Here is a 288358-nt window from a genome sequence, read left to right on the forward strand (position 1 = left end):
GTAGCAAAAAAAAAGAAAGAAAGGCAAGGGCCACCATTTTGTTGTTGTTGTTGTTGTTGTTGTTGTTGTTTTTAATGAGAAAGGAACAACAAAGGTAATGACAAACAGGAGAGAAGGAACACATGAGGTAGTTTCTCGTGATACAGATCGTTTACTCATCCACTGCACACACAAAGGATTCAGGGCAGTGAAGAAGGGCACACCCAAAGGCAACAATAGGAGAGGTAACTTATTCCATTGGCCAACTTAGGTCACAGAGAGTTGTAACAGTGAATTTTCATTTCAGTCAATTCATTCTGAAGATTTGTACGATCCATTCTCAGTGAAAAAAGGCTGCATCTTCAATAAAGATGGCAACCAAATCAGTATCATTAAAGATATAGGGTTATTCAGCAAGGATCGTTCAATGCAGGAACCATGCAGGAGTGTGACTTGTAGTCACATGTGTGCTGACACCTGAGAATGACCCAGACACTGGAGGACACATGTGCATATCACCAGCTCTGCACCGGTACTTTGGCATGTGGGACAACCCAACAAGTCCTGAATGCAAAATAGTGGGACGTACAAATATGCGCGCACACACTCAGGTACACATATGTTCCAACGTCTCTGCTCATGTACCGTGACCAGCGACCTGCTGCTGTTGATTTCAAATGTCACAACAGTGTGCGGGTTGTAGGCTGACATGCCCAGGAGTAAGGTTGTGAAGGGAATACTCCCCACAGGGAATAAAATTATCCCCTCAATCACACACACACACACACACACAAACGAGCTGCAGCTCTACTGCCCTCTACTGGTCCCAGATGTGCACGACCCATCCCTTCCATAACACTACAGTATAGAGATCCTGAAGATGTGGAGACGCTCATTCCTGCTTTGCAATTATGACAGTTTTATCAGATCTCAGTCTAGTAACAACGACTCTCTCAGGTTTTCTTTAATTACACAGGGCCTCGCAAATGGTTCCTCTTGAAATCACAGCTGCAGTCATCTGACCCAGTTTGCTTCTTCTCGGTGGAACATCAGCCTTCAGAGTCTCTCAAGAGCTTAACATGTTCTCAAATAAGAGTGGATTTTTTTCTGTCCTATTGTTAAGTCTGAAATTGTGTCCCTGCACTGCACAGCAAAGACCCACATATTGTTGATAGCTTTGAGGGAATTCAGAAAAAGCATAGAGGCTGGGTTGTTTTTTGGTTTTTTTCATTCACCTAACACACACACACACACACACACACACACACACACACACACACACACACACACACACACACATGCATGTTCTCTTTAATCATAGGTTTTTGGTGTTGCAATAAACATAATTGCAGTATACAAAGCAAACTCTTAGTAATCGTGTAGAGGGGTTGGACTGTGGTGTTGGATAATTAGATTGCTGTGTGCGCCTAACTAATCAGGGACATTTAATGGCAGTGTGGGGTGAAGGATTTAAACAAATACATTTAGTTGTGCTGCATTTAATGCTCATGTATTCTAAAGGCACAGTCGCTGTTGTCTGTCCGGCTTGTTATCAGTTTGGGTTAGAGACATGAAGCATATGGAGAACAAGAATATCACCGTCACTCCATGATGTCAGCTCCATTTGAGGATATCTTTTGTTGTACAGATGTGTGTTGTGTTTTATAATCCACACAAGAGTTGTTACTGTACTGTAAAATGAACAGGAGTCACTTTCTTTCTTTAAACAAATGTCCATGTATCCAAATTTTTCTGTTTTAAACCCCAAGAATTTCCAAAAGTGACCTTTGACTTTCCTCTTTCCAATCCTATTACAAATATTTTGTTGATAAGTGATCTGACAAAAAGGAAATGCAGCCCCTTTGAAATGCACGACTGTTTGCCGATACCAATTTAGTCACGATGAGCCGTCGCCCGAGGGGCTGGCCATGGGTGGCCACCTTTCTCTGCTTTACCCTTGATGGTGACTCATGCTTTAAAGTAGGCTTTTCTTTCCAGATAATTTTAAATGTGCTTCTGGCAAAGTCATTCGTTCTTACCTTTACAACCTGGCCATATGTGCCAGCTACATGACCTTAACAGGCTTACTTGAAAGGAAAAAAGAAACACATATGACACATCATGTACAATGCATTGTAATGTATGAAGCCTGATCCCCCCCTCCCCCTCCAGCTTCACAAGCTAGACTAATATTTTATAATCTCAGTCAGTAAACTTGATTCCTGTCTTATTTTTGATTATTCAGTGGCTCTCACAGGCCAAGGAAACAGAGCTGTGTAAGCACAATGTAACCTCGAAAACTAACCTCTTCTTTTCATTATTAGGAAGGTGCTGAGGGAGTTGTGTCATCAGATATCAATTGCACTAAATATGTCTTGTAATAGCTGAAAGGAAAACAAAGATGAAACACTTTCTGGAGGTACAGAGGAGATGAAGGCTGGATGTGAGATCTCGTTCCTCTGAGCAGCTCCAGCCAGTCGAGGGAGTTTTGACTCGATGCTGCGTGTGACGGCACATTTATAACTAGTGTGCGCTTTAAAACAAAAACAAGTCAGTAACTTCTAAACTTCACGAAAAATGCAATGAATCAGTGGACCTACATGCGACATTAATATTAATATCACTGTGACAAACTTAATGGGAAAGCCTTAGAGTGCGCTCTTGAAGGTGACACATGTAAATTAGTGTTCGCTGTATTCTGTATAACCTTACATTTCATAGCCAGGATTGCAGACCTCTTATCTGGAGTTAAAAGCCTGTTACAGAATATCTTTAATCAATTTATGGCTATAATAATAAGACACTCATAACGGAAGACAGTCTTCAGGAACTACATAAAGATGAATCTCAGAACACATTCAGGAGACAAGATATAACTCATGTAATATTTGTGAATGAGAAAACATGATCACCACTAAAGAGTATCAAGGATTAACTGGAAATAATCATTCCTGCTTTTATTTCATGCAGCTTTAACTGCTATAACTGTGCTTTTAGCTGTCTGAATGAAGAGTTGGGCCTTGAAACGATACAGAACTCCACAACCGAGGTTTTAAACTTGTACAAACATACATCATACCTGTTTAAGAGTCCCTTCCTTGGTTACCAGTTATTTTTTATAATCGATTTTTTAGATTCTAATCCTTACATTTAGGGCTTTGAACAGACAAGATCCTTCTTACATATCTGTCCCGACACACACACACTGATACAAACTCCCACCTGCAAACTGAGGTCATCGGATCAGAACTCATTCCCTCCTTCAGACCAAACAGCATTGCTCCTTTCAAGCATTCATTCATTCATTCATTTTCATTTCCCGCCGCTGTATCCGCCGTAGCAGGTCACGGGGAGCTGGAGCCTATCCCAGCTGGCTCTGATTGATTTAAATTATTTCAGTGGGTTTTAATAGCATTTGTAGGCCATCTTTATATTTTTGTTATGTTATCAATTCTTTGCACGTCCTTTACTATTAGTGTTGTGAATTAACTACTGTCTGATCTGAATAATACAGATTTGACCGCTTGGCATCTCTTCCTTTTGCACCTCCTCTGAGGCACTTTCAGGTCAGCTGCAGGGTCATCATCATGTCCCACCATTCACTAATGTTTCGCCCCCAAGTCAGGACATATCCTGGTGGTGGTGGACTTGGGGGACGGGGGGTGGGCTTTGTGTAGACATCTCCCCACACCATGATAACCTGGAGAATGTTCATCTCACAGTCTTGATGGGAAAAGAGCTTCAAAGTAATACTAAAGTTCCTTTCATCCTTTTTTTGGCCATTGTCTTGGAGGGGGTGTGTGGAGGGAGACTGAGGCGGCGGGGGGGGGGGTGTATGGAGGGAGATGGATGGAGGGCAGGAATGAGACGACAGATTCGGTGGCAGATGTATTGCCAGAAACGTCTCCGTCCCCGCCGACACCAGATTCTGTCTCACCCACATGCATGTCAGGTGATTGAAGCCATTTTGGCCCCACACCAGCAGCAAGGGGTAATGACTGTCACCCCACCCCCATCAGCTCCCCGCATTGATCAATAGACACAAATACACACTGATACATCTACACGTACACAGGTGCTATTTCCTCTCCTACCTGCTCCTGTTTTCTGAAATGTCAGGCTGGCAGGGGTTGTGTGGGGTATCTTTGGAGGGCAATAAAAGCTGATTGGAGTTAAAACAGGCGGTCAAGCCTACCTGCTTCGGCATCTGTTGGATTACAGACATCCAGCCTGTCATGTCTGAAAATTAAGCTAGAATAGGGGGAGAGGGAAAAGGGCCACAGTAGGGGAAGGAAAGACGGAACGAGAGATGGAGAGGAGATGTGGCAGGAAAGGGCACGCAGATCGATTAAGAAAACATCATTGTGTAAATTAACTTGACAGGCTGTGAAAAGAAACGCTTATTTGTTTGCAATTACCAGAAGAAACACAAGCAGACACAGATAAGGGGATCAAGGTCGAGAAAAAGGTTGACGTTGGGTGGGAGGAGGTCACGTGCAGGAAAAGAGAGACACACCTGACCTTTGGTGAATCCTTTCATCACTCCATCCCCATGTATCTCTGCCTCTGAGCCCTGGGGTGAGGAGCAATCCCTTTGACCCCCACATTCCCCTTCGCTTTAACTCAATGCCTCATCCCTCTCTCCTGATTGCTCTGTCCGTCACCCACTGCTGAACTTGCCCACCGCCTCCACCTGCTATGTCCTCCCCTAAGAGAGTCGTTTTCACTCTAACAACTTCAATTAAATTTACCCCTTCATGCACACACATGGTGGGTGGGAGGCTAATCTAGTGCATCCCTGCACAGACTTTGGCAAGTTGGCTATATAAAGCAAATCTGGAACTGAAAGATTGGTAGCCGTCCCAGTTGCACACCAGTAAACAACTTCCAAGGTTTTCAGTGTGCTATTAAAAAAAGTAAAAAAAACAAAACCACATCTCCTGCGTGTGTGTGTGTCCCTGTGCATAAGCACAAACACACACGTCTGCATGTGCGCTTGTGTTTGTGTGTTCAAAAACCGGGGGGTGGGGGTAAATCCACACAGCTGTTCTTGAAATCAGACTTGGCTGATGTGTGAATGCCTGCGGGCAGAAACCTCATATCTACCCTTCCACTTGCTTTCATCGTCACTTAGCTGTAACAACGCCAGGCTGCTGTTGTTGCAGCAGTGAGGTCCCAAAAAAACAAGAAGCAACATTATAACTGATGTGTTTTGATGAGGCGTAATGATAGGAGAATGGATATCTTCAATATTAACCTTTCATTTATTCAGCTGCTTGGCTGCGTTCATTCTCATACCTTCAGTTATAACTTTGTGACAGATGAGATCCAGCCTTGCTTTAGTTAACAACTGATAAGAGCTGGGGCATCAAAACTGGTTTCACATCCGATTACAATGATTTCCCTTGGAGAAAGGCTGATCAAAAAACAAAGCATACCCAATTAAATATACTCGCCTAACAAACGCAAATGTATGCACAGGCACACAACCTTTAATTCTGCACTGAAACAGGTCCAGTCATTCTACAACTGCTACATCCTTTCATGCACCCTGCAGAACTCTCCCTGGGCTTATCAGTGCATAATTGCTGTTGATTGGTGTATTATTGCTCTGGTTAATCTGCCTGTGGGTGGCTAATAAAGGAGCTCCATCAGGGATGTTATCAATCGTAGACAGAAGGTGTACATGGAGTGAAAACTGGAAGTGTGGAAAAAGGAAGGAGAGTGAGGCCTGGGAGCAGAGAGGGAACGATACGAAGGAAAGGAATGTGTGAAGTGATGATGGGATGAAAGAGAAGGAGGAATAACAGTAGTTTGATTCATGTTAAAAAGACAGTGAAGGGCAAATTAGCAATGAAACAAGGAGAAATCAGCCCATAGCTCAGGATGTGTCCGTTTGCATTAAAGTGAAGTACTGTTGGTTGACTGGATCTAGTTCTGACAGAATTATAAGAGCAATCTCAGTCCTCGGAGAATCTTTTTATGATTGATGTAGACTTCTTCCTCGGCATAAGTTCTATTTCAAACAGAGGCTGTGGTGGGGGGGGACGTTGTTAATGATATAAGATGATTAGATTATTCTCTATTATGCAGCAGGCTGAGACATGTAGGATATCGCCCACAGCTGACACACCTCGGTCCCAATGCCCTGCACAATAACAGCATGTTGGCAACTGACAGGAAGGGAAGCTAACATGACAAACTTCGGTTTCTCTATTCCACTGGTGGGAGCTAGCTGTGATCAAATTGTTGCAAACTTCCACTCTTCTGCCACTGAAATAAGTGGCAGAAGATGGAGACAAACACGAGTAATTCACCAGCAAGGACAGGAAGTTGCTAAGAGTCGGGCAAAGTTGTAAGTTGTAAGAGCATCACTGCAGGCAAACTGAGGACATGAAACAATGGGAGAGGATGTTTGATTTCACACACAACTAATGGAGCTTCTTCTATCTCTATTAGGGCTCTGCACCGTCACATTCACACACCAAACTCAATGACTTCTTGACTTGTCATTATTTTACAAGTCAGATTCATGCGGTAAATGTTGGTTGCATGGAAGAGATGAAACAGCCGACTTTTCTTTTTTTTCTTTTTAGGAAGGGGGATATGGGGAGGCGTTTGGGCGAAGCATGTCGTAAAGTGGTGGCAGCTGAGAAATCCGCAATTCTGGCTGCTTTCAAATCCACCTGATTCTGCAGTTGATGCATTTGCCTTGTTCTGTTTGATGTAAAAAGACATCAATAAGCTGCTTCTGTGTCTTTTATTAATATCAAAGAAATAAAGAAAGAAATAAAGAAAGAATGGAAGATAGAAGAGTCAGGTCGGAGTGTTGCTTCCATTGGAGACTATAAATTTGCTTGCAGGCTTTCTCCCGACTTGACCGTCTTTTGTTGGGTAACAACACTTCCTCACCTGTAGGAATATTTATTCAGCATCAATTTCTTGAAGATGTCTTGGCAAAGCTACGTGGAGAACCTGATGGCCGATGGCAGCTGTCAGGATAGCGCCATTGTTGGGTATACAGATGCCAAATATGTTTGGGCAGCACATGCCGGTGGGATGTTAAACAACATCACGCCTCAAGAAATCGATGTCCTTATCGGTAAGGACAGGGTGAGCTTTCACACCTATGGTCTCACTCTGGGCTCAAACAAGTGTGCTGTCCTCAGAGACAGCCTCCAGGATGACCAGGACTGGACAATGGACATCAGGACAAAGAGCCAAGGAGGAGAGCCTACATACAACGTCTCTGTGGGGAGAGCTGGAAAAGCATTGGTTCTTGTAATGGGCAAAGAAGGGGTCCACGGAGGCGGATTGAATAAGAAGGCTTTCTCAATGGCGCAATACTTAAGGGATTGTGGGTTTTAATGTTTTCAAGCTCACTTAGATTAAATCGAGGAACAAAAAGAAGAGAAAAGAAATATTTCAAAATGACTCCTGCAACCATGTTTCTCTGAATCATGGATCAGCAGATGAAAGAATACATACTCCATCCATCCTCTTGTAAGAGAAGATGATCTCAAAAGTCTTGTTTTCAGATGCTTATCTGCCTTGCGGGTCATGGGTCTGCTGGAGCCTATCTCAGGCGAAGTACACCCTGCATGAAACACCAGCTCATCTCGAGGCCAAAGGAAATAAGACAAACAAACAAATGTGCACAATCACACTAACATTCACACCTATGAACAATTTAATGAGACCAATTCACCTAAGCTGCATCTTTCTGGAACTGGAAGCCGGAGAATCCGGAAAAAAGACACGGCGACACAGGGAGAAAAAAACTCCTCACAGAAACACAGAACCTACCCACTGCACCGCAATGCTGCAAAATATGCCCTACATTTATATAAATGTATACTTATTCATAAATACTGCATTTCACTAATAAGTATAACTAAACTATGAAAAAACCCATTTCAGCTATGCTATGGCTAGTTTAAATGAATGAGATTCCTTTTTGTATTTTTAGCATACAATCCACTCTACAGAATGACCATGACCTTCACTGTTTGGTAGCTTTTCACTGTAGTGCATAGATTAAAAAATAAATAAATAAAAAGGCCATATGACATGAGCACAGTAGACCCATCAAATGTACTAATGCCTTTAGGATGGCTCCCTCTGCTGTCAGATACTTGAATTTCACCAGTGGTCGCTAATTTGATATACGTATGTATGTTAGGAGATTAATACAAACAAAACTATGGAGAAGCTGGACTAGGTGAACCTTATAATAAAATAAGACATTTCTGCAAGAACTTACACATCTATTTTAAAAAATTGTTTCATATATACGTGTGTGTATATATATATATATATATATATATATATATATATATATATATATATATATATATTGTGTGTGTGTGTGTGTGTGTGTGTGTGTGTGTGTGTGTGTGTGTGTGTGTGTGTGTGTGTGTGTGTGTGTGTGTGTGTGTGTGTGTGTATATATATATTTATTTTTATTTTTATTTTTTTTTTGGAACACTACAAATATAGTTTTGGGCTCCCTGTTGAAACTGCTGCCCCTGCGACCCTACTCTGGATAAGAGGTGGAAGATGGATGGAGGATGGATGGATGGCGTCACATGCAAGTGCAGTGGCTCCTCCCTCACTACAGCGGTTTTTTTTGTGCTTTTCTTTACTGCCTGTGGGTCTGAGAGGATTTTAATTTCATCTGTGCTGTATGCACATTTATACATTTGACAAAGTTGACTATGACTATGACATGAGATCTGATTAACTGAAAGATGATTTTAGATCCTTGGTGTTATGCCACTACAGATTGCTGTAAAATCACAGGTTTGCATGAAAAAGACTCATAATGGCACAGCCCTTCACTAAGGAAAATAATTTTCTCTGTTACGTTATTGCACATAAAAGAGACTATGATAGTTTGATCCTCATGACATCACTCCCTGACCAAGAAAATCTGTAGCTAGAATTTGAAATCACACTGGCTTGATTCTTTGTATAATAAGTATTCATGAAAATTACATTCCACTATTTTCCTCAGGATCTAGCAGAGTAACTTTTGAGGATGCATCAAATTTGACACCGACTTGAATCAACACAGCAGTCTCAGCTACAATTTTCTCAATCAATCAGTTTTTTTCCCTTTTCTTCTTCTTCTGGTACACACTGGACAATCAATTAATCCTGGTCATGGAAAGACCAGAACCCTGTCAGGAATTATTGGACTACATAGAGGAGGAACAACTATCAGACCATCAGGCTAAAAACATCATGAGGCAGTTGGTTGCAGCATCCATTGACATAATATCCAAGGGAGTTTGCCACTATGACATGAATAGTAGAAACGTCCGTGTTGAACTATGTTCAGAGGTTCCTCGAGTGAGAGTCATCGACTGCGGCCTCAGCTACTTCTTGGGGGAGATATCTTTCACCAACGATAACCAGCAACAGAGGCTGGACTGGGCTGAGAAAATTCTAATCTGGCATTTAATTGAAATTCTTGAAGATATCGTGCAGCAAAGCTACATTTCCACATAAAGTCTCTTCTTCTTCTTCTTCTTCTTCTTGTAAACCTGACTCCTTCACCGTCTACAGAGAGGTCCGAGAGTCTTCCACCAACTATGGCTGATTTACAGGACAAATTTCTTAAAGCAGCAGAAGAGGTGAAGGTGCTGAAGATGAAGCCCACTGATCAAGACATGCTGGTGGTCTATGCTCTGTACAAGCAGGCCAATGTGGGTGACGTCAACACAAGTCGTCCAGGGATGCTTGATTTCACTGGAAAAGCTAAATGGGATTCCTGGGCAGGACAAAAAGGAAAAAGTAAAGAGGATGCCATGAACGACTATGTCACTTTTATTGAGCAGCTGAAAGAGAAGTACGGGATATGACGAAAGATGACCTTGTTCTATATGGCAACATAGCACTGGCCGAGATCAACCTGTCGCTGTCAAACACTTTGAGACCTGTAACGTGTCCATTCATGACATGTGCTTACCCTGTGGATGACAGTACCAGTAAAGTAACATTGACTGAAATTTCCACTGATATAAAATCAGACATTTCTGCAGTGAGTCCTATCATTTCTACATAAAATTACTTTTCTCCTCTTCTTCTTCCTTTGATCTTCTTCTGTGAGAAGTGCATGAAGTGAGTGGGAAAAACTGCTGAGTGGTTTTCAGCGCTTTTTTCTATCTTTATGTTTTTTCTTTATGTTTGCATTCTTTGTGTATTGTTAATTGGGTTTGTCTTGAGTGTTTAGTGTCGTTTATTGTCAGTTTTTTGTATGTTTTTTTGCCGACCAGGCGTGTGCCGGTTGGCGGCCACTCAGACGACAAGGAGCCACGGGATCGGGGTGGTGTCCCCCTGCAGCGTGGAGGAGGTCGCACTAGCGGTGGGTGATGGTATTGGGTACAGTGCACTGAAGTCTGCCGGCCGGATGAACAGAGCAATTGTCATGTTCGTGGAGAAGGTAGAACAGGTAAAGTTACTGGTGGAAAGAGGGATAAACGTTAACAGACTGTTTGTACCGTTTCATCAGTGATGACTTCCTGATTAGAGAACAATCTCCACACGGGAAAGTTGTGTCGCCAATTACCAAAGTCCCGTCGGGGTGTAAGTCCCCGCAGCTGACACATCTCTTGTGTCACCGCCGACAGGATTCCATGATCCTGAACAACAGGGTGGAGGAATTTACCTACTGCTTTGTTGGTAAAGTAGACAACTATGACTACGCCACCTCCTCTCGGCTGAAATGTTTTGGCTGTGGAGAGGAGGGACACATTGTCAGCGTCTGTCAGAGGCGCATCAGCGATGCTCCGCGGGACCCGCCCGGTGACACGGCGGTTCCCACCGCCGCCCCGAGGCGTCCCGTTCCGGCGCCGAAGCATCGGCGACGCGGAGCAGGGAGACGCTCCGAGGAGAGAGACTTGAGAGTCAGGTGCAGGTAGGAGCAGTGATAACCAGTAATATCGTCGAGGTGAGGGGGCGGAGTGAAGGTGGGACAAGTGAGGATGGTGGCAGGGTGGCTGAGAGAGCAGGTGGAGTGATGGGTGGGGTGGTGTCCAGTGAGTTGGGTGAGGTGACGGTTGTGGTGGGTGAGAATGGTGGGCTGACAGGTGAACAGGGTGAGATTATGGAGGTGGTAGGTGAACTGGGTGAGAAAGGTGCACTGGGTGAGAAAGGTGCACTGGGTGAGACTAAGGTGCTGACAGGTGCAGTGGGTGAGAATAGGAGGGAGAAGGGTGATAAAAGTGAGAATGTTGAGACAGGAAACCAGACAGGTACTGAAGCTGTCACAGACGACCATGCGTCTGAATGGATTCCTGCTCCTACTAGGCGGCGTGGTAAGCGGAAGAATGTTTTAACTGTTTCTAACTTATTAAAAACAGAGCCACATCAGAATCAGTTTTTAATTTTGATGAGGCTGACTGCTTTATTATATTTCCTATTTAGTTATTTTAAGGTTCTTTTAACTTTTCCTTCATCATTGATTCTTTTAGAGTGGGGACGTTAAACGTAAATGGAGCCAGAGAAGAAAGGAAAGGGGCACTGGTTTTTGACACAGCAAGGAGGAAAACTATTGATGTTTTGTTTTTACAAGAAACACACAGCGGTGAGAGCAATGAGGTGGACTGGATGAAAGGGTGGGAAGGCCAGGTGGTCCTGAGCCATAACACCACGCTGAGTGGTGGAGTGGGTTTCCTGTTCTCTAGAACTTGCAACCCAACATCTCTGGAGATCGAGCGGGTGCTATAACTGTGGAGGCAAAGACTGTCCGGAAGGGAGAGAAGCCTCCTCCTGGACTATAGTACAGGGACTGTGCCTGGCAATAAAGATCCTTTCCCTTTCCCTGAGGTCCACATCAGTCCCGTTTGGAGAGCTGGAGGGTCCTCTCCTCGGAGATGAACGAGAAATCAGCATGCACACAGCCAACAAAAAAATACTGTACTATACTGTATTAAATACTGTGTAAAAGTAAACAAGAAAGGACTGTGTGACAGAGCGCCCACTGCTTGGGCCAACAGGATGACGAGAAATGGACTGGACCCACAACGGAGACTTCTATACAAACCTCCCCTCAAGAAAAAATCAGCCGACCCCCAGTGGAGAATTTTACACGGTGCCATCGGTTCCAATGCTTTTATCTGTTTTTAACCCTGCTGTGTCCAGCCAGTGTCCCTTCTGTCCCCTTCGTGAGACAGTCTTTCATGCTTTTAGTGAGTGTACGAGACTTGCAGTACGCTTCACTCTTTTAACAAATGTTTCTAATTTGTTCAGTGAAAATTTTAAAATCAGGAAATTTATTTATGGTGCTGGGTACAAGAAATCGAATCAAAGAAAGTGGCTGCTTTTAAATTTTATCTCTGGAGAAGCAAAACTCGCAATTTACGTGACCAAAAAGAGGAGAATTGAAAACGATAATGTTCAAGAAGCAGCTACTGTTTTTTGCTGTAACATCAGATGTCTCTTAAAACTAGAATTTGGTTTTTACAAAATGACAAAGAGCTAAATAACTTTAGGAACATCTGGTGTCACAAAAATGTCCTATGCACTTTAGTTGATGATCAACTCACTCTTGCCAATTTCCTGATAAAATTCACTGATTTTTAAATTGTTTTTCTTTTTATTGGTTTTTAGTATTTTTGAAGCACTTTAGCACTTTCATCTAATGTAAACTTGTAAAATGTTTGAGTGCGATTAAAGTGTTTTTTGCAACAACAAAAAAAATCTTTGTTGTTGTTATTATTATTGTTGTTGTTGTTTGCTTTTTTATTTAACTAACAGTAGTGAAAATGTGTAACCTACTGAATGGACATAAGAACTAAGCAGATGGCAGTATGAGAGCTCATGTTTAATAAGACCACTTTACTACAGGACTGAAGACAACATGCTAGTTTAAGCACAAGTTGCAAAGGGTCACATATTAGTTTACTTGAACCCCACTGTAGAATTTGGTCATAAAACTTTTTATTAATCAATGTGTCATGACTCCTGTCATTACCGGAAATCTTTTGTTTGTTTTGCCCACATGTGTTTTCTGCCATTGACGTCTCCTGTCTTTTCCAGAGAATTCTTCTCACCCCTACATTAACTCAGCTCCTGCCTTTCATCTGTGTTGGTCAACCACCTGCTGCTCCTCCTCCAACCAACCACCACCCCACATGTACAGTATTCTGTTCATATATATGTACCAGTGACGTGCAGTCAAGGGAAGCAGGTGAGGGTTGGCCTCACCTACCATCATAAAAGAAAAAAATGGAAAATGGAAAAAATAAATGGTTATATTTATTCTATGATGTGTATTACATAGTTATTTTCCGCTTAACGTTAACAATTTTACATTATTTTTACTCAGAATCGCTGAATTTTCACATTTACTACTGAAATACTGAGCAGAGACCTGCGGTGAGGCACCAGTCAGCCGAGCCTCACCATGGATTGATCAATGGCTCCACTAGATGTGCTGGCATGCTATACAGTCAGACCGTAATGCTATCTCTCTATATGTCGCTATTAAAATATTCAAACACGTTTGCTCTATGAACTAAATTTCCATAATTTAGCTAATGTATATAATGTACAGTATTTTTTTGTCAACAACTGTATGTGTGTAACGTCTTTGTTGAGTTGAGCGGTCCTGAAACCACTGGGAAAGGGCACAAAGGGAGGGCACAAAGGTAGAGAGTAGAGTATAACTTTATTTATTCCTTACGGAGGTTCCATCAGGAAAATCAATTTCTCCGTCGCACACAGCACAGTGAGTACAAAAACACAGAAAAAGCACGCAGAAAGCACCAGCACATAGAAAGTAGCACAACACCAAATAGAAAGATGAATAAATAACCCATCAAGTAAATACAAGCAGAAAATCATGAATAGGTATAGAAATAAAAATAATAATAAACAGGCCTACTTAAGTATAGAGGATTTGGCGGAGGATTCTTCCTCGGCCGTAGAAGACATGACAGCAAACTACAATGTGTACTCAGCGAGTCAAGCTCAGCCTTTTCATTTGTTTACCGCTCGCCTTGTCTTACTATAAAAATGGAGGATTACATATCTCAAGTCAAAATTTATTAGATGCTTTTGTTGAAAAGAAACTGCGCATGGACTTCATTTATAAGTCCAGCAATGAACCTCACCGCACGTCACTGATATGTACCTGTACATATACCTGTCCCCCTCTCCAGCGGGCCTGTTCATTTGACTACCATGTTCTGATTAAATTTGGTTCTTGGATTCTGCCTGTTCACCTGCTCCCTGTCCAATCTGTCTGCTTGATTATTTAATTACCAGATTTCAGCCTGCTTATTATTAAAACGGTGGATTTGGACTCACTTCTCCTGTTTTGCTTTTGGGTTCTCCCTGCCTGCCCCATGATAGAATGATTTTTAAAAAAAGTGTCCTTGATTTTGTTCAAAATCTATTGAATCCAGAGATTGAATTTCTTTCTTTCTTTTTGTTTGACTATTGAATGGAAATCACATGTGATGCAAACTACATGAAACTGCAAAGTCTTGGAGCACAAATCACTTGTCTCCCTTTTTGTAAAAAAAAAAAAAGAAAGAAAACAAAGGGTATGTTGTAACTAATACGCAGTTGTTACGTCTTTTGTCCGTGGATCTGACAATCAGAATAAGTAAATTTCACCCATACGTAACGAAAAAAGGTCATAGAAAAGTTATGAACTGAGGTCATTGTATCGTAATGACATGGACCAGACAGCAGGAGGCGCTAATAATCTATCGACCCATACTTCCGGATGGTGTTTCCGCTTTAACGCATATAATTTGTATATAATTTTGTATTTACGTATTACAAAAGGTCCGTAGACGCTAACTCTTCCTATTTGTAATTGTAACAACGCATTAATGTGATTTTGAAATTATTTCGTCAAATAGCCTCCATTTGTTATAAACGTTTAGCAAAAAACGTAAACCTTCCACTCAGAATCAAGTTGCATCGATCACCACGGTCAATTTCCTAAATCCAAAATATATTGGGAAATATTTTCATCCTGAGTTATATTTGGTAACGCGTGTTCGTAATTTAAAATTTTAATGCGTAAAAAAAAAAAAAAAAACCCCGAATCGTTTTAAACGCGTTGATGTAGCTTCAGTGGAAGAATCGCAGATCACCATCGGAGAAATTATTTATGTGTACCTGTGTGGGTAACCAAACCCGGGTCGTGAACTTCAGATGTGTCAATCGTGGAATTTTATTTTTTTTAAAAATCACCTCTGTAACTTTTCTCGACTATTAACCGGAAGCGCACAGTTCCACTGTCGCATCCGGCTTCGGACGTGACCCGAAACACGCGCATACGGTCTTTCCACAATGCGGCTACGTCACGTCTGCCGGGGGTTCGCCTATAAAAACTGGTGGTCCCCTCTCAGCAGCACTACTGCGGAAGACCAGCACAGCTGACGACCAGACACATTCCCGCCATCCTCTACAGCCTGAAGGTAAGAATATCCATCTGAACATCGACGTGAGTCGAAAATGTGGTTTGGCGACAGATACCACTTATTCTGAAGCGTTTGCTGTTACATGGTGGGGGGGGGGGGGCACCAACCTGATGCTCTGTTCATGGGGAGAGGAGAGGGGTGTGTTACCATCAGTAGCGATAGTGTTCATTGTTTTGTTTTTTTGAATTTCCATCCTGGATTTCCTGCAATATACTGCAGTAATAGTTAAAAGAAGGAATTTTAAGTACTATCATAAATAAATAGATTTACCTTCTAGATATCAGAAATTGCATGTCACATGTGACAGACACCTACTGTACACGTGGTTTGAATCTATTTTATTGTCCACGGATTCCCAACCAGACAGAACCCTTAGCCTTAACTGAACCTGAGACAGGAGATTGTGACCCATGGGGATTCAAACCTCTTAGTGAGGGCAGTGTTCCAGGGGCAGAAATAGAATCACTGATAACCAGCGACGTGAATCTCTCCTTTATGATCACGCCTAATTCTCCAATGATTGATCCAGTCTAACACTTTCGGAGCATTTTATATTTTCCGATTATTTATAGGTGAGGTGTACAGTTTCATGTCTGAGTCAGTAGTAAACACAGAAATACACAGAAACAAAACAGTGTCATCCAGGTGCTGAAACTCATCTAGAAAGGAAAATTCCAGCATTTATTTCTGACCGTTTCATAAGAGTCTTCCTCGACATTCAGGAACTACTTGGCAAAATATAAAACCTGTTCTCAGTGGCCATCAGGACAGGTCAAACCAGATCTGACTCTCAGCTGTGACATCTGACACCGGGGGGGCTGAGCCAAGAACACCCCCACTGAAGCCCCCCACGCTGATCAAATCATGTAAATGTCATCAACTACTGTTTTAGTTTTCCACTTGTGCTCATGTGTATTTATATCCCGATCTGAAAATGAACAGAACTAAACTTGATTATGATTGATCAATAGACACTTTTATAATCCTCATGTAATGCTTCAACAGTACTTTCGCTTTTACGGAAATATTCATAGAGGTCTGGTATTCTGGTCTCTGTTAAACACCCACAGGCCCGCAAACAAACCGAGAGCCCTCTTCTTCTTAACCGCAAACCGAGCTCACCCCGAGTAGATGCACGTTTACCGCATCCTAATATTATGTGCAAACCCGCTCTGGAGAAGCCTTCTCTCCGGTGTGATGGACGGTGTTGCGGTGCATCATCGATGTGTGTGTGCACAACAAGCCGTCGGTCTTGCAGGAGTCGGTCTGCAGCCATAGCTGTCTCACCCGACAGCACGAGCACCGGCGTGTGACGTCACAGACGGTGGTCCGTGACTCGGCGCGCAGGGGGCTGGAGCGCTTTCCTCAAGCACTGGTTGTCATGGACACCGGGAGAGGCGCTGAGAGGCGTTGTTCTCTGTTAACCATTTATGGAAGCAAACACGGGTAGAGAGGGGGAGACATGTGGAACAGATGCTGCAAGTCAGGAGAAGTTTCAATGATAACACACATTATTTAGTTTAAATGAAATACACCAGATTGCCTTAGTCATCGTCGAGATTACAGACGTGTCCTTGCTGTTAACCGGAGTTTCATAAGGCTCTGGTGGAGGTGAACGCAGCCTTTGTTCACGTTTATAAAGTCCTTAACCTATGCCGAATTATTTGCAGGCACGGCTTTACTCTAAATTAAATGATATAGTTATTGCAAATCATGTAAATCGAGGATAAACGCAGTTTCCTGTTAAAATAAGTGTATTTTAAACGCGATTCGCTTCACTCTACACGTCCGTGGGACCGTGGGCGGAGTTTCGGTAAATTTAGTGGTTTTTATCTGTGAGACCCAGTGGGGGGTCTCTGGACGACTGCAGGGTGTCGCTCATGTAAAACAGGGGGGGGTCGAATTTATTATCTTCGAGGGTCACAACAGCATAATGGCTGTCCCTCACAAGGCTGGCTGTAACTTATAAATGTAACTCAATGTAATGTAAAATAAATCCAACTACTACCTAATGTTAAATAACTCTGAATTTATTACTTATTCAAGTTACAAACATTACAGTTACACAGAAACACTATGTTTGTTTCTGTTATAACATAACTCATTTTTAATTTGTCAGGTTATGAAACCCACAGAACTCCATCAATCAATGATCAAACTATCCAAGTGAATAAAAAAATAATAATTCAAACACAAGTCAGGGCGTTAACGTTGTTCACAACGTTGTTGAGTTAAATTGGACTTAATTGTGGGAAATGTAGTTTTTGGTCAAGACACACTTTTGACCCGTTTATTTTTAGACACTCTGACCTTTTATGCTCTCGGGCCACATAGAATGATGTGGTGGGCCAAATTTGGCCCCCAGGCCTTGAGTTGGACACATGTGATGTCAAAGATTTATCGATAATTGAAACGATAAGTTCTAACGGTGACGGTATATGACTCGAAACTACATCAGGGTGTTTGGGGCTTAAAAAGGGGGTTTCTGATCATATGAAATAGAAACAGAAATTAAGCAGTACTAAAATGAAAAAAAAGAAATCATGGAAATTATTGAGTAAGTCTAGGGCAATTGCGTCACAGTATTGCGAGAATAAAATTCAAATTCTAACAAAACATTGATTATTGTAATTATAAGAAGTTAGTCTTTGACCAGGGAGTCGTACAATTACAGTAATCTTAATTCTAACCATTGACATTTCTTTTGCAGTTGCGTAATTCTTGTAATATCTGGCTTTTCCTGATGTTATTGCATAATATCGATTTACTTTCGTAAGGTTCTCACTTTGTTTTCATGGTGCTGTGTGTTTTTCCCGGTCCATGTGGCTCCAGCATTCTGTGAATAAGGAAGTTACCTGGAAATGTTTTTGAAGCCCTGTTGCTCCAGCCCTGATGGAAACATCCACGCATTTTGAATCTCTTGAAGTGTTACAAAGTTGTTCAGAATTACATTTCGGACGTGTGGTGCAGAGAAAACGATATTTTAATAGCCAGTGGGTGGATGTGGGAGGGAAGCTGCTAGTTTTTCCAAGTGGATGAAACATTTGAAGGTTATGTCAGGACAACAGTGACTGCAGTGTTGAGACTAATGGATAAATTTGTCTGTAATCAATCAATCGATCGATCCTTTTAATAATTCCTGTAGGGAGTAGGAAAATGAATTTTTTTCCACTCCAAATATTTGGTCACATATATATTTCTATCAATCAAGTCCGTACACACACAGACACACACACATGGGGCCTGTAGGCAAGCCGATATCTATTTGATATCTGTTATGTCCTTATTTAATTTAATTAAAATGAAATACTAACCATTAAATTATTCGGTTGGGTTCTGTTGGGTTTCACCGTGACAAACCTATTTGGGATTAACAAATGCACGTCACCATCCTTTTCAAACTGTCAGGAAGGTGTTCTTAGGTGATCTGGCTGTGAAGTACTGTACTTTCAAAGCCAGATCACCTACAAAGGTGAAGAAGAGTCAACCTTTGTAGCAGAAGGAACGACTCTTCATCAGCTGCCCCACGCTGCATACTACAATACCATTCACTCCCAGTGTTCGGAGCTGCATTGGTAGGGGCATTTATTTTTCAGTATGAACAATTAAGTGTAAAAAAAAAAAGACAAAGTAAATAAATATGACAAATATAGTATATCATATCCTGTATCTAAAAGTCCTGCATAAAGGAATAGAGCACCCATTTTTCCATTTAGCTTGCTATCTAACGAGTTATGTGAGACTGTTGCTATGCTGTCATTTTGTCATGCTGTTTGTTGCTGGTGATGGGATGTAAAAAACCCCACTAATTATTATCTTCCTGTGGATTAAAATATCCAGCTACAGACAGTCAAGCAGGATTGACCTCTCAATCTCAATCGAGGTCTATTTACAAAATGTAGCTACGCTTTCATATATACTCATTTCAGCAACTACCTTCCTTTATTAGATTTTAAAATATTCTTTATTTGTACATTATATAATCTAAACTCAAACTTCATCTTTAGATGTGATGCCATGTTGATGTGTGAGGCAGGTCCTCAACCTTTACAGGTGAACAACAATTTATTTTTGTGTGCAGAATATCCTGCTTCAGAAAAATCTGCAAAATTCATTTATTGCTTGAAAGTGTTACCCTTTGGACCATCCAGACAGTATGAAGTAAGAATGAGGAAGTACTAACCACTAATGACCGTCATCAACAAAGGCTGGTCTGATAATCAGGAAGAAGGTGTTCTTTTTGCTCACCTAGCTTTAAATATGAAGGACTTTTTGCTGAAAAAGGACAGTCTTCATCATCTCCTTCACTGCTACACACCAAGAAATGGTGAAGGAAAAGAGAGATGGGGCAAGTTATATATGCTAGACTGTGAAGATATCTACTATCAGATCCTGAGGCCAGACAGATCCGACCTAGTGAAGGAAAAATGTAACTGATTAAGGAAGAGGAGTAAGGCAGCTTTAAGGGGTACAAATGGAGGCCATGGATTTTGATTTCCATTCACAGCTCCATGCTAAATTCACCCCCCCCCCCTTTTTCCTGTTATATATCTACTGCTGTCTTATCCAAGAACAGCAGTGCCCCAAACTAGTGTTTAGAATACATGTAGTTCATTTAGACACAGCTTTCACTGCTGGATATCAAAGAGAATTTACAGCTTTCTTATTTTCTTATGATAGACTCCTTTTTCATTTTCTTATGACAGACGATTTTCTGTCCAAGTAAAATGTATTTGTTTAAGCCTGATCATGTTCCATCATGTAGATCTAGTATACTTTAACACAAAACTGTGGTAGGAGTAGGAGGAAGCTGGGGTTAGGGGGTTGTGAGAGGAGGATATACTTGTAATGTTTCCATAATGATGACAGAATTTGGCCTGTGCTCCCCCCCCCCCTTCTTCTGTGTTCATTACGATTTCCTGCCTGTTTTTCCAGAGTTAACCTTCCCCTCCCTATTTGTATTCTCTGCCTTTATCTTTCCAGAGGAATTTTTAAATTATGAATCTGATTCTGTATTTCTGACACAGATATTTGGTGTGTTTACTCTATCTGATTGAATATACTGTATATTCCACTCTGGGTAGACACAACAGACTGACAAAAATGGCTCCGTGTTAGGAGATTTATGGTGTTAGCTGTGATGACGTATGTTGCACAACAATGTAAATAAACTAAATAAACTAAAAATATAGGAAGGTTATATTGAAAATGTAAGAACCTGGGCCTTATACACACAAGTTCAAGAAGACAGTTACAATGTATTAATGACACCATTGTCAATAGACAGATTACTCAACTTTAATCCTCCTTGAAGTGTTTCAAGCTGCAACACTTCCTATTCCCGAGAACTCCTTGCCTGGGCTCAATGAATTTTGTTAACACCGCATCTCTTTCCTGTTCACAGATGTCCACCAAGGAGAAGCTGATCAGCCACGTGATGAAAGAGGAACCTGTTGGCAGCAGGACCAAGGTGACGGTGGTGGGTGTCGGCATGGTCGGCATGGCCTCCGCCATGAGCTTACTGCTCAAGGTGAGTCACAGAAATATGAGAGGTGTGTGAAGAGTAGAGAAAGTGCCAAGTGGTGTGTGTGTGTGTGCGTGGGTGTGCGTGTGCGTGTGTGTAAGGAGTGTTCAAATGATCAAAGAGAAAGTGGCATGGAATAGAGTAGAATGGCAGCTTAAAAAGTAAATTGGTCCTTGTTCAAGTATCCGTGTTGGAACTAAAACTACACGCTGCCTTTATATTTTCCTGTTCTATTCACACTCGGCTACATCTGTCCCAGCTGAGGGACACCAGGTGCTAAAGGAAACTAGATCACATGAACTAATAATGCTGCTGGGCATTATTAAGATGAACAGTGTTCATTCTTAGAATTAATTGTGTGTGTATTGGATGTGTTTGTGTGTGTGTATACAATCAGGATTTGTGTGATGAGCTGGCTCTGGTTGATGTGATGGAGGACAAGCTGAAGGGTGAAGCCATGGACCTGCAGCACGGGTCCCTCTTCCTGAAGACACACAAGATTGTGGGTGACAAAGGTAAGAATGCACGTTCATGAAAACCACATAATGTTCTTTTCATCCTGGTATTCACTTTCCTGTCACAGAAACGGCATAATGTAAAGTCAGGTTTCCCTTCATAAATTTAGACTACAGTGTGACCGCCAACTCCAAAGTAGTGGTGGTGACTGCTGGCGCCCGTCAGCAGGAGGGTGAGAGCCGTCTTAACCTGGTCCAACGCAATGTCAACATCTTCAAGTTCATCATCCCAAACATTGTCAAGTACAGCCCCAACTGCATCCTGATGGTGGTTTCTAACCCAGGTTAGACAGCGCTGAGGGTTACTGGGGAACATTTCTAAACCACAACGAGTGGCATCATTTTTAAGAGTCGTCGTCTCCCGTCTTAGTGGACATCCTGACCTATGTGGCGTGGAAGCTGAGCGGTTTCCCTCGTCACCGCGTCATTGGTTCTGGCACCAACCTGGATTCCGCCCGTTTCCGCCACCTGATGGGAGAGAGGCTCAACATTCACCCCTCTAGCTGCCATGGCTGGATTATCGGAGAGCACGGAGACTCCAGCGGTATGTAGCTACGACTAAAAATAAATTCTCCACCAACATCCTCCACACTCATTTGATGGTTTGGGGCCAGTCTTTTGAATCGACTCTTGCGGTTTTTTTTACCATGACTGGATGTTTATATCATTGTATTTTGAGGTAATTCACTGCTGTAATATGACGGTTCCTCATAGTGCCTGTATGGAGCGGTGTGAATGTTGCTGGAGTTCCTCTGCAGAGCCTCAACCCACAGATGGGGACTGAAAGCGATCCTGAGAGCTGGAAGGAGGTCCATAAAATGGTGGTTGATGGGTGAGCATGAGTTTAAATAATCCCAAAATTATCCTGCAAATTGGCTATTAACATGAAAGTTGATTGAAGCAGATCGGTTGGGTTTAAGGCCAACAATCACCTGCTGACATAAAGTTTAAAATCCAAACAAGTTCAAGTGAATCAAGATCTGACTAGCCTCAGTGTGGAATGTGAACAAGGCATCCGGCCAAAAGGCACCACTGTGTCAAGGGTTGTTGCCTGGCAGCCGGCGCAAGCGCAATAGCAGCGCTATTGTACAGGGAGGGCCCAGTACAATAAACTGTAGAGTAGTGCAGCATTGCTGCATTTTCACTCGCATTGTTCGATGTTTTTTTTATATTTATATCACAATTCCTTTGTAAGTTTTGATGTAACAGTTTGTCATGTAAACTTTTATACTGTATCAATTGTTTTGTTGTCAACCGGTATCTCATACTGGCTGGGTTATAGGGAGGTCAGCCATGTGGAAGACAATAGCTGATGTATCGGAGACGTTTGCAAAGGTTTCAGGATTGAAAAAAAATGTTAAAAGAGGGACAAAGACACAATAGAATCCTGCTCCATCTCCACAACCAGCAGAGGAAAGGCCTTGGTTTTGAAGATATTTATAGAGAAAGAGTGTGATCTTTTATTGATTTTGTACACTAAAGGCATACTTACAAACATGGAGAACATAAGATTATAAATGAGCCTGGACGGTGACAATAAGAACCCCACAGCCTCACCAGATATCATTAGATACTAAACTAGCTTCCAGATGTCTGTGAATTTGGGCTTCTATGAGTGAATTCTTATTATTAAAACATCTAGAAAGAAGACCTAGTTGTTGATCACTTCATTTTGTTTTCATTCCACAAGACACACTTTTTATTTTTTTATTTTTTTTTAAAAACATTTTTTAGGGCTTATGAGGTCATTAAGCTGAAGGGCTACACTTCTTGGGCCATTGGCATGTCTGTCGCTGACCTGGTGGAAAGCATCTTGAAGAATATGCACAAAGTGCATCCGGTGTCTACACTGGTCCAGGTAAGGAGTTAAGTTTATCACACAAACAAACTATACCTCCTTCAGATATCCTAGGATGACCTGTTGACCCTGACCTCACCATGCCCTCTTCTTACAGGGCATGCATGGCGTGAAGGATGAGGTCTTCCTGAGCATCCCTTGCATCTTGGGCAACAGCGGCCTGACAGATGTGATTCACATGATACTGAAGCCTGAAGAGGAGAAGCAGCTGATGAAGAGTGCAGAGACCCTGTGGGGTGTGCAGAAGGAGCTCACTCTGTGAAGAACACTCCTCTGAATTCACTAGTCCACCTTACAACTACATGTGGTTGACCTCCTGCTACCAGGACTCCTACGTCCAAATATCTGAATATCTATAAAGGCCATGTGTTTTCAGCTAAATTAGTGGAGCCTATATTTTATCGTCCATCTTTTTTTTTGCTGCCTCTCACCTGTTCATTTAATTGGGAATGCAAATAGCTTTGGTCTTTGAGCTCAGCTGGTGCTGGAGAGGGGGTGCTGTTTGTTGTACTGTATACACAAGAAAACTAAGGCCTTTAGAAATTGAGCATACACACACCGTGTAGTTCATGTTACTGTGCACTGTTGTGTCTTTGTACACTCCTTGTCTGTAGATTGTATTTATTCCTTGTATTCTGTGATTGTTGCCAGTTCTTCCCGCATGGTCATCTTTGTTGTTTGGAATATAATGGAGACATTCCATTTCCCATGAGGGCTTCCTGTCTACCTACAGTAATAACACCTCATAAAGAATCACTGGGCCAGAATCCTGTAACACCAATGTACCATGTCATTTAAATTAAACACCTACTAGGTGGCGCTGAAGCCTATGTAGACAAACATAGCCATCATTGCACGGACAGAAAGTATTTTAATAGCATTTAAAGAAATGGCAAGAAGATTTCTAGTGAGAGAATTTATATTGTAGCCAACATGGTGACATGTTTGCTTAGCACAGCGATAACAGAGAACCAATGGGAACGAGTGAGCTACAATCATGACCTATGGTCAGGTTATGAATCATAACGAAAGGTAACAATCCTGAAGGTGTTGTTGGCACACCCTTAATACCCTTAAAGGGTTTTTTATTTACTGACCGATGGAAAAGTATATTATTTATAAATTTTAATGCTATTAAAATCTATTTATGTATCAATGTTACATTAGGTATTGTCCATCACTTGCCTCACTAAGAACTACAGCTTCCATGGCAGCTGAATAGTTTATTTGCTGTAACATCAAATAAATCTGCCAGGATACTGATAAAAGTCTGTCCTTTGTCCTTTTCTATATTCGTCAACCAGTTAAGCGAAAGGCTGCTGGCATTTTATCTGATTGCAGGGAAGTAAAGTCAGCAAATCTCACAGAAATGGATCAGGATAAAGATAATAAGTGGGTTTATGAAAATCTAAGTGTCATTCATGTGGTCCATGAAACAAGTATTTATTGAACCTGATGAAATACAGTCTTAAAAACAGCCAAAAAGTCTTAGAAATAAGAATTTTTGATCAATACATCATGGTTTGGGGTTGTGTAACCGGTGTGTAAACAGAGAAAACTCTGTAGTTAAATATTTGATGAATGAAATGACACAGAAATGAACCGTTAAATCGGAATTCTTTATTTTGTGGTGATTTACATAAATCTAAAGATATAAAACAACAGGTGGTCTATGGTTGGATTGGAAACAAAGAAAAATAACAGTAAATATTCGAGCATACAATTGAAAGTGCATTTAGTAAAAGGCTAATTTAAAAGAAACCTGTTTGCAAACTTAATATAATTTAACTTTTATTACTACAATAGTTATTTATTTTTGCACCCTTGTACTCTGTCTTTATTGACACCTTCCTGGAGTAAACTAAAACCTATTAAACATGTTATAGCTTACAACAAATTATGCCAACACTCACCTATGTTTTAACAGAGACACTGTGCAGAGTATACCAACCAAATGTACACAACTGTTTAATGTAGTCAGACTGGATAGACCTGAGCAGCTGACATACAAATAAACAACCTCACTCACACCAGAAACACACACAAAATGGGGAAACAAGACAGAAATGACCCAAATGGACCATGTCCGTTGTGTCTCAGAGATCACTTTGGTTCCACGAGACTGAACACGATCCAGGTCTAGTACAGAATTCAATCCTGAGGCTGACCCATCAGTCCTGAAAGGTTGCCTTCGGTATTAATATCAAAGCCTAACCTTTAAATCGTGAAACCCAGAGACATTCGGGCACCCCTCCGCCACCCCCTCGCAATTTGTGCTTACTAGTCAAATGGCTGTCTAGCAAAGGGACTCAGAGGAACCTCTGGGCTACTCCTGCAGCTCAACAGAAGGAGAACAGACTTGTTTTTGAAAAGCAGTACTTGATTGACTTTTTATTTTAACTGGTAAGCAAAAAAGTTGTGTTGTAAAGTCTTGTACACAGATCATGGCTGGTAAAGCAAAAATGTTCGCAAGGAACTACATGGTCAGATCAAAATATAAACTTTGTTCTACTTTTGCAATTTGTCTGCTCTGCATAAGGCCATTCCACTTGATCTGTTTGTCAATTTTTGTGACTCCCTGTTGTTTGCATTTGATTCTCAGAGCAGCAGATGTTAGAGAGTAAAATGAGGACAACCATTTTGGACCTACAAGAAGACACACAAATAGAAAAAGTGGACAAAGAAAACTGAGTAAGGGAAAAGAAGATACGAATGTTTGCAAGTAGTTGAGTCGGGTCAGTAGAGATCACTAAGGCCAGCAGTCTTGCGTGCTTTCTGCATGAGGGCACGAAGCTGGAATTGCTTCCTGGATAGAAGGCGTACATGCTGTAATTAAAGAGAGGATTAATAAATAACAATTAAAACATTGAAGACTGAAAAGTGCAGATCTGTCACTCTTAAGCTTGCCGACATAGAGGGCTTTTCATCTCGTTTCAATTTGTATGGCTGATTCAACAGCTACACTCTAGTTTAAATCCACACGGGACTTTCAATGGCTAAAGTAACCTAAAGCCAGTGCTCCAAGTACATTTACTTTCTTTTTTATGTATGAAATTGTATATATTAAAAGCAGGTTGTGTTGATGTGGTCACCTTAAGAAAAACTTCCAGGTCTATGACACCCCGACGCAGAGCCTCTCCCAGGTAGAAGATTGTGTCCTCAATTGCATTTTCTTCAGCGTAGAGGTTAAGGATCTGTTTGTACAGGGGAGCTGTAGGCACGATGACATCATCAATGTCATTATTCTCTGACTGATTCTCCATCTTCTCCAGAGCCTCACTTAGCTCCTCATCCTTTCTTTTCAGCAACTCGATATTCCTGTCAACTTCAGCCTATTGGAAGGTTAAACATAATAACAATATGAACTTTAATTATCAGGGAATAACAGAAAAACATAAGACTTAGAACTGAAAGAAAAGAACTTCTCACCACTTCTTGGTCCAGTCTTGAGACCATGTCCTCCAGTTTCTGATGTCCTTTCTTCAAGTCCTCCTCTGTTCGCTTCAGGGCGTCTAGCTCTGCCTGAGCTCTGTCCATCTCCTCCTTCATCCTCCAGCGCAGTTTGTCACTCACAGCTGAAATCAGGGATGCACGGATGGTGTCCTCACCAATGGTTCCATCTTTGCTTGGGCCTTGAGAGGAGGTGGTGAGACAGAAACATCAGCTCAAACGAGCTCTTAACTCTGAGGTACTGGGTTTCTGTGTTGGACTAGACTGTCAGTCACTGCTGTGTATTTATTTGTATTTTTTGTGAGCGGATGGTACACTGAATTTCCTTCAGGATTCATAAAGTATATATCTAACTAGACTTCATTTACTTTTGTATAAACAAGATAGGTTAACTGACAATTCCAGGATAGAAATGAACATTCTGAACATTCATACTTTTTAATTAAGACACCTATACTGTTATTCTGTTATGTCCATGACAATACACACACACGCACACACACAATGTTCAAAAATCCAAACATGTTAAAAATAAATGTTAAATAATAAATAAGATGTATGCAAATGAACTACTCTATCCGATTCACCACTCTAATATTTGATGGCTTGGAGCGCCTTCCCTAGCGTGTAGTTCTGTGAACTCACAGAAATAACAACACAACCTTAACAGATGAAAACAACTCTACTACGGAAATACATCCATCAGCCTCTAAAGCAAATTCAAGGCTTCCTGGAAAGCCTTGAATATCCATCAGCCTCTAAAGCAAATTCAAGGCTTCCTGGAAAGCCTTGAATCCAGGAAGCCTTGTATATTGCAGAACTCTCTGGCGGTACACAAGCAGAATGACCTTCATTTCTCCAGTTTCAAGTCACTCGTTTGACTGACCGACACTCAGTTTTTTTTTAATGTTTCACAGTTTATCAGACATACTTCATTGAAGCAGAGCTAAAGAGTGAATTCTAGTCCTGTTAAAAAAAGTGGTGGTCCACATAATAATTGAGCTTTTATGATTTCATGTTTTGAGGTGTTTGGTCATGCAAATGAAGTGTTTTAACAGAATTGTAATTTTTTTTTCTGAGGCTAACAATGGGTTGAATTCCACAGAACAAAGGAAAAATTAAAAGGGAAAAAAACTCACTCCAATTAAATGGTATGAAACGTTATCCTGGAATATTGTTACTATTTATAGTAACAATATAGGTTGTCCTCAACCTAAAGACACAATTGGTTTTGAGAGGTTGTTTGTAAAATGATTTGTTCGTAGGTCAATAATTACTAAATTTCAATCTATAATTGCCATTTGAGGTCATTTAAATGCCAGTACTACTCTAAATACAAAAGTGTTATTCCATAATACTTACCTGAAACGATTACAAGACATAAAAAGAACATATAGTAAAATAAAATTCAGGTACAGGTTGTTTCGAGTTAAGTCGTTCATGATTACACATTGGTTTTCAAAAAAAAAAAAAAAAACACAGAAAAATAAAATTCCAGTTTACGCCATTTTACTCCACTCTGCGTCCATCCGCCAAAAATAATGTACTTAAAAGCACTAAAAACAGTTTAAAGAACAGAATATTGTCATATCCTTGATACTGGTATTAACTGCAGTGGAGAGGGAAATCTAAGAGACAGGCTTTGTCAGGCTTTATTTTTCTCATTATACAGGAACTCTGAAAAGTTCAAATGTATGGAAACATTTGAAGAAAACAAAAAAAGGAAATGCGCAATGCAATATCTGCAAGACAGAACTTGCCTTCCATGGCAGCACAAGTGCAATGCACGAGCACCTGAAAAGGTAGCGCATTGTGTTTTGTGACAATGACCACGAGGGAATGATGTCTCCGTAAGCTAACTGGCTATTTAGATGCTAATATTAGTGTTAAGTTTAAAGTTGGTTATTTCCCACACCAGATAGTTAGGAAATACTGAGATCAATCAGTCAGTCAAACTTTATTAATAGAATTGTTGAAAGTTCCGTATGTTTTGCCACGTAATCCCTGGTACTCCTACAGTCTGCTCTACCGTCTGAGTGAGAGCAGCTCAGTCAGAGCCGGGACTATTATTAATCCATATATAAGACGCACCGGATTATAAGGCGCACTACGAGTTTATGAGGAAATTTTAGGCTTTTAGGTGCGCCTTATAGTGCTGAAAATACGGGAATCATGTTAATATACGTACCTATAGATCCATTATCTACCGTTAAGTGTGACTCGTGATTCATGCAGTTAGATTTGAAATTACTTTACCATGGAAAACTTCTGCTCCTAATAATTTAATCCTTGAGGAGATGCTCAGAGACAAGACAAGAACAAGATGGGGGATGACTGATAGACATGCACAAATACAGCGGTGAAGTTTTTAAGTGAGCTTATTCAAATATATAGGGGGGAGGTGTGTTAGAAGATCATAGGTCTGTCATTGTGAGGAGATACTGTCCCATTCTATATATAGTGCCAAACATCTCTGAGGTACAAGATACGAAGGCACACCCTTTGGCCTTTGATGCTGCATATTCAAATTACACTCATGACCTTTCACTGACACTACTATGGAGGGTGAGTGAATTTGAGTCAAAAGGTCAAGTCTCATAACTCAGTACTAAATAATGGAAAGATGGAAATGTATTGTTTTTCAGGGGTTGATAAACATTGGCCGAGAGTAGAATCGTTGTGTTGAAACATTAATATCAAAAAGAGACACGCATGGAGAAGTGCAAACAATTCAAAAAAGTCTGAATGAACATGTTAATCTTGCCACTTGCTCTACTTTGCTCTGGGAGCAAAACGCCTTTCAACCCTGCGCTAATTTTAACCACTAAAATGTTCCCATGATAGACAAATAAAGTATCTCGGATGAAAGATTACATACCCACTGCGGAAACTGAAGTCTGGGTTGGGTAGTGTGCAGGTCCAGCAGTCGCTGGGTAAGAGTTTCCACCTGGGTACTGGTATCCTGGGTAGCCTCTGGAAACGATTAAAGGATAACAAAAAAGATCATGCTTTACATACCATTTTAATTTTTTTTAAAATCTAGATAAATTTCTATCATTTAGCAAATCATGTCAGTGAACAGGTTTCACTATGTTTCAATAATAGACATTATTCACTCATATGCTGAAGAAACCAATAAAGCAAATAGACTGACTTGCAAGCATCTTACCCTGGATTGGGATTTGGGCCATAGGATGAAACTGCAGGCATGCCAGGCATGTAGGAAGCTGACGTACAGAGAGATGGTGAAAAAGTAAGATCTGAGGATACAAAATTCTTTGCTTCTTTGATTCTCAAAGATGCATTTACGTCTATCCATTATGATGCATTATAGTAGTATCAGAGCTCTGTTGGTCATGGAAATTATTGTATCACTTACAATTATTATGTAATAGTAAGGTGTGTGGACTAAAAGCCAGAAACCAAACAGTCAACTTATTACATAAACACAGTAAACAGTCACATCAATATCTGACAGCAGAACTTTTTTATATAATCAATATTTTAGGAGGTATCCACTCAACTATTAGAACCATGTAATTTCAAAACAGACTTTTATCGAACTTGGATGACATAGTTTATAACTACAGGTATGCCACTCACGATTAGGGGGTCCAGCTGCTTGAAAGGCTTGGTATGGGGCTTGTGTGGTGGGGCGAGAAAATACAGGAGGCTCCTCTCCAAACACCACTATCATCACCTGAATCAGACCATAGAGATCTGACATTGGCTGTAAGACACATACCAAAGGCAATTTTTATTTACCAAAGCCACAAACTCAAAATTCTAATTCACACCGATCAGAAAAGCCTTTCGTGGATCAAATACCTGTAACCAGTCACATTGACAATCCTACAGACTGGATGACCCCCTAGCAGTCACCACCCTATTTATTTATTTACTCCCATTTCTCTCTAAACATTTTGAGAAACAGTTGCTACTCATTTATGTGACTTTAACAAGAGCATATTTTAGAATTTCCAGTCACATTTTTGACTGCAGTGTTCAAATTTACAAATGACCTTCTCTTGGTCTAAGATGAGGGACATTTCTCTATACTTGTCTTGATAGATCTCAGTGATGCATTTGATAATACTGACTGTCAGACTATTAAAAAAAAGTGATTACTGGACTGTATATAGTTTGCATTTAAAGAATCACATTAAAATGGTTTAAGTCATATTTATCAGTTCAATTTCAGTTTGGACATGTTAATGATGCACAACAAAGTTACAGGTAATCACACATTAAGGTTCTGAGCTTGGACCAATATACAGTAGTTCCCTTCGCATTTGGTCCTTCTTGGTAATATTATTAGGAAACACTCCTTTTTATGAAGATAAACACACTGTACAGTATTTATCAATTAAATTAAGTGTAGTGAATTAATCAAACTTCAGGCATGTCTGAAGGATATTTAAAAAATGGAATATCAGGAAGTTTCTGCTATTGAATCTACACAAATTGAATGCACTGTGCTGTGTCACAAACATTTTAGAAACACAGTAATACAGAAAAACTAGGGAGGAAATTACCTTAGCCTCTAGCGCCACCATGAGGAATCTATGAGTTCTGATCTGTCTGACTAGTATATGATGAGCAGGTACTCAAGAAATCAAGATTAATTATAGCAGACGACTCCCACCTCCTAAATTTGTAATATAAAACTTGCCTTCTAGCCAGAGGTTACGTGCCTTTGGAGCTAAGAACAAGAAGTATAAATTTTAATTTGCACCTAATTCTATTTGTATGATCAATAATATTATCAGATTTATTTACTTATTAATAATAATTTTTTTTTAACTGCTTTATTCTGGACGTTGTGATTATGTTTTTGTCTTTGTTCATGTTAATGTGCATGTCTTGTATTAACTGCTGTGTTAAGAATTGCCCAGTTTGGGACATGCAAATGAATGAACTTGACCTTAACTTGAACCTTAAAAAACTGGTCAATGAGGATACATCCTTCACTTTCATCATAAACTACTTCTAGGACTTTCTGCTTTCACTCATTCAAAAAATCAAAAATATTCAAACTCAAAACAATACATTCAAAATTCCAAGAATTTCTTATTTCAAAACTTGATTATTGAAATTCCCTAGTCTCAAGTCAAACTGATAAACCTCTAGACTCTCCACCTGACCTAGAATGCAGATTCACATAAACCAAACAGAACTAATGTTAAAGGGGCCCTTTCATGAAAATCACACTTTTTGAGGTCTCTATATATACATAGTGGTCCTCCCTATCCCGACCAACTCCTAGAATCTGGTAAACAAACGTTTCCTGCATCACTAGATATTTGTAGTTTTAGGAATTCATGGACCGGACCGAATCAAAACGATCGGATTGCTAAAAACCCCGTTTGTGACGTATTTCCCTTTCGTGACGTAATTTACGTCATAGACTGCGCTATGTGATTGACGATATTGATTGGTTGACATGCCAAAGGGCGTGGCAATCCCCGAAGGGGGAATTCGTTCAGGCTACGGTAGCATTGTGTGGTAATGTCCTAGCTCAGAGTTACACACTGACAAGCTGTTGGACTCAGTTAGATTTTGGCTAACTAGTTAGAGGTCCACTTCAGACATATGTTTGAGCGTGTGCACGCGCGTGAGCGTGTGTGTGTGGTTAGCAATTACCGTAGCAGTGTGTGGTAACGATCTGGGTCAGGGCTACACACTGAAAATTCCTCACAAGCTGTGAATTCAGCTAGCATTTGGCTAACTAGTTAGCAGTCGGTGTGTGCGTGTGTGTGTGTGTATTTGTGTCCGACGGAGGCTCTCCCCAGCATCACAGCGAACACATAACCAGTTACACATTACATAATAATTCAGAATAATTATGTTTTTTGGTGAATGAAAGCAGCTTTAGCTCTTCTAAATGATCAGAGAGCTGCATGTATTGACACACACAGACAGACACACACACGCGCAACAAAATACAAGAGAAAAACTTAGTCTTACCGGTAAAATCCCATGTTCCATTATTTTGTGTTAGCTTAGTTCCCTTGTTATCCACAAGCTCTCGTTGTCCATAACAATTTTCAGAAAATACTGTGATTATCTCACCGTCCGGTCTGATTATGTTTACACAATGAGCCATGAGTCTTTGCCCAGCAAAGACTGAGGAAGCAGGTCCACGCTAAGCGCCGAAAAATCTACCGTTATATCATGAGAAACAAGAGTGCAAAACACGAAAATTAGAGCGAAATATGAAGCGGAGAAGTTATTGAAAGTTAAAAAAGTTGTAGACAATGGCGATCGATCCGTAATGCTGGCGCATTCGGGTGGTAAACAAACGAACGTGAGCACACGGGGGAGTGCACTGTTGCCACGAATCACTTTGAGGCAAGACATTTCAAATACACTGTAGTTGGACATCTAGCAGCTGAATGACATGAATTTAAAAAAAGCATAATATGGGACCTTTAAGAGATACTGTTTTCTCTGCACTAGGTCCCTGTAAAATTTCTTAAGACAGCTAGAAAACATCTCCCTCTTCTCTATGTACTTGTCTCATTAATGGTTAGTAACTTGATTTATTCCCTGGCCTATCTGTTCTTTATTTTACCACAGATTATCCAGGACTATACAACAGGCTGTTTCTGGGATCCTGGTGTACATCCAATGACCTTGCTAACATTATTCTTGTTAATAATATCGTATTCGTTGCTGTTGTGTAACTGCTTCTCATTGCACTCTCTCACCACTTATCTGTCTCCCTGCTTCATCTCAATTCTTTGTATTTCACATACTGCATCCACTGTGTGTGTGTGTGTGTGTGTATATATATATATATATATATATATATATATATAATCAAAAACAATGAAATCCTCATACTTACATGCTTCCACTCGTGTAGATAAGGAAGGTAGATCTTGCCATTGGCATCAATGTGCTTGCCAGTTTTGATCATCATGGCACTTGTAGGTTTGACAAAACATATGGGAGGGTTGTATGGATATGTGTCCAGCAACCACAGACACACTGGGATGTTGTAGATATTGCCTGGAGGAAACACAAACACCAAACAAGTCACTGATTTATTAACTAACTCACTGGGTGCCAATGACGTCTATAGACGTTAATTACGTTTTTCAACAGGAAGGGCTGGAGGACAGGCGGAGCTTGTCAGAGAAAATCAGGCTACTAATCATGTAATCTAGCGACATGATGACTGATCCAGTTACAGAACAGAGGATGATGAATCACGATGAAGAAATTGCGGTAGCTTTCGATGCAACAAAGTTTACGTATGTCAGAGCTCACCCGCGAGCAAACACAATGTTGCTTTGAGCAAAGCATCTTCCCAACAGTCAACACCAGAAAGAAATATAAAATACTGATAAATGTCCAGAGCGTCAGAGAAAGTCTGCTGAAGGAGATCAATTGCCAGAAGGCAAGTTAAGAACACAGGGGACTTACACATAAAATACGGTATATCAATTATGGTACTCGGTTCATCAAGGAAGTACATTTCAGTGGATAAAGATAAAGGAAGTACATTTCAGTGGATAAAGATCTATCCACCATTGTCCTGATCTTACGAAAGGACAGTGAATTTGTTACTTTTTACTCCTCTTTCATTTCTTGTGCCAAGCTGACAGTTTCATACATTACTGTTTATTTGTGTGTATGTCTGTTATAAAGCACTTGGTAAATTTTATTTTATGGCGGCGCAGTGGGTAGCGCCTCACAACAAGACTGTTCCAGGTTCAAGTCTGTGCGGACTTTGTTCTCCCTGTGTCTGCGTGGGTTGTCTCCACCCTCCTCCCACCTCATAAACATGCAGCTTCGGAGAATTACAGTAATCCTTTCAAATTGTTTGTAGGTGTGTGTGTGCGCGAGTGGTTGCTTGTCTTTCATGTGGCTCTGCAGCGCACTGGCAGCATGCTCAGAGTGTCCCCCACCTCTCACCCGCAAGTCAGCTGGGACAGGCTCCAGCAACCCCCATGACCCGCAATAAACGGTGCAAGCGGTAGAAAATGAATGATTTTTAAAAATGTTATTAATATAATTTATAGTAATATATGGTATGATATTCATTTCAAAATATATATTACACATATTTTTATTATGGTATGATAGTTATTATAATTAGTAGTAGTAACAGTACTACAGTACAACAACTACTACGACTATGATTAAGAGCACAGAATATTCTGTTTGAAGACATGCGTCATTTCTTTAATGTAAGTTGAAGCACAACATCAAAACACAAGGTCAACTGGCAAATGAAGGCCATGGACTAACAAAACTCAAGATACACTTTATTTTCAGGCACGGACAGATTACAGATAACCAGTCTTTACCTCTGTAGCTCACTGGAACGGTTCCTGTCAAGCTCATCAGGTCTCTTGTGGAGCCATCATTAAAGACTGAAACACAAGAAGTTGTCATGTCATAATGCAAGTTTGAATTGTACCATTTTAAAGCAAATAATTTGAAACTAGAGATCCCTTAATACAGTATTGCTTATTTTACCATAAATATCCATAACTGGCTTCAAGTCCTTGTACTGGGAGATGACAGTCGTTATCTCACGAACAGTGAGATCTCTGTATTTATATTGCTGGTCAATGACAACAAAGGAAGACAGGAGAAAAGATATATTAGAATACAGAAATATTAATTGTACTTGCTCACACACAGGTAGTGTTTAGAAAGGTGACAGAACAAAGGGTTGCGAAATGTATCATTGGAATGTTAATGTGCAATCATCACATTATAGGGCATGTACTGTAATGCCAAGTTAAAACCACGTATGTCCACTGATCTTCAACCACGTAGATTAACTGTAGATGTAATAAAGTCAGACATGGTTGGCTGGGTGCAAATAACACAACTGCAATGCAAATATCAATTAGTAAGTCTCTCCGTCATGCCAGTGCGAGGATTAAGTGTAGTAGGAGCAGAAAAAAAGATCATAATTTATGATTACTGTATGAGATAATTAATGATTACTGTATATATAATGATTGAGAGCAGGTGTCTAAAGGCGCTGAGTTGACATCCAGTCATTTCCAAGAGTGGGAAAGGCGGATTGTAAACATGTTCGCGCTTGATATCGATAAGTCATGAAGACAAATAACTAGATTTTAGCTCTTAGTTGGCCGATAAATGTGTCCTACAAGTGGGACGTTTTGGGCGGCCAAACGTGTTTCATACCATCGGTGTCAGTTCTGTGTCTAATGCTGTCTGCTCCGGTGTGCGTAAGGTTAGCCAACTTGCCGCAGCAAGCGAGCGAGTACGAATAACAGTAGGTCAGTAGGCTCACCTTCAGCATTTTCTTCAGGGCACCATCGTTAACAACTGCCATGTTTTGGGGCGTTTGTTCCACCCGTTCTTATTAACGAATCGAAAGCGTGAAGAGCTGCCTTGAACGCAGCTCACACAAAAGCTAAGCTAGCTAGCAGGTTCAGCTAACGTAGGCTAAAGTTACCCCAGCGCCGGGGCCGACGCAAAGTGAGACACTAAATCGATATCTATATGTAATTCTCCGATCAACGTTATTTTTGACACGTCAGGACTGGGTTGCTCAAGTATAGTTACATGAGAAAAAACGGCTCCTCAAAAGTTCTACAAGGGGCCGTAAACAGATAAATTAGCAACAGCTATAGCAGGAAGCTCCGTCACTCCACCTGACTACTTCCGCTCGGCGTGTGACGTCATCACCCGACGTGCCTAAGGTGTGGCTGGAGAAGCACACTGTACCGAGAAATTAGACCTATGACCCGTTCGAAATGGCAATCTTTTTATTTCTTTACATCATTATGAATTAAGATAATTAAGCTTTAACCATAAGACAATTTGTCATTTATTTTGATGGACAAACGACAACTTATTGCTTTCTCATTTTAAATACCAGAAGTCTCCTATTCTTTGATACTCTCTTATTCTTTGATACTTTGTTATTCTGGCCAGGGGGTGCAGTGGGCAGCGCTGGGGCCTCACAACAAGTCGGTTCGAGTCCTGCTCCATGAGGAGTTTTTATGTTTGTATGAAAACGGACATTTGCTGATAGTACAGTACACGCACATAATATGGTATCACAAAACCAAATGTTTAATTAAGTACGTGTACAGAACACAGAATGTTTCTTACAATAACATACAAAGACCATAGTTTGTTTGTTTGTTTTTTGTCTTGTCTGAATGTATTCTCACAGTTTAACCCCGTAAAAAAGGAGTCAACCTTTTTTGAGATCAATGCTTATTTTAGTCTTGCAGCAAAATCTTTTATGTATTTTATTGCGTATATGTGACCGTCACCAGTCCTCTCTGGGAACTAAGTTGTCAGTCTTTATTAAAATTTCCTATTGTGAGCCAGAGAGGTAAACGCTGCACCCCTGTGAGTTAAGGGGGAAAGCAAAGGAGACAGGGAGAGAAAACACAAACAATGTAGTGGATAGACAGGCAGTGCTGTTGGAGTGAAAAAGGTTTAGGCTGTTTTATCATATCTTAGAACTGATACCTTAATACCAGTGTTATAAAACACCAGATTAGTGGAGGTCCTGACAGTATAGAACAGACCACCAGAGGAAACCAGCGTAGGAGGAAGATAGAGGGCATAAGATTGTGATGTCTGAAGAGAGACTCATCACATTCTGACGAGACCCAGTGGTTCTCAATAATTGGACTCGACAGTAGCTGGTAAGCCCTGAGCCAACATGCATGTGTGATGGAAACCAACGCCCAGATAGGCTACTAGAACCCAACAGGGCCATTGTAGCTGAGTACCCCCAACTCCGTCAGCCAGGAGCACCCAGATGCCATCACCCAAAGAGCCACTGGGACACCAAGAACCATGTAGATCCAGAGATCCGGAGGAGGCAGTGGACGCCACCGCCAGGGCGCACAGGGCAGGCCCAAGGGGCACAGGGCAAGGAGGCCCCCCCACCCCCATCCGCTACGTCCACACCCTGCCCATCCCCCCAGCCCCAGGAGACAGGAACGCCCCCCACAGTGACCGAGCGACATGTGACCCATCCCCCTCCATAGCCCCCCCAGTCCGAGTATAGGGTCTTGCGACCCCATATGCCCGTCAGGTCTCCCGAAAGCCCGGCAGACCGGAGATACAGTAGGGGCTACACCAACCCACCAGATACAGCAGAGATCCCCAGTGGGCCACACACCCCCCCCCCCCCGCTCCGCCGCCCACAGAGAAAACCCGACCAGAGGTCGCCAGCCCCGGCCGTCCCAGGTAGCCCATGTTAGACCCTATAAAGATCATAATTAAACTGTCATTTGATTAACAATATCAAAAAAGGCAGTCAGACATCTTTCTATCTTATCCAGTTCCTGAGATATCTCCAAAAATATCTCTGGACAGAAAATATCTCAAACCATAGATCAAAACTAATGCTTTTAATCTAATGCTTTTGATTACTGGGCGGACCTGGTTTTGTGTGTTTTCTCTACAATGTTCATTTTATCTTTACTGGTTGTGGGTTCTCTCTGGGTTCTCCAGCTTCCTCCCGCCTCCAAAACCATGCACTTCAGGTTAATTGGCCGTTCCAAATTGCCTGTAGGAGTGAGTGTGTGCGTTTGTATGTCTTCTGTGTACCTCTGCGGTGCTCTGGCGTCGAGCACCAGAGTTTCCCCCACCTCACGCCCTATGCCAGCTGGAATAGGCTCCAGCTTCCCGTGACCCAGATGAAGCGGGTAGGAAAATGAATGAATAAATGGTTTAAGTCCAAATGATTTCTAGATAAAAACACAACCTGCTTTCTCAAACACAGGTCAGGACTCTCCATAAAGCAATTAAGGGCTATACAAAGACATTCAGGTCAAAACATTGTTTACATGAAAAAGAACATTTAAACAAGAATGCAAAACATTTACACCGAAGAGTCAGTATCTCTTCATTTAGTGCTGCTTGATATTTCTACTTTAAATTAGCATAGCCACAATTACTCAACTAATCACAATTATGGGGAATATTGACAACTGACTTAAAAGCCAGTTGTTTTTAATCCTTATTTTTCTCTCAAAACTGCTGCTGCACCTTCTACTGCTGCTTCTGCCTTTCTGTCCATGAAAGGCACACAAGCGCAGTAGTGGTGATCTGATATTAATTTGCACTGACAAGAGGCAGGATTGCTTCTTATAACATAAATTTCAGCTGGTGTCTTGCCTTTTCATGCCCCTTTGCACCTATCTTTCATCAAGCACTCAATACTTTTTTTGTGTGTTCAGTTATTTTCACACGTTACTTAACTCCGGGTTCTCCAGCTTCCTCTCACCTCCAAAAACATGGGCTTCAGGTTGATTGCCCGTAGGAATGAGTGAAATACATAAATGGTGATGTGTACACTGTACATACAACACATTTTTCTGTCACTATTAATCTTGTAGCCGCTATGAAACAAATGAAATAAAACAAAATAATGAATGGATGCCAGCTATCTCTGCTTAAATTAATTTACATACATACATAGGATACATCTCACCAGTATTAGCATTAATTATCTTTCAGGTTTGTAAAAAAACGAACATACAAATCAAAAGCTAACAGTTGGTCTCATTTTCAAACTGGAATGGTTGACCATCTTCCCTGGCTAAAGGCAGACAGAAATGTTCATCTCTGTTCGACGGGACGTCTTTTCTTCTGTTGATCTGCAGCCAAACTGAGTTAAAAAGTACATATTACTCTTTAGAGAAGAGTGCTAAGCAGACAAATCAAACATTTTGGCATAGGAACCCTGCATGAATGACTTACAAGAGGCTTGTTCAGACTTGGAGTGAGACTGCATACATATAGGGGGGAAGTCTTCAAACATGGCCACCATCACCTGCAGCAGGCTAACTAGGTCACATTCACCCTGACGGGGGAAAAGGAGGTCACACTAATATAACACGCCTGTCAGGCTCTAAAGTTCAGCAGTTGTTAATCCTGAAGATAAATTGGTCTCTTTTTACATTCAAAGAAAACAAGATAATATTTCGATTCTCACACTCTTCCACTCCGCCAGGTAAGGCAGCATGACTTCACCATTACTAGAGAGAAACTTTCCTGTGAGGACCTCCGTCTCTTTAGTGTGTCTCACATAGCAGATGGGAGCAGTGTGTGGGTAGCTTTCCTCAATCCACAGGCACAGAGGGACGTCGTAGGTCTCGTCTTGGAAAAAGAATACATTGACAAAGTGCTTTGGATTTTATGAGCAATTACAGGGTTCAACTTTATTTTGGATTTAAAACTGATCAGAATCAAACATCAGATTCTAGTTACAATTTAGCTGTCTGATCAGGTCACAAAGTATAAAATGCAAAGTACTTTTTACCGTCACACACGACAGGAATTGTTCCAGTTAGACTCATCAAGTAATTTGTGGTTCCATCATTATAAACTGTACAAATGAAAGAACCATATTTTTTAGGGAAATTCAGCTTAGCAACAGAGCAAAAGTGAAATTCTGTCTCTTACCATATTTATCCATCACAGGTTCAAGATTTTTGAAGTAAGTCAGAGCAATGTATATGTCACTGGCCACATGTTTGCGAAGATATGTCTCAAAACAAAATGATACAACATTTAACTCAAAGAAATCCAGGCATACAATTTGTTGTTTATGCTTGATTTAGGAATAGTACTACAAATACTAATGATTCTTCTTACCTTAGGAAGCATTTCCTTAATCTTTTTGCAAGAGTATGACATGACGACAGCTTATTCAAAAAGGAAAATATTACTTCCTCGTGTATTTACTGATCAACAACATCTAACAATCCTCACTGTTCCGTCTCTTAGGTGTATGTTTGACCGTCTTTTATGACACCTGACAGCCAATGACAGGTGTTTGTTCAAGATTACAAGGCTTGAACAAACAAGCCAGGATTATAACAGTGACTCAGTACATCAACAAGTGTATATTAATAAGGTGGATTTCTGTGTTGATTCATGTCAACTAGACATGTGGAAAAGCTGGAAGACATTTTGCCTCTTTGTTAGTTTTTTAGTATTTTTCCACAAATTAAACAAAATCTGGATCAGTATCTGTCACGATATGAGTATTATATTGATCTTTACCTGTGTAAACTCATTATGGCAGTAACACAGGGTTAACCTACATAGTTAACAAAATAACATGTTTGTCTTCCAAATGCTGTCTTTAAATTTACTTTATTTGAAAAATGGAGATTGCCTGTACTGCTATGCCTCATAATTAGCTCAGTGGTGAAATTTGAAATTGACACATATTTGTGTTTTAGAAAATAAGTAATTTTTTAAACTAATGACATCACATGAAAAGAAACAGGGAGAAACAGACAGAAAACAGACTGATTTTACCTGATAGCCATAAAACTTTCTCCACATTGTGTCATCTACACGGTATCACACAGTAAGATACTGCCAAACAATCAGGAAAAAAATATTACTCTGTTTAGTTCTAGATGTAAAACACTGTATTTTTGTTTCATGTAAACGTCCTTCTAGGCTTATGAACGCAGTACACACAGTAGCCTGTAGGCGGCAGCAGATCTTAAATATGACATGAAAAGACAGATTGTTTATTGACATCTTTATTCCTGTCCTGCAATACATGTGCCACATTTTCAGAGAGTAAATGCATCTTCAAAAGCTAAACAGTTGACATTTGTACAGATTTCTTCCACACCTCCATGCCAGAGTTTGAAATGGAGAAACAAGCTTGTGAACCAAAATCAATCCTCATAAAAAAAAATTGTCATGCTTGCCAGGTTCAATAATGCATACTTGTGTTTTGCTGAAGTATCCCCACAACACTTTGAAGCTTATTTTCAAATACAACTACAATCTGAATACATAACTTTGTGGGAATCTGTTGTATGATTGTGATTATTACCAAGGATGTACTGTTTTGAGAGGACAAACGGTTCAGGGCTGTCTTATTCTTCAAATGCCACACTTCTTTATCCCCACGGAAAGATTTTTGAGTGAAATGTTTCAAAAATAAATTGGGACCTAACTCCTACATTTTTAGAAATATTTTAAATTTCAAAACATAAGGCCTCTTTCCAAATTTCTAAAGCCTCAAACACATTCACTTTCCTCCACACAGATAAATGAATATTTAACTTGACCACAGAGAAAATAGACTGATCTTGTTTCTTTGAATGAGTGAAAAATAATCACTTTTTCCAGCTGTACAACATGAATTTGGTCAGAAAATAAAATTTCAGTTTTCTTTGAAAAGGGACAAAAGTAAAGATTTCTTTCAAGATATCTTCAGGTTTACCGATCTTCTGAACTGTTAAAATTTTGATCTGGACTAAAGTTTCAGCGCCAGAAGTTCCAGCAGAATTGTAATATAAATCCATATGAACATTTGGGAGTGAGACACTTCATACAAGACTGTCAAGAGAATTCTTTTCAACTTTTTGTCTTATAATGCAGACTGACATTCTGACACATCCGCCATCACAGAAAGAAAAATGCGTCAGATTTCTGTGTCGTGTTTTTCTGGACTTGTCTTCCTATCGCTACACAATTCAGCACACATATTTTTTTAGTTGCACAAATAATCAAATATACAAAACAATGCAGCCAAGACAACATGTACACCTATTAGGTAGCGCTTGCCGCACATATGAGGTTCAAACCAGCTGCAAGATAAGGCAAAGTAAACATAGAGCAGTCTTTATCATTTAAGGAGAACATTAATGCAGTCCTGGAGCGCACAAACAAACAAACAAGCGATTCACTCCTATAACTCAGCAGACATAAACTATTACACACAAAATTCTCACATATACAGTAAATCTGGTTGTGAAATAAGTAGCACCTGATGTCTTACGTCCCGTCGTAGAGTTGAGGTGGCAGAGAAAGAGGAGTATGAGGATAGTACTGGTGTGTGGACTGAGGCAGGACTTGTGCAATACACTCTGTAAAGTGATCTGGTGATATCCTTCTGGTTTCCAGGACAATAAGGTGAGAGCATCCTAGAACACAATTCCTGAGTCTTATTACACACAAGGAGTGACTCTCAAGATCCAAAAATAGCCGTTATCACTGTCATACACTACACAGCTACTGAAACGAAATGCTAGAAACGTGAAGCGTCCATAATGTCTTAAACCATAACCTTACCTTGTTTCACTATACGGGCGTAGGGTTTCCCTCCTATGCTACAACCTCCTCCAGCGTTTAGTAAAACGAAAACTGAATTTCCATGCACGGAATTTCTCCTCCCCAAACCAAAGCAAAACAGGAAAATTAGTAGCCATAAGGGGTGGTTTAATCCCAATAGTATGTTTACAGTAACAAATCCTATTTCACAAAGAATCTATTTGCACTTGCCATTGCTATTATTATTCCAAAGACAATTCTTACCAAAAAAAACACATGTAAGGAGCATAGGTAGCTGCATTTCAACAATTCTATCCCCAACAAGGACTCCAAATACAGCAGACAGTTCTTGGATAAAAAAGTAAAACCAGGCGCCATCTGCAATAAACACGTTCCATCACATATTGCTGAGTGATTTTCAAATCACAAAACAAATTCCACATTAAGATCAAAATAAGACTTTCTTTTTAGAGCTAGGCGGACTGTTAAACACAACAATTTACAGTCAATCCTCCATCAGCCTCCACCCCCTGTGTGCAGTATAATGTAGGGACGACACAGCCATTCAAAAGAAAACAAAGACAGCTCAGGTGGGATGAGGGAGAATTTATGCGTGAGATGAGATGTTTGGGTATCCAAATGTACGTTCCAGTCATTTCCATTGAACTCAGTCAGTACTTCTGGGGAGGGGATTACACTTTTGAGGTTTGAGGTCAGAGACACCCCATTTAAAACCAGTGTTGAGACCGAAGACAATAAGTTAGCAGGGAAACCTGTGGGCGCACCCAGCGAGACCACACTGGAGCTGAGTTGATAGAGGTGCAGCTCACAGTCCGACGTGCCGATCAAAAGAGAGGCTGGACCGGTTTAGTTCAGGTCGCCGTTTGGGCAGCAGTCCGAGCCCTTCTTTCCATAAAGATTCTGTGTTCAGTCAGCTCTGGTGGTTTCTCAGAGAGCTTCTCTTTCAATCATCCTCTTTTTGAAAAAAAGTCTACATTTCATCATTGACTTGTTTAATCTTTCTATCTTGAAGTCTTTTTTACTGCGTACTGTAGCGTATCTCCTCCATGTGCGACAGGCTGCTGTGGAATGAGATGACACAAGTATGATCAGTGTCATCATTTTGCTCTTAAAAAATAAACCTATAGATAGTAAAATGTCAGAGGGACATATGGTTTAATAACTCATTACAATGACAGTTACATTCAAAGTTGTACACTTTCTAGAACCACAGATCAAATTGGTGACTTTCTTTTCTACTATGTTGATGCTTATGGGTGCTCTGGACGGTTCAGTTGGGTTTCTCTGTCTGTTAAAGCACTTTGAAATGTCTGTTGCCATGATTAAGTGCTATATAAATAAAACTTGATTGATTGATTAATGCTGATGAAAACTTTTTGGGGGAACTTTCTCACCTGCATCAAGATACCACGCAGCGACAGCTCATACAGTCCTGGCCGCTTTCGTCGGGTGGATTCAGCTTCCTCAGTTTATGCTGTCTGATCTCCCGAACCAGTGTGTAGAAAGCATCCTCTACTCCCTAAAAACACAGATGCATCATGGTTATGGAACAGCCAATCAATGAAGAGTTCACTGTCACGCCATGCTGCTCAGGTTTAATCTGAACTGAAACGTTAGACATGTGTTGGAAGTGATCACCCAAAACGTGATCACTTCCAACACATTAATGAAGGAATCATGATGACAAGGAAGAAATCACAGCTTCATTCTTTGTATATTATTCTGTTCTTCCCGAGGGTTCAGTGACTAACATGAGAATCTGTGTGTGGCTTCATAACGTGCAACAGTGAATCAGAGACTATGGAGACTGTGCTGTGACTGTCTCTATAAAAATTGAAAGACTATTCATTCAATCCTGTCTGGTAGTTTTTCAGATGTTGCTAAACCACACCCTAAATGCGTATGGAATTTAAAGTCAGTTCAAAATAAGAAATTGCATGTTAGTATGTTCATGTGTGTGCTTTTTATTCTCCATCTACCTGCCGTGTCTTGGCAGAGGTCTCGATGTATGGGATCCCGTAAGACCGGGCGAGGTCCTGAGCTTGCCTTGTGTCCACTGTGCGTGCCGGGAGGTCACATTTGTTTCCCACGAGCACCATGGGAACATCGTCTGAGTCCTTTACACGTTTGATCTGTTCTCTGTTAATTGAAAAACATCAGACTTGTAATGAATGGCATTCGATTTTTGAACCATCTAGTTTCCTTCCTTTCAACCCAGCAAAGTATTTAGCTACTGTGACAATAGCTTGTGTAGGATCCCCCTTGCCTCCTAAACAACAGGAGCGCCACCAGCCAAAAGGCAACCGCTCAGGGAACTCTAGGACCCTGAGGAACAACCAGAACGTTAGTGCTAGGCTGCGCTGCACTGCTGAAGGACTACAATGGAGAGAGAAGCAGGGAGTGGGGAGAGATGGACAACCGGCAGGCAGTGGGCAGCATGACATCATAACTACAGCAGCCTTCAGCACACGCCAGACAGCCAGGGGGAATGGAGCGAGAGCAGGCGGTCAGATCAATTTATCAGCTTCCCCCACCCCCACACGGATCTCAGTACAGTAGGATGCATCTACACTGCGCCCCATCCATCTGAAGCCAACAATGCTAATGAACTGATTCAATGAAGAGGTTCATGATCATCATAGCAGACGGATTCAGTGTCACCCACAACCACAACAATAACTAAGAGCTAGAATGGCTCGCTGTAGACTGCATACCTCAGCCAAAGCCTAAACAATCCTACGTCTGTTTAAATGGTCCCATCCACGCCCCACCCCTCTACAATGATTTGTGGTATTTGACTCTGTACTTTTGTGCAATTAGGGGAAAAAAAAATATAAAAAATTAACTGGCCAGTGTTAAAGAAGGCAAAAAAAAATTAAATCTCTTGTGACAAGTGAAAACCAGTTTCTAATGCGAGTGAAAACATAACCTCCTTGTTTCAGTGAATAATGATTGTTATTGTTTCAAAACTTTTATGAAAATATCCGTGGCAAATATAATTGGGATCATGTTCAAAATGATCAAAATCTAACCATGACACGTACTCAAAACCCATGTTAATGTTTAAAATGAGGCTTTCTCAGAGTTAATTGTACCTCAAGAAAGAAGTGCAACCCTGGGATGCACTTCAACAAAGATCTGTGCATCCCAGCATGACGTTTATGCATCCCAAAAGTAATAACAGAATATACGGTAGAAGCAAACACAAGCACATGTGTAATAAACCCTATCTGTCCATGTGTAACATCTTTTGCTTCCCAACAGTAAGACAGGCAACGGTATGTTTGAAGTAATGAGAAAGACAAAATATGGGAAAATGAGAGAACATCATCATCATGATCTAAACAGTTGGCCTTGCTTTCTTCCCTGACCTTGGAAGTGCTGCCTCTCTGGGTTCCTCTAATTGAGTCAGGATCGTTTTCATTGGCGACTTACTGTAATCCTCAAGTTGAGGTCTAAGCTTTCTTTAGCCCTGTTAAACACTACAGCATGACATCACCAAAATACTGCAGAGAGCTGAAGAGAATACATGGACACAGCCTTTCCATCCAGAACCCACGGGAGGCCTCGTAACACACATTACACTTGCAAACAGACTCATACAGAAAACAAAAGGGCAGGAGGGACTTTATGTCAGCGCTCCAACCTGATTGATGTGGCCAATGAATATACATGTTCACCTATGAAACACAAGATCCCCTGATGTTAATAATAGAAACAAGATTCATGGCACCGCTGCATCTTTTAACCCCCCCCCAAACCCACAATCGCACACCTGTACTGGTGAATGTCCTCAAATGACTTTGTGTTGTTGATGGCGAAGACACACAGGAAACCCTCCCCTGTCCTCATATACTGATCCCTCATTGCGCTGTACTCCTCTTGACCTGCAGTATCCAGGATATCCAGCAGGCAGGTCTCCCCATCGATCACAACCTGCTTCCTGTACGAGTCCTACAGACAAAAAGACAAACTCCAACGTTTAGAGGAGACATCATTAAAACGTGAAAGGGAGCAACACGTCACACAAATCACGCTAACACTGAGAGAAGATGACAAATTCCTCGATCCTTCTGTGACCTGGTCAGGTCACAGAAGTCTAAGCACAACACATAACGTCAAAAGTTAAAAACAAAGGCAACGTATCAAGGTACATGTCAAAAGTCCTCAAAATGTAATCGGACAATTATTTCAAACAAATGGTAGAAATGATCAGAGCAGCGTCAGCAAACTGTTCATCACCCAGGCCCACAGAATGCTGTAAACATGGAGCACAATTTGCAACTGCTTTACAATTGTGAGATAATATATAAAATAAACTTTTTTTTAAACATTCCCTCTCAAGATAATTGTTTCGTTTTATTTCTAAATATGGGTTGCTACATGTTGAATCCTTTTTCACTTGCAGGTCAAATGGCCACTAGGAGCAGGGTAATGGAGTCAATGTTTGGCCTTCCAATATGCAGCAGCAAAAACATGGAGTGCCGTCCCTTTGTTTGTTAGAGCATAGGGTCCAGGAATGCAAAAACACAAAAAGGACATTGTCCAGCCAGGGACAGGCGTGGTGAGAAACAGAGGGAGACATAGAGAGAGAGAAATAAAGAAAAGGAGTGGAGAAAACATTCTCTTTGGTTTCTCTCTCCCCTTCGCATTTTACACGTCATTCAGTGTCTGGTTTTCATGAAACCATACGTGTGACAGCAGGCCAGAGAACAAATATCTTTCTTCAAAAGGCTGACTCTTGGGATATTTGCCTCAAAGTTTGAATTACTCCAGAAACATAAGTCAGAGAAGAGATTCGTACCTCTATGGTGGGGTCATATTCATCCACAAAGTGGTTCTGGATGAGCTGGATGGTGAGTGCGCTCTTGCCCACGCCTCCAGCACCCACCACCACCAGTTTATACTCCGTCATGGTTGCAGCTGCAGCTCACCCACTGCTGGACAGAAGATGGGCAGCAGGTTAGCACTCTTTCCAGACATACACAGAGCTTTGATTTGTGTAACACTGGACTGACCACAACCAGTGGCACAAAGCATGCTGTTAGGAAAAACATAAACAGTTTGCGTGTGTGTATTGATGTGCACAATGGTGATTGAGGTTGAGACCCTCAAAGGGGAATGTGAAAAATGCGCTGAAGGTACTCAGTTCCAATCCCCTCCTGCTCAGTGTGTGTAAAAGGGAGAGCTAAGGAGGCCATGTCACACTGACCCTCATCAGGCAGGTCTCACTTGACCGAGTCCTACCTTTGAACTCCACCATTTCACCACTGACACCATTTCAAAATCATCCCATGAAGTAGATCCAAAAGAGAGCTAAACATATTGAACAAAAAGATTTTTAAAAGTTACATATATACCAATTGGATCTGCACCATATTTCTGAGTAAGTTAGCTAAATTACTACTGTTAACAAAGCTACGCCATTGCCATGAATTGTTCTTGTTAGTTCACCTTATTTCTTCCACAGGGATCAATCCATAGCAACATAATGAGAGGTCTAAAAAGGGCTTTTATGACTTCAGGTGTGCCTGCAGTTGCCCCCTGTGGACCCACTGAACCCTCTTAATAGATTATTCAATGCAACAAGTCTTCCCTGGGTATAAATCATCCCTTTTCTTCTGTTGGTGAAAAGTTACACAACGCAGATAGAGATAACATGTAAGATAAAGTGATTCATCCCACAGTGGGAAATTCCTGTGTTTCAGCAGTTTAAAATAAAACAAAAACAGAACGCAGCAACAATACCAGTATGGGCAGGTAAGAGTGTACACTGAATAGTCTAAGACTTAGACTATTCAAAATATTTATTACAACACTGGGTCACTTATACTCTCAGTGACCCAGTGTTGTAATAAATAGTTTACAGAAATATATGGCTTTGGAAGTAATGGGGAAAATATCATCGGAAAAGTACTGGAGGTCTAGCACTGCAACATTCTGCTCAACTATCAAAACAAAAACACATTTTCAATTTAATTTAATTTCAAATTAAATGAAATGTTCTGCATTTAACATTTAACAAAAAAAACCACATTCTTAAAAAGCTTTTTTCTTTATTGAATAAAGTCAACTGGAAAATGTTTGGCTTGCCATTCATGAGGCTTATTCAGAACTGAGGTAACAGTTGATGGGAGGAGCAGTCTGAGGTGGGAACTAAGAACAAAAGTGGACACCAGCAGAAACTAAAAGTGCTCAAAAATGTGGAACGTTTTAAAAATATGCCAATTATGTTCACAGACAGTACAAACAATTAACCCATCTAGAAACACAAATGCGCAACTCAGAAACAGCGTGAGCACAGCACAGTACACAGAAACACAGAGATCCACTGATGTCCCACAACACCACACTGGCCAGTGACATTCCAAGTCCACCAAGTCGATGAGTCATCACATTTGGTGTTTCTGCAGTGACAAAGTATTACTCAGCTAATTTAAAAATGACCACAAATCTATGACCTAATACGAACAGTAGACATGGACGATGCAAGATGAGTCAGCACAACAAAGAATAGAAACTTTTAGAGACCAAATCAAACACAAGCAATGGCTCCGGCTAACCGTAAGATAAATCTGTTGGCATTTGATAAGAATCTACCACCAAAGGTTGTGACTGCAGATTGACATCATACATTATTGAGTAGTCAGGTGATGCCATTATAATGATGTCATCTCTGAAGTCAGAGCCCAGAGAAAAAGAACTGACTTTTTGTGCCTCCCAGGATGCAATAGCCCTTGAACAGCCTTTAACCCAACCCAGCAAATGAGGAAGACATGCATTATCAAGATACAGATAACACTGTTTTACTTTGTCACCGAGTGTGATTCTGATGTAAATTAAGACCAGAATCAGATAAAATGAAAACACAGTTCGACATGTGTGCACCATCATCACCAACAGCTAAGGAAATTTTGACTCTCTTCCTCAAATGGTTTGGGTAATGTCCTGCAGGGTGGGTGTAGGATCAGTTAAATAAAATCACCCTTTGGTGATGTACCGTAACAAGTTCATCTAGTGTTTGATTTTGCTGATTGTTTCTGTTTAAGTGAATAAGAAACTCATAAACTCACCTCACCTGCTAGAGCAAGTGATCAATCAGTCATGATTTCATGAGCTCCACTACAGTTCTCTTACTCTGCTGGTGTTGATTCTCATGCATGAGGTCATGGAAATCCTGGAAGGGTGAATCAGAAGCAACTGGACTTTTTTCCCCCCATATTTGAAGATGTTTCACCTCAAATCTATGAGACTTCCTCTATTCTCAGTAGCTGCTTCAGATTCAGCCTTCAAGGACTTACTTCCACTGTATTTACACAATTGCAAACATTTGCAAAAAAATTGCAAATATTTGGCAAACCTATAGATCCTGGCAGAAGTGAATGTGAGTACAGTGCTTTAGATTGCATGAGCAATCTATATTTGTGCTTTATCAACCAAAAAGAGAACACACAAACACGTTACAGTCTCTAAACAGCAGACCTCTACAGACAAGCCCCCCCCCCCCAAAAAAATTACTGAAATACTGTATGTTTCTGGATTAAGTGCTGCATTAATAGAACCTCCATTTGCCTGTGTGGGTGGTGTCTGAATTGTGTGCAACTGAAATGATGTGTTTACAGACTGAAACCAGCCAAGACCAAGAGTAGTTCACTGATGTTAATAATTAACAAAAAAGTATACAAGCTAACTGACGATGCAGACATGTAGAGTATCCATTGCTCATTTGGGTAGCCCTGAACACCATCACCAATGTCAACTATTGTTTCTTCCTAGTGAAAATAAAATCCCTCACTGTTGTAATTCCCAGAAAAAAAAACCCAGACCTTTCATTGATGTGGACACACATTTGTTGACTGTATTTAAATCAACCTGGTACCCAGTGACGAAGTAGCAGAGACACTAAACAGCCTCCTGTAACTATACAAACAGCAGCTGGTAAAAAAAAAAAGATTTGTACAAGGCAGAGAGCCTCTGGATGGCCTTTAATCATTGTGGTAAATAAGCTCAGGACAAGTCAAAGATTGATGGAACACAAACATCAGGGTTCCTTGAAAAACATGTAGTTCACCAATGAACGCGGCATGGATGAAACTAAAGTAGACGAGTCATTAGTATTAAGGGAGGACCATTTTTACCATTATAATTTAGAGATAATGCTGCTCTGTGTTTTTGAAATGTTGTGATTAATTCAGTGAAGGCCTTAATGACAGCATGGATTACAGAAGTTCTGAAAGACAAGTCTCTACCAAATAATTCTCACTCCTCTCCCTTAGATATAAATGGGACGGGAAGATGACAAAAAGCAGGACAAGGTAAACGAGTCATCAAATTCACTGGAGGGATATTTGTATCATTCCTTCAAACATATTGCTATGACTGCTGCCTTCTTTGCTGACTCATCCTACGAATAACCTACTTCACATAGAGCCTAAACCAGTTCAGACTCTTAAAACGGATTTCCCCACAGATTCAACCTTGCTTACAAATAGCTTGAGTATTATAATTCTAATATTTAGGACTAATCCTTCCACATACAGTAACAGGTGGTCATGAGTAGCGCATACAGAGTCAAAAGACATGATGCAGGTCATATGTTAGAACAAGGTATTTTTCTATGATCGTTGTTTATGATCATTGTGTTTATCAGTCTTCACTACATCGATTTACTAACTAATTAATTAAGGTTGTATTGAATGAATGGGACAAAGTAACTTTGCTGGATGGGATGTGTTGAACTTGGTTTCAGTCTTTACAGACAGCTGCAGTCAACAGTTGAGTTTACTACAGGGTCATTTCCAAATTACATTAGATTGTTGGGATCGGGAATTCCCTTATGAATATTGTGTGAACTGCTCACAGAATTGAAAACATGCACCAAGCAATCTGATTGCACTGTGCCATACTGCAAGACATTTTATGACTACATTGTCAAATTACTAAGCTTTTATTTATAAAAAGGCAGAGCCAAAAGAACAGAACAATTAAAGATGTGTGGTGGGAAAAGCAATGGCAACAAATATACAGAGATAACAGACGTAGACACTACTACCCATTCAAATTCAAGTGGCTGCAAGTGATGAAATCAACCTAAAACATGTCTGCCTAATGCATCCTCAGGTACTCTTTAGAGAACCAAACCAAAACCATTATGAGCACCCCTGCGCATAATGACATTTATGAACATTAACGCATACACAAAAAGCCTAACTGAAACAAATCAAACTGCATCAGAGCCTAACCCTCAGAAGAAGCTAAAAAAAACAGCAAAGATAGAAAATGTAGGGCACACACAGAAACAAAAGCAAGAAAGACAAACACGTGCATCCTTTCACCCAACCACAGCTCTGCCAACTTTGAGATGGTTGCTTGGCCCATTTGTCCCGCATAACCAGATCTCAAGTGTAAGTCTGACAAACAGTTCAGATTTACAGCCTAAAATGCAAATTAAACACAACCCTTTCTCAAACTAGGCCATGACAGTGACTGATTAATAATCCTCTCATACATATGGGATGAATAGCTAAATCAATCATTGATTGAGATGCTGTCTCTTCCTCTGATCCACTTGTTGTCAGTGGGGTTCATACGGAGATTGGTTTTGTGTCGACAGAGAGGAGGAATGAGGACATGGCCGCTGCGCATCACAATCTTCAGTGCATCTCTTTTCACATATTTCCTATAAACACATTTCTGTTATGCAGACATAGTTATCCTTACCACATAGCAGTGTCCTGCCCTTCTCTGCAGTTCGTTTAATATTGCACATCAAGTGCTGGTGGTTTTTTCATCTGTCCTCATATGCATCTGAAGAACAGTTGGCATCATTTATATTAGGTCTGAAATAGTCATAAGCACATCTCCTACTAACTGGTTTTCATAAAACTAAGAATCTCACATGCTTGTCCTGTAGCCCTCAACTATCTCCCAAACATCCAGAGAGAAGAGAGACGGTATCACTGATATCCAGCAAAATCAATAGCATGGAGCTACTTTGGATATCTGAAAAACAACGAGCATTTGTTCCTTTCACACCTGCAAAACCAGGTGCTAAAGTAGTGACCACGCCCAGCTTGTTCACCCATTTTCAAAGGACATCCTCCAATGTAGATCCAAGAATGTGTCCCATTCGTGACTTTTATTCCAAAAAGTGACCATTCGACAAAATATGCTAACGAGTTAGAAAAAGAACAAACTGGTCGGATCATTTTCTTACAAAACTACAGAGAAACAGTATGTTATTACTGATGCAAACAGACACAGCTGTTTCTGTGTAGTATCCTGAAAACCTCACACCATTCTCACCCTAATTTCTACAAGGACAATCACACCTGCAGGCCTGCAAAAATAATGCATTCAACAATGATGAGGTCATGCATTTTGTCTGTCATACAAATGAATTTTACTACTCTATTAACTCACTTCACAAAGGCAAACTGTGTGAGCTTCCAGTGTTCACATATATATGACTCTGACACTCTAGAGTTGCAGCATCTATAAGCTGGGCGGTATTATTCTACAAACCCCAAAATCTTTTTGTAGCTGTGCACCTTCTGATCAAAAAGTGCTATACAGTAGGTCTGTGCTCAGGACTCAGGAGTATTTATGGCGAGTCACCTCAGCCTGGGAAGTTAAGAGTTCGTTTTGAAACCCTAGAACCCTGCCTGGACCGAGAGGATAATTTTACATGACAGTTTACAGAGGGTGCAAATAACGGGGGTGATAGGAGGAGTATGGTTGGGGGATGGTGGGGGTGGGGGTTACTTTTACTTTGACCTAAGAGATGGGAATATGAAAATATGGAGAGAAAATAAAAGGAGAAAAAATAAAATAAAATGGAATGCACAATTCCACCCTCACCCACTAATTACACATATAAATCTTTGAAATCAACAGTCAATAACCATCATATTTAATATTACTCCTCCTAACGCAAGAAATAATTCCATCTCTTCAAAATGTGATGGAAGGGGGAGGACAAATGAACAACCATCTTCCTCGACACACATTTTGCTCTCCATTTAAGTGCTTAATTGGTTAAAGAATCCATACTGGCAGAGCCACAACCCCAGAGATAATAGATTTTTAATGGAGAGTTGATGGTAAGACTACCCTCTCGAGGGAGGTATCACAGTCCAGTACCGAGACTCTGGGACCAGCCATCGCACCCTCCTACTCTCAAAATGACATCATTGCCCTGAACAGCATCCAAACATAGGTCCTGACAGGTAGCTGAGGAATCACTTTTCTACTCTCGGTAGTCAGTGAAGCTCAAGTAAGGACTTAAAGCAATCTTTATAAAGAATACTCATTCAGAGATAACCTAGCTGTTGGATGACAATCCTTTAAAAAAGGGATACTCATTTAGTCCTCATCTAGTGCTAGAATTTAGACCTTACAAAGGCAAGAACTAAACCATTATTTATCTAATTTAATTATCTTTGATAAAATATTACTTCTTGAAAAATTTTCTCTCTTGCATGCATTGGTGTGCAGCTCTTAAAAGCACCATGGGTACTGATGACCTTTTACCCATGAGGTCATCCTTTCAGCTCGTTGGGCAGGGTGAGATGGTGACGACAGCATCAGAGATGAAAAGTCATGATGACCTCCACACAAAGGCCTGCCAGCAGGAGGAGTCATGATGCTTATCGTCAGATACCAAACACCCCAAAACTCATCAGAGGAATGAGTGAGTCCAGTTGATGGTCTGTGGATCAAAAAAGCCTTCAGAGGCTAGTATACATATTGATATGTATCAATATGTATACGTGTATCAATATGGTTGTGTGTGTGTGTGTGTGTGTGCGTGTGTGTGTGTGTGTGTGTGTGTGTGTGTGCGTGTGTGTGTGTGTGTTTGCTATGACACTGAGGATACACAAACATGGACTAAAGCAGAGCTAACTAGTCAGCCAAATACAAGCTGACTTTACTCATGATAATAAGCAACTGTAATAAGATAAAAACGTGCCGAGTGTGTGTCTCTATGACACCGAGGATACACTGTACACACAGGCAGGCTACAAATACATACACCATAGCAGAGCTAACTAGTTAGCCAAATACTTGCTGACTTCAACATCTTGTGTGGAACTTTCAGTCAGTAGCTGAGCCAGGACGTTGCTACACACTGCTACCATAGTCTGAACACAAACTCCACCTCAGGGATTCTTGTTTACAGTGTGTTTGCATTACAGTATATGTCAATGGACATTTAACAGAAAATAGAGTGTTTTTTGTGGTGACAGCTGTTTATTTAATTCCATGCTCTCTTGTTCACGTGATTCCTCCTTGCAGATGCGTCGTGATAGGTTGGGCGCTTGAGTGGGTGGAGTTAAAGCGTGACACCGTGAGGTTTTCAAGTGAGCTTATTCAAATATATAGGTGGGGAGATAACAATGTATAAGAACTAGCATATTTCCATTTCTAACCTCATTAAACTTCAATTTTGGCACGACTATTCTTATTCATTTATTCCTTTATCTACTTGAAGAGGAGACAATCACAACGGTCTTATCCCACACAGACACAAGAAGAACATGCAAACTCCTGACAGAAATGTCCCAGATGGAATCAAACCAAGGACCTTCTTGCTGTGAGGCAACAACACTACCCATTGCACCGCTCCACAACATTAATTTGAGAATGTCAATAATAAAACAAATGCTGGATATTGGAAATGATAGCCATCCAGGCCATGGTTTAAGCCTCCCACCAGAACAGGTAAGACCAAAATATGACAGCAGGATGCAGCAATATGTGTCTTGTAAAATTAAGGCATTAAGAGGAGTCACATGTATTTTGGCAAGCAGATGTGAACCACACAAACTACGGCTGCTCAGAGAAAAGGACAAGAGATTAACAATCCACCTCTATAAATTGCTGGAATATATCCAGCTGTTCCACCTGTCTCACCTTTACACTGAATGCTATGGTTAATGATGTCAACCAAGCCTAGACCTTGTTAATGGAAAAACATAAAGTAATGTACTTGTAACTATATATGATCTTGGAAAATTTAGTGTGGTTGTACACTGGTTTTTCTTTGCAGGGTGGATTCTAACACTGGGTGACAGGCAGGGTACACCCCAACATACAAACAACCAATCACCTCTATGAAATAACGACTGCATTTCCAGTCACAAATCCACATATGCTGCTTTTTCTACGTATTGCAGGAGGGTATGGAAAGAAACTCACACACACACACACACACACACACACACACACACACACACACACACACACACACACACACACACACACACACACACAAGGAGAATATAATCACCATGTAGCCTATCATACTCCAAAACAACCCCAACAATACACACAAAACTGAAACAATTTTCTTCCTACAAGAGGATTTAAATGTCTCATGTCATTTTTCGCTGCTATTTTGATGAATGTGTTAATTCTGACAGGGATGTTGTCATTTGGGATGAATAGATTATTTCCATGACCATCACATGCTTCACTAAGGATCAAGTCTTTTGTCTTTTTTTTTTTTTTTTAAATTTTTTTTTTATTAAGGAATTACGAAGAAATTCAAACAGACAGTTTTGAGAGAAGAAATAATCCCAAATCAGCTTTCTAAATGTCTTGTAATGGAATCTAACTTCCGCAGTGACACATCCAGGCTGTACTCTCTGTGGCGGGGCGTCACCCTGCTCGTCTGGGTGGACACTGAGGCAGCAGCAGCCCCATACCCAACAAAACAGCACAATGAACACCAGCTACACAAAACTTGATCACCGCTAGCTTTATTTAAACACTTTCCTTTTTTTTTTTTTTTTTTTGCTTTCACGGCCAGGAGAGGCGGCAATCCAACGCGATCTAATATTATTCCTCCACAAGTTACACCCAAACTCATGGGAGACTGTTAATAAAATGGGTAATTATTGTGAATTTAAAGCCGCAACATTTTAAATAGCACGTACATTCACATTAGCATTAGACTCTGAATTACTATGAAAACATAAGGGCCAGTCGGCTACATTAAAATGTTGACGGTAGCTAGCGAACATGTTTTTAACTGTGGTCCGCAATCTCCAGCAAAGCACTGAAAGCATTTCAAACCATCATTAGACAAAACAGTCACTGGTGAAATATTTGCGAAGTGCATACCGGTACTTACAAGCAGAGGTCTAATAAGCGACAAGAACGACGTTTCTTCTAACGAAGATGAAGAAGAAGAAAAAAATCAACTCTGTTGCCTCCGTGTAGAAACCACCGGGAAACAAAATGGTCTGGCCTGATTCCCGCCGTCTTCAGATGTCTACCTCTTCTTCCTTAGGAGAAAGTGTTTAATTTTCAGTGGCTAAAAAAAAAATAAAAAAATTAAAAAAATGCACCCATGCATTCATTGACCGGGTAAAACGAGCCCGCGTTGAACAATGTGCTTCCACACGGAGAAGAGGGGACGAGTGAGGAGCCCACGCCCAGCTCGGAGCCACATAGCACCGCCCCGGTTACCATGCATGTTACTGCTGCGTTCAGGTGCTGTGGGAAATTTAGGGATTCCTGAGTGAAGGCCAGTAGTCACACCAAGCATTCCCTTCAGGGAGAGTGTGGTAGAAAGAGGCAGATACAGTCAAGGACATAACGTTTTTTATGGTGTTGTCTGTGAGCAAGACTCAATAGATTTCCATATGTTGATATTCTTATAGATTTACAATTTCCACGGTTTTCATATATTTATTATCTAATTTCACATACATATATTGTTTATATTGTATGTGCCTTCAATTGCCCTTGGGGACAAATTAATTAAAAAAATTGAATTGAATTGAATTGAATTGACTTGAATTGAATATAGACAGGGAAGAACACATTAATTTTTTCAGTGGATCCAAATGAAGCGGCAGACTCCAGAATCCATCTCAAAAGGGCAGTAATGCACTGAGACAGGATCTTTCTATGGTTCCACGGTTTCTTGGTCACTTTGTTTGTTGTTGCAGCAACCTTCTGACCTGCTACCAGAGGACACCTCAACCTGGAAAACGCTGCTAACCTTCTAACCCTGCCACCATGGCATGTTTTGTGAAGGCTTTGGCTAAACATGGTTAAAGCACACCAGGTTGGACAAACATTAAATGCTTTGGCTGAATTTTTTTTCTAACGTGGTTAAGCAGCACATACTATTTATAATTAAGTCAAATTAATGTTTAATTATGTATTTACATGTATATATGTTACATATAATTATGTTACAAATAATAGACAAACTCATTCCACAGGCTGGAATTTTTTGTTTTAATTAATTAATCAACCTGCTGTTGTGTGTATACTACAGTGATGTTATAAGGGCCACCAGCATGCTGGGTGCTACTGTAGCGTACAGTGTAAACTAATCCACAGGAGGATGCTTGCAGAACATTTTTATGTTCCAAATTAAGTGTGCTGCTAGTTTTAGCTTTTGAACCAGTAAGGTGTCAGATCTGACATGTTTTTAGTTTTCTTTTGACAATTCTGAATGTGTACATTCATGTGTAATGAGCTTTTTGGAATCTTTAATTTTGTACATAAGAGCATTTACGAAACCTGCTGGCTTATTTTTTGGACGCATTTGTTTTAATAGAGCTTGATTTTGTCACAATTTCCTTTGATCGCATTTAACAATCATATTTTCATTAAACATAGAGTTGGTGTTCCAGGGTTCAGCAATTTTTCTGGTTTTTGCAATTGTAAGATTATTTCTTAACTACAACATACAAACTACTTGATGGATGGCATTGCAATTCAGTAGAATAGTGTGAAACATGTCTTGGAAATGCAGTAATTATCAAATTCAGGAGTGAATGCAAATTTGTAAAGATGCCACATGATTCCAAATGTTAGAGGTGGGTTTTCATAGTAAAAGTCATAATATGTTGGGCAGCCTTACATGAGTATATTGCTTTCAGTTGCAGTGATGACACAATGGAGATTGCTGTCTCGGGATATAAAAATACAAGTCAGGATTAACCAAAATTACATAAGTCCAATTCCTCTTGCACAACATCACTGACTGATTATGTTTTAAAGTTGAAATTAAACCATGTACTGTAATTATTGCCTGATTGGTTTATAAATGCCCCCTCTTCCAGTGTGTCTTAAGTGGTTCAAGACGTTAAGTTAATTAAAAATAAAGCACAAATAAGATAAGAAGAGAAAATGATACAGTCAGTTGTGTATTTTTCTTCATTACATGACTGCATTAAAAGAAAACAGTGATTATGACTACATGGCTTCTCTTCATTATCAGAAGAAAAGCAGGGTAAATACTCACTGGATTTTGAAATATAGTGTAATGGGTTTAACTCTGCGTTTCCGCATTTCAAAATGAAAGTACAAACTTCCCTCACAGAAAACTTCAAAATATAGGCTGTCCCTTTTTCATTGTACTGTTATATTGTCTGTCTTGGTGCTGTTTCATATACACTACATATCCCATGAAGCCACGGGCTTCTCCTTTGTCGTTTCCAGGAAGTCATCTGTGGTTGTCAAGCAAACTTTTGGTTCGAAGCAAGGCTTCCAGCCTGAGAAATGTAGAGATCTTTTTCACCTGCAGTTTCCTGCAACAGGTAAATACAGTCTGTACCAAAACCTCCTGCATAACATTCAGTTATAAAGGACAGACGTTTGTATTGGATCAGAGCGGAATATTAATTAGTTTTCATCAGACATTATGTCATCTAATTATACCTAAGAAGTAAACGCTACCTTTTTTATTTTATTTTATTTTAGCTGAGCTAATTTAACGGTAGTTAGAATTTTTTTTTACATTTTAAAAAAAATATTTCTCCTTAGGATTTTCTAGCTGTTGGAGAGCCACTCAGCCTTTATGACTGGTCCTTTCAGGTTGGGCAGCAATGAGCTCCCGTTACGCGGCTGGTCCTCCTGAGGTCCGTCCGGGGACAGCGAGGGTCTCCGTGACCGAGCTGAGCGCATCCGGACACATCAACCCAACTCCCACCTCCAATCCATCTGACGACCCCCCAACAGCAGTGGACCTTTCCTACCTCTCTCCAGACAGGCTGGTAGGTCGGTAGGGGGGTCCAAACACACAGCCAGCCTGATGCTCTCTCTTTTCCATTGTTTGATTCATGTGGTTAGCCTACAATATGTGCCTTAAAGCATCATTTGAGATATCTGTTTATTCCCTTAGGTATTTTGTTAGATTGATTGTAATTCTCACACCTTAATTTTAATAATTAAGAACCTTAAATGATTCTGGTATTTCGTTCCCTATATGTTCAATAAAGAGCTCTGTGAACAACAATTAGATTAGAAAACAGGCTGACAGACGGTATTAAAGTTTGTTATTTTCCCATAACTGATTATGTCAAATTCATATTTTTTGTGGGTCTGGTAAATGTTGAAAAAGCCATTCTAAGGCAAGTCCAACTCATCATTATAGTATAAGGTCAGTTGATGTTCTATTAAATTTCCGTCCTGCTCAGAAATTGCTGTGTGGAACCAGGGAGCTCTCTCATGTGACGTCACTGGACATCCAAGTAGACACAGAAGAAAACACATTGGGTAACTTTGGTGAGAAACAGACATTTATATCATTTTTAAAAATGCATTTTGAAAAGGTACAGTTAAAACCATAAAGACTCACAAAGCTTTTCACATGTAAAATGATTACTTTAAATATCATCATCAGCTTTGATAAGGATACAGGAAACATCCTCTTCAATGCTTGTCTTTGCTTTCTTAAATTCCTATATATGGCAATACCAGGAAGCATTACAGAGAATTGTGTGTGACTCTTAGTAAAGACTGCCTCTGTAGCTGTTCTTCACTTTAAGCTAATTGAGGTTGATGATGAATTAGGAGTTGTTCAAGTGTGCTAGCCTGAACCCAATAACTAACCTCCCTGCTCTTACGTGACATAACTTTGCCTACCTGATCATCATGCAGGTAACTACTTGCCTCGGCTGGTGCAGCTAAGAATGAACAACAGCGTGATTGTATCAGTAAGGTAAGTGTGAAATTACATATATAAAAATAAATACCATTTCTTGTTTTCCACTTGGTTTGCAGTATCTTCAGAGGAAACCAAACTCAACCCTTTTTTTGTTGATATGATCTCATAGTTTGCTGGAGGCTGTCAAAGGATTACAGTACTGTCATGCTTCACAGTGTTTGCATGGGTGCGGTTAGACACTTTGGGGAACATCTCTGGTAGATCTAAAACAAAATGCAATGCTTTGAGGCAAAATGAAAAGTCAGAGGTCACAGGAATGTGTATCCAATAAGCAAAAAAAGTTGTGTGGTTGTAGCAAAGGTGCAGGCTCTGCCAAAGCTTTCCAACACAGAGCAGGGATGTACTGTATAATCAATTGTTGTGTTGAACGATGCATGTCACTGCTTGTAACCTAGACATAAACAGATGGGTCGTTTGGTATCGTTTTAGGGATCAATAACTTGGAGAACAGGTTCACCCACCTGTGTCATAATAGAATACCGAGGGGTTTGTGACTTATCGACTTTCAGATATGTCACACTGGATAGATGTAGGGGAAAAAAGGATATGAATTATGTGCAGTTTTGTATTGAATTCTCCTACCAGTTCATTTTGGTCACAACTATTTAATCAACATTGGATAAAATCAAGGATTCTGAATTGTCCCCATATGGGGAAAGGTGGAGTGTTGTCCCGTTTGAGGGACAAGAGGACAAACAAAAGGACAGGGAGCTGTGTGCTCCACCCTGAGAGCAGCAGAGACTGCCGGAAGTACCCTACACTGCCACTGATAGAATTTCTTGTTCCGGGCTATGGGAACTGTTGGAGCAGTAAGAGCATGTAGACACTCAGACTCTGCTGGATTGGTCACACTTGGGGTTTACTGAAGAAGCAAGTGGGCAGCATATTGGTGAAGAGAGGTTCAGTGCGCAAGAAACTGAAAAGACATTTCCACATATCACGGTGTGTGAAACTGCCTCTAACTGAAGTTGGTTCTATTTTGGCTCCTTAGAGATCTGGGGACTACCCTCTCCCACCTGCAGGTCCTGTGGATGCCCCGCTGCGCCCTGCAAGATTTAGATGGCATCGCTACTTTCTGTTCCCTAAAGGTAGATTTGTAAACATACAGGTTGTTCTCAGTGCTGACTACCTAGAAAGTCACTTGGGGGGTTAAAACAGTTACACATACGCCTTCCTGAATTTACTTAAATTTTAAAAACATATACAGTATGTAGATCAAAAGAAAAAGGTCTTTCTTGCACACATATTTTGAAAGTTTTAACCGGAGGAATTAATCCTGCCTTAAACATTACCACACATAAGGCTATATGATAAACACTCAACCTTTCAGGTTGACAGTGTAATATTTGTCCACCCTCCTTGTGTTTCAGGAGTTGTATGTGGCCTATAACAGCGTGTCAGACCTGAGCCAGGTTGGCATGCTGGAGAACCTGCAGCTGCTAGATCTGGAAGGAAACAATGTGGATGACCTGGTCCAGGTTCAGTATCTGGGTTTATGTGGCAAACTTCAGACACTGACCTTGGAGGGAAACCCTGTGTGTGCGTGTCCAAATCCAACAGTCACCCAGGTAAGGCTCCGCTAATATTTCTGCAGTTAAATTAGCTAAAAGTTATAAAGTTATCAATTCATAGAAACAGAGATGACGCTTAAATGAGTTTACTTAAATCAGGCTGAAGTAAACGTGCTAACATTTGTTTACCAGATCCACAAACTTCTTGAGTGTGAAAAAATTTGAGGACATCATGGAAAGCCAGCATTTAACCACAAATGTGACGTGTCAAATGTAAGAAGATGAGATGGAGGTGTCTGTGTTTACATGCTGATGCAGATCAGTGTACTTTAAATCCCTGGATCATTGTGAGTTACTGTGGCTAAGGCACCAAGTAGTACACATTTATAATTCTCAAAAAAAAAATTTTTAAATGTTAAATGTTTGAGAGAGGAGCCAGGTGGTTCTATTCAGTTAGTAAATGTGGCTTGTGGTTCTGATGCAGGTACCATACAGTTTGTTGCCTCTCCTGTCCTTGTGGGCTTGTGGTCCTTGTTGGAAAATGATGGAAAATGTAATTAGCATGTGCTGAGACATGAAAGTATCTGTGTGATCTCACCGCTCTACATCTGGGTCTCCAGCACATCAGATATGGAGGCAGGGAGAGCAGGAGGCATCAAAATAATCCAAACTAACATCCAGATAACTGACACGCCCTTCAGTAGAAACGTGACACAGACATAATGATTTTTTATTATATTACAGTGACATTTGATCCTGACATATAAAAACTGAGCAATTCTTCTTCTTTTTTTTAAGAGTAACCAACCATGACTTAAGGTAGCCTATCATGAATATATTCACAAGGGAGTGGAGCTGAAAATACAGAAGAGGAGCAGCATTTCCACCCTTTTCTGATTCTAGACACAGCGTGCTGGGAGTTTTTGGGCAGCAGTGAATGTGTTTATTTACTCTCACCAGCAGAGCATTAATTAGGAAACTAGGGCAATGAGGAGAGATGCTGAGCTGAATATGCATTAGGCTTGCACTTTTAAGTAACTGAGGGGTTGTTGGGTTTGTTCTATTGCCAAACTATCACTCTTCATGCTCCTGCTTTTCCCACCACACACACACGCACGCACGCACGCACGCACGCACACACACACACACACACACACACACACACACACACACACACACACACACACACACACACACACACACACACATCCGCTCACTTCCTCTCAACCAGCCCTTATTCTCCACCTCTTTTCTCTTTCATTTCCTCCCCTGCCAGCCTTTCAGTGTCTTTCATTCATTGCATCTGTGTGGTTTGGTGAATGCCAGGAGCACTGAAATCTAATTTGATTGCTCAGTAGCTCGGTCCTCACTGTCCGATTGTCTTTCTGTTTGGTTCTCTGTGTGCTAATGAAAGACCAGACATCAGTATAAGTCCCAGTTTTAGACTTTCTATCCCCCTCTCTATGTACAGTATGTAATGGATCAGCTCATTTAATGTGCTTGTTACATTAATTTAAGGGATGTACAATAGAACAAAACCGCATCTCTCTTTTTAAACAAATCAGGGACAGCATTCTATTCAATATTTTACCACACATTGTTCATGACATACACAGTCACAATATATGAGGCGGAACATTTCACCTGTCCATGTTGAGTATGAGGGCGAAAGTATAATATTCACTACTACTTTTTCACTAATATCATGCCCCATCCATACATGCATGTCCTTCCTTCTTTCTACGCAGGTTGCAGACTATAATTATCGAGCAGCAGTGAGGGAGTTGGTACCTCAACTGTGTTTCTTAGACAACTTAAGGGTGGACGAGGATGGATTTAGCTTCAGCAGTGCCATGAGGGAAGACTTGGACATTCTCTGCAACTCCATCAGGGACTGCAGTTCTGGTCAGGCAGCTCCCGAATACGGTGTCTGCATGTATATGTGGTTTTTATCATTTAGTGCAGACCAGCTAATTACAGATCTGTATTTGGGCCACTTCTTTTGTCTTTTTAGTGGAAACAGCAGACGGTGCATGTCTTTTTGGCAGACCCGCTTCAGCTGGGCACCCTGCTTTCAGCCGCTCCTGCATCCGGCCCCAGTCATTAGCAGGCTCCAGACCCAAAATTGATTCCAGACCCATGTCAGCCACTGTGCTTGGAGGTCTCTCCCGTCCAGGATCCAGGCCTAGTTCCGCAGAGTCAGATCTAGCAATGGTGGAAACAGAAACCAGCATCCTTACACATGGTTAGATACTTCAGTGATTGTTTTTCATACTGACGTTGCAGCCATGTTATCTTAACCTCCCTTGTATTATAAACTTCTCTATATTGCTGCCATAGTATCGTAATGAACCATATCTTTGTGTGTAAAACAAACTGCAGACACATTAGATCCATCAATATATTTAATTTGGTTTTAATGCAATTTTCCACTGAATTTGTTCAGATTAACTCTGTGACCGGCAATCCTTACTCTCCAGTGCCATCAAATGGGCTTGTTTGTTCCATAAAACTTTATCTGTCTCACCTGTTTATTTATGAAGGGGCTGGCAAGATCCTGTTCTGTGGAAACCCAGTCAAGGGTGTTCGGGCAAGGCGAGAAAAGTTGAGGGTAGGTAATGGTTTGTGTGTGTGTGTGTGTGTGTGGGGGGGCAATATCTGATTGCTGTTAATGCCATATCAAATGGATCGCACCATTCTGTTATTTTTTGCATGCTGCAAAACATTTAATGGTGACTGAAGGGAGAAACAAGCTTAATGGGCTTTGAGAGGTTGTTATGGCTGTCTGACATCACTGCTTCATCTCATCATGTTAGGATACTGTAAACACAAGGAGCTAATTAGTCACAGGAGTCGGTATAACAGCGTCACGGGGACTTGATAGATGGGGCGCTTACTGCAGGTGTCATGGGGTCTGTCATACTGGCATATACACACACCACTGATGTCACTTCGCCATCCTCTTATCTTTTTCTCTTCCGTCTACCTGCTCTGACTGTCATCCTGCTGTCCATTCATAACTAATATACTCAGTTCTTAGGCCTTTATTCCGTTGTGTTTCCTTGTTTCCCATCCTGCCGCCCACAACGTTTTCCTTCTTGTCTCGTAGACAGCACCACCCAGGTCAACATTCATCCCCCGTGATTTTCCCATCCATGTGCCAGAACACACATACGACCTTGAGGAGCCTGTCGGTAGAGAACGTGCCGATGTGTTCGCTGAGCTTAAAGCTTGGAGGGAGCAGCACAGCAAGTACAAACTTTCTGCAGTGGCACCACAATTATTTGAAGTTTATTTTTTAAATACAATGTGTTCAGTGAGTGTAAGTTTTTGATTTACTCCTCACGTCAGTCGTGTCATTTTTAGTCAGGTAAAACGAAATCTGTCTGTTGTCGTTTTCTCAGCCGTCTCCAGGCAATAGAAACAGAGAGATCATCGCAGATCCTTGCTATTAAGTACAGTGATGAAGAAGAAGAAGATGGAGATGATAATGATGATGATGATGAGGAAGAAGAAGGCATCGTTTGTGCTGAGACTGACAGTAGTGCTGAAGAATCTGGAGAGGAGAAGCACGTCGACTGCCTGGATACATTATCTCCAGATTCTTCTTTCCAGTCCATTTCCCCAGGTGAGCTGGACCACCGAATAAAAATAGTTGCAGTTGATTTGAAAAAAACATAACCATAAAGAAAATTCAAAATGTTCTTCCATCAACAATAACAATAAACAACAAACACAGCTAATTATATGCTATATTATTCCAGGCTGTAATGCCACTTCCTAAACCCTTATTTTTGTTTTGTGCTCAGACCTGCAACATGGTGACATCTCAACCCCTGATGTTACTCGACTCACTCTGTCTCCAGGCACCATGCTGTCCCCTTCTCCACCTCCCAGCGTCACAGCAGCTCCAGAGAATCGAAAGTCACTAGGGATGTTACGAGCGCGAAGGTTTCGGCTCAGCCAGACCTTTTCAGAGTGTTTACCAGACATAAAGAAGGAAGCACGCTCATCTGTAAGAGACACCAACCTGAAACCCCAGGAGGCCCAGTTCTTAACCAGAACTGATGCCCCTCGGTTACCCCTTACTCCACACATGCCCTACCCATCTACAACAAATACCCTGGGCAAAGGATTGGTGGAATCATGGTATTACTTAGGGTTATTTTAATATCCTGATTTGTATCCATGCATGCAGTTTATATATGACACATTCAGCTAAAGTTTATATCAAAATGAATGTAAAAATCTGCTGAATCATTTAAAACATGGTTATGGGGTTTTCTAAATGAATGATGCAGTCAGTTTATTATTAAAAACAATTGATTGTGACAAGCTGCTAAAAGGCACTGTATATCAGTCTGTGTTAATGTAATTTCATGTATATCAGTACTAAGATATGTTGTTTTTTTTCAGTGTAAAAATGGGTTTGTCTGGTGTTCATCATGGCGATAAGGATCTTCAAACTCCTCAGATGTCGAGAGTCCTGGCAAGACCGGCGATTACTCGCCCTCACACAGCCAGGGCCGCTTTGCAGAGGCATCACTCACATCAACTACCCCCACCCTGCGGCGGGAGATCACACCCACTCTAACACCAGTGTGGGCAGATGTTTACCTGCCCGGCCAGTTCACCAGATTAATGTGACTGTTCTATTTTAACTTGGGTCACATGGAGACACTGACTGGGATCATGATTGACAGATTTTTTTGATGTGTGATGGGATTTACTGCTTTCAACGGTGATTGAAATCATTTCCACGGCAACATCTATGAACTTCAGTTGAGTTATTGGTAAAAAAAACCTGATGGCTGCTTTATCTGACACAAGTTTGTGAAGCATACCTTACATTTACACTCCTCAGGTTGAAATTTTGTCATTACAATTCAAACAATGCTATAGATTTTTTTTAAACCACTTTCAAAGCTGTGATCTAGAAATAAAAAAACCCATAATGGCAGAAATTGCACACCTGTTTACTACACTATAAAACCGCTGCTCGTCTTTTTTCTAACTCTCTTTAACTCTCCTTATCATCAAAGGTCTCCTCGCGTTTTCATAAATACTGTAGGTTGGTATTCATAGTGTAATAATACAATATTGCCACTTGATGGCGCTGTCTGTAAACGTTAAACTGGATCATCGCTTCAGTCACCTTGACAAGTAATCACTCATATCTACCACCAACACAAAAGTTATTCCATTTTTGACAGCATTTTGACTCATAAAGCCATGTTTATATCCAAGTAAGAGTGATTCAAAATATACACAAACAAGCTACAGACTAGAACTTATGTCTGTTTAGAGTTTATATTTTATCTGTTTCTCTTTTGGAAATTACTTTACCTTGCTGGGAAAAACAATATCAGATATGTCGTCCTGAGGTCAGAGCAGTCATATCTGATATCTTAGTGGTCCTAAAAGGCACCAATGTTTACTGTAGTGGTGTTTTGTGGGATGCCAGTACAGTATTAATATGAAATTCAATATTAAGGAAACCACTGCAGCTGGTATGCTGACATTTCTAAACTAGCTGTTATACCGAGAGCTGGCATGAGCATTCTTATAAACACAGTTCTGTCATCCACACTTCAGTTTTGTCCACAGAAACAGGATGTAAATAATGTCTCCTGGTAACAAAGCAGGCAGTCATTAAACCTTGAAAACACTGCCAACACTCCTCACTACAGTGTTGAATTAAGAGATTTCCACATGTCAGAGACAGGAATGTATGATGTGTGTGTACATGTATGGGCTCATATCCACTAATCCATAAGATAACTTCTATGTAACACACATTTCTTACTTTTGAGCAACTCTTTCCACCATAGTTTCACCTTCGATAAGCTCTTGCTCCCTGTCAAGTGCTTTCAGCCACATTCTCATCATTCTGCTGCTCGTATGCCTCAAGACACAGAGAAGGAGAAAAAAAATAGAATGAAAGGCCGTTTTGGGTGGGAAAGTGCGATAATGTCCACCTGCTCCCTGACAGCCATCATTTTCACAGATTTTCGGACTGGGGACCTGTTCTGGCTGCTGGGCAGTGTTTTCCCACTCCCCAGTTAGTACCAAAAACTATCACTATCACAAGAAGCCTCTGCCCTACATCACTGGCTGCAAATTGTAATGAAAGCATGGAAACATTATTGAGAAAACTAATTTACTCTGATGGTTTGTCTGACATGTAGTGAAGCAAAAAAACATTAATGAATAATCTTTGAGTCAACATTTTTGTGGGAAAAAGCTTATTTATGGTACCAATCATATTTGTCTTTTCAGAAAAAGCAGGTTACATGGAGGTTAAAGTACAGCACTTCAGTGTGACATAGCTTTGCATTGCTCCCCAGAGGTGAATATAAAAAAAGCAGAGGTGGGATACAGTTATTTAGGCAAATATAAAAGCTAGTAGAATAACCAAATGTGAAAGAGGCTCCTCTCTATTGTAAACACACACACAAAATGATAGACAAAATCATACATTTACACTGAAGTGGACAAAACTGTCAACGTGTTGTTAATGATACAAAAACCAGATGAGGTGGAGCTGATTGACTAAAATATACAGTATGTTCCATAAAAATCCATATCCATACATCCATTTCACAGTCCCCAAAATACTCCACCAGAATGAGACAGGTTTCCACTAATGATCTGTCTGCAACAGACAATGACCATACATTCATGTTGGAACCAGAACCAACAAAAGGGGTGATGGACAATTACAGGTAAACGCTTTGTTCAAACAGAACACACAATGTAACTTTGTGCCTAAAAGGTGACACACATTTCATTTATTCCGTGCCGGGAACTTCCTTCTTTTTTTGACATGACAGGTCATGTTTCATTATCAGGTGCTTTGACTGTAAATACCAGCAGTATGAGTTCAGGCAGGCCCGTGAGTAACTGTTTGCACAGTGCATGTGAGGCTACAAAGGATCCTGCACAGACAAACATTCCTGGAACTGAATTGATATTGGGCTGCATAATTCATTTTTTGTTGACATTGTTACAACCAAAAGCAGACAAAGAGTCTTTAATGATATAAAAAGACAGAGTCAGTCATTGGTAAGTCTGTATACCAATATGTTCAGGTAAAGCTGACATCATTGAGTTAATACAGAATAACTGTGTTCAAATGTCAATATTGGTTAATTTTTAACAAGTTGAGCCCCAAAGCATTTCTCATTATATAATATTTTATTCCATCATGTTTATTCAAGCAATATAACTAAATGGACTTCTGATGTTTGGCTCTGTTTTAAAACAAAACTATAGAAAGAGAATGAAGAGGTTATATCTGCAATAAAATTGCAAGGCAGTCATCTGAGAATTAATAACCGCAGCTAATTCTGCATTTTCCAGTCGTGCTGTTTCAAGGTCATGTTTTCAGTAACTGAGCAGTGAGAGGCACTGGAGATGACCTGTTAATCAAAAGGAAGAGAAGATATTCTGTGTGTACGTGTTTGAATTCTGTACTTGAAAATATTGCATACTTATGTTTTCAACACAGTATGTTGTCATGCTTTTAGAGAGAAAGAGCTCATAATGTGTTCTTTCCACTTTCTTTCAGTCTGGCATGTTGAAAAAAAAATAAATATCAAGCAACAAACACAATTCAGTGGTTTTAGGGATTCTTGGCTCACACAGATTTGATGGAATGATTACATTATTGCATTTGCCTCTAAATCTCTTAACACCCTCTTTTAAGAGAGTTTTGTTTGGTACTCTTGGATTTGCTGTCACAAAATCTGTCAGTTTAAGGCTTCTAAATGCATTCTAGTACATATAAAACCAACCTCAAATTACATGTTTAGTCTTAAAAATTTTTAAGGTACACTTCGAAGAGTAATTTCTTGAAGTTATTGCGATTTGGAATTCGATTAAGTATACAGTTGAGCTCCCAATACACCACCTTTGTAAATTATGTTTACGAAGGTAAACACAAACATTCACCAAAAAAATAAAATTTTTAAAAAAAAATCACTAATTCCATTATGTTACCAATACTGTACAGAATAATGTACAGAAATTTCAAGGCCAAATTTCACTCTTCCTTTTATTGCATCATATTTGTTTTAATGCTTTTAATGTGAAACTCGATCAGTTGTACTTCCGGTATTGCACGAGCGCAGCTTTCCCATCACGACGAGGAGACCTCGGGAGGATGATTTGCTCTCTGTACTCTGTAATATACAACTCCATCACTAAACTCTTGTAAGTTTTTTCCACTTGGTGTTATATTTTCTTCGTGAACACCACAATATTTAAATATTTTTTTAAACATTGCTAAATGATTAAATAAATGGTGGGACGTTAGCGATGCACTTGCTGTATTATGAACGACTTGGCGACCAACTGGGATACAAAAGTTTTGTTGTTTTTCTCGCTCACTCTCTATATTGAATTAAAACTAGGTTTCAGGTAGTTGATCAGATGGTGGGTAGAGAGTTTAACTGTGTTGCCGTCCATCATGTGTTTGTTGTTACGCGGATGAGTACCGCTTACCAATTTTCGAGAGAATATAACCTGATTTTTTTGCATCGTTTATTATTAAACTCTTACTTGATTTTCTTGTTGACAGCTTAAAGAAGTAGTAGTACCGAATATGTTGGTCTCCCATTGTTTTTCGGAGGCTTTTTTTCTTCTTCTTAGTAATCTTACTAGTTTTAATGAACAGAAAGACATTTAACTTTCTCTGACAGTAAAGTACATGCTGTGGACCCTAAATTAATTGGTTGTTAGTATAATTTTTGCTTGAAAATTTACTGAAATTTCTAATGTGGATTCATTTTTAATCAAATACATAAGGATTAGATTGTTATAGTGATACCTTTTAGTGTTTAATTCCCTGAAGAAATTCTTAACAACTTAAAGATCATCACTGTGCTGTTATTCTAAAAAAAAAAAAAAAAAAAAAATCCCTAAGGGCTTTTTCCTTGAAGTGTAGTGTGTTTATTACACATCTTCTGGGCTATGTAAATGTAGAATATACATACTTTACAAGTGAAATGCTTTGACACAGTTTATGGGACGAAGTGACTCTATGCTTCTTTACATCTTCCTGTTCTTGATTGTTCTCACGGGTTTGTTGTCATTTGTGTGTTGACTGGACATCAACCACTTCTCTGTTGTCTGCATTCGTCTCCTTGTTATATCATACCATCAGATTGAATGAGCATACAGTTTTGTGAGTAAGACAGTGCAGCCTCCATACTCTAAGTTATAGTTCTTAAACCTGTGAATCTGACTGCTTTTGGTGTTATTTTTCCTAATCTCAAGGTGGGATGTTCCATCTGCAAGAATATCTGATAAGTCTGGATGCGGCAATGCGCCTCTTATCTCTTGACAAGCTAATTTGTGATTGTTAATCCTCTCATTTACTTTTAAAAGAAATCAATGTTTGAGGCTTAGACATGTCACTGCTCTCTATGTGTTGCATACTGTCGGCTTTGCCACCTTCTCTTGCAGTGTCTCATCAGTGGCCTGTCACACTCATGCTGCTGAGAGGTAATTGGGCCTCTTCCCACTTGGTAAATGCTGTTCTGAGCATAAAACCTGCCTGCCACAGCTGAAGTAGGCTAATGTGCTGGTGCTGAGGCGCAATGATACTACGCAGATGATTGTGTCGAAATGTGCAACACATTGTTGAGAAGGTAATAGTTGTGTAATGTCAGTATGAGTACTGGACCCACTGCCTAAACGATTAGAATTTTTTGCCTATCTGTCCTCTTTGAAAAGAATGCTGGAAAGCTTCATAATTCAGTTTCCAAACACAGACAAATACCAGTGAGCATTGTGGAAAAAAACTAAAAAATATTCATTTAGATGAAAAATAAAATATCAGGGTATTCCAATGGAATATATTTTTGATGCGCAATGGTCAGAAAAGAAAAGATATTATAATAACACAAAGTATGGATTAAAATATAATTCTCAGTTCAGAATCAGATGCCACGTTGCAAATACGTTTTTCAGCTGTTTGCCATTTTTCATTTATTTCATGAACCGCCGCTGTATCCGCCGTAGCGGGTCACGGGGAGCTGGAGCCTGTCCAGCTGGCATAGGGCGTTAGGCGGGGGACATTCCGGGCACGATGCCAGTGCACTGTGGAGCCACATACAAAGACACACACACACACTCACTCCTACGGGCAATTTGGGACCGGCCAATCAACCTGAAGTGCATGCTTTTGGAGGTGGGAGGAAGCCGGAGAACCCGGAGAGAACCAATGCAGACACGGGGAGAGCATGCAAACTCCGCACAGAGTGGGACTTGAACCCGGACCCGCCGTGTTGTGAGGCGACAGCGCTAACCACTGCGCCACTGTGCCGCCCCTGTTTGCCATTATTGTATCAAATTAATCAGCCAGTCAACCTGAAAAGGGACTTTTTAAAAAAATAATTTTTTATAAAGTGCATTGTTCATCAAAACAACATTTTTTTTTCAACACATCCTCCTCACTTGTAGATAGTTGAATTTTCTTGTACATGGAGACAATAGATCAGTGATAATTATGAAATTATAAATAGATTTTTTTTTTTATTGAAACAACCTCTGAGAAAGGAAAGATTGCTTCATCAGATCTTTGTGAGACCAGCATAAAATCAGTTAAAGTTAACTTTAATCTAGCCTGGAGAAATGAACTTTACCCTCCCTATTTGGGAATTAGTAAAATCCTGGAAGCTGTGGGTGTGTGATGTAGAGCTGTGAAGACTGGCAATACTTGAATACTGATCTCCCACCTCAGCAGTGAAAATTGTGGAACCCTAAGGGCCCTAGTTAGAATATATGGACATTTTTACATCTTCCACCTGATAAAAATTTAAAATAAAATAAAAAAAACAGTTACCCCTGTCCATCTGTTGCTCAAATCTAGTATAGCAACAGATTTATGCCATAACATTATACTGTATGTGCAAGTGCAAACTGTAACCCACAAAAGCAGAAGAAGTTGCTCTGAAAATGAATGAATGAATGAATAAATGAGGTACCATGTGATGGTGATGATCTCAAATAATACAGTACTTTTATAAATCTGTTCAATGAATATCTGCAGTTCTTCAAAATAAAGTCCTTTTGTAGCATTTTCTCCCCAGTTAGTGTCCCCAAATGTGTTAAATGTGAAAGTTTAATTTCTTGCATAACTTAACCATCACATTGTCAAATGCTGTTTCATTGTAGACTTTAGTGATGAATACAGACAGTGCCAAGTACACCATAGTCAAACAAACAGTTTCTGAAGTTCATTTTTGACTTAATGATTTTCTTGATCCAAAAAGAAAAACAGTAGAGTGCTTCAAACCTGCTTTACAATCCTTACAATCTCCTTTTGATCAAATGATATTGTCACCTTTGCCTGTTAACATTGACCTTGAAATTTCTCAGTTGACATAAGCCAGCATTTCCAGAGCTAATCACTAATGTCCTGTCACGGGCCAGTTTTTCACAGGCATATTTGAACTGTCATTACATTATTTTCACCCAAAAGATGTGGAAAAATTAATTGAATATTAACTCAGCTAATTACAAAACAAATTATACAACAGCCAGCATGGGATACATAATCTGTTGATTACCTACACTGACAATACCTAGATGTGAAATAGTTAGTCCATATTGATTTTTTCAAATAGGTTATTTATTGTATTTATATAAAAATGATTTTAAATTTTAAACAATTTTAAAGATTGACATATATTTTTTGATGGTTAAAAACTATATGGGTCAGTTTAAGAAGAAAGGAATATACAATACTGTAAATAGCTGAAAAAAAGAATCAGGCTACGTGTGGCAGCTGGAGATAAAGTATACCTTTAGTGTCACACGATTACTCAGCATTGAAACTGAAATAGGCTTCAGCCAACCTGTATGTCCCGTCTGAATCATCCTCCACCCACCAACTTTTTTTTCTTTTCTTCCTGTCACTTGGTGCACAGGGAATTGTGGTTTGGCAGTCATGTGACTTTTTGTCTCAACACAATCGCTGGTGTTTTTCATTGGCCTGTCTTTCTTTGGAAGAGCGTTGGTTTCCTGGGTGATGGAGAATGGCGGCACCACTTCACTTGAGTCTGCAGCTGCCCCCCTCCCCTCTGCATTGCTCTTAGACAGCCTCTCGCTGTCTCTCCCACAGGCAGTGGTAGATCAGGTAGCCTGTAAGCACGACACACAGTCACAAGGCTTTGCACTTCCTCGCTCTCCTGTCCCTCATCTCCTGTTTCATCATTAAACAGTGTCAGAGACCAGCAGACTGCAGAAGGTGAGTAAAATAAATGTTCTTGTTTGAGATGTGTTTGCATCTGCAGGCACTACCATCTCAATTTGTTGCTGTGCTCCATTTGTTAGTTGGGACACAATGTGGAACTTTCTTTCAGTGCCTGAACTACCAGTATGTCACAAAATAAACAGAAAGTCCAGGTCAGGGTTAGTTATTATTGAAACAGTTGAGTAGTCTTTGTTTTATTAGTTATATTAGGTAATACACTTGTGACATGCAGACCATTGTGACAATATATCGGTTGAAGCCATAGTAACTAATCCGGTGTTACTCAGAAATCTTTCATGACAAAATGTAGTCCTGGTCTATTACATCTGTTGGGTGCTTTTGATATTGATCTTTTTTACTTCCTGTTATTGGGCTGAGCTCATTTATCAACGTGTGGAACCAGTTCTCAGTTTAGGCTTGAGGGAACTTATTTGATGGTGTTGACAATATTTGCGCTTTACAACATTCAACTTTGTTACAAATATTCTATTTAACAACGTGACCATGCACTTGTCAATTAGCAGTCACACCGTTTTTGGGGGTTTTTTGTATTGCATTTGAGCTTATCTTTAGAATTGTTCTTGGAAATTGGTAAACTATTCCTAAGCATTTTTTCTTGCAAAATATTATAAAGTTGTGTTGCCAATAATGGCACATGAGGGTCTCATGTAATGTTGTGTAAACCACCACCAAAGATTTTGATTTGCGATGCATGACATATATTTTTTTCAATATGGATAACAAGTTATTTCTGTTTATCACTTCTCTATTTTTCAATTGCTCATAGTCTATATTTTATGCACAATATTTCAATATCTTAACATTTGCTTAGCAACCTGGCAAACAGAAAAATGTTTTTTATAATTTACTTTTTACTTTATAGTCAGACATTACTGAAATGTCCAACAGGATAGACTATAACTAGCCTTGCGTAGGTTACATTGGTATCATGGTATCTGCTGTTGTTCTCTTTCATGCTCCGCGAAACACCTGTGAAGCAGGGAATCAGGCCACTCTAGGAAGGTTTTCTGACATGGGCCCTTTCTACATGTTGGATTCCATCAACTATGTTGTTGTGTCTGTATATGGTCACCATGGTAATGCTGAATACAAGCTCCCTGCCCCTCACTCAGGTGCTCTTTATCTGATGACCTGAAGGATCTTTTGCAGTCAGTCACACTCCCATAGACAAACACACAAGAGCATCTGTTTGTTGACACTTGATTCCTCTAATAGACAAGAGACACATGACGAAACAGTTTTCTAGCAGCAGAAGTGACTAATTTGAAGAATGTAGTGATACATGTTGATTTAATTAGGTTTTCTCATTCTGTTGTATATATAACTGTAGAATATTCTATTAAGTCCCCTGCTTAAATTCACCCCAGGGTAACATCCTGAAAAAGAGAATGAAAAAGAAAAATATCCCCCAAAAAACTAATTCTTTACTTTGCTGCCAAGTTCTTGCCTTGTCTGGAAACAATTTATTTCTGAATTAATGGATTGTTCTGCTAATTATTAAGTACTAACTATGTGCAATGCTAATTTTAGGATAAAAACCACCAAGAATAATTACTATGAATAAAGCATAGAACTATTAATGGATAAAGAAAAGGGCTGAAGATTCTGTTGTAATTGAATGGCAGACAACCATATAACACAAAATGAAGAGAATAAATACCGAATGGCAAGGTGAAATATATTGAGGTATCCTTTTAGATGAGCACCACAGACTTCAGTGGTTGCTGTGAGTGCAGTTAGCTTCCCCTGAGGCTATACTCTTGTCTCTTTGTAAACTGGAAAGTAATTTATGTCTGGCTTTTGACCTGAGACCACGGTGAAGAGTCTGAAGTCTTATTGAAATTGGTGGTTTGTTTAATGTTATTCATTGGGGTAGCTTGTAACAATTGAACATGTTTGACTCCACAAAGGATGTCAAACATTTTTGTCACAATTATGGTGTTCTAGTCTAATTACAGTGGTACCTCTACTTATGAAATTAATTGGTTCCAGAAAATTAGTAGAAAATTTCATAAGTAGACACGCGTTTTCCATGCAAATGCCCTAATCTGTTCCAAACCCCCCAAAATTCCGACATAAATGTTTTATCAAACATAAAAATGCATCAAAACATGTAACAAATACATATTATGATTAGATTATTACACAGTAAAAGAGAGTTGTGCATAACATAAAAAACAAGGAATAAAGAATAATAATGACGGTCATTTACCTTTTAACTGCTGTCCTCATTGTTTTTTGCCCTCTTTGGTTCATGCGCTCTTTCCTCACCATGCCGAACAACAGAGTGAATTCCAGTTCTCCTTTTGAACTTCTCCAACCACCCACACGATGCCTTAGTCTCCTTAAACTTCCTTTTGTTTTAATACTGTGGCGATTGTAGATGCATTACGACCATATTCTTTGGCGAGATCAACCAAAAGCATCCCTTTTTCACGCTTTTCTATTATCTCTTGCATTGTTTGTATGGACAAAAAAACTCTTTTCTCCATCTTTTCTTTTCCTCTTTTCTCCGTCACTGTCTCGGGGTCCATAGTGAATACTCAAAAAGTTAATACAGTATATTTGCGCAAAACTATCAGAACAACTCACTGGTCGAGAGCCGAATGACGAGGACCCTGGATAAACACTGATCGAGCTCCACACAGAGGTCCCTCTTAGCTAATGGGATGCCAGGAAGATACTCGGTAATAGCCAATGTCAGAGCAGCTATGAGAATGTTGCGTTCAAGAACCTGTGGGAGCTGCGAGTATCAGCCGATACTGTATTTTTACCTTACATAAGTCAAAATTTCTTTCGTAACTAGGGGTAATATTTTCCTGCTGAGAAATTTCGTAAGTACAAAATTTCGTAAGTAGAGACATTCTCAAGTAGAGGTACCACTGTAGTTGCTTTTCTCATGTGAATGACTCATTTAGCAGGCAGGATAAGAGTGATTGCCATTGATCAACTGCCTGGCATCATGTCGCTGATGCAACCAGGAAGAAACTGGTGCTGAGGCCTTGTTGCCGCATCTGACATTCGGCCATGATGTCACTGCTGACCCCGCAATCCTAGCATTCCTGCTGATTGGGTTTTACGCCAACATTGACCTCTACCAACAAGTGTGTGGTAGAGGTGCAGAGACTTGCACACATATAGTCTTTGTCAAAGAGCTGATTAGTAATCTGGCACATACACGGACACACATGCACATACATCATTAATTCGGTCTCATGCACCTGCCCACTTCAGCCCACACTCAGACACTCTACCTCTCAGATCACAATGTTGATGAAAATTTCACTGGTCTTGTTAAAATTCAACACATCTTAAAGTGTCTGCACTTAAAGATCTGAGAAAACTATTTTGCTTTATAATACAATGTTATTATATTTTTATGATGAGTGAAATCTAAATCCATTACAAACTGGTGTCATCATATCTTTAGGTGTGTGTATCATGCATGATTAGCAACAAACGAGTTTCTTACTCTTAACACATACTGTATATAGTCTTCCTTTGATGCTGTAAAACCACCGATAGAGCTGGCAATCCCAGTGCGGTGAAAGCTTTTAAGTACTATTTGTACTGTTTGAGCTGCAGCCATTTGGCCTTTCCCAAGATGTTAAGTACACCAGCATTGTCAACAATGTTTAGAGTAAATGGAGAGATAAGTGCTGTTGATGTCTTTGTATTGAAAGTAAGTTGAAAAACATTTAAGTTTGAATGAAAGAAAATACTGTGAAACACAAAGTGTGAAGCGGCAAGCAAAGCCAGACAGACTTGCCATCGCCAGGTGTTTCTGGGGCCTCTTTCTGGCACTTTGTGAGGCATATGAAGCTTTTGTTCACCTCTGACCCCTGACCTGATCTCACCTGTAGCACCCCTGTCGCTAACTGACATTTCCTGTGTGGTCAATGCCCTCTTGCACCTTCTTTTGTTGTTGCTTGAAAAATCTTTGAATAGCAGGGTACCCCACATAAAGGCTGGTATTTCATCTCACTATGTGTGTCATTCATTCCTTGCTCTCTCTGTGTACATGATTTATGATTACAAGCAGTACTCAACAGTCCTTGTGGTGAACAGACGTGAGGTGGAGTGAAAATGACTTAAATTTGATTACTATTTTTCTGTGTAGTTTTCTTTGAAAACCGACTTATAATCAAGAAAGACTTAACTTCCTACGACCTGTATCTGTACTTCATTTCATTATGTGTTGTTTCTATGTCATGTTATTGTTTCTGGTAAGTCTTAAGGAATACTGCTTTTTGTATTTAGAGTGGTAATGGCATTTAAATGACCTCAAATGGTGATTACAGATTGAAATTTCATTAATAATGACCCATGAACAATTCAACTTACAAACAACATCTCCCAGTATGGTGGATATTTATCTCAAGAGATAGAGAATGAGTATCTACAAATGGGATGATAATAAAACCGACCTATCTGGAAGGAAAAGAAGGAGAGAGACTTTTGTAGAACCACTTAGTCTGACAAAACCACTCAAAAACATTTAAGGACAATACTCTGTATGAAACTTTTCAAATTCATTTTACCTAAAAGAAAAGTTTTCTTTTGCTTCGCTTCACAAAGCCACAATACAAGAGGATATGTCGTATAGCACTGTGTTTTGAGTTGTGAATTTGGTCCTGAGCTAGTCTGGACTGGTTCTGAATAACTAGGAACAAAAGTAAATGATAGGGGAAGGGTGCCAGAGTGTAGCCAAAGGTCAGACAATTTAGAGCTTCTAAAAGCCAACCATGTACATTGCAAGACATCCCAAATGTTCAGAATGGAATAAAAACATAGTTTATTGTCCCTTCTTTTTCAACATTTGTTTTTGGAGCACAATAAATGTTGCTTACAGTCATCTTAACCTGTATGTCGATATAATGAACCCTCTGCTCTTGTCATTTTTAAATGTTACTCTTTATCTTTGGGTTCACCTTTCACCTTTGCAGTTAAATTACTTTACAACTGTTGTCAAGAGATTGTTTGTGACATGTATTGCTTCCTAAGAATGAGTCATCTACTGAACCTGGTTTCTTGGAAGAAAACAAAAGTCTTTGTTGTTGGTGTGCTATGTGCTATATTTATGTCTCAACAGTGCAATTACCTTCACTGGGTAAAGTCATCTTTCTCGTCTTGATGATACTCTAGACAGTGCTCCTTAAGCAACAACATTTGTTTGACCATAATGAGACAGTAATGCTATACTTAGGTGTGCTTCTCATAAACAGAAAATTATACAGTTTTGTGTTGCTTGCCGTGAGTAGGAAAACCAAACACCTGATCAAAAGATCAAGATTAAGTTACTTCTTGAGCCTTCTCCAACGCTAATGTAGAAGACTCATTTTTGAAGTTAAATCTTGACTGCTTTCCACCCTCTGAACTGTGTTTCAAGTGAAAGGCTGAACAAATATAGAAGAAGGGGGTTTCGTCAGGGGAGACAGGACAGGCGTGAGCCATACCAGCAACTTAATGCTATTCATGGTTGATGAATAATGGCCAACAAAGACACTATCAGCATGTATTCCCCTCACTCTTCTCCCCTCCACAGAATCCATTGAAGTACTGCCAGGCCTTACCAGCCGCTTCTCAGACTGAGAGCAATCTTCCTGTCTCTTTTGTTGAGTTATGGCTATCATCATAGTTTATTTTTTAGAGTGCACTGACAAATTTATTTTTTACTTGTGAAATATACCCAAAATTTATCTTGATCATTCTTTTCTTTATGTAGATAGCTTTTCACTGTTGGACAGATTTATACCACTATCATTCACTGAGGTATGAACTGTATGGAGTGATTTAAAGCTATCAAATAGTTTGGAAATGAGTGTGATGTTGGACTTGGCACAATGAGGGTGAATATTTAAGTACATAAAGGTGATAGATTTGTTCTCAAAATGTGAGTTTTAAAAATTTGTAGATCTCCTTAGCATCTTTGCTGAGTGCAGATGGAGGTTGGGAGGAGGAGGAGCAGGAAAGGGGGTTGCGAGAATTCTTTAGTCTCACAGAAAAAGAGGGATGATATGTGAGGTTTGACAGGGGAGGGTAGGGTTAGGGAGGCACAGCAGTGGGAGGTGCTCTGAGGAATTCCTGGAGGACTGATAATCCTCAACATCAAATTACAATACCCTCACTCACCACTCTGATTTCAGACTTCGGTTTTTTTCTGATTCTCAAAACTGCAAGAAAGCCTTCAACACCTGTTAAACTTTGTTGAGCTATGGTTTTCATATAAGAATCACTGAAAGGAGCTTAGTGTAAGTCTAAAGAATGGTCAAGCAAAGGAATCATAGATGGGGTAAAAACTGGGCTTAACTTCCCTGCTTATTTAAAAAAAAATCTGTCCTTTGTGGAACCTCAGCCTCTTCTCACTGTGGCCTTTAGTAGCTACACACGGCCTCCGGAGGCAGTCCTACGCTCCTTTTTTTTAGTGGTTTAAACGATTTGTCAGACATCACAGCACTTACATGTGCCAAAAGCTTTTTGTTATAGACAGAGATCAGGGAATTGGCTCACATTAACTGATTGTCAAACGACACTCTCCTAGATTCTTTGATTCAGCCTGGTTAAAAGCTAAAACATTCTTGATAGTGGTGTTTTTTTTACTTGATCTTATCCATTAATTGAATGCAATTCGTTTAAGGCATCTATGTTTTAAATATCTGAACTTAATGAATAGCTGAGCTGTGTGCTGCCGTTTGTCTGTTCAAACAAGTCATGTACAGTGAAGTTGGTATTGTTGATGGCCTGTTGCTCTTGAAACATACTGGCTCAGTTTCATAAGTACATAGTTTGTTCAGATGTAAAGTGTTGTATTTTACTGTTTTGTCATACTACAAATAAAAAGTAGTATTTTAAAATGGTATGTTTGTAAACACAAATTTTTATGAGTTTTACAATAAAACATTTCAAGGGAAAAGGTCTGGCGTAGAGATAACTAATAGCTAATATTACTTCACATTGATGGATACACATTAACATTTAGGTGGTCTGTCTACATTTAGAGTCTTTAATATAAATATTAAAGGGGGAGGGGATTATTCGAAAAAAGAAAAATGTTCTGATTAGTCAAGATTTAATTTTCAGATTTTGAAATATTTGAGAGAGAAAGTATGTTTGAGTGGAGGAATGATCTGGTCATGATTATGGTCTACCACACATTCTGACTTGACTCTGTCTTGCATTTCTTGATATTATTTATATATGTGAACATATATAAAGCCAGTATCGGTGTTTGTGATTTTGGCATTGTTCAATAAATGTGTTGTGTTGTGTCAATAGTCCATTTGGCTTTTAGTTTGCATGTGTTGCTCTCTGAGTGGTCAGAGTTAGGTTGACTCATTCGCTTACGTTTCTACTGGGCGTTGTCCAACTCAAACATGTGCATGCACACACACACTCACACACACACACACACACACACACACACACACACACACACACACACACACACACACACACACACAAATACAAGCACACGGACACACACACACACGGTCTCAATGATTACACCTGGTTTGTCGGACTATGACCTCATTCCCGGAAATGAAAGAAGAAGAAAAATCACCTGACAGATTCATTTGTGTAATCAGCTGTTGACTGGAGGCTAGAAGGAGGACGTCTCATCACCAGAGGTTATAGCAAACAGTAGATATACATGTAAAAAGACTTGTATAAAGTGTGCTCTGATATCTGAATGGTCTTACAGGCAGTATTCAGAGTCACTGAAGAAAACTAAACACAAAAATAAAAAAATAAAAGTGAATGACTGACCTGAAAAAGGGAAGGGACCTGATCTGTCAGTACAGCGGGAAGGAGGAGTGACCGGGAGGGTGTGTTTCTGTGTGGGTGAGAGACACAGAGCGAAGGAGGAGGGGTGTAGCTAGGGAGAGAGAGAGAGAAACAGAGAACCCAAGCAGTCAGACTGTGGCTTGAGAGAGGACATCCCGGAGAATTGTATTCCTGATGCGGCACGCAAAGAGAAAGAAGCAAGACAGTCACTGGATCTTTGTGAACCTCTCCTTTCCAAAGTCTGACTGTCTCTGACCTCTGCTCGACCGGCACAGGCCTCATAAAAACATACCTACACACACACTCGCCACACACACCAGCGGCTCAACCGGCTCAGCTGCTCTCTCAGAAGGAAAGGATTTCACTGAGTTGTTGAAGGAGACGGGGAGACTAAAAACAAAGGGAGGAAATTAAGACCCTCCAGTGAAGATTAAGATCCTCCTAGTAGGTGAGTATGAGCGCTTCTTTTAGATTGACATGGTAGGAAAGTGTCTGACTGTTGAATGTCAGAGTCATGAAGTTTCTCTGGAGTCAGCTGTTCCGTATGTGCTGTGTGATGAGACAGGTGTGATTGTCAATAAATATAAACTTGTGTGTATTCTGTGTGAGCAGCACAAAATGTGTTATAACTTTTGGTGTGTGAACTGTGTCTCTGTGTATACCTGTTGACCCTAAACCTACCACCTAGGTGTCTGAACAAAGCACAAACCTGTTTTGAGTGAAACTTCACTCCTCTTTTTTTTCTGCGTGTGTGTGTGTGCGTGTGTGTGTGTGTGTGTGTGTGTGTGTGTGTGTGTGTGTGTGTGTGAAGACACAGGCTGCTGCTCCTTTTCCCACTGTAGGATTAAAGATTAATTTTGCAGTCCATGGCCACAGTTCATCTCACTCACTTCAACCATATTTAACTGTTAATGTTCTACACCGCTCAAATGCCATTGATGTTCAAGTCTGAGGCACTGAACAACTCCATGCCTGTTCAAACAATGACTCATCATTGTTCAGGGCTTACATTTGAATGTTTGAAAGTGTATTATGTGTCTAAAATGAAGTTTGGAGCTCACTCCCCTCTGCCAAACCTTATGAGAGTAAAGTATTTTTTTACTTAGTGACTGTAGTTACAGAGTTATAATCCATCTTTGTTGGTGTGCTTCATAGAGTGAATTTTTGAAGTGATAGTTTCATCATAATTGGTGCATGATATGAGAAAGGAATCATATTGGAAACTCTGACCTAACTTCATGTCATTTTGATAACTTTATCATTTTAGTTTTAATTCTTGTCTTCATTAAGTGCATTGCAAAGTAGCACCTGATAACCATTGCTTCTGTTTACTTTTGTGAATTTGATTGTGCCAGTTACACTGACACATCCAGGCTTCTGGAAAATCCTATTTAGTGTAGTATATGTTTTTTTTTAAATAAAAAAGTAACATGTAACAATCACCAAGTTTATACCAGATCATATGTGTTGGACAGATCAGAGAACTGATGTTATAACAGATGACTAAAATACCAATCCAATAGAAGGAAAATGATTTGGTTACCCAGCAGTCTAAATGTATAATGAAGCTTTCCACATTCTTCCAAGCTTGGTTTAGTTAATGCTATCTTCTCTATCTTCTTCATCCATCTCCCTCCCTGCCTAGGTATTTCTTATTTCCTATCGCAGGAATGAGTCTGTTAAGTACGAAGGGGGCAGAGTGTCCTCTGAGAGTCACTGTGCTTTTTTTTTTCTTTCTCTGCAGTGTTATTTTTGTTGCTTTTTCACTGCTAGAATTCAGTGATGGACTCCTGTCTTCTCCTGGAATAGTCTGTATGTTGTCTGTCTGTATTTCTTGCCAAAGGGTCTCAGTTGCATGTCAGGGAAAACCCATGCTGACAGAAATATCTTATCTCTCAGGATTCTTTATGGAAAGTTTTAGAGGCCTTCATGTTGTGAGGTGACTTAATTTCCCCCCTCCTTATCAGTAGTGTGTTTCAACTCCTGTAGATGCTCTCAGTACCAGCAGCAATTAGAAATTCAAAGCTATGACAAAGTGTCAGTGAGATGATATGTTTGCATGTTGCAGATTGTGATTATTTTGCAGTGAGGGTTTTAAAACTGGTCTCTCCTGCTCCCTTCTATCCTTTTCTTTCCATGTGTCCTTTTTCTGCCCGTGCAATGTGACGGAAGGTAGTGAGTGCTGTGCTCTGCTCATGTCTGATCCATTAGGGATGAGAGCACGCTGCAGTGATAAAAGATTGATCCAGTCCTCCTTGCAACACTTTTGCATGCCTCACACCCTACTCCCTCATCCCCCCTCACATCCCTACTTCCAATTTGAAGTAAATCTAGCTAGTTTTTAATTATCGTATCCATAGGCCTCTGAAACATTATCCAAACCCAAGTTTACTACTACAGTGTTACCTCTACTTACGGAAGAAATTACGTAAGTAGAAAATTTCGTAAGTAGACACGTGTTTTCCATGCAAATGCCCTAATCCGTTCCAAGCCCCCCAAAATTCCGACATAAAAATGCATCAAAACATTTAACAAATACAAGTTACCATTAGATCATTACACAATTAATGAGAGTTGTGCATAACGTAAAAAACAAAGAATAAAGAATGAAAATGATGGTCATTTCACTTTTAACTGCTGTCCTCATTGTTTTTTGCCCTCTTTGGTTCATGCGCTCTTTCCTCACCATGCCGAACAACAGAGTGAATTCCAGTTCTCCTTTTGAACTTCTCCAACCACCCACACGATGCCTTAGACTTCTTAAACTTCCTTTTGTTTTAATACTGTGGCGATTGTAGATGCATTACGGCCATATTCTTTGGCGAGATCAACCAAACGCATCCCTTTTTCACGCTTTTCTATTATCTCTTGCTTTGTTTGTATGGACAAAAAACTCTTTTCTCCGTCTTTTCTTTTCCTTTTTTCTCCGTCACTTTCTTTGGGTCCATAGTGAATACTCAAAAAGTTAATACAGTATACTTGCGCAAAACTATCAGAACACCTCGAGGGTCGAGGGCAGAATGAGGAGGACCCTGCATAAACACCAATCAAGCTCCACACAGAGGTCCCTCTTAGCCAATGGGATGCCAGGAAGATACTCGGTAATAGCCAATGGCAGAGCAGCTATGAGAATGTTGCGTTCAAGAACCTGTGGGAGCTTCGAGTATCAGCCCATACTGTATTTTTGCCTATCGTAAGTCGAAATTTCTTTCGTAACTAGAGGTAATATTTTCCTGCTGAGAAATTTCATAAGTAAAAAATTTCTTAAATAGAGACATTCGTAAGTAGAGGTACCACTGTACCACTTTCCCCACAGGATTTCATCAATGGGAACATTCTGTTTTGTTCATGGAAGATGCTGTACCCTTCCTGTTGCACACAATAACAAGTTATCAAGGGGTACAAAGGAAATTTTTCTCTCATATGAAATGTTATAGTCAGTAGATTTAAAAACCAAGTAACACTGTTCTTCCTGTACTCCAAGTGTTTTTGTTCTATGAGGAAGGGTCACTATGTTCTTGGCTTGCAGAACTGGCCTCCAGCCCAGCACACACAAGCTGTACTTCACCTGTTGTATGAAAGGAGGCAAACACAAACATAACATACCTGTTTGTCAGCTGGAAGGCTATAATTGCGGAGAGGATTTGGAGAAAATTTTCACTGCGGTTCTGGTTTTATAATTTAAGACATGAGTCAGTCTAGAGCACCTGAAAACACAAGTTTGGATTGTAAAACTGTTTAACTGATCAGAAGCAAGTGTGCGAGTTGTTTCATCCCGGCTGGTGGTTTGAAGCTCTTTCCCCTCAGAGAATGGTTTGTCAGCCAACTGCAACCCATTTTACTTTGTGTTGCTTCAGTCAGTCTGTTTTAAGAATTGTTTTTCTGTTTCGGACATTGTTTTTCCATTTTTTGGACATTGAGCGATAGAAGTATATTTAATGTAATCTCTCTCCATTCAACCAACCAATGTGCAAATCAGAGGCTAGCTTTATTCCCAGATAGTTGTTCAGTTCAACCAAGTAGTGTGTCATATTCTGTAATATTAACACTTTGTTAGTCTTCATGGGTTTTTGCACTGTCAAACCACTGACGGGTTATAGGTGACAGGGTCATGGAGGTCTGTGACTGTTTGTCTTCCCATCCATAGAATTCTACTGGATGTGGTGATTGTAGCTTGATAAACATCATCCAATCCCCTGGGACGATCGTGTGTGTGTGTGTGTGTGTGTGTGTGTGTGTGTGTGTGTGTGTGTGTGTGTGTGTGTGTGTGTGTGTGTGTGTGTGTGTGTGTGTGTGTGTGTGTGTGTGTGTGTGTGTGTGTGTGTGTGTGTGTGTGTGTGTGTGTGTGAGTGTGTGGAAGTGGAAATGTGTGAGCTCTTTTGCTCAATCAAAAATATTGTGTTAACGCTTTACACTCCAAGCTATCTCTCTGGGCAGGCAATACCATGTAACCTCAGCCAAGAGCTCTGCCCTGGGGGGAGGGGTTACGATGCCAACAAGCAAATGTCCGCTTCAGGCTCTGGAGATACTGAATGAAAATATGGGAGATACTAAATCAAAATATACAAGAGGCAGGTAGGTCTGACAGAGTCATCCCTCCTGCTGACAGGCTTTACTTGAGTTCTGTCATTGTATGGAAATGTGTGCGATCAAGCACACAACAAGTAAATATTGCTCATGGGGACTTAGATGATAACTGCAGGTGCACCAACATACATCAAAGAGCAGGAGCACACATACAGTATGCAGTAATGTTGGGGGATATCAAATATACCATAATTTGATGAAAATACTATTATACTAAAAATACTATTATAATGGAAATACTAAATTGACTACCTATTGAGAAATAAATAAAACCTGTTTGGGGTTTTTTAGGTGCTGTGTTTGACTGCAGGCGGCAGAGTTTTTTAAAAACTGTCGGTTAAAATCCCTGGTTATCCCCACAAATGTGAGACTTGGACTGCTGTTTTTGTCTGCCTGCTGTTAAACACTCCATCTTTGACATGAACTTGTCTTTTCCTGTCTTGTTCAGCCTTGCTTTTGTCATTTCTGTCCCTCTTCCCTGTTTGTTGCTCCTGAGGGACTCCTGACTTATCTCTTTCTCATGTGTAGACTTGTCAGTGTTTACCTATGTGTACATGCATGTGTATCTATGTAAAACATCACCATGGTGAGCTTTAGTAAAAAGGGTGATTGAATAGCTGCTTTATGGACGTGATGTAACGATACAGATAGATATGTTGTTTTAGTCCAAAAGGTCTTCCAAGGATACTGGGAAGTGGCCATCAATCTTCTCCCTGTCTACTTACCTCCTCATTACTCAACCCTTACTTTACACAGATCCTCACCCACTACCCCTATAGTTGTTCCTCCTCAGGGTAACAACATGGATGGAGAGGCATGTCTGACAACTCCTCATCAAACTACTGTGTACATTTTTTAGTCATTGAGAGGCTCGAGCTTAGCTCTGTAGTTCACACATAAGTCCCATTTATATGGTATTGTCAAGGTGGGAGTGGTGTGCCTTTGTTCCACCCAGATGCTTGAAGTCTGTAAAATGTAGTAAGATTGTGAAAATTGGACTATTGTGTAAACATGAAGTAGAAAAGTAAGGTACGGTTGTGACATTTTGATCTTTTTGTGACATTTTTGATGCATTGAGCATGTGACTCAAAGCAGAAGACTGAAAAAGCAACTTGCATCAATTAACACCTAATCAAAGAAGAAGGAAATCAAAGTAACATATCTTCAAATCTGTGTTACATCCTGAGTTTTGGGAGCTCTTTACCCCCGATTAGAGGACAAGATTGACCTTTGCCTAATATTTTTTATTTTAATTTTAATTTTATATACAGTGGTACCTCTACTTACGAAATTAATTGGTTCTGGAAGAAATTACGTAAGTAGAGACGCGTTTTCCATGCAAATGCCCTAATCTGTTCCAAGTCCACAAAAATTCAGACATAAATGTTTTATAAAGCATAGAAATACATCAAAACATGTAACAAATACGTGTTACGATTAGATTGTTACGCAATAAATGAGAGTTGTAAGGTAACAAACAAACAATAGAGTAAAGAATAGTAATGACTGCCATTTACCTTTTAACAGCTGTCCTCATTGTTTTGTGCCCTCGTTGGTTCATGCGCTCTTGTCTCAACATGCCAAAAAACAGAGTGAATTCCAGTCCTCCTTTTGAACTTCTCCAACCACCCACGCGATGCCTTAAACTCCTTAAATTTCCTTTTGTTTTAATAACGGGGCGATTGTAGATGCATTACGGCCATATTCTTTGGCAAGATCAACCAAACGCATCCCTTTGTCACGCTTTTCTATTATCTCTTGCTTTGTTTGTTCTTTTCGTCTTTTCTTTTACTCTTTTCTCCGTCACTTACTTGGGGTCCATAGCGAATACGTACTCAGAAAGTTATTATATTTGCGCAAAACTATCAGAACACCTCACCGGTAGAGTGCCAACTGCTGAAGACACTGCATAAGCACCAGTCTATCTCCACACAGAGGTGGAGTGGCATCCCTCTTAGCCAATGGGATGCCAGGAAGATACTCGGTAATAGCCAATGGCAGAGCAGCGATGAGAATGTTACGTTCAGGAACCTGTGGGAGATTCAAGTATCGGCTGATACTGTGTTTTTACCTTACGTAAGTCGAAATTTCTTTCGTAAGTAGGGGCAATATTTTCCTGCTGAGAAATTTTGTAAGTAGAGACATTCATAAGTAGAGGTATCACTATACAGTACTTATTATGATCCCCGAAGGGAATTAAGACAGGGAAGGAAAGTTGTTGTTTTTTTTGCTGGGTTGATTCATCCTAGTCGACGGTATGTTACACTTCATGGTAGATACCAACATTGATGGCACAGGTGATCACATCTGTTTTACTTGTCTCACTGTTGAAAATCAAACACCAAAACGTAGCTGTTCTACCATGTCTTCTGTGGATAGCCAAACAGAAGCTGTCATAGAGAAGTGATAATGTTGTGTTGCTGTGGGGTGGTCTCTGTAAAAAGGCTATATTTACACCATAATCAGATTCCACCCATTTTTAATGGGTAACATTTTGGCTGAGTAGAAACCACGAGTACCTTCATGGTACTAATAAAATACTGCTTATTAAAAATTGTCAAGCTATTAAAGCTTAAAATGGGGACCTAAGTAGAAAAACACAATGTATTTCATAGTAAAAAGGTGTGATAATTTTGTTATGTCTTGTTACACATTAGTTCCTCCCATTATATTATTCTTACCAGTCTTTCTAACATATTAAACACACCACATTACCTCAAAACTCAGTTGTTGTCCTTCACACTCATCCTGTATTTACTTTCTTTTGGTGAATCTGGAACTTTAAACTTACATTAAACAAAATAGTGAAAAAATGTCACCTTCACATCTGTGGATGCCGTCCGCCTTACCACCTCATTTGTCCCTTTGTTCATATTTTACCACTACACTTTTTTGGTCTTTGTCTTCCTTCCATCTGATATTTACTTCTATTATTGTATTACAACCAAACAACCTCAGCTCCAATGAACTGTTGCATTTTTAAGAATTTAAAATATACTGTGTATCATTGTTCACAATGCAAATGCTCAGTTATTCACCGAAGTCAGAGAATTATTTATAGTTTGATGATGTATTGTGCAGTGCTTAATTCTTTTGTTTTTTATTTGCTGACCCTTTTGCTTCTTTGAAGTGTTTGCCTCTACCCCTCTCTCCAAGGGCCAAATATGTTGGAACTCCCTGGGTAAACACTGGGAGTGTCTTGGAAGAAATGTTCTGCATAGCAAATGTTAGCTACAAAGTTATTATTTTAATTGATGCAGCCTGTGGTTTTTGACGAGTTGTTCAAAGAACGTCGCAGTCAGGAACTTTGGTTCTCAGTTTCAAAGGTGAATTTAATCAAAACCAGCAGAGTGGACTGCTTCAGACACAGGAGTGTCTGTGATCCATGATAATGTCTTGGGAGGAAACTGGCTGGATTTTTTAACTTTCATCTCTGAACATTTATTGAGTAGACAGGAATTTGTTTTCTTTACATTACAGTTGCATGCTATTGTAATGTTATTGTTCCAGCCCTGACAAACCCTCACCTGGCCTGTCCTGGACTCATAACTGCCTTATGTAAAACTCAGCGGAAGATCTGAATGTGATTGCATCACGTGATATGACAAATGGAGCTGGGAGTTTACTTGGGTCTTTGAGTCTGAACTCTCTCCTCTAGTTTTTTTTGTAGCAGCACATTAATGTTTGTTTCCATTTCTTTTTTTTGGACTGACAACTGTAAATTTTACCGTTGTATTCATAGAAATACACTATGTTGTGAGACCAAAACACAGCAGACATTGTTCAGTGTCTGCAGTTTACAGTTTAAATTACATGAATAAAGTAGTTGATTTGACTGAAAAAGTTGATTGAATAAATTATTTTAGCAGACATGCAAGCAATCTTTAAATTACTTATGAGTCTATATCCTATCCTGTGATACCAGAGGTCATGACATTGGTGACCCCTCAGTGATACTGTGCCTGTACCTTTAAATGCTAATGAGCATTTAAAGGTTGCATGCCCCTCTGACAGATAGGATGTGGTTAACGCAACGTAGCCGGCACGTTGTCATTGGTAAATGTTGTTACGTCACAACGGAAGCTGAGTCTTGAGGAGCACGTTTGAGTACCTTTAACAAGGGGGTGGGCTGCATTGTTGATGCTGGACCCCTTCGTTTTCCTCATTCTAGGAGTTGGTAGGCTCAGGGAGGACCACTGTACATTTGTAGAAACCGCAAAAAAATGTGTTTTTCTTAATATGAGCCCTTGAATTGTCAATTGTCTCTCTCTCTCTCACACACACACACACACACACACACACACACACACACACACACACACACACACACACACACACGCAACTGACAATTAGCTGTTGTTGGTAAATTTCAGGCTGCGTTTCATTCACGTCTTTTTGAACTGCATTCATTTCTTGAGTTTCAAATGAAGGTTGTTTATTTGAGTCATCCTGTCAGCCATTTATTTTTAGCATTATAATGGTCCCTCAGGCATGTCATAACGAAATCTGTACTGTTCTGTGTACATGTAATCAACTGTGTGTTGTGTCTTGCTTAATATTAATTGCTTCACTCTCTCTAGTTGTGTAAATCCTGTTTATTGAAAACCTTTACCTGTTTTGGAAAACTCATGAATAGGACATTTACTCAATCTGAATAGTGAGATGATGTTTGTGAGAACAGGTGAACTCACAAACTAACCAGTCCTTGGGGACTAATCCTTTTTTGTTTTTCAGATATCCAAAGTTGTACTTTATCTGACGTGAATGGAGATCAGTGATATATGTCTCATTTGGTGCTGCCATTTCTGTTACACTGTGACTGTTGGTGGTTCTCATTTCATTGTCTGACAGCCATTTGTCTTTTTTCTTACACAACTGGTAATAAACAAATGTTAATGTTATGATAAACATCGTATTTTATAGCATGGTATACTGTGAAACTGGTTGCCACTGCAACCCAAGATGTTTATGAGTTTGTCCTTCCCTGGCAAGTATTGCTGAGTCAGGTCGACAGTATATAATTACAGATAGAAACTCATCAACAGCCAGACAGCCTTCTTCCTTGGCTCAGCTAACAATACCAGCTCCTGTGCACACAGGGCTCAGCATGCAAGCTGCATAACCACTCATCTTAAGCTGAGCTCTGAGCTGAGGGCAGATCTGCCGGCCTTCCACATGCAATGTGCAATCCAGTATTATCATAATCACCGTTAAGGGCCAGCTCTGAGTGGATAGGAGTCAGAGAAAACAAATTCCTGCCATCTAATTTACTCGCCTTTGCTCAGTTTCTGAGGTTGAAGTGAACAAGTGAATGCCCACTGGTAAACCAGATATTTATTAACTTTCTCAGAGAGAGATGAATAATGTTGTAATGTTTTATTGTGGCCAGGGTTGTGTAAAATATTATCATTGTGTCCTTCAGGCATTGCAATTTATTACCCTTCAATGAAGTTTCTAAAGTGTCGTCATTCGTAACGAGGTAACAGCATGTACAGACACAGTTACCCTCTGACTCTAGTAAAGCTGTAAACCACATCTGTAAATGTCTTAGATACTGAGCATTTACTCATTCTACAGTCTCTTGATGTGCTATGCTGCACTGTTTCTGGTCTGAAACGTCATTTTGTTCTTCTCTATACTGTTTGATTGAAAAATTAAAGTTGAGTTGAGTTATATTTCTCAAGTCAAATAAAACAAAACAAAACCTAAATCTCAAAGGACATTCCAGAAAGACTTAATCCCTCATGACTTCTTTGTTTGCTTCCCTCTTGTTGTTCAGGCTGGGTTCACCATCTGTCTGTGTCACTGGGGATTCATGATGATTGGGATTTCACACTAAGTGATGTTTTACACAGTGTGACCACAGTGGTAGTGATGGCCACAGGTGACGGCCAGACTGAATGTCCATTACAAGGTCTTAGATCAACTTGAGTTATTGACATCCTCATTTAAACGCTCTTCAGTCATCAGTCGCAGACACTCTGTACTGTATATTCAGTGACTGTGCATGAGATGTAACAGCTCACAATTGCAGAACTGCATTTGTCCAGCTGATCATATACTTACCCTTAATTTTGAGGAAAAGGTGTCCTCTATATTAACGAACTACAGATCTTTTGTCTCTGGTATTTCATACTTCAGCTACACAGTCATTATAATGAAGATTGCTGAAGGTCACAGCGATGGATCTGTGTATGCGAGTATGACAACTAAAGCTTATTAGTGATGTGTTTTTTTTTCTTTGCACTGAATCATTAGCATGTCATTATAGAAGACACAGGCAGACGGAGGACATTTTAAAACATTTATTTGGTCATCAACGTTTGAATTTTGTTCTGAGAAATATTTGCTAAATTTATGTGCCGTGAAAAAATGCATTATTCATCAATCAGGTTTAATCATCAGGGAAGCTCCATTAGCAGGAAAGCAGGCAACCGTTCATTCTAATTAACAAGCCACGTGTCTGAAGAGCACTGGCCTTCAACTGTGAGGTAGTAGAAGCAACATAGTCATTATTGTTATAATAATGTAAACCATTCTAGCATCATTGACACTGATACTTATTCATATACTGCTCAATTATAAAAATAGTTGTCAACAATGCTGTGGATACTTCTCCATTTTTTGGTCCAAAAAAATAAAGACATGATAATCAAAGATGTGACATAATTTTAGCTGTAGTTTTATCAATGTTTTATTATTTGTAGAATCAACTGTTATTTCTAGGGTTTATTTCTATCTATTACACAATTGTTTGAAATGTCGCATTGTGGCGATATGCTTTAATGCTGTTTCAGTACAAATAGCAAAGCAAACGATGTTATAAAATACTGTACTAATAGTCTTTGAGCTTCTCAGAGGATCTGACATCTTTGTAATATTTGTCCCACCTAAAACCTTTATTTGTTTATGAAAATAAAAAATTCAAAAATAGCAATGAATTAGCATTACTTAGCACTGATCCCACTACTGTTTGTTCAGGAGTTTGTTGAAATTGTCGTAACTTAAAACTTGCAAGGACTTTATACAGTATATTACCAGTTCTCATAACGCATCTGAAGTGCCTTCGTCCAGTTTTTATCTTGATACTGTAATCTAAAACACACATGCACACAACACTTCTTTCTAAAGGCAGAATAACAGAAGTAGGGCACAGAACAACTGAATAAGCTGTTTCATGTTTTGTTTACACCCTAAAACAATCAACAGCCCAGCATTCACTCGACATTACTATTGCGTCACATACTCTAAAATCCATTTATCCATTTTAATTGTACTTATTGTAGTTAACATAATTCACCCTAGAAAAGGCCTCAGGTCTTGGATCTTGGTTCCTGATGAATCCACCGGATCACTCTCTGATCTTAGACAAACCTCGCTGATCATTGCCCCATTGAAAGAGTTAACAGTATTCTAGTACTCAGATCTGTCTGTCAGAGATTCAGATATAGGCAGATATATTCAGCTATGAAAATCATTCCACTGGTATTATTTAATCTAATGTAAAGTGCCTCGTTGCTGTGGCCCTGGAGATAGTGCAGTTGTTCACTTGTCAGAAGGTTGTGGTTCACTCCTCACCCCTTGCAGTTTTCTTGAGCAAGACACTGAACCGCACTTGGATCAATGTAAACAGATTCAATTTGCACCATTTCTTTGCAGTGCAGTAATATTAGTGTGTGGAAAGAGATTGTGGAAATCTAAAATTAAGGTGTAAAGTGACTATTCTGAAAAGTCTTGTTTATTAAATTGTTGTTAATTAGGACTTTAAATTAGTGTGTATTTATATGGGCGTCTGTTTGAATTACATATGCGTACCATGATGTTGACTTTTCGGCTTGTTTTTGGTGGCATCTGTCTTTAGACATTTAATTATTGCTTGGTGGATGAGCAGCAGTCCTTCTTTACTCATTCTTTTCTCTCATTTTTGAAAGAAGAGAAGGAGTAAAGAATCCAAGACATGGGAAGATATGTTCTCAATTTTATGAGTTTTATCAATAGTAACATGTAGACACAGGAGAATGGCACTGAAAACTAGCGAGGCAAAGCAGATAACCCGGTGATACCAGGGGCAACAAAAGAGGCGACACTGATTTCAGAACCAGAATAAAACAATATGTCTCTGGAGTACAGATCAGATCGGGTCACTCTGTGCCAGTGTGTTACTAGCTCTTTGAGTGTTTTTGTGTCTCTGCCAACCAGAACCAGAGTGGGATGGAGGGCACAGCTTCTCTCAGCACTGCTCTTTGTCCTTCAATAGTACTGTCGAACCTATTATGTTCTCTTTAACCAGCAACCAGCCTGGGACAGGCTCTTTTTTCCCCACTGTTGATACAGATAAGGTTTTCTGTTTGCCTACAGTTGTGTTTCTTGCATGTCTGCCTATGGTTTAAATGTGAAGTACTGATGTATGCTTATAGCCCTACACTCTAGCATTGTCCTTTGTTTTTCTGTAGCCTCAGAGATAGCATAATTATCAGTCTGAACAAGAGGGACTTCTCATAAAGATAGGCCTAAATGACATATCTGTTGCAAACATTTGTACCCAATCGTATTTTGAAGCACACAATGGAGTCTTTGACCATTTCATGAGTGTGCCACAGTGGTCTGTGCTTCCCCCACACAAGCACAAACATATTTATGCATTATGCACTCAGTAGAATTACTTTTCATGTAGTCTAAGGGCTCAGGAATCAAGAAGTAATGATAGATAAAGCATGCTTGGAATTTTTCTGGGAAGCTTTTCTTTTTCTTATTTCCCACTACTGCTTGTGACTGACACTTCGTTTAAAAATTTGCAAAGGAAATTGCAGGTTAAGGGTGTGTCTGTCTAGCTGAATAAATCGTGCATTTCTTGTATTAGCATTTTCATGTATTATTCATTCTGGATACATTTCATGCCTTTTTAGATTCTTATGTAAGACAGAACTCAAAGCACATTGGTGAATGGATATCTCCCAGAAGATTCTGATCAGAAACAGATGGCAGGTATTTACTTTTAGATTGTGAAAAAATGAAGTCCACAAAGTGTGTGACCAATAAGACAGTTCTTGATTTAAAGCCTGCAACACTCCTCTATACCAATCTTGTCCAATCGGGCCCATTGATTCACAGCCCAACACTGCTGCTCCTGCAGAGACGAGCTGAATCATGTCCTGTGGGCCGGCAGGGTTGTGATATGCTGGCTGCTTCTGCCCTTGGTTCATTTAGAGAGCTGTTATTTAAGTGTGACAGACAGGCACAGAAAGTTTTGAAAAACATCATGAAAGACATATACCAGGCTTGATCAGTGATCACTGAGGGCAGTGAGGTGGAGGTGGTAGGAAACTATAAGTACCTGGGACTGGAGCTAGACAGCAAACTGCACTGGTCACTCAACTCGGACTGTGTGTACAAGAAGGGTCATAGCAAGATGTACTTCCTGAGGAGGCTGGCCTCCTTCAACATCTGTCTTAAGCTCCTTCTCATGTTCTATCAGTCCATAGTTTCCAGTGTGCTGTCATACGCCATTGTGTGTTGGGGTGGCAGGGCCAGGAAAAGAGATATGGATCATCTTAACAGACTCATCCGCAGAGCGGGCTCAGTGGTCGGGCTGAGCCTGGAGATGCTTCTGGAGAGCAGGACCATGTCTAAAGTTAAGGCTATCATGAACAACACCAGCCACCCCCTGCACACTACCTTCTCCCAGCGGAGAAGCAGACTGCTGTCACACAGCGCCTTCACAGAGAGGCTGAGGTCCTCCTTCGTGCCCTGTGCCATCACGGGGTACAATGACTCTCTCAGGAGGAGCAGGGGGGAGATGGCGAGGTCAGCACGTGGTTGGATGGATTTTATTTAATTTTATACTGTTTATATTTTAATTTTATACGGTTTATATTTTAATTTTATACTGTTTATATTTTAGTTATGGTTTAGTATATGTCCTGCTACATGTGTCTTTTAGTGTAGTGTATGTCTTGTGGTGTGTCCTGTGATGTCAGTGTTTCTCTTTTCCTGGTGTTTATCCAGTATTTATTCATTATGTAACGCCTGAGCAGTGGATATGTGCAATTTCCTCCGGGATTAATAGAGTATCTATCTATCTATCTATCTATCTATCTATCTATCTATCTATCTATCTATCTATCTATCTATCTATCTATCTATCTATCTATCTATCTATCTATCTATCTATCTATCTATCTATCTATCTATCTATCTATCTATCTATCTATCTATCTATCTATCTATCTATCTATCTATCTATGGGTACAATCTCCTTTCGTCACTGTTTTCTTCTCTACCACTCTTTGTCTGCCTGTCTAACTGTTTATTTACCCTACTCCATCTTCCTCAGTGTCATAATTTCATTCTCGTCCATTATTCAGTCAAACTACGGTGTTCTTCATTCAAATTAAGACATGGTTTTATAGATGAAATGTCTGGGTCTATAGTTGAAAATCTTGAATTCTGGTGAATTACTTGACTGGCCAGAGTTCAGAGTTTCAAGTGAAACTGTTACTGCTCCCTGAGACGTGGGTGGATGGTTGGGTGTGGTTGGGGTGAAAGAAAGGTGGGAATTAGGATGAGTTTCTATATTGGGGGATGGGAGGGGTTAAATGGTGATGTTAAGTGCTGGGATTTGGGAGATTTGTTTGGTTGTCATACACATAGAGTGTGTGTGTGTGTGTGTGTGTGTGTGTGTGTGTGTGTGTGTGCGCGCGCGCGCGCGTGCGTGATAATAGGCTTCATTACTCAGAAGCTACATTACACAACAGCACAAACAATTCTCTCCAAGATCTATGTGTATGTCGAAAAGTAACACAAGGCTGTGGATCTGTGCTGTGAAAAGGACCAGGGTGAGGCGGACGTCTGTTTTTCAATGTTGTTGTGCCTGTGACAAAGGGAATAGATGGTAACCTGAGACTCGCAGGTCTTTTTGTTCACAGAGGTCTGTGCTACAAAACATAGATCGTCTGAGCAGCTTAGATGCACAGCTGAGGCGTTGTGTCGGGGATGAAATGTGCAAACTCAGCAGAAGACACACAGGTATACCTTTTACCTCTCTTAACATACTCTCTGACTCCCACCTGGCTTGAAACCCCCTGCTCTCAGTGTCCACCTTCCTTTTACCCAGTTTTGAGAACAGGAGTGGCTAAATCCGACCTCCGCTCTGACTGCTGATAAACATCCATCCTTCCATTGTCATGATCCCTTCATCTGCTGTCGCAGGTCACGGGAAGCTGGAGCCTATCCCAGCTGGCTTAGGGCGTGAGGCTGGGGAAACTGCGGGCCAGATCTCGCCCGCGGGCCTTGACTTTGACATATGTGTTTAGTACATATTATCAGATTCCACCAACCAAGCATCATGGGAGAGTGGCATGATTAGCTGAGTGATGTTTGCATTCACATTTAATGAGATTGTTATGGTAAATACAAATCCTGGGCAGATATTTAATCCTTTTGTTACATAAGTTTGTTTGCATGCAAATTGCATCGATTCCCAGTAGGAGTTATTTTCCCATGCAGACTTGAAAAAAACCCAAAAAAACAAAACAGTTAAACCTTGTGATTTTAAATACTTTTTCTTAGAGGTTACTCTATGATCTGCAATTGGTGGCGCAGTGGGTAGCGCTGTCGCCTCACAACACGGCGGGTCCGGGTTCGAGTCCCGCTCTGTGCAGAGTTTGCATGCTCTCCCTGTGTCTGCGTGGGTTCTCTCCGGGTTCTCCGGCTTTCTCCCACCTCCAAAAGCATGCGCTTCAGGTTGATTGGCCGGTCCCAAATTGCCCGTAGGAGTGAGTGTGTGTGCATGGTTGTTCGTCTTTGTGTGTGGCTCCGCGGTGCACTGGTGTCATGCCCGGAGTGTCCCCCGCCTCCCGCCCTATGCCAGCTGAGTTAGGCTCCAGGTCCCCGTGACCCGCTACGGCAGATGAAGCGGCAGAAGATGAATGAATGAATGATAAAGTGTGTCTACTGATGTTGTATTCTGCAATCAAAACTTGGATATTTTAAGTTGAACTAAATGTTTCTCTATACTCACCCTAAGCTTCGGCCAGTTAGGCTCATCTATGTATAGCATCAGTCAAAAACCTGGACACAAAGTGTGTCCAAGCCTTGGACTGTTACAGTATTGTAACACAGCACTCTGTGCCCTCACAAAGAAGAATGTAGACATTCCCTCTCCACTCTGAGATGATTTGTGGTGCTTAACAGTACTCCCTTTGATATCAAGTTTCTTTCTGGATGAAATAAACTCCCTTATATGGTTCAAAAGAATTTCTACTACATGTAGTCATCCATCTGTATCTTCAGCTTGTTTCCTCTGACGTCTTTCTGCAGGATTTGTTCTCTGAGCCGTGCCGTCATAGCCTCTGTCATAGGCATCATTTTGAGCTGTGGGGTGTAATGTTGCCATATCAAATAGGCTGTTTCTCCCTAGCAGAGCTTGTGTTTGGTGTTAAATACAGTAGAGAGGTAATGGTTTTTCTGAATAGCTAGGGCAGTAGCATAGAAGGAGAAAGAAGTTGGAAGGTGGAGTGAAAGCTTTGTTAAGAAAAGCAGGAATCCTTCCGGCTGGCCGATGAAGTCAGTGCATTCCTCCAAACCAGCTCTCTATGGGCAGCCAGTGGAGCAGAGCCAGGCTCTCACTGTGGGACAAAGTAATGGGAATGATCAGTATTGAACACCTCCCATAGATACCTGGGGAGACAGACCTACTTTTGCAGAAAGGTTTCATTCAGTGTCAGAGACGAGATGCTCGCAGTCGCGTCATCTCCAGCCTCTTCTCTGTCAAACTCATTTCATCAGCATAATGGTTGTCCTCAAAGGGTCAGAAGTATTTACTGTAACTAAATGTAACTGTGCTACAGTTACAGCTAATGTAGCACAGAAAAATGTTTGCTTGTTGCTCAAGTGAATAAAGAAAAATAACATGAACTTAGAACATTAACTTTGTTCAAAATGGTTTTGTCAAAGTTAAAATGAGTTTAATTACTGCTTTGTGTGAAATATAGTTTAGGTCAAAGCACACTTTTGATCTATTTAGTTTTAGAAACTATGATCATTTAATGTCTGCTGGAGCCTATTCCAGCTGATACAGATGAGTGCCGGGGTACATCCCAAGCAGGATGCCAGCTCATTGCAGGGCAATAATCCTTTCATTTATTTATTCATCTATTTATTTTAGAACAACAATATCTCATTCCCTTGTTTTGAAGGTGAAGAGTGAAAACTACCAGTCCGATATTAATTTGGGTTAAACCTGCTGCCCAGATGCATGTTGGGCTTCCTGCTGATCTGCTCTCTGAAGTCTGATGAGACCTAGTTTTCATCCTGCTGAGGGGATCAAACACAGACTGAAGCTCATGCTTGTTCTACCTCACCTGCTATGTGTCTGTGTGTTTCTGCCAGCACAAACAACCTCTCTGAAATGTAGACACACTCCATTTTCCCTGTCCATTCCCCTTGGCAGAATGCTATCATAGCAGCTTTGAAGGAGGGTGGCAGAGGGTTTATAATCGGGTTACAGATTGGCATTTATGTTCCCAGGTCAGCACAATAACGTCGGGCTCTTTACTAACCATAACCTACTCAAAGTCTTAGGTGCTTGGTCTTGATACTTTTACATTATACATTTCAATTGTCGATCCTGACAGAGAAGAAAGGTCTTTAATAAGAAAATAAACTGATTCTCTCCTAAAAAAATAAAAATAAAATTGTGTGCTCAGTCACCATAGCACATTTTTATGTCAGTACTATTGGATTTACAAGCCTTTTTTTATGAGAAGAACAAGCTGTATGGTATGATGAGACAAAGACTGCATCATAATCCATATTTTTTTGTTGCCTCACAGGACTTGTCATTATTCCTACATTCACCATTGTCTGTACATACAACAGGAAAATTGGATTTCTGAAGTGTATATGAAATCAACATACCTCTGACGTACCGCTCTGTTCTTGTCTTTCAGAATAAGAGCCATGCAGTGTTGAGCTGAGCCAGCCCAAGCTAAAGCGATCTGTTCTGAAAACGGTATCACCATTCTCCCTGTCCCGTCTGGTTCCAGATGGAGCTCAAAGTGTGGGTGGATGGAGTGGTGCGAGTTGTTTGTGGCCTGTCCGAGGAAACATCATGCCAGGACGTGGTCATTGCCCTGGCCCAAGCCATTGGTGAGTATTTTAATCTTTACTGTTGTGAAATTGTTGCCATTGATCTCAGTCATGCTCCCAGTTTGTGTTATTTGGCATGTTGTTATTCTCCTGAAAATGGTAAATGCTGAACCAGGTACCTAGCATTTACCGTTATAAATATCTAACTAAGTACTCTACTGGATAGTCAGGGGTGAGTTTGCATTTGAGCTGGATCTCTGTCCCTGTATTATCAGACTTCATTCAAGCCATTTGCCAGAACAGTGATGAACAACATGGCTCCAGATTTAGCACTCTCTTCATGAGTGAGCTGGTTGCCAAGTCATTGGGGACGGTTTGTCCTAATTTCAAGGTCCTTGTGGAAACTTGAGTTTATTTGAACATTTTTTACTTGTTGTGCAAGGCTTACAGCAGCCTTTTATTCTAATCCTCAGTAGCGGAGATTTGGAAGTATCAGTATCATCTCCATGCTATTGATGTCATTTGGTCTCTTTGCAATGCTTGCATATGGAAGTATTGCAAAGAGAACAGTGGGAAGGCAGTAGGAAGAGTTAAGCTAACTGCTTTACATTTCCTGAAGGAGAAGAAATGTCTGTCACAAGAAAATAAACATTCTCTACTAATTTATACAGAATGTGTTGCTATAAAAAACTTGACAAACTTGTCTTAAATTTGTTATGGTAGCAATTTACTTAAGGTAGATAGTGCAGTCTTCTATTCTGTGGATATATTACTCTCTTTCTCTGTTCCCAGGTCAAACGGGCCGTTATGTTCTGATCCAGCGTTTGAGGGACACAGAGAGGCAGCTGTTGGCCACAGAGAAGCCTCTGGAGTCCTTGGCTAAGTTAGGCCAACAGGGTGGTGAAGTTCAGTTCTTCCTTCGTCGAACTGGCCCAAGTAGCAGTGATGGACCCAACTCAAAACAAGACAGACCAGTTCCCTATCCACTACCCAAGCATCCTGAGCCAGTGCTTTCAAAACGTAGCCAACCTAAGAAAGCGCTCACCTTTAACCTTGGCCCGTCCACCTCTCCTAGAACTAAACAATTAAAGAGGTCTCCTCGTGATTCTCCAGAGCAAAGAGCCTCTCCATCCCCTTCTTCCAGCCCTGTTCCCCTACATGTGCCATCCCCCTCTCCTTCACCACCTATAGGCCCATCCAAAGAAGAGATCTTTAGGAAGGTTCTTCAACAACAAGAGAGACTGAGGGCTTTTCAGTCCCAGCTGGAAGTGCTAGACAGAGAAGCACAAACCTGGGAGCATCTCTATCCATCTCCATGTCCTTCACCGGTCTCAGATGGTCACTTGCAAGAAGAGATGGATGCTTTAGACCAAGCCGTGCGGAGTAACCAGGCTGAGCTTGCTCAAGAGCAATACTGGGAACAGATGTTTCAAGCTGAGGTAGAGAAGGAGCGTGGAATGAGAAGGAAGCTAGGGGAGCTCCACACCAGCCTAGATGACTGTGGTCGGCGGCTCCACGAGTTTTCTATTCGTTCTGCTCAACTGGAGCAAGAGATCCAGAGGGAAAGTCAGGCAAAGGGGAAATATAAAAGACCTGAGGAGTCCCTTGATGCTGTGAAAGCAGAACTCAAAAACCAGGAGAATCATGGGACAGACCTGGAAGAGCAACTATCTGAGTCTGACAAGGCTCTAGGGAAGGCAGAGTCCTTGCTGCAGGTAAGGAGAGAGGCATTGGTTCTTGAGAGAAGGCTTTAAATCCACATCAACACCTGGACATTGTAGCGGTGTAGTGTATATCCACTATCTAATCTGCAATATACTGTATATCCCTCTCCTACCTGCGTACTGCAGTAGACAAAGCGCCAGTGCAAAGACAGAATAAAAAGAGAGATGTACACTTATTACAAAGCAAAACTTGATTTGTGGGAGACTTCAGATATTGTATATAAATTCTTCATAAGAAATGAAATGACATAAATTCTGTGAAGTTATATCCTACTTTCTATGAAAATGTTCTGTCCTATTTATAGTCCAGATTAACTTGTTTGGCAGGTATGAACTTCTATGAAGTTTTTGAACATGTGGTTTCTGAAGTTATCTGTATCACATTGTTGGTATCTACATATTCCCATTTTTGTACTTTGTGCTTGGAAAAAATTCCCATTTTTGTACTTTGTGCTTGGAAAAAGAGATTAAAGATAAGTGGTTTGTAGTACAAAAGCCCCTTTATTGAATCTAGTGAACCTCAGTTTTTCAAGTGTGTGCTGTCACAGTTTAATTTTGGTGGTCGTTATAGATACAGCTATAAAAATAAAAAGCCTAACCCTTTTGAAACTTGTGAAACTCAGTTTTTTTTAAATATTTGACAGAAAAGTCTTGCTTGGTTGTTGGCTTTATAGTACAGTACTTATTTGGACATGCCCCAGGCAGTGAGATTAAGAAAATAATTTTATTTTTTAATTGAGAGTTCTAATTGGTATTTTTGAAAATTTTGTCTGGTGGATATAGAGCATACATAAAATATGTGTACTCTGCTATTTTCTTGATTTTGCAAAGATAATATAGACTGAATGACTGTCCTATTCCCAATCCACTGGGCTGCATGTCATAGATAACAACAAACAGGCTGCAAAATTGATTAGAACATCATGATAAGCTATTATATTATTTGCCCGTCTTAAAGAAGGCATCCTGTTGCAAAACAGAGATACTGAGTTGCTGTGTGTTTTCTACATAGTAATAAATAACTTTCGCCACCATGTCCCAATATGTATGGTAACAAGTTATAATCTCAAAATGACCACTGAGGCATTTCAGGAAACTACTTGGAATAATAGAATGTTAGAACTAAAACTGTTATAAATAACATGTTAACATCTTGTAACATGATGCACTATAAGCAATTTGAACCCAGAGGAAAGGTGTGTTTATTTGTTTGTCAGCTCGATACTGCCAGATACGTTTTTGGTGGTTTTGTTGAGCAAAGTGTTCCTGTTAATGGACCTGCAGGTGTGAACCACCCCAGCAGGCCTCCTTTGTTCTGCATTAATTACACACATACAGACATGTTCTGGGACTGGACCTTACAGCATGTTGCCGCCACTTCTTCTGCTGCTTGCACCTACATTGAGAGAGTGAAAATTAATTGTCGATTTAGACAAATTGATTGGCCTGTCTGTGCACATTACAAATTAATGTGTGGATGTGAAGGTGATGCCAGTGAGGAACTATAAATTCCCAAATTTTTAAGTTATTAAACAAGAAAACAAGTTTATGTCTGTCTAGTAAACCAGACTGCTTGATTTGGTGGACCCAGATAAAGGACTGGTTTGGCTCATTAATCGTAGAGAATGACGTGTATGAGTTGACGTTATTCTTCAGTGAGTTGAGGCGAGCTGTGTGGACTCCACTGCCCCCTTGTGGTCAAAATATGCTGGGTGCAAAGTAGTGGTGTGACGTGAAGGCGAGTTGTGCAGTCATGCTTCATACTGTAAAAACATTTTTTTTTTTAAAGTATTGCTGTTGGTGTATTATTGTGGTTGCATTTACAAACGTCAGGAGAGACCCTTTTTACTTTCTTATCCTTTTCTCACTTTCATTAACAAGCAGAAAGTGTCACTTTTCAGTGAGTCAAGTCTGAACTCTACATTGCCCTTTTAATTTTGGTCTCTGATCCATGTTTTTTTCCATCTCAGGCCAAACAGGAGGAGCTGGAAGAGCTGAATAAAGAACTGAGGCAGTGTAACCTGCAGCAGTTTATTCAGCAGACAGGTGTCCTGCCAGTGCAAACACAGTCACGTACAGATCTTCAGGATCAACTGGAGCAGTTAGAAATGGCACAATTCCTGCAAGATGGATACAGTAATGGCGGTATGGAGATGGACATGAGTATTGTATACTTCTTTGTTGAGGTCAAATAACTAAAATATGTCATTCTCTGTCAGGCCAAAATGTCACTCCAGTGGAGTCACCGCCTCGCCCCACTGCTAAGCAGTTCCTGGGACATCCACGCAACCTGCAAAACCCTCTAGTGTCCAGTCTCAATCCTGAGGGTGTGTATGTGTGAGACGCCACTGCTTCCCAAGTCCATCCTGCTCTGCTTCTCTACTGCCCTGCCCTTCCTCTGGTTGCAGAGCCTCTTGCCCTGAAACTTTCTACCCCAATTTGGTTGGGTTTAAGGCTACAGCAGCTCTTTTTGGTGTTGGGTATTGAAAGCATCTGTTTGGTGGGGGTCTGTACTATTTCTCAGAAGTTCTTGTCTACACTCTACATTTTAAAGTCCTGCACCTAATACTCAATCTGATGCTGAGCACCATTTTTTCTTTTCTTGTTTGTTTTTTGTTGTTGTTTTTGTTTTTTCTTTTGCATTTTGCCCATTTGGTCCGAAATCCATTGAGACAGAAACTGGATCCTTTGGTTTTTGGTTCAACAATAATGCAGCAACACCTGCAACCTTTCAGCTATGATTCCATAGGACGCTTCAACCCAGCAAACTCTGTTAACCTTCTAACACTGCCATCAGAAGACAGAAATGAGCAGCTATTTATACTTTATGAACCGGTAAGGCCTCAGATATAACACATTTTTCTTGCTTGACTTCACTCAATCTAGAAAGCCATGCTGTGTTAAACTTAACTGTGGAGGTTTTTGCCTTCCAGCCTGATATGGTTTCATCGTGTCTGAATTGAATGCTCATGCAGGAGAAAACCTGTATCAGGATAAAAAGTGTCTGTATTTCATTGTGATATACAGTAATCCCTTGTGCATTTGTGCTTCAAGATGCCCAGCTTCACCTTATCACTGATTTTTAGTAGGTAGTGAAGGAAGAGCCGGAAAACCTGGTCCAGGAGGACAGCTGACCTCGAGGCCCTTCGGCGTGTTCGTTTATCTTGAACTAGGACAATTTCTTTTCGAAGTTGAATAAACAGGACAAAACCAAGTAGAGTTGCAAAACAGAAAGTACTTTATTAGCAGGAATTCCTGGGCACAGAGACTAACAGGAAAGAGACTCCAAGCTGTGTGCAAAGAACCATAATACACATACAATATTTATATCCATTCTAGTAGGTGTCAACTAAACATGGGCTGATCTAACTCTCATCCTATCAGAAGGTGCCAACGCAAGGTGTTTTCCATATTCTCACTTTGTGGCGATTGTGTCATGTTCTGGGGAGGCTCACTACTATCTCGCAGCTGCAGGATTAACTCAAGGGCATACTGGCTGAATCACATACAGTAATTCTTCAGTCAGACGTCACATTTAGGGAGGTTGTAAGTTATTGTGTTATCTGCAAGGTAAAGATGGTTTAGCAGACACACTAATTAAAAAATGGTGATTTAAAATAGTGAGTTATAAGTGGTAATTTAAAGTGTTAAAATGGTACGTTATCATATATGAACATCATTTTTAGTCATGTGACACCGTATGCGCATTCTATTGGCTGACAGCATCAGGAAGTGTGCTGTTTGCAGCACACTTCCGTGTATTAAAGAAACACTTAAAAGCGCTTTAACAGTCTATAAAAGTGTGGGAAAAGGTAATACAGATAGAAGGTGCTTTAATATGAGTATGGGAGGGTTCAAAAAGGTTAAATTACCGTAAATAATAAAATAAGTAGTTTGTCACAATATCGCGGAATTTCATTATTTGCGGGTGGTCCTGGCACGCATTAACCGCGAGTAACGAGGGATCACTGTACCTCCAGACTTTTAAAAACACATGCCTAACAACAAATGTCCATCACACACGTCATGGAGTCAAATTCTTGGGTCCTCATTGTATACAAGTGAATGTCCTGTTCTTATCTGTGAACATATACGTATAACCTCTGTCAATGCCTAAGGATTGTTCCATTAGGTAAGGTCATCAAGTAAACCAGGTTGATTCTGGAAATTCTGATTTCTGTCCACAACATTTGGTCCCACAAACCACCAAAGTTTGAGGATTTTTCTTGATGAAAAGAGGATTGTAACTCAATAATGTGCTTTCAGATCATTAGACTTGATTAACCACAATCAGTGAAAAAAACAAAAACAGTGAGTCTGATACCAGTGGCTCTCAAGGGCCCTACCCTGTGGGCCAACATGAGAGTACTCCTTTGTGTCAACCATTGCCAGTATCCTTCATTTTAAAGTTCCAGACAAAATCTGTTTGTTTCTATAAGATGAAGTCCTGATCTCATAGATCCTTGGAGTCATTTTGGTATGACCTATAATTGTCTTACAAATACCGTAGAAAGGGATTCTGATGTGACCATCCGATGTGATTGCAGTTCATATGACGCATCCCATTCTGAACGTATGTGGGATGATAGATCCCGGTGTGCCTCATCCCAGTCTGAACAAGCCTGGTCTAGTTTACCACCAATGGTGGTCTGGTTGAAAACTGTGAGCAGGATTCCAGTGCAACCACATCTTGTTTGAGCGATCCTGGTCTGAACGTTTGTGGTGTGTCAGATCTTGGTGGGCCTTATCTTAGGCTGAATTTTCCTGGCATAACATTGCCTCGTGTGATCGAGTCTGGTGTGACTGCGTCTGGTATGACGGGTATGGTGGGGAAAACTCTTGTGTGATAGATTGTCCCGCGAGTCCCAATTGGACCAATGCTTGTTTGGCCAATTCTGGTGAACGAGGTTCTGGTGTAACCTTATCTTATATGACTCATCCCATTCTGAACGTTTGTGGTTTGACTCACTCCAGCTTGAAAGATCCTGCTGTGACTTGTACCTGCGTAAACGATGTTTATACGGCTGGAACCTGTGAACAATTTTCCTGTGTGATCTTTGAGCGATCCCCTTCTGAATGATCATGGTGTGATAGCTCTTGGGGTGACTCAAACAATTTTGAGTGATCTTGCAATGGTGGATGCAGCTGTGACTTCTGATCGTGTTCACTATGGCCGTCCCACGTATAGCCGTGTTGAGGATGACACATTTTCCTAGACTCTTGACTGTAAACAGTACATCCGGTGGAGTCAGGACTGTGTTCCACATCATTGACAAATTACCTTATTAATAAATCGAATTAAATAAGTAAAAATTGACCCTAACAAAATAATTTATAATTTGTGGAACACGTTCAAGGAGCAAACTGTACTAGTTAAACAAAATTAACCACATCAACTCAATCAAGTGCATATTTTACCTAATTTTGCTTTCTTTACAATCTTGTACACTGGTAGTAACAATAGTTACAACAGACAAAGCCCAAGTATCACTGTGTGAGTCCTTCTTTGGTTGTAATATATTTACAGTGTTTCTTGTAGGTTGTGTATTGACAATCAAATGTTTATGCATTTGTCATTCTATTTTTAAGAAAATAAAAAACTCACCTGAGCAGTGTCTTGTTCATGGTGACATTAACCAATGTGGTTTTTTGAGTATGTATTTCATACTCCCTTAGTAATTACGTAGAGAAAACTAGTGTTGAGTAATTTTTCTACTGGTATTTATACTTCGTCCATGACAGAAGCTCCTCATCAAGCTTTGATGTTTGCTTGATGTTGCAGGAGTATTCCTGGCAAGCTTGTTTGTCCTTCTTTTCCCAAACCCAGTCTTTAGGATGTCCTCCTTCCACTCCTGGTTTTTTTACCCCTGAATGTCCTCACTGTGTTCCCGACAGTGTCAGCAAAGTATGGATTAAGTGGCTGTTTTGGTTTTTTGTTAAATTTACGCTGTTCATGTGACTGACAGACGCTCTGGAAAAATTAGACTTAAGTCAGAGACGCAGTTCTCGATGAATCTAAGTTGCTTTATTAAGGCTATTAATATATTTTATTTTCAAGATAGATTCATTCGTTTCAAGTGAATCCTGTTTTGATTTCCTTTGATGATTTCCACAGTCTCATTAAAACATAATTGACAGTTATTCCTAATCCAAAATGTGTGTTCAATGATCTTTTTTAACGTGGTTCTAAAACTCAGATTTTCTCTGCAGGTATTATTTATTCATCAGTGACAATTTGTTTTTATTACAAGAGACACATGCGACTCAAGTAATGTGAGAATAAAGCAAATCTGAAATCAAAAGCACCCATAAATGTTCAACATATGTAACGCAAGCATTTTTTATTATTTAATATTTGCATAAATAAAATATACATAAACAGCAACATGAGTTCAACTTTTTTTCATGCAATTTGTGATACGTTTTCGACCTAACAGAAATTGAACTGGTGTCGCAGCCGGAGTTTCCCCCGCCTCACACCGTCAGTCAGCTCCCCATGACCCGCCACACCGGATGAAACGGTAGACAATGAAGTAATGAATGAATGACTGAAAGAAAATCCAGTCTATTTCGATTCCAAAAGTCATCTGGAATTCTGTCTTGTCTGTTGATGTCTTCAAGTCATCATTAATGCGTTTTAGTGTCCAACGGAATTAAAGTCCATTTGCTCATTGAACGATTGACACATCCAACAATGCCACTGAATGGCACAGTACTCTATAATTTATTATAGAGTATAAATAATATAATTTATTATAAATAATAAAAAATAATTTATTTATTTGTCTGTCATCAGTTTGCTGGTAACGTGGTTCATAATTCGATATGAGACACCTTTCACTCCTCCAGTATGGTATCACAAAGTAAAATAAAAATCAAGAAAGCTAAAGAAAGAAACCAATGATGAGAAAGGTACACATTACGGAACCAAATTTCATGACCTATTATGTACAGACAAACTGACATGGGAAACTATATTCGGGACATACACAATAAAGAGTACAAAATACCCTGATAACCCCTTGCATGATGTCGAGCTACTGCAATTCCCATAATGTAGCTGGACAGTGTGGTTAAAAGCCTTGCTCCCTCCCTCTTAATGTAAGGCAACAGCACATCTTAAGTGATCAGTAAAGTTTGTTGTTTCAAATATTGATAGTCTCTAAGCTGTAGCTATGGTGATGTTGGCGACGTCATGCCTGCCGTTTTCTTGAAGCCAGTGACAGTCACACGATTACACAAAAGACGAGTGAAGTTTTCATTTTTAGTAGAACTAATCATCTAAAACTTACTATATAATGAAATAAATGAAGAAGAAGAAGAAGATATACTTTATTGATCCCCTCAGGGAAATTACATTTGTCACTCAGGTGTACATTTTGTTACATTTTTGAGTTAGTTTTTCACAGTAAGTACAGGCCCCTGAAATGATACAGATATATTATAATTCTGCTTGTCCGATGTCCCGCATTACCGTTTGCATGACTCAGTGATACTGAGTAAACTTCACTGTGAAGGTCTTTGACCATCTAGCCAGGTATTGCTTTCATTGTGTCTGAGCTGAATCCGCATGCAGGAGAAAACATGAATCAGGATTACAAGTGTCTATTTTTCATATACTCACAGACTTTTACAAACACATGCCTAACAGCAAATATCTGTCACCGGGAGAAGATGGACAGATACAGTATATTCAAGGGTTCTTTGTCTTTGATCCAGATGATTAGCTGAAGGAACACTCACCTTCTCCTGCTCAGCTGTCACAGAGCAGTAAGGAGCCTTGTCAGACATCTGCATGGAAACACCGGTTTGGATTAGTTAGAGATACAGGGATGTTTAGGGACACAAATGGATTCGAGTATTAGATTGATAGATAGATTTGAAGGTGGAGGGCTTATAACCTCACACCAAAAACACAACTGAACCTGGGTTCATGCAGGTAGGTACTACACTAGAGTTGGATGTTGAGAAGCACAGAGCCTCTCATAAAAGAGTCGTTAGCCTCTTCAATGCAGTGTTTGTTAGTTCATGTGGTCTCCTGGGCCATACATTGCCCTGGAGTTATGCTACAGAGGAACAAGAGCAGAGTGTGTGTAGGGGGGGAGGGGTGTTGCACTGTATAGTACAATGGGTAACTCAACAGACTTGAATGCAGGAGGCCATAGGTCCGAATCTCGGTCAGGGCAAACACAATAACAGTCATACCGGCTCATACGTCGCCCATATCAACAAGGTTAGCATCAGTTGCTAGGGAACCAGGACAATCTGATGAGAAATATGATATTGCAACAATACACACATGGACATGGTTGGAGATTACAGATTTATTGAAATGCTACTATGCAAGCAATCTAAGAGAGAGGGGGGATATATGGGGCGGATTTGGGACCAATGAATGCTTTGAAACCCACATTCACGGCTGACAAAGAAACAGATTTTAGCCCAGTGTTCCAACATCTGTAACCACAAACAAATAGAGATCAATGAGATACTACAACAATGCAACACCAAGGGGGAGCCAGGATGACAAGTCAGTGGGGGGATTTCACAATTACCCTCACAATCCGAGATTGGGTACCAAGCCCCTATAGATATAAACACCCAAGAGCTGCTAGCCTGAGAAGGAAGATTGTGACCCAACGGGAAAAACAAGCAGATCCACAGTTTAGCAACACTAATCCTTGAAATAGTGGGATATAAGATTATGTAGCAAGCAATACCCTCCATGGAAGAGACTGTTTGGGCCCACGATAAAGGCAACACTGAGAGAAGTCAGCCAGCTCGCTGAGGTGCAGAAAGGGAACATGGGGAATAAAGGGGTACCCAGGAAATACAAGAAGCTCTCCATACCTGAAACACTCAAAACTGCCAGAGATTAACTGCTCTGACCACCAGGCTGAAGAGATACATTAAGGAGGGAGGCCAGGAGAATAAACGAGATGTTCTCCACTCAAACAGCCAAGGTGTACTCTCAGTGGTAGGGAATGAACAGCAGCCAGTCAGACTTACCAAGAACTAAGGTGGAGAATGTAACAAGGCAGTCACAGACTGCAACATCCCTTGTCACCCCTAAATTCAGAATTTTACCCTGACATACATGCATAGGTCAAAGATCAAAGCTAGTGCTAGGAGAACCATGGGGCTTCACATGATTAACGACCTCCTGAACAAAGGGCAGGGCCACAGGTTCAAATGTGTCAAACACTGTGGTGCAGGAGACTGAGATTGAAGGGTCGCTGGACAGAGATGAAACAAGTGCTCTGGCAGATGACACTATCAATGAAAAAGCTAAGAAATTGTTCACATATTGCAGGAGAGGCATCAAGTCCAACAGTTGGTGGTGGATTCAGAGCAGTTGACAACTTTAAACAACACATGAGGTGTATGTAAATTTAAAACAACAAGGTCAGATGAAGTCTGCAACCCACATAAGTGTATCAGGTCGTGTAGGCCATACAGGATGGCACATCAGTTTGAGGTGTGGCAAGAAGGTTTGCTGTGTCTGCCAGCGTACTGCCCAGAGAATGGAGGTGCTGTCAGGAAACAGACTGGTACACCAGGAGGTGTAGAGTAGGCCATAGGAGGGCATCTACCCAGCATTAGGACCGCTACTGCCGTCTTTGTGCAAGGAGGAACAGGAACTTATCGAATCTAGTTGAATCCTAGGACTCCGCAGTGGTACAGGTAGGCCAGGTATACTGCAGGTCATGGAGGATCTCTTCAATCCTTCTACCATGTCTCCAGGGGAAAGTCTATTCAAGGGTACTGGCAAGGTGGATTACACCCTTAGTTTAACCTTGGATTCAGGAGGAACAATGCGGTTTTCATCAAGTTCGCAGAACACTGGACCAGCTCTAAACTCTCCATGGAGTGCTCGAGGGTTCGTGGGAGTTTGCCCAAGCAGTCCATCTGTGCTTTGTCGAACTGGAGAGGGCATTCGACTGCTTCCCTCATGGTATCTTGTGGGGAGTGCTTCAGGAGTATGGGGTTCGGGCCCTTTGTAAGGGTCTGTCCAATCCCCCCATGACCGAAGCTGGAGCTTGGTTTGCATTGTTGACAGTAAATCAGGAGTATTCCTGGCGCATGTTGGACTTTGTCAGGCTGGCCTTTATCATGGTTTATATTCACAATATTTATGGGCAGAATTTCTAGGTGCAGCTGGGGGCCGGAGTGAGTCCGGTTTGGGGACCAAAAGATGCCATCTCTGTTTTGCAGATGATGTTGTCCTGTTAGCCTCATCAAACCTGGATGTTTAGGGTGCACTGGGGCGATCTGCGGCTGAGACCCAGCAAACATTGCTAACCTTCTAACACTGCCATCAGAAAACAGACACGTGCTGCTATTTATACGTTATGAACCAGTGAGGCCTCAGATATAACCCATTCTTCTGTTTTGAATTCACTCATTCTCAGAGAGCAGTACTGTGTAAACTTTTCTGTGTAATTTTTGGCCTTCCAGCCTGGTATTGCGTCCATCACATGCAGGAGAAAAACTGAATCAGGATAAAAAGTGTCTGTATGTCACTGTGATACACTTACACGTGCCTATCAACAGATATCTATCACACACTTCAGGCAAATTCTTCGGACTTCATTGTATTCAAGTGAATGTCCTGTTCTTATCTGTGAACATATATTAACTCTGTCAATGCCTAAGGCTTCCATTAAATAAGCTCTTCAAGTAAACTAGGTTGACTCTGGTAATTCTGATTTCTGTTCGCAATTATTCCCATGAAGCACCAAATTTAGTGGATTTTTTTAAGGTGAAAAAAGGATTTTACCTCAATAGTATGTTGTCAGATTATTAGACTTTATTAACCGTAATCAGTGAAAAAAACAAAACATTAATGAGTACTAATGGCTCTACAGCATTACAAGGACCCCACCCTGTGGGCCGACATGAGAATACTGCTCTGTGTCAGCCATTGCCAGTATCCTTCAGTTTAAAGATCCAGAGAAAAGCTGAAGTCATCTTGGTATGACCGATGCCTTCACAAATACTGTAGAAGGGGATTCTGATGTGACCATCCTTGTGTGATTCACCACTGTGTGCACGAAGATGGCATTGCTGTTGCTGCAGTTTGTGTGATTCACTGTGCTCTGACCGACTGTGGTGTGAAAGACTCCGGTGTGACATATTGTGGTGTAGGTATCGCTGCTTTACTTCAACTTGTCTGGCCAATACCGGTGATTGGGATTCTCATGTGACTGCAGCTCATATGATTAATCCCGTTTTTAAAGTTTGTGGTATGACGGATCCCGGTGTATCTCATCCAAGTCTGAACAAGCCTGGTCTGACTTCCCACTGTGTGAACGTTGGTATGATTGAAACCTGTGAACAGGATTCCGGTGCAACCCCATCCTGTTTGAGCGATCCCGGTCTGAACGGTTGTGTGTTGTCAGATTTTGGTGGGCCTTATCCTGGGCTGAATTTTCCTGGTGTGACACTGCCCTGGGTGACTGATGTAGGTATGGCCTGTCAACACGATTCTGGTGTGACTGTGTCTGGTATGACTTATACTGGTGTGACAGATTCTGCCGGTGTACTTCATCCTGGTTTGAACGAGCCTGGTATGACTTTCCACTGTGTGAACGGTGGTCTTGTTGAAAACTGTGAACAGGATTCTGGTGCATCTGCATCTTTTTTGGCCGATCACTGTCTGAACGTTTGTGGTGTTTCAGATCTTGGTGGGCCTCATCCTGGGCTGAATTTTCCTGGCGTGACCAATGTTGATATGGCCTGTAAACCCGATTCTGCTGTGACTGCGTCTGGTATGACTCATCCTGGTTTGACCGATTCTGGTGGGGAAAACTCTTGTGTGATAGATTGTCCCGCGAGTCATCCCGATTGGACCAATGCTTGTTTGGCCAATTCTGGTGAACAAGGTTCAGGTGTAACCTCATCTTATATGACTTATCCCATTCTGAACGTTTGTGGTTTGATTCAGTCCAGTTTGAAAGATCCTGCTGTGACTTGTGCCTGTGTGAATGTTTATACGGCTGGAACCTGTGAACAATTTTCCTGTGTGATCGCATCTTTTTTGAGCGATGCCATTCGGAATGATCCTGGTGTGATAGCTCTTGGAGTGACTCATCCAATTTTGAGCGATCTTGCAATGGTGGATGCACCTGTGACTGGTGATCGTGTTCATTCTGGCTGTCCCACGTATAGCCATGTTGAGGATGACACATTTTTCTAGACTCTTGACTGTAAGCAGTGCATCGGCTGCATTCCATATCACTGAAAAACAAATTACCTAATAAATAAATTTAATAAAATAACTAAAAACAGAGTATGGAATTAAATTATAATTTGTGGAACATGTGTGCAAACCATTCTAGTTAAACAAAATTAACCACATCAATTCAACCAAGTGCTCATCTTACCTAGTTTTGCTTTCTTCACAATCTTGTACACTGGTCACACCAGACAAAGGCACTGTATCACTGTGTGACTCCTGTGGGGCAAAATAGGACACAATTTTTATGTAGTCAATGTGCTATGTCTTATCAAAATGCATTCCAGGACACACCTTGGGTATCTGTACATATCCAAATACATTCAAAGTATATTTGTGTCTCAAGTACCTCAGTCATTTGTGGTGACAACGAAAGGTTTACTGCGTATGTGCAGTGATGAATAGTGGCATTGTCTTGTGGCATCACGTTTGGTTCTGTGGATGCCTGGTCAGAGATGACAGTATTCAGTCTCATCTGACCACCACCCTTTGTCGTCTCCTCTTCACTGGACCTGGTGACACCAAAGGATATCAATATCAGGGAGAGCAAATATCAGTTTCGGCAACATATGAGAACAGTGGCCTTTCTTCAAGTTGTCCATTTCAGTTATTCAAGATGTTTCTTTGAGGAATGATTGTGTCTATTTAGCTGATGTAGTTGAGATGTGATTTTTTAAATGTATTTTTTTTTAAAAACTGTACACAATTTACTCACTTGGCATAGAACAGAATATAGGCATGTTGCCTGAGGACAGTCTTGATGTCACTTTCTGTCACCAAGCAGTCATCCATGAAGTACCACCGCCCATCACTTGCCTGGGAGACAAAGCAGAACCATTGGAGGAATCATTACTGTTTCACATAGTCAATATAGAAGTCACTGTTCCTGGCTTCAAGTGTCTACATGCACAAACCCACAAATATCTTTTCTCTATATTTTTTAAGTGACAACTTCATTTTTCTTAAGAGGAGTTAGAGCCTTGAATGCATTGGTCTGACAATACTGATCTTGCTATCATTGAGTTCTTGCTATTGTTGGAGAGCCAAACACATGTGACACTAGTTACAATTCTGCTGGAGTTACACAGTGGCACTTGTACCAGTACCTTAGTATAGCAGTAGTAATGTCCAGCATACACATTATCCCCAGAGTGGATCAGCACTGCGTACAAAGAGTAGTGTTGGGGCCCGATGTTGTTGTCCGACATGTAAGGCTCCATATCCAGATACTCAGGATATTCCACATACTAAGGACCAAGAAACAGATGAGTAACATCAAACTTGAGGTGAACTATTCTTTAACAAAAGCCCTGAATTGCGTGTGCCATCCATAACAGTGTTGTGAGTATTATTTATCTTCACATATCGTGATACCTTTCCAATTTTTTGTCCAAGAATGGCTGAAAAGCGTTTTAGCATGATCGTAAGGATGTTGGAACTCCTGTAGATGTTACATTCCTTGGTTGCTGTTACCATCTGCTGACACCTGATGGAAGCAAATGTTTCGTATTAAGTGATCAGATACAGTAAATTGACAAATAAAACACTAGCGCTTTGTTGTCAACTTGCTTATTTGAAATTTCCCAGTTTGGGATCAATAAAGTACATCTTATCTTATTTGTGTAAAAACAACTTACTTGCTGCAACAGTAAGCACTTTCGCCATCAAGTTGTTCTGGGGCCACAAAGTCTACCAAAGCATTGCTGATATTGTCTGTTCTCTGTATTAAAAGAAATGCTATTAAGATATTTGAGTATAGTTCAAGTTATTGATTTGTTGTACATTTATAAAGTAAAACAGAATATGCAAAGAATAATAAACACTGAATGATTACTTCAACATCCACAGGAATGTCTGTAAAAGGCTCAAATGTGTCTGAAACTCTGTTGCAGTTCAAACATGTGACTGAAAACGAAAGAAATGGTTCAGTTATTAGTCCACAAAAATTTGAAGGCTGATAGTTACTTCGCCTCATGTAAAAGACAAAAAGCAAATGAAGACCGATACTCACCTCTGGACCTAAAGAGTCCTCCAAACACCTGATGGATGAAGGTTTTTGTTTCGGTGGCACTATCTAGTCTGTAAAAATAATAAATATGGGAATGTAATTACAAACCAGAAGAGCAATGATATATTTGATTGGTTGATTAACTAATCCAATCTATCTGAAACTTGAATTCCTCAACTGTCTTTGTAAAAGTCCTCTCAGAAACACAATGGTTATCATCCCAGTTATATCTGATGAACAGAAGTTTGTCTGCAACCTTCTTGGCAATAGCTTCACATTCTGTGTATTGTATAGTAGCCATTATGCATAGTTTCCATCGGATGATCTTTTCAGACAGTTTTGAACTTCAAATGGTCAACACAATCCACCATATATTTGACACTTGAACCATTCAGTGACTGATTGATACTTACTCCATTCCATTCAAACAGGAATCCTGCAAGGCATTTATTGTGGCCTGCAAAAACTCATGAGCATCTTCCTGGTGTAAAAACCCAAAATGACCACCAATATCTGTTAAAAAATGAGAAAAATCCACAAAATGGTAAGATTCTTAAAGAGTGTGAGCATTCTTCTAAAAGCAGACTAAAAACACCCATTATAGTTATCCTGAACAAGCATAAAATCCTCTTCCTGTATTTTGTTTCAAATCATTGTGTTAAAAAAGGAACATCATCAGAGTAAATATGTACTTACATGGTAGTTTCCAGAGCACATCTATGGGATAAATGGCCTTCCCAGAATTAGAAAATGCCTTAACAATGTGCTTTTCCAATGTGCACATCATACAGAATTTATCTTTAGGACCTGTGGTGATAGAACGGCAAAATATTAACAAGGCAGTCAGAGACTGCAACATACCGCGACTTACCCTGAACTACTTCCAGGGTAGGTCAGGGTACCCTGAAAGTAGTACTGTACCTGACAAGTGGACTAATGGGACGAATGAACGAACGAACGGAGGAATGAACGGATGAACACTGACAATTACAATACATCCCGCATTGAAGCGGGACGTCAGAAATAAGACATGAATCTGACAGGGAAACAGTTCATAGATGTTACCAAAGACAGCAAGGCTGACATCATCATTGTTGCATGACAGTAACATTGCACAGGAACTTTGTTGATGTGAAGTAAACAACATCAAATTTGAACTTACTGTTACATTCACTGGAGTGCTCCCTTGTCATCAAGAAGTTTGTTAATGGTGGGGTGTACGTGAGACACTGCAGGGTGGAGTTCATGTAACAAGTGTTGGCGATGTTTTGTAAACCTGCACCAACTGAATGAACATGGGTCCACTTCATTGAGAGCCTCTCTAATGGGAATAAGGCCATCAAAGGCAGGTCGATATCATCTTTGTTTGTCACTGCAAAGACAGCAAGGCTCATTACTACCAACTTTGCTTCTTCAATGCATTTGTCAGAACAGTAAATCAGTTATCTGAGCATATGATAATACATTGTCAATAGAATGACATACCTAGATCATTTGTGCTGTCCCAATGGTTCTGATTTGCCCACACATTTTCATTGGTCAAATGGGTGTAGTTTCTCAAACGTGTGGAGTTGGTCAAATGTGTTGAACTGGTTGAGAAGCAGAAAAATAAATGTTATATTTTTAAACTTTTTACATTAGTGTGTGTGTGTGTGTGTGTGTGTGTGTGTGTGTGTGTGTGTGTGCGTGTGTGCGCGTGTGCGTGCGTTGCATATAAGAGTTACAACATTTTTATTTAACTTTGATTAGTAAATAACTTGTGTATTCATTGGTTGTAATATTTTATCTTATTTTTAGTATGTTTTGTATTGACAAAGGAATGTTAATACATTTGTCATTCTATTTTTAAGAAAATGAAAAACTCACCTAATCAGCGTCTTGTTCATGTTGACGCCAACCACTGTGGTTTTATAGCACATACTCAATGTTAGCTTTCCAGTTACATAGCCAAAATCACTGTTGAGCAATTTTCCTACTGGTATTTATTTTAACTCCATGATGAAAGCCTCTTTTCTTTGCTTTGATTAGCTTTTAATGCTTTGATGTTAATGATACAGCTTTGAACTGATTTCATGACGATTACGTCACCCTGTACTGGAGTGTTTGACCTAAACCCAGTCTTTAAGTTGTCTTTTCTTCCCCTATAAAAAAGATCAAGGATTCTTCTATTACGACAGTCACGCGTCACGTGACTCAGCATTAAACGTAATATCGTCGTGTCAAATCAACAAACTACACTATAAGCAATTCTAATGATCGCATGTAACTACATTCAAAATGAATAAAACAAACTCACTTAAGAAAAAAGGATTTAACTCTGAGAAACAACGTAGTAATTACTTACATCACGTAATCTTCCAGCAGTCACCGGAGATTGACTCGCAAAAATTATTCTGCTCAGAGACTGAGAAACGTTAACCTTCATAAATAAATATACAACCTAACCCTAACCCTAACCCACCCACCCCCCCCCCCTTTGTAATAATTATTACAACATGATATAGTAATTGATTGGAGTGCCCGAAAAACATTTATTTCACAAATTATTTCCTGCAGTATTCATCTCACTAACTTGTATATCAAATTATACACTAAACTCAATCATCAGTTTTTCCACTGAAATTTATTCTTAGTCCAATCCTAAAAATGATCTGTTACTTCACTGTACATTTTTAAAACATTTTACAACACCAGATCTAAATCTGGGTTGGTATATAATTTAAACCAATTAGTTTAGCATCATTGTCACCTCATATGACATAATCCAGAGCTTGTTAAGTGGTTATTGAGAATTAAGGAAGAACTGAAGGCTCATGGGGACATCAGATTTATTTTGTCATAAATCCATTAAATACAACTATAGCAGCCAACGTTTCTTTGAGCACTTTGTGCGGCATTAAGCACAAACAAAGCAAATCACAACATCAGCTTCAAAGTTCATGGAACTTTGCTAAATTCAAATAATATGCAATGATTGACACAGTGTATTATTTAACAAAGCAAGCTGGAACTGAGATGCAATGATGGATAAACTGAATATTGTTTGACTTCACTCATTCTCAGAAATCTGGTTAACCTTCACTGTAGAGTTTTTGACCTTCCAGCCAGTTATTGCTTTCATCTTGTCTGAGCTGAAATAACATGCAGGAGAAAACCTGAATCAGGATGAAAAGTGTCTGTTACGTCCCACTTCAAAGCAGTGCTGTATTGTAATTGTCGGTGTTTGTGTGTTCGTTTGTCCGTTCGTCTGTTCGTCCGTTTGTTCGTTTCGTTTGTCCAACCAAATATCTTCGCAACCATTGCAGATAGAAAGATCAAACAAAAAGCACATTACTCCGGTGGCAAAGGGAATGAAAACGAAATGATGACATTGACCTTGAGAAAACTAGGTCAAGGTCAAATTTAAACTTTTGTTCACCCAGGAACCGGATAAGATAGAAAGACGAGGGAGAAGGCCAGTGTGAGTAAGACCATAGATCAAAGCTAGTGCTTTAATCTATGAAAGTAAGTCAGAGCACTATCTTTGATCTTTGACCTATGCAAGTAGGTCAGGGTAAAATTTGGAATTCAGGGGTTTGCGGGATGTTGCAGTCTGTGACTGCATTGGTTCTTGTTTTTTAATTGTGATGTACTTCCAGACTTTTACAAACACATGCCTAACAACAAATATCTATCACACACTTCTATGGAGATGTTTTTCAGTCAAATTTTTGGGTCTTCTATGTATTCACATGAATGTCCTGTTTTTATATGTGAACATATAAAATCTTTCAATACCTAATGCTTGTTCCTTAAAGTAAGCTCATCAAGTAAACCAGGCTGATTCTGGTGATTCCGATTTCTGTCCACATTTGTTCCTGCAAAACACCAAATTTTGGTTTTTGCCGAACCAGTTTCTGAAACAAATCTGAAGCAAAAGTCTCTTTATCATATCAATGGCCCCACCCTGTGGACCGACATGAAAATACAGCTCTGTGTCAACCGTTCATTCAGCTCTTCTCACGAGATACCACTGTATATAGAACATCAGGGGTTTTATGCAATTGTGGAAGGATACCACCCTTCTCAGGACATCAACCTGATTCTGTTTATTCCTTTGAAGGCTATCACTGTTTCCTGGCTAGTACAATTTGTAATCCAGTGTGTACATGCTGTACTTGTAGATCTTGATCATTCCCACATCATCCATCAATGGAGACTGCTTGCAGATGGGGCCTAATGGTCTGGAAGTCCACAATCATGGAGGAGTTCAGCAGAATATGACTTAAGGAAACTTGCGCAAATACTTCATTTTGTTTTCATTTAACTTCAAAATATTTTCCCCATACTGTTTTACTCTGAATGGCAGGGAAGTTAGAAGCTATCAGTATATCTATATATATACCTGTTTACATGTTAAAAATAAGAAGGTTGCCTCCTCCATTACACAATATACAATACTGCACAACTCAACCCGGGAATAAACTTCCTTTATCGTTTTATCATACTTTAATTAAGGCTTACTTAACCGGTGAGGGCTCCAGCTCCATTCAGCAAAACCACAATGACACGTCCAGTAGCAATGAAGTACCAACTTGTAAAGTTGACTTTCCCACATTTCGCAACAAAGAAATAGAAGTTAGATGAACTGTTGTCCCTTGTATTGAACCCAAACTTAAAAACAGAAGTATTACCAAGTCACCAAAATTTTGTCAACACCCGGCTTGCTTTGTTATGCTAACTAATATTATTCCGTCAAATGTCAATAATTGATCTTTTCAAACAAGCATGAATGACTGTTTCAGACATTCTGATTGTACCACAGATTTTTTTTTGCTGTGATAAGGAAAGCTAGAAGATCATGATCATTGCCTTTTATGTATGAATGCTATTCATTTGTGGGGTGTTAATGTCTGGTGCTTTGGCACCTGACTTTCAAGAGCAATTACATTTCACCGAGGACTTAGCAAAAGCCATGGCCCATGTTAGCCTGCACAGCATTGTTATCTTTCTGTTCACTTTCAACTCTACATGAAATCAGAGCAACTTATTTTTGGAACATCTAGTTGTTGCCTGACTATTTTTGTCAAGCTCCATGAGATGGAATATGTTTTGAAAGTGGTGCCACAGGCTATGTTTGAAGTTTTCAACTGTCTGGTTCTTTTGCTGTTTTCACACCCAGTGTTTGACATGCCATAACTTGTAAAGTACCCCGGTATACAGTAGATTTAAATTGAGCTTTTTAAGTCCAAGGAACAAACGTCTTCCTGTTCCAGTAATATGGCTATTTACATTACAGTACTGTTTTCTTAAGCTAAACAAACCCCATCAACAAGTACTTGGCCATTACAAGACTTTCTTCGTGTTGTGATATAATTTTGACAGTTGCTTTTTAGTGTACACACTTTTCTTCCTACAGTGTGGCTTTTCCTTTATGGGATTACACAAATGCTTATTGCTTTGAAAACTACAGAAATCTCAGTGCTTGTTATAGAACATATTTCTTTCAAAATGATTTCAGTTGTAATTCCCTACCTGTATGGGAAATACAACTGTATGTGTGAATACCTTGTTTGATAGGTGGTCTCCCTTCTTGTATCTTAGCTAAAAAATGTTGTCCAACAAAGATATTTTTGTGTCTTGCAGTCCTGGCATCCAGAGATTCATCATGGAGATAAAACTTGGACCACAGGGCCAATGGAAACTTATTCACTATTGTGTCACCATCACTTCTTATTTTAACCTTTTTCTTTGTTGCTAACGTCCTTATTTAATCAGCCATTTTATACATACTGTAAATATTTAAGGCACTTATATTTGCAGTTTTCCTACTGTAGACATTGCAAAGTATCTATATGAAATGTAATGTAGAGACGTTTGACTGGAAAAAATTATGACTGTATTTAAATATAATAAAAGTGTGCATTACCATTAAATAACATTTTCCAGTTCATTGTTTTTCTTGATGCCCTGTTTCATCCTCATAATTTCAGTAACTAGAAGTAGAGGTGCAGCACTTGTGGTATACGGTACTGTAAATAATTTACTTACAAATGTACACTTTCTAAAAGTTGCCATGCTGTAATGCTCCCTTGTGAAATGCATTATGAATATATTATAGGTGCTGTAATATGCATGCCCCCCATTGCTGCGTGGCAGTGAGCACTATGATCCACAGTAATTGTTTGACATTTTCGAAGCCTGCATTCAGAGGTAGCTGACTGAAAGTTTAAGAAGTGCATCATTGGTAGCAATAAAAATGTGCCAAATATCCTGGCATCACAGTGGCACTTGTTATGGATGATTTAACACAATATTTCCAAGACTTGACCATAAAGTCACAAGGACATAGGACTGTAAATTGTACACTGTTGAATGTTAAGTTCCTTTTGTGCTCACACTATCAGTAAAACTGAATTCTTACCACCAGAGTGTTTGATTGCATTGAGATGTGGACATAGGCTAGCAAGTCTTTCTGTGTAGTTTTATTTGTCATTTGTGATAAAAACCAGCCCTAACATGATGAGATAAACACAGTGTCACGTTTTTCGCTTTCTGAATGTTTGTCTTCCTCTACCATTCTAGCTACTTTACTGCTTAGAGGAAAAAAAATAGCCATCAGTGATATGAGTTTCCTTAGTCATTATTAAAACCCTTTGCATGTATAAAATTCCTCCCTTTTGTTGACCCTTGCTGTCTACCACCCCAAGTGTCTCCATATATTATTTCCGTACATCAATAAAGATAAATAGAGATAGATAGATAGATAGATAGATAGATAGATAGATAGATAGATAGATAGATAGATAGATAGATAGATAGATAGATAGACAGATAGATAGATAGATAGATAGATAGATAGATAGATAGATAGATAGATAGATAGATAGATAGATAGATAGATAGATAGATAGATAGATAGATAGATAGATAGATAGATAGATAGATAGATAGATAGATAGATAGATAGATAGATATGATTAGTTACACAGAACAGAATTTTATTGAGAGAATTTAGAGCTTTCAGGCATGGCAGGGGTTAGATAAGTCCAAAATCCTGGTTCCCACAATGTGGATACAAAGGATACTGCAGACACTAACACATTGAAATACCATAACACATTGAAATTGAAAATAAAAGAATACTGAATACCAGGTCATATGATGAGTCATGCTGATGTATAGAGGTTCATTGGTGTATATAGTACCGTACTTGAAATCCTTCTGAGCTAATGTTTTATTTCCAGATGACTTCAGACCGTCATACCACAGCTTTCATTTCTCTGTTATTCTACATACAAAGTGCAATCTCACCCACTTGATATCAAACCCCAAAGGACTCCAATCTCATAAACAGGATATCAACAGACTATGATGATACTTCAGGACAGCAAGGGAATTATTTTTTGGTCATACAATGGGCCCATTTAGACTACCTTCAAATTTACTTTGGATGGTTTAAGAATAAATTAAAAGATGAACATGTGACAATTATGTGGAAACTAATCGATAAATATGCATAACAGCTTGGGAAAGAGCCTCCTTGATGTTGATGACAATAAGAATCCGCATGTCTACATTATGATGAATGGGGCCACAATGAGTCTGACACTTAATAAGTCCTTTGTGTCACACTGAGCAATTATGAACCATTCAAAAGAAAACACTTTCACTCATATGAACACTTTTATTTCATGGCAAATAGTAAGCATAGTACATAATGCCACAATTAATTTGAGAAAAAAACTTCTCAACTGTTGATAGTTCTATAGACAAAAACGACACAATACATAATGTAAAGATTTGTCATTTCTAATTTGGATCTCAGATTTGCTGCTTAAGTTCGTAATTAACTTTAAAACTCCAAATGACGTGCATTTTATTTTATTTAGCCTCTTTAAGTGATGTGTTAATTAAACTATAGCTAATTTTTGACTGAACCTTCCAATATGTTCTGGAGAACCCCTGGCCTCAAATTTAGAAGAAGTGAGCGAGATGATTATGATTTTAAAAGCACATTAATGAAGCAGAAACACAACATTCATCAGTGATCTTAACAATGGTTGGCATTCTACAAGTCTAGAAATCCAAAAGTGACTGCTCCTAAATCAGGGAACAGTATGTGGACATAGAAGGAAGTAGGTTACAGTACACATAGAGACCACTGGGAGAGCAGTCAGGCTGAACAGGCCTGGCCCAGGAGTGAACACGGGACATGATCAAGGAGGTAGGCTGGTATCTGTCTGTTGCTGGTCTTGAGCCCAAATAAGAGACGTGTTCCCAAAACCAGGTTAGCCGCTGTCACACGCACAGTGGAACAGGCAACTGGCACAATGTGCGTTAGTCAGTGGCTTACCTGCTTTTAGATCTCAGATATGAACAAGTCGGTGGGGTATCACAGACAAAGACTGTGTAATAAAACAGACATAAGCAACATGAAGTATGGAGAGCAAAAGGCCATATATTCTATTTATCTTATCTACTAAAAAAAAAAAAAAAAATCAATGAAACACATTAAATTCAACTGTTCCACAGAATAAAACATTATGGAAGGATTCCAGTCCACCATGTATGTACATTATGTACCAACCCACATACAGTATATTAAATGCTTTAAATTTAAATTGCGATGAAAAAGTTCTAAAATAATTAACAGATATGACAACTGCAAAGAAATGTATGTGGAAATACAAGTGATGATATACCGGATGCGTCTCGTTGGTACATAGCATAAAAACAGAATAAAATTATAGACAGATAATGAGAGCTACTTACCAAGTTTTCTTTTGGATGCATTTTAAAAGAAACAATGTGGCCATTTTCGCTGATAAAACCACGGCTACCGTCTATCCAAAGCATCAGTTATTTTAAAATTTACTTTAAAAACACATCGTGCTTGATTGAAGTTGGGTATATTTTAAGACTACAGTAGAGCGCACACCGACATAGAAGTTCAGTACACTTACACTTACCCCTACCCTGCCCACTTCTCTGTATCTGCAACCTGACCTGGTTATTCAAATTACAAAGAAACCGGCGTCCAGCATCGCCAATAGCATCCCGCGGTAGAATTGATAGGCCCGCCCATCCCGGATTATAAACCAATAAAGTTTTAAGGAGGTGGGTCTCTTTAGGCCAGCAGTTCAGCTGATATGGAGAGTTATAGTTGGGGTGCGGTGCGTTCAGTTCTGCACGTCGTACATTAGGAATAAACCATTAACGTGTTTAGACATTTCCGCCCTGATTGATTATGTATGTCAAAACTCAGCATGAATCACTTGTTTTTCGTCCTAAAACGGACGTTATAATATGGTGTAGCTGCTAGTGGAGCTGGAATACACGTACTTTAAATGAGCTGACATGTTACACCCCTACCCATACAGTGTGAAGTGGTCGGACTCTGCTCGCTTGTGTACAGTGTTGCCATGAGCTGAGTGTGGCTGTGCACGTACGAAGGATGCAGGCACGACAGTCTGATCTGATGATGACTTCCAGGAGGAGGACGATAAAGACTAGAGATATTTAATTATTCACGTTGTGAGAGTGAAAAATTGTCTGACATCACGCACAAATTAGTTTACGTAAATATAATTTGCATTTTATTATGTCATTTAAATTTCTTTTTTTTTAAAAAAAAAAAACGTTGCGTGAAAGAGAGTAGCGTCAAAGCACTCATCTGAAACTTTCACGCACTATAACATTCGGCCACAACATGCTTTGATTAATTAATTTGATTAATCTTAATTTCCCTTCGGGGACTGCTTAAATATACTAAAAATTAAATTAAATTAAATCTTATTGATCTTACTTTTGAATATGCCTGATTTTATTATTTTTGACCTGCCCACCTGATTGCCGACTGGAACATGATGCTCTATTTTTGTTTTAAATAAGAGGAACCATTTGTGCCATAGTAATGTATGTATAGTATCTATATGGGTAAACGTTTTTTTTGTGTTTTCCTTTAAACCACTTTTTGACTGCTGATTCCTTCTCGGATTATTGACAGCCAGTATACACATAATCCCTATAACATAAAGTCCTAATCAGATTGACATTCTATTACGTAACAATTGAAGTGACAAGCTGCAGTTACCATGGGGCACGATGCACTTGACATGTGATTGTCTTACAATCAAGAAAATATTACACAATTGGAATTTTTTTTGGTATTCTTTTGAGGTTATTATGTTGATGAAATGTATTAGATTTTTGTTGATTGATTGGTTTGTCACCAAAATAACAGAAAAAACTATGGAAAAGAGTTCAATCAAACATGGCCAAAAAAGACAAGTGAATTTTAGCGCAGACCTGGAAAAAAAAGCAGATCCAGGATTTGTTTTCCTGCTTTATTTAACACTACAAATTTTTCCACATTTTACACTGGAATTTCTATGGAAATAATACTTCACTATTAACAAATGTAAGGCTTTGATAGGACTGTGTTAATATTTGGTCGTGTCTAAACGAACATCTAGATCCACTAGTTATAAAAAATGTTCAAATGGGGTTTGTCTTGTAAATTATTAAAGAGTGATGCATGTGATGATTTTTGAGGTTGATTTTAATGGCACCGCCGTGCCGCAGGTTTGCGCCACTAAAATTATAATTCATTTTAAATCCCTTTTTGTTAGATCACGTTTATTAAGACTGGGTAAAGTCATATCCATACTGTCAGAACTACTGCACTGTAAACACGGTGAATTTCCTCCGATGACCCATTGCGTAAAGAGGGTACTGTTCCTTTAAGAGTCAGAGTCACCTGAACGCACGCGGCCATTACCGTCCTCCGCCAGCCGGTGGTGTCCATCAACAACCGTGGAGATTTCAAACCAGTCTGTCGAGACTGACACTACTTAAAAGAGTAGGTTCGTAATTTCTCTTTACTTTATCCAATATGGCATTATGGTAATACGAGTTACGCTGCGTAAATTCCTCTTCACACTGTTTTACAGCAGCCGGAAAGAGCTTTTGAGGTTGACGTATACTAAGTTGAACTGTTCTGCTATGAGCTAGCTAGGCTGAAGCTAATGTGAAGAGCTACCGTCATTATATCAGTAGCAGCAGCATAACAGGCTAGTTCCATATTCATGTCAGTGTGTGTATCGATTATGTTTGTATGTGCTTATGCACTTCATGTATTATTTTTATGAGGAATTTTGGACGGACTGTCTTTTGTGCCTATTTCATCCTTTGTTTACAGATGTAGCGTTAGCATATTCTGTGAGCTGCTGCTGGTTAGCTCATGTACTTTTGATATAAATGTATTTAAATAATTCCTCTTTACATTACATTTACATAAATGCACAACGTCTTTACACGATGCACGTTCTTTCTTTCTGTTCACATGATAAAACACGCTTTGAAGTTTTGATCCTTGAAACCTCTTATCTTAAAACGAGCCCATGTTTGACAGTCATTTCTCTTTCTTAAGGACGGAGTCCAGTTTGACCTTTCATAGACTTCGTAGAAGCATTGCACCTGTCCTCTGATAATTCCTGGAGAGCAATCCGATCTGAGAAATTATTCAACAACTCTTCTATTGATCAGTCATGGAGGACGATGACAGTCAAGATGAGATGATCAACCACAATGCATCTCACAGCACAGGGAGAAGAGCTGCGTTGTGGGCTATCTCAGGTAAACACTTGACCATCTTTGTTGTATATCATGAGGTGATGAATGAATAAATGATATAAACATAATGTACTTATCACTAAAGAGTTCAGACAAACATTCTAACGGATCTTTCAACTTGTGCGTATTGTTTATTTCTTTTATTAGACGACTCAGACGATGATGAGGAGTCAGAAGAGGAAGACTCTGACAATAGTGAAGAACAAGAGCAGGGTCAAGATGGAGAGGAGGATGAGGAGGACGAAGAAGGGAATGGTGAGTAGAAAGTGAGGGTAGGAGGGTTTTTAAACTCATTATTGTCAGCTAAGTTGGTCGCCGGTTTTTTTTTATTTGTTAACTAGATCATCAGAAATACTTTAGCATCTTGTTAGGGTTCATTAAACACCTAATCTCTAATTTTAGCTGGTGTTATCGAGTCTATGCAATGTTACAGTCCTAACTAAAACTCAGGCTTTTGTTTTACTGTGGAGCTTAAAGCATAGAAACAGGGTTCTATGATACACTACTCAGTTACAATTTGAGTTTGTAAATAACTTTACACTGATCAACCATAGCATTATAACCACATGCTGAATAATGTGTCAGTCCCCTTTGCCACAAAATACTGTATGTCTGAGCAATTGAGGCATGCACACCTTAAGAACTCTGAAGGGGTGCTGTTGCATCTTAAACCAAGACCTTAGCATGTGTGGTGGGGCCCCCATAGATTTGACTACCAATGACCCTGCTGCTGGTTTACTTGTCAGATCACTTGGTAGGTTCCAACCACTGCACACTGGGAATGCCCAAAGCATCTGCAGTTTTGCTTTCATCTGGCCATCACAATTTAGATACTTCCAAAGCATCAACTTAAAATTGCCATTTAATATCTCACACCCACTACTGGCAGGTACATTTTTAGTTTCATTAAATTTTTTAAATTAAATGAAGTTAAAAATGTACCTGAAACAATAATATCACTATATTCACTTCACCTGTCAGTGGTGACAGGGTTATGGTTAAAAGGTGCTTTCTCTCAGTAGTCTCTGTAAATATAGTTTGTATGTTAACTACACAACTAACTTCTACAATCTTTCTCAGATGAGGAAGAGGGAGAAGATAATAAGGCAGAGGATGGAACTTTTATGGAAATGTCTACTGACATTGCATGGTTGAGCTCAGATGAAGAGACAGAGAAGTGTCCAATCTGTCTAAACTCATTCAGAAGTCAACCTGTTGCAACACCTGAGAACTGTTTGCATAATTTCTGTCTTGACTGCATCCTTGAATGGACCAAGGTGGGTGTAACATTTTGTTGTATTACCCAAAGACAGAGATTTGTTAGTAAAACTTATAACAATATAAGGGGATATCAGCATGATCTGCTTTCAAAAAAGCGTTTTCAGGAGTGGAAGCTGAAAGGTTAATTTCTGTTCTGTGTTCTCCACCATTCAGAACGCCAACTCCTGTCCTGTAGACCGCATTTCTTTTGACAACATTCACCTAAGAAAATGTTTTGGAGGCAAAGTAAAAAAAGTGGTGAGTGAGCTTAGCTATACTAATGACATATTTGTGAGTTTATACACAGTTATTTTTGAATTGATTTCTGATGTGAAATTGTAATAACAATTACTTTATTTAGATAACAGTACAAAAGCCTGTAAAGGAAGGTCAAGAGGATGGAGGAGATCTGAACCTGGACCAGACAAACTGTGAGGTGTGTGGGGGCAGTGATCGTGAGGACCGTCTGTTGCTCTGTGATGGCTGTGATGCTGGGTGAGAAAGGTGTTTTTGTACCACTCATAAAGTTTTTACCTTTACCCAGTCTTGAAGCTTGGCTATCATTGCTGCTTGTTTTTGTTTCATAGGTATCATATGGAGTGTCTCAGGCCACCTCTTGATTCAGTTCCTGTAGAGGAATGGTTCTGCCCTGAATGTGATGCCAACAACCATCACTCCAGTGAGCCTTTTATTTGTTTCCTTTAAATGCTTTTGTGCTCAGATAGTATTTTGGAGTTGTTGGCTATCCACAGACAAGAAGAAAATGAAACCCATAAATAAAATCTTGAAAAAAATATTTTTTTGCTTTAAATATTCCAGGAACTAATCTATCTATTGGACAAAGACTTTATTTGAAATAAACTGTTTGTACTGTAGGGTTAATCACTTTAAACAAACAACTGCAACAATAAAGTCCAAACTCATCTGACTTTGTCAGTACATATACTTCAGCTTTATTATTAAATTTTTGGTGGAAACTCAGAAGCGTTGGCATTCATTTGCATGTTATCACAAGTTAAGTATGTACATTTTTTTGACTCAGGAACTTCAGATGAAAGACATAGTGATGTAGAGAACCGACCCTCCACTGCCCATCCTGCTGCCAGTCACTCCCAGGCCCATGTTTCTGGTCCCACCAGAGCTATCGCCCGGACTCAGCAGAGTGAGAGAGTTCGAGCTAATGTCAATCGACATCGCATCACTCAGGCACGCACATCACAGGTTTGGCATGAGGCTTTTGTCTTGGTTTATTTTTTAACCTACACAGCATTTAAAAATAATGGATCCACAAAGTTTGTTGTTGTGCAGATGAGTTTTACTATTTCCACTTATCACTTACTAAATTGTGCATTTTGGTAAAGTAGTTTCATGCTACTGACAACAGCAGTGATGGCTTGTGTTTCTTACCTTATCTGGCTTATATTAACATTTTTTTAAAGCACAAAAGTCCCAAATTTGCATTTTAGATTGTGCTTTAATCAAGCTACCCGTGATTAATGTATTATAGAATGGCTGTATTCCCTCCTAATTTAGCCTTAATGGTCATTAACTGTTTGTTTGTGTGGCTTAAAATGCAAACGAATGGTTTTGTGAGTGTAGGCAGAACTGTGTCTCCACCTGCAGTGTCTCCTTCCTGGAGGAGGTGCAAAGTCTGCTATGATGTCATAGTATAGAATATTTTCTGATAGGTGGAGGAAGTAAAAAAAAGAATTCATTTTGTTATGTTTGGAAATTCTGTTCAAACCACAGTTTTAAGTGAGCAGTTCAAACTTTGTGTTACCAGTTGGCTCCCACATATCTAATTCAGTCTACTTGGCTTGACGACACTATCAATGCTGTGGTAGCTGGGCTCAACACCTCTGTGTATATCCGGGACTTCACACCTCGTGTCCCGTCACGCCGCAGGCGCACGACCAGTAAGTAAGCTATTGCATACAAATAAGATTTGGGATAGACTTTGCATTGTCACTGGCGCAGAAAGGAAATCAAACAATTATTGTGAAGTAGTGATGTACATTTAATGAGAGATAACTTCTATGTTTGAACAGCAAAGCACAGAAAGACTGCTTCTAGTAGGAGTAAAAAAGGTAAAGTAGCAAGTTCAGGAGTCAAAAAGAGGAGACGAAAAGTAAGGAGGACAAAATCCAGAAAAAGGCTGGTGAGTGTGTTGTCAGCAACAGCTTTGAAATTCAGACTTAGTTTTAAACTTCTTAGTGTATGTATCCAGCACAGATTATAGACAAAGATGAATTTGATTTTTCTTGTAGTCAAAAGATTTTTTTTTGATAATACTTTAACTAAATTCTCCCATCAGGTTCTGAAAAAGACAGCCACTTCTCGAAACCGTATTGCTAATAATCTTGGAATTGTGAAGAATAAGAAGATTTCCTCAGTTCCTACGGTATACCGACCACCGGAGCGCTCACTAAGTGAAATGCGTGCTGCAATAGGCGCTGCACCCCTGTCTATCTTTGGAAATCCATTTTACCTGGACCCATTTGTGGATGAGTAAGAAAAAATCTTTACACTGTAGAGCTGACCCTGAAATATTTGATGTTTTTTATACGTGTGATAGACTCTGCATTATACAAGAAATGTAGCACCTATTTATGATTTATTGATTTTATCAGTGAAGAGGAGGAGCAACAGGCTCAAGTTTCCTCTCTGTTGGAGACCAAGAGACGAGGGATTGCTCACTCTGTGCTTCACTCCCACCAGTCGGTAGCACAACCTGTCACTGCAAGCCTTTCAAGGTAACACCTTTTTGGTAGTTTGGTGTGTGTGTGTGTGTCTGTGTGTGCGTACGTGCGTGCAACTAACCATTTGACACATTTTATACAGTCAACATGTGCATGGCAAGAAAGATATTTAATTTTATGGCAAATGGTTTTAAAGTTTAAATATGCTAATAAATGAATGTATTTCTTTGGCTGCTGTACAATATTTTTTCCTTGTTCAAATACAGTGTAAATATCTGAATTCAATAATCAGTGTGGCCCTCTATGCTGCACTCATTGAAATACTTTGAAATATACCAACCTTACGGTTTTATTGGAGTACATAGAAAACTGAATTTCTGTCGCAAAATTTTTCAAAAATGTTCATTGTCGCATAGACAATCAAATTACCAAAGATTGTCACTTGCCCTGTAAAGGGTTACAAATCCAAAATGATTCAACACTAATTCAACAGATTAAGGTATATCAGGTCATACATCCTGTTTACATGTATATTGAGTGCAGTCAGATGTATGCTAATCATGAAGATGGCATAAAATTTTAGAAATAAGTATGGATGAAATTATTAAAGGTTTGCTTTGCTATACCAGGAGGAGCTTGGATGCCCCCAGATCAGAAGGTGTTGTGGAGGCATCTCCTGTGCCTGACCTGCTTGGCAGGATCTTATCTGAACAGAGCATGCTCTTGATGGACAGTTCTAATGTCGTTATTAATCGGGATGGGTCCCTTAGAGCTTCAAAGCCAGGTGAGTTTGTCAGCAATTTCTTAAATATATACTGCACAGTGACAATTAATCATATTGGTATTGGGTTTCAGCCTCTTGTATTTTGAAAAATATAAGGCTGGGACATTGAGTCTCCAGCCATGTTCTCCATCTCCATTGTTGGAGCAGCTGCTTGAAGCTGTAGCAGCAAGGTCTCCGGTGCCTGTTGCACTGGCAACCCTAGAACCTGGTGGTGGATCCTGCACTCGCACTCATCAGCCTCCCAGGGAAAGTCTGTTTGGGGGTACCGGAAAAGAGGATTAGACTGATAGTCGAACCTTGGATTCAGGAGGAAAAGTGGTTTTCATCCTGGTTGTGAACCACTGGGTTCTCAAGGGTTTGTTGGACTTCACCCAAGCATTACACGTGTTTTTTGTAGATATGGAGAGCGTGTTCAACCGCGTCCCTCTTGGTATCTTATGAGAATTTCATCGGGAGTAGGGGTCTGGACCCTTTCCTAAGGGCTCTCTGGTCCCCGAATGACCCAAGTGGGAACTTGGTTTTCATTGCCAGTGGTATTTGAGACTTGCTGCAGGTGCATGTCGGACTTTGGCAGGGCTGCTGTTTTATCACCAGTTCTGTACAATTTCTACACACAGTAAGGGTTCAGAGATTGTCCGGTTTGGGGACAACCGGATTTTATCTCTTCTTTTTCCGGATGTTGTTTTTTTGGCCTCATCGATTTTCAGCATGCACTGGGGTGGTTGACAATGGAGTGCGAAGCGAGTGGGATGGTGATGATCATCAAGTTCATGTCCAGCTGGGAAGACACCTACAACATGCTGAACAAACTATGTCTGTCAGCTATTTACATCAAATCCATTTGAGGAATTTCAAACTACTATTATTATAATTTTCCATGTCTACGGTTTTTTCCTACACTGTCAAACTTAGAATAATTACTTTGAACATGAGTACTGTGCTATGTTTAATTTTTGCAAACTGACAAGCAAGGCAGAAAAAGTATTGTAAAATACACATTTTTTTTGTGTTTCAGTGATGGTATCTGAGTTAAAGCCAAGTTTGAGCAAAACTAGTCCTTCTGGAGATTCCAGCACTCAGATCAATCCAGTGACATCCCCGAATCAAGGAGATGATTACCTGTCTCCCCCTGATTATTTGGACATACCAGGGTGCATTCAAAGCTCCGTGAACAGAACTTTCTCCCAGAGCGCTCAAAGATTACCATCCGACATCCCCTCCTCAGCTAGTCACATTCAACCATTGTCTAATTCAGATCATCTGAGGTTACAGCCACCTCCTCCAATCAGATCTGTTCAGCCTCCTCCTCAAAGAGGTACTAATGGAGTCAGAGCCCCATGCCCCAATTTATCTGTCCGACCCATACACGACACCAGCTCTAAGAGAAAGGAAATGTCCATATCAAACAAAATATCTACAAAGCCAATGTGGGTAGATGTGTCAGTGCTTCCCAGGATACCAAAAATAAAAAGAGAGGATGGTGGTACCAAAATTGGATACAGTAATATTAGTAGAAATATAAGTGATTCTGTCACTGGCAGTAATACCTGTGGCATGTCAGAAATTGGCATGAACTGCCTTGCTGGGGACAAGGAGAGGAAACAAAGTCTAGACCAGCAAAAGGGCAGGCCTGATGGTCAGGCACAGAAGTCAAGGCCTGGAGCAGGAAGCTCATCTTCACCTTTCTCCAACTCATTCTCTTCCTCTTCCTCTGGCACGCCTGCAAGCCATCCACGTTATTCATCCTCTTCGTCAACTTCTTCAGGAGTAAGCTTCCGCATTAACTCCAGTGGGAACTCCTGGCATTCAAGGAGATTGAATGTTGCTTCAGCTTCTACTAGTGGAGAGAGCTTGCAGAAATCCTTGAAACAAAAAGAAGACGAAGCAAAAAAGAGACAGCTGCACAGAGACAAAAAGATGCTCCTGGCATCACGTATGTTTGTCAGTAAGGAAATGGACAATATTATTTATGATCCCTTTAATCCCACAATATCAGACTCAAGCAACTCAGAAGATGAATCTGAGTGCAAAAGCCATGATAGCAGCTCCCAAAACACAACACAGGATGAAGAGGCTCCTATTTTTGGAGACAAGTGGGGCTCGGTACAAAATAAGAAGGACCTGGTTTCTGTTAAAACTGAGACACAAGAGAGGGATATCTCAGAGGATCAACCAAAGACAGCTAATGCTCAGGAAGCTATATCTGAGGATGTCAGATGTTCAGAGGAAAAGGTAGTGGTTAAAAAAGAATCACAAGTAGTTGAGACTGTCGATGCTAAAATTAAAAAAGAGCCCAGGCTAGAAGATCCAGAGGAAAGTACAAAGATTGGTGACTGTCTTAAAATTTCGATGTCTGAGAGCCCTGACACCAAACCCATTGTTCACCATTGCCTTGTTAAGTTAGAGAAAGAGACTCCAAATGAGGAGACTGTCAGAACTCTCAGTAGCGCTTGCTCTAACTGGAAGGACAATTCCTCCACATCCAGTTCTGCTTCCAACAACGATAAACAGAAGGAAGAAACTAAATCAGACTTGAAATCATGTTCCAGATCCCAATCAAAAGATTTGGATCGTAAGAAGAAAGCTTCTCAAGCTTCAAAAGAGTGTCACTCCAGCAGTCCAGAGGCAGGCAGAGGTAAGAGGGGGGACTATCACACTTCAGGCCATGGAAACCAAAAGAAAGAAAAGGAGAACCAAGAAAGGAGGATTGGGCAGTCCAGGTCGAGAGAGAGGAGGAGGGCCCGTTCAACCTCAGAAAGCTCACAGTCCGGTTCCCCTGACAAAGCTCTCAGAAAGAAGAGGCTTTCCAGGTCAAGATCCAAAGAGAGGAGGCGATCAAGGTAAATTTAATATGAATGCACTGTTGGCACTGAAGTATGCTGGTTGATAAAAATAACTGCTCACCACTTCTCTGAATGTAAAATATACAGTATACTGATATATGATCCTAGCATGGGAGTGTTTTATACGCTACCAGTTCACACTAAGATGAATAACTACATTAACTAAGGCAGCAACAGGTCAAAATAATGACACACTAGTAATATTCAAGAGAGACTACACCAACGCTGCTCTAAATATTAACAGAATATTTTATCTTTTGTACTTGATTGGGTGTTTCTTTTTAACTATACTGGTACTGTTTTGCTATTTGTATAAAGTCTCCCATGGACAAGTGGGGAAAATTAGGACTCGTGCTAACACACTATAAACCGACGCATCTACAAGTTGTGCAACTGCAATGAGCAATGTGTTTGTTATGTCCATGTCAAATAAATAAACATAAACACAAGCCTCTAGTTAGCAAAATACCAGAATGTGTTCAGTCTGTCCTGTTGGTTGAGTGGGTTCTTTAGGTTGCACGTTCTGATGGGGTTAACACTCAGATAGCGGCTCATCGTCAGCTGGATATCATGGAAAGCAGTGCACCTGACTGGATCTCACTGTTGCAGTAGAAAAAAACCCACTTGGATTTTTTTTTAAAAAAAAAAGGCCATCTAACCTTCTGTGTGGAGGGCTTAATTGCACAGCAGTCCTCCCATTAAGCCAACGGGATGCTCAATTGAATGTGGGGAAACTCTTCCCCACATCCAGTGGGGAAGAGAGGTGAGGTAGAGATGTCTTTGGCAATGATGTGGTAGGTGAGACACCTTCATTTCATGCATTAGTCACAGCTGGGAAAGAACGATAACAGAATTATTCTGGTACAGCAACTGCTTGTGGACGCAAGGCTGTGGGACAGCTCTATTTTTGTTAATGCCATTGGTTTCAGGCCCCTTCTAATTAGATGAGACTCAATGGAAGCAGAGAGTTTGAGTCTGGAATCATTTACACCCAGGTGCAAATAAAGCATGGCAAACTGGGAGATCTAGTTTTAAATCCTTTTTAAAACTTTAGTGCTGTTTCTGGTCTTTTCCGTGTAGGTGTTGTCAGGCAGGGTTGGCTTGGCTTAACTTGACTTAGTGGTGGGGTGCCTTTGTTCAGGTCATTTGTCATTTTGGGATAGTATGTCCTATGGTAAGTGGAGGCCACTTCGAAACTGTCATGATGTAGTCTTCATAGTGAAACATGACTTGTCTGCCTATCATGAGCTTATCTATCAAACACAGAACATCTGAACCACCTCAATCTAGAGGTCAGAATTTAAAATTAGTTAAGTTCACTCAAGTAACTTGACTGAATATAGTGGCCACTGATTTGCTTGGCACTGACCAATCATTGGTCAGCAATGTTTCAGGTGACCTTTTTTGTACCGGCTCCATAACGGAGGTGCTATGAAAAAATAGTGTCATGATTTTTTCTTCGTGGAAAACAAGAACCAGTACTGCACAGTAGATATAGGGTTTGTGTGAGGCATACAGGCCTGCGATGTTTCAGGTTCTGACCCATTCACCCCCAACAGCGCTGTTATACCATATTTCTGAGATCAACTGTTTGGTAACCATTTGTTAGGCATTAAGGTTTTATTCAGGACCCAATTCTTACTTGAGTTTTTCCATTACTGATTTCAGGTCTGTTTCCAGCTCCAGCAGCAGAGAGTGTTCACGGAAGAAGAGACATAAACAGAGTAGTAATGACCAACGTGATGGAAAAGAGAGAAACTCTGACAGAAAATGGGTAACCAAGAGCAAGAGATATGGCAGGTCTCGATCAAAGTCACGCTCCCGGTCCAGATCCACATCTAGATCAAGAGACTGTAAACGTGGGCGGTCTGTTTCAAAGTCTAAGTCAAGATCCAGATCTAGATCGAGGGAAAGGAGAAAAGACCAAACACGACTGCAACAATCACCCGTCGCCTCTCGATACAGAGGGGAGTCGAGCTCAAAAGACAAGAGGAAAAACAGGTCTAGATCCATTTCAAGAGAGAAAAGAAAAGAAAGTTCATCATCCAAGATTTCACAGAAAACTTCAATCTCTTGCGTTTCATCCTCGAAAGACACAAATCAGTTACAGACCAAGAAAAAAGAGAAAGATAGCAATCGAAGGTCTGTCAAAGAGGAAGAGGCTGCTACTGTTAATAAACAAGAGGCTTCTTCTTGTGTTGTTTCTAAAAGTAAAAGCAAAGGCAAAGATGCCAGAACTGACAGTCAGGCCACAATAACGGCAACAGAAATGGCAAAAGAGACTTTTATTGAAAAGGAATGTAAGAAAGAAAAACAAGCATCTATTGATATGTTTGCTGATTCTCCTACGACTAAACCAATTAAAAAAGAAGAAACTGACACCCATTTTTTGAAAGTAGAAGAAGAGATTGAAGTAAAAAGTGAAGCCTTCATCAAGACTGAAACATGTGAAATTCCCATAGTCAAACCTGATCCCAGTTCCTCAGAATCATGCCCTATGGCCTCTGTTTCCTCACATTCTATTCATACCAGTTTCATTAAAGTGGAAAGTCTCCAAGATACAATCTCTCAAAGCCCACTATTTGCTGAACAACCAACCATTGCTGAGCTGACTGTTCCCATAAAGCAGGAAGTTCAACAGCCCTCTGACTCTGATGATGACCTCAATGTTGATGTGATGCTGGATAACTTGGACTGTGCAAAGTCTCGGACTGTTGAGAGTGCATCTGTCAAAAAGGAAGCAGTTGAGGAGCGGAAAAATGAAGGAGGGCAGGTTTTGAGTGTACTGGGAGCAAAATCCAAGACTCAAGTAAAAAGGGTCACGTGGAATATACAGGAGCCCGAAGGGCCTCAGTTGGAGAAATCTGCAAGCAGTAAGTTATGCTAGATAGCGCCATTTTTGTGGACTGCTTTTTTAAAGGGTCATCATAACTAATGTGGCTAAATTAAAATGTGATTTAATGTGATTTTATTAAAAGTAGTCTTAACAGTCTTTATCTAGATATTGAGACTTGCTGGCAAAATGTTTGTATCTAGAAGTTGGGTAAAGTTTTCTGAATTCTCTCCCACAGAACTGGCTCTGTATAAGTTGAGACTGAAGCAGGAAGGAGGCCTCCGCAGACTGTCTTCCACAGGCCAGTTATCCAATCAGGTAGGGCAGTCTTGTCAGTGCATAGTGGACTGAATATTTGTCACCCAGTAGGCATCACAGGTGTCATGTGATTCAATGTGACTGAATGACCAAAGGGTGGCAGTGTTGGTCTCATTTAGCAAATGCTGTATAAATGCCAGCTTAAATCATATGATGGAAACTGAAACTGATACTGAAGCCTTTCCTGGATAAACGAAAGTGAAACACTCAGCCTGGTGACTGCTTTGTACATTCAAAGCAGTCACACCACATCACTTTAATCAGACGTACTATACATCAGACACATAAATAATAGTTTTGCCTCTTCAGTATTGCAATTTTTCCTTCAATTTTTTCCCTGTCCCTTGACTTTTATCAGGACAGCACTGGAGTTGTCAGTGACTCTTCTAAGGACAGTGTTACTGTGTTCAGCGGCCGGCCTCAATCTGATGGAACACATCCTGAGGGATCTAGCAGGGGAAAGGCAGAGGTAGAGGAAGGGGATTTGTCAAGGAAAGACAAAGTGAGTCTAGCTTATTACAATTTTTTACATTTTGAACAGTGAATTTAAGTCTTTTTTGTTGTTGTGAATAAACATACATTTTTACTAATTTAAGAAGAACTCTGCCATAAGTTGTTTTGTTTCTATCAGCAGTACTTGAAAAAGCTACACATGCAGGAGAGAGCTATAGAAGAGGTGAAGCTAGCTATCAAGCCTTTCTACCAGAGGAGAGACATCAATAAAGACGAATACAAAGAAATTCTACGTAAAGCCGTCCAGAAGGTAGGTTGAAAAGCTAACCAAGATATGTTGAAAATGGAAGAGTTTAATTCTAATTATATTTTGATCCTGGTCACCAGGTGTGCCACAGCAAGAGTGGGGAAATCAACCCAGTGAAGGTCGGCAATCTGGTCAAGGCATACGTGGACAAATATAAGCATGCTAGGAAACACTCGAAAGGAGAGCACTCAGGGAAAGAGCGTGATGTTCAAACTGAGGCCATGACAACCTCTGACAGCCCATGAGGAGATATGAAGTACAGGCAAGGACAGCCTTTACCACCATGGACATTTATTCCTATGTTAGGTTACAAGTTATTTTATTCTCTGTCCAACACGTGGGTGTGATTTCTCACTCTATCATGACTGACTAAAATTTGCTCTCAGCTTCAAGGTGGGACATTTCTCATTTGGGAGTATCTAACTTAACTGAAATCTGAAGACAAACTTTTAATGGATGCCTTGTGTTTTTGCTGTCGCACAGCTCAAAAAAATTGTGATTTGCAGCTGTGCCGTGAAGAGGCAAATCTCAGAAACCCTTCCATCAGGTAGGTTTCTTATAGGCACACCTTTGGGAGGAGGCAATGTTGGCTTTGAATTCTAGGATTCATTTTTCTTTTTGGAAAAAGGAGTATTTATCATTGGAAAAACACTTTTTGTCAGCCAAGATATGATATAAACGATACTATATTTAGGGTGTTTGCCAAGAAAAAACACTTATGCAATTTTTGTAGATTTATCATTAAAGTAATTCAGCAATTTTAGATTTGGTTGTAAATAATATAGATTTGATACATTCACTTATATTCTTTCCCCTGTGCTGCCTGTTGTGAATGAAATAAATGTTGCTTGTTCATAGAGTTGTTAAAGATTTGTGTTCAAAAGTTGTGTCTTCTTCAGCTCTGATGTCCGTGTCATAATGTAATTCAGGGTGTAAAATATGGGGATTCTCAGTAGTTCCACATTAGTCACCCCTCTCAAATAAAGGCCGCTTATCTTTGGACATTCATGTTTATTTTTTTTGACATAAAATTTGAATCAATCATGTCTGTAATGTCAAAAACTATCATTTTGAGAGCCAGGGAATGTTTTGCTTTTTGCCAAATAGGTAAGAATTACTGTACTGTATAATGCTTTCACCATTTCACAGAGTAAATAGCATTCAAGTTATTATTTATGAGGCATTCACTTTTTAGATAATGGAGACATCGGTGCCACAATTTAGTAACAGATATTATTTTAAATGGAAAACACTGATTTCATGTCACTGGATGAGTTCCAGCTGTAGTTTTGTTGATTAATTGTTGACTGTGTTAACTTGGTATTGTGATGTTCACTTTTTTTTGCCACAAGCAAATATAATTTGTAATGTTTCATTGTTTGAGATGAATTTATTGTCCACATAGAATATTACTAGAACACTTTTAGTGTTAACTTTAAACTCAGTGGTAGAGTGCATACTTCACATGCATGCTGTTCCAGGTTGAATCCCCAGCATCTGCAGCCCTATGGGGCACAAGTCAGTGTCAACTGCAGGCCAGTCCCAAGCCTGTATAAATGCAGAGGGTTTGTGGCAGGAAGGGCATCCTGCATAAAAAAACAGCATTCGCAAGTCAAAAGGAGGTTTTTAGATATAACATTATTAAGACTACAGGGACATTGCACATTTCATATTAAGCCCAAACACTACCTTTGGTACTTCTCTGCACTGTTTTCGTTAACACAAATATAACTACATCGGCTTAGTTACTCGCATCGATCTCTAGTATAGACTGATGCTCCAGTCTATACTAGCAGTTCTCTACCATTTAAGACATAATTTGTATACCAACAATACCAACATAATTTGTTGATATTGCCTTATACTTCAGCTTAAATTAGGTTTAACGAGAAGATAAATCTGAAAACCAGGTGCTATTGTAACCTGGAAAAATATATATTTTTCTTTTAGTTGCTCAAAGCAACATTTTATATAATAACTGATTAAAGATGAGCTGAAAATAATCAGCAAATCAATGATGAAAAGGATCATCAAGCCCAGCCCTATTTACAGTATAGTTTAATGTAAGACAAGGTCATTGGCTTTTAAGTAACAGTCCAGTTCTTGAGGAATCCATTTCTATTGATAGTGAACAGCATAGCAGGAGGGTGGAGTTAGAGTTCATCAGTAATGAAGCAATACCAAATCACATCAAACATGACACTTTTTTCAGGAAAGCTTTGGGTAAAGCAGTCAAAGTGTTGCACTGTGAGGTCCAAAGGTCAGTTGAACTGTTCCTTATTGTGGGCGAGTGCAAAGTATGAATTTCAGATCTTTGGTAGGAAATGTGTGGGGGTCTGCGATTGCTCCAGATCAACTGTTGGCAAGCCAAGGACAGAGTTAATCAGATCATAGAGGCTGTTGTGTGAGATCTGTAGGCTGACATTGGCGCTGTGAAGAGAAGAGGCTCCCTCCATGTGGGCTATCTCATGAAAGTAGCGACAGATGAGAGGCACCACCTGCAGCCGCAGAAGGGAGGAAAACCATGTACATCATGCAAAACTGATAACAACAAAAATACTATGTGCGGTGAAACTTGAAAAAAGGGAAAGAGCATTACCTTGACTACAATAAGCTTCTTTTCCAAAGCTTTTCCATCAGGAAACTTCTCTCCGAAGCACATGTTGATTATATATTCAGGAGATCCTCCACTGTCCTCTTTAAACTGTTTCAGCTCTGAATTCAGATAAAGGGAACCATTTATTTCACTGTTCAAACCAGCTTCCAATACAGCAGTCATACTAGATATTCACAATGACGCTAGATATACAACAGCACCAGTAATATGGCAATTACACTAGTATATAACAGCAGCACTAGAAAAGTAATATTTTTAATACAAGCGGTAATACAACTAATTCTGTAGTAACACCACTACACAAATGTTGTTCACAGACAGACACAACAAGACACCTACCATTCACATACTTCTCAAAGCTGAGGAGCTCCACCATGGTGTTCTGGGGCAGTTTTCTTGGGTCTGGGTGAGCGACACTGGGGTCGCTGGTACTGGCAAACACGTGGCATCTGTCCAGCCTGCAGGCATAGATACCAGTGTCCCGTACCTCCAGGAGGAGACCTTTCTGGATGCTGTTAAGGATGCGGTTGGTGTAATCAATCTGGTACAAAGAAGGTTGTGATTAGTAGGATCTTGACTCAGTTATGTTGAGAACGTACTGGACTATACTGTATAAACTTACAGGAAATCTCAACAAGCTGGGAATGAATTTAATTTGCATTCTTTCAAATACAATCAGATCAACTTAACAGGCCAGTGGGAGATGTTTAGCCCTACTGATGGTTCTTCTAGAAGTCACAAATGTTCACCTGACAGTAAAAAGCACCTGTTTGTGGTCCAGCAGCCCGTCAGAGGAGGGGAAGCAGATCGGGTGAGCTTGGAGGTCAGAAGCCTCATGGTAGTGGAGCTGGAGACGAGGGCCACTCACCCTGGTCTTCAGCATTTCTCTCTTTCTGTAATGGATGCTGATTTCCAAATCATTTATACTTGGCGGCACAGAAGAACTGAGGACCGGTGGAGGGTGTGCTGAAAAATAGACAAAAGTAACACAGTAACATTTAAATTCACATCTTTACATATATTCAGTTGGAAATTTCTTATAGCATTTCATTCATGAAATTTCACGAGCATACTCTGGTGGTACGATGGCCGCTCTGGTTGCAGCTGTGGAACGATTTCTGCTGCTACAGCACAGCTTCTATGGACTCCTGGATTGTGCTGAATATAATGCTCTTCCCACTGTTGCTCCTCTGTTACAGATATAAAAGCAGATTAAATTACATTTAGCCCTAATGTTGGCCAGATAAAATCATAAACCTGAGTAAGGTACATTTCTACTAGTCATAGCCATGGTCATAGTCAACTTCATTGTCAAATGTATCATATATGCACGACATACAGCACAGATGAAATTACAGTCCTCTCAGACCCACAGGCAGTAAAAAAACAAGAAAGAACCGCTCTAGTGGGAGAGAGAGGATCCGCTGCATGTGCATGTACCGCATCTTATCCTATCCCAATGACTTGTGCTTATGTTTGCATATAAAACTCTTGTACCTGATGGATGGTTTCCAAGATCCAATGCCATGAAATTGTGCAGTAGATTGTGCTGTTCCAAAAAAAATTTTTTAAGTTAAGTTACGTTATATGTAAAATTGTGAAATTCTCTAATAATGGGTAATAATGGCCTCTGGGCCAATCTGCACCTCAGTTCCGGAGGGGAAGCACTCAATGGGTGAGCTGTAGGTGTCCGGAGTCATTTCAGAATCCTCCTGGCAGTCTCGTTGTTGTGTTGGCAGATTTTCATAGTTAACTGCGGGTAAAGAATGAAGTTCCACTTTGACTTAAATTCCAACTTTAAATCTTTTTCGCAGAGGGAGTTCCACTTACACTCTGTGTTGATTATCTCATAGATTTTATGAGGATCCTCTGAATTCTTGGAATTATCCTGCATCATCTTGAAGCGAAGGGAGAGGTTGTTCAGAGCACAGCGGAAGTTGGTTTTCCACCTGGCTTTGTTGTAGGGAAACTCATTGATTTTACCACTTGCCACTGCCCATGCCTGCCAACCAAACAAAGACAAGTTATATGCATTGACAGCTACTGTATTCGTCAGAGGCGGCTCGTGAATGTATGCCTTTATTTTACTGCATTTAATAACAGCTGAGGTCACCTTACATATCAGGATTTTACATGGTGAAGACATGAATTGTAATCGATGAAAAGCCCATTGTGATGTTGCAAAGTAAACGTAAAAATCACCTGCAGTTCCTAGTTTACTTTTTGTATTTTCACAATAAATTATTGTGTAGCTAAGTATTACTACCTGAGCAGGAATTATTTTCCTGCTTTTACTTTCATTGCTTTATTTGGGAAAAGTCTGATTTCAGGAATAATCTAAATGTACATCATAATATTGTGACCACCTGCAGGACCTACATTTAACATTGTGTAGGTCCTACTTCTGCAGCCACAACAGCCCTGACCTACTGAGTCATGGACTCCACTAGATCTCTTAGAGTTGTGAGGTAAGGCTTCCATGGATCAGATTTGTTCCTCCAGCACAGTCCAGAAATGTTTGACTGGACTGAGATTTGGGGAATATGGAGACCATATCCATCCATTTCACTCCTGAACCATTCCTGCTTTGTGGCAGAGAGTAAAATCCTGGTGAAAGAATCCATCGCTATCAGGATACACAACAATGCCTAGGCAGGTGGTACATGTCAAAGCAGTATCCACCTGGATGTTAGGACCCAAGGTTTCCAAGAAGAACATCCTCTTAGTCTAGTTCTGGTGTGACGCACCACGTTTTGTAAGCCTTTTCTACCAGAACCAGCATCCTTTTGTTCAGCAGTCTGAGTTCTAGCAGCTCGTCTGTTGGATTGGACCACACGGTTCAGCTTTTGCTCTTCACCTGCATCATTGAGTCCTAGCCAACCATGGTCCTGTTGCCAGTTTCTACATTTTCAGTTGTTGCCTAAAATACATAATATAATATATGACTCCACCATGATGAAGAGAGTCAGTGATCATAATGATATGGCTGATCAGAGTATAGTTTAGTCATTACTCCCCATTGAGAATGTCGTTAACTCAGTGAATGGAGAAAAGTGCCAACGCTTATATTGGCAACCTGTCAACACACTTAGCAGCAATCTGACAGAAAAGAAATGAGGAAATTCTGGAGGAACACTCACTGCCAAGTTGTGCAGAAGAGTTTGTTCCAGTTTAATCTCAATAATTTGTCAGATCAAATCCGTCAACCTTTCGCAAAAAGACCCATCGCAGAAAAATCGACAGAGCTGAACATACCCGGAATATTTTACTATCGTCGTCGTTGCAGTCCTTCCTGGAGTTGTGCTTCCACGGGACTCTGAACTTGTTCTGGTCCACGTAGCGCAGCCCCGCGTACTGGCCCGTCTCCACTTGCTCCAGGAGCCAGCTGGCGAACTGAGGTTTGGGAGGGCTAACAGGAAAACGGATCGGCGTTAAACGAGGCAATAGACCAGACCTGGACGAAAATACTGTAACATGTCGATTCCCGAAAGTCAACACAACACTAATGTTTCGGAGAGGGAGCGACAAAGACAGTGTTTCTCCCTACCTTTGCATTTCTTTAACAGATCTTCCGCTTTTACGCGAGACGCTCCACGGAACAGCTCGGTCGTATTTATGGGGAAATGAACCAGTGACTGAAAATGAGGCTGGTTTTACTTCTCCAACCCCCGGTGAGAGGAGCGTCTGGTCGGTTCTGACGAGGGGGTGAGTTCGATTCAGATGGAGGCGAGGAGACGTCCGCATTTTAACGCTTCTCTCTCTCCTCCTGCATCATCGCGTCATCCTGATCCACGTGTTTCCAGTGTTAAACCTCGATGACGGACGTTTGGCGCCTTCTCTGAATCTGACAGCAGGATTCATTTATTCTACCGAGTTTATAACATTTCATTTTTGTAACATGTCCCCTTTTTTTTTATTAATAAAAACAAGTTTCAAATGGCTTTTCTTTATTTGATGTAACGTTGGATTACGTAGACGAACACATGAACACTAAATTCTTGCATACAATATACAGTTCTGTGGAAAAAGTACAGTATTTGCCTCCTTCCTTATTTCTTCCATATTTTGTGCGTAAACTGTTGGATCTTCAAACTCATTTTAAGAGCCCTCTCTTCTTTAAATTTTTTGATTTACAGATTTATAGCGGTTATAAGGAGTCCTTTTGGCCCAGAAAGCACCAAAGCATCCTGAGAAGTGTTCCAGGTGGATAGCTTGTAACGTCCACACTGATTTTTCACCATGTTGGTAGATCTATTTTGGAAGATAATGTTTAGAAAGGTAGATAATGTTTCTCGCTGTCACAAATAATTCTGTAAGCATTCACATTTTGCTTTACTTTAGCCACGTACTGCATCACATGTAGAATTTTTTTTTTTTACACTGAGTGTACTGCTGATGAGACATATTATCCAACTTCATGTGTCTGAAAACGGTCTGTTTAAGTATTTATTTGGTTGATAACAATCTGTCCTGGTGTGTTTTAGCCCAGCAGTGCGATTAATTCATGCATTGCTGCAGCTTTTCCAAAGCGTCACACAGGTCCTGTCTATATTGGTTAACATCCTTTGGTCAATATATATAATAACCATTTAAATTTTTCATTTTGTTTTTATTTAGGTTGACTTTTTTTATATATATATATATATATATATATATAATGCTATTCTTCAATGTATGTAACACGCAAAGACAAATCAGACTCTCCTTATTCCTTTTGCTTGGTAAATCAAACCAGGATATCTCCATTTAGGCAGTGTACACATCATGTGACCAATCACAAACACGGACAGGTCCAGCAGCAGCAGTAGAGTGGCCTATTTCCCCTATGAGGGTGGTAAGAAGAACTGAAAGATAGAATTCATACAAAAAAGAGGTCACAAGAACAATAAAAAAAATACATATAAAAACTTATTTAGGTGGTTTGTTGAAGACCGAACCTCAATGCTACCTCACTAAGCCCCAAGTCTTGCTTTGTGGATGAAACTACCCTCCAGATCCATCATCAGATGTTGTGGCACACAGACTGATAGCCATAAACAAATGGAATGTGTAACAATAATGTACATAAGTTATCCCATATTTCCTCTTTTGTATTCTTTTATTCTTTATACTTCATAGCATGACCATATGATTTTTTATGTGTGTGTGTGAGTATCTTGCTATGCATTGAGTTATTTTTCAGGGACTTGACATTAACGATGGGAATATCCAGAGTGATAGCAGAAGGTCACTTGAGCAGGACGTGACCTTTGAACTGCTGAGGGATGTAGGAACGTGTCAGGTTCTTGCTTTTACAGGAGAGAATATCTTAACAAGAAGAAATTGTTACTCTTTTATGACATCATGCCATATGTGTTGGCATGGGGGCATGGAGGGTTCCACCCAAAGTCCAGCAAACTGTGGACAGACACAATGAATGACAGCACAATGAATGTGCTGTCATAGGGGACTTTCAGAATACTGCAGGTGTGTGTTTGTGTCATGTGGCTGAGACAGAGTATTTATAATAAGTAGGGATCCTCTTATTTCCATGGCGTACATGTTTGTCGATATTTTAATCTTATTCAGTGTTTTCAACAGCTGGGAACACTCTCCATTGCCTTATTTTAAATGATGAATATCACAGAGCCTACCTCTGCTTTTCATGATTACAACTGCTGCCTACAGACTGACGGTGTCCTGACCACAGACTGCGTTACAGAAACATCAAAACACATGAGTATTTTGCTGTATGAAGAGGATTCAGATGTCATGAATGGAGAAGTAATATACTTTCTAAAGGAGCGTTTCCCCTTTCCTGCTCACTTGTCATAGATTACCCCTGCAGAAAACACACTCTTCAGTACAGCTCCTGGGGAAGGATGTGGCCTGAACACTGAAAGATCAGGCAGAAGGTTCACATCCTATTTTGTACTTTCATTCACAATTTCAACATTTAATATCGGTTGTGTCACCTTGTCTGTAAAGCTAGATGTTAAAATAGATGTTTTTGTCTCAGGGGAGGAAGCAGGTCATCCCCACATAGGGCCCAGAAAAGCTGTTCTGAATAAAATTTCTTATTTCCTAGTTTGGCCTGCAAATAAACAAAACTAATAATACATAGATGTAAATACATTAAATTTATCTGCTCACACACAATTACATATCTGCATATTTGTCTCAAAATGCAGTAATACATCTAAAACTTCTTTTTAAATGGGAATGGGAGTTTCCTTCCTCATTCATTCCTTCCTAAATCTCTTTGCCTACTACTTAATATCTGTCAGCGTAAATATTTATAATCATTATAATAATAACTAGCAGGAACCCGTGGAAATCCCACGATAAAACAATAATATCAGACTTCGTTTGTTTTCTTTCTTTGTTCTTCGCCTTCTCAAGAAAACAGACCGCTGTGTCCGACGAAGCCGTAACAGCTCCGTGTGTGTGAGACGGACGAATGCGCAGACGAAGGCCGCTTCGGCGTTACGGTCCGGCCGTAGACGCCGGCTTCTTGAGTTCGGTCCTGGTGAATAAAGCATCGGGGTTCCTCACACGAGAACGTGAGGTCCATCACAATTAAAGAATATAAACCGCTATGTTTGACGAAGCCAAAATGGCTCTGTAAGCGAGAGACATTGACAAATGTGAAGACCGGAGCTAACTCGGGTAAACACTGAAAGCGTGACAGTGTGAGGTTTTCAAGTGAGCTTATTCAAATATATATGTGGAGATAATAATAATATATAATATAGTGCTTTTCTTGACATTCAAAGTGGCTTTTACATTGGATCCATTATTCATCCAGTCCTCATTCATACTTGGTAGCCACAGCTCTCCCGAAGCAGACTGATGGAGGCATGGCTACCAATCTGTGCCGACTGCTCCTCCGACCGTCACTGCAACATAGTCATAAACTGTGCTGGAAACAAAGAGAAATGCACAAATCCTGAATGCTCTATTTAAAAAAAACCAAGGTTTGATTCCTCTCTGTTGTCAGATTTATTTAACAAAATATTTAACTGACAGTTAAAACTTTGTAATTTGTAAGAATGAACATGAATCCAAATCCAATGTCTTATCTATTCTACTGCCCTACCATGCTTAAATAACCTTCTACAAACACGCCCAAACAGGTTTCACCTTTCTTTGTTATTCTTGTGGGCTTGACTTGATTCCTTTGTGTGGGTGAGACTGAGAGAAACTCACAAAAACTGATCCTGTTCCAGGTGGTTTTGCTCAGTCACATACTTCACCTCTCACTGTGAATTTAGACTGCCCAACATTTATCATTAATTGCAAATATTACCTTGTGAACCATCACTGTTGGGTGGGCATTGTGGTCGTTTTTAAGTGAAACAGATGTTCTTTAATGCTGAAACAAAAATTATCACGTGACTATGGGTCAGATGTGGTCAACAAAAAACAAACAGATATGCACCATAAAACTCTCTAAGCACGCATGGTCCTGTACATTTCGTGTGTCAGATTCTGGTACGGGTACAACATCAAAGAAAGTGCTATTTGGGAGGATTTATAGTGGGGAATTTTTAAAAAAATTTCCCCACTGTGGGACGAACATCTTCTCTTAGAGGGTTTTCACTTCTCTTTACTTCTGCGCCCTCTACTGTTGACAGGGGAAGGCCAGGCAACAGTGGAGAGACGGGGAACCCCCGGTTCAGAGTAGGGGTCGCCACACAAATCACAACTGTTCAATAACAAATATCAGACAATTCTGTCATCAATTCTGTCAAATCAAACCGTGGATCAGGTCGACTTAGAAGGTTGATCTGTGCTATCTCAGGCAAGTGGGAAGTCCCCCCTTTTCTTCTGCTTTATATTATGAATTAATTTTGGTCAGTTTTACATTAAAAACATGAACAAAAAATATATATTTATTTTAAAAAAGGTAGTTAAAAAAGAAGTAGCGGCGGCTAATTGACGTAACGTCCATCCTGATCACTCCGGGTTCAAATTTTTTTGTGAGTAATTTTAAAATTATATAATTAAGAAATAATTATAAATGATTATAAAATATATTATATATATAAAATATATATATATTGTGGGCAATGACGATCTGACGACTTGAAATTGATACCTAATACATATTTTATTTTAGAGTACTGTACTGTATCTCGGTCGGACACCTCTGAGGTGTTTTACCATATTCGGCCGCCAGAGGGAAAAAGTGTCCGCGTTTTATTGCACCACGGTCTTCACGTCTCAGCTTAGTCTAATTGCCCAAAGTTAGTAAGGACAGCGTTCCAAAAATAAAAGCCCGCTTCGACAGCCGTGCGTCAACATTGAATGAACTGTCATGTGAATAACATAGAAAATTATGCAAAGTGGGGAAATGCGCAGTTTTAGTTTTATGATGCCGCATTTCTCCTAAACTGTCCAGTTAGACGTGGTGCTGAATCGCTGCATCAGCGCGTCTGCGTAACTTGTTTGCATGTAATTGTTCCTCCACCAAAACCGCGACGCACCCAAAAGAGAAGAACGAATACAATCAAACGTCTCCAACCGTCTCGGACGCCTGGATGTCATAAATATGACATTTACCTTTAAATTTAACGGCGCAAGTGTGGTGTGCTGTAATTGTTGTGGTCAGAGACACGCTTGCAATTAAATTTGACTCTGTAAAGCAGTAGCCTGGAAACAGGACAGCGCGTCTTTGGAATTTGTGATCGTAAAGATCCAGAGGAGAAAGATGGCCAAGGGGTGGAGAAAGATAATTTGAAGACTTGCCAGGGGTACATAGTCCAACTCAAAAGGCATTTCAAAGAACCAAAACATTCACTTTTTTTTTCATTCTCTCTTCTTTTTTTTCTTTTTTTCCCTTTCTTCTTCTTTCGCTGTCCTTTTCTCATGTCTTTTCGTGCGGAGCAGGCCGTTTGAATCCACCAATGGGCCTTCAAGTTGGAGACATTGGAATGTAAATGAGCCCAGCGCGTGCTCCCGGCGCGCTGAAAGCTCGGGATTGTTTATTGAGCTCCGGGAGCCACGCGCCTGGCCCGGGGGGGAGGGGGGGGGGAGGAGGCGACGCGCGGAAGAATCACACAGCGGGGGCGGGGCCTCACGACGAAGCGTGCGTCTCCCAAAAAAAAAAAAGGGGGGGGGTAGGTGGGCGCGTGTTGAAAAAGAAGAGTGCTGCCAAAGTTGGGTCCAGATCGGCTCGTGGGGTGAAGCAGTCCGGAGGACCAGTGTTGGCCACGCGGTCCCCACGCGAAGGACACGAGAGCTGTGCACCGACAAGCCTTCGCTTTGATCTTTGTCCACTCCGCTTGCATTCCATCTCTCCACGCGAGACCGTCAGCGGGATGGAGACCACGACCATCACCACCACGCAGACCGCCTTCACCTTTGGACTTACAGAAAGACGCGCCAGCCTCAGCCTGCACGCTCCGGCGCATGACTGCGCGCTTCCCGCCGCGCACCCCGATACCGCCATCGGGTTGCAAAGTAAAGCCAAGGTGCTGAAGAGACAGCGCTCCAGCTCCCCAGAACTCCTGCGTTGCAAGCGGCGCCTGAGCTTCAACGGCCTCGGCTACTCCATCCCTCAGCAGCAGCCGGTGGCCGTGGCCCGGCGGAACGAAAGAGAGAGGAACCGGGTCAAACAAGTCAACATGGGTTTCCAGACGCTGCGTCAGCATGTGCCCAACGGCGCTGCCAACAAGAAGATGAGCAAAGTAGAGACGCTGAGGTCTGCGGTGGAGTACATCAGGGCGTTACAGCAACTTCTGGACGAACACGACGCCGTGTCAGCAGCGTTCCAGTGCGGGTTACCATCCCCAACCATTTCCAACAGCTACTCCGCCGACCCCGAGTCTCCTCATTCTACCTACTCGTCAGACGAAGGCAGTTATGAGCCTCTGAGCTCAGAGGAACAGGAGCTGTTGGACTTTACAACCTGGTTCGACAGGTACTGAGGCGGAGCTTGAACACCGCACACCAGAGTCTGTGCGTAAATGGTAACAAAGACAAGACAGAGGCATCAGATCGATGTTGGAAGAGATCTACCTTACTTCTTTAACCCGGGCAGCTTCTGCAGCAAAAAAAAAAGCAATCGTAAGAGAGAGAGAGAGAGAGAAGGGAGCCTCATGATGCGTAGGGTGTCCTGAGGTCCCCACCAGGAGGAGGGAGCTGGACTCCGTGTCACGTTTACGCGTGGAAGTCAGGAACTGTTGATGCGATGTTTGAATAAGTGCAATTAATTCGTGACACAGCAGGCTCTTCAAAGACAAGTCCAGCAGTTCGAGACTTTGACGAGTTGTTTCCTCAGAACAGGGTTACCATCCTCAGCTGCACCGCAACAGATGATGCGCTGACGGACGTTTTTGGTGACCTACACACCCCTCCTTTCGTAAACTCATCATAGAACAAAATCTTGTAACGTGAAGACATATTTTTATACGAGTAAAAAAAAAAAAAAAAAAAAAAAAAAAAAAAGCAGTGTTCTTGAACAACGGTCTGCCGCTCCTGATGGGGATGCAGCTGTCAGTGGAGCAGTGAGGTGACATGTAGGAGTTGTGCGGCAGGACGCACCAGCACCACTCGCTACCTGTGACAGATTGTAGTTGTTTTGGTTTCTGAATAGGCTAGGTGGTCAGCAGACCTTTATTGATGTATGCACTTGTTAGCCTGAAGTGTAAATATTCAATTTTAACAGATATATTTTGTGTAAAACAAGTTTTATAAATAAAAAAATGAATCTATTTATATTATATATGTTTTACTGGTTTGGTTCTTCAGACTTATGTTCAACATGTTTATGCTTTGATGTTTGTGTGTGTGTGTGTGTGTGTGTGTGTGTGTGTGTGTGTGTGTGTGTGTGTGTGTGTGTGTGTGTGTGTGTGTGTGTGTGTGTGTGTGTGTGTGTCGGGGGTGGGTATTGGTGGAGATAATTGAGCAAACTAGGGAGCTTCTATTCAAAGCCCCTGTGTGACCTTTTCCCGACTTGGTTGGGCACACGGGGAAAATTGCGCAGCTGGGTGAACACTCAATAACCATTATGGACGATCACCCTCTACAGCGCTTTGTGTGCATTCGGGAAGGGGGGGTGGGGAGATTAATATTACGTTTCATGCATTGCATTGTTTCTTTTGCATACTCTGCTTTTACCCTATAGCCCAGAGGTCCCGTGGCAGAGGGCGAGAGGAGGAGGGCTGCAATTCACTCTTCTCAAAGGGTAGAGACGTTGAATTATGGGTTGAAGAAAGTCAGCAAGACAATGAGACGGGTCAAAATTGTTATTGCCCGATTGAGATCAATCTAAATAAAACCCGGGGTTGTCGACCAGTTGTATCTCCAACTGTGTTTTTCATGGCGCACACAGCCCAATCATAAAGCCGCTCTCCTGCGAAACGGGGAGCGCAAAAGCACAATGTGGGCACTATTGTGTGCGCCTTTGCGCCTCATTATGCCAATTATGGAAAATCTTCTATTGTAATTAAACACTGATGCCAAATTCAATGAGTCAGAATTAGAAATAAAGAGTTTAATTTCAACTGGTGCTCTGTGTAGGAGTGGAAAATTGGGAACAAGAGTGTCTTGATTAAATGAAATTACAAAAGACGTAAACAAATAAATAGAAGACATCGAACTGACGTCAGTCAAATAAAAATAAAACAGTTCTTGACTTGTTCTCTGACAACATGAACTATCTTACCGCAAAGTAACGGACTACGGTGTAAGAATCTTCTCCTCTTACAAATACACGTCACACCTCTCTCAACACACACACACACACACACACACACACACACACACACACACACACACACACACACACACACACACACACACACACACACACACACACACACACACACACACACACACACAGCCTACAGGTGTGAGCCACGTGTCTGTGCTCGGTGACAAACGCTCCGACGCTCCCATTGGTTAGTGACTCGCGAATGTCAGGGAGCGACAATATCAGACAAGTGATAAATGACATAATTTACGATCTACTTTTATCACCAACCACGTCAATGCAGCTCAAAAAAGACAAATCAGTGTTAAACGAAAAATACCCCGCTGCTCCATTATTACAGGGTTGAAATGGCGCTTGTGTCCCTCTGCGTTCCGCAAAGGCCAGGGCGCAGAGTGAAAACAAGTCCCTGCTTCTTGTCCTCTAAGATGGATATGCATTTCCCCCCTTGGCACATAGAGAGAAAATAGATGCATTCATGTCATTTTGTCCCAGTGTCTTTTTTCCACTTAGATAACACATAAAGGCGACGCATATTGGATCTAATCCGACGGTGAATGAAGAACTGTGCGCAAAATCATGTTCAATGCATAAACGATTGAAATGTCAAATGTTGCACTAATCTAGATTACAATCTTGTGGTAAATTTCCCCAGAATGTGGTGGTAAAGTGTCATCTGTTGTTTTCAGTGCGGTCTGACTTTAAACCCACTGGCTTGAACGGCAGGTCATCAATTTTTCAGCCCATGCATAAAGTGTTCATCACTGATTGATGGGTTTGATTTGTGAATAACTTCCATTTCTTTATGTTTTGTGCTCATCAAACTAGAAGAAAACAAAAAAAAAAACAGCCATTAGTGTACGTATAATGTATTCTGTATATTGTATATGTAATGTATACTCTAACATTTTTAAAGTAAACAGACTAATCTGGTTTACGTGAATGAAAACACACTTAGCTTTCCTCCATAGGTTTATGTATAAAAGTTGACAATGCATCTCGAATGAAGCATTAAATGAAATTGTGTTGACACATTTCAAACCTTGAAATTTAAAGTCTGAATTAAAAAAAAAAAACTCTAAAAGTTTTGTAGAATCCAAATTTGAAGCTAAGAAGTTGTTGTTGGTTGTGCATGATGTGATTGTGACTGTTACTTCACAGTAAAGAGGTTCTGACAGTGTAAACGGCATAAAAGCTTGTTGTACTGTATATTTCAGCTATTTCAGACCATAATCTCACCTGTTTGTCATCTGATCTGTTTAACAAATCACAACCCTCAAATGAAACAAACATTTAATCTTATTGAATTATTTCCTTAGAGTTACAGCGATGAAGATGCAAACAGGATGTCAGACAGCAGAGCGGTGCCCTGAGACAGATGAATGTGTAACCTTGAACAATGCTTAACAGGTGTGTTAATGGTTAAGCAGACAATCTTTTGACCTGTACAGCATTGATTGAATCCAGAGCAGAAGAAACAATATGGATGTACCAACTCTGATAAGACTGGTTCTAGTTCAGGATAATAAAGACCTTCAAAATTCAAAACTCACTCCTCTCCTTAATATCTTTGGGTGGTGCTGTGGATGCTGCTGAAGCCCCCCCCCCCTTTTTTTGTTAGAGAATAATTTTCACAGTTGACATTAAGTTTTTCTTTTAAGTTGAAAGGAGCCAAATCTCACACCTGTATAGATACAATTACTTACTGTAATGAGGTTGGCCTTTAAACAGCATTCGCAATTGGGTGATTTCTAGGATTCAAATCCAGACTTCATCATTGACATCTTTTATTTCCTGGAAAAGGGAATATATATTTAGTGAGTGATTCATTGTACCTAAATTCTGATAAAAGAGAATAATCATGTAGTTTTGGTTTTGCAGTCTCAACGTTGTAAATTAACTGGTCATCACTGTGCTGAAGGAAAAGATGTGGATTATTTGTCTCTTTGCTAAACCCTGTCCTTCACATTTCATTTTATCATTTGTCCAAGGGCAAGAAAATATAGAAGGGCCACTCCAGTGTGTTTGGAAATCTTCTCCCCCCAATTGAAAAGTCTTGCTGAATAGGGGTTCTGCTCACAGCTGCCTATTCACTATCACTTTCTGACAAAAAAGTCAGTCATTCGACTCATGTTTTTCGTCTTTCTCCAAAAAGAAATCGTTCTCTTTTGAATGCAGCAGTGCAGCACTTTTAACTGACACCTCTGTATGAGTCTGAATAGGCCCTAAACTTCAGACAACCCAGTAGAGGAGGAACCCAGCTCAGGCCTGAGTAGTGGATGGATGGAAGAGGTGGGGATGTGTGTTAGGGTGGAGGTGGCAGGGGCTGTGATTTGCATGGGCCATTGTGCTGCACAAGTTTGGGTGCTTTTTTTTTGGCTGAGGCCTTTTTGGCCATTTACTTCCACTCTGGCTGGCTGTGGCAGGCTGTGAATAGTCTCTGCTCGGAGGAGACACAAAGGCGCTTTTGTGCTATGGCCGCACCATATTCATCATGTAATGCCTGTAAGACAAATCTGATTGGACGTCTCTGTCACTTTGATGTGGGTCCAGAGCGCGAGTGGCCCTGAGATTGCTAACTTCACTCTCTGTTGCCTATTCTGCAGTATTGATATGGGGGTGGAGGCAAAGGGGAGAGAGGAGAGGTGGCTCTGGGGGAGAGGGAGGAGGGACAAGGGAGAGCAGACAGGGGGCAGTCCTCATTATTTGCAGGAGCAAATTCATAATAAATTTCCCCATTCTACAAAACCGGGTCGAGATGATTGACACTACTTTACGCCAGGCTGAACAAAAGCCTTGATTTGAGCAGAATACCAAATGAATGGGCCGAGACTCAATTCAAACTATTTTAATCTCTCGCTGTCCTCCCTTATTTCTCCTCTCCCCCTATCTCCCCCCTTTCCCTCACACGTATCCCTTTTTCCCCCAACCAACTCTCCTGCATCTTTTGTCTGAAGCATTCTTGTTTTACAGGGTAATTCTACAGCAACGGATGTGCTAATTGTGCTGGGTTAAACTGGATGCTGGTGGACTCCTGTGATACAGAGCTCATTCTAGCCTAATGACTGTAATGATGGTTCAGAGAGTCTGCAGCCTGGAGTGGACTGCTTGTCCAGTTCAAAAAGGATTAAAAAAAAAACCCTGTGTGGCCAAGCTGCAAACAGAGAAGTGGGGAGCTGAAGGAGGGACTCTGTTTTTTGAGAAATACAGGAAAGCGATGAGACGATGAAAAAGTGTCTCACTATGTGACGGAAGATTGTTTAAGTCAGCAAACATGAGGCAGAAGAAATATGAATGAACCACCAAGACTAAAGAGAACTTTGTCTTTTTAAAAAATTTTTTTTTATTTTTTGAGAAAGGCGCATCGAAGATAAAAATGGATAAAATTGTATCAAATAAACTCCCACATAATTTTCAAGTTAAACACTGTGCAGGAACTATTTTTGTATTTAGGTTTAAGTCATTCAGAAGGTGATACTCATCTTTTTTCAATTCACATTCACATATGTACCCGATTAGACCCGAACATGAAAAATTATGAGCTACACAGACACACATGAAAATATTGTTATGCATGACGTAACAATATGTTGTTATGAATAAAATAATAATGAATACACAATAATAAATGAAATAAATAAATAATACCAGTAAATATTTTATAGTTCAGCTGGAATCATTCATTCATTTTCCTACCTGCTTCATCTGCTTGCGTGGGTCACAGGAAGCTGGAGCCTTTCCCAGGTTGTCTTAGGGCGTGAGGCGGGCAAAACACCGGGGGCGACGCCAGTGCATCGTGGAGCTACACAGAGACATACAAACACACACACACACACACACACACACACACACACACACACACACACACACACACACACACACACACACACACACACACACACACACACACACACACACACACACACACACACACACACACACACACACACACACTCACTTCTACGGGCAATTTAGAATGGCCAACTAACCTGAAGTGCATATTTTTGGAGGTGGGAGTCATTTTTACATATTTCAGCCAGCCACTTGTTGCCATAACAACATCTGCATGACAGGTTTATTTCGATGTCCAGCTGTTTGTTGGTTCAAAAACACATCTGCCCCTCCTGTAAGCTCGCCGTTGATGTGACTTTGCTCTTTCTTTCTCATTTGCCTCCACAGACCTGCTGTCATTGTGAACTCGTCCTCATTGTCCCATCCTGCCTTCACTTTTTTGTGTGTCTGTGATGACACAAGATGTCAAGTCAAGACAGAAACAGAAAGGTAAACCCCTTTAACTGTCTTTCTTTAACATGTTGTGTGTGGGCTTGCCGTGTGTTTGTGTGTGTTTGTCTTTTTGTTTGTGTGGTTAAATAGCATTCATCCACAGCTCTGCTGCGATCAGGTGCATGCCTTCACTCAACAATCCGTTGTGTGCACGTCTCACAATTTGTGCACGCATGGGTTGGTGTGCATTTCTAATGATTATCTGCATGTCAGAGGTCACACCTGAAGGGCGCGCACACACACACACACACAACACACACACACACACACACACACACACACACACACACACACACACACACACACACACACACACACACACACACACACACACACACACACACACACACACACACAGCAGGTTGGAGCCTGCCCCTGGAGAACCTGTTCACAGTGACACACCCACAACATGGCCTCATCAGCTCCTGACACGCATCGCCCTCAGGTTAACATCACATGCTTAATTCCTCCATTGTTCAAGTTAGACAGACAATAATTATATATGCGTGTAGTACTGAATTCGAGTGAACCTTTGTTAACGTTAAACCACAGATTTGTTTAAACTCTATGTTCTATAAATGCATCGAAAAGTCACGACCAACTTTGGAACAGTTATGACTCCTGCACAACCACCTTGAGGGTATATATTTCTGATCTACATTTATATAATAGAGGTTGGGGTTTGGGGAAAATTGTGTTGTACTTAAATTTCAGATGTTAATTAAAAAAAGAAAATCATTTTTACAAAGCCTTTTCAGCATCTTACTCTTGTCTTCATCCTGTGCTCTGACACATGATTACACGGAGTTCATTTGCATCAGTGCAACGGAAAAGATGTCACCTTCCTGCCAAAGGCTTTACGTCAAAACAAGTTTTCAAATGTGACACATGATTATTACTGTTGTTGTTCTCTGTCTTTCTCAACTAAAAAATGCCTACCCCCCCCAGACCCCCCCCTACACAGTCACACTTAAGAAAAGGAAAAGATATATATATACATACAAATCCACAGCTCCAGGTCCCCCCTGCACCCCACAACCTATTATGAGCAGAGGTGCCCACCCCCCCACCCCCCCGAAACAAGGTAAAGAGAGGATTAGTGAGGACCATTTAGGAGCTCCTTTCAGGCCCCCATTTCATTTCATTAGCTTGTGACCTCTCCAGTTAATTATTTTGATCTGGCCAAAGGCTTGGTCTGCTTTTAATGATCCTGACTGACTCACTGCCCCCACCAGAAAGCACAATACTTAACACACCCATTGGGGCAAGGAAAAGGAAGAGTGAAAAGGAAGGAGGAGAGAAAAGAGAAAGATTGAAAGTGGCATTTACCAGTCACCGGCAGAGGCTGCATTAAAGGAACCTGGTGATGGAAGGGTGGCGTAACGCCCTCAGACTTTTTTTCAGAATATACTATTGTCCCTCATTGATGGAGTGGCTCTCCCTCCTAAGGGTGAAATCGTTTTAATCTGATTTCAGTGGAGAAAAAAAATTCACTGCACCTCATTCTTAAAAATACCACTAATGGGAAAAAAGGTGGTTTCCACCAACCGTTCATCTGAGTGCTACAGATTTGAGACATTTTTTACACTTAATATCAGGTCATTCAGACACAGTTTAGTGGTGATGGTTGTAGTCACACCTTTTTAAAATAACTAATGTGGAGAGCACGCGCACGCACGCACACACACACACACGCACACACACACACACACACACACACACACACACACACACACACACACACACACACACACACACCTCCTCTCCTCTCCGTTCACGTGACCTCCTGTTTTGCTGTATTAATTCCCTGTATTTGTTCATCCTGTTGGTGTTTGCGATGGGATCGTTTTCATTTACCCGTCACCACACAGCTCCATATTGAATGTAAACACAATAAAATCTAAGCAGCTTTGCCCTTTACAGCCATATGAGCATGTTATCAACACATATTCTTCTTACCAAATGCGAAAAGTTTCATGTGAAAAGTTTCATCGGTGGGGCAAACCGGTCTGATGCTCATACAGTACAATTTACCCCTTTTTTTCGTTCTCTCAAAGTCTGTGTTTTTGTGCCTTGTATTTTGTGGCGGGGCTACCGGACAGTTTACTCTGTCTGGCTATGCATGTAAAGAGTGTCCCCTCTTTGTTCCAGCCTTGGGCCCACAGCCAAGCTCCCCCTTCAAAACTTAAGCCACACTCACACGCACGCACACACACACACACACACACACACACACACACACACACACACACACACACACACACACACACACACACACACACACACACACACACACACACACACACACACGCACCGAGTACCCGGCTCACCCCTCTTTACTCTCTCAAATAACTCCCCGTCTCCCCCCACGCTGCCCTCAAATTGCATCTAACAAAAAAGAAGGATAGGGCTACGGAGACAAGCATCACTTTAAAAAGCAGGTGTCCAGAACTTTTCTGTGTGCGTCGATTTCAAATGGAGACCCCTTAACCTCCATGCTTTTTTAGCGGGTGGCTGAGGTAGCCGGTCGCAGGCCTAATCAGTTTCATCGGACAATACAGGGAGGTTGAGGGCTGTCAGTCCTTCTTTCAGACACGAGCTCCAGTGAAGCCGTGGCAGGGGAACCCCTGATTGATTAGTGCCTCTTTATTGAAGTGTGTGTGTGTGTGTGTGTGTGTGTGTTCATGTGTGTGCATGTGTGTGTGTGTGGCATAAGAGTGTGTCTATAGGAGTCCAGCCAGGAAGCTTTATTTAAATCCAGCCAGATAAAGTACTATAATTATGACTTTTTCTTTCTGTTGGCTGGTTAAAGCTGACAGAGAGGGTTCTTAGGGCTCACTTCACCCTCTCAGCCTCCTAAAGAGAGATTATTACTGGCTCTAAGAGATTGGGCTAGCCAGGCTCATCAGCGTGGCTTTATAGACGTGAGGGAAGGGTCGGGTCCAGGGTAGGACTCAGAAAAGACAAAAAAAAAGGACAGGGAGGAAGACAAGTCACTGTGTAATCCAATTTAACCTTATTCAGTGATGCCAAGGGACTGAACAAACAATGCATGTGCCCAGTTAGACAAATAAATGGAATTAGGCAAACGTTTTACAGAGAGCAGTGTGATAGGTCACAGTTATCACTGGCACTTAAATGCATTATCCCCCAATAAACAAACAAACAAATACAAACCAACTGGGGTTCAGACAAATAAGTAAAAGGTGACTGTGTGGCCGTGTCGTGTCGTCGGAGGTCTTATTTCTCTCTCTCTCTCTCTGGCTTTATCAGGTCATTGGCTATCAGTGTGTCTGCATCCCCATGTAGCACTGCTATTGTTCAATGACAGCTCCTATCTGCTGGACAGTTTGATGTGTGCATATGTGCACACGCATGTGTGTGTGTGTGTGTGTGTGTGTGTGTGTGTGTGTGTGTGTGTGTGTGTTCACCTGCAACATAAATGAAGTTTGTAATTGTTACGAAAATTTAATTTGCTTTCATCTGTAGATTTGCAATAATTATTAAAAACTTCAGGTCAACAAATAAACATATTCTGAAAATGTTATTGAGGCACAGGAGACACATAAAATCATAAAAGTGCTGGAAAGACCACGAAGAAGAGTGGTTTGTTTTTAGAGTCATGAGTCATATGGTTGTTGACTGTGGTTGGAACCCTAGAGAACCTGAATGGAGTCCAGACACAAAGACAACAAGAAGCAAACTGGACTGTAATATAACTGGGTTCTAGGTGGGGCTCTGAACTGGGTCCTGCAGTGACGCTAACTCCACCAGGCTGCAAAACCTTTAATCAGAAACAGTAAAGAATCCTCTGCCCCCAGACTCAAAGTGATAACACGTGTCTCTGGAAAACAAACATAACTTTTCTAATTACTTGTAACTGAGAAAATGAGATTTTATCGAAGCCAATGACATACAGTTATAAAATGAATTTTAGAATAATAATAATAATAAGATCCAACATGACATTAACAGCTATTAATGTAAATTACATTAAAACATGACACTGACGACTGATCAGAATCGTTTGTTTTTTTTATTTCATCAGAGAACCAGTGAGGGACTCCTCCTGGCGTGAGTCTATTTCCTTGAATGCGTTGACAAGTTTGGCAAAGAAAGCAGGATGCTGACACAAGATGAAGATTCTAAAGTTTTCAACCTGGCAGCACAGAAGACAAACAACCACCACAGGTTCAAGGTGGTTTCCTAGATGAACATCGACCGAATTCAACATATGACCAAACATAAAATATGGGGGTGATCGTGCTGTCCTGCGTTCCTGAGTTATGCTGTCTAAGAAAGGCCAGGAGTTAGTGGAGAGCATTACGATCTCACAATGTAGTTTTTTTTTTACCTTTTGTGCATGAAATATCATAATTTCCTGCATTTTCCCAGAATAGATATTTATCTGGAATGTATAGAATTGTGTGCTAAAATGCTCCACATGAGATCACATTGAGCTGTAACCGCCAACATCTAGCTAGTTCATCCTTGAGTCCATATGGATGCTTGTGTTATATTTGAAGAAATTCCTTCAGGGCGCTCCTGAGACCAAGTGTCCACAAGAATGAACTGAACAGAGGGACATGTTTGGGTCGACGGGTTTCACCTGCTAGGAGTCATAAAAATAACCTCAATTCAAAAATACTCCCGCTGACGGATGTATTCAAAATCTTTTCAGGAAATGTTTCCTTCTGACATTGTTGAAAGAAAGAACGCTATATCAACATACTTAATGTGTTGATACTTAATACTTTTACTCCAGGCATTTCCTATTTCATTGATTTGAGCATTAAATGAGCATCATCAGTTTGTAAGTGAAGGCTTCATTCACAAGTAACTTCCCTCAAATAAATGTAACTGAGTACAGTCCAAATAAATAGAAAAACCTTTACTCGAGAACACAGAAGCCAAAAGTATTACTATTTTGCTTGTAAGTAAAAGAACTGATGTTCAGTAATGACCACACTCATCTACATGCATATATAAAATACACAATTAACATGTCTGTGTGTTCAGATCTTATTTCTGTTCCACATTGTCCTCAGAAGTAAATGAGAATGCTTCTGTTTCACCCAGACACCCAGAGGAGGTACAATTATGTAACAGACAGTGCTGCTCAAAAAGCCCATTCATGTGAAGGAGGACAAATAGATACAACAAAAAGTACTGCTAACAAGTCTCAACTAGTTGTGCTCTGTCAATAAGAAGTACGATGACATTTTCTAGGCTGTATTTCGTACGTGTGTCCAAAAAACAAAAGTGTTTGAGGGACTCAACCTGTCTTTGATAGTGTGTTCAGGTCAGCATCAGGTCGTAAGTCTGCAAATGTAAAAAGACACATTTTCAGTAGAACTTCTGTCTCATCACACCCAGAGGTGTATGATAAAATGATCAAAATGCAAAGTGAACACAATCACACACAAACACACACACACGCACACGCACACACGCACACACACACACACACACACACACACACACACACACACACACACACACACACACACACACACACACACACACACACACACACACACACACACACACACACACACACACACACACATATACACACATTGTGATACAAGATTGTGTATCACTGTCCCTCTTTTCACTTTAATTTGTTCAAATAAAAGAGATACTATAAAAAAAGAGTATTTTTTTGACCAGGTATGTGTGCAAATGTGTGTGTGTGTGTGTGTGTGTGTGTGTGTGTGTGTGTGTGTGTGTGTGTGTATGTGTGTGTGTGTGTGTATGTGTGTGTGTTTGTGTGTGATTGTGTTCACTTTGCATTTTGATCATTTTATCATACACCTCTGGGTGTGATGAGACGGAAGTTCTACTGACAATGTAGCTTTTTACATTTGCAGACTTATGACACTCCGACAACACACACACACACCTGCATGTATGCACGCACGCACGCACACACACACCACACACACACACACACGCACACACATTCTAAACCCTCTGGTTATCCTGGAGACCTTGAACCACGTTGTGTTGCGATGCCCCCACTGACATAACAAATCATGAACACTTCCCTCCTCAAACTTGACCAGTGTATGGTCTGTACCTGTGCTTGGAGGTGCAGCTCCTTCAGGGACTCTGGGTGATGTCTGTTTCTCCTAACATTCTCCTTTAGATGTTGATCGTTCACCAGTCAGTTAACATGAGCTTCAGCTTTAGCAGCATTCATAGATTCAGCAGTTTTTGGTTTGCGTGTTTGGGACCGTTTACATTGTTCTTACCTCAATAGCCATCAAGACTCAGAGGCTGACCTGAAAGTCAATATTTAGATCATGTTGGGAGTGCTTTGGTTTTTCCCCCTTGTGATTTTGTTGTCCTTATTTGGCCCATGCCATGCAAACATAACAGGTTATTGGACTCCAGGTATTAACTGAAGCAAACAGTGTAACCCTGACACTTTGAAGTGTGTTAGCTCTTAGTACCTCACAACACAAAGAACACTGTCATTGTTCTAAAGAAATCGCCAGCCTGCTTTCGGCTTTGAGGATTACTTTTTTTATTTTCTGCTTTTTAACCATTGAGAAGAATTTAAGAAGGGTGTATGAAAGAGACAGAAACCAGTGAGTAATCACAGCCATCCAGTGTAATTATCTAACCCATAATAAGCATGAACATCTTGGATTTTGAATACATGAGTGGTTTGGTTAATTTTGCTGGTGTGTGGCATCGGGCCAGCTCTATTTACCAACCCTACCCTCTCTTTATGTCCCGCAGGTTCATGGTCTCCTCACATACAGAGGAACTACAGACAAACACAGGTGTCAATGCACACGCTAGACCTGGTTAAGCATTAACCACGTCAACCGTAAGTGAATAAATGCACAAATGCTCACATGTCCTCTCTCTCTCTCTCTCTCTCTCTCTCTCTCTCTCTCTCTCTCTCTCTCTCTCTCTCTCTCTCTCTCTCTCTCTCTCTCTCTCTCTCTCTCACACACACACACACACACACACACACACACACACACACACACACACACACACACACACACACACACACACACACACACACACACACACCTGCATTTAGCATGTCTCTGAGTGGGAAACATTCCTTCATGAGCCCATTTGTCAGAGGGAGAAGGTGAGCGATTAGATATTGGTGATAAAGATTTTGAGTCAATACCACTGCAGGTGTCGAGCACTTTTTACTGCATCCAAGCGTCTCCACTCCTGTGTCTTTATGGGCAATAAAGTATAAAATGCTTCAATCGTTCATCCTTCCATCCACCCAGTCCAGGTAGGGAGCACAGCAACCTGTGGTTGTTACACTCAAACTCATCCAAATCAGCCTCTACAATGGCAGGGTAATTATCCTGCCCTTGCATGATTCTCTGTGATTCATTTGAACAATTTGGCTGTTTAGGGAAGTAGTTTGTGAATGCAATTCATTTTAAAAGCCACGACACAACAAATGCCAGGTGAAAGGGCTATTGTCACTGCACAGCGGGCTGAAGCAACTCAAAAGAAAATATCCACAATAAATAAAAGAAAAAGAATTTATTTTAGTATGTTACAGTGTTCTTGTAACTATTAATCTTGTGTAGAGTCAGAGATGGGCTGGAGCATATCCCAGGAATCATTGGGCAGGGGGTGGGGTACAACCTGGATAAGTTGCCAGTTTCTCACAGGAACACATAGGAAAACAGACAAATAAACAAACAAACAAACAATTGAGAGTCACAGGTAAATGGTTTGTGTGGTGGGAAGAAGCTAAAGAATCCAAGAAGAACCCGCACAAATATGAGGAGAACATGCAAACTTCACAAAGAAAAGACTCGAGTCCTCATGCGGATTTGAACCCATGACCCAGTGCTACCCAGAACCACCCACTGCCCTGTTTGGTTGCCCACTGATCCATATTTTCATATCTGATAACATCTTGACCCCTCTATGACCTGCCTGCTACATCTTCACCTAAACACACTGCAGCTGATGTGACCTATAGGGTCATTAATATGCAGCCTGCTGGGTAATTTCATGATTTATTTTCCATCCATTCTTAACACAGGTGAATTACTACTGCAATCTTTTTACATTCTGGGTTACTCTGTTTGACCTGGGGACGTCCGGTGTCACAGCAGTGATAAGTAATCTCCCTGAAGATGCAGGAATGTCTGATTTGCTTTCTCCTCTACTGGGAGGTCCACATTCACGTGCATAAGAGACCGCAGGGAAGACCTACAGCAGCAGCAGTAGCTTGTATGCATGAACTCCGGTCATTATGAGTCACCTACTGAAAACAGCTACTCAATCAGACAACAACAGACTGAAGTCACAGGCTGTGGAAATTAACTAAGTTAACCATTCAGATGCAGGTTTGGAAGCAGGGTGGATCTGGTTCATTTGTTCTCTGATCAATCAAAGTCAATTCCTTCGCCTTCTTTTTGGTTTGGGATCAGAGAAACAGGTTGGATTGTCTTCCTAGTCATCCATTCCTGTGATAGTTTGATGACAAAAGACAACAGAAGAATGCCAGTTGGTTTTCCTGCAGGGATTCGTTACTGTATTGGACAAATAAAGATGGATGGACAGCATGGACCAGGAGCTATTGTTTCATGTTAGGAAGGTTGTTCAGCATTTGCTGCCCACTGGGACCAGTCACTCATCTGATATCCTATAAAAAAAGTCCAACTATTTGACTCATGTCTATTTTTCTTTTTCGGTAATAAATTAAAGAGACAGTTTCTGTTCTCTTAATTCAGAAATTGATTGAAAAATTTACATTTAAATGAAGCCAAATCTCATATTTTCAACCATGAAATACATTTTGTGCGAACTGAGCTTTCATTTTTCACTTGCGACAACCTTCTCATCTTCATTTCTGCAGGACAAACTCAACATAATAAAAGAAAATTCTCTTCCTTATTGACTTTTATTTTCTCCTACCGTTCAAACCTCCTGACCTTATTCAAGTAAAAGTACCCAGACATGCTTGGACCCACACAGACGACCACACACACACTCTCTCTCGCTCTCTCTCTCTCTCCTCTCTCTCTCTCTCTCTCTCTCTCTCTCTCTCTCTCTCTCACACACACACACACACACACTGTCTTGGTTTGCTTGTAAATAAGAGAGATGCATCTTTAATAGCTCCCTTCAAGATAGCAGGACGAAAGAAGAGTAAATAGGAGGTTGATAAAGCAAAGAGGAACCAATTGCTGGTGGTCTGGTGTGCTGCCACAGTTTGCTTAATGTTAAACCAATAAGATAATACAAGGGACTGTGCAGTCTTGACTCGCTCCATTAGGAGATAGAGCTCAGCCTGGGCTCTGTGTGGCGTGTGGTTGTCTGTGTCTGTATCAGTGGCTCTGATTTTCAGTTAGATAGTGTGTGCGTGTGTGTGTGTGCAATGTTAAAGATAGTGTTTACAACAGCTGCTTATTGGCAGGTGTAAGTTTAAAGCAGAGTTTGTAGTCCTGTGAACTTTGCTCTTCAGATTGTTTGTCAAAAAGACTTTTTGGTGTTTCTTATTCAGGACAGGTGAGACCCAGTTTGGACCAAGAAAGGCAAGATAAGCAAAGATAAGATGCCTGCTAAACGAAGAAGATATTTAAAACCATACAATAATCCACCAACCATAAATCCAGAGATGATCTTCTGCCCACCACCTTGTCACTGAGCGCAGCCCCAAAGACGGTCTGTTTCCTCTACGCATTTGTTTTCTTCAGGGATTCCCCTGTGCAACTGACTGATTCAGAACTTGTTCATTTGTGACCCATGGGCTTGTGGCAGAGAAATGAGAGAATTTGGAGGGAAATCTGCTTGTGGTTGAGGGAGGCAGGAAGTTATTCAAGCAGTCAGGCTTCACAAATGTTCGTACACCCCTTGGCTCTGAACTCAGGGGGAAAAATAAAACAGCTATCATCCCAGAAAAAAATCTGAATTCTAAAGCTGCTTTTAAAGAGCAATACTCAGTGTGGCTCTACTTGTTCTTGTTTTTCTTGGCATAGCTCATATTTATTCAGTAAATGTGCATGATAAAAAAAAAGCTTCTTCAAACTGTGTGTTATATACTAAACAGCAGTTCAGGTACACAGTGAGAAGACTAGCACGAAATCAACTGTTTTTTTCCACACACACACACACACACACACACACACACACACACACACACACACACACACACACACACACACACACACACACACACACACACACACACACACACACACACACACACACACACACACACACACACACACACACACACACACACACACAGACCTTGGATGCAGTGCAGGCAAGTCAAGATTTAAAATTCCGAAGTACCAAACCAATTTCCCATTTGGGAAACAGAGCTCAGGTCTTTGTTTGTTTCCACCTCATTCAATTAGCCCCTCTCCAGTTTGTTTAACAATTCAGACTCATGATCTAATTTTTTTGTTTGGTTACTCTTCTGATCTGTAAACTAATGCCTCAGCTGAGTGCAGAAGCTGCATGTGGCTTAGAATCTATTAAACCTCCTTGTCCCCTGCTTGTGTGTGTGTGTGTGTGAGTGTGCGTGTGTGTGTGCGTGTGTGTACGTCACAAAATGACGGCATCCCCAGGAAACTGTGTGATTGTACGTACGTGTGTGTGTGTATGTGTGTGTGTGTGTGTGTGTGTGTGTGTGTGTGTGTGTGTGCCAGTGATGCTTTGGTGAAAGACACCATCTGTTCCATGTGACAGTAATGAAGTGAGGGGCATTGTGGTACAAAGCCTCAGACCCATAAATCACAGCTGTAGGCGGGCCGAGCATATTCCTCCTGTCTTATAGGGATACCGCGACACAGCGGCCTCACGTATAGCTGCATGCTTCATTGCTACCGCTGCCCAACTGGTTTCTGTGTGGAAACACTTCTACAAATGGATACGAGTGTTAATGCAGCAGTGACTATCAGCAAAAATCTAAGCTTGGTCTTCATTTGCATGTTATCTGTTTCATCTGACATGCCATTCTGCCTCATTTACCTGACTGGAGCAGGAACTGTACAACCTGTCAATGTGAGGTCGTTTTTTCTTTAGATTAGCAGTTACAACCTTGGAGAGAAAAGTAACTGTTGGAATATATTGGAAATTCCCCCTGATAAGCAAGAAGACCTGTTTTTGTAGGATTTTATCGCACTTTTTTTTTTTAACCTATGTTGTGTCAATGTCACTTTTACTTATGATTTCTTAAAAATTCTTTATTTACTGAAGTTATGTATTAGACTTAACAGAGTCAAGCCCTTGTGTCACAGTCTTTGATTGACACCTTGTGTCTGCTGAATTGGTAAAAAAAATTATAATCACTTATTATGGATGATTTATGCATGTCTGACTTCCCTAATCATAAAATGATCATTCTTTTTTGCTACAGTAAGACTGCCTATGTCGATCGGTTCCTGATCTAGTCCACAGTCATTCACACTCAAGCTATTCATCTTTGTTAACAAAGTTTTGTTCGCAAAATCTTTGAATAACACATGTACAGTATAGTGTCCCAATGAAAAATAAAAAGTAAATAGAAAGATATAGACAGACAGACAGACAGACAGACAGACAGACAGACAGACAGACAGACAGACAGACAGACAGACAGAGAGACAGACAGACAGACAGACAGACAGACAGACAGACAGACAGACAGACAGACAGACAGACAGACAGACAGACAGACAGACAGACAGATAGATAGATAGATAAAAAGAATCTGGACAGTAAAGAAGTGAGCAACCATCAACCATCTTTACCAGATCAGAAACCACTGATTTCCAAAGAATTTAAACATTTCAGTGGATCAGACAACAAAACATTTTTACATTTTGCCTCAGTCCATCTTCGATGAGCTCTTGCCCAGTGGAGGTGTCAGGTGTTCCTGATTTGGTTTGGAGATGGTCTCCTCTTTGCTTGGTAGAATTTAAACTGCCCTGTAGTATTTTTGCAGACACCATCATCTGGAAGTGTTCCTGACCTCAAACAGTGATGCCCACTAACCATCCGTCTGTCCGCCCGCACGTCCGTCCGTCCGTCTTATGTATTATGTTTTCTGCACCCCAGTATAAAATCCAAGACACAATGTGATTGAACAAGGCTGATTGTGTATCTAACTATATATAACTATAACTATAACTTTTATCAAACCAATGCAAAACAAGAAAAGATGTTTAGATTTATTTTCCTTAGATAGAAAATGTACAAGGCTGTTGGACATATAGTTGGCCCCTCTGTGTGAAGTATGCTGCCTTTGTGGCCCCTTAGTTACAAAGATGCCAGATCCGCCCCTGGTTTGGATTTGTTCAGTTGAGCAGTTACAGTAGGGATGACTGCTTTTAGATGGTTATTTGTTGCTGCTTCTCAGCTTTGTTGGGCCTCCACATGTGGGTTTTGTATTAATCTATTTCCTTGGTGACTCACAGTAAAGTTTTGGTTGAGATAAATTTGTGTGGGAGAACAATGTGTTATTGTTGCCATAAGGGATTTGAGACTGGAGAGTACCTTGATTTATAAATTGATTCAATTCTGATTTAATGAAGAGCTGTCAAATAATTTATTGCATTTGAAATTTTCCTTGATTCCAGTTGTTCTGTAACTTCTAAACTGAGTGACTATTTCTCAACAGATCTGCTTTCATTTCTTATTAGAGGTAAAAACATTTAAAACCAGTCTGCCCCACAAAATCATCAATGCTTCAGAGAGAGACTGAACATGTGCATCATAATGCCCATTTCTACAATTAATTATGTTGAGGATTTGTAATAGAGGACCAGGTAGTTCCAAAAGTGTTAACACATATTTATATAATGGAGTGACTGATTGATTATTTCCTCTTGCTGATATTTTCAAATATCATTCTTATTCTTATTCTTCTGAAGGTTATTTTGTGAATCCACTAAAATTTCACATCTTAATGTGCATTCCTTCTAATGAACAGCAATTTATACAAACAATTATTTATTTTCTACACTTCCCACACATACTGTCACATCCTGTCACCTTACTCTGCAGGTCCTTCTATCAGTTCCCACTGATCCATGAGATAAACGGAGGCAGACCTCATCTCTGTGCAAATGATGAGAATCATTGTTCAAACATTGACATCAGCTGGATACGCATTATTCTCAGCTACGTCTAACTAAAGAGGCTTTCCCAGCGCCACCAACACTAATATTGACTCTTACAGGCTAATCCTTCAACGTCTTGCCTTGTCTCATAACTGTGAATGCTGACATTAAACAGCCCATTTATCATATGTTCAGGACCTCATTGGAGGTGTCTCCTCTGTGAGACTCATCCCCCACCCTCTTTCTGCTGCCTATAGATTGTTCTGTTGCACAGTTCAATGCCAGTATGCACTTTTGGTTTTGTGGTTTGGTGCCCCCCCCCCCCATCCCACAACCAAAATCACCACCGTCACCCCTCCACACGCAGCATCTCTCTGTTGGACAAACAATAGGGTTAATTCTCCGCACTTGTTTCCTTCTCCCTGCATGAGTTGCTCATGTGTCCACCATCTTTAGGTCTACTATACACTTTTGGTGCAATTTAGATACATCATCAGTGATGTACCTTGGGTTCACTTGGTGTTTCAGGTCTTTCAACATCAGACACCTGCGCCCAGGCGACCCAGCTAAGGTGATCATGTCCCAGCTTGTGTCTAAGTAGCTTGTGTGGTCCACGAATCTCCCCGCTTGATCCACAACCATCTTGACGCTTTCTCCGCTGCGTCAATTATGTTTTTAATGGTTTTTTTGTTTTACAGTCCCTTCACTCTCAACATTTTGAGTGCCCTTATGAGTGACTGGCCAACAAATCTTCTGCATCCAACCTTGATTGGGTTGAATCGGGTCCTCCAATCCCTGCTTCGGCAGTCTTCTAACTGTTCCTCATACTTGGCCCTCTTCCTCTCGAATGCCTCCCCCAACTGGTCTTCCCAGGGGATAGTCAACTCCAGCAGGACCACTTGCCTTATTAGACTTTAAGAAAGTTCGTGAAGACGTTTCGTCTCTCATCCAAGAGACTTCTTCAGTTCTTCAGTTAACCATGACCTTGGATAACTGAGAACCTACACAGACCACTTGCCTTGTTATTTCTGAGACCAGGACCATGTCTGGCCTGAGTGTGGTCATTGCGTTGTTCTCCGGGAATTTGAGCTGTCTCCCTAGGTCGACCTTCAGCTGCCAGTCCTGAGCTGTTACCAGCAGCCCCCCTGGTTGACTCTGGTGCTGCTGTGGTTCTCCCCAGCCCTAACAAAGGTGACGGACTGCCTTGTTGGTTGGTGGTGTTTGCTGGGGGAGATCCCTGTGCTGATGACCTCTGCAATGATCGCAACACTTGGTCATGGCGCCAGAGGTAGCGCCCACCTCCCAGTGCCTTTGGGCAGCAGCTCAGGATGTGCTCAAGAGGTCTGGCTTTCTGGCAAAGAGGGCACAATGGAGTCTTGAACAAGCCCCAGTGTAAGAGGTTAGACAGGCTTGTGAGGACATCATACTCTGACCGAATGAGGAACTTGATCCGGTGTGGCTCAGATCTCCAAACTTCTCTCCATAATATCTTCTGGTCAGCTACCTCTTCTCATTGGGTCCATGTCCCTTGCTGCCGCATTCCTACTGACCAACTGCAACGGGCTTCGTCCACCTCTGCTCGAACCTCCTACTGGATCAGCTGACGCTTTTCCTTTCCCTGGGCCTTTTTGTAGTGCGGTCTTGGGTTGCTTCTGGTCATGGGTTGCATGTCCAGATGCTACTGTTCCCACCAGCTCACTGTGATGCAAGTGGGACTCAGACTGGTCAACTGCCTCGTGAGCCTTCCACTTTCTGCCGGTTCTCACCTCTATGCTGGCCAAGGAGACTTTGCTGTGCCTGGAGTCTCTGTATAGCAGCACCTCTCTTGCTCGGGTAACCATAAACTCTTTCGTCTGACTACTGAAGGCCAGTTTCAGCTTGTTGTTCTTTCCGTACAAGGCAATGCTGCTGAGACTTTGCGGTAGGCCCAAACACTTCTGCAGGAAACAGCTGACCTTATTTTCGAGGCACTCGACCGTGGTCATTGGCACATTGTAGACCAGCAGTGGCTAGAGGAGTTCTGGCAAGATGCCGTGCTAGTAGATCCAGGCTTTAATCTTTGCCTGGTAGCCCTGACTTATCCACTGCTATCAGCCAGGTTCCCAACTCTTCTGATGTTGCTTGGAGTGCGGCGGTGTCCTTCAAGGTGCAGTCAAAGGCTCTTAATTGGGTTCTCTCCCACAGTTGGAAACTGGATGCCTCCTAGTGAGAAGCGGAACTGGTCTGTCACCTTCCCCTTCTTCACCACCAGCGACCTGGACTTGGCTGGCTTGATGTTCATCCAGGTCCAATTAATGAGCCGCTCAAGACCTTGCAGGATCCATCTGTAGTCCAGTCCGAGACTGATTTTGTAGTCACTGTCAGATCATCCATAAATGTTCTGACAGGGGCTGCTGCCTACCTGAGTTTGTTAGAGGGCCTCTGCACTCCACCTCTGCTGACTTCACAAGCATATTCATAGCCAAGGCAAACAGTATCACACACATAGTGCATCCAGTGATAATGCCCTTGAAATGCAGATGTTTTTGTTCCGGAAGTGACTCTCAAACTGAAACAGCTGTAGTAGTCCAGTATGAGGTCCTTGATGTTTCCCGGAAAGTGGTATCGGTCAAGTGAGGTCTCCATCAGCTTGAGTGGAATTGACCTGTAGGCATTGGCAAGATCAAGCCAAAGGACTGCCAGGTCTTTTTTGCCTTCGCAGGCCTCACGGAGCAGCTGGGTGACGGCTCCTGTATGATCCATGCATCCTGGAACCTGTGGGATTCCGCCCTTCTGCATAGAGGTATTGATGTAAGTGTTCCTTAGGAGGAACTCCGTCATGTGCCAGGCAATGACGCTATAGACTATCTTGCCCTTGACACTGAAGAGTGAGATGACCCTGAACTGCTTAATGGTATTTGAGTTCTCCCACTTTGGAATCCAGATACCCTCTGCATGTCTCCATTGCTGTGCCACCTTCCCCCTTCTTCTGATGACTTTGAGGATCGTCCAAAGTCTTTTCAAGAGTCTGGGGCACCTCTCATAGACACGATGGTACTCTGCTGGGGCCTGGTGCTGAGCTTGATCTAGAAGCTTTGACAACCCCCTCAACTTCTTTCAAAGTTGGCTCATTGGTGTTAAATGCTGAGGTGGGTTCTGGCGGAGTTACCAAGGTCCTGCATGGCGAGGTGACCACTTCTTTTCTGCCTGAGGATCTTCTGAAGCCAAAGGGATTTGAAATGAAGGCTGCACGTTTCCTGGTTCTCTCCCTACGCTTCCTCCTACTCGGCTCAGCGGAGGGCGGTGAGTTTTTTCCTCACAATGTTACGAAGCTCTGCCAGCCCAGCTTTCTCCTCCTCCCTTGCCTGCTTAATTAATCTTTCGCCCCAGCAGTCTGAGCTACTTACAGAGCTGGCTGATCTTCACCTCTTGTCTGTTTGGCTCCCCAATGGCTCTGGCTGGCTGTTGTTCCTTTATGCCAAACCTTTCAGCACCAATGCTGATGATCATTGCAGACATCATCTGCAACTTCTGATCTGCATATCTCCTTGCAGTAGCTTCAAGAATTTGGTCCAGATCTTCATCAAACTGGACCCTCTCTCTTTCCTTGTTGGCTGCAGGCCACATGACCTGGCGCTCTTCGAAAGCCTGACATAGGGAGGGGCTTGTGGAGCATGAGGGTCTGGGCACTGTGGGATGACTCCCGGCCGGGCTCTTCCTACGTCTCACCAGGTGCTAGACCTGTGCGTTGCACAACCTACTTCCCTGTCAAACATTTCATTTTAGCCTGGTGGATCTTCAGGCCATGCTGGTTTTTGCAGACTTTGCCACATGTACGGACTGCACTCATCGTCAATTTTCCATTAGCATGGTTTGTTGCCTGTTTATCCATCCTGATAGGGGTGCTCACCCCCCCCCCCCCGGCGGTATACCTCAGTAAGGTTTTTCGTAGGTTGTTTGTGGATGCACACTCACGGGAGCTGCAGTTTGGGTTCCTGGCCCTTCCAGCCCTGTTACTTACTTTCCAGTTGTCAGCTGTCCCTCCACCAGTCGGCATACTATTCATGGTCGTCATCCGGCCTATCCCAGAGGTCACTGGCTTGGCCAGAGCAAACAGTTCTACAATACACTTTTGGTGCAACTTTGACACATAGTCAGTGATGTACCCCTGGTCCACTGGGCGTTTTGTTTACACTATATCAACATATACTTTGTACATAACTGCTCTCTGTGACCCCTGCCCTGATTGAAGATCCTCTCTTCATCTGCCTCCCCACACCCACGCACACACAACATTACTGTCCTTGCATTTTGCCTTTGGATGTACACTGGGTGCTTGTTTGTATCGGTCTTGTGATCGTGTTTCCTGTGCGTGCCCTTTCTCTTTGAACTTGGCATGAAGTACTGGTAAACTTGCTCTGGGCAGGTTATCTCCTTCCATTCTTTTAAACCTTCTTCTGTTGTCTGCTGACGAGTCGGTCCCTGCTTCCCATCAACACTTAATGAAAAAGAAGAGTTGGAAGTTGTTACAGTCATTCACCATCAAAAACTATGTTCTCATTATACTTTCTATTACACAAAGTTCTACAATTCTGTCCTGTAAATATAATTCACTTGTCTGCTCATCATTACTTCCTTGAGCATGAAGTGGTGCATCTGCAGCTTTCATAGAGGGACTGTTATAATACAAAAAGAAGATATAAACTCCTTTCTTCATGCTTGCAAAGCATCATTGTCGCTCGCAGTTTTACAAATTGCTCCTTCATCCTTTAATGGTTCTCCTCTTCTTGGTCTGTTGTCAGCAAGTTTAATTCTCCTCTCTCTTCATCACCCTCCTTCAGTCCTCAACCCGCCCTTGCTCCTCGTCGCCTCCTCCTTCTTCTTATTTACTGGGTCGCTGATGTGCCTCATGTTCTGTATAGGGCCCCACTTTGCATTTCCCTGCCTATCAGAGAGCTTGTGTGTGTGTATGTATGTGTGCTAGTGCGTGTGTGTGTGCGTGTGTTTGTGTGTGTGGGTGTTTATGTATAGGACCCCCCTTATCTTGCTAGCTGAAAGCATAGAGACAGCGTCCCTCTCCTTCAGCCTTGAGGCTAAGTCTACTATCATGCTAATGCCCATGTCCTGAGACTAATAGGTCCTTTTACACTGGAGGTTTTCATTCCTCTTGCCTCACTAAAGGGTTTAGTGCCAAGTCGCTTTCTCTCTTTGCAAAACTTTTAAACAGGATAAATATTTCTGTGATTCCTCGTCCTGGATGATGGGTTTGGAGGCTGTTATTTGTATAATTGGCTCCGCTGGCCTTGTTACACATTCTGTAAAAACACCAAGCACGATGCAGGAATACACAATCAAAGGTCTGATAAAAGGATACAGATAGACATTGTAATTTGACAATGTATGTTTTGTGTGTGTGTGTGTGTGTGTGTGTGTGTGTGTGTGTGTGTGTGTGTGTGTGTGTGTGTGTGTGTGTGTGTGTGTGTGTGTGTGCATCCACATGTGTTTTAAAATGATTGTAAATGAAAAGGCCAGTAATGGGTCACCAAAGTAATTTAAAATAGTTATTTTATCAAATACCATGAAATACCTTATTTTCATGATATTTACATCATTTTAGATTTGTACTTGATTAACATGGCAATGATTAAGTAAATAAATAAATAGTGGCCTTGTGATGAGCTGGAATCTTATTCAGGGTGTACCCCACCTCCCACCCAGAGCCAGCTATCAGAGGCTGCAGCAGACCTGTGACTTGCAAGGCTGTAGACAAGACAACTGTGAACGTCTCATCTACAAGAAAATGGATAGTCAGGTGGAATAGAATGTTAAATAAATTGTATTCTAAATATCAGAGAACACATTTACCCTGATCACACCCCTCCAGTCCTGGTTGTGCCACGAAGTGGCATTAAAAAATTAATGAAGTTTAGGAAATTTATTCAGGATAATTGCACCGATGATTTAAGTCTCACATAACTGTCTGCCAACCTTAATATTTGGTGAATCACTTAATACTTCAACAAAGGATGGTGAGGGTCAGCCATCAATGTTAAAACTTAGATAAATACACTCTGGCGATAATTTTTAAATTCAAGTTTAGAGTCGTTGCAAAAAGTCAGATCAAATATCACATAAATGTTCTTTTACTGTGAACCATACCCAGCTTCTATTTGATGCATTAGATCATCCAGTTGAAAGCTGTACTTCAGTGAGACTGAAGTGGCATCACTCTGACAAAATATATAGCGTACCCTCGTGCATTTGCACATCAACACTCGCGACTTCACCTGATCGTGGATTTTTTGTACGTGCATTCTATTGACTGAGGGCATCCAGAAGTGCGCTACGTTCCGTGAGTCTCGGACTTCCGTGAGACACAAAAGTGCTTTAAACAGTTGATGAGAGTGTTGGAAAATGTAAAACAGATAGAAGGTTTCATAAACATTTAAATTACCGAAAATAAATATAAATAGTCTGCCGCTATATCGCGGAATTTGTGATTTGCGTGTGGTTCCCGCATTAAGTACAAGTAGTGAGGGCACACTTTACATGAGAAAACTTCATTCATTCATCTTATTGAAGTGAGACGATTGGAATCATCTGCTCTTGAGCTGCTTATCCCAAACCAGATCACAGGTTACACTGGAACCGATCCCACTTGAATAGGGGCGAAAAGTGGGGTACATCCTGGGTAAGTCGCAAATTCATCTCAGGGCCACACTACCTGCAGACAATCTGTAGTGACTGATTCACAAGTTTCATTCTTTTTGGTGGTGTGAGGAAGCCAAACAACCCAAGCAGACACGTTGAGAATATGGAAAGTCCAATGAAACAACAGCATTTCTTAAAAAAAAATTAATGACACCCCACCCCCCATCCCAAAATAGATGTAACTGCCTTCAGAAAGGCTGAATGGTGTTCCAGTGAAAGGGTAAGTGTTGGAGCATGATGAGCTTTTACTGTGTTTTGGTTTTCGCTTATCACACTGTACAGTAAACAACCAGACAAGGCATTGGCAGCAGACAGTCAAAGTGTAGGCCAACCGCTCCATCCCTTTGTATGTTAAGCTTCCAAACACACAACACTGGAGCTGGGACGGCGGCCCTTGCCTGTGTTTATATTGACACTAAGCAATGAAGGAGTTAGATGCTGGTGTGTTGTTGTGACACGCCACAGAAAACGTTTTCAGCCTGGTGCCTAAACACGGTTTCAGCAACGAATTTAAGTTTCCAGTTTATTGTTCTGACACTTTCTAACTGAGGGCAGGGAAAACTCCAATTTTCTGTTTTCTTAACCCAACCCATTTTTTCACAGGACAGGTGATTCTTCTCAAAATCCTTCAATCAGCATTTAATCAAACATATTCAATCGAAGAGTGTTGAGATTAAATGATTGGACTTCAGAGAGTGTGTTATGATAGTTGTGAGGTGTGATTTATGAACTTGACCCTTGCCAATAGGTTCACTGACACTTATATAACGTACCCGCAAGAGCGAAAGCTGTAAAATGCTGTTGCTATTGCCTGACTTGGTGGTTGAGGATATTTTCTTGCAAGAGTTTGATTTGTGACGCGACAGGCAGGTTTGCTCATGTCTGAGCACATGACAGAGAGGTGAAGTAGCCTGGAGGTAGGCTGAATCCGACTCTCTGAGCTTGTATGTCAATGTCAGCATAAAGTTGATGGGAGAACACAAAGCATGAAGTAAATTTCAACGTCAATGTCAATTTTTGAAGGGGATGTTTTTTGTTCCCAATTGAATCCAGAACTTGTTCCAGCTTCAGTCTGATTGAATGTCTAAAAACTTTGTTCTGTTCCACAGGGACCTGACCGTGACTGACATGAGGGGCTGCTGACAGGGTCCTTAGACTGTGTCCTGATCAGCTGACTTGGACTGTCAGGTTCTGTATGTTTACAACTTTACTGTACCTTTCTTTGTGCAGAGCTATCTGTCTTTCTGGATGAAGACACCTTCCAGGTCTGATCCCTCTGTTTTTTGATGGAAGTATACATGCCCTGGGATCCTGAAATAGATGGGATGAACTGATGCATTCTGACAGCTCCATCAAGCACAAGAACTGGCTGCTGGCTGTATCTGATGCTGCTGGGTGTACCCCCCTCAGTTCACACACTTGAAAGAATGTAGATATACAGTACATGCATGTACTATTTTAATAAAAATGAATATATCTTCGCAAAAATAATAACCTATTTCCTCAGCTATCAATGTCAGTAGCTTTTAATTACCTGTTTTCCAGTAGTCAGTTGATCTTCCCTAACAACTCTTGAAAACAAGTCAGTGGGCGAAGACTGACTGATGGACAGTTTCACATTGAGCATCAAAAAAAATTTATTATGGATTTTATGTTTCAATTTGATTTAAAGCTCATGAGAAGATCCCTAACACACACACACACACACACACACACACACACACACACACACACACACACACACACACACACACACACACACACACACACACACACACACACACACACACACACACACACACACACACACACACACGGTTTTAAGTTCCACTGAGTTTATTTGACTGATTTGAAGTCGGCTCTCGGTGGGAACACAGAAGGAGAGAGGAACGATGAGAAGACAGTTAGAGAAGTTAAGTTGCCCTCCAGGCTGTTGCTCCTTTACCTTCTGTCAGGGAATTCTTCCTGCTAAATGAGAGTTGCTAATTCTCAGAAGAATTATAAGTTACGGACACGGTGTGATCAGTCATTCCTCTTTAATACATACCTGTATGGGAAGCAGAGCACTCAAGAGTGATGCTCCCACAGTTGTTAGAGCAAATTGTTCTTTTATACCTGTTTCAAGCCCATCCCAACAACAGATTTACATTTTACAACACACACATGTTCATTTTCTAGTTTCCCGGACCTCCTTGTTCTTGGTCCCCCCTGCAATCCAGGAAGGGTCATCACCTGTTAGGGTCAGTGACATGCCTTTCACTGTATGTACCCAGGCCAACCCCAAATTGCACAATGACTCTGAGAACTTTAATGCCAACATTTCTCATACTTTCCCACCAAACATATTTCAAGGTGAATTTTTGCATCAGTGCAGAAATTTGACAGGCAACAGTGACAACATCTTTATCTCTCGGACCTTTTCTGTAGCTTTGGGCCATGTATGAACTCTAACTGAAAATGCAAAACTGATGGTAGAAACAAACTCAGCATAACAGACCATAGCCAAAAGATTACTCATCTGCAACTGCAGATCATCTCCAAGGTGATGAAATCATAATAAAAAAACTGCAAGGAATAAAAAACCTGCCACATAAAATAGCTTCACTGAAAGGAATTCATTGAGATGCAGTCATCCCACTTCATCCTCATACGTGACGTGTAATTTTGTCATGTGTCATATTTGTGAAATTATGACGTAATAAGTACCGTTTCTTTTGGTTGGATGCTTTCTAAATCTAGTTGCACTCCATTGTTTTTTAAGTTGTATAAAAGATATGTATTGAAAAAGAATCTTTTAATGCAAACTAATTGTTTCTACAACTATTGATTATACTTAGTTACATCCTCAGTGATTGAGAATATTACTGCTGTGAGCACTAATCCCTCCTCTGGTTTGTGAGCAGTGACATGCAGTGATTGACAGTTAAGCTGCAGGGTAGAGGTCAAGGTATGAACGCAGCCCCTTTCGTCTCCACACGTGTGAACACCTGATAGCCTGTGACAGGCCACCGCACCGCCTGAACTCAGTTGTCTGAGTTTTTTTTGTGTGTGTGTGTGTTTGAAGAACAACAAGCACTGCAGCAGCAAAAAAAATGTTTTTTGGTCACCTCTGCTTTTATTTACACAATATCATGAACAGTTGGAGCAACTGAAAAACCAACTCCTTGTGGTTACGTTCATGATTTTTCATTATGGTTAGAAAAGGTGTGGTGCTGCTATTCCACACACCCGGATACATTACCTTTGTCATGCCAATATGCAACTACCTACACACAACCAGATCTTAATAATGTAGTTATGCCCACATAACAAAGAACAGAAACACGCTAATAGTGAAGCTGCTGTAAAGTACACACACACAAAAGCATGTAACAGTGACGTGAAGGGACGACAACGCAAACTTCTGTCAGACAACATCTGGCTTAGTAGTAGGAATATTGGAAAAGTTATCTGAAATGCTAATACAAACATTAAACATGAAGAGTTTAACACAAGAATACTTTCTCACTGAGGACAATAGAAATTCATTATGTTGTGTATTAATTTTAGTCCATATTCTTTAATAACCTTCTGGTACAGATCTGTAAGCAGCACCTATTCAGGATTCGTGGTTCTTCCATTGACCTCATCCTCAGGAAGACAGACGGCATTAAAAACAAACACGTCTGTTGTTAAGTCACAAATATGCATTGGCACACACTCACGTACGCGTGCGCGCTAACACACACACACACACACACACACACACACACACACAAACACACACAAACACACACACACACACACACAAACACACACAACACCATTTTACAGAAGCCACATCATCAAAGGTGATCTTTTCTCTTTGTCGTCCTGTGTCGATAGACTGTTTGCGTTAACGGATGGATGTCTCTAGGTGTGTTTATATTAAACACGTTTTCATGTACACACAGGAACCACATTACTGCTGCTGTTAACTGCTTCAAGAGTGCCGTTAGTGGTACTGGGTGAATGAGAGATAGACAAAGAGGAGCAAGATGAGAGAAGCCATCACCATCTAATGATGCCATATGTTAACTAGTTTGCTTTTATAATGCAAATATTTCATTCTTCACCTTCGCTCCATGTGCTGTTCTTTCCACTGCTTTAATCTCTGGATTTCATTGTGTGAGTTACGTATTGTTATCAGATCATAGCTGTCTGACCCGGAGGCTAAAACTATTTTACTACCGTATTATGAAGTCACACGCTACCAAAACCAACCTGTGTTCACGCTGATGATTTCTTTTGAGTGTTGTGGATCATAGTTCAAGAGACTTTGATGCCCAGCTAACTGCAGTGAGAAGGAACAGCCACGCCCTACAACCACAGTTTGTTTTGTAGGAAGTCGTGGGTTTGGTTCACCGTCACATTAGTTACTTTTGAAGCTTATAGATATTTGATCATTGAATCCGTTGAACTATTTGGATCTGGTCTCTAAGGAGGGAGAAGACGGTTGTTACTGATAATTATACATAATCTTGTTGAACCCAGACATGACTTGAGGAGATTAGAGTGACTGTTATACAGGGATTATCTTATCCAGAAATTCTGTCATATGTCAGCTGATCCCTTGTGAGCTCCTCTCATGCAGTGGTCGACTATTATTATGACATATCCTGGCACATTGTCAACACAAGGCATTTTAAGGCATCCATTTTCTTCCTCTCCATCACTCTCATTTTCTTTCACGCCCTGTGGTTGATGGAAGTGATGTGAAAGTAGACAGATGGGGCTGGCAGTCAGACAACAGGCTGTTGTCCTCTGCGTCTGTCACTGGGCGTTCTGTCCTCTCTCGTATGTATCCCATGTGTCTCCTCTCCCAAACATCCTCATATTTAAAGTCCTGTTATTTCTATACTTTCAGCCTTTCCTCATGAAAATCATTCTCCCTATCTAATTTACATCACTTTCAACACTAACTTTCATGATCAACACGTTTCTCTCATCATCCTACCATTGGCCTTTTTTCACCCCATTCCCCCCTCTCCTTTCTTTTATGCAGTGCCATTATGGCCCCACGCTAGCAGAGGCCTTCATTAAATGTCAATTATACACCAGAGACCACACAGTGGAAGGACAGGGCACAATGATTTCTGACCCCTAAAGGTCAACATGCTTATAGGCATTCTGTTTTTGTTGGACAACAGTCTGTCAGCTCTGAGGTCTTAGCAGATTTAAGTTGGAGTTTGTATTCACGTGGCCAAGAAGTGGAAAAAATACAATCTCAACAGTGTTTTGTTCCATGTGTATCTCACACAAACATAAATACTGGTACAAATAAAAACATCATGACAGCAGAAATGGAAAGGAATAGGTTTAGAAGTGCAAGATTCAACCAAACACACCAAACCAAACATGTCTCCATATGCGCGCTAGCATGGGAATATTTTGATCGCACATCTGTGCACTGTGTACTCCCTAGAGTGATGGTGTGTGTGGGTCTCATTCCGCAGAGAGGACCAGGCCAGATGGTGAGTGTTGGTAGGGGGGGTGCCACATGTTGTGAGTCTCTATTCAGACAAGCTGTGCAATGTGGACATGCCGCCAGCTCTAAATAAACCTGTAGCAGCACCCAGGCTTGAGACCGTAGCATGAGGAGCTCTAGGTCGGTTTGTTTCGGTCGCACACAGTGCGCTGTCACATATTTTGTCCTCATCTCCATGTTGGTCTTTATATAGTTTCTACATCATTGTACAGCTCTACGTTAATAAACTTCTTTACAACCGACTCCAACCTCTGTGTGAAAAAAGATCCCTTTGTAAATGATGTGTCCACAACAGAGTCATTTTGTAATTCTTAAGTTTCTGCTATACTGTATATATAAAAGCACTTCTATGACAAGAAAGATGTTCCATTGGGAGGCTCATAGAAAACCTTCCTGGGGCACATGCAAACCCACCGGAACAGTTTTATCTTCTCGCCGTCTTTCCAGGGAAGTATACTCCCAGATTACTAATGCATCTCGCTGTCAGCAGGGGCTGAAAATAGGACAGCATTGACCCATTTAATCAGGCTCGTACTGACCCCTAACTAAGGTGAGAGAAAATTTGGTCAGGAGCGAGAGGAACTACTCAGATCATGTGTGCCCTGCAGTCTTTCATCTGAAATTAAAGTGAAGTGCAAATTACAGGTAACATTTGAATGGGGCTGGTTGACTTTGGGATAATCTAATATTTCAACACAGAGGTCATGGCATCCCTGGAGCAGCACTTTCCCACCCTCCCTGTTCTATTAAAGGTAGGATTCCTGGCTCAAGATCACAGATTGTTTGTCCAGCTAACTGGTTTAGTGCTTTCTCAAAGGTGTAAGAAAGTGACAGAGGGTAGATTCTCGTGGGAGACTGACTGATGGTGAAGTTCAGCCAATTTGTTGACCCACGTCCACCCTCTCTATCTTTCTCACTGGCCTTCGAGATGCCCCCCCTGTGGCCCTTGGTCACCACCTCTGGCCCTCTGGCCACACATGTCCTCCCCCCAGTATGCTCCTGTCCACCCACTGCATCCCCTCAAAGAGCCATTGGGTCAAACCAGCAGCCCTGAAGTTGCATCTCTTCCCTGGCTCGTTTGTTCAAGGCTTCCATTATGCTGTGTGTGATCAAGCGACCAAGTTCAGCTCCAAAATACCCCCCACCCCCAACCAACCCACTCCCAGCACACCACCCTCTCCTCAATGTGCATCCCTAGGGAGATGCACCCTCCCAGAGTAGTGTCTTCTTTCTTTCATTGCACTCTATCTCTGGCAGAGGACCTGCTCCCTGTTTATTCTCTTTTCAATACCACATCTTTTCTTTTCTCCTTCTTTTTGCTCTAACCCCATCCCGCCTCTTTGCTCGTTCTCACAACCCTTACCCATTTTTGGGTCTTCATCCTCCACTTTCTCTCCCGTTTTTCTCTCTTTCTATTCTGGCAAGCCCTTTTCCTCCAATCTCATTTTATGTCCCCTCTCTTTTATCTTTAATCTCCAGTCTCTCTAGCTTCTCTCTCTCTCTGATCTTCCATCCTCTATCTATCTCTCTAGTGGCCCAGAGACCTTGTAGTCTGGAAATTGGCCCATCCCGTCCCTGCCCCTGAGGCCCTCTGCACGGCCCTGTGGGTAATGGGCATTGTGCATTCCCACTGATCCCTGACGGGGCCATATTGTGCCTCGGCGGGATGTCAGGAGCACAAAGCCAACTGGCCTGCCACATTGTCTCACACTCCAAATGAAGAAGTTCCTCCTCTGGCTCCCAACACAGCCTTGAAATGTCAGCGGAGGAGGAGGAGGAGTAGGGTGCTGGTGGTGGTGATGGTGTGTGTGTGTGTGTGTGTGTGTGTGTGTGTGTGTGTGTGTGTGAGGATTGGGGTGTTTTTTTAAGAGGATAGTTGTATGTATGGGGGGCTATTGTTGGAGATGAGGATTGTGTGTTACTCATTAATGCACCAACACTGCACTCATTTGGATCTAAATCCCACAGGCAACACCAGGGGACACACACACGGACGCACGCATGCACGCACGCACGCACACACACACACACACACACACACACACACACACACACACACACACACACACACACACACACACACACACACACACACACACACACACACACACAGGGAAACTAACTGTTTTATGAATGAGAGCACTTTTGAAAAAATATTCCCATTTCCACCAATTATCACAACAAGAACTTCAGAGGTAACAGTCACATAAACCAGGCAACAACACCATTTTTTCATCTTTAGATTTTTTTCTTGGTACATGGAGACAAGGTCATTGGCAATCTGCCAGCTCGATCATGCTGTCACACTTAAACACCTCGACTATCAAAGGTACAACTGAGAAGCTGCTGATATGAAACTAGATAAATAGAGATAAGGAGCTTCACAGGCTGGTTTTCACCTTCACAGCTATCACAAAGCAGGAGTGATTGGGAAGAGACGTGCCGATCAGACCTCTCTGTCTGCAGAACTGAAGTCAATATTAACTGTCTGGAGATAAACTGCTGCCTCAACATGGCCCTAGCATCTAATTTCCTCCATTTCTTTTAATATATTTGGTCATTTGGTCCATTTTACCTTGAAATAACTAATCGCTTTACTTGTATGACGCTGTGTGGTCGAAAAACTTTTTCACTTTGATACACTGACTTTGGAATCAATATTCTTTTTAATCCTAAAAGGGATGTGAACAAATACAGCCATCCTCTACCTATATTTTATTCATGAACAAAATGTCAATATCATTGAAGTTATTTAGTACCTAAATAATGAAGTAAATGATATTTGAAGTGAACTGAGAAGATTGTCAGCATTTAATTCTGAGGACCTGTGAGGGATTAATTACTCAGAGGGGGGAAAATTCTATGTTCTTGACTTGATACCGCCAAAGGTAAATGGCACATTTTTGTAATTTAAATGATATGACGCAACTGTTAGAGATAGATGTCCCAACAACACACATATATGTACAAGATGATGTGGATATCTGATGCCAAGTGATTATATTCACTGCTCTCTGAAATTAGAGGATAAAGGAAACAATTCTGTGAGTCCAGGAAATTAAACATCAATAACACTCTGGGTGTCTGGTCCAGGGACATCCAGCACCTTTAATCTCTTTTAAAGAATAATCTCTGCTATTTAGAATTTGACCTTGTGGATAATTTTACTTTGACCTATATGGATTATAGCATTAGTGGTCAGATAAAGATGTACTTTCAGGTGTTCTTCAGAATAATTGGTTTGAAATGATTCCTCTCCCATTTCACAGCAGGCCGATTATGTATAACTCTGAGATTCAAAGAATTTTTTTTATTTTTATCATTATTATTGTTGTAGTTTTGTTTCCTGTCTCCATTTGCATGTCCTCCATGATTGGAAGGCGAGACCGCTGAATGGAGCTTTATTGGTTTACTTGTTTAAGTGCAAAAACAGCAAAGCATCCAATTAATGAAATTATCCCTGCCTGTTGACATTGCACTTTGCTCTGCACAGGAATGTTGATCTCACTCAAACATACTTTAAAATACTTACCCTTTTCCCATTTCAATAGCTAAATTAAACACTTGATGAGGATGTTTTTTTGTGTAACACATTCCTTGTGTATGTTGACTCAAGCTTTACAGAAATCCCAGTAGTAGTAGTAGAATGGAGCAGCAGGACATGTGTGCTTTGATTTGTGTTGCTCTTCCCAAACAAACCATTTCCAATGCAGTGTTTCAAGACGCTTAAAGCAGCAGTGATTGTGGGTAAGAGTGTAAATGCGTGTGTTTGTGCTGCCAGCTGGAGCACCCAGGTCAACGGGACGTCTGAGGATTCATCCTGCAGGTTGAGTAAACTTCCCCCTGTGAATTCAGTGTGTGAGCTGTTGACACTGAGTGCAGTTAGATTGTCTGCGGCTATAATTCAGACATGGCCCGGCTCAAGGGGCACGACTTCTGGTCAAACCTTGCCTTCAGACACCCTGCAGAGCAGCTTGTCTGCACGTTTGAATTGAGGATCACTAATCCTTGCAGCAATGGCCACGCAGGGGTTAACTCTTAAAACATTAAAATTATCGCTATTCTCTCACCTGTTGGTTTTTATTCTCATTTCTTGTTCTTGAATCTCATCTGTGTCTTCTATCCTCAGTATCTGAAAAGATGAAGAGTACCTTCAAAGTCAAATCAAATGATTGTCACTGAGAAGAACTCAGGTTATATTGGAGGAAAATGAAAGATCTCAAGATCTCATCTGTTATTTTGAGCATGTTTTTATTTGATATAATAACACTGCACCTGCAGAGACTTGGAGATGATATAAAATGTGTTCAACGTGAAACTGGAAGTGAAATGACCTGATTATAAACAGTTCACTGTTAACTATGAGCACATTATCCAATAAATGCATTTTATAGACCCAATGAGAGCAGCATTTACATTTTGGAAGTAAAATCTACAGCTTAATCTGATGAGTCAAAATGTTGATGATCATATAAGAAAGATGTTCCATGACACAGTCCATTTGTTTCCCAGCAACCTTTTGTCTTTCAAAAAAATCTGTTTATAGGCTTAGAGCCAAAAAAACCCATGATAAAATCCTTTTGTTATGATCACAATAATAAACTCTTGATTATTGTTGGCAAAGTAAATATTTGTTATGACTTGACACATGAGACATCATCGTTATGATCCTGCCCAGGGAAACCAAAGTGTAACATCCCAATAACCATCAGCAGCTGAAATCCTAAATAAAGATGTTAATTAATCTTATGACAGAATTCAAATGGGAATCTTGCTTACAGTCAAACTGGGAGTGGGGAGAGGAATGCGAGTGACCACACCAGAAGTGGACTCCACCACCCAGATTCAATGTTCACATTGAATCAACATCTACAAAACAACGTTTCCACCTTATGATTATAGAACTACCCACAAAATGAACAAATTCAAGACACACACACACACACACACACACACACACACACACACACACACACACACACACACACACACACACACACACACACACACACACACACACACACACACACACACACACACACACACACACACACACACACACAAGGGACCTGCATGCATGCAAATACAGACAGGATGCTGGTAGAGTGACGGGCAGCTACGTCTTTGTTGCGCCAAAAGTGCAAGTTGTGGGGGACAATGCCTTGCTCAAAGGCACCTCGACTGCTCAGGAGGTGAACTGGTACCTCTCAAACTCCAGTTTGCAGTCCATAAATTTTTGGTCCACATGTGTCTTGAACCATTCGCCCTATGGTCTCCAAGCCAGGACCCAGTGGACTGAGCTGCTGCAGAAGGTCCTGTGTTCAAAGGCACCCAAAGACGTAGGAGTTTTCTGCATGGAGTTTGCAATATAGGTAAATTAGGGACTCCATACCTTTGTAATGAAGGTGAATTCCACTGGTTCTTTATATTTTTATCTCTGTGAAGAATGTCTGATATCTGAGTCAGGGCAGATCTTTGTATTGAATGAAGTCAACTGGACATCCCACTAGCTATTCAGAACAGAAGAAGCTTCTTGGATGAGAAGCAAAACAGCTTAAAAATTTTCTACCTGCCTGAACACATATACAATTTCTCTCTAGTGATCCTCTGATTATCTGGCAACTATTCCCCCGTCTCCAGTCTCCTATGACTCTTCACAGGATCAGCAATTGCAGGAGATTAATAAAAGACTTAAAATGTTTATGAATAGCACTTTCAACCTGCCTTTTGGAAAGTTAGTCAAGCACAAGCAAACAAGCAGAATCAACCACAACTGATCATAAGTCTAAATGAAGGCCACAGTATGTACACAAACACATATTCCTCCTGGATGATCTGACAACCAGGGTATAATATAACACAAAACTATGATTCCTTCTTTTTCCAAATCCCAACGATATCCAGTGGCACAGCAGAATTAATTTAGTAATTTATTCATGGATTTTTTTTTTTGGCCCCAAGGCCCATAACAAACAAAAAATATTAAACACTAGAAACTAATTTGCATAGTATTAGGATTAGGGTGCAGGAAACAAATCAAGATTCCTAAATGAAAAAACAGAAGAAAAAAAAGAGGACAATTACAAACTGTATTCCACCCTACAGCGATCTGAACTACTGCTCGAGAAAAGTTTTGCAATATATACACAAATCTTCAAATATTACTGATCTAAAGATGGTCACCTCTCATTCGCTATTTACAATACATACAGAAGTAGACAAACTTTACCACGGCGGTCTTCACTGATCAGCACAAAGAGATAAAACACACAATGGCAAAGTCAGGCAGCACCAGCAGCTGCCGCAGGTGTGATTTTAAATGAGGCACCATCAGCCTCCCATCCAATCAGCTTCTTCCTCTTCACTTCCTCCACCTGTAACTGAAAAAAGAGAGAGCATGTAACAGGGTAATAGCAGCATCCACAGTAAGGGAGTACAGTACACAAAAATTACAACACCCTTTCTTTTGGGTAATTTTCCTTGTTTTTTTAAATTTACAGTTGTGGAGCAGACAGAAAACAAGAGGAGAAAAAGCTGTTCCATGCAGCAGGCATCCCTGGAGAGGTAGATGATGTAATATCTGGTATAAATCTAACAGAGTTAATTATTGGAGCATACAGCGATTGGGAGAAAAACCACATTCCTGACTTTAACATTTGGAGAGAGGACAAAAACTGGTCTATTCTGTCAAAGTCCTGCATGTTCCACCTCAATCACTACTTTTAAAAGTTCAGGATATGGTCATTGTTTGGTAATCATTCCCAACTAAATACACCCACTGACTTGCAGGCTGGTCAGCCAATTTCACACCATCTCTGCTTTAAATTTCAAATATCCCTCAATGCAACGTCTCTGCCTCTCTCCTTTCTCTGACTTCTTCCATTCTGCAGTAATGACTGTGCTATGGCTGCGGGCCTGTCTGTGCTATGTGTTAATCCTTCCTTTCAGCTGTAGGGCCATTTGAAGCACAAGCACCCAGAGCCTGTTCCAGAATTTAATTAAACATTCTTGGTGTCGCTGTGCTACCTTGCACTCTGTCTTTTTCTCTCTCAGACATGCACAAGCATGCATACGCATAAATACTACCAGACTTTCTTTAAAAACAATAATTTTTTTTTGAAGATGATCCACGTTCGACAACTTCGTTATACGTGCAAAGGTGCCAATTCTCTGCCATACAAGTGTGTACTCTTTACCCCAACACCAAAGATTTGGAATGCATGCATGATATGTTTGTCTTCTAATCCAACATGACTGTTCCTCAAACCTCATTCTTTGGTTGATAATAGCTTTTATGCATCTATCATGCTCAAATCAACTAATACAATTTTGATAACTCTGGCAGCTGGCACAAATCAGCAATACAGATCAATTAATCAGAATTAATTTATCTGCATTGGCTGCTCAGATGTTAGTGATACCTTACAGTTGCAGTTGCAAGACATGTGCTCATGACTCAGTTCAGACAAGATAATATACTGCAAACTGGACTTGTTATTATTCCACTTAGTGATTAAAGGTGGGCTTGTTACAATTAATGTGACTGAAGAATTTGCTCCAAGGGACCCTGAAACATCATATGACAGATTGAAACTGAAGTCCATAAATCAATTCAGCATGCTTCACCGCACCTTAACCCAAGGGCTCATGTACTGAGCACAACAAAACACCATGCATGGCCACATTTTTTTGTGCATATGAAATTTGTTTCCAGATAGTTTGAACTTTGATGATTTGCGTCTCTGTATGAGTTATTTGTGTGGGGGCTTAAATTTGATGCCTAGCAGTTCCTGAGAGGAAATGGACAACATCTTAAAAATCAAGTCCTCATCAGGAGGCAGCAGAAGACTTTCCTTTCTCATACACATACACATGTACAGCATATTTTCTATTCCAGCGCAGTGTCAATATAAGTACACATTGTTAGTGCACAGCACAGATATAAAATGTGTCTTGGTGTGATCTCAGTCGATCAGGTAAGATAAATCCCTTCTCACCAATCAGGTGTGAGGATTGCTGGAAAACACATCATTTGTTCCCCCACACTGTAAGTGCGTGTGTGTGTGTGTGTTATCTTCCCTTGACTACAGAGGCCCTCATTCATACTCAGGTCTTTATAACTGGCCAAAGAAAGACTAATTTGGGTGGAGGTTTTTTTGGTGGAGGGGGCAGCATGGGGGAGCTGTATTGTTTGCCTAATCCGCAGTGACTGGGAAGTTGTACGCTGTGCAAATAGCACATATTTGAGCAGCTCTTTTCCAAGGTAAAGCCCCTTCTGCCCCAAACGTTGAGATAAGCATTGGGCTTGGTTTTATTCAAAGAACGACGTCTTAACGGTCAAATTTGTTGGCACTCTCCCGCATGCCATTTTGTTCTCCATCAGTGCCGCAGAACACTGGGTATAACGGCATCACAGTGGATTTGAATGCAGAGACATTGTGCAATTCTTATCTTGCTGTAATTTGTCTTATCATTGGTTGCATCTGCAGAAAGATTTGGGCCAGGACGGTTGTACCTTTTCATTACATTATCTTTTAAAAAAGCAGACAGAAGGAATTAAAAGAAAGAACGTAGGACAACTGCCTACTTTTGTTCTGTTGTTTTTATCCCATTTCTCATCCCACTTTTTTCACCCTTCCTCACTGATTTTTGAGAGACTTGTACGTGCAAGTAAACATAAATGCTCCTCTCATTAATTTATTTGAGGGGTGTTGGCATTCAAAAAGAAATTAACAAAACAGAAGACCTTCTGGAAACCAAGTCATGAGTTATTCACACATTTTCAGTCTGTGTTAAATCTAAAAAACAGACACACCAGTTTCTCATAGTTGAACACCTCATCGTGTTTGACGTGGAGGCGGTGCACTCATACCGTAACCCCAGGCTCAATGTGGAGTGTACATCAGTGTAAATCCAAATGTTCTGTCATACCACCTCCTCGACTTCAAGTTTTCTCTCACGTGGCCCAAGGCTACTTTTATTTGGCCAGCATTTTACTTTCAGATAAGTCAATCTATTACAGTATCACAGGATTGGTTTTCAAACAGTACAGACATTCTGGCTTGGAGCGTGTGAGTCAAACAAAGTGCATTGAAAGATTTAATAAGTGGTTTGAGACCAGCAGCTAACCCTCTGTTTATTCCACAGTGCTTTAAGGCTCAATAAATTCAGACAGTTAGTCACAGGCTCTGCCATTGTTACCTTTTGAATTATTGTGATAGATCTCTGCATCAGAACTTTAAATATCTTGTGCTGCCTGGGTCCTTCCTAATCTCTTGTCATTTGCATGGAAATGCATAAATCTATTGCTCACAATGGACGTGCAGATCAACACCAACAGGCAAACTTGTCCAACAAAGTGCTGCTTTATTACAATCACCCTTTAAAACACACAAACTATAATCTATGGGGGGAGTGTTTGGATTTGAGGTTTGAATCTTTCAAAAGCAGTGTTCCCCTTTCTTTCCTTTTTGCTGTATTGAGGAATTCCCTTATCTTACCCCACCAGTAGCTCAACACAGAAAAGAGCAGACCGCTCTATTGTCAGCCCCTTAGAGTTCCAGCCTTGTTTGATAGTGTTTTCTGTGGGTCACTTGACACCCCCTCCCTTTTTCTCCAACACCCCCACATGCCCCCTCATCTATTATTCCCTTCTATTATCCTTCTAACCAGATTCAGGGTGGAGATTGGGGGGGATATTGAGAGGTGGATGAACGGAGGATAGGGACGTTTGTCATCAGTTTGAAATCGTGAAAGGCCTCAGTTTGCTAGCAGCCAGTCAGAGTGAACCAAAAAGCCACGGAACCATATGGAGCCTTCAGACAATCAAATTACTTTTTTCTCTCCCTTTCTTCTTTCTCTCTTTCATTTTCCTTAAAGAAATTATCGCAGACCTTTGCTTTTGACACCCCAAGGCAAGAAAGGCAAGAGTAGAATACGTGGCCAAATTCCACCACTCCTAATTAGTTAATGAAGTAATAAGATCAGCCCTCTGTCCATCACGCTCTGACAGGGAAAGCCTTGCCCAAAGGGTGAAGGGGTGAACTACTCCGGCCCTCTAAACAAATACCTGTCAATTCAAGAAAAACACTGTGCAGCATAAGTAATGGGACTATTTATGTTACATAACATCTTGATGATCAAATGCATGAATTTGAAATGTAATTAGGAATCAATCAGGTAACACTTCTTGCATTTTTAATTTAAATTAAGCACTTATTAATTTAGAATTATTTAAGTTAAAGTCAATAATCTGAATCATGACTGTTGTTTCACCTGCTTTTTCACCATCTCCTTTTTAGAGTTGTTTCTATTCGCTATGGCAACAAGCTTCCCCCTGTCATTCAAACGGCAAGGTGAGAGGAGAATACCACCGTTTCATAGGACCGAGCGACATGCACGTGTTCCACAGTGGAAATCACGCCAGAGTCAATGCCTGGGTGGCCAATTAGCAAAAAGGAAATAAAGGACCCTGTGCCATCAGCCAATGACAGCTGGGGGAGCAGAGTGGGGGTAAGATTTTTTTGTCTGTCGTCCTCTCCTTTTTTTTCCCCTCCCTTCCTCTGTTCCTCTTTTACTCCCTAACTTTGTCTGTCAACTTGGTGTCCACAGCAAAACTCTGTTGGAATAACAAATGAGGATTTCTTGACTGGAAGCAGTGGGATTTCTCTGGCTGTGTGTGTCTGTGTGCATTAATGTATGTATATGTGGCCTTGTGTGTGTGTGTGTCACTTGTTTGTAGAACAAAAATGTCCTAGTGTGTCCCCAGACAGACATTTGGCTGTGTCCCATTGGCTATAGAGGATTACAAACCCTCTCTTTGCCTCTTCACACTGGCCCACAGTGCTCCACTCCCCCTGCGTAATGACCCAGTGAGACACATTCATTCAGATTAGAAACTCATCCTGAATATTTCCTCTACGGATAGCATTTGAACATTGAGTCAGTGAAATTTAAAAATCACACCTTTAATTTTTGCATTCTATTTGCCGTGTAACATATTTGTATGATCTGTACTTGCAGGTAGAGGTCGCTAATTATTTATTTTTTTGCTTAACTTAAGATAGCTTAACCTTGACCTTAACCAAGCTTATAATATAGTTATCTTATATATTAACTCCCACAGCGTTGTTCTGAGGTTAATATTCAGGCCAAGGTTTGCTGCTGGAGGGAGGTGGTAGTTCAAAAACTGATCACATTTCCTTCTCTCCTTAATGCTAGTGATGCTTGAGTAGATGGAGAAGGAGAGTGACCTGTGGGAGCCTGGGTTCTTCTCTCCTTCGCATTGGTTTTTTTTTTTTCTTTTGCACTCTCTTGCCCCTCAGGATCTTGTAGTGGACTGATCCTCCCTGATTGTAGGCCAAGCCCTGAGCATAACACTTTCCTACTCGCAATCAGGGTAACAGAGAATGGAATGCTGTCAATGGTGGACGAAGCTAAGTGTTGCTAAAATTAGTGTTCACAATGCAGGCTTAATATAACATTGACTGTAAAATGTTTATACTTTGCGTAAAGAACTATTTTCTGAAATAACCAAGAGATATTTCTTAAACTTGTATGATGTATGTTCTGCAGATTATTGCCTGATATTTCTCTGTTTCACATCTTGTTTCCACTTTGCTGCAGGGACGTGTTGCCTTGTGGCCTAAGAGAAGCGTTAGCTGGCTTGCAATATCCCAATTAACCTTTCCTTCAAAACGACTGGGAACACATTATAATGTACTTCTGTTTGTTGTTCCCTATAAGTACAGCATGTGCGTGAATGAAAATGAGCGGGTTTGTGCGTCGGTACAAGCAGCCCGTTTTAATGACTCCAGGCTTCGCTGTTGAATTCGAAAATAACTAATGAGTGTGCCGGTGGGTGTGTGTCCATTTTTTTGTGCAAGCATGCATTTTGTGTGTGTCTGCATGTATGGGTACGTGTTGAGGAGCTCAGGCCTGGAGTGGGGTGCTGCTACTGCATTTGGTTCTTTGTGGTTCTCTGTGAAGCGGGGTCGACCTTGTGGGGCTCTCCTCTGGGGCCCGAACAATACCAGTGCAGGATTATCCTCCCTGGGACAAAGTGTGTGATTACCATGAGAAAACAGCCAGCTCTGGCCTCATAGCCAAGGACTGCCAGGCCTGCTGGAGAGGTGGGCCGCCACTCATTAGCTGCAGGGAGATGCTAAACGCAGACGTGCACACACACACACAGACACACCCACACGCACACACACACACCCACATGCACGCACGCACGCACACACACACACTGACATAAATATGCTGACGTGCATGCTCATGCTGACATACACTACATGCGTCTTCTAAGAAATGCAGCTCATGTGTATCCGTGCACGCTTGCGAGTGGTGTTGACAAAAACAGTTTTTTCAATAATAATTTATAATTTGTATAAGAGTGTGTCTGATCGAGTTTTGTTGTTTGTTTAATTAACACATAAATTGGAGCACATGATGGCCAAACAGCAAATATAATTTTAATCTCTAATAATAATTTATGAACTCATGCATGTTTTAAATGCTAATAGATCATTTTCAGGTTATGAAAGCTGAAGCTGTGACATGTAATTATTATTCAGTGTGGCATATAGAGGCTTAGGTGTCATGATTATACAGATATTATAGATACATCATGAAGAACTTTGTAACTTTATGAACAATATGTTGATAATGTGTGCTTTGGGTACAAAATATCCAACATATTACTTTCCAAAATGGCAAAGTGTCAGTTCGATTATATTCTGATGATAAAACCATATTGTGTTCATATGTTCTATGTGGTTTGTTCACTAATGTCACTTGAGTTCTAGGTGTCTGTTCATAGAAACATAACACTGTTGCATTAACACAGTGATTGCATAAGGAGCGTTGTCACTTCAAACACATATGCTGTGCTCCACAATGCAGAAACAGATTGGTGTCCAATCCTGCTGCGATGACCCCAGTGACAACCACAGGTCTATTGTGGCTGTCGTGGTTTCATCTTAAGCTCCTGATCTGTGGATTTCCCACCTCTTCACTGAAGACTCTCTGTCAACCCTGGATTAAAGGGATGAGCTGATACTCCTCTATCTCCTCATCCATCCAGCCGTCTCCTCTGAGGAAGATTTCTTTTGTTGGAGGGAGGCAACCCACTTGAGTTGAGTTGAAGGGAGTCTGTGATGGAGGAGGTTTTTTGGAAGGCGAGGAGCAGACGGAAGCAGCTTATTGATGAAGAAGACACCCCTACCAGGAGATGCCTGAATTCACAGGCAAAAGAAAGTCCGACGCTCACACACTGACACAGGGAGAGATTATGAACGCCTTGCTTTAACTGAGTTGCAGATCTTGGTCACAGAGGAGGTCAAGAGTTCGGTCCTTTTGCCACTTTGACCCCTTTCAATTATTGCATCTTTTTGTGCGAAGCCCCTCTTTTTTTATTTCTTTGTCTTTTATAACTTTGTGCTATTTTATGACCTCTTTGTTTCCTCTTTGTTGGGAGGGGTAGAAGTAGCAGTGGGCAGGCCAGTCGAGCTGGTGGGGAAAATGTATCGCCACAGACATATGTTCCGGAAAATGACTCTGCTTGCTATGTTATTGTACTATTTACAGATCCTCCTCTCTCCTTTTTTCTTGTGCACTTTAATTTTTTCTGTCTTGGCAGTTTCCCGTCACACTACTTTACTTCTTTCCACCCATCTCTTCCCTCTTCCTGTTCTCATTTCCCTATCAAGGGTGGGAGACAGGTCACAGCTGTAGGGGGACGGCAGGCCTGTCACGTGTTGCTTTGTCTTGGCCTTCACCAAAACATACCTCCACAAGTTACCCTGGTAACCCCTGTTCCTTTTAACCACCCTACTGTAGTTTGGAGGAACTGGCAGTCTTTCTCCTCTGGCCAGTACTCTCCAGTGACTCCCCAAAAGGTCACTTTGACTTTTAATTTCTCTCCTCTGGGTTTGATTCATGATTTGCCATCTTACATGGGCAGGTTGACGTTTATATTTGAATTTTAAAAGAGCTAAAATAAATTCATATCTGATTGGACACTCAGCTATTTATCTACCTGGAAATGGCTGCCAAAACGCTATTTGCTGAAGCAGGGGTTAGTGAAAGTCACAAGAGAGAAATGAATCCTGGTGTGTAGCTCTATAAATATTTGACTCTCCTTCCTCAAGCCCTCACCATGCAGAGAGGCGCTGCCTATTCCTGCTCTCCTTACCAGAGGGAACAGGGTGGCAAGCCGCCTGATTAATTGACTTAGAGCGAACATAGATCATGTTTTTTGGGAGACCTAGAAAAAGTTTGGGCCCATCCTCTGCCTCCTACAGAACATCTTATTCAGCAGTAAATTTGAACCTACTATCAGAGAAACAGTATGCTGCTTCTGTCTGCCCTGCTTATTTCCCCATTTCCTTGCAGTCTTTTCATGGTGTTGCAACATGTACAACCCCAATTCCATATAAATTGGGACGCTCTGTAAAGCATTTAAGAAACATTGTGACATTCAGCTGAAAACGGCACGAAACTAAACACAACATTAACTTATTTGATTTTTTTAAATACAGGTATGTTGGTTGGTTGGTTGGCTGGTGAGCTCTGGTCCAGGTCAGGTGTGCTGATCGTGGGAAAGACTGTCCTTGAGTTGGTCACATTGGAGATACTCATGCTGGAAAGAATCTATTGTGTTTGAAGTGATGAAAGCTTTCTAATGGGGCAGAATGCTCTTTAATGAGCTTGAAAATGCAGCTGAAAAGTTTGTGTTGATTAACTTTACAGTAATTGTTTATGTGAAAACTAAGACTGTTACCAGCTGTCTTCTGTTCATCCCTGAGGGAACCCACATTGGGAGCAGAGAGAACTGTTACATCATGAATATTGTGAATCTTGTGTAAGCAAAATAAGAGTGAAACATACCACAGTTAAGAGGTTATGGCATCATGATTGCATGTCAGAGGGGCGTTCTGGAACGGCACAATCATTCACAAGCAAAGGCGGAGTGAGGTTCACTACTTGGTGATAATTTGTGTGGGTCAATAGTCCATTAGTTCAGGAACAGTGTTTATGTTTCATCATCTCATCAGTAAATTCAGAGATTGTGAAAATAACTCTGCAGTAAGGGGTGAGGATGAAATCTAAGCAATCTTAGATCCTTAAGCAAAACTATTACAATTGACTTGATTCTGTGAAGCATATATTAGTATATAGGCTGTGAAACACAGGGAGAGACACCAACATTTGTGCATTTATGCATCCACAAATGTAGACACTTTGGTTTCAAATAGTTTCTAGAAATCATCTTCATCAATAAAAGGAAGAAAATGGATGGATTGATGGCTAAGTTGCCCAAAAGTAGCAGTACTTTATGTCAGTGTGTTCATGCCCATGTCACAGGTAATGTGCACATCTGCTAATATTGGAAGGTAAACGCATGTTTTAGAACAACGCATACTGTAACCTGGACAAGATTTCTTTGTTCATCTTTCAAACAGCCAAATTCTGTGTCTTGCAACGGCAAGAAAGTGTGGGTACAAGATTATCCTCCCTGCAGTCCAGATCTTTACCACATTAAATGTTGTGCTACATTACAATGTGCCAAATATGACAACCAATGATGTCAAACTGGCAAGATACAAAAATTTTTCTTTCAGAAAACCTGCTTTGTGAAAAATTTTCCTCTGAGTGTTAAAAATATTCCACGTTCACACATGTGTTGCAGGCATTCTGGTTTCTGGACAATGACGCTTTTGAAACAATGTTAAAATGAATGCACAGTACGCTCATCTCTGTGTCTTGTTTCTGTTTCTAGACATTTTTTTTCTGGGTTATTCTAACTTTTCACTCACCACGTCTATTTGAGAGTTTCAGGGAAATACTCATTTGTGTTTGTGTGGTACTTCCAAAGATTCAGGAAACACTACCCAGCCAAGACATGGGATCAAGGGAAATAACTCAAGTCTCCATTAGCTTTCCAATAAATGTGACCATTACAAACTGCTTCCTCTGACTCAAGCTTCAAATAAACAGAGAATGCTTTTGGTCCCTCTGTCACAGACATTTGAGAAATTTGTGTATGCATTGCTCTTCTTTGCAACATGCTTCCCAGGAGGATAGCTTGAGTGAAAGTGCGTGTATACGTTTATGAGTGTGTGTGTGTTCATGTGCTTGCACACTATGAGATCATCTGTGAGTATCACAGATGGCCTGGGGTCCCTTTGCTGACACGGCTCTCATTTATAACCATCAGGGGTGGATGCTGCACTCGTTACCCGTTACCCAGTCATTCTCTCTGTCTCTCTCTCTCTCTGAGACACACATATACAGAAACTATGGACTGGTGCACTCTACCTAGCAACGCTCTGCACTGAATGGCATCACACTGCTCTGTGGTCCAAGTCTATAGTCAGTGGAATCAATGGACAAATGATGTTTGAGGATCTGGCCGCTGTCCACCAGGGAGACTGTTTATCTTTGCTCATCTATCAATAACAATCACAGCATTATGTCATCTTCCATTCATCGCTATGTTTGCATCCAGCTGACCATAAAGAAGTAGCATAAACTCTAAAAATAAATGCATATGTTGCTTTGGAAAAACACCCCCCCCCCCATTCAACAGTGCCTGTGAAGTATTGAATTCCTCAAGTCAGGGAAATCAACAAGCTGTTACACATGACCCCCCCCCCCCCCACAACCCTATCTTTCCACACAGCTACCAGTGCATATTGAAGAAAAGGATCAACTCCTTCTGGTGCGTTCCCTCGGCCCGTTTAACATAGGTCCCCACCCTGGGGCCTGTGGGTATGGCTCTGTGCCCTGACACCAGAGTCTGGGGGAATGCACACCCAGCTGAAAGCTTTCTAATGGGGTAGAATGGGCTTTAATGAGCTTGAAGATGCAGCGCTCCGTATGGCATTGTTCACCTGGGAAAATCACAATCTGTGCACCTCGAGAACTGGACAAAGGTCCACCAATAGACACAAACACAAGCAAATTCTCTCTCTCTCTCTCTCTCTCTCTCACACACACACACACACACAAAATATAGAGAAACCTCATACACACACGCACACGCACACGCGCGCACACACACACACACACACACACACACACACACACACACACACACACACACACACAAATGGACACACAACTTCAGTAGACTATTGTCCTTTTGCTGAATAGAACTGGAACGTGGTCAGTCACGGCTCCTTTACAATGTTGTGTGTTTGGGGACATGCACACTTAATCATGTGTGTGTGTGTGTGTGTGTGTGTGTGTGTGTGCGCGTGTGTGTGTGTGTGTTTTACTATGTCTCTGAGTTTATACCCTATTACTTCCTCTCTGATAAATGTATTCACATGTTGCAATAATTTCTTTACTTGTATTTATACATAATGCAATGGATAAGATGCACTGGCCTCCACCTCTCTTCACACTGATGCTAGGTGCTAATTAACAATAGCAGGGCTCCACACATAACCCCATTCGTTCCCTCTCTCCACCCCTCCAGCCCCTTCTCATTCCACCAGTCTACTATCAGCCTCATGGGTCTCCAGGGTCTCATAAACTAACACACTGAAGTTGGACAACCCAACATGTGCTTTGTTTCCCCGACCAGGACTTCCTTCTCATTAATAATTTCCCCCATCTTGTGACCTTTTCTCCATGAACCTTTTCCTCAGTAGTTTTCCAGGATTGCCTCTCTTGTACTTACCTTCCTAAGCTTCCTGTTTTTTTAAAACCCAGCTGTTTCCTTAAATTTCTCTGTATGAGGGAGATCTCTTAAGTATACCTACAATATTTTCATGAGTGTGTAATGTGCAAAGTACAGAAGCTGACTGATTTTTATTCCCCAATGTTTTATTTGCATCATTATGCAAAAAAAATTGCTAAAATGTTATTCGTTGGTTACCGTCCTGCAAAGCCACTGTGTGAAAATAGCAGAGACAAACAAACAAACCCACATTTGATCCACTTGTCCCTTTCAGGTCCTCTGGGATGGGTTTACTTTGTACAAGCAAGCTGATGCAGCTTGTATTTGCTCCTTAAGTGTGGAAAAAGCTCCAGAAGTACTGGAGGTCTACTTAGACTCTAACTTTATTTCAGATTAAAACACTCTCATATATTCACAATACTCCTTGCCTATTTTATTTGTCATTCTTACTTTAACTTGTACATATGCTCATCATAATCTTTTGTTTCTTCTGTCTTTCATGTAGGTTTGCTGTATTCTGACTTATCTCATGCTCTTAATGTATGATTTTTTGAAACAAATTTTCTTGTCTTACTTTCATTTCATTCCATGTCTCTGTGAAAGCCCAGTGAATTGTATTTGCATTGTGTGATTATGTCTCCATACAACAGCAGTGCCATGAGGAAACTGTTCTAAGATGCATTCATGCCAACTTTACACGAGCAAAGCAGATGTTAGATTATTGAAATAAGGCAAAAAACCCCCAACCCAACCAAAGCTCCTCCCGTTTCATTGTGGTTCATCTAGTTTTCTTCTAATATTGGAGATTTTATCCTTATGTGTTTATTGTTGTTGTCCTCCTTAATTGATTCAATCATTTGATTGCACTACTCCCACTTCTACTAGTAAAACATAACTTGTACTTCTGTTAATACTAATAGTGGTGATAAATTGGAAGCATCTGGCATCGACCAGACTTCTTCTCCATCTGCTTTTAAATTTTCTTAAGTCTATCCATTGGATATAACCGACTGCACTTGTGCCATCTCTCTGTCCACTCATGTCACAGTCATTTGTGTTCACACAGCTGCAGGACTTTCTAACATCCATGACCAGCACCGAGAAGTGCTCTATCAGCAGAGGGTGTGAACGTTACCAAGCTGGGACTTCCCTCTATTTCTTCAGCCACAAAGACACAACGGCCTGCAACAAAACATCAGCACCAGCAGAAAGGCTCCACTTTTGTCTGGACTTTATGCTTACTGCCAGTTCAATCAATCTTAGCTCTTTTTATTTCTGGTTTTTGTCTCCCCTTCTTTTAGCTAATCTCTTCGGCATATTATCTTTCTTTCATCTCCTTTTCTTTTTGTGCTATCTGAAATAAAATCAGTTGACTGCACATATCACACAAAGGTGTCTTTTGAAGTCAACCTTTGGAAATCTCCTACTTCGTCCTTCTTTCTGTTAAAGTTCACTGTAGATGTGCCCCCCTCTGCCCCCCACCTCACCTGAGTCTTAGTGTTCCACTTTACAGCGCATCAATGGTCAGGTCAGCAGACCATGATAGTTTCAATTTGTGGCCCCCTGTGTCTGAGTATGGGGGCCCTTACTGCCCCCAGGAGGGAGTGCCAGCGGACGCAAGGGGAGGGCCAGCACAGCCCTCTCTGACAGCTCAACACACAGGGTCTGCTGGTGACCAGGGGGCCATTGAGGGGGCCAAACCCTACTGCTTTAGATCGTACCACTTCGTGGCTCCATCCCCCCAAGTCCTTCGCCTGTTGTTCCCCTGGAGAAGAGGGTGTGGTTGCAGGAGAGACCAGGCGAGGAGAGGCAGGGCCCAGGACAATAGCCAATATTCCGGCCAGCGCTGTCGCGGGCACGGTAGTGGCTGTATTCTTCTTGATTCTTTCTGCCTTTTCTTTTCTTTTGGCGAGCTGCCTTTGTGGGGATGTGATGGAGGCCGCAGGGCAGATATGATGGATGGAGCTCAGGGGCATCGACGATTTGGGGGGACATGGGGATGACAGGGATGGAGGGGCCCAGTGTCGTGCTCCCTGTCTGAGTGGAACGTGCGAGGCATGGGGTAGTCCTGGGTGGTAGGCGGACTCAGGCCGGGGGGGGGGGGTAGAGTTTCTATGTTTGTTGTATGTGGATCATTTTGAATGAGCGTAGATGGAAATGGGGGAGGATGCAACCCTCAGTGAGGGAGTCTGTGAGGGATGAGAGGATTCATGCAGCATCTCAGGATGAAGACCATTGATTGAAAATAACTGAATGTCACATTAGATGGACTTCATTGTCTTCATGTCTAAGTGGTAAACATTATAATATTGATGCAACAGAAAATAAAGTTCAATATTGATATTTATTTTTTGAAATTTATTAAATAAAAACAGTCTAGACTATTTGCCTACATGCTTCATGCTTTCTTTCTCTCGCTTTGTGTGTGTGTGACTGTGTGTGTGTGTGTGTGTGTGTGTGTGTGTGTGTGTGTGTGTGTGTTTGTGTGTGTGTGTGTAGCCTGGGTGATGCTGTATGTGGAACTCAGTTCTCTGGGGGTGAAAGACAGATGAGGGTATACGAGTTGTACACGACCACAATATTTCATCATGGACAATGTGAACCTGAACTGGATAAATTGTTTAATACAATAATCACACATCTATCCTTTGTCCAACAACATAAAATACCACACATGTGGTACATGATGTTGTCATCAATTTTGAAGCTTCACCCAGCTCTTCTGCATTCATGTTCCTATGTAGATCTAAATATCTTCATCTTTAAATTGCCACATCACTTGGATTAGGAATAGTAGTATTCCCAAGGGATTACCCTTCTCCTCTGGTACCCTTACTGCACATTGCACTATGGAATGTCCTCACAGCCTGCTTCTTGACTCACTTCCCTCTCCCACCGTCCACCTTGCATTGTGGAATGTCAGAGTCCATACAGATTACATACATAAGGGTTCTAAGCCCTGGGAGCACCTGTCAGCAATTTGCATCAAAATAAATAAAACATCCATTTATTGACACCTGATGGATGATTTTAAAAATAGATTTGATTCCCAGTGATCTGTTTTTCTCAGTGGCACAGGATCAGTCTGCTGTAGTAATCTGTAGTATGTCAGATTAACTGGAGGTCTTTGTTGACACATTCAGACAACCTGCTGCTTGACAACTATGCACCACTTTCACTTCCTCCCACTGAGACAGATAGCAAGCCTCCTCCTCCTCCTCCTCACAGGGAAGTAAAATAAAACCACAAACAAAAAATAAAGCCAGACGTATGCCAACCTTCCACCTGTCAAATACCAATCAACGCCTGGTGACCTGCTGGCGATTCTCTGAAGAACTGAGATCAGTATCTGACGACATGCTGGTTGTCCAGTGGCCAGGAACCTGGTGGCTGTCACCCAGGGCCCAGAGAGAGACATCCTCCTAGAGCTGGGACAAAGGTAGCTGGTCCTCAGGGATTACCCATTAGCATGCTAGTCTGTGTGTTTAACACTGGCCTGAATGGAAAGGACAAGAGCCAGCACCCTGGTCTATTCTTCAGCAGGAAAGTGTTACTGTTTCAGCTGCTAATGCTGTTCTGACTTATGAATATATACGCATAAATGCATATATATGAGAGGATTTTTTTTTCCTGTCGGTATGCACTGACTTAATGATGGAGCCAATGCTGTATTATAACCTAAATATTTATTCATTGTTTTCTATTTCCCTTTTTTTTTTATATCCCATGAGGCTTTCAAGATGTAGTTTCAAGGTTCCATTCCTTGATATCTTCCATACACTGCTGCTCTTTGGCCTTTTTGTACTTGTGTTGGTCAATAGGTGTATAACTTTGATGAAAAGGCAAGTTGAATTTGAATTTCTGAGCTTCATTTAAAAGTTTGAACAGAGTAAATATTAGAATATTTAAACCAGATTCTTGATCTATTGTGAAAACTACCCATTTCTCGATAGGATTTGGGATCTTAGGCCTTCCTTTCTTCTGTGCATCGCATATGTGTGTTAGCCTAATGATGTGTAAAGAAGCCTGTATGGAAATGTGTATTTGTGAACCTTTGGTCCTTGGTGATTGTGCCTTCGTCTGTGCGTGCGTGATTGTATGAAATACTTTTTCTGTTGGTGTGTGTGTGAGTCTCAGGCTTGCTGGCTGGTGGCTGATAATAACACAAGAGGCCGTGTGTTTGTGGATCTCTTAGCTTAGGAGATTCCCACCGTGCTCAGCGTGTCTGGGCTCTGTGTGTTTTTGAGGTTGCACGCGTGACTCCGCCAGCTGTTCTATTCTCCTGTTGGCCCCCTCAGCCCTACCCTGGCCTCGTCCCTCGCCAACCCCTCCTTCCCTCAAAGGTCTGCTCTTCATCTGATAAGGGCTGCACTGGCCAAATCCTCTGCAGCGCTCCTCATAGCCCCTCTATGCTAACAATATGCACTTCTTTCCCCTCCATGCTGCACACTATTTACATCTGAAAGCACCGGGTCTTATCACCAGTCCACTGGAGCCAAGCGAGCATTCGTGTATGTCAGCAAAAGTGATGCATGAGTGAAAGCGAGCAAATTGTCAACACATGTGGCTAAATCTTTATTTCTATCATGACTTGAGCTTTGTGAATCTACCTTTTAACAGTAGAGAAACATAATCAGAAACTACATGAGTAATAAACTCACGAGTCTCATACTGTACTAGTTGAGAGAATAAAGGCCTTAATCGTCTCTGGGACATCAGCCAGGCTATCGCACCGTATCCAGTAGCCGAAGGCTATGGTAACGTCAAATCAAAGACTCCCTTGAGAGGAAGAGTAGTCACTTTACCCCATTTCCTTGGAATACTGCCTTGGTGTCCGTTAACACAAAACTACATAACTTCCATGACTTTTCCCATAACAGCTGACCCAGCTTTCATACTTGCTCTCTTCCTTATGATCCTTATTTGCATCATCTTAGCTCCCCCTTTAGTTTAAGGTTACGGTCTCATCTCTTGTGTGGCAATATCTTACCAATACTACTATTTTGCAGCATATGCAGAAATTCCCCATCTCCAAATTCACCAGCTGCCATACAGACAGAGAACAGAAAAGAGAAAAAAAGACATGGGCAGGCTTTTAATTAAAGTCTGTGTGGTTAAGGGCTCAGCCTCAGCAAACACTGGTCTCCAGCATCAGAGTCTAAGATGGAGAGCAGGGTGATGAAAGGAGAGCATCTAATATTGGATGATGTAGAAGGGATGAGGGTAGTGAACATGAGAGATCAATGAGTGTTAGAAGATGATGATGAGCAAAGCAATGATGAGAGACTATCAAAAAGCAGGTACAAATAGAAGGATGTGAAGTGCAGAAGCAGGGGTAGACAGAGCATGGGAAGGACAGGAGCAGCATATGGGGAGGTGAATTGTCAGAATCGATGTTGTTAGTCTATGTGATGTATCGTAATGTGATGTGGACATCAGGGTTGGACGAGCAAAATGACAGAACAGGGTTTGAAAGACAATATGATAATTGTCTTTCAATGAAATAGGATGTTAAATATACATACAAATTTATATTTGAAGTAAACTACAGTGCCACCAGTAACCCTAAAATGATCAGTGCGCTCAGGGAAGGAAACGAAATGAAGATCGAAAAAATTATAACCATCAATAGCATTCATATATCAATATCTACTCTGACACTAACACTAAGGGACAGAAACGAGTAGCTTCAGTTTTGCTTTTTATTGCTCAGCCTCAGCTTTGTCCATTTTGGTGACATGCTGCCATCTACTGGTGGAAAAGTAGAACCGCTGGAGACTTTTTATATCTCACTGTAGTAATATGGATAAAGTTTATGAAGCTGCTGAGAAAATGTTTGATGTCCAGTTAAAATCATTTACACACATTCCAACTCAAAATTTTATATTACATTCAATGTACAGAACACAAGAGAAAAGATCAAGGGAGGCAAATACGTCAAAAACTAACCGCATGAGATCAAATCGGGAAAAGGTGAATTTAGATTTTAAATTATTCCATGTGTAAAATCAAGATATAAGAACAGAACCGACAGAGTGATACGAATTTAGTCCTGAGAAGTGTTTTCCAGTTTTACAGCAAATAGCTTGAATTCTGTTTTAACATTAGAACACATTTCAGTAATGTCAAAAACCATTTCTTTGGAGGTTGTGTAAAGGTCATTAATGATTATCTTTGGTCTGATTGTTTCCCTTGTGTTGACCTCATCACTGGTAGCAATGGAAAAATAAATGGTAAATCACAACTACAACTTTTTTTTCTTTAAATGCTACTTTTAAATAAACTTCTTTTTCTTTGTTGTATGTACAGCGTGAACCAAACCACATTGAAACGAACACACAAAGACAACAGTACATCTATTAACACACATCCTTCAGGTATTGAGTTCATCAGTCATTATTTGACACTGAATTTCCAGAATGATTCACAATCAGAATCAGATTAAAAACCTTCAGCAAAATTTTCAGCGATCTGTTCTCACACAATATGTTCTTCAAAGCATCTCTTGGGGGTTTTGTGTAAAATATCAGACCAGGCTGCCTGTGCCTAAAAATCAAGGAGGATAGCACTGTTGACCAACATAGCATAGAATAAGATCTCAACAAAATCACTTGCATTAATTTTTGGACTCAACACAAGAACATTGTTGGTTTTTAGACATAACTGTGATATTACATTTATGAACTGATGCTACTTTTGGTTAGAGGAATGGTTAATGAAAATCATTTGGTAGGGATATATTGTATACCTATATATACTTTTAGAATTTATGCCCTGCAATATTTCAATGGTCCTTTTCACAATTTCACTTGAATTCGTTCATTCACCAACATGTGATTGTAAAAAACATTGATTCATTATGAGTGTGACACCCCACTATAGAAGTTATAAAATGTAAATGTCTACAATAAACACTTGACTGTAGTGATATAATTAAGTCACTGCTCACATCAGCATTGAAAAAAGAAGAAGATTTTTCAGTACCTCTGATTGAGCTGCTCTCACAGCTGTACATGTTGCTGCAAAACTACAGCATCAAAAAAATCTATAAGTCAACTTCAAAAAGAATATGGCAACACATTTTTGGCTAAACTTATGTCAGTATAGTGAGTGATCAAATGTAACTGTGCTTCTCAACAGTACAAATTTTTATCTAGCATTCAGGAATTTTATCATTTTAACAAGATACAAATCATATACAGTATAGTTATAAACGCTATGATGGAAACTACTTTAGGATTATAAAACTTAGTACAGCACATTAGAAATGGTGCACGACTTTGACTCAGCGGTCCAAAAGGGTTGTACAAAGAAGACTAACAAAACCGTTTCATGGTTTTATCCAACACAACTGTCACTTCTTGTGCTATCATCACATATGACGTGTTTACAAGTAGCAGGTTAAACCTTACTTCTTTGGAGATGCACGCTGTGGTCACTGTTAAGTACGATACTCTATTTCTTAAAGGGGAGCACAGTCAAACTGAAGAGAGCTGAATTACAACATGAATGAATATGTGAGTGAGGTGCAGTGCAACCTGCCCTGTCTCCACCAGGGTGATCCAGCACACAAACTCAATCTAGTTTAATTAGCTATTCTCAGTCCACAGATTGTCTAAACTGATATGCAGGCAGTGAGTTTGGGGCACTTATTAGCCTACAATCTCTTACCTTCTGTTAACTCTCTGTAGCAGGTCTCTGCTGTGGACTTACTGGCCTCATGTGGCCTTGCAGCCTGGTCCTTCAGTCCTGCAGTCTAAATGCAGACTCTAAACTCTATAAGAGTGACTACAAATCATCTGACTCCTCTCTGAAGCTCAAACTCTGTTGCTCGTCCGAGGTTACAGTTCTGGATGTTGAAGGTATGGAAGGATGTATTCTGTGGTGGCTCAATGGGTCTTGTGGACCCTCATATTGGGGCAACTCGCATTCTGATGGAAGCTCCACATCCGAGAGGTACGGCGGAGGAGGGAGATCAAACCAGGGAGGCCGACTAGGGAGGAAAACAGATGTTAGGGACAAGAGCTATTAGATTAAAATTGTAAAATGAATATACTTTGATGAGGACCAACAACTAGCAAAATAAAGATTAAGGAATCCTGCATCCTATTGAACAGGTTGTTATGTCTATGAACAACTACATGAGAAAAATTTGTAAATGAAAGTACATTTCTGATTAAAACATGTTAAATGGAACTCATCGTGAAACATTATAAAACCTTTGCAATAGTTATAAGTACGTTTCTTTTTACCTGACATCCAGAACAGCTTGTGAATATGATGGAGGTGAGTCCATTGAGAGTCCAGAGGGATACAAGGTACCGGAGAGCAGCTGCAATGCCTGAGGAGCTGCAGGGTGCTGCCCCATTTCGATAGGAGATCCAAGGGTGGCCCTTGGACCTCCAGGGTGCACATGGCCCCGGTCCAAGATGACCAGACGTGACAGCAGCAGCGGCTGGTGGTGGTGGTGACTGGAGCTTCCTCTGATGCCTCTGGGCAACAAGACACTCCTCTTTCTCTGGTGGTGGAGCACCAAGGCTAGCAATGCCACCACCAGGACGAAGATGACAGCGCTGCCGATGACGGCGTAGGTGATGCTGGGGTAGTAGCGCAGGCGATAATCAAGTGTCACAAAGTCCTGCCCCGGAGCTTCTGTGGGTTAAAGGAAGGAGATGATGACAAGGAAGACAACAAACGGAATGGAGGTAAGAAGGACAAAAATGGGGAGCAAGAGACAGACATTTTAAAGGTCCCATATTATACTCTTTAAGTCATTTCAATAAGACGCCTGTGGGTTGTAAAGTTGATACAGGACCCAATTGTTTTCTGGATATATATATCTCCCCACCTACATATTTGAATAAACTCACTTGAAAACCTCATGGTGTTTTGACACCATGAGGTTTTCATGTGTGCTTCTTCAAAACAACCTCAGGATGTGTTTTGAAGAAGCAGATTCAAGGGAGAGGAGAGAGGCATCGAGCAATTCATTGTTGTCAGGTTCATTCTAAAATGTCCTTCGTGTGATTCAATAGAATCAGCCTCTAGTGGAGATGAGAGAGCTACATAATAACAGCAACAGCAGCCAGACTCTCCCCAAAAGCTTCTCTAGACAAGCAGAACAAATGAATAATTGTATGATGTGAAGGCTAGTCTGAGCCTCTGATTCAAAAGTAGGAACATCACTCTTTATCACAAAGAAAAATTAAAACAGAGATGAAACAAGTCACTGTAAGGAAGAAAACAGCTTAAAGCAGTTTTAGATAAAAGCAAATCGGACTTCCTCTATGTGATGATAGCATGCAGAAGAATACCAGGGGCAGTAACAGATTAACATATTTGTCCCTGGGAATGGTGTGTTTGTAGACTACTTAGTAGCTCAGCGACTGAAGTTCATGATGAGAGCTGTGGTTGTCAGAAATGCAGAGCAGCTGACTCACTGGCTGAAATGAGGAAAGGGACTGCTGTGGTGCCAGAGAGTGATCAAGATGGGATGAGGGGAACAGCACTTAAACTTTTCCGCAGACTGATATTAGAGTGTTAGAATTTCAATCAGGCACTCGGGGGGTGAGGCTCATGCAAATGATGTTTCTGCTGCTTACCAGAAGATAATGCTGCTTTATTGAGGAAAGTGGGAGAAAGAGTGGAAGGAATCTTGTTCAAATTACACTCATGCCTCGTGGAGCCATAAACATCAAACCTCTGTGTGACTCTTAAAAAGTTCTAAACACTTAATGGAGTATTTTCAAGACTCTGCATTCAAAAGGTGTTGCAGCTTAACATACTGTGTTTGTCTTAAAAGGACTCCCGTTTCCCTTCCCTCACTATCATGCAGGCAGTGGGGGATATTGTCTTTAAGATTTGATGGTTAGGAGCTAACTCTAAGTTGAGTCAGTGGTCTGAGAAACTCTTCCATCAGTGAGGATTAGATCCACCAAAACTACACGACAAGCAAGACCTTCTGAAGCTTTTTGAATGATCCCAGGCTTACATGAACTTACATACACATTAAAGAGATAGTGTTTGCCACAGTTTGGAGGACCTCCCCCACGCCCCCCCAAAAACCCCAAAACAAACAAAAAACAAAAAAAACATAAAAACATGATAGAGTGCATCAAAGAATTACACTTAATGTTCCCAGCCCCACAAAAAGTGAACTGGTACGACCCTGTTTTAAGGTCAGATTATCAAAGCCACATTACAACGCCAATGAAACTGAACTGCGCTCCATTTTAGTTTCAAAAACAATAAATGACATACTGTTTATATGTAATGGAATTTAACTTAACTGAGGTCAAAAGTACACACGGAAGAATAGTTACAATATTTTAGAAAATATATAATGCTTGTTTGTATGAGGATCAAGAGGATCAATAAATATCACACTGAACAACAGTCACTGGTCTCTAAGATTAGAATAAATTTCTTATAAAGGATGGGAAAACAGAATTTAAACATCAATTTGTTTGAAATAGGAATAGTACAAAATATTGAAGAAATAGAGCGTCATCAGATGGGTGAACTGTTTTCTTGGAGTACAGCTTAGTCCGGTGACTTAGTCTTTCCAAGACATAGTCTGGCACATGGCCCTTGAAGCTTTAGACAGTCATGAAATGTTTTATATTTTGTTTTCTGAACAGAATAAACTCATTGAAAATAATGAAGTGTTGTGCAAAAAGTTTGCCTGTATTCCCTTTCTCTTATATATTCTACGCTACATGTTTCCTTTGTCTACCTGACCTTGAAGGTTATTTGGTAGTTGTCAACAATGTGTGTGTGTGTGTGTGTGTGTGTGTGTGTGTTGGCATATGCTTTTGAATTCCCTGAAACAACCATCTTTGCATGCACTTATGTAGCAGTGTGTAGTCAGGGGCCCCGTGCCTTAATTAAATCTAATCTGATTCAGATGCTCCACCCGCCAACCACCCAAACCAGACACCAGCCAATAAAACAAGGTCCCTCAAACCCTCCCATATGATTTCAAATTGGCTACTCCTTCACGCTACCAATTAACTATGAACTCTCAGCAAAGAAATACCAAAACAAAGAATAATTATTTCCATAATTACCCTTAAAAAAAAAAGCACAAATAAAGAGATGCCACCACCGCCACCGGCTGCCTATCAAGGTTTCAATGCCGTCCTCTGGGAGCACAGAGAAACATACAAAAGGAACTCATAATGCTGTAACATTAACAATGGGAGCCTATTCAGTACATTAGCCACAGAAGCCTGAAAGGCTGTTTCAAATCACACAGGAGATGAAAAGAATGGGAGAAGAAGAAAAACAGACTGAGGCAAGCTCTTTTTCTGCCTAAGAAGGGAGGTCTTTTTAAATTCTACGGGTCAACATTTCTGCACATATTGCCTCTTTTAATATAAATCCTGACTGACATGCGCCATTTATGAAACTAATTCAAAGCAGTGAACTTCATTTTGCTACAAACTTTACTATCAGCTACATAGTATTTGACTGCAGCCCTGATATCAGCATGCTCCCCATTTTCTCCACTTCCAGTGGAGTGTGGAATGCAGTGCAGCCAGTATTCAGTCATTAGATTAATAATGGCTAATTCTGTTGGTGCAACCACGGAATTGTATTATATTCCATATTAATATTTATGCACCTTTCCCTGTGATGTTGTCACCTCTAACAGTGCCTCTATACTGCAATCACACACCCATCTACCTTCCGGATGTCGGACACTTGGAGCCGCCCTCCAAGTGTGTCTGTGGGGGGGGGGGGGGGGTTAGCCTTTCAACTCAGCTTCTTCAACTACATTAGTGTGCTTTTCCCTACATGACTCCCTCCTACCCCCTGTCCTCCCCTCTTTTCTCTTTGTTACCACTGCTGGGCTTCTGGTTTCCCCTTCTTGTTTTTTTGTGGAATACCTCCCTGCTCCCCCTGCTTTATGCTTTCCATAGCTCCCTCTGCTCATCTCCACACACTATTACCCATACTCCTCACCCCTCTCTAAGGTAATTTGTCATGATGATGGCATGTGTCTCGCCTTTATGATGAAGAGCAACTCCAATCAGCCTGGATTATATCTACAATATAATCCTTATCAAAAGGAAAAATCTATCAACTCTGTCATTCAACCCTTCACAGTTTGTTCTTGCTTTCATTTCCACTCTCACCTTGCCTTTTCTGTCTCCAACAGTCTCTCTTTGCATTTCATCATGTGCTGCCTACATCCATCTTATTACCCTTGCTTGATTGGTGAGCACACAGGGATAAAAGTGACAGATAACGCATCAGTGTACAGAGAGGTGCTAGCAGAGGACAGAAGTAGAGACAAAGACAGAGACACAAAGAGGGAAACTACATAAGTCTTGAAGTATCACGCAGACACAAATCTGGTCATCTCTACCACAGAGAAATAAAGCTGAACTTCATACAGTTCCAGACTAGCTTTAAACCAGGAACTTACTCTTTTTGCTTGAACCCTATTTATGCCTTTGGACCCTATTTGTGCTTTTGTTCTCCTGTACATTCTTTCAAAAGCTGAAAAACAATACAGTTTTCTTTTTCTTGTCTGCTTCAAGCTGTTTGTGTTTGGGGTAAATTTAAAACAGTGGGTGAATTCCACACTGTTGGTGTGGAGGAAACACATTGATTTTTCAACTACGAAATGTCTTCTGATGTAAACACATTCATTTTAAGCATACAGTGAAATGGAGCGTCTTCATTTGTGGTATTGTGTGTGTACTACACTGTCTGAAGCAAACGCAAATTATTTTTGAATGACTTGAGAGGAAGTCTACGATTCTGTTTTTACCCAAACTCCACAAAACCAGACAAAACCTCCACTGATATTGATAATATTTAAAAAATCATGCTTTAGTATTCCAAAGCAGAAATGATTACCTATAATGTGACTGTAGTGACAATCACTGATGTTTTGTCAGAACAGTTGCTTCAACATTTAGACCTTCCTCGTCCGACTGTAGTTTGAAGTCAAGAACTAAAGCTTAAACCTTAGGCCTCAGCGAAATCGAAAGAATCAGGTTAGCATAGGTGCTGCTGAAGCTCTAGTTTAATCAGAGCTGGAGGATATTTCTTCATTGGAGTGTCTATAAACAGATACATTAAGTGCTTTGTTACAGAATGAATACAGATTGTGTATCATTATCAGTATGTTTAGCAGCAAACAATTCTATTCACAATGTAAGAAAAACATTTTTGATAGATGCACAGAAAAATATGCAAGAATGTCACACATATAATTAGAAACTACTCAGCTTGAACCAAAGCTTGGGCTGATGTTAGCATAAAAAAGGCTACTGAGCATGCAGTAAACTATGCTGTAGATCAGAAATGGACATGCTTCCATGTTGATGTGCTCTTCTTTAATGGCCATGTCATTACTGGCTACCTTTCTTTCAAGTGTCAGGATATGCTCGTCTGAGATCAACGAGTGCAATAAAAGAAATGAGGCTAATAAGAGATGTCACATATCTTAATTGCCACACTTTAAATGTCTCTGAATCAAAGAGATTAAGGTATTTCCCTCCCTCCGGCTCATTCCGGAGGGAAACGACATGGCATGCACAGATGTGCTGCACTTTTCCTGTGCAATGAAGACTCATTTTACATTCACAAAGTGCCATCTTTAAAAGGAGCCCAGAGTGTGGGAGGGAAATAATCATCTTCTGGCTTCAGCCTTCCAGACTTTGCTGTTGTGTGTGGAGCAAGGCTGTCTTCAGCTGATAGGGGTTTGTCCACAGCAGTGCTTTTTCTGGCTGTACAGTCACTTTGTCCAATGCTAATTACAGGTGTGAGGCTGACGGCTCATTTGACAGCTCTATTGTTCTAGTGATGCCTACAACGACATATTGATGAGGTACAGAAACAGTGAGGGGCTTGGTCAGCTCAGAGCTTAGTGTAGTCCAGTGAATGAATGGACAAAGAGATGAGATGAGACAGAGACCACTAGGGGGCAGACAGTTCTCATGTTTTCTTGGACACACTGGAGTACACTCACACTTCATCCTTTGTACTGGGTGGGCATGTATGGCAGAGGGAGCATGTGCTTTGGGTTGAGGTGTGGGTTGAAGGGGAACATTATCTGGCTTTAGAAACCTGCACATAGACATTAGAGTAAACTGCTAAAAATGATTATAAACCAGAAACCGTACACTTTACCATCTTTCTGACCTACTTTACACTCTCTGATAAACCTGCATGTGTACCTGGAAGAGAACAGAATCACTCCACTGCACTCACAAACAGCCATTTGTCATTCTGGCCTGCATTTTGTTTGCATTGTGATTTGGTCACATATCTATGTAAATGATGCTGAACAGGTGAATACTTGGAATAACAAAAGGTTGATATATTCCAAAAAAACACACAGGTGATTTCAGGTTACTATACAGACTCATAACAGGTTGATTAATAGGACCATTTGTCAGCTATCACAAATATGAGCCTCTACTTGTCATCCAAGTAAAGACATGAGTCCAAATTACAGATTTACTGCTAATTTAGACTTTTAGTAATTAATACTGAGATTGAAGATTAGTTTAACAGTTCAACAAATGAAGTTTGTTCATTTCCAACTCTGCTGATCTTTTTTTTTCTCACATGCTGAGAGGTTCTATGAGTTATCTTCCACTAACATCTAATCTTTTTATTGTTGTAACACATCTAGAGATCAAACTTTAATTTCCATGCATGAATGGGGTCCATGCCTCATCTTCATCTCAGCACACAGGTTTTCACTACTGCACTTGAGACAAATGGTGTTTTGTTTGGGCTCTGTACCTTCCAGATACCAATTCAGGCAATTCTGACAAATGGCTTTTGATACCAGCATCCTTGCTAAGAAACTACGAGACACTAGGATATATTTTATCTAGCAGAGTCCTGGAAGCATAGGTCCAGTGTCTCCAATTAAAGAATGCCGGATTTTCCAGTAGGTTGCTTTGTGGCAGTGCATCTGAGGGACACTAAATTCTTAACCACTCTGACTTGCCAAAGGCATTAAGCAATCACTTTCATTAAATTAAGAGAGTGAGAGCCATCAACATGTTCAACTCTTTAATTTTAGAAAGGGTTGCTGATCCCCCAGGACTATTTCATCTCATATTTTAAACCCATATTCTATCATGATCCTCCAGCGTCACCATATTCTTTAGTGTGCGATCACCCTTGTTGTCGTCTGGTATGTGTTGTTATTTTTAATAAACCTCGTTGTCAACAAACTTCCCCTCCTGGTGGGACATGAAAAATTCATTGATTGAAAGCTGCTCTGCCAAGTCACACAGGCAAGCAAAGCATGTCAAGTGTTCTATGACAGGACTTATCCAGAACCCTTTGGCATCCCAGTATTAATATTCATGTCCCATTCTGCCACCCTGTTGCTGTTGCTGTGTCCCGTCATTTAGTATGTGTCTCCAACATTTAGCATGCAGAGGCAATGAAGGAATTATAGCAGAGCTTGCTGTGTGTGCCCACTCTACTGCATAAACTGTCTGTATTTTCTGTGTATTACAAACATCTGTATAGCTTTATGTTTTTATGGGAACAATAAAAGTCACTATGTTGCATGTGCTTGCCCTTGTTCTTGTCTATGTTTAATTATGACCAAATGTCTGTCTTTATATCTTCTTGTGTGTGTGTGTGTGTGTGTGTGTGTGTGTGTGTGTGTGTGTGTGTGTGTGTGTGTGTGTGTGTGTGTGTGTGTCTGTGTGTGTCTCTGTGTGTGACTGTGTTATAGTATGCACTTTAGGGAAGGTTGGTTTTCAATGCTTCATTGGGCCTCTATTTTCAAGTCTTGTAATAACTTGTCCGCTCCATTGCTTGCCACTATCAGACCCCCCATAACACTCAGTCACTCCTTACTGTGGGCTACCAAGAAGAATGGAGGTTAATGTATGACTTCAGCATCCAGAGAGCATCCATAGAGAAGGGGGGGAGGGAGAAAAGGAGGGGGGAGGGATGTTAGTAGAGGGTGGAATGGGGATATTGAAGGGGCAGGTGAAAGGAAATCTACTGAAACATTTACGTGGCAGCTATTGTACTAAAGTTATATTTGATTAATTGAGTACATGAACAGTGCTAAAAAATGATTAAATAATAAAAGTGATTTAATAACACATTACTGCTGTGGCTTTACTTTAAGAATTATTTAGTGAGTTTACGAGAGACATAAGCCTAACATCTGATGTTCGCTATATTTAATTCTGTCTTTTATAAATAAAACGTTTGACAAACTGTAGTTTATGCTTATTAGACCACGTGTCTGTGAACATGTATGCACATGTATGTTTGTGTTTACAGATATATCTACGCAATCTACTTGGATCGTGTTGTAAATGCCGATGTAAAAAAGTAAGAAAAAAATCTTTATGAATATTTCAGGAATATGCTTGTCTTCAAGTTCTTGACCCACATAAGATGATAGGATTGATACCATACTCTTGTCAATATGACACGCTATGGTTTTAAAAGAAGTGACTTTCTGTATTATGTCTTGGTGGTAGCAGCATCTTATCATCAGATGTGAGAGAACCAGCTGACAATCTGAGCTGAAGTCACTAAATTTGACCCAGAAACAGACCAAATGCAAACACGCTCACACAGCTATGAATATACACTTTTGTTTGAGTATCATAGAGAATCGTGCTACAAAATCAAAAAAGCATCCTGCCTCTGCAGCACAGAAGCAGGAGTTTGGGCTGTTTTTAAAAAAAAATTTTTTAGAAACAAGTTACGAGGGTAAGGATATTTTTCCCTCAAGAAGGAGGAAGAAAGAGGAGGATGAAAGGTTGCTGAGGATCACTGGGAGGCTTCAACTATGAGCCCATCCCGCCAAATCTGATGGGCATAGTCACCATGGAAACTGTTCTTTGGGAGCAAAAGGTGAGCTGCAAAAGGGTGGAGGCTAGCCTGAGAGTGGACACAGACTGAAATCATATATACCTGAAAAAACACAAAAAAAACACAAAAGATGACACCCAAAGATGGGATGGGCACACTGGATTAAAGCGTAGATTAACAGTCCTAACCATGCCTGCATGCATTCACAAGGATGAGACCGACAGGCTTTTCTTAGCCTCTTCAAGGGGAACAGAAGGCTACTCTGGACAAAACAGCAGGCAGAATGAAGTGCAGGTGGAGAAGCAGACAAATATGACAGCCTCTTGACAGGAGGATGATATGGGATGTTTGAATATTGAGAAATTTTTTTTTTCGTGACTGAGAAAACGTTCAGAAAATAGCAGCAGAAAGTGGGGCTGACGTTCACACAGAATTGGGATGTTTATTAAGCTCAAATGTGAAAGCACATATTGTGAATTTGAATCAAACATATTTTTTTAATTTTTTGAAATGCATTCATGTCATGAAAATAATTTAAAGAGCGAACAGTGAGCGACAATCATAAGCATAGAAGTGAACATCAAAAGCCTTTTGCATTTGTCTGCTGAGGATACCAGGAGGACAGAAGAGAGCTACACAAATACGACTACAGATGATAACCAAAAATGCAGAGAAGTGCTAATGCTACATTTTCATTTTCTTCATTATATAGCTATCACTTATGTAAAGACGTCTTTATTAAAGGTCAGTTACAAGGTTGATGAGAAGGTCAATTGTACCTGAGGAAACCAAATTAAAACATATGATGATACAAGAGTGGTTGATGTGGATGAAGATAAGGCTAAGCCAAAAAACAATGTCTCACAGATATTTTAACAGTACAATATTGAGAGAAACTATTTAAGACAATACCTCATTACTGAAAGTCTGAAAGCAGCAGGGTGTAAAGGGCCAGCCTTTTATTAACTGAGTATTACAGAAAAGGGCTGCGCTGTGCTGCCAGCTCTCCAGAGTGCCAGCTTTATATTTTTTTTAGCTCTCGTCACCAGTAATTTAAGTTCCACTCTAAACTAAAACCTTTGTTTCATAGCTCTCCAAAGCACTCAGATTAGGTGTGTCATTAAGAGCCTAAACTGAAAAGATTTTTCATTTTGAAAAATGTACTCATGCCATAACCAACAACTGGGTCTGCACCTCTTTTCCAAAATGTGAAAAGCATTTCTAAACATTGAGAATTTAAAGCACCTTGCTAATGATATTGAATGTTTTATGGTATAAACGACAAAATGGATCAGATGCCTTAAAGCTTTTCAAAATATGTACAGCTTTAGAACACATTCCTTTTTCATATATGAGGCTTCATTCCAATGCAGAATTAGAGTCAACTTGTGGAGAAGCTCTTTTGTTTCTTTCCTGTATTTACCTGTTAAACATTTGTCAATGAAGTTGAATTTGCAATCTTGCAATACTGATGACATAACTTTACATAAATGTGAAACACACAGGAATTTAAGCGCTACATAAACACTTGTCAGTTAACTGAGTGACAACTGAATTAACATCTTTGTTCAATTATCAGTGTGTTTCACTTCATGTTTTCTCTTCTTTTATTTTTAAAACTCTGACCATAAACAAAATACAAAAATACTGTATAGCCTTTCTTCTTAGTCTCATCTAAAAGACTTGAACCACAGGAGTGTATTAAGATATCTACACTTTAGCAGTGACATTTTAGCAGATATCTGCATTTTAGCAGATCTCTGATTTGGAAGGAAGCATCAATTTCTGATGGGAAATTAATGTAAAACCTATTATACTTACAAAACATGAAACGACTTTTGAATTGGTAGCACTGGTATAATCTTTTAATAAAACCCGCTGTTAGTGTAAATTGTAGCTGTCACTGTTGTCACAACAGCCTTGTGTAAATGCATGGAGTTATCAGGGTCCATGAACAGCTACTCCACATCCACATAGAGTACAGGAAAATTGGATTCAATCCTGCTTATTTCTGCTTGTTTAAAGCTGAGCGTACAAGCTGTCTCTGTAGATGTCAGTTAAGCTGAACACATAGTGGCGGTTGAGCCATCAGTCGTTCTCAGGCTGCCACTCACCGGTTCTCTGGGTGAGTTTGTCCCAAAGTGTTCCAGTGACTGACTGCTAGATGTACAGATCAGTTAAAAGCTGGTTAAATCGTCACTGAGATTCATATTATTGTAACTGTGCCAACATGACACATTAAGAGGCAGTCTTCTTTTAGCCCTTATCTACACAGTGCTGGATTATGTGGAAAAATTAATCCATTCAATTTGAGCATTACGCAACATCCTTTTTCTGCTTGTGTAAAAAGTTGTAATATATTGAAGTGGCAGTTAAAATCCAATTATTTCTGCATTGTTCGAAGTAAATTAACCTAGCCTCATTTCAGCAAATGTCAAAAGGAGAACACTTATTGTAAAACATGCTAAGATGAAGTGTTATGCTAAAAAACATTAGACTAAAACACAAGTTACAGAAAAAACTGATCTTGTACTGTCCCTGGGATTTTTTTATGTCACATTTTCAATTGGTGTACAAGCTGAAGCTGCAGCACTCTCTGGTTTAACTAACACAAATTGTGCACTCAAGAACGCTCCACTCATGTCCGACCATGTATAACTGCATGCATGAGCACACAAGCAAGACATTCTTCCTGGTAAGTTTATCTTCTGAGAAGTATGGCAGGAGACCATGTTTCAGCTGAAAGCATTTAATGTAGTTCCCTGAGCAGAGATCATAGTTAGGCAGACAGGATTCACTAGCGTTCACAGAGACAACTCCTTCATAACAATATAGAAAATGAACAGCTGGATAACCATTAAAAAGCTTTTTCATGTATCATATCTTTATACATTTCAGCTTGTACATTTCTTTCAGCATTCATTTTTAACTATGCAGGAGGAGCAGTCAATAATGTTTAGGCTGCCAAAGGCCACCAGGGACAGTGTGTTTAAGGTTTATCACTTAAAGATGCAGCAAACGACGGAACACTTCATCCTGGCAGGCTACACTACAATAATTCTGAGCTCAGACAGGCAAGAGGTGCAGCAAAGTCAGGTAAGGATTTGGCTTCAAGACAAGTAGGGTGATCCCTGATGAAGCCATACACACATGCAGACACATTCACACTCTACATACAGACAGTAATGACTAGACAGACAAGATTATACATATTTTTTTAAATTAAAAAAAGAAAAAAATATGGACAATGGCAGCCCTGCCTAGTCCACTATCTAATCCCCTCTCCTTCGAAAACACGCCTGGTCAGGGTGGAGGAAGCATGAAAAGCCCTTTCTATCAAAGCTAAAGAACAAAACCTATTGTTGAAGGTGTATGGCTCCTGCTTATATCTCAACGTTCAGGAAGAGTAGAATTCATGGACGTTGTCTGACTGATAAGAAGCAGAGCGTGATGGACCTTTGTGCTGCTAGTACATACTGTATTTGGCCCGATTGTGGAGGTGGTGTTGCAGAAGCATGTAAAGACTCGTGATTAGTGCCTAAAGGGAGGGTGGTACGTAGTGCTGAGAGATATGGCTGATCCCACAGCATTCACTAAGAGAAGTGTCTTCCCTTAACTTATGAGGTAAGGTGAAGCCAATTAGTGATAAATGTTGGTCATCTATGCTATGCTGTCTGAGAGGAAGAGCTGCGTAATGATGAGCAGTTCAGATGAAAATAATGAGGATGAGGGAGAAAAAGATCCCTGCAGGGATCTTGCCTTGCTTCAACAGAAGGTACACTAAGTATGTCACCATCTCCGTGTGGTCTTTTGCGTAATCCCTGATTTTATTGCATCTATATATTTCTCTTGTGTCTGCTCCACTTATTCTCTCCTTGCACATCAGTTTACATCTTGCAAACCATGTGAAGCACATAGCTGTAAATATATGACAGGTCTTCTATGGAATCAGGAGTGAGCAGTAATGTTTGATAAAATATGAAATTGTGATGAAGACACTTTGGCACCTCCTTCATTGAAGGATCTATATCATAACAGCTTCAGAAAACAGAGACAAATTAAAGAAATTCTAAAGAGTAAGATTTAATGCAATTGAATAAACTAGAATCAGTGCTTTTATAATCGTACATGTGCTTTATTGTCAATTTGCTATATGTGCACTGTGTTTTGGCTGAATAACAGAAGAGGCATATTTTTCCTCTATCTTTGTCGTACTCAATACTCTCATTATTTTCCCATCTTCCCTCCTAGTTTATTTTCTGTCCACTATTATCGGAATCATTCTATCCTTCATTTGATCACTAAAAGTCTCACTGTTTTGTTTTTCCTTCCCAAAAATCTTTGTTCCTCAGCTTGTTTAAAATAATTCAGTTCCTTAATAGCCTGTTGATCTATTATATGCCATATTCTCAGCAGGAGCCCACTTTATTGGTTAAAACATTGCATTAATGGGTGCTATAAAATTAGTTAAGAAAGATACAGCATATGCAGACTTAAACATGCTCTCCCTGCTGCATCACTACCAATGTGACTGATCTCCATCCTTGGAACCAAGGACTCACAGACACAAGTTTTTCATCTCTGAAATCAAGGGTTTTGAATATATTCACATTCATTCATTATCCCATCCATCAGCACCAAGCTCATAAATGCATGCACATATATATTTTTTTTTACACAAAAACACAATCTTTTGCCAGAGCTGAGAAAGACTACACATCGAGCTATAACACACATTTATGCCCATGAATTTAACAATGCAGCCTCTAGCTGTACATCATCTGTAGCCTGAAGGAGTCATATGATAGTGTGTTACATTGTGTGATCATGCACCAAACTGTGGAGGGTTATTGTGTTGAAGCATTTCTCACAGATTCTATCACAGGCGCAGGTTGGTGTCCCAATTTCATACTACATGCCCCTACAGTAGGGTAATGTTAACATGCTCTCATAGCATGTGTTCTCGCAGTTGTACTTTTAACTTAAAAGCACAGTATTCTGTGGAATCAGTGGCAGTTGTCTACATCGTCTGACAGTGGTCTTTGCAGATGAAAGTCTACCGCTCATGAATCAGACATAAACATTTACAGACAAGTAAAAGTTTAATTCACATTTGCCATTCCCCACTCTTTTCATGCAAAAAAAAAAGGAACCTATGAGAAAACTAAACTCATCCCCACTGTGGAAGGCGGTGCAGGATTTGGATTTAAAGCAGCAGATCTTTTGGAACCATCACTGCACACTTCTTTTAATCATCTTTTAGTTATTCAGCCAGACTGCGAGAGGAGAGAGACATTAGGAAACCTTTCCATCCAATCCTCTCCATCAACTTATCCATGCACTGTCCCTCACCACATTAATGTTGGGGCAGTTCTGGGATTATACAACACAATGCATGAGAAAGTAATACAGAATGTCTTACAATTGCAAACAAATATCACAGGACTTTAGCATGGCGTCATTGATATTAACCGATGTATGTATGTGAAGAGTTGCATAACAATGTGTCACTCAGTTTTTACTTATGTTTGTATATGGAATTAATTTTTAACCAAACTAAATGAACAAACCATATTTTACAAAGATACTATGATTCTCTAACAAACAAATACAAAAGATCACAAACAGATTAATTTTGTTCGATAAAACTCAATATGTAACTGATACACCCTGATTCAGCAATGAATACAGATAATCTCTTCAAAAAAACACCAAAAAAAATAACATAACTTTTTTCACAATCTTTATGTCATCTTTAAAGTACAGTGTGCCCTTATGCGATCGCGCATCAACGATTGCGACTCTGCCTCATCGCGGATTTTTGGTCGGCAGTCACGTGATACTGTACGTGTGTTCTATTGGCTGACGGCATCCGGAATTGCGCTTGTTCCATCAGTCATGAGACATAAAAGTGCTTTAAACAGTCGTTAAGAGTGTGCAAAAGGTAATACAGATAGAAGGTGGTTCAATATCAGAATGGGGAGGGTTCAACGTTTACATTACCGTAAATAATAAGATAAATAGATCGTGATTTCGATCGCACATTCCTTAATCGCGTGTGGTTCCTGGAACGCATTAACTGCAAAGACCGAGGACCCACTGTATTTAACAAATATCACAAACATCATGAAGACTTCGCCCTCCACAACAGCAGGTGGCGATAGTAATGAATTTAAAAGGCCATTTTTTAATTTAGCAAATCACTTCACAGTATTAAAAGTGGGAGGTACACCAATGATTTTGTAGCAACGGCAACACCAATCCGAAAGCCACTCTAATTTGCAGTGTACAAATGATATACAGTAAAAAATTTTTTACTGAGGATTTAGGTGAGAAATTACAATTTAAAATCCAAATTCAGTCGAAGATGTTGCTTTAGTGGAATGCTGTCCATTAATCAAAAGAAATGGATTGACTCAGTCATTATACCTTTTAATTTGAGACATACTGTGGTACCTCTACTGATGAAATTAATTGGTTCTGGAAGAAATTTCGTAAGTAGAAAATTTCGTAAGTAGAGACGCGTTTTCCATGCAAATGCCCTAATCCATTCCAAGCCCACAAAAATTCAGACATAAATGTTTTATAAAACACAAAAATGCATCAAAACATGTAAGGAATACGTGTTACAATTAGATCATTACACATTAAATGAGAGTTGTGCATAATGTAAAAAACAAAAAATAAAGAATAAAAATGATTTACCTTTTAACTGCTGTCCCCATTGTTTTTTGCCCTCATGCACTCCTATCTCACGATGCTGAACAACAGAGTGAATTCCAATCCTCCTTTTGGACTCCAACCACCCACGCGATGCCTTAAACTCCTTAAACTTCCTTTTGTTTTAATAACGTGGCGATTATAGATGCATTACGGCCATATTCTTTGGCGAGATCAACCAAACGCATCCCTTTTTCATTATTTTCTATTATCTCTTGCTTTATTTGTACGGACAAAAAAACTCTTTTCTTCATCTTTTCTTTTCCTGTTTTCTCCGTCACTTTCTTGGGGTCCATAGCGAATGATCTAAAAGTTAATATAATTGCATAAAACTATCAGAAAACCTCACGGGTTGAAGGCTGAATGAGGAGGACGCTGCATAGAGGACCTGCATAGAGCTACACACAGAGGTCCCTCTTAGCCAATGGGATGCCAGGATGCTAGATAATAGCCAATGGCAGAGCAGCTATAAGAATGGTGCATTCAGCAACCTTTGGGAACTGTGACTAGCAGCACGTACTGTATTTGTACCTTTCGTAACTCGAAATTTCTCTCGTAACTAGAGGCAATATTTTCCTGTTGAGGCGTTTTTTCTCTATATACGAAAATTTTGTATATAGAGACATTCGTAAGTAGAGGTACCACTGTATTTGTGAAGCATGAAGGTGAATACTAACTTAACCTTAGATATGCAACCTTGTGTTGAACAAGTACAAATAAAATACCTTGATCCTTGACCTCAATCATTCAACTAGCAGAGCATACAAGAAGAAAAGACACATAAAGCGTTTTCACTATCACCAGAGTGAGTAAATACACATTTGAACTAGTGTGGTATTTAAGCAGGCAGATAATCCTGACAAAGGAACACTAAAACGTGGAGCTACACATTGTGTGTGATTTTCTTTCTTATATAAACATTAATTATTCCAAATGCAAAAATACCACAGTTTGGAAAATGAGTCCTCCTCTTTTAAATTCTAATCTGAGGCTCCACCACACTGGTTAAGCATCTCACACATTTGGTTGACAGTAATATGCAAGTTTCTCATCGAGGGTAGAAATTTCACTCTGGGTTGGTGTACTCCAGAATAAATACAGTACTGTAGTGTGACTCAATCTATAGAGAATTAACAAAGTCAACAATGTATGCTGTGGCTCTAAAGTCGATTCATATTCAAATAACTGGTAATGTCAATCAGATCATCTGTCATTAACAAAAACTTTCCTATGGCAGACTAAAACCTTTCTTGTATCACAAAAATCATTTTCAAGCTATTATAGAAAACAATAGTGACAGTATGCTCAAAGAAAGTATACTGTACAGTATATACTGTACAGGAATGGTACACACATGAGCCATGATAAGTACTGTTTAAAGTATTATAATGTAAAATATAAATAGTACAAGATAAACATAAAAAGAAGGTTTAGAGCAAAGAGTGTAGAATGAAATTTTTTGTACTCTGATTTTCATGTTGTCTCTATTCCACCACATACTTGTGAAAGACCAAAGTACATCTTTACATCAAAGAACGACCATATCTTTAATCAAACCCTGACCTTAGTCAATAAAATATATAAGTGATTCAGATTTCCTTATGTAGTTTAATTGATATATGCTTAAAGAGTTTAGCTTATCTGATGCTCGCAAAAGCTTGAGATGTACGGTACTTCTAAGATAAGAAGTAAGAATAATTATAAAAATTACACACCAAACAAAACTGTTATGCCATCCGGTAATGACTGTTCATTACATAGTCAGTGTATCAAATTCAATATTATTTAACATTATGTCACGGTTATACAGTTGCGCATTTATTGACTATAATACTGTCAATAAAACATATTTCAAATTCACTTCATCGTAGGCACTGCAGACAACTATCACTACGATAGTCACTTTAACAGGTCACATTGCTTTCCAGAAAAATATCTTATAAAGAACAATGAAGTATGCAAGACTACCTTTTTAAATGTGAATATCAAGGCTTTTCCCTTACATTTTCAAATATATTCTTGTCACCACATCTCTGTTGCAATTATATAATGGAACTGGAGCTGCCCAGCAGAAAACACATTAGCCCTGCAGGAACACTAGTCCTTGCCTTTTTGCACATTCTCTTCACTGAACAAAGCTGCTTCAGAGAAGTGTCAAAGGTGAAAAACACCACAAAAGCCTCTTTTATGTTGTATTTCTTGCTTACTCTTACTACCCCCCTCCCTATCTACTGGCCCGCTCAATTGCAGCATGGTATTAACGTGTCTACCATGTGGGTGTCCGAACGACACCATCGAACAATGATTAATACATTAATACATAAAGAGAAAGAATTGCTGAGGCAGAGACAGAGACAAAAAAGAGGATGAGGAGGGGGAGTGGATGATAAAAATACAATAAAAAAAACCCACCACCGCAGGAACAGAGGGGTCTTATCATCTCAAGCGTTGTGTAAAAGCTTTTCCCATCTGAACAAAGAGACCGCAGAGTGCCAGAGGAAGTAAAAGAACAGAAGACAGGCTATAGAGAAGAAAGACCATGACAAGAGTAGACAAGACAAGGAGGAATGGTGAGAAGTGTTAGGAAAGTGGTTGGGTTGAGAAACAAATGGCAAAACTAAAAAAAAAGAAGAAGGTAGAGTTACTGAGGCAATTTGAGTCAGAGAGGCAGAGAGAGCAATATGAAGAAGGACAAGACAGCAGTTGAGAAATCTTATCTGGAATCTAATAATTACCACAAATTACCAATTGTTTCACACCCCCCCGCATCCTCTCTCTTCTGTTCATACCTTTGCTCACAACACCTGTCTTTCCATTCTCTGCCTGTTTATTTCTTTCTGCAGAGTATTTCTATCTTACTTAGTTTCTCATCTTTCCTTCCACCAATTTTTCTGCCAGCCAGCAAACATGACCACCACCATTTCCTACTCCCTGCTTCCCACAGCTTCTTTGTCCTCCTTCTTGATTACCTTCTCTATACTGTATACAAAGAATTATGAGTTTTACATTTTTTCTTCAACGTCTTTGCCACTCTCTCAAATCCCTCATTTCTATCACCTTCACCCTTGTTCACTTTCACTCTCCTTTGTGCGTTCCTTCCTATTCCTGCTCATCTAAATGTTCACATTTTGCTCATTTTTCTTCCCATATTACATCTCCTTATCCCATCATCCTTGTATATCCAAGTCTTATACTCTCTGTCATGCAATCCGTCTTTTCTCTCTCAAAGGCACACACGTTTTCCTTTGATGGATGCACAAAGTCTCAGCACATACATATATACAGTAGATGATCAAACTACCAAATTACACTCACACAGCCTTAGACCTGCTGTGTGGCTTTTCTCTGTTGAGCAACATCTTCACCTCCACCATAAACCCAGTGAGACTGGACTGACACCTAAAGCATCACTCAGGTGTTGGTCTGTTTAACCCCTGCAGGTGCACACTATGTTACTTGATCAAAACACGCATGTATATCATGAGGGAGTTATACTTATAATCTTATTGCTAGACAAGAAGTAGAACAAGAAAAAGAAAAAAAAGAATAGGAAGACAGCTCCTACATGGTGCGCCCTATGAGCAACTTGTAGGGAGACAGTGCCTTGCTCAAGGGCACCTCGGCAGTGCTTTGTGGGTGAACCAGCAGCTCTCTACCGCCAGTTCACACTCCATACTTTTTGGTCAACAAAGGCCACCCTCCGGTCCCCAGTCCAAGACCTAATGGAGAGAGCTAATGCCACCCTTGATGAATTGATGCATCTGACCATTTTACATTTACTGTATATTTAAGACTTATTTCCTGTAACACACCAGTTGTTCCAGCCTGCAAATCGGCACCACAAAATCTATATATTACTCATCACACTTTGATTTACAGCAGCAGATAAAAGTTGGAATGTAAAAAGTTATTCTGCTATTTACATGGGGTTCCTGAAACATGGTGAAAGCTATTATCACTAAAAAAAATTACACGTGTGGGGAAATTAAACTGACGTTTGGGCACAAAACCATCTCTTGACAGCAAGGTATTGTAATTTCTCTAACATTCATTCAAGTGACCCAAGAGCATGAAATCATACTTTGTGAGAGTCTTTGCTCTGTAGTCATAATTTTCTCAATTTTTACCTCATTGATATGAAAGCACATGTCTAAACAAAACCACATGTCTAAACAAAACTAGAAACAAGGTAATTAAAATTTCCATGAATGTTTCTTTTTACATAAACTGGATTGATAAATTTTCAAATCTCTAAAGTTTGACATAGTCAAAGTGTCTCCCACCATATATCAGCTACTAGGACAAGAGCAGTAAATATCTTTTTCTGGGTCAGTCTCTACACCTCCTGGTCTTTAATGCGATTATGTTGAAGAAGGAGGAAGGCAGTGGGGGTCATATTTCAGTTAGCACAATGGAGAGTAGGGAGGCACAGTTTTTTTTAATTTTTTTTTATCACAATAGCTAGTGTGTGGTCAAAAGAAAAAGTACTGTAGTTGACCAGAGAGTGAGAGCGAGCAAGAGAGCGAGAGAGAGAGAGAGAGAGAGAGAGAGAGAGAGAGAGAGAGAGAGAGAGAGAGAGAGAGGGGGGGAGAGAGAGAGAGAGAGAGAGAGAGAGAGAGAGAGAGAGAGAGAGAGAGAGAGAGAGAGAGAGAGAGAGAGAGATTGAGGGAGAGATTCAAAGACACTTTACATGCTGAAGTGTTCATTTCTGTATTCATCCAACAAGTAATTGGTGAGGGCCCAGAGAGGAGCATGTCTTTCAGGCCAAGTGTTGATGAAGTTTGGAAATGCTGCAGTTGAAGCCAAGCTTCACACACACTAATGCAATTGTGATGCTTGTAGGAGCACAAATTAGTGAGCTAATGAGCTTGTTTTCTTCCCTTTTGTGGTTCAAGGTGTTACTTAAGGAATCTAATGGTTAAAATAAGGTCATTGACCTTGACTGAATGTTTTTGGCTGGTGCAAGGCTTTCATCGATTAAGCCAGGTCAAATACAAACTGAGTTCTAGTTTCTCTCTATGCCTGCTTGAACTTTCCCGTGACTTATCCATCCAAAAATCTATTACATTAGTTGTTACAAGAAGAAACTAAAAGAGAATAGCAGCAAATTCTTACAGGAAACAATTGCCAACACACATGCACCCACTTTCACGAAAAGAAAACAAAATCACTTACAGTAAAACTCAACCAAAAAACAGTTTAGGTAGTGTTTGAAGGTAGCAGAGATGAAGATGCTGAGGTTCTCTGTGGGAGTGACCAGGATGGATAGGATCAGGAATGAGTACATCAGAGGGACAGTACATGTTAGAGGTTTTGGAGATAAAGTCAGAGAGACCATATAGAAATGGTTTGGACATGTCCAGAAGAGAGATAGTGAATATATTGGTAGAAGGATGCTGAGTTTTGAACTGCCAGGCAGGAGGCCTAGAGGAAGACCAAAGAGGAGGTTTATGGATGTAGTGAAAGAGGACATGAAGGTAGTTGGTGTGAGAGAAGAGGATGCAGAAGACAGGATTAGATGGAGGCAACTTATTCGCTGTGGCGACCCCAGAAGGGAACAGCCGAAAGGAGAAGAAGTCTGTGGGTGTAGGTCGTCACATGACCAGCATCACCATGGTGACTTAATGAGAACATGCTTGGGAGGGAAAGGTTGCTCATTCATAGGGGCTTGAATAGCAACGGTTGACGGGAAATAAATTCAAGGATGAGGATAATTCATGCAGACTCAGGTCAGGGGAGTAGAACCCTGTGTGGCCACAGCTAACAGCAAACATGGTCCGTGAAAAGATTTACACCTTTACCCTCGGTGAGGGGGAAAGAGTGAATAGGAAACAAGTAAAAATAAATTTTAATATTTTACTGCAGCAGGATATGCACCATGATTAACATAGGTATAATATTCATTTTCAATGAGGATAAGAGTAAAGATGCTTAATGCTACGGTCAGAATAATTGTAAAATGCACCTTTATTGTGCTGGAAGTTTATTTAATACAAAATTATATGACAGAAATACATTTCGTACTCTCATTTCAACTTTTGCTAGGAGAAGAAAAGTTAATCTTGGCAGCTGCTCTAGCTTCATCTCTTCAACAACAGCCAAAAACCCACGACAGTGTTGAGAAAAAGCTTCAAGCAACTAAAACAAAATCAAAATTTTACCAAAGTTCACATCCTTGGGCAACTTTCCCTATTTGTTCCTGTAAGTGCGCATTGGCTCTGATGAACTGGCATTAATGCGTTCTACTCCCACAAGTCAGTCTACAGACATTTTAACCCCTTGCAGCGCTTCACGCTCCCACCCACACCTTAATCTTCTCTCTCTACTCTTTATCAGTGCTACTGGCGAGGAGCAGCTAGAGATTAACACCTCATCATCATACGTGTCTTGACCACAAAAATTACACATAGATTAACTTGGGTCTAAAATCTGGCAGCAATCAGTGTGGGAGGGTGTGGATGTGTTAGTGGTTATTAGCAAGGTAAAGGATACCAACAGTGATGAAAAAATGAGGGACTTTTAATCACTCTGACATTCTTTGTTCTTTATATATCACACTGACAGTATTAATTAATGTCTAGCTCACAAGAGACTCCAATGGAGACAGGAGTTACTACTCGATGTCAGCACACAGTCACCGGCATCCATCCTCATCTGAATACCTAGTGTTTACTGGCCATGTAAATGGCAAGGATTTTGAAGAAATGTTGTTTGTATACTGTGTTACTGTGTTTATGCAAAGTAGAAGAATTAGTGAATATATGGAGTAGTTTTTACACAACATTAGGAGGACATAACAAATAAAAATCCACAGATTACTCTCTATGGGAGGGGTGAATTCCTGGAGTTTATAATAAAAAAATTTCACTTTGCACAAAGCAGCACTCGATGTACAAACCAGGATGAAAAAAATATAATTTTTGCTGTGGGTGGGTTTGTGCATATGAGGTTGTGGGCCATATTAATTATTTAGCTGGGCAGATGTGTCTTCTTGCCGAATGTCCTTGAAAAGCCCTGTGGAAGTGATTCTCACTGCTCATCAAAAAAGTGAGAAAAAAAAGGCCAATTTAATTACACACATGTTCTCTCCTGCTCTCACTTTTATTTTTTTCATATTCAGGGCTATATGTATAGTTCATCCAACCAGGGTGAAGAGTAAAGCCAGCTGCCAGTATTTTGACAATGGACACAAAGGAAACTAATGTTAATTGTCATCTTGTAGCAGTCCAACAGTCGGTCTTGTTAGGATCTGTCAGTCAGTGACGACTGTGATAGGCTCACTGTTAAAAACCACAACAGAGCCAAGTGTTCTGCTGCAGTCATATTTCCTGGCCTCTGCAGTATAGTTTGAATGAACATTCTTAGTCTGCTGAGGGACTTACCATCTGCCTCCATAGGAGTTTGTACTTTATTAAAGACATACTATGCAGTACACTGAGGCAGCGTGTAAACCAAGATCCACCCTTGGGTCTTGGGCAACTATAAATAATTTTGTTTACAATGTATTGTACTTTTTCTCCACATGTAAATTGATTTATTTGGGATACAATATAAAAGTATCCAAGTTACATATTAAATGATGTAGATCAAATGCAGGTGATTCTGAAGTATTTGAGTTTGCAAAATTAATGTCGTACCTTTTGTTTACATAAACCTAACACATTTATTGATGCTTAAGATTACATTTCCGTTAATTTCCTTTTTTTCCAATCATTTCAATTACATCAAAATAAATAGCTGAGAGGAGATGCAGCTAAAAGCAGAATGTTCCTCATGCGATGTTAAAAAGCTGCACTACAGTATGACACTTAATGCAGGACTGTAAGCGTTACTACCACTGCTTCATTTAGTTTTTTCTAAAGAACATATTTTTGTGTGTTTTGTGTGTCATCCACTGGAAGATTAAGTGCACTTTGGAAACCAAGGACACGTACAACAAATGCAAACTCTTTCAATCCCTGTGACCACACAAAGAATAACTTGTCTTGAAAAACAGAAAAAGCTTTAAAGAACCTTTGAAGCCCTCATGCCTTGTTACTACCTTCACATCACTTCACCGTGCTTCTATTTCTGTATCGCAACAAGTTCAGTTAAGAAAAAAAGGTTGAGATTAAGCTTCTTTGAGATGAGGAGATGTGAGAATTAATCACTGAAACACTTCCAGTCACCATGCCATCTGATACTCTTCTTCCAATTCTTTTAATTAATGCATAACGTGGGATGCTGATGTATGCATTTTAAATCAATTACTTTTCTTTAATGTCTCCAAGGGGATCCTCAGAGTTTTGTAGATGCTGTTAAATTCTGCACTCCTTTAACTTGTCAGTGTTATGACCTTCAGAAAGTTTATTCAGAAGGCTGACGTTATGTTTTCCAATTAAACATGCAGAACAATCACTGTCAGATGCAATGTGGCTCTCTGTGAGTGAGTGGATGATTGTGCATGAGTATGGTCAGGGAATCATAAGCATGCTTACCTAGAAATGCGCATTTGCTTTCAGCGAGTACTCCCCCAGTATATGACCACGTCTTGTGAGCCCCACAGCACTGTTTCAACAGCAATTTGTTTCAAAGGAGAACATGTCCTCCATCACTGAACACTCTTTGCTTTGCTATAAGTGGCCAGAAAAGACCGGAGAGAGCAAAGAGAAGCTCAGCTTTGCAAACTGTTATGCCATTTATGTTTCCAGAGTTACACTGCTTAGGCCTCAGGGCTCGACTTGAAATGGATCCGGTTTATCGCTACCCCTCACTCAGTTCTATTTAAATCCTTTTCTCCATACAAAATCACCTGTGTCTCTCTGCTTTACTCCAGTCTTCCAGCCCATTACTATTCATTGCTGCTCACAACTCCTCTACTGGTTCACTATATTATGTTTAAGTGTTGCTTGTATCACTAATTTATCTGTGTAGTCTATTCCAGCCTCACTTTCCCTGCTACTTTTGATTGCGTGGTGATTGCACTGATGAATTTTTGAAGATTGTGGATTGTTAGATTACCAGTACTGTTCGCCTCTTTACCACCATTTAACTATTTTAAAAAATCTATTACCCATTATATGATAAAATGACACAATAAAGTTCTGCGCTGTTCTGCTCATATTGAGTTGTTCCAAATTGTTTAAAATCACTCTGAGGGGAAGCAGAAATGATGGAGGCAGAAAAAGAGCTTACAGCATAGTACTTCGTCTGTGGGTCTAATTATCAAACACCTCTGGGGCAGGATAAGCAAACACTATAAATACAGTGATATGTCTGACTGGCTGCATGATGATCTCTCGCTAGACTATTTAAATCAAAGAGCCAAATGAGAAGACACTGAAACAAGCAATTATGGATAAGGAGAAAGTAGGGTTGAACTGTGCTGGAAGTAGCAAAGAGAGGAAGGAGATGCTGTACTCTGGTGTGTTGAGTGAGGATATTGTGGGCCTTATCTGTCACCTGCAGGTCTGTGCTTATTATAGAAAAAGGCTTGCACGGGTGTGTAGGAGAGAAATGCAGAAAGTCAAGCCACAGCGGCACCTTCACTCTGCAGAGGGTGTGGATAAAACGATGAATAACTAAAAGAAAAACATCTGAGTTGCTCTTCATCAGTTGGGTCACAGCAACACGGAGCTCAAAGCTCCTTGACAGTTGTTTATTCAGCGCTACAAGTTTTCATCAGGAAAATAAGTGGGAGAACATTTAGAAGTATTTGTGCTGCATGCATAGAAATAAAACTATAAAATCAGTGCTGACAGGAGGCTTGGAAGTGGGAACACTGGTGCATTTGTGTGAGAGCTGAATTGAAAACATGAAAACTACTCATCTGGATCGCTGAAAATCAGGCCTCAGTAAACCATAGCCTCTAAAAATTGTGGTAAGGAAGAACTCAGAGTGCAGCATTCATAATATCTATCTCAGCTCATGAGGTGCAAAAGGGTGTTAGGATAAAACATGATAAATGGCAATATAGTCATGTAATTACCATTACCTCACAATGTATTAAACATAAGCAGACAAATGTTTTTGGTCAACAGCCACCATTTGGTCCATTTCAGCCCTTCAAACGGTGGCCAATGTTTGTTCTGAAGGCTAACATCTAAGCTGCAACGTCTCAGATACCGTAACAAGACACAGCTACATTCTGCAGTTGGCTGTGGAGATGGTATTGTTCATTTGTCAACAAGGAAATGGAGAGCAGCCAGATATAGATCAATATTTCTGCATCAGTATACAATTCCTTCTTATTGTGGCTCAACATCGAGCTATGGAGTCTACAAATGGTGAGTTTGTGATGATGGATAGACCTTCCATCTCTCCCGCTTTCAAATCATACACACAGATGAAAAGATAATAAATATTACAATGTCAGCTTCACTAATTATATAGAATAAAAAAAATAACAGTACATTGGCTTATTAAATTTAGATAGTAGACTACCTCATAGTACATAGAATAATTATCTCCCACAAGAATTTGGAGAATGTGTTTTTTTCAACAAAGAAATAATGCAGAATTCAGATTTTATTTTATTTTATATTGAAAAGTGCACCAGACTCTATTATGTTCATTTTCTGGAGCCTGTTAATCAGAATCATTTAGCTTCTTGGAACTGAATCAAGATTCTGCTGGCTTTGTTTAATCCAGTACAGTCATACCTCTACTTACGAATGTCTCTACTTACGAAATTTTCTACTTACGAAATTTCTCAGCAGGAAAATATTACCACAAAACACTGTATCGGCTGATACTCAAATCTCCCACAGGTTCCTGAACGCAACATTCTCATAGCTGCTCTGCCACTGGGTATTACCTATTACGTATCTTCCTGGCATCCCATTGGCTAAGAGGGATGCCACTCCACCTCTGTGTGGAGCTAGAACGGTGCTTATGGAGTGTCTCGGCATTCGGCACTCAACCGAATGCTGAGGTTTTCTGATAGTTTTGCGCAAATATAATAACTCTGTCAGTACGTATTCACTATGGACCCCAAGAAAGTGACGGAGAAAAGAGGAAAAGCAAAGACGAAGAAAAGAGTTTTTTTGTCCATACAAACAAAGCAAGAGATCATAGAAAAGGATGAAAAAGGGATGCGTTTGGTTGATCTCGACAAAGAATATGGCCGTAATGCATCTCCAATCGCCACGTTATTAAAACAAAAGGAAGTTTAAGGAGTTTAAGACATCGCGTGGGTCGTTGGAGAAGTTCAAAAGGAGGACTGGAATTCACTCTGTTGTTCGGCATCGTGAGATAGGAGCGCATGAACCAAAGAGGTCAAAAAACAATGGGGACAGCAGTTAAAAGGTAGGTAAATGACAGTGATTATTATTCTTTATTCTTAGTTTTTTACGTTATGCACAACTCTCATTTATTGTGTAAGAATCTAATCGTAACATGTATTTGTCACATGTTTTGATTCATTTTTATGCTTTATAAAACATTTATGTTGGAGTTTTTGTGGGCTTGGAACGGATTAGGGCATTTGCATCGAAAATGCGTGCCTACTTATGTCATTTTCTACTAACGTAACTTCTTTCGGAACCAATTAATTTCGTAAGTAGAGGTACCACTGTATTGGTAACAATACAACTGTTTTGTGGGATTGAGATGCTGTCAGAGTATCATTATCTTTTTTTGCAAGACACACTTTTCTATTATACACTTATTTGTTTTGTTATCACTGACATTTTTTTAGACTAGTTCAATGATCTGGACAGGAGGGCAGGGTTACACTCATTGTTTTTTTTTCAGCAGTACACATTTGGTTGCCTGGGGTTAAATGGACACCAGGGTTAGGCTGCTGGCAGAAATCATGTTGGTCTGCCAGTGGAAGTACAGCTGAAGCGTTGACAGAAGCCAAGTGCTGTGCCACAGTGGAAGCAGCTGTGAGAAGTGAGGCTGCCAGTAGAATACATCATTCTATACCAGAAGACATCAGAGTCACTATCAGGTCAGATAGTGCTGTGATACGATACAAAGTCAACAAAATGTTCTTCAAAATTACGAAAAAAAAAGAAAACACATTATAATCCCAACAGCTCATTTTACATAACATTTAGCTTACTGTCATTTGACAATGACACTGAAATAAATTCCCTTTTCCGTGACCCTTTCGATTTTTTCATATTGGACCAACTGAAAGAGTCATAATACCTCATTACTGTACTTGTATTCACAGCACATACCAGCGTTCCACAATAAGACATAGTACACAACACATGATATATAGTATCTCTTCAGCTAGTGCTACACCTCAGTTGGTTATTCAAATAACTGACTTCTTGCACATTTAAAAATTCTGGGGCGGACACACAAATCTGAACACACTGCTATAACATCACAACTGTTCTGTCAAAACTGCGTACTCGTTCATGCAGACGTCTGTTGTGGCGCTGTTATTTCTTGCAAAGGTCAAACAAACTGACATCGCAGTAGGCCTTGAATGAATACGCTCTCTGAATGTGGCTATGAATCACAGAACTCAATATGAAATATCATAAGATGTGACATAATAAGAGAAGAGAGTCTCCTGCAAGAGGACACGAGCCAGTGTCATATTGTGCCGGTCCCAAGCCCGGATAAATACAGAGGGTTGCATCAGGAAGGGCATCCGGCGTAAAAATTTTGCCAAATCAAATATGAGAATCAAACCTATGACTTCTATACCGGATCAGTCGAGGCCCGGGCTAACAACGACTGCCATGGGTGCTGTTGACCTACAGGGTGCCGGTGGAAATTGGACTATTGTTGGTCGAAGAAGGAGAGGAGGAAAGTGTATTCGTAGGAAGAGAGAGAAGACGAACGCCAAGAGTATAGGACTCAGTGTATAGGGACGTTGAATGTTGGAACTATGACAAGGAAAAGGTAGAGAGTTGGTTGACATGATGCAGAGGAGGAAGGTAGACATACTGTGTGTCCAGGAGACCAGGTGGAAAGGTAGCAAAGCTAGAAGTTTAGGAGCAGGGTTCAAGTTGTTCTATCATGGTATAGATAGGAAAAGAAATGGAGTAGGAGCTATCTTGAAGGAGGATTTTTTTAGGAATGTCCTAGAGGTAAAAAGAGTGTCAGATAGTGATGAGTCTGAGGCTAGAAATCGAAGGTGTGATGTTCAATGTTGTTAGATGGTATGCTCCACAGGTAGGATGTGAGCTGGCGGAGAAGGAGAAATTCTGGTTGGAAGATGAAGAAGGCAAAGGCAGAGCAGAGGACGAAATGATGGAGGCTGAAAAGGGAACAGCGTTGCATGACTTTTAGGAAGGAGTTAAGACAGGCTCTGGGTAGTCAGGAGGTGCTTCCAGATGACTGGACAACTATAGCTAATGTGATCAGGGAGACAGTTAGGAGAGTACTTGGTGTGTCATCTGGGAGGAGGGTAGATAAGGAGACTTGGTGGTGGAATGAGGAGGTACAGGAGTGTATACAGAGAAAGAGGTTAGCTAAGAAGAAGTGGGACACTGAGAGGACTGAGCAGAGTAGACAGGAGTACAGGGAGATGCAGCGTAAGGTGAAGGTAGAGGTAGCAAAGGCCAAACAAAGGGCTTATGATGACTTGTATGCTAGGTTGGACAGTAAAGAGGGAGAGACTGATCTATACCGGTTGGCAAGACAGAGAGACAGAGATGGGAAGGACGTGCAGCAGGTTAGGGTGATAAAGGATAGGGATGGAAGTCTATTGACAGGTGCCAGTAGTGTGATGGAAAGATGGAAAGACTACTTTGAAGAGTTGATGAACATGGAAAATGAGAGAGAAGAAAGACTAGAAGTGACTGTTGTTGACCAGGTAGTAGCAAAGATTAGCCAGAATGAAGTGAGGAGGGCATTGAAGAGGATGAAGACTGGAAAGGCAGTCAGTCTTGATGATATACCTGTAGAGGTTTGGAAGTGTCTAGGAGAGGTGGCAGTAGAGTTCCTAACTGGGTTGTTCAACATGATCTTAGATAGTGAGAAGATGCCTGAGGAATGGAGAAGTGCGCTGGTGCCCATTTTTAACAACAAGGGTGCAGAGTTGTGGCAACTAAAGAGGAATAAAGCTGATGAGCCATACAATGAAGTTATGGGAAAGAGTAGTGGAAGCTAGACTAAAGGCAGACGTGAGTATCTGTGAGCAGCAGTATGGTTTCATGCCAAAAAAGAGTACTACAGATGCAGTATTTGCTTTGAGGATGTTGATAGAGAAGTACAGAAAAGGCCAAACGGAGCTACATTGTGTTTTTGTAGATCTGGAGAAAGCTTATGACAGGGTGCCCAGAGAGGAACTGTGGTATTGTATGAGGAAGTCTGGAGTGGCAGAGAAGTATGTTAGAGCGGTGCAGGACATGTATGAGGATTGTAAGACAGTGGTGAGGTGTGCTGTAGGTGTGACAGAGGAGTTCAAGGTGGAGGTGGGGCTACATCAGGGATCAGCTCTGAGCCCCTTCTTGTTCGCCATGGAGATGGACAGGCTGACAGACGAGGTTAGACAGGAATCTCTATGGACTATGATGTTTGCAGATGACATTGTGATCTGCAGTGAGAGCAGGGAACAGGTGGAGGAGAAGCTAGAGAGGTGAAGGTTTGTCCTGGAAAGGAGAGGAATGAAGGTTAGCCGCAGTAAGGCAGAGTACATGTGTGTGAATGAGAGGGCCCCAAGTGGAAGAGTGAGGTTACAGGGAGAAGAGATCAAGAAGGTGGGGGATTTTAAGTACTTAGGGTCAATAGTCCAGAGCAATGGAGAATGTGGAAAAGAGGTGAAGAAGCGTGTAGGAAGGATAGGATCAGGAATGAGTACTTCAGAGGGACAGTACATGTTAGAGGTCTTGGAGACAAAGTCAGAGAGGCCAGACTGAGATGGTTTGGACATGTCCAGAGGAGAGATAGTGAATATATTGGTAGACGGATGCTGAGTTTTGAACTGCCAGGCAGGAGGCCTAGAGGAAGAGCAAAGAGGAGGTTTATGGATGTAATGAAAGAGGACATGAAGGTATTTGGTGTGAGAGAAGAGGATGCAGAAGACAGGGTTAGATGGAGGCAACTGATTCGCTGTGGCAACCCCTGAAGGGAAAAGTGGAAAGGAAAAGAAGAAGAGTCTTCCAAATTCTTCACTATTTCAAGTGGTTTAATAGAAAAGCTTAATACAGTAACAAGAAGATTCAACTTATTCTGAATCAGTTCACTTGGCTCGCATCCAATATTCCCAGCAATTAGGGTTGAACAGTTGAAAACGTGAGGTATGGGTAATACCTCTAATCTCTATAATTCAGTACTTTGCTACAAAATCATTCTCATTCTCATGGCTGAATGTCCCCTTACTAGTGCCAGAATGGATGTTCCATTTATAGCTTGAAAACTAGTTAATCTTGTCTTTATTCACTCACATTTCCTCATACACTTAACTAAATGACTTACCTGCTGTTGTTAGGCAGTGCTCCTCATCACTGTTGTCCTGACAGTTGTCCTGGCCATTGCACAAGAAGCTGCGATCTATGCAGTGACCATTTTGACACTTGAAGCGAGCCTCTGAGCATACCAGTGGGTTGCCTGTTAAAGGTGAGTCAGTTCATAGGTCAGATTTGAAATTGTAACACAGCGCCACAGTAGGAAAAATAACTTCATCAATGACAAGGAAAAATAAGATGACTCAAAGGCAAAAACATAAATAAATAGACATGGTAGCAATTTAAATTTGAGCTTATTTTTGTTCGCTAGTTAATCTCATCCCCTCTAAAATGACTTTAATATGTTTAAATATGGCAGAATAATTGCATAGGTAATAAGCTTTAAAGTGAATTTTCAGAAAAGAAACTAAAGATTAAAAACAGCATGAGACAATATGGCAACTGATCTAGGAACTCTGACAGAATTCAAATTAAATTCATATAAAACAACAATAGCAAAAAGAAAAACACAATCCTGTCTGGCACATCCACTTAATTTCCTGACACTTTCTGGTGTTGTGTTTGATCTAGCTTCTGAGAAATGAGACAGAATTATCTTGTGAGAAGATCCAGACAATTAAACAGTGGTGTTGAGCCAAGCTCCATTTAAATGGCTAGATTAGATTTGTAAACACGGGCCTGCAGGGTAAGAACATAGCCTGACAATGGTGACTGATTAGTTTAATGCAAAATCTCAAATGGGAAAGTTGGGAAAGGGTCGTGTAAGGACAAAATGTGTCTAGTAATGCATATTACAAGAATGCTTTACAGTGCATTGTCCTTCAGTCCCGTAAAACAATGGATTACAAGTCTGAGAGGCAAAATTAATTAATGTGTTGTTCAGCTGTAGTAGAACAGTAGTCTTCTTAACAGAAGTTTGGTGTTTCAATGCTCAGTCTCTGCAGTCTACACGTAAAAGTATCCTGAACTGCACGTGCTCCCAGTGGTTGTTCCATTAGTGTGTGAGTGATTGACGAAATGCAACTGTGTGAATACCATCACTGCATGACTGTTTGTGTGAATGGGTGAATGCTGACTAGTACTGTAAAGCACTTTGACTGGTCTAGAAAGGTACCATTGTATTTAAGTACAGTTCTTTATAAGGTGCAGAGTCAGGAGATTGAATAATAAAAAAATACCGGCATGAAAGAAAACGGTGCAGGAAACGCAGACTTTATAGAAACTGGTTTCTTCGACTTTGGAAAATCACTGCACAATGTACAGATTTGTAAGCAACATCTTCTCATTTTGTTTTTCACAGTGGAACACAAACAGAGAGTGGAGGGAAAAAGCTATGCACACATTACAAGAGTTTTAAAAATATTAGGTACACTCACACAGTAATTATGATCTCCACTGACATTCAAATCACAACATGCACAAGCTACTAGGTAAAAAAAAAAAAGTATCAGCTAACAATGCAGTGTCTCGTGTCTGAGGAAGCAATGAATGCACCATCTCCCATGATTGTTGAAGAAGCACCTGTGTAACGATTAACGTGAGCAAAATGATGGAATAACATGCTGTTCCAATTGGCATACTTTACAGTGAGAAAACAAGAAAACAGGAAATTGGTGTGGATGAAAAAATAGCCAAGAAGACATGGTCACCACTGTCCATCTGTCAGCAACAACCGGAAGAGAAATTTTAAGTGCTGATTTAATTGTTTACTGTTGATTGGCTGAGAATTGTCTCTCATCAGCTACAGTTATTTCAACTGGAAACCTTCAAGTGAAACCATGGTATAACTGTCCTCATTTTAACATCTTTGAAAATGATCAACACAAAAATGATTACCCATGAATGGATCATGAGGTTTAAGAGTGGATCTGTCTTTGCACACTATAGACTAATCTGGACCAAACATTGGGTGATGATTTTCCTGTCTATAAACTGCTTAACTTTCAGTTGTTGTTGGTTTGTTTTGGTATTAATCTGATTCACGCACAGTATTTTTTGTACTTGATATCTGGTTTAGATTACAAACCAACTTTTTCTTATTCTCTGACAGATGCATATTCCCTGAACAGCTGAGTTGTAATTGATGATTAGACTCAAATCTAAAATTGAAAGACTGGGCTGTCTCTTTAATTGCCTTTAAGTGCATATTCATTACTAAACCTACAGCAGACTAAATGACAAACAGTAAAACTACAGCATTAACTGTTATGACAGGAAACAGTACATCATTAAACAGACTGTAACTTCTGGTGGCCATGGTATGAGACAAATTGTTGTAGATTTTATAGCACAAGACTCACTGCAGTTCTCCTCGTCACTTCCATCAGGACAGTCGCTGAAGCCATTACAACGGAAGCGTCCTATGATACAGTGGACACCATTAGCGCAGGCAAAGAATGTGGGGGCACATTTGGACCTGACCTTGGCTGAGGAAAGATGAAGGGTCAGGGGAAGTGGTGAACACAGGAACAGTGGATTAAAAAAAGTGTAACAGGGAAGTCAGCAAAAATGCTGCATTAAATCATTTTTAATGATAGAATATCCATGACTATGATTCGCACTAGAGGTAAGTGAGGCACAAACAAGGAGAGTTAAAGGTCTCTTAAATCGATAATTATAATAAGGTAACAAAGAAACCTGTATGTTCTAAATTAAAGCAGTCACATATCCAACCATTAAAATTTTCAAAATAATGAAAGAGTTACAAAGCTCAATCCATTTTAAAACCTATATCTTTATATAACTGCTATCTGGAAGAGCAGGGTAAGAATGAAAACAAAGTTGACAGGAGAGGAAAAAAAGTTAACGACAAAGACAAAGTGGCAAGTTGTGTAGGAGTGTTTGGATCCTGCTATTGATCAGCCTAAGAAGGCCAATGGTCTTTTCTCCCAGGAAAGGTCTGAGACTGAATGAATGCCCTGCAGATCATCAATGAACAGCTTCCTACGTTTAGCAGAAACCCTAGTTTTAAGTCAAACACATTCATCTTCCCTGGCATGATGAGAAAAACAGATAGTATGTAGATGCAAGAAAAGACATCAGAAAATAATGGACCCTACTTTATCAATCACTGTGAAGCTGAAAGCCTGATGGCATTGAAAAAACAACTGAACAGACCTTGCAGTATAGCCATTGCCCTTTGAAGTGTATTATAATGAGCCACTTTTGTATAATGCGGTATACAGTGTGCCCTCGCGCATTCACACATCAACGCTCGCTGTTTCACCTCATCGTGAACTTTTGGTAGAAAGTCACGTAATACCGTACGCTCATTCTATTGGCTGACAGCACCCGGAAGTGCGCTATGTTCCATGTGCCTCGGACTTACGTGAGACACAAAAGTGCTTTAAATGGTCAATAAGAGTGTGGGAAAAGGTAATACAGATAGAAGGTGGTTTAATATCAGTATGGGGAGGGCTCATTAAATATCTGTTGGTCCACTCTGGCCTCTCTTAAAGGGACAGTAAAGTAAATTTTAAGTGACATACAGTGGTACCTCTACTTACGAAATTAATTGGTTCCGGAAGAAATTACGTAAGTAGAAAATTACGTAAGTAGAGACGCATTTTCCATGCAAATGCCCTAATCCGTTCCAAGCCCACAAAATTCCGACATTAATGTTTTATAAAGCATAAAAATGCATCAAAACATGTAACAAATACATGTTACGATTAGATTATTTCACAATAAATGAGAGTTGTGCATAATGTAAAAAACAAAGAATAAAGAATAATAGTGACGGTCATTTACCTTTCAACAGCTGTCCTCATTGTTTTTTGCCCTCTTTGGTTCATGCACTCATATCTCACGATGCCGAACAACAGAGTGAATTCCAGTCCTCCTTTTGAACTTCTCCAACCACCCACGCAATGCCTTAAACTCCTTAAATTTCCTTTTGTTTTAATAACGTGGCGATTGTACATGTTTTTTTCGGCCATATTCTTTGGCGAGATCAACCAAACGCAACCCTTTCTTACGCTGTTCTGTGATCTCTTGTTTTGTTTATACGGACAAAAAACTCTTTTCTCCATCTTTTCTTTTCCTCTTTTCTCTGTCATTTTCTTGGGGTCCATAGCGAATACGTACTCAAAAAGTTATTATATTTGCGCAAAACTATCACCACCTCACGGGTTGAGTGCCGAATGCCGAGACACTCCATAAGCACCGATCTAGCTCCACACAGAGGTGGAGTGGCATCCCTCTTAGCCAATGGGATGCCAGGAAGATATGTAATAGATAATAGCCAATGGCAGAGCAGCTATGAGAATATTGCGTTCACGAACCTGTGGGAGATTCAAGTATCAACCGATACTGTGTTTTTACATTACGTAAGTCTAAATTTCTTTCGTAAGTAGAGATAATATTTTCCTGCTGAGAAATTTCTGAAGTAGAGTCATTCGTAAGTAGAGGTATCACTGTATATGTTATTCATTATTATGAAAAATAGAAGAAAAAATAAATGTCAAAAAAGCTTAAAATCTGCCCCGCAGCAGCCTCCGCATTCAGTGGTCACGTGGGCGTCATACGTCACTGGCGAACAACTTAGCTTGGCAGCCATAAGAAACAATGCAATTCTAGACTTCTAGACTAACACCAAAAGTATCATGGTTACCTGCGCGGTGAACGGTTGTGCCAACAGAACAGCAAAAAGACACGGAGAGAAGGACCTGTCGTTCTTTAGAATACCTTCTGGGTAGGTATCGCGCCAAAAATGCTAACGCGCTAGCCCGTCCATATTATGTTAGCATTGAGCTAACCGCTATTTCGTACTATTGGACACAGTGAAATTATTCATGCATTATTCCTTCTGCAATTTTGAAATTAGATACAAATGCATTAACTTGTAAATCTTGCTACTCCTTTTGTAAGCACGGTTATTGGAGACAAAGGAAAGCAAAGCTGTCAATCTACAACTTGCCAAACACCATTATTAATACATTCAAAAAAAGAGGGAGGGCCATAGTGAGAGGGCACACTGATACACACATTTCACAGTAAGCCAACAGTTTGTTTTTTTTCTCTTTTCTGAATGCAATGTGTGGAACTGGCCTGCGCATAGGTTGGCACAGTGCCATCTCAAATGCCAGGGGTACACATTTTTCCCTCTACATACAGTATATTGTAGTAGGCTGATTTATGAGCTCTTTCAAGCTGCAGCGATTATGTGCAGCAAGGGGGCAGGGCTAGGCATAGCAACCACAAGGGTTTGGAGCACTCGTCTCCTGGATGAAATGTAATCCGCTGAATGCACGGCGAAGCTAGGGTATATTTCAGTATCTAGTCTGGGAAGCCTTTGTTTACCTGGACAGAAGAGGCCTTAACCACCCAAAGCTCATTTTGAATGGTATATCACATTCATAATAGACTAGGCAGACAAACAGACATGGCTTCAAGCTGTCACATAAAAAAGAAAATATATAAATACAAACTCTGGAGGGGGGGATTGAAATTCATCTGGCTTAGCACAAAGGCAACGGCATCCATTATTCTCCATTTGTATTTATTTAACTTGTCCAGCATTTCTGCTCTATTTATGGATCCTTTTGTTTTGTACCCAATTCTTTTGGAGACCCCTAATTCACTTCCTCCCTCACCTGAATTCTCATTATCACTTTGCCTGCTGGCTGCATTCATTTAACCCAGGGCTGTGTTCCAAGTTAGATCAAAAGTCACATGAAGGGCAAGCTCCAAAAGGGACATTTGTTGTGAGAAAGAGATAGTGCTTGTTGGAAGTAAATGGTTAATCTGCTCAGTTATATTTTTTTGGGTGCATCAACCTCCCCGGAAATTTACAGAGAAATTAAATGAAAAATTAAGTAGAGGGAGCAAAGCGAAGGAGGAAGCGATGGTAGTAACACAAGCTCAAACAGGACACATTAATGATCTATGAATGTGTCCCGTTTCCTAGCAAATCTTCAAATACCAATGTTAATCCCTGTGTGCTGAATCATTTCATCACCTCTTCCTCACTGTGCAGCCTGTAACCATCCACTTTATCCAGTCTTCATTCCTTCTGTCATTACTCTGTTTCTCAGTTTGAATGTTTTAGTTTCGTGTCAAATTTTTTCTCTCTTCCCTGCGTCTTTGTAGAAGTTGTTGACGATAAGCAAGCAGGGTGTTGGCCACCTTCCAAACAGCACTGAGCAGCACAAATGAAAATGAATGAGGTTAGCTGTTGAGTGGATTCCTTGAGGTAAGACTATCACTAGGAGGAAAAAAATGGGCCTGGATCCTAGTAAAACAAAGAGTTGGAGGACAAGCACACAAACAAAAGCTAAAGCACACATTTATGTTTATGCATTTATATGCATTTATGTTTCCTACATAATGACAAAAACACATACCATTTACACCGTGTGCCTCTTTTGACATTTGTTAATGAGGGTTTTTTTCGACAGACACTACTGATAAAAGATGTAAGATATTCCACTGTTAACGCTAAAAGTTCTTGTTTCATTGCTTATATTTTCTGGATTTTATGACAAAACTCAAATTTCAATCTCAAATATAACTTTCTAAAAAAAAAAAAAAAAAGAGGTTGAAGCAGACGATGGAGTCTAACACCATGGTATAATTTGTTTCTCTTTGAGGAAGCTGAAATCGAATAATGATGTTTGTCTCTTCTTTACATGATTTGAATCTCTTTTCATCTCACTTTTGATGAAACACTGGATGAATTTGGCATTTATGCTGGGCTATTTTCACCAGCAGAACTCCTGCTGCAGAATAGCATGTATGTTCTTCCCCTAACATGCACATCTAAGCTCCTTGCTACATTTTCTTACTCTCCTTGGCTCCCCAGAGAACAGAATAACTTATTTGGCAAGGGTCATGATGGGCTCGCATGATTGAGAGTGAAAGTGTGCGGAAACAGTAGAGGAAGAAACTAATAAGAAAGAAAACAGCAGGCAGTAAGCACTGTAGAACAGAGGCTCAGAAAGAGTGGATCCTGCTGAAGACTTCAAAGGTCTCTCTGACCTTGCTGAGCATTTCTGAGAGAAGAAAATCAATAGGTAATGCAGTCGGGGTGCAAGCAAGAAGGGCAAGGGTATTTTCAGTCCACAGGGCATGGGGTTCAAAATAATCATTGCTTAGATTTCAGTGTCTAACCCTGGCATGTTTGTTGTACAGTATAACAACATTCTGTGTACATGAAGAGGAACTGCAACCTTACAGAACTGCCTTCAACTCTACGCCATTTAGGGGCCATTGGCATTCTGCAAATCCATCAAACTTCATCTTAGATGCTTATCTACCATATGCTCAAAAAACAGCCAGTGTTCTGTCTGATAATAATCCTGCTGTAATATTCATCATAGAAGCTTGTGTGCTACTAAAATTGAATTGTTTGAAGTAGTGCAGCTTAGAATTATACTTTATTATAAAATGACAAGCTTTTATTTTTCTTCTGAAGTTTTCCCGGACCATTTTTTGAGCTCTTTTTTTTGCTATTGATTGAATAAGTATGTCTCTCAGTCTTACTGAGAAAACTACAAGAAAAAAAAAGAAATCCCTTGCAATTAATTACACCAACTCATGGGTCAGTCAATCATTGAACACATGATATGATCAAGTATAAATCACATTAAATCAGCTTGTGTTGAGCTTACCTTTCCTTCTATTATTGTTACATATCCTCTTCATTTCTAGTTAATCTTTTTTCCCTCAATTTAAAGGTTGTTTCTTGTCTGAATAAGACAAAAATAACCCAAACAAACCCTGACATGCTCCAGTGTTAGTCCCCATAAGTCCTCCATATCCTAGTGTTTGTACTTATTGTACATCATGTTCTACCAAGCATGCCCCTGGCAACACAAAGACAGGCAGCACAGACACTCAACAACAAATACTGTTTCAAGGAAAATGAACAACAGAATTAAAGGAGGTCTGTCAGCAGTACATGGCTCTGTCTCAGAGTCAGAGCAATGGTCAATGTCTTTATGTAAACATTCTTGGTAACCAGTTCCCACCACACTCTGGGGTTTGGTAGAACTGGTGGTAGAACACTTATATAATGTACTGTATATATTGTGACTGAGCTCTCGAAGAAGTCTTCTAGATATTTCACTACTGCTCTCAAGTAAAAATTAATTGTTGATAAGTACTTCATGGATTGGGAAATGAAATATTTTTTCCGAAGGTAAGTAAACAATAAAAACAAACCATACTGTAGATCTTCCTCTGGGCTATCCATTCAGTGTAGAAAGCAATAATGTGATAATATCTGGGTAATCCAATTAACTGACTTTATTTTGTTTTATTTACTTCATATGGAACTGACAAGATCAATAAACAGTGATTTAGTTAATGAAATCCCTATATTGTTATATCCTTTCTAGTTAAGAAGTATAAACAGACTTCAGTCTGTGTGGGCTTCTCATTTCCTGCCCTTCTTGTGAGTCTCACAGTAATTGGATAAAGCAGGCACAGAAGTCAATACAAATACAGGTTGACAGTCTGTATTTCACATTAAAAAAACATCAACACGATTTGGATCAAAATATATATTAGAAAATAAGTGTGCTTGATGGGTGGGATCATATGTTTCATAATTCTGCAATTGTCGAGAAGCTCAAAAGCAAAGTCATTTTCCATTCAGTGGTGCTAAATACTAGCATCTAAGAAACTCATATTATTATCAATGTCAAATAAACATCGTGCCCTTTATTGAGTTACCATCTCTAGACCCATCAGATTCAACTTTCACAAGCTTTAGGTCTTTAAGAGGTCCCTAATTAGTATCCCCGGAAAAATCAAGATTTTCTTTGTGTATTTATACAGAAAATGTGGTCTTCTAGAAACCAACATAAGACAGGCAAAGTCATTTAGAGGCCATTTACATAACTATTTCACCAAAAAAATGATTTAAGTACTTGTGGCCATTCATATACATAAGAACACTCATGTCAAAGACTGAAAATAGAACACAAAAGTAATGTCACAGGTAAAATGCACCTTATCTGAAAATGATGTCACAACCCAACCTCATACATACTTATTACAGCTCCAGTCATATGTACAGTACTTGTAAATGGACAGAAAAACAATGTCTGACCACCTAGATTTTTATTAGAGTTGCTGACTTCGGCTTATTTATGCTCCTCTAATGTTGATTTGCTTTGCTGTCCTTTGTCTTTCACCAAAATGGTTTTCTGTCCACTCTGTCTTTGATACATTTTGCTTCATGCAACGTGTCCACTCATCCTTTTTGCCCCACAATGAATCTCTCTTCTGCTCATACTCTATCCAGACAAGGGCAAAGAGGCTAATCCTGGCTCTGAGGCCCAGTACGCTCAGTCAGCTCTCCTCCCTCTCTCTGTCAGAATCCATTTGGTCTAACACCCTCCCAGGCTGTCATTATGGACACAAGAAAGTAGCCACCCTACTTTTGACCTCTTTGTGTGAATAATTAGTCAGCAGCCTGTCTCTGAAGATCCCTTAGATTTTCCAGCATATACAAGAATTTCCTCATCTAAAATTCAGCAAATTTCCCAAAAAGCAGTGTAGAGGTTATAATCCATACAAAAATTTGGACTTCATATAAGTGATCCTGGCATTGTTCAGCAGGACATTCATTCAATACAATGCATTTTTAATCCATTCCACAAATTTGAACCAGAGATACTGACTCTTCTTTCAGTGCAGACATTTATTTTAGAGTCAGTGAAAAAGTATTTACATGACTTGAACTGACCCTTGTGCTAGAGGGGACCGGGAGGACAAACAAACAACATAGAAGCAGCAGGGCTTAAGAGCAAAAGGAGAATACTGTCTGTTCTCGATGGTACAAACATGCACTTGCTATTTGAGAGACATTTTTTGACCTGTGAGGTGCAGCAGGTTGGAACACATCTACATGAAATAAATGAGTAAAGAACAGATGCAAGCAAATGCAGACATCATGTCTTTCTACTCTTAACTTCCTCACCCAACCATAGAACTAGGTCGACACAGTGCCAAAAAATGTGGAAATAACAATTTCTGAGGCAAAGCAAGAAAAAACATAGTTTAAAAAACAAAGATAAGTGCACGCATCAGTGGTTCTCTCTGATCTTTTCAGTCTGAATGGAATGATGCACCTCAGTAGGCATAAGTGAGCGGTTGTTTATATTCTTGCAAAATATATGTTTTATAGGTTTTTTCTATAGATACTCATTTGATTTCCATACGTTCTAACGTTTGATTTAGAGGTTAAACATGATTTGTTCTTCTCTTTGTCTCCGAGTTAGCAACATGGTTCCTTAACAGAAAATACTTATTGATGACACCAGGGTCATTTCCTCACACATGACCTGTAGCTCATGCCCTGCATTGAGATATTCCTTGGATCAGACCAACCCACATTTTGTGCTGACCAAACAAATGATTGTAGAAATGTGTATGCATAAAAAACAGGGAAGATAGAGGGGCTGATTGAAATAGACAAACTGTCCAAGCCTTACAAAGGTAGAGGGAAGGTGACTGCTAAAAATGCCAATTATATAACTATCTTGTTGTCCCATGCCACTTAAAATTGAGTAAGTAAGGGAAAAATATAGTCAAAACTGTTCCAAAAAGCTTCCATGTTGATGGGCAATTAAAACACAGCTCTTGGAAACCTCATGAGACGTGATCTCCTTATATTATAGATTAGGGAAACTGGAACATCCATTGATTTTAACACTGGCCTGCATCCAGTTATTTGATTCTGACAGACATTATCAGCTACACTGTTGCTCCTTTACAGGTCATGGCAACACCATGACCTGCCAAACTCTGCCTCTGATTGGTGTGACATGATGATGTTTCCCACATGGGCACTTTGCATTCCACCAAGAGTCCAAAAATATTCAATGTAGGTGGACTGGTCACTATAAATTGCTCACAGGTGTGAGTGTGAACGGTCATTCATCTCTATGTGTTGGTCTTATGTCTCGTCCAGGATGTACACTACTTCAAGCCCAATGGCAGCGACCACCAAGCCTTTACGTTCAAAGTTGCTTAAAGGGGTCATAATATGAGAAACACATTTTTCTGGTCTCTACTGATATATTGTGGTCCTCCCTAAGTCTCACAACTCCTAAAATGAGGTAAACACTGCAGCCCACCCACTGGTGAAACGGTGCTCAAACACGATCAGAATCAGCAAGAAGCAAGAACAGGAGTGATTTGCATAGCCCAGCCCCATCTGTGTGAGAACACTCCCCTCTTCCCGGATAAGGGAGTATTTATTCCCAAGATGAAATTTGGCAAGTCCAGTGGTAAGGTAGCAGTTTGTAACAATGACATAGCTCAGAGATAGACATGCACATTTCTCAGACGTTGGTTGTACAAATTAATAAGTGCTTACATTCTGCCCCAGTCAAAAAAAGAACAGAGGGGACTGTGGTTTCATTTCATTTACCAATGACACGTGCCAGCTCCGTTGCCGTTAGCCGCATCCTCCCCGTGTGAGGGGCGTGTAACAGGTGTTGACAGATGGAGCTCATTAGCATATAAAGGTGCAAGCACAGAAACAGCCTGTTCTCAGTATAGCTAATTTGAGTAACTTTTAGACTGCTGAAATTCAGGACCACAGATTAGTTTCGAATACAGTTTAGCTGGACATCTCACAGCTGTGTGAAATTGATTAAACAGCGTATAATATAAGACCTTTAAAAATAGAAATGGAAATTTAGATTATAAGAATAAAAGTGTAAATTCAAAGTTAAAGAACTAATAACTGAACTACTTTTATAATTATAAAGTATGGCTCAAGAAAATAATTTGAATAGACAGATTCTAGAAAAAGTGAAGTTTTCGATGCATTTTGAAGTCATCATTCAGTAGCTGTAATGAACAGCACTAGGTCATTGCATCCCAAAGGAACCTCGGGCTTCAAGAGTCTTGACTATGATCTATTGTTGATGAGGGATAACATAGACCAACCCTTAAATTTTAGAGGGAAAATTGGTGGAGATGAGGAACAAATAAGGTATTATTTAATTATTTAATTTTATTTTTTGATTATATTTTACTGTAGTAATCCCTGTAGGGAAATTATTAAACCACTCTAGCACTCTAGCACTCTATCTAATATGGTTCATGCTGTGCAATCATTCATTTACGACAAGTTCTGATGAATCAAAACCAGTTTACCCATGGATCACTGCTGTTACATAGAATCACAATGTGCTTGTATTTCCATTTAATGATTACTCTATAAATGGTTATGACATTAAAATACAGTTTCAAGGTTAACAATGTAAAACAAATATGTAATCAAAGTCACCTTCACCTGATGCAACTAGGTTGCTACCTATATTTAGAAATTCAATAAAATGATTGAACAAAATTTTTAAGGCTAAAAAATTTCAAGAAAATATGCAGAGTACAACGACAAACAAAATTTGACAATAGTCATCAACAATTCAAGTCAGAGGCAGATGGACCTGTCTTTCAAGACAACCTTTTGATTCTCTATATGCTCCATTTCACTTTGTGGCAACAGCTCCACTCTACTCAATTTTTTTGTTTTCATTACGAAAACTACAATGGTACTATGCTTTTAGTACTACCGCCATTTCAGTTACAATCAAGTTGAGCAGGTGCTAAAAGGTCGGTTAAATATTACAGACCACTGATGGGTCAACGCCTGGCACGCATGAAAAGTCCTGCACATCACAAATCAATGGCTGTTACACTCAAACAGCTACGTTAATGGCTGTGACTGGCAGACATTCCTCTTTTGAATGGTTGATGAAAGGACAACAAAAGGTGAATGAGAAGTTTTGTGATGAAGACTACACTCCAGCAGTTTTGTGCGGCATCCGGCTCCCTTGAGTCAGAGTACTCTCCTGTAATGGAAAACGACCTGCAGAAAAGAACCAAACATCAAGCTGAGTCAAGTTGAGAGCCATTAGTAATGGAAACGTGGCTTTAGTTGACTGTGTGATATTACGTTTGTTTGTGTGTAAAGGACGTGTCGAAGTATGATTTGCCTCGCAAAGATTTCATTGCCGCTGTCTGTGAGTTTCCAGGAATTGTGTCCTCCTTCTTCATCTCCCCCTCTAACTATTTTGTTTACCTCTCCTGTCTGTCTCTGTCAGTCCCAGCAGAACCTCTAATGGAGCCAGAGGTTGTCTGGAGATTTCTGCGAGTAGTCGCCGGAGATATCAACTGACATCTACCTATATACTTGAGGATAATAAGGCCCACTTATGCCAGTGCAAATAATGTAGACACTGACATACACAAATAGATTTCTGACAACCAGACAGGAAGCGTGAGAGTGATTCTTTATAACTTACTTTTATCTTTAGCAGTATAGCATGTAGTTTCAAAATGAAACTATATGAAGTTAGGTTGATTAAGGAAGTAACAATGATGAAACTGGCTTTTCAAGTTCCTATTTCTGACACAATTATTTAAAATTAATCAGAATTTAATTTTCATATTGCTTAATTTCATTTCATTTCAGAGTGATGACAACCTGAGGTACAGAAGCCACCCATATAATAAAAATATTAATATAATAGACTAGACTAAATAATACTTTATAGCACAACATTCCAAATTTCCTACGCATATATGACTTAAAATGACATAAGAGTTAAATAAGGTAAGAAGAGAGAAGAGTACAAATCTGTTTCTGTATGTGTGGCACAGGAGGACAGAACTAAATTGAAAAAGCAGTTTGCCTGTTCCCCCAACTGCCAGCATGAGACAGAGATGCAAGAAATTTCTGGAGGGGAAAAGAAAAAAAGAGAGGTGACAGACTGGAAGACAAAATACAAGTACTCTTTTTGGCAAGAAATTATCTGAGTAAAAATCTCTTCAAGGAGAGGGTTATGATTTTTCTAATTGAAAACAAGTGTCTGTGAAGCAAATGAAAAGCAAAAAGTGAAAAATAATCAGATAAGATACAAAAGGAGAGCAGAGAGGAGTAAAAATGTCAGTGCAACACAGAAAAGAATAGTTATTGTTTTTTTACATTTGTTGTTGTACAGTGTCAAAGTCAGACTCGTCTTTATATCCATCCCATCTGGCTGAGATGGGAAGAGAGGGATGAGTAGTCGAGCAATAAGATCAAAGTCCACTAGAAGTAAGGGTAAAAACAATTACTGTGGCCTTACAGTAGAATTATGAACACAGTGCTATTCCTGCATGCAGTAGAAATCCTACTTTTCTTTGATTGTAAGTAAGTTTTGCACTGATGCTAAACTGGGCCTGAGGTTCTAGCAGAGGAGGGTTACACAGTGTAGGGAGTTGGAAGTGGATTGAGGAGGTGAGTTCATTGAAATTGACCTTCTGGGTCTATGGATAGAGACAAGACACAAAGTACAACAACTTTGGATGGTGAGAGGATTTTGGCATATCAGCAGTTCCATCTCTCAACACGTTATCTAGCTTTGTTGTATTAATTTGTGCCAATGAACTAAAACAAAAAGTCTGAAGTGCACTTACGACAGCCTTTCTCGTCACTCTTGTCAAAGCAGTCAGGCAGTCCATCACACTGCCATCCACCTGGGACACACTTTCCATCGCCGCACATGAAATTTCCAGGAATGTTGCACTCTGTGGTGAAGTTATTCCCTGGGAGCAGCTGGCTCTCTGATTGAAAAACAGATAAAATGGTGGTGGGAGGGAGGAGAGGAAAACAAGAAAGAGAATTGACTATTAAAATCACACTCCATAAAAAACATTAAACAGGCAGAGCGAATCAGTCAAGATCGCCGTCTCTATTCCATAGATACTAATGTCTTGGATTCAGATGCACAGATACACAGACAGAGACCACAAATAAACACACTCAGCAGGAAGTGTGAGGCCTGAGCTAGTGAAGGGTATTTCAAGTTTATGCAGAGCAGCTGTGGTATAATGGACTGGAATGTGAAACGTGGCTCTTTGGCTGGGGTTTGACACTATGCAGTGAGAGGTTTCGTTCATAAACAAAAGCACAGGGCAGTAATGAGGAGTTTCAGATAGTCAGAGGGATCCCTTTTCATGCTGCAGATATAAAGTTCGAAGTGTAGGAGTTCTGGACTTTTAAGCCTAACAAGATTGTGGTTAACCAGTAAAATGACCAAATGGATCACATTATATCCCTATTTCTTACAACAACGAGTTATAAGAACTAATTAAAATTGTGAGACTTTAAATAAAGTCCATTCATTACAGTAATTAATTAATTCATTTTCCAAACCGCTTATTCCATTTAGCGGGTCACGGGGGTTGTTGGAGCCTATCCCAGTGGACTTAGGTGCATGTTGCAGAGAGATGCTTTCAGACACATTTCCAGTGCACTGCATAATTACACAAAAGATCACTCATACCTACGGACAATTTGGAACCAAGTGCATGTTTTTGAAGGTGGGATGAAACCTGAGAACCTGGAGAGAACCCACGCAGACATGAGAACCTACAAACTCTGCACAGAAAGGAATTGTTGAGAATTTCTATTTTACCATAGAAATAACCACAAAATGCATCTGCTTACACAAACATTGATAGCACAAAACTTAGTCCTTGTCTACCATATAATTTCTCTAAACATAGAAGTAAAGAGCACGCACAACACATAGATAACTGATACCTGAGAGTCAGGGAGCTGGTGAGCTCTTAAGTTCTCAAGGAGAACTGAACCCAGACACCATAAAGATCATGGTCAATGAATACTCTGATGATGAGCTCACCCTTCAACAAGAGTCTAAACCAAACACTATAAAGATCACGTTCAACAAACTTTCGGGGCTCTTCTCCAGAGGTTTGTTGCTGCGTCCGTTGGAGAGCCCATTGCTGTATCCTCACCGACTTGTAAACTGCTGAACTTCTCAGTAAACCTTGTTTGGAATAGGAGGAAACCTGGCCCCATCACAAGCAGGTGGGAGTGGTGACTTGAGATAGAACTAGACTGGGATCTTTTCCAAACTCTCACGTTGACATTAACAAAAGGTAAAGTGGAAGGAAGAAAAGACATGAGAGTAACACTTTCATATTTAGAGTAGTAATGGTATTTAAATGACCTCAAATGGTGATTATACATTTAAATGTAATAAATCACGACTTATGAACAATTCATCTTACATACAACCCCTTGCAACCAATTGTGTTCGTTTGTTAAGGACTACCTACATTTAACAGAATGCGAAGGAAAAACGTGTGCCAAAAACTGTCCTTTATGTAATATTGTAGCATTGTTAAATTTTTTGGCCAGATTGCCCATGCAATGTACAGGTGCGCTCCACTCAGGTTTAAGATGAGCACAGACCTGCATTCCTCCTTTGGTAGCGTAAACAGCCTTGTAGCTGGGGGTGGGCAGACCTTGTGTTTCACTTGGGGACCATTTCAATTCAATTTTCTATATACCTAATTCTGTTGTGTTATATAGCATTGACAGCGAGCTATTGATTAATGTGTTTATTTGTGCCACTGCTTTAAGCTTGTAAGTGCACCTGGCAGGTGTATTGATATTTGGTGCCCATTTAATTTCGATTTTGACCGGCACATCAATTCCAAAATGCCACTTATGTCTCTACTGCTGTTGTAAACAAGAGCTGTTAAGTTGGCATATCCTTCCAATGTCTCCAAAGAAGTGTAGAACAAATGTGTCAGTGCATGACACATAGCCTATCCTTTGGCGAGCCTGCAGAAGTTATTATGTTTAAAAAGCAACCTTAATATCTTGCTTCGACATAAATGTAAACAACATTTGCATAAAAATTACAATGTTAAAAGATGCAGCAAAACTTTATGAAAGATACATGCTTAAAATTTGGTGAGGCTAGAATGCAGTTTCTGCACTATCCTCTGCAAAAAAAATTAACAATATTGAGGCTCACCTTAAAAATAACATTTCTAGGAAAATGACTGCTTCAGAAAATGATTAGGGTCAGACATGGCAACAACTATTTTTCCATCATCAGTTTTATCAGGAGGATAATCGTGGAAAGCTCCAGCATGTATGATTGTTTTTATTTTATAAAAGTAATCACTTTTGGCCATTGGACTTGTTTAAGCAATCAATCAATTTTTCAATTTATCTGACCACAGTCACCCATTTCTTCTTCTTCTTTTCCTTTCAGCTAGTCCCTTCAGGGGTCGCCACAGCGAATCAATTGCCTCCACCTAACCCTGTCTTCTGCATCCTCTTCTCACACCAACTACCTTCATGTCCTCTTTCACTACATCCATAAACCTCCTCTTTGGTCTTCCTCTTGGCCTCCTCCCTGGCAGTTCAAAAGTCAGCATCGTTCTACCAATATATTCTCTATCTCTCCGCTGGACATATCCAAACCATCTCAGTCTGGCCTCTCTGACTTTATCTCCAAAACCTCTAACATGTGCTGTCCCTCTGATGTACTCATTCCTGATCCTATCCATCCTGGTCACTCCCAAAGAGAACCTCAGCATCTTCATCTCTGCTACCTCCAGCTCTGTCTCCTGTCTTTTCCTCAGTGACACTGTCTCTAGACCAAACAACAGCGCTGGTCTCACCACAGTTTTGTACACCTTTCCTTTCATTTTAGCTGAAACTCTTCTATCACACACCACACCTGACACTTTCCTCCACCCGTTCCATCCTGCCTGTACACGCTTCTTCACCTCTTTTCCACACTCTCCATTGCTCTGGACTGTTGACCTTTAGTACTTAAAATCCTCCACCTTCTTGATCTCTTCTCCCTGTAACCTCACTGTTCCACTTGGGTCCCCCTCATTCACACACATGTACTCTATCTTACTGCGGCTAACCTTCATTCCTCTCCTTTCCAGGACAAATCTCCACCTCTCTAGCTTCTCCTCCACCTGTTCCCTGCTCATAGTCCATGGAGATTCCTGTTTAACCTCGTCTGTCAACCTGTCCATCATCATAGCAAACAAGAAGGGGCTCAGAGCTGATCCCTGATGTAGCCCCACCTCCACCTTGAACTCCTCTGTCACACCTACAGCACACCTCACCACTGTCTTACAATCCTCATACATCTTCTGCACCATTCTAACATACTTCTCTGCCACTCCAGACTTCCTCATACAATACCACAGTTCTTCTCTGGGCACCCTGTCATAAGCTTTCTCCAGATCTACAAAAACAATGCAACTCCGTTTGGCCTTTTCTGTACTTCTCTATCAACATCGTCAAAGCAAATACTGCATCTGTAGTACTCTTTTTTGGCATGAAACCATACTGCTGCTCACAAACGCTAACTTATGCCCTTAGTCTAGCTTCCACTACTCTTTCCCATAACTTCATTGTATGGCTCATCAGCTTTATCCCTCTGTAGTTGCCACAACTCTGCACGTCTCCCTTGTTCTTAAAAATGGGCACCAGCACACTTTTGCTCCATTCCTTAGGCATCTTCTCATTATCTAAGATCCTGTTGAACAACCCAGTCAGGAACTCTACTGCCACCTCTCCTAGAAACTTCCAAACCTCCACAGGTATGTCATCAGGACCGACTGCCTTTCCAGTCTTCATCCTCTTCAATGCCCTCCTCACTTCATCCTGACTAATCTTTGCTACTTCCTGGTCCACAACAGTCACCTCTTCTAGTCTTTCTTCTCTCTCATTTTCCACGTTCATCAACTCTTCAAAGTAGTCTTTCCATCTTCCCATCACACTACTGGCACCTGTCAATAGACTTCCATCCCTACCTAATCACCGTAACCTGCTGCACGTCCTTCCCATCTCTGTCTCTCTGTCTTGCCAACCTGTATAGATCAGTCTCTCCCTCTTTACTGTCCAACCTAACATACAAGTCATCATAAGCCCCTTGTTTGGCCTTTGCTACCACTACCTTCACCTTACGCTGCATCTCCCTGTACTCCTGTATACTCTCCTCAGTCTTCTCAGTGTCCCACTTCTTCTTAGCTAACCTCTTTCTCTGTATACACTCCTGTACCTACTCATTTCACCACCAAGTCTCCTTATCTACTTTCCTTCCAGATGACACACCAAGTACTCTCCTACCTGTCTCCCTGATCACATTAGCTGTAGTTGTCCAGTCATCTGACAGCACCTCCTGACCACCCAGAGCCTGTCTTAACTCCTTCCTAAAAGTCATGCAACACTCTTCCTTTTTCAGCTTCACCAGAGTGAACCACCAGAGTCATCCTACACACCACCATCCTATGCTGTTTGGCCACACTCTCACCTACCACTACTTTGCAGTCACTGATCTCCTTCAGATCACACCGTCTTCTGGAAGAAAGTATTCACTATAGCCATTTCCATGCTTTTTGCAAAGTCAACCACCATCTGTCCTTCTGCATTCCTCTCCTGGACACCAAACCTGCCCTTCACCTCCTCATCGCCTCTGTTTCCTGCACAAACATGTCCATTGAAGTCTGCAACAATGGCAGCTCTCTCACTTCTAGGCATGCTCTACATCACTTCATCAAAGTCCAACCAGAATTGCTCCTCCTCCAGCTCACATCCTACCTGTCGAGCATACCACTACAACATTGAACATCACACCTTCAGTTTCTAGCTTCAGACCTTCAGCTTCTAGCTTCAGACCTTCAGTTTCTAGCTTCACCCACAGTCACCCATTTGACAAGCAAAAATCAAGTCTATGTACATTAAGCTCCAAGCTTTTTCATTCCACGTGTCCTACATAATTATTGCTGAATTCACTGCCTGGAGTCTTCGGTTCATATAAGCAATCCTCCTAAAATGCAAATTCATGTAAGGCTGTTAAGTCTAATGAATATTTTCAAACCAAAGCTCAGCATACCATCCTGGCATTGAAACATTAGTCTGGTCATAAAATCTACATTAATCTCTACAAAACAGATATGATAAGCATCAAAGGACAGATGGTGTCCACTTCCAAGGTATTTCTGGCTTTTGGACCGGTTAACTGGAGCTACAGTTCTTAACATGGAGAAAGACAATACTGTAATATTGTGTGGCTACTAAGGGAACCCAAACATAATATATGTAAAAAAAAAAGAAAAGAAAAGAGCAAATGTAACAAATGGGATAAAAATAGAGCAACATGACATGGAACAGCTACGGAGGAAAAACACAAGAAAAAAGTAAGAGGTGAAATACGGATGAGTACTTGGAAAGGAGAATCCAGTACATACAAAATACTTTTTAAAAGGATAAGTATAGTGTGAGTGAGTTATTTGTATCCAATTCAATACCAAAAAGACCAAAAATCCTCATTCAGTAACTGCAGTCAGAATCATTGACCAAAAGCTCAATCCTGAGGACATTCTCTAAACGCTCACTTTAAGTCTTATATAAAAAAATTAAGAGTAATTCCAGCCCTGATTCTGATTAATCTAATTGATTTCTGGCTTACCTCCAGGAGGTAAGAATACAGATGCTTCACTTTTTTGAACATATGCATTTAAATAAATAGTGTACAAACAGTCATTTTTTATTGAAATCAAATCACTTATAAAAAACTTAAATAAGTCTTTCGCCTTGAGCATAATAGGTCAGTGCTGTAAAACAGCTTGGATATTACTGTTTTAAACCCATATTTTTCTGCAGCCTCGAAAGTCTGACCTGCTTCGATCAACATTCTAGGTTTGAACTCGGGTTGAAATAGAAGCAGAAAATATTGAGCTGCATTTCTTTTTAATCAATAAGGTATAATTTAAAGAAGTATGACGATAAAGTATAATGTTTATTGAAGGAGGTTGCTGAAGTCTCCTTAGGTGAAAAAGCACCCACACAAGACATAGGCTTTTTGTCCTCAGTAAGACACCAGACTGCATAAAACAGTCTCAGATGAGTTATGTAAGTCACGAGGGAATCACAATACAGCCTGAAACCTTCCCACATCAGTAGGAAGGTTCTTGTATTGAAGGAGAAGGGAAGAATAAAGTGTTTTCAGAGTCAAGGATGGAAACAAATCTTTCAATTACGCACAAATCTTATTGGGTTGCCTTTACAAACATGCGGGGAGGTGCAGCAGGATAGGTATGGGGGTGATTGGATAGCATTATATATTTGTGTGCGTGTACGTGTGTGTGTGTTGGAAACAGACAGAGAGCTTCCTCATTAGCTCCACTCTAATACGTCTAATACAAATAAGCACTAATATAAAGAACCTGGCCTACACCAATTAAAAAGCCATCACAATGCAAACAGACACACATCATGAGCAAAGCAGAGAAACAGATTAAATAACGCTGTACTGGGAGGAATAGAGAAACAAATAGTCACACACCGAAAGAGAAGTGAAGCATGAATATTGTGATACTGGCTACATTTAGCACTGTGACTGGGATTCTGAGTCACAGCTCAAAAGACACAAGCACCTCGCACCTGCCATGTACTTGTGGTGTCAATGGTGGAGTTATGTCCTTGGCAACAATGCTAAATAGGAAACAGAGACAAAGTCAAAACAATTGTAATTCAAAATATATTACTTAAGTGAAATCATTATCACTCTCTGGGTAAATAACCAAACCAAAACTCTGTAGAATACCCAAGTGAATAGTGGTGAAGAAAGCACTAAACAAAAGACCATTATGAATGCAGTGAGGACATTTACAAAAATAACACGATTTACAAGTCAAATAATTACATTAATACTACATTAACATATTTAACGACAAAGGAAAGTGGCTTAACTAGATGTATGTGGACATTAAAATTAACTTTTTATTACATAGGCAGCGCAATGAACAAAAATAGTAAGAGTCCAGACAATATTACAAACTGTATGAGTGTTTCTTTATTAGTGAGTCTGAAATCACTTTTCAACAGCTGCAGACAGCCATTCCCTTATTAACCACCGATATTTATCAATACTAACCTAGTGGAAAATAATGGACTATTTTGTCACTAACTCAACTTCAATGAAACATAAATACAACAATGGGTTTTCTACATTTGGTTTGCAACGCATCAAAAAATAGTATGCAAGCACATACCAAGCAACACACACACGCATGCACACACGCACACACACTCATATGGATAAAATTCACCTGCAGTGCCACACTTAGTGAAAGTAAGGTGTCTTTTTCTTTCTTCAAGTGTAGTGAGGTTCATTAAACATGAGAATATCAACGACAAACATCAACACTGCCCATACTTGTCACCATCAGATTAAGTGCTAATTTAACAGTCACTATATCACAAGACATCTGTATTAAGATTTTTGTTTTCAGAAGCACGACTGACGGCCCAAACAGTGCTGGAAAGCATTACCATGGTGAAACTAAAAGTAATGAGACCATATCATATTAGCCTCTGCTACACTAAATGTCTTTATTGCAGTGAGGGCTGTGATGATACAATTTGATATGCAATCCCACTTTTCTCTGTGCCAAAAGCACAAAAATAAGAACGCGTGCTCCGATTCAGGTTGTTTGACATTTTAATACCCATCAAATGCTGCTGGCTTTTTAAGAGATTGGTATTATAACAGAGATGTGCAGGTCATTTGTTGTATTTGTTGGAGGTCAAGAGATGATGCTGTACAAAACTGCGCTGTTAAACTGTAATGCACTTTTCTCCTGATGAATTTGTTATTGATTGATGTTGTGATTTAATGCATAGCCCACACAACATAGACCAACACAACCCCCACCACAATACATCTGGTCCCACCTTGAAAAGATTGTGTACATGGGGCTATTGTGAAGCAAATGCACATCATAACTTCCAATGAATGAAGGGCATGTTAAAGTGTATGTTTCTGTGGAGGGCTACTGACTTTGCCTGAAGAGAGTTGGATCAGAGTAGAGGAGTGATCATGTGTCATCAGTCTGAATATTTCAACTATTTCTGCATAATGAAAATGTCTGTGGAATTCATGCATTTTACTTCTATCAGAATAATGCGCACAGATGTACAGTATATAGAGAGACAAGTATAGGCACAGTGGGAAAGGCATTCTTAGCAAGAAAGTTAAACAAAAAGCTGTATGGTAGCTGCTGAAGACAGCAAAATAAAGTTTAACTAGCGAGAACCTGTGGAAATTCCTTGATAAAACAAAGACGAAGGCCGCTTTGGTGTTACAGTCCGGCCATCCGGGTAGATGCCAGCTTTTGTGAGTTCGGTCCTGGTGAATAAAGCATTGGGGTTCCCCACACGACAATGTGAGGTCCATCACAATCAAATATATAAACCCGTATGTTTGACAAAGACAAAACGGCTTCAAGACATGGACAAATGTGAAGACCGGAGCTAACTTGGCTAGCAGCCCGAACTTCCAGGTAGATGCCAGAAACGTGACAGCGTGAGGTTTTCAAGTGAGCTTATTCAAATATAGGTGGGGAGATAATTATCCTGTCACTCAAGGCAGTAGTGAGGAGAGCAAGAGCCCCACCCCCCATCATGCTGACCTTCTACGGAGGCACCATCGAAAGCATCCTGACCAGCTGCATCACCGGTGGTATGGCGCCTGCACCATTTCCTGCCGCAAGACCCTGCAGCGCATTGTGAGAGCAGCTGAAAAGATCACTGGTGTCTCTCTCTCTTCCCCTTACAGACATTTATAACACCCACCTCACCCGCAAAGCTATCAGCATTGCAGGTGATCCCAACCACCCTTCTCACAGACTTTTCAGCCTGCTGCCATCAGGTAGGAGATTGCAGAGTCTGCGGCCAGAACCAGCAGGCTCAAGGACAGTTTGTTTCACCAGGCGGTCAGGAGGCTCAACTCCATCCCTGCTCTGCCCCCTGCCACAGCTCTGAACTCTACCCACACCCTGCTCTGTCTCCTCCCCAGCACCTGACTACCAATCTTTCCCTCCCCCCCGTCAAGTCAGGGACTGTGCACACCTCACTTCCCCTATGGGATTAGAGTGTATAGAGATGTTAACCATCCCTTGTGTTTGTCTTATACTTTGTGCTGCCTGATGTACTGTCTGTGTTGTACTGCTTGTTGCACTGCCTGTATTGTACTGCCTGTTTTGTCCTGCCTGTGTTGTACTTTGACTTGTGTAGCAACACTGCTTTCTCCACGTCACATGACACACTATTCTAAAAACTAAAGGCATAGATGTTTCAGCACACGCACCGACATCCACCATTGAATCCCGCTCCCGCCAGGATGCCACCAGGAGTGTGAGCTGACGGTGGGAGGTGTCAGCTCACCTCCCAGCCACTGCCGAGGTGCCCTTGAGCAAGGCACCGTCCCCCCTACAAGCTGCTCAATTGGGGCGCGTTCCAGAAGCCGCTGCCCGTCACTCTGCCTCCCTGATGTGTGTTGTTTGATGTGTACTAACTGCATGCTTGCAGGCCCCTTTGTGTGCTGTGTTCAGGGGGCCTGTCTATACATTGATTGTTAAAAAGAACTAACACAACAGCATGTATTGAGTGACTGTATAATTTCCCTGCGGGATAAATAAAGTATACTTCTTCTTCTTGAGGAAATGACATGGGAAAAAGAACCTGTTATTGCACTGCATGAATCAAAACATACAAGACAGACATGGTTAAAATGAATCATGACAGTGTTATGTGAGAAGTTTGGCTGTCTGTGTTTGCTGGTTACTGTCTATTGATCAGATCAGTGGCTCTACAGCTGGGGAGGAACACAATGCCAAAATCCACCTGAAGGCATCTCCATATTTGCAGATTTGGGACTTTTGATGATCAATCAATCAACTTTTATTTATTTAGCGCGTAATCACATCTGAAGATATTTCAAAGCACTTAACAGATAGAAAGCCATTGAGGAAGAAACTCAGGGCAGGACCCAGTCTCTGGAGGGTGGTCATCTGCCTTGACCTGTTGGTTGGGAATAAGAAATACCCTGGGGACAGATAGGTAAATAGAGAGAGAGAGAGAGAGAGAGAGAGAGAGAGAGAGAGAGAGAGAGAGAGAGAGAGAGAGAGAGAGAGAGAGAGAGAGAGAGAGAGAGAGAGAGAGAGAGAGAGAGAGAGAGAGAGAGAGAGAGAGAGAGAGAGAGAGAGAGAGAGCGAGAGAGAGAGAGAGAGAGAGAGAGAGAGAGAGAGAGAGAGAGAGAGAGAGAGAGAGAGAGAGGAGAGAGAGAGAGAGAGAGAGAGAGAGAGAGAGAGAGAGAGAGAGAGAGAGAGAGAGAGAGAGAGAGAGAGAGAGAGAGAGAGAGAGGAGAGAGAGAGAGAGAGAGAGAGAGAGAGAGAGAGAGAGAGAGAGAGGAGAGAGAGAGAGAGAGAGAGAGAGAGAGAGAGAGAGAGAGAGAGAGAGAGAGAGAGGAGAGAGAGAGAGAGAGAGAGAGAGAGAGAGAGAGAGAGAGAGAGAGAGAGAGAGAGAGAGAGAGAGAGAGAAGAGAGAGAGAGAGGAGAGAGAGAGGAGAGAGAGAGAGAAGAGACCAGATTGAATATTGAATGTAATGTCCATAGTGAGCTGTGAGGGCGGGCTATCCAGGTTTTTGGATTTCCTGTCTTCCAGGAAATGATGAGGATGAAAGAGCAGATTTACTTGTAATCTGTTTCAATAATTTATTGAAGATAAATCAAGTCACCAATTTATCACAGGGCCACACAGAGACAAAAAAACCCATTCACGCTCTACAGTCCAATTTAGAGTAACGTGTTCACCTATGTTGCATGCTTGTGGTGGTAGAGGGAAACCAGAGAATCTGGAGAGAACTCAGGCAGACACAGGGAGAATATGAAAACTGCACAGAAAGAATCACGTGCAATTGAATCAAGGCCCTTCTTGCTGCACCACACAGTGCACCTCAGTGTGGTGCAGCAAGAAGGTCTGCCACTCTGAATGAGATCCTCACCAAGAAGTTTTATGTATACTTCGTGTTTGAAACTGTGGAATTAGAAAACTTAGACTAATACAATTAAAAAAGGGGGGGGGGGCAGTGGCTCAGTGGCAGAGTGGGCGGTAGAGTGGATCATCCTATGATCAAAGATCGGCAGTCTGATTCTTGGTCCCGCCCAAAAATACCCGGAGTGTGAGCTGACAGTGGGAGGTGTCAGCTCACCTCCAGAGCACTGCCGAGGTGCCATTGAGCAAGGCGCCATCCCCTTTACAAGTTGCTCATTTGGGGCACACCATATTGGAGCTGCCCGTCACTCCATTGCATGCCTACAGGCCCCCTTGTGTTTGTGAGCGTATGCTACAGGGGCCGGTAGTCAATAATATGTATGCATGCGTTTGAACTACTGACACTCCAGTTATTAAAATAGCAAAAGCAGGAAAGCATTAAAAATTGCATCACCAAAATAAAACCCATATGATCACCAAGATTACCTGTTTGCTTGCTGAAAGCACATTTCACCACCTTGGCATAAGGAATCCAAGATCCTACCATAAATAATGCTTCAACAACAGCCAGACAGAAGTTCATTCTCAACAAGATCACAGCACTGGTCAGTACTCCCAGGTGGGGAAGGCAGCCCAATCACCCTGCATGCATTTGGAGAGGAACAAACAGCGGATCAGAAGCTTGTCCTCTCTGTAACCTGAGGCTGGATTAGCCACCATTCCGACAAGTGAAAGCAAGGCAATTGTTTGGATTTGGGACTAAGCATTTTGCTGTAAAATAGAATAAGGACACGGACTTTCAAGACGGAAAGTCACAGTAAATTCCGCAAAATGTAACACAGGTTCTGTACAGTTGGATTTATGTATGGACTCTCAGAATTGACACCAGTAAATGAAACACATTTTAAAATTTGTGGAATTTACTTCCATTCTTTCTTTTATGGAATGGCTGACTGAATATGAGGAAAATGTGGTGAAATATTCTTACAGATTTGTTATCTCAAAGCATTCATTATACAGCACTTATTTTCCTTCTGCTGCTTTTGGACCTGCTCTCTTGAGCTCATCTCAAACACAGCTGTTTTCATTCACTGTGCTCCAGTAAAGAAGTGCTTCCCAACCTTGTTTAGCTTGTGGCATTATTAGTCATTGAGGGGAAACTGTAATTTCTCAAATCTCCCTTGGAATATTCTAAATACACACAGACTCGCACATACACACACGATCCACACATAATTAAGCAGGCTGAACTACATGTATTTGCCTGAAATGATTGATGAGGCTTTATGGGATTTGCAGTGTCTGCCAAGGTTTATGATGCCATATAACATGTATTGAAGCACAATGCACTTTACAGAATGATGAAGTGTCTGTGCTTTGCCGTTGTTTTAGCCACCATCATATTGTTGTCCTACTGCAATGAGTTAAGTGCTCAGTTTTTCACTTCCCTGATGAAACAGTGCTCTCTTGCACTTGCATTAAGCGTTTTCAGCATTTGCTAAGGTCAGAAGGAGGCACTGTAATGACATATGAATAAAATGTAAAATGTCTTAAGAGTCAAACATTTTTTCAAACAGTATCGGTGACTGGAAAGCATGTCGAAAGGAGGGGCACAGACAAACTCATTTAAAAGACAGCTTCGTGTGAGAGGTTGCATTATTGATGGTGCATCTATGGGCTGAAATAATACAAAAGTGGTTAGAGTGAGATGGAGGGAAAGAGGGAATGAGAGAAAGAGAGCAACAGTGAAAGGGAATAGCAGTTTGCAAAGTGACACTAATGCCAGAAAGCCAAGTTGTTATTTTTTCAACAACACCAGCTGTTCACTGCTATAGATGTGAATATTTTACACACGTAGGAAGACATAAGAGATACTGCAAAGAAAATCAGAGCATGTAGCCTTAGAAAGAAGAGGAAGTTCAGAGTGGGTAGACACATACTTTGGAACTTGTAATATCTGTATATTACATCCACACGTTTAGATTGAAATTTCTGTTGGTCCAATGACAATGGATGCAAACACATATAAACATATTTTAACTTAAAGGCAAAAAATTGTAAACAAATGGAAAAAATGAATGAATATTTCTCTCCTATGAATGGAGCTGCAGAAAGCTGTTGCTATACATTTCTATTGTATGTTTTTAAGCTCTCTGTTAATTACTCTAGCTATAGTATTTCTGTTCTCTCAAATGGAGTCACAAAGGTTAACGATGCATAAAGATGCATACTTTTCATGAAAGAACAAACACACGCACGCACGCACGCACACACACACACACACACACACACACACACACACACACACACACACACACACACACTGCTCTTTGGCAACATGGGCAAAATTCTGATTGCATACCTTTCATGAAAGCACAAACACACACACGCACGCACGCACGTGCGCACACACACGCGCACACACACACACTGCTCTTTGGCAACTTGGGCAAAATTCTGATTGCTTCATTAGCCTCTGTCTTATTGTTCTGTATTAATTTTGCAGCCTCTCCTTTATCAAACAGCTCTTGCAAGGACTTCTTTTCGATCTTTGTAACGATGGCTGCACAAATGAGTCTGGTTTGGCTACACAAAACCATATCACACCCTGGTCTCCCAGTGATCTGGGATCACAGATTGCATTTTGCCTATAAGACTGCGGCACCACGTTATTTTGGCTGCTGATGAGTGCATTGGTGATTAAATTATAATACAAATCAAAACATAAATGCATGACAATGTGAGCTCAATGGTGACAAAGTAAAGCCAGCCACTGATGTTTTCTTTCAGCCACTTGGATATTAAAGAAGCAACTGTCAATTTAGTCCTAAAAGAAGGGGTTTATTAACTTCACTTTGGGATTACTTTCACAAAAGGGAGACAAAGGAGAGTGAAAGACATAGGGAAAGTGACTAAAACTGACATTTAGAAGTTTGGGCTGTGGGGGAATTGCTCAACGCTCAAATAAAAACAGCTTCTCAGAAAAATCTACAAGAAGGATCAACAACCACAGAGATGTACACACACATATAGGAACAAGTCTAGGCAGGCAGATATCGTCCATGGGCTAAAATTACTTGGAAGATTCTTCTCAATCAAACACATCTCAAACAAGTTCATCCCATTAATTCTGAATTCCTTAATTGGACCATTACCTGCGGAAAAACTAAATGTCATCATTCCCCTGCATCTCTTTCATCATACAGGAGACTATTGCAGAACAAACCAGAAATCAACAAACAGCATCATCCTCCACTGTGCAGCAGGACCCCTTGCTGGGCAAATTGTCATTTCCACAGAGCCAGCCAGGTAATGAAAAATGGTGCAGAAAGCTACATAAAATGAAGCTGCTTGTGCTGACCTAATGCTATACCTGTGAGCCTTGTGTTTTTCAGTACGTTTTTAGCTCACACGGGGCTGGGTGTGTCAAGTGGAAAACAAATAATTCATTTAATTTTTTTTTTTTGAAGAAAGAAAGCTTACATAAATTGAGGAAAATGCAGCTGAGCTTTGTCAAAGCTGAAAATGGCACGCAAGAACTCAAATGTCATAAGAGGTATGAGAGTTGATATTACATTTACATTCCTAAAGCAAAGTACAAGTGAACAAAATCAAAATTTGCTCGTGCAAGATATTAAGTATATTGCAGAAGATGTGCAGTAGCATAGAGTAGGACTGGGATAGCTGAATACAGGAGGAAGTAACTCCTATTCAAAAAGTGTCGTAGGGGAGACAAAAAAAATATTATGGGGGTAGCGTTGAACAAAGCAGGTACAGACTGGCTTTGTCAAGCTCTGTCTTTAGTATTGTGCGTTACCAAGTAATGAGCTTCTAATTGTGTAGCCGGGCCATGGAGTCACGGCAGGGGTTGAAAAGTAGTGTGGATGAACTACAGTGCGCCCTACTGCATTAGTGCGCTCATTTCCGTGAGTCTCGGACTTACGTGAGACACAAAAGTGCTTTAAACAGTCGATAAGAGAGGTAATACAGATAAAAGGTGGTTTAATATCATTATGGGAAGGGTTCATAAACATTACTGTACATAATAAATAGTTTGTCGCTCTATCGCGGAATTCGTTAATCGCGTGTGATTCCTGGAACGCATTGTATATCAGCCAAAACACCGGGGCAACTAGAGCGATAGAGGAAAATAAAGCGAGCACAAGGTGAGCACAAGAAGACAAAGGAGAGTGAGATAGAGATACTGCATAAAAGAGAAAGGGTAATGAGGGGGGAGATGACAGGGCATTACAACAGAATGTAGATGAGCAAAAAGAGCGCCAGTGGCCCTTGTGTGTGCTGAATTCGCTTTCTTTCTTTCTCTGTAAATACCTACCCAACCAAATGGTAATAAGCCAAATTGATGCTTTTAGCCTATTAGATAGAAGCTGTATGAAGAGCTCCTATCATGACAACTGCTGCTGTAATTAAAGGTCATTCCAATAAAGCATCAGTCTGATGTGCTATCTGTAAAGACTAGTGTAGACACAAAGGCATTTGAGGCATTTGACAGGATGTGACATGAGCAGCGATAAGAAAGGTCACAGGTGCAAGGATATCAATTTCCAACCAACTATTAAAGTACAGTCAGACTGACGAGTATATCTCATTCTACTGTCTATTAAGCTTTTCTATTTTCTGGTGAATGCTGCAAAATGAAATGCCTGGGAGATTCGCCCGTTAGTTGTGTGCTTTTCTGTGTATTTTTGTGTTTTCAGGTGACTGTACAGTGTTTGTTCATGTAGATGTTGACAGAATCACGTCAGTAACAGCCCCTCTTCACCTGTCCTCTGAGAGACAAGATGCTGCACTAAGACCCATAACTCTATTTTACTCACACACAACCATGAAAATCTCTGCTGTCATGGTAATAGCTAACAAGTAGTCTCAGCTCTGCAATGGGGGTAAGATGCTTCACATGCTCTCAGGTTTCATGTTCTGACAGCCAGCCATGCTCCTTTCACTGTACTACACGTGAGTGCCCTAGCTGTTACACATTAAATGTAGACTCAAGCTCAGAGAAGCAGATCTTCCAATCACTGTGAAACTTTCAGATGCAATGAGTGTGCACTGTAACTGATCCGCTGACTGCACATACACCAATATGGATCAGTAATTAGTGCTTTTCACTTCAGTTTAGTTCACTTCAGAACCTTTGTTACATTTGTGAAAACCCTCAACTGCTCTAAATTTCCTGGTTTAAACAAAGGTTTGAATGAACGAATGCTTAAACTTTCTGTGTAAGTGTGTGTGTGCATTTATGTGTGTGTATGTATAAGTGCAGTAAAGAAAGTGTGGGTGGTTGCAGAGGTCAGTCAAGGAGGATGTTATCGCCATCCATCATGATCATCCTTCAAGAGATGAGCTCATGACCCGTGGCGGATGAGGTAGAAATGAGAATCATGAGAGCGAAACGTGTGCCTCTAAAATCATGTATTAGAGGGATCACCTATGGTGTATTAATATGGTGTGCTACTGATGAGTGAGCATTATTACTCAGCAAACACTGTAAGGGGGCTTACATGCACTGGATTTATAGTCTATCTCTTATTGATCAGCACCCATACATGACAAATGACATTGCCTGCTATCATCATTTAGTTGAAGCAAGTCATTTTTGCTCCTAATGGTAGTTTGTCTTCATTCCGATTAAGATTGCAATGTTTTTGAGCTGCTGTGGCAAATCAAGCTGAGCATTTGGCAATGTTTACCTTCCCACCTTCAACAAGCGGATGTGAGTTTTCCTGAATTCTTGTCGTTTGATTAGAACGCCTGATGTCTCTAGAGTGAAAAATGTATTGAAGTACACTAAGCTGAAGCTCTATCCAAGCATTCAAAATTCTCACACCCCTTTAATATCTGGAGCATTAGGCAAGGGATTGCCAAACTGACATATTGTCCCGGACATAAACGAAATCAGTCAAATCTTGGGCCTGAAGATTCTCATTAAAGCCAGCTGCGCTAAGATGGACTCAATTACCACTCTGGACCGTGGTAAGACTAATGCATCTGGCCAAATAATGACCTGAACTTCCTGGCCCTTCCACGACTTCACAAATCAACTCCACATTCATTTACACTCCCATAGCCCTTTTCTTGCTCTCCTTATTTCAAAATATCAGATGCTGGGCTTGCACTAGGAGGTAGTATGAGTAAGCCACTGTGGCTCAGTGTAAAATAATTGAGTAAGCCACAAAAAGCCACATTCTATGTCCAAGACAGCGGCCCAGCGTGCCGACGACCCACGCTCCTCATGGGGGTGTGTTGGGGAAATGATGTTGTTTTCCTGCATTCCGGTGCATTCTGAGGGCAAAGTCTTCTGTTCAGTTTACCTACAAAAATACACTAAAGCAGTGGTTCTTAACCTGGGTTTGATCGAACCCTAGGGGTTCGGTCAGTCAGTCTCAGGGGGTTCGGCGGAGATGGAGGTCAAGACAAAACACCCGACATATCGTGTCAGGTGTCAGCTCACCTCCCAGCCACCGCCGAGGCGCCCTTGAGCAAGGCACCGTCCCCCCTACAAGCTGCTCAATTGGGGCGCGTTCCTGAAGCCGCTGCCCATCACTCCGCCTCCTATGTGTGATGTTTGATGTGTGTACTAACTGCTAACTGCATGCTTACAGGCCCCCCTGTGTGCTGTGTTTCACGGGGCTTGTGTATACACTGATTGCCATAAAACTAACACAAAGAACATGTAAAAATATACCTGAGTGACTTTGTAATTTCCCTGCGGGGATTAATAAAGTGTACTTCTTCTTCTTCTTGCCAAGGTGAAGCCACACATATCTGAACTGGTCTCTCAATGACAACAGCAGAAGTCACACTGATTTGCAGGTAGGTAATTTCATGTGAGTTGATGCACTGTCTTGGTTTTGTTCTTTGAAAAAGGTGACCATAATGCATTAAATACATTAAATTCATTAAATACACCAGTAAAACATATACTTATGTTTTAAATTAGAAAAAAAATAAAAAAATTTTACTAAAGAAGGGTTCGGTGAGTAAGCATATGAAACCGGCAGGGTTCGGTAGCTCCAACAAGGTTAAGAACCACGTCCTAAAGTCCACAGTTCAAGCTTAACTATCTTTATTTCTATCGTACATTATGCTGGTATAAATGTTAGATTCAAAAATTGAAAACTTGCATTCAGTATGTGAAGATACAGTCATATAAAATACTACTCAATGTTTACTTTTAAGTTTTATTTAGACTAGAAGACATTTTAACTTTGACTTAGACACTTTGATTTTAATAAATTTGATTCTTGGTATTTCTCAATGTTTACTTGTAAGTTTTACTTGGACTAGAAGAGATTTTAACTTTGACCACCACCACCTCTCAGCATTCACCATTTGTTGTTCAATTAGAATTTTAACACAAAATCTACATGATGTAAGCACAGGAGGTTGTACCTGCTTGGCATTTCTGCCTGAAGCACCTCCGACGGTGCCATTGTGCAGACTGCACATAAAACATTCTATTCTCATTTTCTTTCAATCGATCGTCCTCACCTTGTCGTACACCAATTCGCGGGTTTAGCTTGTAAAAATAGAATCCCTTTTTTTTCCATTGGACGAGAGGAGGTCATGACCCACGTGCATAGTTAATGATTGGGAGCGTTCGGGTCACTTTGGCTATTTCCGTCAGCATGCGCGCTGACGAAGAAGAAGAAGAAGATGCGTGGCACCTAGCGATAGAAAAACTTTGCTTTTTTATGTTATTGCTCGGGAATTTTCGTGAGTCCAAAATCCCCAAAGTTGTAAGTTTTAGATTTTTTTTCCTAAAAATAAGAACGCCACTGTGGCTACACAGGCTAAAAACCTTGTAGCCACTCTGGAATTTACTTTGCCTATGGCGTAGTGGTGAATGGCTAGCGCAAGCCCAGAGACGAGTTTGTGCTTTTCAATCCTGAGGAACAGGAGACCCTCATTCATCTTCAGTATTCATTGATGAAGCAAAAATATTTCATTTCGTGGACTAGTGCTGGCTGCTGCCAAGCCACCGCTGCCGGGGAAGCAGCATTAAGGCAATTAACATGGGCTTTACATTTGATTTTGGCTGGTGAGACTGCCTCAGTAAACAGCAGGCAGCATCAGTTGATTAGTTTCTGTGAAGATGAGCGCCTCGTCTCCCCTGGTCCCAGTCCAAGAGAGGATTACCCTTTATACAAATTGTGAAAGTATATGCTGCATCTTAAGCATGCACAGATACACAAACATAAAATGACTAAAATGTGAGTCCTCTGTTGGAAAAGAGCACAACCTGGCCAATCAAAGACTGTGACCATTGAAGTGGGATATGACAGAGATGAAGTCATGTCTCCTCAACATTAACTTCCAGCCTCTGCACCACTTCACCTCTCCTCCCTCAAACAGGCAAATTATCCCTGAATCAATTTAATTAAGAGATTGACAGGTATTTAATAATCGGAAATTCAATATCAATATGAAGGGGTCTCAAGTCAAAGCTCTGTGATTAATTGTGACAAATAGACAGTTATTTCAAGTCAACTGAATTGGGATTGATCTTATTTGTTCGTTATTCCCTCCCCAGGGGGAAGGGCCTCACGTGTGCAAAGGATCTTAAGTCCAAAGACTGGAATTTCAGTGAGTGAGCCTGTAATTATTGTCGAGGAGTTCTCCACTGGTTTCTTAACTTAAATGTCAATCTGGTGTAAAGGAAGGATGAGGAATGATGAGACCTTGCCACTCTTAAAATGATATAATAAGACACTGTACATGCTAAAGTAACATTGGTATGAATACAACATGCAATCTTAACAACTAAAAAAGATTGCTGACAATAAGATGGAGAGTTACAATATGTTCAGATGAGGACAGAAAATGCAGTGTGGTCTGTGAATCACTGACATTTCACACTCTGTGGCACATCAATTACAGCCATGACTTTGACTGCAGTAAATGGATTGTTTCGTGAGTCAGCATTTCTTCTGTGGAATTCTTGGACTTAAAAGTTTACCCCACAACTACTGAGCAATCCGGAATTCCACCAATCTTCCTCTAAAGTCCTCTGTAAAAAATGTCAGTAGCAAGTGTAACGTCCAGTGGTATTTAAAGAATTTGCATATTTATCACAGGAGACACTGAGTGTGCATGCAATCACACTTGGCAGGCTAAAGAGGAAAACAAGAATAACAAATGCCTGTGTGATTGCACTAAAAAAAGCATGTCTCGTCAAAATAACTTTTACTTTTGATTAGATGTTTGGTAAATTGCATCTAATTACAGTGTTTGTAGCTGGTGGATGGAGTTGAGCCACTCATTGGAATGATGAAAATGCAAGACTGGAATGGTAATTAGAAAAATACTCTGCATGAGACTAAAGATATTTCTTCATGAAGGTTCAGTGCAGCGTAATCATCACCACAGGCACTTTGGCAACTGAACATACATCCTATCAAAGAAGGCAATAAAGCATTTTTCTGTAATGAAAATAAAAATATAATTAAAAGTGCAAATAAAGTTTCCGTTATGTAAAAGAAATACCAGGATCACCTTCTCGGGACAGCATCTCTTCCTAGATCTTCATCGAAGTGTAAAGACGCTTTCAGCTTATTTACGGTAACAACACTCTTGTGACTGATATAGATGGAAAACAGTGAGTCATTAAGAAATCAATGATCTTAAAGGGCAAATCAAAGTCACGTGAAGATCCAAACATAAAATCAGATGTGCGCCTCATGTCCGCAGACATACACTGGATTATGTTGTTGACCCATAAGGTAGAGTTGGTTTGATTTGACAGACGGACAAAAATAGCTTTTCAGTGTCCACACTGGAGACCGCAGTAGCAGCGGGATGCAGCACAGCAAACGACTGCTGATCACAGGTGACAGGCTGCGAGCCAGCTGTCGCTCTGCCAGGGTCTATCCTCTAACTGAGTAGAGGCGAAGAAACAAAAGGGAGGTTGCTCTGAGAGGGGGAACAGTCGGTGAAGATCACACTCCGGAAACCAAGGTGACAGGCCAAGGAAAAGTTATCCCAAAAGATATGTGAACTTTAGATAAATTATATGTCACTCACTATATCTGTGTCCTAATACAAAGTCTAGGTCCTTTAAAGGTTGACCGTAGCATGGCAAATACAAAACTTTAAGGTAGAACATTTCTAAAGAGTCAAACTGCCAGCTATGTACCACTGAGATAAACACTGCTTTTCATTAAAAGTATTCCACATAAATCTGACATTATCAAATGCCAACACTGTAATCACAGTCAGCTGTGGGAGCTCAGCACTATAAGACATCATTACAACTTTGAAAACGTCTCCAATCATAAAACAACACCATAACAAGCAATTAAGTGTTAAATTGCATTGACATTTTACAGGCAGGATAGGAAAAGTCTAACTGCTTTCATGGTACACTAATAGAATCTTTGTCCATTCGTTATAGTAGACATATAGAGCAGAACCTCTTATGGCCTTGGGTCAAGACTGGTTAATTAAACCCGAATTCCTTGTATCCAAGAGGTTGGCAGACAAGTTTGTCTGTTAGCAGGAATACAAACTGCAAAATCTCATAAATATTTTCCTCTATTTTTTTAAAGCTATTTCTGTTAACTTCACGCCAGAGCAAACACCATACTTTAAACCATCCAATGTCAACCTGGTAACAGGGGAATTGGCGGCCCTCGGCCAAACATGGATGGAAAGTGTATGTGCACATCTGCCGGGTTTGCAGACTACAGCAGTGTTAAGAAAGGTCCAAACACACACACACACACACACACACACACACACACACACACACACACACACACACACACACACACACACACACACACACACACACACACACACACACACACACACACACACACACACACACACACACACACACACACACACATTCTCTGACTTCACAAAAAACAAACCTCTCAGCATGTATCAAGTTACGTTCTAATGGTTAAAAAATGGTTAAAATCAAAATCAAGCACAAAGTGTCCTCATGGTTAATTCTACAAGGAATAAACATTGATATTCAGGGTAATGGGTAACAGCGCTAAGTGATAATTATGTGAAGAAAAGTTTAAAAAAGTAATTGTCTATACAGTACACCCTTGCACATCAACACTCGCAACTTCACCTCACCACGGATTTTTGGTAGGAAGTCACGTGATACCATACGCACATTCTATCGGCTGACGGTATCCGAAAGTGCGCAACGTTCCGTGAGTCTCGAATATCCGTGAGACCCAGAAGAACTTTAAACAGTTGATAAGAGTGTGGAAAAAAGTAATACAGATCGAAGGTGGTTTAATATCAGTATTTGGAGGGTTCATAAACGTTTAAATTACCATAAATCTTCTTCTTCTTTTCCTTTCAGCTTTTCCCTCCAGGGGTCGCCACAGCGAATCGATTGCTTCCATCTAACCCTGTCTTCTGCATCCTCTCCTCTCACACCAACTACCTTCATGTCCTCTTTCACTACATCCATAAACCTCCTCTTTGGTCTTCCTCTAAGTGTCCTGCCTGGCAGTTCAAAACTCAGCATCCTTCTACCAATATATTCACGACATCTCCTCTGGACGTGTCCAAACCATCTCAGTCTGGCCTCTCTGACTTTATCTCTAAAACCTCTAACATGTGCTGTCCCTCTGATGTATTCATTCCTTATCCTATCCATTCTGGTCACTTCCAAAGAGAACCTCAGCATCTTCATCTTTGCTACCTTCAGCTCTGTCTCCTGTCTTTTTCTCAGTGACATTGTCTCTAGACCAAACAACATTGCTGGTCTCACCACAGTTTTGTACACCCTTTCTTTCATTTTAGCTGAAAGTCTTCTATCACACATCACACCTGACACTTTTCTCCACCATTCCATCCTTCCTGTACACACTTCTTCACCTCTTTTCCACACTCTCCATTGCTCTGACCTGTTGACCCCGAGTACTTCAAATGATCCAACTTATTGATCTCTTCTCTCTGTAACCTCACTCTTCCACTCTCTCCCCTGTCATTCACACAGTTGTACTCTGTCTTACTACAGCTAACCTTCATTCCTCTCCTTTCTGGGACAAACCTCCACCTCTCTAGCTTCTTCTTCACCTGCTCCCTGCTCTCACTACAGATTAGAATCATGAATTCCGTGATACAGTTCTTCGCTATATCGTGGAATTTGTGATTTGCATGCGGTTCCTGGAACGCATTAACCGCAAGTAATGAGGGCGCACTGTATTCTCAAAACACATTCTCTTAAATGAGAAGATCTTGGCATTTAAGTGTATTTGGAAAGTTTCTGCACTCCTGCACTAGAAATTCATAACAATAAATCTCACACTAAAATATGAGCTGTCTTAACTTTTTCTGTGGCATTTTGACCATCTTTGCTCTTCCATCCATATATTTCAGGTGTTCATAACACATGACACACATCATAACTTAAAATTCTAAAACAGAAATGAAGCCAATTATGCAGTTATACATCCCTCACAGAGAAAATATAAAGTGCTGTTCACCTGATGGTCATGGATCTTCACAATTTGAACATAACAGTTCACTAGCATCAAAATGCAAGCAATGCTCAGTTATGTGAATGGTAAATGATGAAACACAAGCCAAACAATGAGAGCTACAGTGGTTAAGGTTCCACTGTTACCAAGGCCTGCAAAGTGACTCCAGTCATGTGGCTATGTTTAAAAACTCGGGAAGAGAAGCTGCACTCACCCTCCTTAATCTCTGGCCTCTTTGGGACAACGGCGGGAAGCACATCACCCTTGATTTCCCACCCCCCGCCTCTCTTCTCTGTTCCAAAGATAAGCGCAGGCCCAGGGCGATTTATTGGGACAACTGGCCTGTCTCTAGGATGCCACAGTGCAGACACTCAAAGCACGACAAGCAGGAGACAATGTGATTTTGTGACTCTTTCCAGTGGGAAAACTGACCAGAATTGTTATCCTGTAGCTGTGGATTGAAATATCTGACCACCTGACCTGTTTGTGTGGCCTGATTACACAGTGAAACATTAAAGAGGGATGAATGTGAATGATACGGTCTTTGATAGCTGTTTTCCAGATTGTACCAGATGTGCTGGATGAGTAGGAGAACAAACCTCTGAACTGCGTCTTTCTGTGTTCGTAAAAACCTTCATGTTTCTTTAGATACTCCTCATTCAAGCGAGATTTTCATCTGAATAAATGGTTGAATTAAGGTACATTTCTTGTTCATGTAAAGTGAAATGCATACAATCATTCTCATTTTATTGTATCTAAGCTTAGTGTTAATGAATAGACAGATTTATGGGTTTTAAAATGTAGTGATATATTGCAGGATGTTAGATGCAGAAGGCACTAGGTGCTTCAGCAATGTAATCAGATATTCATACAGTTGGCATGTGTATCATACTGGTGATTCATAACAAGCGATAATCTTACTTGGGTGTAGGAGGAAGCAGCTGATACAAAGCTAATTCATCTTTCCGACATTAACTCATATCAATATTCCCCAGGAACAATGCAGAACAGTCTGACGGAAGAGCTTCTGTATATTTTTAGGCTGCATGCCACGACACCATCAGCTTTCCTTGTTTGTAACTGCAATGCAGTATTCCTCTGTTTGTGACTCGTGTGGCTAAAACCTAATATTACATTTTATCTCAGTTTTTCTTATAGGCTGAGATCCTACAAGTTGAAGAGTCCACTGCAATAACTCTGAATAAGACAATGGTTTATCTTTCACTAAACACAGATGTTGGTTGGAAATATAATCCTTGACTTTATGTTAGCATCTGATACTGCAGACCACATGGTATTGATAGGTTTTGTGAAATGTATGCTTGAGTAGATTCTCACTCATCCAGCTAATCCTCCAAAGAAGAATCAGAGGCAACTACACCTCTGTTTAAGGTTTGAGGATGTTTCGCCTCTCATCAGAGGAACAGTATTCACCTGAATAGTTATTTATCAGAAGGATTCAGCTCCTGCTCTTTAATGATGAAGTGCTTACGTTGCCTTGTGCGCCAGGGAGCTGCCATGGGGCTTCACTCTTCTCAATATCTATCACTGACATGCATTATACTCTGGATAAGTGCAGTGCTTCTCTGTTTGCAGATAATATAAATACACATTTTGCATCAAGTGACATAGCTGTATTGAATCTGTTCAGTCTGCACTACAACAGCCGCTTTACTGGAAATGTGAGAGCAGCCCAGCAAAACCCAAGTTTGCTTGGCCACTTGATGGACAGCTATCATGGAAAATCAAGGAATATCATGCATTTATAGTATTCCTTTTTTCTCACCACTGCCTCCAGGGTTTTAGTGACACAAGCATTAGTTGTGTATCACCTGGTACTAATCAGCAGTTGAAGACCAGAATATCTTAGAACAACTGTACAAGACTAGCACTGACCTGCCTGCAAGGTGTGAATTGGAGTACAGAGGAAATGCAAGCCATTATCTTATGACTCATAGTGGAGCACAGGCGACATCATGCAAAACAATATTTAAAGGAACTTTTGTAATATCTGTGGAGAAATCCCAACATGACGTACTGTGTGGTGAACTCCAGGAGATTCCCCGCATTCATATATTACAGATCTGCATAAATATATAGTTGCATTATCTGCAAACAAAAAACAAAATGTAATTCTTCAGCGCACATTCGGAAAAATCCAGAAGTTTGCGCAGCTTGTCCAACACACTTGGAGAGTCCATTCATATACCTTTACTTTCCCTGTAATTCATCCCTTGAAATTCTTCTGCATTTTAAATTATTCTGCTAGTGATCATTACTTTACTGCCCATCCAAGGTAAAAACAGATTTCTAAACATACTGCATTTCTTCATGTCTTGATTAAATGTAAAATGACAGGAAACCCATTTTAGTCCTTAAAATACTGGTCCATTCAAAAGCTTCGTCTTCTTCTTTCAGCTTTTCCCTTCAGGGATCACCACAGCGAATCAGTTGCCTCCATCTAACCCTTCTTCAGCATTCTCTTCTCTCACACCAACTACCTTCATTTCCTCTTTCACTACATCCATAAACCTCCTCTTTGGTCTTCCTCTAGGTCTCTTGCCTGGTAATTCAAAATTCAGCATCCTTCTACTAATATATTCACTTCCTCTGGACATGTCCAAACCACCTCAGTCTGGCTTATTCTCCAAAACCTCTAACATGTGCTGTTCCTCTGATGTACTCATTCCTGTTCTTATCCATCCTGGTCACTCCCAAAGAGAACCTTAGCATCTTCATTTCTGCTACCTGCTACCTTTTGTGTGTGTGTGTGTGTGTGTGTGTGTGTGTGTGTGTGTGTGTGTGTGTGTGTGTGTGTGTGTGTGTGTGTACACACTGTGCTGTGTGTACTGTGACGGAGAAATTAATTTCCCTGATGGATCCTCCTGAAGGGATCAATAAAGTCCTACTATATTCTCTACTCTCCAGCTCTGTCTCCTGTCTTTTTCTCAGTGACCAAACACTGAGACCAAACAACATTGCTGGTCTCACCACAGTTTTGTACACCTTTTCTTTTGTATTAGCGGAAAGTCTTCTATCACACATCACACTAGACACTTTTCTTCACCCGTTCCATCCTGCCTGTACTAGCTTTGTCACCTCTTTTCTACACTTTCCATTGCTCTTGATTGCTGACCCCAAAGTACTTAAAATCCTCCACCTTCTTGATCTCATCTCCCTGTAACCTCACTCTTCCACTTGGGTCCCCCTCATTCACACACATGTACTCTGTCTTACTGCGGCTAACCTTTATTCCTCTCCTTTCCAGGACAAACTTCCACCTCTGTAGCTTATCCTTCACCTGTTCCCTGCTCTCACTGCAGATCACAATCAGTCAGTCATTTTCTTAACCCGCTTAATCAGGTGCCGGTGCCAATCCCGGCAGTCTCAGGGCATGAGGCAGCAGACACTCTGGGCACGACGCTAGTGTACCGCGGAGCCACATAGAGACCAACAATCACTCACACACACACTCACTCCTACGGTCAATTTGGGATCAACCTGAAGCGCATGCTTTTGGAGGTGGGAGGAAGCCGGAGAACCTGGAGAGAACCCACGCAGACACGGGGAGAGCATGAGAACTCCGCACAGAGCGGGACTCGAACCCGGGTCCGTCGTGTTGTGAGGCGGCAGCACTAACCACTGCGCCACCGTGCCGCCCGCGGCTCACAATGTTACCTGAAAACATCATTGTCCATGGAGATTCCTGTCTAACCTCGTCTGTCAGCCCATCCATCACCATAGCAAACAAGAATGGGCTCAAAGCTGATTCCTGATGTAGCCCCACCTCCACCTTGAACTCCTCTGTCACACCTACAGTACAACTCACCATTGTCGTACAGTCCTCATACATGTCTTGCACCACTCTAACGTACTTCTCTGCCACTCTTGACTTCCTCATACAATACCACAGTTAATCTCTGGCACCCTGTCATAAGCTTTTTCCAGATCTACAAAAACACAATGCAGCTCCCTCTGGCCTTCTCTGCACATCTCCATTAACATCCTCAAAGCAAATACTGCATCTGTAGTACTCTTTTTTGGCATGAAACTATACTGCTGCTCACAAATTTCAATTCAAAAGTAAAAACAAAAAAACTCCATTCAAAAGCTAAACTTGTAAAAAAGTTGACATTCTGTGCTCTATTTTTAATTACATGTTGGCACGGGCACCTTTTAAATAGACAGACACAAAGTGTCTTAGACTAATGCTCTGGTTAGATGGCAAGCTAAGAAAAGGCTGAAACGCAACATGCTTGTTCAAAGTTGACAACACCATAATACTAAAGAAAACAAACTACAGTAATGTTCCAGGCAAAAATGTCTCTGCCATCAATCATGTGTCAAATTCCTTTGTTCTAATAAAGCTAACTGGGATGGGGTAGGGCAGGAAACACTAAATCTTTGTTCCAAACCAAACGTTATTTGCACTTCAGTCATACAGCCATTGAAGGAATCTGATTTGTAGGTGTGGATTTCCTGCTTTCAATAGCAAGTGTCAAATTTAAAATAACACATAAATAACCCACATTTAGAGGTTGTGTTGATTTACAGAGTTCAAACACCTTTTGAAGTATAGACCAAACCTGCAGCGAATGTGTACTGCCTAGCCGAAATAGGGAAAGTACAGCTTTTATTAATGTTAATTTAATGTCATCGCAGTTAGTCATGACAAGGAGACAGTGAGCTAAAATGAACAACATAAGGATCTTTAAATGGACTAAATGAAATTCAGGTCATAATTGGGAATATTTACTCCTGAGCTTCTCTTACTGTGTCTTGAGATGGATGTATTTAATTGCTATACCAAAAAGTACAATGAGATACTGTACATTCAAAATACACTGAAAAAAACTAAAACTTGCAATTCAATACGGCAATTAAATTCTGAAGAATGTGTCACTAAAGACAGCAAAATATCCTCTGTGTGATTAATGAAGAATTTTAAGCACTTCAAAAGCCAATATTTCAATGATAGTTTGATGCTCATGATAGCACTAGGTAACTATGAAAACTCACCAGTAAAATTCTGGATCATATTGGTATCATTATAATCTGACGGCTATTGAAGACAAACTGTACCTTTCTTCAGGTTCTAGATCAGAAAGATTTGAACAATTGACACCAAACTGATTCACCAAAATTTCAGATATAATTAAACCTTAATTGCACATCTGTAGCACTAATATTTTCTCACATTACAGTGAGTCCTGCAAATTTAAGCCTTCTGAATCACCAGATCTAGAATACAACTACGATCCACATTAGACTTTGATGTGTGGTAGAGCTTGTGGGGATGCCATTTTATTATTATTGATCAAGTTTTCTAGCCATAATCAATGAAATTATAAAAAAAAAATCAAATTGCCTATGACAATAATCTGGATCACTACCAGAATTTAGTGGATTGTTCTTTGAGCAATGTCTTAAGTCTCTACAAAATGTCTACATCAATCCATTCATAAGATTTTGAACAATCCTGCTGGCTGACGAACGATCACACTTATCATTCATTCTTCAGCTGTCAAGGGTCGTGGGGTGCTGGAGCCTATCCCAACCAACTGGGGGCGTGAGGTAGAGTATACTTTGGGCGTGACGCCAGTGCACCGATTACAACAAAACCAAAGCTGGCAAAAACATTTAGTCATTGACAGACTTGATTAGCATATTCATGTCAATAATTACATGCTAATTTGAGTACATGGATGTATTCAGAGGGCATACATTGACATCTTCAGGATGGAGCTGACTAACCTTCAAACTTGCTGAGCCTTAACTCCACTGTTTGATCAAGAATATGCAGAAATGTATTCCACGGGGGAGGTGAACAAATCTTCTTCTCTCGGTTACTTACACAAATACACTTAATTTGTCTCATCATACAAAAAGTCTGTTGATTAAAAGAAACAAGTCTCACATTAATTACAACAAGTAGGAGCCATAAGTGAATGGATGTCACTGATTGGAAAACCAAATAAGTTCCCAAATAGTGCTAACCATCTGTACTACATAGAGATGGAACCACAATTATTCAAAGATCAATGTACATTTTGCTGTAAAGTATTGCATCCATAAATGTTTTTCAATCACATAAGAAGTCATGAACAGTTTAAAATAGCAATGAGAAATCTGAGCTTCTTTCTTGACTTTTTCTTTTCCTGTCGGCTTTTCCCTTCAGGGGTCGCCACAGCTAATCAGTTGCTTCAATCTAACCCTGTCTTCTGCATCCTCTTCACTCACACCAATTATCTTCATGTTCTCTTTCACTACAGTGAGCTTCTTCCTTCACATCCAGCAAAAAAAGCAACATTCCTCATAAGAGCATTCATTTGTATAATTTTTTTTAAAACACTGCCAACTTTTATAGACTTTTTTTTTGTTAAGACCTAAATTTACAAAAGTGTGAACCCCAAGACATTCGCCACTGCACGCCCAAAAGAACCATCGAGGTAAGATAGTTTTGTGAAGTGATGCAACAGAACTGTAACTTTTCTGACCATGGCATCAGTGGAATGTCTAAGGAACATGAATGAAAACAGAACATCATCTACCTGCAGTGTAACATGGTGACACATGATGTTCCCGGGCTGCTTCGTTTCATTTGGCACTGGAAAAAAAATTTGTTGAGGGAAAAATGTATTCCATCAAGCATCAGGATATCGCAGAAGAAAACATATCAACATCTATGACGAGGCTTAGGTATCGTGATGCATTTAAAAAGGACAACGTTCCCAAGGATACCTCAATCAATCAGGGCTGGTTTTAGGGAAAGTCTTTAATTCAGTATGATAGAAAATCTCTGTTGGATTGCAGCACAAAAAGTAAGGAATATTACATAAGTGGAGAAATAGGCTAAGATTCCTTGGGAATTCTGCCAGACGCTGGTGTCTCCCTATGCACCCCAACTGTATAGGTAATAACACAGATAATAGCTGGGGATTACAGGTATTGAATAATTCACTACAGTCTTCAGTAAAAGTAGCATTTGTGTCATATTCGAGGAAAATATGTTACATTTGTGTCATCAAGTAAAAAAAAACTATTCTTGGTCGAGGCAATTATTGCAAACAGTTTGCCAATGCCATAATAAACAACAAGGATGGAATAGTTCGGCTTCCAGCTAACTATTGTATAAGAACCCTCCCCCGGGCCCCAGGTGCTAGAGCAGATTGACTTGTCAACCGTCCTGCCAACAAGCCCCAGGTCATAACTTCATCTAGGAGATAACCTCATCTCAGTAAAACACACAGTAAATGGATCCGACCTGGTGTGTCTGTAGTAAGTGCATTCCCACTGAGCAGTGAGGGGGACATGCGGCCAGCTCAGTCAATGCGACGTACACCAAAGAAAATCAACAAACTGCGGCTACAACTTCCACTTTTCTGCGAAAAATACCTGTTCAATCGAGGAGATTAAAAGTCTGATGCTTCTTTTTTTTCCTCACATATGTTTCTCCAATGAGTTCCGGGGGGGGGGGGTCTCCCTGAACTCTGGAGCTACACCAACACCGCGAACACATCAAAAGAGATGTGTTCGCGCCCCCTCCTTTGCTTTCCCATAACCCACCCGTACACTGGAGCGAGTCGGCGCCCTGACAACGGTACTTTCAGTGTGCTTTAAAAAAAACTTACCAACAGTTCCTGAGCCTGAACCCGAACCAAGTAGGAGATACCAGATCCACATCATACGCCCTCCGTTTCCCCCGAGCCTGCCCTTGCTGTCTTGCCCCGCCGCGGGGCCAAAAACTGCGTGAAATGAAGAAAACTTCCCCCGAGACCGCCACCCTAGTGCGGACGACCACACGTATGAAGTCGGGTTGTTTTTTTTTCTTCCGGAAAAAAAGAGAAGAATTCGCGCGAGAGGAGTAAAGCTCGCGCCGGGAGTTCGGTTCGAGCGGAGCAGGTTGGTGCAGGAAGGGGCTCCGGGTGGCGTCAGGGAGGCTAGGGGAGTCGCTCCATTCGTTTGTCGGTACTGAGAGGCGGAGTCGGAGGCTCTCGGAGCCGGAGAGCAGAGGTCGGCCTGTCCGGGACGGCGGTGCCCAAACTGTGGGCCAGGGACCGCTAACGGTCCACCGCTGAGGGAACCAGGAACTGTGTTCGATCGCACCGTTATTCCAGTCAGGTGAGGGTAGCTAACAGATTTTACGGAACTTAATGACCAGAGGGAAAGAGCAAAGGATGACGCAGATTGGAAGTTAGGGTTAAACCTTCACCGTACAGGTGATTGTTGAAGTTAAGGCCTTGAGGTTTCCTCATTTTGCATGAGATAAATGTGTGAATGCTAAATCATAGCAAAGACAGACCTAGAGACATTATTACCCGAAAACACCCAGGTATGCCAACACCAACGTCAGCATGACTGAAATAATTGGGGAATAGTTTCATGGCTGTCAAAACACAATCCTCTATTAATTGTTTAGCTGAGCTATATCACGAATAAAAAACAGAACATATAGTTAGTGATCAAGGTATACTGTACATAACATGGATTTACATGGAAAAACACATGAATACATACAAAATATGAGAAATTAGTCCCCCAGATCTTAAGATTCTGAATTTACTGTATTTACATTTCAGCAGTGATAATGCTCAGATTTCCATCACCTCAAATTAAAGAAGTCAACCTAATTCTGTGAACTACCTATTTGCAGCAATTTTAATCACATGTTTAAGATCCGTATTTATTAACTAAAACATGATCCTCAGATAACTATGATGCATTTGTAAACTAGATATAATGTCTGTCGTTTATCAGATAAATTATATCCATCTGAATGACTAAATCTTCAATGTCTCGGCAAAATGTGTGTTTCTTACCTCCCTTCATTGCTGCACTGTGACTCATTACCCACCTCCCACATTTGGTTTGTGATCCGTATCTGGACCCAATTGCCCAAAGTAGTGGAGTACTATTAATAATGGACCTAAATTACCATATTAAAGAAACCGAAAAGATCCCCATCCATGCTTGAGTAGGTATAGTCCTCAACTTTTTCAAATGTTGGGGTTTTGAACCCTGGCCCTATTGTTTCTTTCAAGATACTGAACCTCAATTTTTACTTAGTGGTTGTAAAAGGTGGAAGTCAGTAAACATGGAGGTGTTAAGTGATGGACAAGACACAAGTTGACATATCTACACAAGTAGAAATTCAAAGATCCAGACTGTACATCCATTACCACAATTAGTTCAGCTTCCCAGGAAGTTCTTGTTATTCCTCCATCATCAGCATGAATCTTTTCCTTTTATGGTCCTATGTACCAATTTAAAAAAAGATGATTCACTGAATCCAGTTTAACAAATCCTATTTAAAATAAATTATTACAAAGTCTGATATTTTGTTGTAAAGAAAACCATCCAATGCAGCATTTATTGAAGATAGCACTACCAACAGCAAACAACTAGAATTTCAGCCCTTTTTTGAGAAAATGATTTACTCTGATTGAGCACTGTACCAATTTTTGTTTGTGTTTAATATCAGTTATTTCATCGTCATTACATCCCAATTAGATAACCCATTTTATATTTTAGTCCTGTGATGAGCCATAATGGGTCTCACCAGCTGTGTCAGATGCTACCTGCAGGCAGTTAACTTTCTCACTTACCAAGGTGTTTTCAATAGGAATGTAAATAATTAAAAAACAGCGATA

At 40.6% G+C, this 288358-nt stretch overlaps 12 protein-coding genes and 2 pseudogenes across 26 annotated transcripts; 7 read left to right on the plus strand and 7 right to left on the minus strand.

Annotated features, from left to right (window-relative positions):
• The first annotated feature begins 6927 nt into the window (after positions 1 to 6927).
• On the plus strand, positions 6928 to 7347 carry LOC137593446 (profilin-2 pseudogene; annotated as a pseudogene).
• A 2225-nt stretch (positions 7348 to 9572) lies between these two features.
• Positions 9573 to 9845, plus strand: LOC137594295 (acyl-CoA-binding protein-like). The gene has a single exon (XM_068313691.1). It carries the CDS (start codon positions 9576 to 9578, stop codon positions 9843 to 9845), a length of 270 nt encoding a protein of 89 aa, XP_068169792.1. The 5' UTR covers positions 9573 to 9575.
• A 5430-nt stretch (positions 9846 to 15275) lies between these two features.
• ldha (lactate dehydrogenase A4) lies at positions 15276 to 24593 on the plus strand. The gene is made up of 8 exons (XM_068312028.1): positions 15276 to 15422; positions 20830 to 20955; positions 21347 to 21464; positions 21575 to 21748; positions 21835 to 22008; positions 22179 to 22296; positions 23199 to 23322; positions 23420 to 24593. Exons 2-8 carry the CDS (start codon positions 20830 to 20832, stop codon positions 23582 to 23584), a joined length of 999 nt encoding a protein of 332 aa, XP_068168129.1. The 5' UTR covers positions 15276 to 15422; the 3' UTR covers positions 23585 to 24593.
• Positions 24594 to 24732: 139 nt separating this feature from the next.
• Positions 24733 to 36418, minus strand: tsg101a (tumor susceptibility 101a). Its single transcript, XM_068312027.1, has 10 exons — positions 36056 to 36418; positions 35263 to 35350; positions 35091 to 35156; positions 33623 to 33786; positions 30376 to 30502; positions 29942 to 29999; positions 29651 to 29745; positions 26752 to 26954; positions 26415 to 26654; positions 24733 to 26148 (listed from the first exon to the last, which is right to left on the minus strand). The coding sequence occupies exons 1-10, from the start codon at positions 36095 to 36097 to the stop codon at positions 26059 to 26061; spliced, it is 1173 nt and encodes a 390-aa protein (XP_068168128.1). The 5' UTR covers positions 36098 to 36418; the 3' UTR covers positions 24733 to 26058.
• Positions 36419 to 39287: 2869 nt separating this feature from the next.
• Positions 39288 to 40761, minus strand: zgc:123278 (uncharacterized protein LOC641569 homolog). The gene is made up of 6 exons (XM_068312151.1): positions 40396 to 40761; positions 40204 to 40288; positions 40067 to 40126; positions 39734 to 39897; positions 39499 to 39601; positions 39288 to 39406 (listed from the first exon to the last, which is right to left on the minus strand). Exons 1-6 carry the CDS (start codon positions 40435 to 40437, stop codon positions 39288 to 39290), a joined length of 573 nt encoding a protein of 190 aa, XP_068168252.1. The 5' UTR covers positions 40438 to 40761.
• A 521-nt stretch (positions 40762 to 41282) lies between these two features.
• hrasa (HRas proto-oncogene, GTPase a) lies at positions 41283 to 57247 on the minus strand. Of its 5 annotated transcripts, XR_011035194.1 has the most exons (7): positions 56984 to 57247; positions 47651 to 47783; positions 46622 to 46800; positions 44826 to 44985; positions 44241 to 44365; positions 42847 to 43907; positions 41283 to 42698 (listed from the first exon to the last, which is right to left on the minus strand). XR_011035194.1 is itself a non-coding variant. In XM_068313031.1 (6 exons), exons 2-5 carry the CDS (start codon positions 47759 to 47761, stop codon positions 44246 to 44248), a joined length of 570 nt encoding a protein of 189 aa, XP_068169132.1. In that variant the 5' UTR covers positions 47762 to 47783; positions 56984 to 57247; the 3' UTR covers positions 41283 to 43904; positions 44241 to 44245. The 5 variants fall into 5 exon arrangements, 4 of the variants coding, with proteins under 4 accessions (XP_068169132.1, XP_068169128.1, XP_068169129.1 ...); XM_068313031.1 differs by having other exon boundaries at positions 41283 to 43904; XM_068313027.1 differs by having other exon boundaries at positions 41283 to 43907.
• Positions 57248 to 59699: 2452 nt separating this feature from the next.
• On the plus strand, positions 59700 to 66925 carry lrrc56 (leucine rich repeat containing 56). The gene is made up of 12 exons (XM_068312152.1): positions 59700 to 59867; positions 60291 to 60378; positions 60754 to 60814; positions 61812 to 61908; positions 62191 to 62388; positions 64080 to 64257; positions 64346 to 64576; positions 64875 to 64942; positions 65441 to 65583; positions 65736 to 65959; positions 66141 to 66480; positions 66748 to 66925. Exons 1-12 carry the CDS (start codon positions 59700 to 59702, stop codon positions 66923 to 66925), a joined length of 1974 nt encoding a protein of 657 aa, XP_068168253.1.
• A 3552-nt stretch (positions 66926 to 70477) lies between these two features.
• Positions 70478 to 123721, plus strand: rassf7a (Ras association domain family member 7a). Of its 5 annotated transcripts, none has more exons than XR_011035132.1 (7): positions 70478 to 70545; positions 100936 to 101134; positions 101867 to 102789; positions 104769 to 104943; positions 105018 to 105125; positions 105475 to 105633; positions 122670 to 123721. XR_011035132.1 is itself a non-coding variant. In XM_068312351.1 (6 exons), the coding sequence occupies exons 2-6, from the start codon at positions 101032 to 101034 to the stop codon at positions 122699 to 122701; spliced, it is 1341 nt and encodes a 446-aa protein (XP_068168452.1). In that variant the 5' UTR covers positions 82513 to 82847; positions 100936 to 101031; the 3' UTR covers positions 122702 to 123721. The 5 variants fall into 5 exon arrangements, 1 of the variants encoding a protein (XP_068168452.1); XR_011035133.1 differs by lacking the exon at positions 70478 to 70545 and adding an exon at positions 74477 to 74587; XR_011035131.1 differs by lacking the exon at positions 70478 to 70545 and adding an exon at positions 82513 to 82847.
• On the minus strand, positions 110171 to 119504 carry LOC137593543 (ubiquitin carboxyl-terminal hydrolase 42-like). Its single transcript, XM_068312350.1, has 12 exons — positions 118207 to 119504; positions 117741 to 117851; positions 117458 to 117557; positions 117048 to 117115; positions 116871 to 116941; positions 116674 to 116756; positions 116411 to 116522; positions 116143 to 116283; positions 115752 to 115852; positions 115386 to 115548; positions 115185 to 115255; positions 110171 to 115038 (listed from the first exon to the last, which is right to left on the minus strand). Exons 1-12 carry the CDS (start codon positions 118436 to 118438, stop codon positions 114033 to 114035), a joined length of 2259 nt encoding a protein of 752 aa, XP_068168451.1. The 5' UTR covers positions 118439 to 119504; the 3' UTR covers positions 110171 to 114032.
• A 4084-nt stretch (positions 123722 to 127805) lies between the features above and the next one.
• phrf1 (PHD and ring finger domains 1) lies at positions 127806 to 142062 on the plus strand. Of its 3 annotated transcripts, none has more exons than XM_068312514.1 (19): positions 127806 to 127891; positions 128458 to 128663; positions 128808 to 128915; positions 129741 to 129937; positions 130095 to 130178; positions 130282 to 130415; positions 130508 to 130599; positions 130963 to 131141; positions 131704 to 131836; positions 131969 to 132078; positions 132235 to 132428; positions 132551 to 132673; positions 133249 to 133403; positions 134419 to 136243; positions 137915 to 139119; positions 139318 to 139397; positions 139756 to 139899; positions 140029 to 140160; positions 140238 to 142062. In XM_068312514.1, exons 2-19 carry the CDS (start codon positions 128576 to 128578, stop codon positions 140400 to 140402), a joined length of 5148 nt encoding a protein of 1715 aa, XP_068168615.1. In that variant the 5' UTR covers positions 127806 to 127891; positions 128458 to 128575; the 3' UTR covers positions 140403 to 142062. The 3 variants fall into 3 exon arrangements, with proteins under 3 accessions (XP_068168615.1, XP_068168617.1, XP_068168616.1); XM_068312516.1 differs by having other exon boundaries at positions 140032 to 140160; XM_068312515.1 differs by having other exon boundaries at positions 127827 to 127887.
• Positions 142063 to 142199: 137 nt separating this feature from the next.
• irf7 (interferon regulatory factor 7) lies at positions 142200 to 146619 on the minus strand. Of its 2 annotated transcripts, none has more exons than XM_068312517.1 (10): positions 146322 to 146582; positions 146030 to 146183; positions 144605 to 144776; positions 144421 to 144527; positions 144272 to 144323; positions 143848 to 143964; positions 143541 to 143740; positions 143114 to 143315; positions 142757 to 142872; positions 142200 to 142655 (listed from the first exon to the last, which is right to left on the minus strand). In XM_068312517.1, the coding sequence occupies exons 1-10, from the start codon at positions 146516 to 146518 to the stop codon at positions 142464 to 142466; spliced, it is 1509 nt and encodes a 502-aa protein (XP_068168618.1). In that variant the 5' UTR covers positions 146519 to 146582; the 3' UTR covers positions 142200 to 142463. The 2 variants fall into 2 exon arrangements, 1 of the variants encoding a protein (XP_068168618.1); XR_011035146.1 differs by having other exon boundaries at positions 142518 to 142655; positions 143125 to 143315; positions 146322 to 146619.
• Positions 146620 to 151940: 5321 nt separating this feature from the next.
• On the plus strand, positions 151941 to 153536 carry ascl1b (achaete-scute family bHLH transcription factor 1b). Its single transcript, XM_068313812.1, has one exon. The coding sequence runs from the start codon at positions 152077 to 152079 to the stop codon at positions 152683 to 152685; it is 609 nt and encodes a 202-aa protein (XP_068169913.1). The 5' UTR covers positions 151941 to 152076; the 3' UTR covers positions 152686 to 153536.
• An 18868-nt stretch (positions 153537 to 172404) lies between these two features.
• LOC137593452 (uncharacterized) lies at positions 172405 to 175309 on the minus strand (annotated as a pseudogene).
• Positions 175310 to 207387: 32078 nt separating this feature from the next.
• ldlrad3 (low density lipoprotein receptor class A domain containing 3) lies at positions 207388 to 286622 on the minus strand. 4 transcript variants are annotated; one of them, XM_068312929.1, is made up of 7 exons: positions 286340 to 286622; positions 285260 to 285315; positions 255027 to 255173; positions 242903 to 243023; positions 240613 to 240744; positions 209952 to 210351; positions 207388 to 209692 (listed from the first exon to the last, which is right to left on the minus strand). In XM_068312929.1, the coding sequence occupies exons 1-7, from the start codon at positions 286392 to 286394 to the stop codon at positions 209488 to 209490; spliced, it is 1116 nt and encodes a 371-aa protein (XP_068169030.1). In that variant the 5' UTR covers positions 286395 to 286622; the 3' UTR covers positions 207388 to 209487. The 4 variants fall into 4 exon arrangements, with proteins under 4 accessions (XP_068169030.1, XP_068169033.1, XP_068169031.1 ...); XM_068312932.1 differs by lacking the exon at positions 285260 to 285315; XM_068312930.1 differs by lacking the exon at positions 285260 to 285315 and having other exon boundaries at positions 242903 to 243028.
• Positions 286623 to 288358: the final 1736 nt, after the last annotated feature.

This window comes from Antennarius striatus, chromosome 4 (assembly GCF_040054535.1).
Source record: "Antennarius striatus isolate MH-2024 chromosome 4, ASM4005453v1, whole genome shotgun sequence".
NCBI classification, from domain to species: Eukaryota; Metazoa; Chordata; class Actinopteri; order Lophiiformes; family Antennariidae; genus Antennarius; species Antennarius striatus.

What these genes read in the sequence shown, in the direction of transcription:
- LOC137594295 (XM_068313691.1), top strand. Translation starts at nt 9,576, where the DNA reads ATGGCTGATTTACAGGACAAATTTCTTAAAGCAGCAGAAGAGGTGAAG.
- ldha (XM_068312028.1), top strand. Translation starts at nt 20,830, where the DNA reads ATGTCCACCAAGGAGAAGCTGATCAGCCACGTGATGAAAGAGGAACCT. An exon ending in CCATGAGCTTACTGCTCAAG is followed by an intron (nt 20,956 to 21,346) that starts GTGAGTCACAGA and finishes GTATACAATCAG; the next exon opens with GATTTGTGTGATGAGCTGGC. An exon ending in GATGGTGGTTTCTAACCCAG is followed by an intron (nt 21,749 to 21,834) that starts GTTAGACAGCGC and finishes CTCCCGTCTTAG; the next exon opens with TGGACATCCTGACCTATGTG.
- tsg101a (XM_068312027.1), bottom strand. Translation starts at nt 36,097, where the DNA reads ATGGCAGTTGTTAACGATGGTGCCCTGAAGAAAATGCTGAAG. An exon ending in CCCTGAAGAAAATGCTGAAG is followed by an intron (nt 35,351 to 36,055) that starts GTGAGCCTACTG and finishes GTCATTGACCAG; the next exon opens with CAATATAAATACAGAGATCT. An exon ending in ATCTACACGAGTGGAAGCAT is followed by an intron (nt 30,503 to 33,622) that starts GTAAGTATGAGG and finishes TGTGTCTTACAG; the next exon opens with CCAATGTCAGATCTCTATGG.
- zgc:123278 (XM_068312151.1), bottom strand. Translation starts at nt 40,437, where the DNA reads ATGTCATACTCTTGCAAAAAGATTAAGGAAATGCTTCCTAAG. An exon ending in ACCTGTGATGGATAAATATG is followed by an intron (nt 40,127 to 40,203) that starts GTAAGAGACAGA and finishes TCATTTGTACAG; the next exon opens with TTTATAATGATGGAACCACA. An exon ending in TGGAACAATTCCTGTCGTGT is followed by an intron (nt 39,898 to 40,066) that starts GTGACGGTAAAA and finishes TCTTTTTCCAAG; the next exon opens with ACGAGACCTACGACGTCCCT.
- hrasa (XM_068313031.1), bottom strand. Translation starts at nt 47,761, where the DNA reads ATGACGGAGTATAAACTGGTGGTGGTGGGTGCTGGAGGCGTGGGCAAG. An exon ending in GAGGACATTCACCAGTACAG is followed by an intron (nt 44,986 to 46,621) that starts GTGTGCGATTGT and finishes TTCAATTAACAG; the next exon opens with AGAACAGATCAAACGTGTAA. An exon ending in CCTCTGCCAAGACACGGCAG is followed by an intron (nt 44,366 to 44,825) that starts GTAGATGGAGAA and finishes CTGTGTTTTTAG; the next exon opens with GGAGTAGAGGATGCTTTCTA.
- lrrc56 (XM_068312152.1), top strand. Translation starts at nt 59,700, where the DNA reads ATGAGCTCCCGTTACGCGGCTGGTCCTCCTGAGGTCCGTCCGGGGACA. An exon ending in CTACTTTCTGTTCCCTAAAG is followed by an intron (nt 61,909 to 62,190) that starts GTAGATTTGTAA and finishes CTTGTGTTTCAG; the next exon opens with GAGTTGTATGTGGCCTATAA. An exon ending in CAAGGCGAGAAAAGTTGAGG is followed by an intron (nt 64,943 to 65,440) that starts GTAGGTAATGGT and finishes CTTGTCTCGTAG; the next exon opens with ACAGCACCACCCAGGTCAAC.
- rassf7a (XM_068312351.1), top strand. Translation starts at nt 101,032, where the DNA reads ATGGAGCTCAAAGTGTGGGTGGATGGAGTGGTGCGAGTTGTTTGTGGC. An exon ending in AGGCAGAGTCCTTGCTGCAG is followed by an intron (nt 102,790 to 104,768) that starts GTAAGGAGAGAG and finishes TTTCCATCTCAG; the next exon opens with GCCAAACAGGAGGAGCTGGA. An exon ending in AGATGGATACAGTAATGGCG is followed by an intron (nt 104,944 to 105,017) that starts GTATGGAGATGG and finishes ATTCTCTGTCAG; the next exon opens with GCCAAAATGTCACTCCAGTG.
- LOC137593543 (XM_068312350.1), bottom strand. Translation starts at nt 118,438, where the DNA reads ATGAGCCTTGCTGTCTTTGCAGTGACAAACAAAGATGATATCGACCTG. An exon ending in TCCTGTTTGAATGGAATGGA is followed by an intron (nt 117,116 to 117,457) that starts GTAAGTATCAAT and finishes TTATTTTTACAG; the next exon opens with ACTAGATAGTGCCACCGAAA. An exon ending in TATATTCTGTTCTATGCCAA is followed by an intron (nt 115,549 to 115,751) that starts GTGAGTAAATTG and finishes TGGTGTCACCAG; the next exon opens with GTCCAGTGAAGAGGAGACGA.
- phrf1 (XM_068312514.1), top strand. Translation starts at nt 128,576, where the DNA reads ATGGAGGACGATGACAGTCAAGATGAGATGATCAACCACAATGCATCT. An exon ending in ACGCCGCAGGCGCACGACCA is followed by an intron (nt 131,837 to 131,968) that starts GTAAGTAAGCTA and finishes ATGTTTGAACAG; the next exon opens with CAAAGCACAGAAAGACTGCT. An exon ending in ATTTGTCAAGGAAAGACAAA is followed by an intron (nt 139,900 to 140,028) that starts GTGAGTCTAGCT and finishes TGTTTCTATCAG; the next exon opens with CAGTACTTGAAAAAGCTACA.
- irf7 (XM_068312517.1), bottom strand. Translation starts at nt 146,518, where the DNA reads ATGCGGACGTCTCCTCGCCTCCATCTGAATCGAACTCACCCCCTCGTC. An exon ending in ACGATAGTAAAATATTCCGG is followed by an intron (nt 144,777 to 146,029) that starts GTATGTTCAGCT and finishes TTTGGTTGGCAG; the next exon opens with GCATGGGCAGTGGCAAGTGG. An exon ending in GCGGCCATCGTACCACCAGA is followed by an intron (nt 143,741 to 143,847) that starts GTATGCTCGTGA and finishes TCTATTTTTCAG; the next exon opens with CACACCCTCCACCGGTCCTC.
- ascl1b (XM_068313812.1), top strand. Translation starts at nt 152,077, where the DNA reads ATGGAGACCACGACCATCACCACCACGCAGACCGCCTTCACCTTTGGA.
- ldlrad3 (XM_068312929.1), bottom strand. Translation starts at nt 286,394, where the DNA reads ATGATGTGGATCTGGTATCTCCTACTTGGTTCGGGTTCAGGCTCAGGA. An exon ending in AAGTGACGAGGAGAACTGCA is followed by an intron (nt 240,745 to 242,902) that starts GTGAGTCTTGTG and finishes CACCTTTAACAG; the next exon opens with GCAACCCACTGGTATGCTCA. An exon ending in CAAGCTGTTCTGGATGTCAG is followed by an intron (nt 209,693 to 209,951) that starts GTAAAAAGAAAC and finishes TTTCCTCCCTAG; the next exon opens with TCGGCCTCCCTGGTTTGATC.